General features: G+C 41.0%; 5 protein-coding genes across 15 annotated transcripts; 2 read left to right on the top strand and 3 right to left on the bottom strand.

Annotated features, from left to right (window-relative positions):
• Positions 1-32,074: 32,074 nt before the first annotated feature.
• RIMKLB (ribosomal modification protein rimK like family member B) lies at positions 32,075-102,983 on the bottom strand. 9 transcript variants are annotated; one of them, XM_081796101.1, is made up of 10 exons: positions 102,404-102,520; positions 102,052-102,133; positions 85,878-86,109; positions 51,782-52,012; positions 49,813-49,899; positions 48,539-48,742; positions 39,915-44,509; positions 37,661-37,738; positions 37,054-37,217; positions 32,075-33,015 (listed from the first exon to the last, which is right to left on the bottom strand). In XM_081796101.1, exons 3-7 carry the CDS (start codon positions 86,050-86,052, stop codon positions 44,046-44,048), a joined length of 1,161 nt encoding a protein of 386 aa, XP_081652227.1. In that variant the 5' UTR covers positions 86,053-86,109; positions 102,052-102,133; positions 102,404-102,520; the 3' UTR covers positions 32,075-33,015; positions 37,054-37,217; positions 37,661-37,738; positions 39,915-44,045. The 9 variants fall into 9 exon arrangements, with proteins under 9 accessions (XP_081652227.1, XP_081652228.1, XP_078306238.1 ...); XM_081796102.1 differs by having other exon boundaries at positions 85,878-86,105; XM_078450112.2 differs by lacking the exon at positions 102,404-102,520 and having other exon boundaries at positions 39,915-40,127; positions 40,620-44,509; positions 102,052-102,395.
• Positions 102,659-150,371, top strand: MFAP5 (microfibril associated protein 5). 3 transcript variants are annotated; one of them, XM_060658469.3, is made up of 11 exons: positions 102,659-102,770; positions 136,849-136,986; positions 137,516-137,575; positions 138,862-138,897; positions 142,624-142,668; positions 143,008-143,040; positions 143,461-143,496; positions 145,487-145,516; positions 146,236-146,323; positions 146,897-146,970; positions 148,589-150,371. In XM_060658469.3, exons 3-11 carry the CDS (start codon positions 137,518-137,520, stop codon positions 148,699-148,701), a joined length of 513 nt encoding a protein of 170 aa, XP_060514452.2. In that variant the 5' UTR covers positions 102,659-102,770; positions 136,849-136,986; positions 137,516-137,517; the 3' UTR covers positions 148,702-150,371. The 3 variants fall into 3 exon arrangements, with proteins under 3 accessions (XP_060514452.2, XP_060514451.2, XP_060514454.2); XM_060658468.3 differs by lacking the exon at positions 102,659-102,770 and adding an exon at positions 136,467-136,566; XM_060658471.3 differs by lacking the exons at positions 102,659-102,770; positions 143,461-143,496 and having other exon boundaries at positions 136,755-136,986.
• An 18,975-nt stretch (positions 150,372-169,346) lies between these two features.
• Positions 169,347-179,756, top strand: AICDA (activation induced cytidine deaminase). Its single transcript, XM_060658473.3, has 5 exons — positions 169,347-169,489; positions 175,725-175,872; positions 177,947-178,217; positions 178,496-178,611; positions 179,034-179,756. The coding sequence occupies exons 1-5, from the start codon at positions 169,380-169,382 to the stop codon at positions 179,085-179,087; spliced, it is 699 nt and encodes a 232-aa protein (XP_060514456.1). The 5' UTR covers positions 169,347-169,379; the 3' UTR covers positions 179,088-179,756.
• Positions 179,757-202,610: 22,854 nt separating this feature from the next.
• On the bottom strand, positions 202,611-212,548 carry APOBEC1 (apolipoprotein B mRNA editing enzyme catalytic subunit 1). Its single transcript, XM_060627196.3, has 5 exons — positions 212,447-212,548; positions 207,038-207,065; positions 204,767-205,164; positions 203,819-203,937; positions 202,611-202,936 (listed from the first exon to the last, which is right to left on the bottom strand). The coding sequence occupies exons 1-5, from the start codon at positions 212,460-212,462 to the stop codon at positions 202,787-202,789; spliced, it is 711 nt and encodes a 236-aa protein (XP_060483179.3). The 5' UTR covers positions 212,463-212,548; the 3' UTR covers positions 202,611-202,786.
• A 16,986-nt stretch (positions 212,549-229,534) lies between these two features.
• Positions 229,535-236,897, bottom strand: GDF3 (growth differentiation factor 3). Its single transcript, XM_060604369.3, has 2 exons — positions 236,630-236,897; positions 229,535-230,364 (listed from the first exon to the last, which is right to left on the bottom strand). The coding sequence occupies exons 1-2, from the start codon at positions 236,895-236,897 to the stop codon at positions 229,535-229,537; spliced, it is 1,098 nt and encodes a 365-aa protein (XP_060460352.3).
• Between the last annotated feature and the right edge of the window lie 7,730 nt (positions 236,898-244,627).

Genomic DNA, 244,627 nt, shown 5'->3' with positions numbered 1-244,627 from the left:
TGACCAAAGGAAGTTCTCTTCCACCACTATGTGGGGGTAAAGATGCTGGGAAAATCAAATGTTAGGTCTATTACAGTGCCCAATCATTTTAATTTGGTTCCACTTATGTTCTGTCTCCCTCTCTCTCTCCTTCAAAAATAAATAAAAACATTAAAAAAAAAAAAACTTAAAAAAAAAAAAGAAGTCTTGAAGAGGGCCAAAGGAATAAAAAACTCATCATATATAGAAAAGCAAAGGTGAGAGTTACAGCAAACTTCTCATGAGAAGCAATGTTAGCCAGAAGACAATGACTTGGCATCTTCAAAATACTGAAAGGAAAAAAAAAAACCAAACCCACAAAATCCAGTATTCTGTTAGCCAACAAAAACATCTTGTCAATGAAGGGGAAAAAAAGACTTTTTCAGAGAAACCAAAGGTTAGTGCCAGACCTGTGCTACTGGCAATATTAAAGGGAGTCTCACAGCAGCAGATATGACGGGGGTGACAAACTATAGCCTGCAGGTTAAATCCAGCCCCCACAGGTTTTGTAAATAAAGTTTTGTTGGAGCACGGTAACACTCATTTGCTCTTGTGCTACCATGGTAGACTTGAGGAATTCCAAGAGACCATTTGTCTTGCAAACCCTCATGATTTACTATCTGATCATTTCTAGAAAGTTTGCTAACTCGTCTCGTAAGATACCAGACAGAAACTGCCCAAATAAATGAAGATCTCTGGAAACGGAATCAAATAAAAATAAATATAAAAGACATCAAAATTTTTTTTTAATATTTATTTATTTTGAGGGAGAGAGAGAAACAGAATGTGAACGGGGGAGGAGCAGAGAGAGAGGGAGACGCAGAATCTGAAGCAGGCTCCAGGCTCCGAGCTGTGAGCACAGAGTGCAAGGTGGGGCTCGAACTCACAAACCGAAACCACAACCTGGGCCGAAGTCGACGCTTAACTGACTAAACCACTCGGGCACCCCCATTTTGTGCATCTCTTAAGTACCTCCAAATTAATTCCCTCTGCTTCTGCTCTCCAAACTCTTTCAATGTTCCTTCCCTGTTTGCTTGGTATAATTTTATGATTAATGGCACCATTCACTCTTTCCTATAGCTAACCCCAGGAAGAAGGAAGTTAGGATCCAGGAAGAAGGATCCACCTTTTATTTTTTTTTTAAATAGGCTCCACACCCAACCTGGGGCTGGAATTCACAACACTGAGGTCAAGAGTCACACGCTCTACCGATTGAGCCATCCAGGAATCCCTGAAGAATCTATCTTCTGTCTCAATTGATTTATTAATAAGAGAGACATGGCAAAATGTTTGTTGGGACCCTGTCCCAGAGTTTCTGACTCCTTGGTCTCTGGTGGGGCCTGACAATTTGCATTTTTTAACATTTTTTTGTTAATATTTTATTTATTTTTGAGAGAGAGAGAGAGAGAGAGAGACAGCACAACCAGGGGAGGGACAGAGAGAGAGGGAGACAGAGTCTGAAGACAGTCTCCAGGCTCTGAGCTGTCAACATAGAGCGTGACGCAGGGCTCAAACTCAAGAACCGTGAGATCATGACCTGAGCTGAAGTCGGATGTTTAACCAACTGAGCCACCTAGGTGCCCCGAGAATTTGCATTTTTTAAAAAATGTTTATTTATTTTTGAGACAGAGGGAGACAGAGCGCGAGTGGGGTAGGGGCAGAGAGAGAGGGAGACACAGAATCTGAAGCAGGCTCCAGGCTCTGAGCTGTCAGCACAGAGCCTGACACGGGGCTCGAACCCACCAACCGTGAGATCATGACCTGAGCCGAAGTCGGACGCTTAACCGACTGAGCCACCCAGGCACCCCCGAGAATTTGCATTTTGAACAAGTTCTAAGGTGAGGCTGATTTCCCGGTCCAGAGACCATACTTCGAGAACAGCTGCTGTAATGCTAGATCTAAGAGTAGTCAGAAAGGCTTCCTGGAGTTTAGAGCAAAGTTCTGACAATAAAGGTTCAGAATGTCAACTCTCTTCTGCATTTCCTTCACCAATGTCCAATAGAAAGAGGTCATGAAACTGCCTACCTTTCCCTCTTTGTTCTTGTTCTCTTGCAGTTAGTTCTTCCCAGGACTTCTCTGAACTTAGCATTAGCAATTTTAGTTTGGTACTCTGCTACCTGGAATAAAATGAAGATAGTAACCACATCTGGTAGAAGAAATAAGATGCCAACACTAATGAGCTCTCCGTGGAACGAATCCAGATGAACTCTCCCTTGATAGGAAAGGAGAGTTGTTCAGAAAAAATGAGAGGCTGCCTCTGTGTTTTATTGTCTATAATTTTCTTTAAAATAGACCCATATAAACAGTAACGAGTAAGCAAAACAGTGAATGTTAAATTTAGTCTGCACCGTGGAGTAGTTAGTTAGCACTGGAAGGCCCAGGATATAGATTCACATCTACATTCATTTGGAAATCTCTCTGATGTGCACAGACTATATAACCTCTGAGGACAGGAACTCCGTTTTGCTAAATATCATATCTCTACATTTAATATAGTACCTGGCACCTAGGAAGCTTTCAATCAGTCAACACTGGTGAGTACTGATGAGGTCAGGATTAGATCTTCCACAAATATTGCATCAGAGCCTTGTTAGGAATACGCTAGGAAACTTGTTTCTACAGGTTAAAATATTCCCTGCATGTTTCTCTCATTCCCACAGCAAACACGCACAGTAAGCACACATATGTATGCACAGAGCAGGGTTCTTATTTAGGTTTGGAACACTTTGTGGTTGCCTCTGAAGGTTTTGATTGCTACGGACACAAGGGAAAACCAGCATGTCCAATTTCAGTTTTAGTCTACATCAAACAAATTCTTATGTCAATAATCAATTTTATTACACTATATAGTCATAGTCTATAGAAAGTGTATGTAAAGATGAATACCAATTTTTTTTTAATTTTTTTTAAACGTTTTATTTATTTTTGAGACAGGGAGAGACAGAGCATGAACAGGGGAGGGGCAGAGAGAGGGAGACACAGAATCTGAAACAGGCTCCAGGCTCCGAGCTGTCAGCACAGAGCCCGACGCGGGGCTCGAACTCACGGACCGCGAGATCGTGACCTGAGCCGAAGTCGGATGCTTAACCGACTGAGCCACCCAGGCGTCCCAAGATGAATACCAATTTAGAGACACATGAAAGCCAGGGTTTTGAAATATTCCAAATTAGATTCCATTTTCTTTCTATTATTAATGACTTCTTGTCTTTAAATACATGGTTCTAGTCTCTATTTTCCCTCTCGTTTCTGTCTGTCTCTCCCTGAAGTGACCATGAAGGGTCAGTGTCAGTCCTGCCTTATAGACACTTCAAACAGCAAACTATCTGAAAAAGAAACTTTTAAAATTCCCATTTACACTACATTGCATTAAAACCAATAAAACACTGGGGTGGCTGTGTGGCTCAGTCAGGCATCCGACTTCAGCTCAGGCCATGATCTTGCAGTTCGTGAGTTCGAGCCCCTTCTTGGGCTCTGTGCTGAGGGCTCAGAGCCTGGAGCCTGCTTTGGATTCTGTGTCTCCTTCTCCTCTCTGCCCCTCCCCAACTCCTGCTGTCTCTCTCTCTCAAAAATAAATAAATATTTAAAAACTAAAACAATAAAATACTTAAGAATAAATTAAAATTTTTTTTCAGTGTTTCTTTATTTTTCAGAGGCAGAGATAGAGCATGAGCAGGGGAGGGACAGAGAGAGAGGGAGACACAGAATCCTTAGCAGGCTCCAGGGTCTGAGTTGTCAGCACAGAGCCTGACATGGGGCTCCAACTCACAAACCACGAGACCACAGCCTGAGCCGAAGTCGGATGCTTAACTGACTGAGCCACCCAGGCAGCCCAAGAATAAATTTAACTGAGGAGGTGAAAGTTCTGTACATGTAGAAAATATAAGACATTAATAAAAAAATTGAAGAAGGCACAAATAAGAAGAAAGATATCTCAAATTTATGGATCAGAAGAATTAATACTGTCAAAATGTTCATATTATCCAAAGTAATCTATAGACTCAACGCAATCTCTACCAAAAATCCAGTGGCACTTTTTTCATAGAAATAGAAAAATAAACCCTAAAATTCATATGGAACCACAAAAGTCCTTAAATAGCCAAAGCTTTTTTTTTTTTTTTTTTTTTTTTTGAGAGGGAGAGAAAGAGAGAGAGAGCATGCACAGACAGAACTGGGGAGAGGGAGAGAGAGAGAGAAACTCAGGCTCCAGGCTCAGTGTCAAGCCTGACAATGCAAGCCTTGATCCCACTATCCTGGAACCCTGGGACCTTGGGACCCGGGGACCATGACCTGAGACAAGATCAAGAATTGGACACTCAACCGACTAAGCTACCCAGGCTCCCCAAAAGCAATCTTGAGAATAACAAAGCTGGAGTCATTACACTTCCTGATTTAAAACTATATTAGAAATCTATAGTAATCGAAACAGTATGGTGCTAGGATTGGAAGGGAAGATGACGGCAGAGTAGAAGGACCCTAAGCTCACCTTGTCCCACGAATAGAATAGATGACTACCAAATCATCCTAAATATCCCAGAAATTGATCTGAAGACTGGCAGAGCAAACACCACAAGTAAAGGCAGAGAAGAGGCCACATGGAAGAGGAAGTGTGGAGACACAGCTTGGGCTGCAGTGGGGAAGGGAACTGCCACGGATGCGGAGAAGGGAAGAGACAAATCAGCACACGGGGGGGCACATTGGGGTAAATGACTGCCCGTAGCAATTCGCTTGGAAAGCAAGAGGGCCCAAATTTTGTGTTCTCGCAACCAGCCAGGCTTACAGACTGGAGTCAGCATGTCTGGCTCTGGGAGAAATCAGAGGACGCTGGGGCCGCTCTTGGAGGAAAGGTAGACAAACAGCCTATGGACATACAGTGCGGAAACGTCGTTTGCTCATCTCAGAGCACATCCCAGAAAGGCAGCATTCACGGAGAGACCCCGCCAAGAACAAAGGAACTGGCCGGGGCCATTTCCCTCCCCCACCCTTCCAGAAACACAGAGCCACCTCAGGGAACCAGCGCAGCACTGACATCACTATGAACCTAACTTGCCTACAGCAAGCCCGGCACACTCCCCGCTCTGCACTCCGGAAGAACCACGCTTCCCAGTAACTCTTGCCTCAGTCCCAGTGCATCGGGCCCTCTCCCCAGAAGACTGGCCCAAACCCCTGCCAACGCCATATCTCCTGACCCAGGAGTTTTGCGAGGCCTCGGTTCGGGTGGCGGCAGCAGGTCTCACTTCACAAGCAGACCGGAGCGCACCTCGCTACGCCGTGCCACGTTCTGCCAGGAAACACTGCCCACAACAGGCGGAGAGCCTCTGCAGACAACCGGCCTGAAGGATAAAGCAGCCAGGATCCGCTAGCACGCGGAGCACACGTCGGAGACGTTCCCAGAAGTCCCACACTCTGGGGAACAAGGGGACACTACACAGCAGGGCACCACAGGACCTCCTGTTCATAAAGCCATTACCCTCAAGAGGAGGAGACACAGCTGACTCTCCTAACACAGAGACACAGGCACCGAGACTTAGACAAAATGAGAGGACAGAGGAATCTGTCCCAGATGGAAGCACAGGACAAAGCCAGTTTACTTAAGATGAATTAAGGACTTAAATGTAAGACCAGAGGGGCACCTGGGTGACTCAGTCAGCTGAATGTCCGACTCTTTAACTTCCGCCCAGGTTATGGTCTCGTGGTTCGTGAGTTCAACACCTGTGTCGGTGAGGAGCCTGCTTGGGATTCTCTCTCTCCCCCTCTCTGCCCCTGCCCCACTTGTATGTGGTTTCTCTCTGTGTGTGTCTCTGTCTCTATCAAAATAAATAAATAAACTTGTATTAATTAATTAATTAATTAAAATGTAAGACCTGAAATGATAAAACTCTTGGAAGAAAACGGAGCAAAAAAGCCCCTTGACACTGGTCTTGGGAATGATTTTTTTGGATATGTCACCCAAAGCACAAACAACAAAAGCAAAAATAGACAGCACATCACATTAGAAGCTTCTGCATAGCAAAAGAAATAATCAACGAAATGAAAAATCAACCTATGGAATGAGAGAAAATATTTGCAAACCATCTATCTGATAAAGGATTACCATCCAAAATATATAAGGAACTTGTACAACTCAATAGCAAAAAAAGCAAGTAATCCAGTCTTAAAATGGGCCGAGGATCTGAATAGATGTTTCTCCAAAGAAGACATACAAACGACCAACAGGTACCTGAAAAGTTCCTCAACGTCACTAATCATTAGGGAAATGCAACTCAAAACCACAGTGTGGTATCACCTTACACCTGTCAGTATGGCTAGAATAAAAAAGACAAGAAACAGTAAGTGTTGGCAAGGATGTGAAGAAAAAGAAACCCTTGGGTGGCTTAGTCAGTGGAGGGTTCAACTACTGATTTTGGCTCAGGTCATGATCCCAGGGTAATGGGATTAAACCCCTCATCAGGCTCCACACTGAGCCATGGAGCCTGCTAAAGATTCTCTCTTGAAAGAGAAAGAAAGAAAGAAAGAAAGAAAGAAAGAAAGAAAGAAAGAAAGAAAGAAAGAAAAGAAGGAAGGAAGGAGGAAAGGAAAGGAAAGGAAAGGAAAGGAAAGGAAAGGAATAGAGACAAAGAAAGAAAGAAAGAAAGAAAGAAAGAAAGAAAGAAAGAGAAAGAAAAGAAGGAAGGAGGAAAGGAAAGGAAAGGAAAGGAAGAAAGAGCGAGAAAGAAAGAAAGAAAGAAAGAAAGAAAGAAAGAAAGAAAAGAAAGAAAGAAAGAAGTAAAAGAAATCTGTACACACTGTTAATCAGAATGTCAATTGGTAGAGCCACAGTGGAAAACGATATGGAAGTTCCTCAAAAAGTTAAAAATAGAAGTACCATATGATCCAATAATTCCACTACTGGGTATTTTACCCAAAGAAGACAAAACCACTAATTCAAGAAAATATATGCACCCCTATGTTTATTGCAGCACTACTTACAATAGTTAACATACAGAAGCAATCTAAGAATCCATTGATAGATGAATGAATGGATAAGGAAGATGTGATGTATGTACACACACACACACACACACACACACACACACACACACAAATACATACACTTGAATATTATACAGCCATAAAAAAGGATGAGATCTTGCCATTTGCAACAACATGGATGGACCTAGAGGGTATTATGTTAAGTAAGATAAGTCAGACTGAGAAAGAAAAATACCATATGATTTCACTCATATATGAGTCTAAAAAACAAAACAAATGAATAGACAACACAAAGCAGAATCAGACCTGCAAATACAGAGAACAAACTGATGGTTGCCAGAGGAAAGGAGAGTAGGGGGATGGACAAAATGGGTAAAGGAGAGTGGGAGATACAGTCTTCCAGTTACGGAATGAATAAGTCATGGGAATAAAAGACACACCATGGGGGTGCTCCTGAGTGGCTCAGTGGGTTAAGCATCCGACTTCGGCTCAGGTCATGATCTCGCGGTTCGTGAGTTCGAACCCCGAGTGGCGTTCTGTGCTGACAGCTCAGAGCCTGGAGCCTGCTTCGGATTCCGTGTCTCCCTCTCTCTGCCCCTCCCCTGCTCACGCTCTGTCTCTATCTCTCAAAAATGAATAAACGTTAAAATAAATAAATAAATAAATTAATTAATTAATAAATAAATAAAAGACACACCATCGGGAATATATTCAATGATACTGTAACATCACCTGAAACTAACATGACTCTGTATGTCAACTGTACTAAAAAACAAAAAACGAACCACAATGAGATATCACCTCACATCTGTTAGAATGGCTAGTATTTTTTCCTTTGCCCCCCCCATCTTAGAACGGCTATCATTAAAAAGAAAAAAGATGACAAAGATTAAAAACAAAAAAGATAACAAAAAATAAACCAATTATATATTTTGAGGTGGATGTGGAGAAAAATGAGCTCTCGTGCACTACTGGTGGGAGGTCAATTGGCACAGCTGTCATAAAAAACAGTATAGAGTTCCTCAAAAATTAAAAATAGAACTACCATACATGATCCAGCAATTCCACTTCTGTATATATCCAAAGGAAATGAATTGAAGATATATTGAGGATATATAATTGAAGATATAACTGCCAAGACATGGAAGCAATCTAAGTGTTTGTCAATGAATAAAGAAAGAAAATGTGATATGTATACACACACACACACACACACACACACACACACACACACCGGAATACTATTCATCCATAAAAAAGAAGAAAATCCTGCCATTTGCCACATTATGGATGAAAACTTGAGGGCATTATGTTAAGTGAAATCAGACAGACAGAGAGAGACAAATACTGTATGATCTCACTTATATGCAGAATTTAAACAACTTGAACTCATAGAAACAGCGTTGAATGATGGTTGCCAGGGGCTGAGGGAGGGAGAAATGGGGAGATGTTGGCCAAAGCGTACAAACTTTCAGGTGTAATAAGTTCAAGGAGTCAAATGTATAGCATGGGGACTATAGTTCACAATATTGTATTGTATACTTGAAACTTGCAAAGACAGTAGAGCTTAAATGTTCTCACCACACACACACAAATTATAACTCTGTAGATGTGGTCACTAACCTTAATGTGGGAATGATTTCTCCACATATACATATATCAAATCATCATGTTGTATGCCTTAATATAATGCAATGTTATTTGTGGATTATATCTCAATAAAGCTGGAGGTAGAAAATGTTTCACTGGTTAAATATTACATTTATGCTAATTTAGTCTAAATACTTTCCTATCAATTATATTTACTGATCTAACTAATAGCTATATGAGTTAGAATCAGGAAACCTCTCCAGGTCTGCTCTCAATGTGAATCAAACTGCTTTTGAAATAAATTCTAGAGCATGAACATCCTGAGGTCCCCAGGATGTGGTTTGCCCATCACACTGGCATGTGATCAGAACATGATATAAGCATGGTTTGGGTCAGTCTTGTCTCTCCTTTTGTTCCATTATCTGTTTCTGCTTCCTATATTAGAAGAATCACCCAATTGCCATAATACACACCCCTCTACAGGAGGCTAGCTGACCTTCGGGTGGGAGTTGTTTACTGCTCTTTACTATGCTTTCAGTCAAATGTTTTTATCTCTTCTAATCCATTTCAAAATCTATTGAACGCAGTTGTCAGCCTGATAATCTGCCTAGAATTTCTTAGGGGAAAATATCCTGGGTTTAATAATTTCCAAAATTTAGACTGCATAAAATCCTATTGCTGGCACATCACATAGCCTATACAGAGGGAACAGCCACGTTCATAGTTATTCTGTAAAGAGTTACCCTACTTAGTTTTGTTCTAGGTATCAGAATCCTGACATGAGGGTTTGAGCCTAAATAGATATCATAATATATTACCTGAAAGGGTTCTTGCATATGGCCCTTTACTGTAAATAATAAAAGTATTTCTGGAATAAGAATTATAGAAATTATATAGAAATTATATAAATTATAAACTATATAAATTATATATAATATTATATTATTGTTATTATTTTATCCTAATAGGTTATTATCTTATACTATTTATTATCTTAGGCATAACTAAGTTAACTATATTTACAGTTATATAATATATGTAATAGTTATTCGGGGGTACTCATAAATTTCCAATTCATCCACACCAAAAAATTAGTGGTGATAAGCACTCATCAGTACATCTAAGAAAAAAAAAATTGCTCTGGTGTGCTTGGAATTCTTCTTTATTTATATTATTCCAACTTTCTTGATCCTTTCATTTTTTTTTCTTAATTTTTTTTTAAAGCCTATTCATTTATTTTGAGAGACAGAGACAGCACAAGCAGGGGAGAGGGAGAGAGAGAGGGAGAAAAAAAGAATCCCAGTCTGTCAGCATGGAGCCTGATGTGGGTCTCAAATTCACAAAACCGTGAGATCATGACCTGAGCCCCAGCCAAGAGTTAGACGCTTAACGGCTGAGCCACCCAGGCGCCCCTTAAAAATACTTCTTATATTTATATTTTATATAACTCAATGATGTTATTTTTTCAAGTCCAATCTGCTTTTTCACAAATAGTCTTAGGTCTTCCACCTGCTAATATTTTCTTCGAATATTTTGTTCTCCGAAAAGCTACTAGCTCACCATATTTGGTTATCTCTAAAAAAAAAAAAAAAAAAATACCTTAATACTATCCTTGGTATTCTCAGCAGGCCAGAATATTCTGTTCTCCTCATACCAGAGGAGAGGGGCCTGTTTCCAACCCACTCAACGACTGCTGACTTGAGACTCTACTGCTAGAGAGCAAAAGTCAAACAAATCAAGCTATAGTTTGGGGATGGAAGGGATTAGATCAGCTGAAGTTAGGGCCACTCCTTGCTTGCCTCCGTGTCTCCTCCACTCTTCTCTACTAAATTATAGGCTTCACTATTTCTTCCTCAAATCCATTTGAGTAAACCATACAATGTGTCAAAGGTCAAATATGAATGCATCAGAGCGAAAGGTTGCCACTCAACCAGACCGAAACTCAGACAGCAACTGAACCATCATGTTGGATCCCTAGCCCACTTGGAACAGTGTCTGTCTGTGGTAGGCATTTAATAAATATGAATGAATTTTTAAAATGAGAGCAAAAAAGGTCTAATTGGGGTGATTTCAGCAAAAATCATGTAGTAAGTATCTCTAAAACTTTGTCCCTCCTTAAAAGCAACAACAACAACAAAATCCTGGCAAAATAGAACCGGCGTTAAACCCTGGAAATCAACCAAAGGTTTGCAGCCATCCAGAGAACACTTCTTTAAGAAAAACAGCTGAATCCCGGTAAAAGCAGCAAGCTTTGTGGCTTTTCCTTACCTTAGTCCCGTCTCCCACGCCCCAGTTCCGTAGTAACCCTAAAAAATAATAGCCTGCATTTCTAATAATGGAAGAGGGAAGGGTGGAAAGAATCTCATTCCCAAAGAAATGTTATTATTTGACCTGTCTGCTAATGGTTCCCTCGAAGACTACTGGAAAGTCTTTTCTTTATGCAACCACATACAAACTTGCCCACTGCTACATACCTCAGGGATATGGAGGAAGTGCTTTCGTTGAATGTTTTATAGCTGCCTAAGATGATGGCATAAATAATAGACTAACCAAAATGCTTAAAAAGAAAAGGTGAGGAATGAGATATCCACAGGGACTTTGAAAAACTCCACTGTTGAAAACTTGTATGGAATTAGTTCAGAAGTTACTGGACAAACAAAAACAACTATAAAAACAGCAGCAATAATAAATCCTGAGGAGGCAGAAGAATCTGATTTCTAGAGATGTCACATTATATTATTTGAAATGTTCAGTTTTCAACAGAAAATTATTAGGCAAGAAAGTCTGACCTATACACAGTGGGTGGAAATCAATAGAGATAGCCCCCAAAGTTCCTGGATTTACTAGACAAAAGACTTCAAACCAATTATTTTAATTAGGTTCAAGTAACTAGAAGAAAAAAAATGTCTAAAGAAGTAAGAAAGTATGAGAACAATATTTCACTAAATAGAGACTATCAATAAAGAGATAGCAGTTTTCAAATGAATCTGGGGTTGAAAAATAAAACAACTGAAATGAAAAATTCACTAGAGGGACTCAACACCAAATTTGAGTAGGCAGTACAAAGAAATCAGTGAATTGAAAGCTAGGTCGATTGAGATTATCCAGTCTGAGGAACAGAAAAAATAGAGAATGAATGAAAATAAACAGAGGCTCAGAGACCCGTGAGACCATCAAGCATGCCTACCTACTCATAATAGAAGTTGCAAAACTGGTGGTGAGAGGAAAAAGAAGAGAAAACAATATTTGAAGAAACATTTGCCAAAAATTCACCCATTCTGATAAAAATCATTAATCTACACTCCCAAGCTCAATGATTCCAATGTAACAAATTCAAAGAGATCTGCCTGTTTTGGATTCTGTGTCTCCCTCTCTCTCTGCCCCTCCCCCACTTGTGCTCTGTCTCTCTTGCTCTCAAAAATAATATATATATATATATATATATATATATATATATATATATATATTCAAAGAGATCCAACACTCAGATGCATTAGAATCAAACTATGAAAGGACAAAGAGAGAAACTTGAAAGTAGCAAGAGAGAACAATTCCTTATGAACAAGAGAGCTTCAGTAAGATTAACAGCTGATTTCTCAGAAACCATGGAGATCAGAGGCACCTGGCTGGTCAGTCCTTAGAGTTACTTTGATCTCTGGGTTGTTGATTCAAGCTCCACATTAGGTATAGAAATTACTTAAGAAAATAAAATCTTAAAAAGAAAGAAAGAGAAAGAAAGAAAGAAAGAAAGAAAGAAATAAAGAAAGAAAGAAAAATGGAGATCGAAAGGGATAATATATTTAAAGTACTGAAAGAAAAAAAACTGTCACCCAAGACTTCTATACCCAGCAAAAATATCTTCCAAATAGAGAAATTAAGACACCCCCAGATAAACAAAAACTTCGAGGTTTCCTTAGTAACAAATCTGCCTTACAAGAAATACTATAGGGAATCCTTCAGGCTGAAATAAAAGGACTTTCAACAATAACCTGAATCCTCATGTATTTTTTTTAAGTAAGTTCTATACCCAACAACAGGCTTGAACACTCAACCCGAAGATCAAGAGCCTCATGCTCTATCTACTGAGCCTGTCAGGCACCGTTTGAATCCTCATAAATAAAATAAAGAGCACCAATAAAGGTAACTACATAGATAATAAAAAAATAGAGTATAAATGTACTACTTGTTTCTCATGCTTTTTTTTTTTCCTATCTGATTTAAAAGACAACTGCAGGGGGCACCTGGGTGGCCCAGTCTGTTAAACTTCTGGCTCTTGATTTCAGCTCAGGTCATGATCTCACAGTTTTGTAAATTCAAGCCTTATGTTGGGAACTGCTCTGATCTCGAGGAGCCTGCTTGGGACTGTCCCTTTATCTCTGCCCCTTCACTGCTTGTACTCTGTCTCTCTCAAAGTAAATAAATAAACTTAATTTTTTTTTTTTTTTTTTTTTTTTTTTTAAATTTGGGCACCTGGGTGGCTCAGCCGATTGAATGGTCGCCTCTTGGTTTCAGCTCGGTCATGACTTCACGGCTTGTAAATTCAAGCCCCACGTCCGGCTCTGCGCTCACTTTTCAGAACCTGCTTCAGATCCTCTGTCTCCCTCTTTCTGCTCCTCCCCAGCTCGCTCCCAAAAATAAATAAACGTTAAATTTTTTTTTTAATTAAAAAAAAATAAAAGACAACTGCATGATGCAATAATTACAAATGCAAGTTGTTGGGCATATATGTATAAACCTGCAATTTCTGACAACAGCAGCATGGTAAGGGACAAAGCTACATAAGAACAGAAGTTTTATATACTCTTGAAATTAAGGTGCATTAATGTAAACTAGATTATTATAAATTAAGTTATTATTGGTAATCCTTAGGGCAATCGCTAAGGAAAAAAAGATCTAATTATAAATTTATCATTAAGCTATTGTCACGTATCAATTAGACATTTGCATGGAACTTATGTGGAATTTATTCTATTTCTCCAATAACTGAAAAGTTAACAGTAGAGACTGATCTTCAGAAATTTGTCTAACAACTAGCCATCATAGGATTGTATAAAAATTCCAAGAGCATTCTTCTAAAAGTGCCTTGCTATCCTGTCTGGCTTTATTAAGGTCTTTGGACATATTGTATGGGAATTTGAAGGAGTAAGATTAAAGATTAAGATTAAGATGTTTAAAATCCAAACAGTGTCACCAAGTTCCTAAAGGAGATGCCGATTTCCATCAATAACAAATTCCATATTCACAGCCGTAAAAGAGGACTGATGGAAAAATCCATTGTTATTCCAGGCACCAACTAGTAGGTGGAATCAGAGTACAAGGGTCCCATCCAAGGGACGAAGGGCGTTAGACTAGATCAAAGCAATTATTTTAAAAAGGCATGAGCAGAAATGGACAGTCACATGAGCACAGACATTAGGAAGCATCCTTTCAGATAGATTATCTTCGGGCTAGAAGGCTAAAGGGAGGTAACAGAATCTTTGTGAAACAAGTTTTAAGAAACTAAGCTAAAATGTCATTTGCCCAGGTTGTTCAAACATGAACTTAACTGATAGAAGAAGAATGACCCTTGAGTGACTTATTCAGATTCTTTTCATTTCATTGACTTTTTAAAATTTTTATTTTATTTTTTACTTTTTTTAATGTTTATTTTTGAAAGAGAGAGAGAGAGAGAGAAAGAGGTGCAAGCAGGGGAGGAGCAGGGAGAGGGAGATAGAATCTGAAGCAAGCTCCAGGCTCTGAGTGTTAGCACAGAGCCCAACGCGGGGCTCGAACTCACAAACCGCGAGATCATGATCTGAGCTGAAGTCATGAAAAAGAGTGGCTCCCTTGACTGAACCAGCCAGGCACCCCTCTCTTCACTGATTTTATTCAGTCTTTTCATATATCTCCTGCCTCTCTCATATCCTCAATGATGGGCCAGTCTTTCAAATGCATGGAGTCTCCTAAGGAGTAATTGAAGGAAACTTAAGAATTTTTAAATGTCTTTAGAGAAAACTTTCTAGGTAGAGACTTTGGTTAAGTATGCTAGCTTCCCTGCCAGCTGGGGAGATTTAAGATTAGGCCAAGTTAACAAATAAGGCAAGTACAAAACACTAAGAACATCCTAGTGACATCAAAAAGATAATGAGGAGATATTATAAACAACTTTATGACAACACATTTGACAACTCAGCTAAATGGAGAAATGTTTTGACTACAAAAAACTACAAAGCTCTCTCAAGAAAAAAATGATTTCACTAGTCCTATATCCATTAAAGAAATCACATTTACATTTAAAAATCCTCCCACAGGGGTGCCTGGGTGGCTCAGTCCGTGAAGCGTCCGACTTCAGCCTAGGTCATGATTTTGCTGTTCCCAAGTTCCAGCCCTGTGCTGACAGCTCGGAGCCTGGAGTCTGTTTCAGATTCTGTGTCTCCCTCTCTCTCTCTGCCCCTCCCCTGCTTGTCTGCTTCTGTCGATATCATATTTTGATATGATGGATGTGATGGATTACGCTAATTGGTTTTTCTTTTAAGTTTATTCATTTATTTTGAGAGAAAGTGAGAGAGTGAGAGAGAGAGCGTGAGAGGAGGACGGGCAGATAGAGAGAGAGAATCCCAAGCAGGCTCTGTGATGACAGTTCCATATGGGACCCGAACCCATGAACTGTGAGATCATGACCTGAGTCAAAATCAAGAGTCAGACCCTTAACGGACTGAACCACCCAGGCGCCCCAATTGATTTTTTTTAAAGTAGGCTGTATACCCAACGTGGGGCTTGAACTCACAACTCTGGGAACAAGAGTCACATGCTCTACTGACTGAGCCAGCCAGGCATAACTATACTAATTGATTTTTTTAAATGTTTACTTATTTATTTTGAGAGAGAGAGAGAGAGAGAGAGAGAGAGGAGAGAGAGAAAGAACACACAAATGGGAGCGTGGGAGGGGCAGAGAGAGGGGGAGAGAATCCTGAACAGTCTCCTCCCACACAGCGCTCAATCTCACGACTGTGAGATTATGACCTGAGCAGAAATCAAGAGTCTGCACTTAACTGAGTCACCCAGGTGCCCCTACTAATTGATTTCTCAATGTTGAGTCAGCCTTTAGAGATGTCCTTTATCCAATCAAAGGTGTTTCCTTCTATTCCTAATTTATTTATCACGTAAGGGTATAGAATTTTGTCAAATACTTTTTCTGCAACCACTGAGATATTTGTGTGGTTTTGCCCTTTATTCTACTCATGTGGTGTATTACATTACTGCATTTGTTTCTGGATGTTAAACTAACTTTGCATTCCTCAGAAAAATCTCACTTGGCCGTGGCATATGATCCTTTTTTATATACAACTGTTCAGTTTGCTAGTATTTTTTGAGGACTTTTTTCCTCTATATTCAGAAGAGATATTGATTTGTATTTTTCCTTGTGATGTTTCTGTCAAGTTTTGGTATCATCGTAATATGGGCTTCACAGACTGAGTGGAGTAGTGTTCCCTACTGTTCTTTTTTTTGGGGGGGGGGGGAAGAGTTCATGAAGAATTGGTATTCATTCTTTAAACATTTGGTAGGGTTTATCGGCAAAGCCACCTCGACAGGGATTTTCTTTGTCAGAAATTTTTATTAGTAACTTGACGTCTTTATTTTTCACGTATCTATTTCAGTATATTATCTTGAGTCAGTTTTTGTAGCTTGTGGTTTTTCAGAAATTTGTCTGTTTCTTGCAGATTATCTAGTTTGTTGACATACAATTGTTCATGGTTTTCTCTTATAATCTTTTTTTTAGCTCAGTAGAGTCCACAGTAAGGTCCCTTATTTCATTCATAGTTTCAGTAATTTGAGTCTTCCCACCACCACCACCCCAACCAGCCTTGGTCAGTTTAGCTAATGGTCTCTCCATTCTGTTGATCATTTCAAAGTACCAACATTGTTTCGTTTTGTTTTGAATTTTCTGGATTGTTTTTGTATTCCCAATTTCATTCATTTCTACTCTTAATATTTATTCTTTCCTTCCTTCTGCTCGCTTTGGGTTTACGTGGTTCTTCTTTTCTTCCTTCCTAAGGTAGAAGTTCAGGTAAATGATTTGAGTTCTTTCTTCTTTTTTTATTGTAGGTGGTTTACAGTATAACCCTTGCTTTAATTGTATCCCATAAGTTTCTGTATATTGTGTCTTTATTTTCATCCATCCCAAATTATTTTCTTATTTCCTTGTGATTTCTTCTTTGGCCCATTGATTACTTAGATATTGTTTTATTTCCAAATACCTGTGAATTTCCCTAATGTCTTTCTGTTACTGGTTTCTAAGTTCTTCCATTGTGGCTAAAGAACTTAAGTTTTATAATTTCAATTCTTTTTAAACTTATTGAGGCTTGTTTTATGGCATAGCATATGTTCTATTCTGGAAAATGTTTTGTACATGCTAGACAAAAATATGTCTTTTGCTGTTGTTGGGTATTGAAGTATTCCATAGATGTCTATTAGGTGTAATTGGTTTACACTGTTCTTCAAGTCTCCTATTTACTCGCTGGTCTTCTGCTTGGTTCTATCCATTAGGAAAATGGTGTATTTTTTCTCCCTTTAGTTTTGTTCTTTTTTTTTTTTTTTCTTCATGACTTTTGGGCCTTTGTTATTAGGTACATGTTTAATTGTTATTTCTTCTTGATAGACTAACCTTTGTCATTATGTCCTTTTTTGTCTCCCATAACAATTTTTGTCTTAAAACCATACTGTCTGATATTAGTATAGTACTCTAGTTTTCGTTTGGTTAGTATTCCATGCCATATCTTTTACCATCCTTTTATGGTGAACCTATTTTTCCTTTGAATCTAAAATGACAACATATAATTGGATCATATTTCCCCCCTTTTACATAGCCATATGCCAATTTCTGCCATTTGAGAATTTAATCTACTTACATTTAATGTAATAAGGGTAAAGGAGGATTTATATCTGCCATTTTGCCACTTACTATGTCTTTTCATTCTTCAATTCTTCCATTATTGCATTCTCTTCTGTTAAATAGATTTTCCAAGGGTATCATTTTAATTTCTTTCTATTTATATATTTTAATTATTTTTTTAGTGGTTGCTCTGTGGTTTATTATTGACATCTTTTTTTAATTGGTAACATCTTAATTGATAGCAATCTAACTTGGATTAATACAAATTTAATTTTAATTGTTTACAAAAACTGTTCTCTCTCTCTCTCTCTCTCTCTCTCTCTCTCTCTCTCTATATATATATATATATATGGCTCCATACCTCCCCCCATTTTATGTTGTATAATTTCAATTGAACTATCTTCAAGTTTGCTGCTTCTTTATTATTCCTGCTCAAAATTCCTTTAGTGCTTATTTCATTTCGGATATTGTATATTTCAACTTCAGAAATTTTATCTGGATCTTGTTAATATTTTTTATCTTTATTGATATTCCCTATTTGATGAGACATTTTTCTCAAACATTATTTTAGTTCCTTATAGTGTTCTCTTAGTTATTTTATTTTATTTTTTTAATTTTTTAATGTTTATTTTTGAGAGAGAGAGAGAGACAGAGAGACAGAGCGCGAACAAGGGAGGGGCAGAGAGAGAGGGAGACACAGAATTCAAAGCACCTTCAAGCTCTGAGCTGTCAGCATGGAGCCAGATGCGGGGCTCGAACCCACAGACTGGGAGATCATGACCTGAGCCAAAGTTGGATGCCCAACTGACTGAGCCACCCAGGTGCCCCTCTTTGAACATATTTTAAATAACTGATTTAAAGTCTTTTTCTAGTAAATCATTTGCTCTTCCTCAGGTACACTTTCTATTGAATGCTTTCTTTCCCCACTATGTATGGACCACACTTTCTTATTTCTTTGCATACGTCCTAATTTTTTGTTGGGAATGGGGCATTTCAAATAATATAATTAAGCAACTCTGGAAATCAGAGTCTCTCCCCTTCCCAGGGTTTGTTGTTGTTGCTATTTGTTGTAGTTGTTGTTTGTTCAGTGACGCTTCCAGACCGATTCTGCAAATTCTGTATTGTTTTTTGTGTAGAGACACTGAAGCCCCTCCATTAGCTCAGGGGTCAGCTAATAATTGGAGAGAAATTTCCTTTAAGGCCTAAAACTGGGAAATCTCTCAGTCTTTGCTGAGGGATTCTTTGTGCATATTGGAGCACATCTTCTCTATTTCCCCAGGCAGTTTACAACTTTATCTCAGCCTTCATTTCCTGCTTGTGTATAGTTTCAACGCCAGTCAGAAGTCACAGCCTAGGACCTTCTCAGGTCTCTTCTGAGCATGTGCACAGCCCTACTCCTGCATGTGGCCTCCTAGATCCCAGGAATAGGTTGGAGTTTTCAAAACCCATCTGGTCCTCACATTCCTCACCTTTTTTCCCTTTTAAGACCTTGGCTAATCTATTGTTTGCCCCAGCTGCGATCGAGGCTTTCTTTTAAGCTTGTTAGGTGTGATGGAGCAGCCTTCAGTCTAGGGCAATTTTTCCCCCCCAAGTCCTGAAGCAACACCCTTCTGAGTTCTCTACTTTTTGTCCCATGATCTACTTAGTTTTTCCACTCTGGCTGGGGGGAATACAAACAATTCCAAACCTCTTGGGAGCCCCAGGAACGGTTCCCACTCGTGATTTCAGGTGGTTCTTTTCGCGTCCTTGGGGAGTTTCTTCATATGCACGTGCTGCTCAGAATTCATCCAGACCCTCAGGGTGACCCTCTGCAGCCTCTGTACTCTGTGTGCAGCTCTTTCCTCTCTGGCACTCTGCCCAAATTCTAGCTGCGTTGGTTCTCTAATTCCCAGCTCCATTTCTTAAACTCGGTAGGACCGCTCGGCCACTGTTAGATTGCCTTCCCCTGCACTGTGACGTAGAAACCCCCCCGGATAGTATGCTGGGGGCAATCACAGGGCTCACCTTAGGTGTTTTCCCTCTCTAAGGAATCATTCTCTTCTCCCTGATGTCCAGTACGCGTTTTATATATTATTTCCTGGTTTTTTAGTTATTTCAGATAGCTAGGTAAATTTAGTCACTCTTACTCCATCTTGACCAAAAACAGAAGTCCTCTTGCCTGTATTATGGCTGTAGTTTCCCTGTTTCTACTTGTGACTCTCCTGAATCTATTATCAACAGTGTAGCTAAAATAAGTCTTTTTTTTTTTTTTTTTGAGTCTTTTAAAATATAAGTGAGAGGGGCACCTGGGTGGCTCAGTCGGTTAAGCGGCCGACTTCGGCTCAGGTCACGATCTCATGGTCTGTGAGTTCAAACCCCGCGTCGGGCTCTGTGCTGACAGCTCAGAGCCTGGAGCCTGTTTCAGATTCTGTGTCTCCCTCTCTCTCTGACCCTCCCCCATTCATGCTCTGTCTCTCTCTGTCTCAAAAACAAATAAACATTAAAAAAAAAATTTTTTTTAAATATAAGTGAGATCATATTACTTTTCTTTTTTTTTTTAATTTTTTTAATGTTTATTTATTTTTGAGAGAGAGACAGAGCACGAGCAGGAGAGGGGCAGAGAGAGAGAGAGAGAGATGGAGACACAGAATCCCAAGCAGGCTCCAGGATCCGAGCTGTCAGCACAGAGCCCAAGTCGGGGCTGGAACTCACCAACTGTTGAGATCATGACCTGACCTGAAGTCAGACGCTTAACCAACGGAGCCATCCAAGTGCCCCTTTTTTCTTTTGTTTAATTTTTTAAATGTTTATTTATTTTTGAAAGAGAGAGAGAGAGACAGAGCGTGAGCAGGGGAGGGGCAGAGAGAGAGGGAAGATCATATTACTTTTCTAAAAAAGTGCAATGCCTTTAATTTCTCTCAAATTAAAACCATGCCTCTATAGTTCTCCTAAGGCCCTGTTTAACCTGGCCCTTCATTACCTCTCTGACCCACTACTGCCCTCTCTGTCCATCCATACTCATTGCTGTCCTTCAAACATTCCAGGAACATTTCCAGCTAGCTTAATTACATTTATGATTTACTGTTTCCCATACTGTACTAAAAAGACTTTTTTTGTTTTTCCCGATTTTAACCTAAGCAGCTAAAGTAGTGCACCGCACACAGTAGACCCTTTAAATATTTGCTAAATGAAAGTCTGAGCCCAATCATAGAGCATTTAGGATATTAGGAAGTTTATAAAAATAGGCATTCAGCCATAGGAGACAAGACAGAAATCCAATTACCAAAAATGTCACATAATATCAGAGTGAGTCTTGCCTGTAACAAAGGTTATCTGATGCCAAGTGTTATTGTTGAACAAAAGATATTTAATGTGTTTTACCGATCACCAGAATTTAACCTAGAGATTTGGCTGAGATGAGAATAAAGCGACTCAAACTGTGGGAAAGGATCTGATATTAAGCTCAGCTTGAAAGGCCCCAACAACATAACTAAAAGGGGCAAAAATGTCTAATATTCCCACTAGAATTCATTGAAGACTTGCTATATAATATCCTCATTCTTTTTAAAACACAATTTGCCATGATTTTTAATGCTGATACATATGTGGTAAAATGAACACCTTACAAACTAATGGCAGAATTGTGTTGCAAACATTTGTTTAATTTTTAAAAAATGTGGCAAAATATAGATAACATAAAATTTACCCTAAAAGGTACATTAAAAACATTCTTTTTAATGTTTTTATTTATTTTTGAGACAGAGAGAAACAGAGCACGAGCAGGGGAGGGGGAGAGAGAGAGGGAGACACAGAATCTGAAGCAGGCTCCAGGCTCTGAGCTGTCAGCACAGAGCCCGACACAGGGCTTGAACCCACGAAATAAGAGATCATAACCTGAGCCAAAGTCAGACACTTAACCGATCGAGCCACCCAGGTGCCTCTCAATACCATCATTCTTAAGTTAAAAAGTGAAGCCATCATTTTTTCTAAAACTATTTGTGTCTACCTAATATAGTTGGTGAAGTAGAAAGAATTTTTTCCTTTGATATCCAGGAGAGATTAGTTACGCAGTATAGGAAAAAGTAGGAGAAAGCACAGATGAATTCCGGAGGCCCTTTTAATTCCTCGTGTGTACATTTAACTACATATTGTGCTGTTCCCTCGAATTGAAGAGACTTATAGCTGTCTTTAAGAAAAACATTATGTCTTTGACTCAACCCTCTTTCATGTTTGATCTCCTCTTTCAAATATACATCTTGCTGGAAAGACTACCTGGCCGTTCTTCCTCCATTCTTTTATTCTGTGATAGGTGTGCCAATACCGAGTCTCCTGGCATTGAAGGGTGGAATTCTATGCATCCAGCCATCTCATTTTGAACCTGGCAGCGGTTTGTGGACTGAGGTCTCCATCTGCACAAGACAGAGCAGCATATACAGCACCCATAGAGGCTCTAAAACATATTCTTACTTACCATGTGCTTCGTTAGTAGTTACCCTGATGTTCTCATTTAGGCCACAAAATTATAAAGATACAGGATATTTCTTGCCTGTGATCCTCTGAGTGGCCATGAATTGGCAAGTTCAATTTCTCACAATTCACATCCCAGGTGCATTTACAAACCCTCTTCTTCTGGACTTTCAGACTCTGCTCCTATAGCTTCTTTCTCATATAGATATATTTAAGTTTATTTTGAGAAAGAGTGCATGCACACGTGGGGGAGGGGCAGAGAGAGAGAGGGAGGAGAGAGAATCCCAAGCAGGTTCTGAACTGCCAGTGTGAGCCCGATGCAGGGATAGAACTCATGAACCATGAGATTATGACCTGAACTGAAATCAAGAGTCCCATGAGATCATGACCCAAACCAAAATCAAGAGTCTGACACTTAACCAACTGAGCCACCCAGGCACCCCTAGTTCCTGAATATTCATTATGTCACCACTTTGAAAAACTTATCCTTCCTTTCGTATATACCTATATATCCGAAATATATGTATATACCCTAGGTATGACTGACATATTTAATGCAGAAGGTTAGAGCTAGAAGGGAATCAGAATTAACTCAGTCGAATTCCTTCCTGTTCCAGATGAGGGAACTGAAGCTCCTCCAAATTAAGTATTTATGTGACTTATGCAGTTAGGGGCTGAGCCAGCACAGAATACTACTTCCTGTCTCTCAATACCGTGCACTTTCCATTTTATAATGTTATTGTCCTAAGTCATGGAATATACTAGACTCCTATGCCTGTGAACCTATAAACTAGGTTACTCCACCATCAGACAAGGCAGCACAAATCTGCCAGTCTATATACTATATGTTTATAGTGTAAAATATATTATACAATATATAATACATATAAAATATTAAATATATTCGACATTTTATATAAATATTTTTACTATAAAGATACTCGCATTAGGTTTCCATTGCTGTATAAAAAATCACCACAAGTTTTTGTGGTTTGAAAGAGCATATTTTATTACCTTACAGTTTTCATTGGTCAGGAATCTGGACACATGTCTACTCAGTTCTCAATCTTATCTGAGGCGCGGGTTCCTTTTTCCTAGTTCACTAGTTGTTTGCAGAATTCAATTCCTTGTGATTTAGGACTGAAAGCTTTGACTCTTAGAGGTCACTGACTGTTCCTTGCCATATGGACCTCTCCAAATGGCAGTTTGTTTCTTCAAGGCCAACAAAGAGTCTCTGCTGCTACAAATCTGGTTTCTCCTGTCCCACTGGCCTCGAACCCACAAACTAGGAGATCATGACCTGAGCCGAAGTCAGGAGTCAGATGCTCAACCCACTGAGCCACCCAGGCACCCCAAGTCTAGTGTTTTTATATCTTGAGTTTGCTACTAGGTGATCAATAGAAGTTTACTTAATTTCTCTAAATCTGTGCCTTAATTTCTCAAATATTACTTGTCTCCATTAAGACAATATTGTCTTTATGATACAGGGTCATGGATCGAGCCCTGCATGGCTCCACGCTCAGCCTGAAGCCTGCTGAAGATTCTCTCTCTGTCCCTTTCCCGCTCGCACTCTCTCTACAAAAAGGACAATATTGTCTTTATATTTATTCCTCGGTCATTTTCATTTCCTTCATCATCTCTTCTGTATCTTTTGAGGAAGAAAACTGCCCTTTCCTTTTATTGTTGTGGGAAATTCATTCTGTGTGTATCAGGAGGGGCTGACCCATCTTGCCAACACTGGTTATTACTTATCCTAACAAATGCTATCTTACAGTTTTGATCTGCGCTGCATTAATGATTAGTGATGTTGAGCATCTTTTCATGTGCTTATTGGCTGTTTGTAGATCTTCTTTGGAGAAACATCTATTTAAATCCTTTGCCTGTTTTTAAATTTGGCTATTTGCTTTTGCTATTGTTGCATGTTAGGAGTTCTCTATATATTCCAGATACTGACCTCTTACCAGATACAGGATTTACAAATATTCTTTTTTTTTTAATTTTTTTAACATTTATTTTAGAGAGACCGAGAGAGACAGACCATGAGTAGGGAAGGGACAGAGACAGCAAGACACAGAATTCGAAGCAGGCTCCAGGCTCTGAGCTGTCAGCACAGAGCCCGACACGGGGCTCGAACCCACGAACAGTGAGATCATGACCGAGCCAAAAAGTCAGACACTTAACTGACCGAGCCATCCAGGCACCTCAGGATTTACAAATATTCTTGCATTTTGTGGGTTGCTGTTTCACTGTTCATATTATGCAAATTTGTTCACAAGTACAAAGTACTTGAAAAATGTTCACAAGTACAAGAAAAATCTCCATATCCCAGCAGACTTTGGCTAGTGGAAGACACAGATTACCACTTACATTTCCGTTATGATTATTCGGTGCAAAGGGAAGAAACTCTAGGGAAGCCATTTATTTAATATCAATTATGTACCAAATGCTACTAGGATTACTCCCACATATTTTTTTAAATGTTTATTTTTGACAGAGAGAGAGAGCATGGCGAGGGGGGCGAGGGGGGGGGGAGGGGCAGAGAAAGAGGCAGACAGAGGATCCCAAGTAAGCTCTGCACTGACAGTAGAAAACCCTATGTGGGGCTCAAACTCATGAACCAGGAGATCATGACCTGAGCCGAAATCAGGTGCTTAACTGACTGAGCCACCCAGGCGCCCCAGATTACTCCTAAAAAAAAAAAACAAAAAACAAAAAAAAAACTTATCACTGATGACCTTTGCAGATAAAAAAATTGGTGCATAGAAAGTTTAACTTGCAGGGGCACCTGGGTGGCTCAGTTGGTTAAGCATCCAACTTCAGCTCAGGTCATGATCTCATGGTTCACAAATTCCAGCCTGGCTTCAGATTCTGTCTCCGTCTATCTCTGCCCCTCCCTGGCTCATGCTCTTTCTCTCTCAAAAATAAATTTAAAAAACATTAAAATATTTTTAAAAAGAAAGTTTAACTTGCCTACAATTGCAGAACTAGTATATGGCACAGCTGAAATTTAGAATCTAACTTCTTTACTCAATATGCTTAATGATACTTGTCAAATGATGGGGCTATGGTTATTAGACACTATTGGACAAATAATAGACTTGATTGGCCTTATTAATTGACTTCACTGCAAACTCCCTGAACTGGGAAATCGGTATAGATCTGCCTTAGAGATAATGTATGTTATCAAAAGTCTAGTCTGTTCAACCCAGACTAAGCCCAGTATATAATACTTCAGGCTCTTTGGCACAAGTGGCTTGCATAAAGTGGTCTAGAATTATGTGAATTCCTCTGCTTATAAACTGAACTTATAAAATGTTTATTACCTGCACCAACAAGCATATATTAAATGGATTTTCCTGTAGATTTAGAGATGGAGTGTCTACAGAAATAAAATTGAAGACTATAAAAACTGTTTTTGGAAATATTGAATTGGTTGGCAGTCTTTCTTTTCTTTTTGTTTTCATTATGTTTTCATATACCCCAATGAGGCCAAATATGGATTTTGAAAATATTCCGTTTGTTTAAATACTCAATTGATTTTATTGAACTGGTAGAAATGACGTTACTATTCCTGCTGGTACTTTATAGTCCCTTGATGTTAATTAGACTTGGCAATTCTTTAATCCTGCCACATCCCTATTATGGTCCAGCTATCCTCCATTAGATCTAGTGCACTCAGGTCAATATAAACCTTCTGGATTATGGAAGTAAGCTTTTTTTTTTTTTTAATCAACTCATCTCTTTCTCATCCTTTGATAATTAATCAAGGACAGAATCTTGGGATTCACTCTGGATATAATTGTGTAAAGTTTCTTCATGGTTTCCCAAAGTAGTATGAATTTTTTTAGTACGGGTATGCAGATTTTTCTCCCCAAGAGTTACCTCTCCAGCTCAATTTCTGTTCAAGTAATTTTCAGTTGGTTATCCTAAAAAAATCTGTCAAATAAAGTTTATTTCCTTGTCCTCATTCTCTTTTCTTGTGTTAGAAATCTTTGGTTACGTATAACAGAAATAAATTTAAATACAAAGGAAAAACTTAAAGACTAGAATATTTCATGTAACTAAGCCACAGAAATAAATTATGACAGAAGTAAGTAGAATTTTATGTAGCTGTTTAATAAACTGAGGTAGCAGTATACCTATTTGTACGGCAAGATATTCAAGACACATTGGGAAGTTATGGGACACTCTTTATAGCATGAGCCCATGGGGTTTGAGAAGAAAAAAGACATGTATAAATGGATTCCGAAATTCTGGAAGGAGGGGCACCTGGGTGGCTCAGTCAGTTAAGCGTCCAACTCTTGATTTCAGCTCAGGTCAAGATCTCATAGTTCACTAAATCAAGCCCCACATTGGGCTCCGCGCAGCCAGTGAGGAGCCTGCTTGGGATTCTCTCTCTCCCTCTATCTATGCCCATCCCCGCTCTCTCTCTCTCTCAAAATAAATAAACTTAAAAGAAATTCTGGAAGGATATGAAAGAAAATGTTAACAGTGATTCTCTCTAGGGAGTAAGGTCAGGAGGTGGGGGAGGAGTACTGATGGGTCTTTCTTTCCAGTTGTTCTCTCCTTGAGACCCATTTGTCTACCATGAGCACTGTGACAGCCACAGAGGTTTGCCAATCAGGCCTCTCCCAAAACTTGTGGCGAAATGTAGTTGGCTGGCTAGTCTCCAGCTGCTCCTCTGTTGGGTCCACCTCAGTATTTACACCAAGGCCACTGTCTTCCTGGCTTACTCTTAGCCGGTGACTACATACAGCAGAGGTATTAGATCTCAGGTACATCATATACAGCCACTGATCTGGCAATTCAAAAATCTTTTTCCTGGAGCGCCTGGGTGGCTCAGTCAGCTAAACGTCTGACTACAGCTCAGGTCACGATCTTGTGGTTGGCAAGTTTGAGCCCCACATCAGGCTGTGGGCCATGGAGCCTGCTTCAGATTCTCTGTCTCCCTCTCTCTCTGCCCCTCCCCTGCTCTCTCTCTCTCTCTCTCTCTCAGAAAATGAATAACACGTTAAAAAATAAAAATGTTTTTTTTTCTATCTCTATCAGATGAGGACCAGAAATCGTTTGCATCCACACGGAATGGAAAATATTCACTTAGTTCTGCTCCAGGGGTAGGTTAACCACTGTACCTTTGATGACATAATCTAAATTATAGGTCATATGGACATTCCATAGAATAGCACATCAATGACAACATGCTGATTGGACAAGATAAGCAAAAGTTAGCTTACCATACAGAAGGCCTTGTGTAGATACGTTTCAGAGAGTGAGAGATAAACTCTATAAAGATTTGAGGGTCTGCCATTCTTATAGTTTTTAGGAGACCAGGGGTAAAGGGCATGATGAACATCCCCTACAAAATGAAAGCCTGCTACATTTGCATCATTTGCTACAAGGAAGCAAGCACAATACCCAGTGGATCTCTCCAGATTCTGGAGGCAATACATTCCACCTAGAAACACTATTCCAGTCCATCTACTGGATGATATAAAAGGCTAACAGGTTTGAATAGGGCCTGTATCAGGAAGGGGATCTGTAGAAGATTCAGGCTGTGATACAAGTAACCCTGCAACTTGGACCATATGATATGCCAGATCTATGGTATTATAGGTGTATTGGTCGAAAAAGACACAATAGAGCTTTTATGTAACAAACTCATAAAACTGTACAGGAGCTGCTCCCGAAATGTATATAGAGAAGATTTGTACTGGCATAACAGGTAGAATGAATGTGGTTGCCACAGCAGTGTGCCACTCAGATCTCTTCAAGAAAACCTGATGCAAAGCTGGATGGGGCACCTGGGTGACTAAGTTGGTTCGGCATCCGACTTCAGCTCAGGTCATGACCTCTTGGTCTGTGAGTTCCAGCCCTGCGTCAGGCTCTGTGCTGACAGCTCAGAGCCAGGAGCCTGCTTCAGATTCTATCTCCCTCTCTCTGTCCCTCCCCCACTCAGGCTCTTTCTCTCTCTCTCAAAAATAAACATTAAAAAGAAATTAAAAAAAAAAAAAAAAAGAACAAAGCTGGAGACATCACACTTCCTGATTTCAAACTACAGTATATTGCTAAGCTATAGTAATCACAACAGTATGATATTGGCATAAAATCAGACACATATATCAATGGAACAGAATACAGAGCCCAGAAAAACGCACACATATATGGTCAATATGGTAAATTAATTTAAAATGGAGCCAACAATATATAATGGGAAAAGGATATTCTAAGAAATGGTGGCAAACTGGACAACCATGTGCAAAAAGAATGAAACTGAACCCTTACCTTAAACCATATACAAGAATTAACTCAAAATCAATGAAAGAAAAAAAAAATGAGACACTTGAACATAGAGTTGAAACCATAAAACACCTAGGAGAAAACAGAGGGTAAGGCCCTTGACAATGGTCTTGGCAATAATTTTTTTTGATTTCACACCAAAAGTAAAGGCAACAAAACCAAAGAGACTACATCAAACTAAAAAGCATCTATACAGTAAAGGAAACCAACAACAAAATGAAGAGGCAGCCTATGGAACGATAGAAAATATTTGCAAGTTATATATCTGACAAGGAGTTAATATAAAAAATACATGAAGAACTCATATAACTCAATAGCAAAGATAAAAACAACACAACCCAATTCAAAAATGGACAGAGGAACTGAATATAAATTTTTCCAAACACAAGACAACAAATGGCCAACAGGCACATGAAAAAGTGCAACATCACTATTCATCAGAGAAATGCAAATTAAAACCACAAGGAGCTATCACTTCACGCCTATTAGAATGGCCAATATCAAAAAGACAGAAACGATGGCAAGGATGTGGAGAAAAGGAAAACCTTGTGCCCTGCTGGTGGGAATGTAAACTGGTACAGCCACTATGAAAAACATTATGGAGGGCCCTCAAAAAATTAAAAATAGAACTGCCATGTGATCCAGCATGTGCAACCCCATGTTCACTGCAGCTTTACAATAGTCATGGTATGGAAACAAAGTGTCCATCAATGAATGAATGGGTAAAAATAATGTGGTATATAGATGCAATGGAATGTTATTCATCCATAAAAAAAGAAACCTTGCCATCTGTCTCAACATGGATGGATGTTGGGAGCATTATGCTAAGCGAAATAAAGTCTGAGAGGAAAAGATATATACTGTAATGATCTCACTTATATGTGTAATCTAAAAAACAAAAAAATTCAGGGAAAAAGATGAGATTTGATGTTGGTCAGAGGGAGGTTTGCAGTGGGGGAGGGGGAGGATGGGTGAAGATAGTCAAAAGGTACAAACCTCCAGTTATAAGATAAAGGAGTTTGGGGGATGTAATGCACAGCATGTTGACAGTTAACATTGCTGTAAATTTCCGAGAGTAGATGTTTAAAAACCTCATCATAGGGGTGCCTGGATGGCTCAGTCCAACTTCAGCTCAGGTCATGAACTCATGGTTTGTGGGTTTAAGCCCCTGTTGGGCTGTGCGGACAGCTCAGAGCCTGGAGCCTGCTTCAGTTTGTGTTTCCTTCTCTCTCTGCCCCTCCCCCACTCATGCTTTGTCTCTCAAAAACGAGTAAACATTAAAAAATTAAAAAAGAAAACCTCATCATAAAAAAAATAACTGTGGTGACAGATGTTAATCAAACTTACTGTAATAATTCTACAGTATGTGTACGTAACAAATCATTGTTATACACCTTAAACTAATACAATGTTACTGGCCAATTATATCTCAGTAAAGCTGGAAAAAAACTTGTTACAAGCAGCCTCCAGCGGCAACTCCTTCTGATCCGCCCCAGCATTCATATGGAGGCCATGGTTTCTCCTCAGGCTGCTCCGGCTCAATGCAGAACTACCCTAATGGCTAATCTGCTCTAACATTCCTCCATCAGGCTGGCAGAGATTTTCTCAGAGAAAATCTGTTGCTTTTATTGTCTTTTTTTAGAAGAATGTGTGGGTTTTTTTTTTTTTTAAGTTTATTCATTTTGAGAGAGAGAGAATCCCAAGCAGTCTCCACGCTGTCAGCGCAGAGCCCGACGTGGGGCTCAAACCCACAAACCGTGAGATCACAACCTAAGCCAAAATCAAGAGTTGGACACTTAGCCCACTGAGCCATGTAGGCACCCCCTGATGCGCTTTCTACTCCACTTTCTTCTGTCACAGGCGTCGGGCTCACATCACAGTCTAAAGGCTTTTCCTGTCTACTGTTCCCTCTCTCTTGCACGCTTCACTAGCATCTTCTTCAAAACACCCTAGCACATCTAACTCCATCTTGGTGTCTGCCTGCTGGAGGATGCAAAGTGACACTAGCATGGATGCTTTAACTTTTAAAATTACGATAATCAGGAAGTTAAAAAAAAAAGTGGGGAAGATCATCCAAAACCATCTGCATCTCTTGACTCTACACAACTTTCAGGGACACAGATCTTAACGGCCTAATCCGTGTTGTCTCTCAAATTTATACTACACAAATTTTAGATGTCATGAAATATCAATAGCTGAATACTCTTGTGGCCCCTTGTAAAACCTGCTTCATGAAGCCCTGACTTTTAAAGGTTGTTTTTTTTTTTTTTTTCCCTGAGTAATTAGCAGCTGAGTACAGGGGAACTAAAAACAAATTAAACTAAACAACCCATCAAGGTCATCCATTTGAACTTTATTTACTGAACCTTCAAGTATTAAGATACTTGAAGAACTCCGTGCTAAAGCACATTTTGGTCACATAAATCCCATCTTTCTGTTCAGATATTTCTACTTAAGCTAACTTTCATGGTGATATCAACTCTTCCTTGACTACCAAAGCATCATTTTTGGTTCACTACACAGAATTTCAATACACCAGGTTTCCTACCACAGCAAATAACTCTACCTTTAACAAAGCCTCCAGTTTAGAGAATTGTATTTCATTGATTACTTACTGCCTAAGGTACATTCAATCCACCCATTTCTCTAGAGTAGGTGTCAGCCTGTTTTGTATCACCTATGAGCTAACATGTTTTTAAAGAGTTAAGAAAATATTTTTTAAAAAGCAACAGAGACCATATGCAGGTGGTAAAGCCTAATATTTACTCTTCGTCCTTTCACAGAACACAGAGTTTAGATATGTTTCTGATCTGTTTTTTGTTTTTTTAATGTTTTATTTTTGAGAGAGGAAGAGAGAGAGAAAGAGAGAGAGAGACAATCTGAAGCAGGCTCCAGGCTCCAAGCTGTCGGCACAGAGCCCGATGCAGGGCTCGAACCAACGAACTGGGAGACCATGACCTGAGCTGAAGTCAGAGGCTTAACCAACTGAACCACCCAGGTGCCCCCTGAGCTGTTTTCTTAAAGGCACCAGTGCTGACAAGATTTAGGGCAGTGGTTCTCAAACATTGGTGCGAGTAAGTCACTTGAGTTTGCCAAAAAGCAGATTTTTGGTCTAGGGCCCTAGAATCTATATTCTAAATAAGTAATTCAAGTGATTATGATCTAGGTGGTTGTAGGTCATTTTGAGGAAATTTAAATTTTTATCATTGAATCAGCTCCGACCATCAAGAGGACTTCTTACTGTGCTGGCTTTAATGGATTGCATTTTAATGTCACGATACTGATCTGCATTGTGAGCTATCTCAAAGATCAGAACATAATCCCTCTCCAGTGCAATAAATTTGCTTCTATCTTAAGGTTACTATGAATCTTCTAATTACCGTATTCTGCTCTTCTGCCAATTGTTCCACTTCCAAGCAAATGTATAGGACCTCATAGTATGCATTTGCATGATTTTAATCCCTGTTTCACCCAATTTTTGCCCTTTATTTTGGCTTTATCTCAATCTTCTCATTTTGTTTTAATATGTCTGTTAAGTCACTTCAAACCATTTCTGGGAGGATCATATGCCTATTCCTCACTTGTTTCATTCTCCTGAGTTAGAAGAAAAAGTATTTTTGTTATGAGCTGATAGGGAAAAACTGAAGCAAATATGAGATAAAAGGTATCTTATATAAATCAGTCACTGAAGTGTGGAGACAAGGAATAAGCAGTGCAGATTAGGAAAAATACTACATGTGTGCACAATGTTCCAACCACAAAATCTTGTGAAAGGAGCTTCAACAGGAAAACTGGAAAATGATCAACAAAGAAAACTTTATGGACTCTAATTCTGAGATGAAAAGATTCAGCAGTTCTTGAATAAGATATCCAAAACCAAAATTTATATAATTAAAGGACAATTAGTATTTATTATTCAACTATGTGCTAAGCACTACACATGTATTGTAGCAAAGCTATACTTACACATTAATCTAGTAAAATACAATTGTTTCCGTTTTTTTACAAATACCCCCCTATGGCTTGAAGGGGCTGACTTGTCCAAAGTCCAGGTAAACAGTAAATAATGGGATTAGAATTTGTATCGACACCTGACAACAAAGAATATCCATATGTTTGGTCTGAGGTACTAGGGCTGCCTCCATATGCACATATATGTATCAGATCTTATATAGTTCAAATATATTAGGTCAGACATGATCTCTAGTCACAAGAAGATTAAAATGTAGTGAGTGATGCTGTGATGAGTGTGTGCCAGAGCCTTGTCAGAGTGAAACAGAAAAAAGGCTGCATTTCTTCAGAGATTAAAAAACAAACAAACACAGAAACAATTATTTAGCATAGACAGATAAAGAGGGATGAAAGGGGCAGAGGTAAATCCACATAATACATATTTATAAGTAAAATGATACATATTTTAATGCCTATGTACCGAGGGGAGTAATCATTTCAAAACATATCATAGAAAGATCAGTATGTCAAAAACAAAGGAGTTTCATCTTGCATACTGAAGAAAAGAATAAAAAGAATGACACATGTGGAGCTAGACTTCAAATCTAGCCATATGGACTGAAGTGAATTCATACAAGATGGAGTGGGCAGAAATGACTGCCAAAAGAACAAATCACACCCCATACTATTTCATTCCCAGTTCTGGTGTTTTTATTTTAGAAAACACATTGAATCAAACAGGTTAGAGCTACTGCTTCCTTGTTCTGTGTATTTCTATCCTCCATTTCAAAAACCATACAGTCAAATCTATCTTCGTCCATTCTGTGAATGAAGTGATAAGCAAAAAGGATCACTGGTTACTTCAAAAGAACCTAGAGGGGGAAAAACACATATAGCTCACTTAAACCACAGATTTAAACAGTCTTTATAATTAATATGAGAAAAAGAAAATATTAAAAATTAACTAATGTGACAAAATATTAAAAATTGTCTAGATTACAAAAAACAAAAACAAAAACAAAAAACAAAAAACAAACGCACAACTAGCTTTTTTGTGATTACCACACTTTACCTTTGTGATCTCAGTTGAAAAAGATATATACTAAGGTATAGTCTGTTATTCTGACATATAAAGATGTATCAGCAATATTATCCCTTAACAATCCTATAATATAGACAACTGGGGTTTACTGTAGCCAGGAAAATTTTACCAAGAAGAAAACCTTGAGACAAGAATAATCTTTGCACAAGATCACACAAAATAAAACAAAATTATTATACCAAAATGCCTGAACAAAATTAAATTTAAATGTTATATTCTTACTCTATTACCCTAGGTTACTTTTTTTTTTTAAATAAAAAAATTTTTTTAAATAAAAATTTTTATTTTAAGTAGGCTCCACACCCAGCATAATGCTTGAACTCAGGACCCTGAGATCAAGAGTCATAGGCTCTACTGACTGAGCCAGCCAAGAGCCCCTAGGTTACATTTTCAACAAATTAGACAATGAACAATAGATTTTGATTCTAATTAAAATTCAAGTTGGCCATCTCTATAGGAACCAGAATTCAAGATGAAGACAAAAACTGTTTGAAAAGACATACAAATTCTAGCCCTATTAATTGAGGTGGTGTATTCTTGTGTTCCATATAAGTATACATAATGTCATTCAGCATTAGAATAAATGATCTTTTTTAATAGAAGGTGACTTCTTTTTACACTGTTTCTTTAAAAAAAGGAACAAAAGGATGCCACATATTTGGGGCGCCTGGGTGGCTCAGACGGTTAAGCGTCTGACTGTGGCTCAGGTCATGATCTAGCAGTTCATGAGTTCAAGCATTACATCAGGCTCTATGCTGACAGCTCAGAGCCTGGAGCCTGCTTCGGATTCTGTGTCTCCATCTCTCTCTGCCCCTCCCCCACTCACGTTCTGTCTCTTTCTCTCTCTCCCCAAAATAAATAAAACATTAAAAAAAAATTTTTTTTAAGTTGCCATATATTTATTTAGTCAATGGTATCGGTTATTCTAGCTTCATGTTACCATTCATCCATGGATACACAATCATCCCGTTTAACCATCCACTTGCCCCATTGCTAGTCTAATAATCTGCTAGAAAATAAGGAATTTCAGAACAATATAAAGTTTTCGTTGTAGACGGATTCATTTTCCAGAATAGGAATCCAAGGCAGGCAAGAAGACAGGTAGAAGATTAATGTTATACTAGGTCTAAGGAATCCATTCTGTTCTCCCTTAACCAGAAATTGCAAAGAATCTGAAGACCTCTTTGTGTCTTATCTTAATAAGGGACATCATCACCAAACCCTGTAAATGATGTAATCGTTAATTTTACATGTAAGCCATTTAAAATAGCCACCCACAGCTAGCCTTCATATCCTTCACTTGAAGGGACTCCCCACAAGATAACCACAAGCACAAACACTGATAACTTTCCATTGGTGTATCACAGCTCTCACTGCAGAACATTTCATTTCTTCAGCGACTACAACAGATTTTCAAAGATCATGATAAAATGAGCACTTTATTAGCAGGTAGGAGATTTGGGTCCTTGTTCCGGTTCTATAATCTTGGGAAATTTAATAACTTCTCTGAACCTTAGTTTCCTTACTAGCATATTCAAGATTACAATATATAGCCTCCAAGCTTGCCAGCTTAGAAATTCTAAACTTCTATGGCAGGCCCTTGTATGCTGAGAGTTCAATCTGTTATTACATATATTAATAGGAAGCAGGACTCCATCTATCCATCTATTCATTCATTCTTTCATTTATTTAGGACTCCTTTTCTTTAAATAATAATCTCTCCTCTGGATATCCTGTTTTCACCGTCTATAAAATTTGAAAACAGGTATTTGTGCACTACTTTAAGAAAGTTAATTAACACTTCTAAAATCTTCACATGTATATCTTAGAAAAGATTTAGCTCAATTGCTATTAACTTTTATCTTAAAGGCTAAAATTTTATTTTCTCTCCAGTTATAAAGTACTAAAATTGCATATTTAAAAGTTGCTGAGAGTAGATCTTAAGAGTCCTCATCCCAAGAAAAAAAATTCTGTAATTATACAGTGATGCATGTTACCTAGACTTACTGTGATGATCATTTACCAATGTATATAAATATCGAGTCACTGTATTGTACCTGTAACACTAGTATAATGTTACATGCCAATTACATCAATAAATTTTTTATTTTCTCTGGTAAATGTCTACAAAATAATGACTGCTTTGCTCATTTTCTAATTTCATTAGAAACTTTAAAAAATCAGGGTCAATTTGAAGTTAAAAGTCTAGACGAAATTAAGAACCATAGGACTTTTCTTCTGTCCAAGTGCTCATAAAACAGCTTGGTTTCCAGCAACAATAAAGACATTATAGTTAAACATGTAGCTGAGTAAAGAGACCTGCATCTCATTATAAATTTCAATTCTTAACTCTTGGGACTTAAAACCTCAATTTCTTCTATTCAGCCTCACCAACTTCTAAAATAATCACACTGTTGATACTCTGATTAACATGTCTTAAGGCAGTTATTGATGCAAAGAAAATAAAGCTGTTTACCCAAGCAGATAGAGCAGATACAGACGCAATACAGAGAATGCAAATGAAAAGGGGGAGACACACATACAGAAAAGCAGGCAGGCAGAGATGAAAAATGGCAACAATGGAAAAGTGAAATTCTGAGGGAATGAATGAAAGAAAGGGAGAGGCATACAGGGAGACAAAGGCGAGGAAGAGTTACAAAGACAGGGAGGCAGAAGCACGACTAAAGAAATGGAAGAAAGTAAGAGCAGAGACAGTAAGGCCAGAAAGAAAAGTGAACAGAATTGAACTGATGGGCAGACACAGTAACAAGGAAATGGGACTAGATAGGGGATAGCTAGTTGAAGAAAAGATCATTTTTACCCCCTAAGTTTTTCAAATTACATTTTTTTTAATTTTTTTTATTTTTTAGAGACAGAGTGTGAACAGGAGAGGGGAAGGGGGGAGAGGGAGGGAGGGAGAGTGGGGGGGAATCTGAAGCAGGCTCTAGGCTCTGAGCTGTCAGCACAGATCCTGACATGGGGCTCGAACTCACGGACCTTGAGATCATGACCTGAGCTAAAGTTGGACGCCTAACCGACTGAGCCACCCAGGTGCCCCACCAAATTACATATTTTTATTGCTATCCCCCCAATGTGCCACTAAAAAGAGGACAGACTTTTTTTTCTATAAAATGGCTAACAATGTGTATTTCACTTATCTTACAGATTTTCTAAAAATCTGACTCACTGTGAGACGCGTAATTTTTGCCATCTTTAAGGTTCACATAGTGGATGTGTTGATAATTTGATGAGAGAGAATTTTACAATGTATATACCTATCAAATTATCACATTGTATGCTTTAAAAACACAATTTTGTCAATTATACCTCAATAAAGCTGGGGAAAAGGTCATATATATCAATATACTGGGGAGAGACCCCTAATTTTACACATTGCTATTTTTTTAATGTTTATTTATTTTTGAGAGAGAGAGCGAGAGAGAGAGAGAGACAGAGAGAGAGTGCATGAGCGAGCATGTGAGCAGGGGAGGTCAGAGAGAGAGGAGAGAGGACCAATCTCAAGCAGGCTCTGGGCTGTCAGTGAGGAGGCCAGCGTGGTGATCAATCTCACAAATGGTGAGATCGTGACCTGAGCTGAAGTCAAGAGTCAGACACTCAACCGACTGAACCACCCAGGTGCCCTAATTTTTTTTCCCCCCGAAGTAAAAAGTGATAGGACCCTAGTTAGGCCAAATTTATCCTAAGGCAAAGGCCTACAGGGCCATTTATGATTACATACTACAATGGCATATAACACCACTATCCCACTATCAGACTAAAAACACATTCTTAGTTGAAAATAACTTACCATTCAGAATGAAAATCCAAAAATTTTTGTCCTGTTTCCATTATTTGCCCCCTTTGCTTCAATTGATATGTTATGCTCTATCTCTTGTCCTATGGAGATTCTTTCAGTAGCCATCAATCTGAAGAATTCCTTCTTCTGCTGCCACCTACCAGTTTATTTCTCTGCTGCAGCAGAAGGGTATATAGAAAAAGTTCTTGCTTACTATTCAGATTAAACTGAAAACTTCCTTTAACATTTCATATTTTCACATGTGCACAAGCTTCCTCACTGTTCCCCCAATTCCTCCCCACCAAAGTCAAAACAACAAAAGTCCCAATCACAGAAAATCAAACAAGTATGATCAATATTCATGCTAAGCTGGGAATTTTTTTTAAGTGGAAAGATTTAGATGCTCGGCAGCTGCCATCTCAAGAGCCATTTCTTTTGTTACACTTCTTCACCTATCTCTACAATCTTATGAGTAAGTGTGCAACTTAAAATTTTAACTAGGTAGTTTACAACTCCTACAAATTTCAAGTTCAGAAACTTTCAGAAGAACTGTGGAAGATGCAGCAATAAAGGCGTTTTTTAAAGTAATTCTAGAAACTAAAGGTGTTAGGTGCTTTACCTGCATGAGTTTTCAATGTTCTGGACTGCTTATTGCCCAATGGCTCTGAATACATTAAAACACGAACACATACGCCACCTACATTTAAAATAGGGTAGCATTTGTATGCCCATATAAGCACTGGGTATATCTTTTGCAAAAGAGTAATAAATTCATTAAGTCCTTTTAAAAGGACTAATCACAAATGCACATTTCCTCAAACTGTATACATACACAAAAAAATTATGCCAAAAAAGGGAGACAGAGTGACAAATGTAATAGCAGTTGTAGAACTGGAAACTAACACAACATAAATGTTTTCTGTTTGTTAAATTCCTGAATATCATTTCTATTCCCATTCTTTTTGTCACTGAGGGTCTAGGTTAAAATTTTATTCTGCATTAGCTACTAAAGAACAGTATCCAATAATGAACAGTAATAACAGTAATTAATGGCTTGTTTTTGTTCCACCCTCCCACTACCTTTACCCCAAAATACAGTTTTGCCAACATAAAAAATAAAACAAACAGACATAAGCACCAAAGGCTAGTCAACAGTGGCACTGCAGCAACATTGTTTCTACTTTCTCATTCCTTCCCCCGATCTCAAACCCCACCCTTTGACCTCTGTATATGGGATGAGCCTGAGCAGGAGAGTTGGTGATGTCAGGACTGCGCCGTTCCCACGGATGCTCCTAGAGGCCTGCTGTGCTTCTGGGAACTGGGGCACAGTGATGTCTGTCTGACTGAAACCTAAAACAACAACAATTCACCCCACCCCTCATGTTCCCAAACCCCACAACAGCAGCCAGGTATATACTCTATATAAGGCCCAGCTAGTAAGTTTGTATATAGTGAAATCTGAAAGCAAGATCATTCTTAACAAGTCAGTGATCTTCATGGGGATAACAGAATGGAGACTGTTAAATTCTCCACGTCCCATGCAATCACACAGTCCACACATTCTAATGCTGGCCATTCTTACAGCAAGAGAACAAAGTTCTCTGGTACAAGCCTTTTTAAGTATATATCACAAATTCCTGCAGGAGGCAGCTGGGATTCCATTGTTAGTAAATTTCAGTTCAACAGATAAATACTTTTCTCTTAAGATGTTTAGGGGAGAGACTGGTCCTATCTGATTATGGGTGAACTGAAGCACAAAACAGGTTAATGATTTATTTTATGCCTTCAGCTGTAGAATGCATTACAAGCCAGGATTTTCCTATTAGCTAACTAGTGAACTTAAAGCCTCGTCGGATATACGTCTAAAGCCACAGAATAAAATTACGCAGAAGTATATCTTGAAAAGTTCCTGACCACTGTCTAGGAGAAAGAGGATTTTTCTCCCCAATGATAATAACTCATATTAGAACTAAAAATTTAGGAAAGACAGGAGAAAGGAGGAAAGGGTAGGTGGACTGGGGTAGACAGAGAAGAGGCTACTACATAAGCTAATGGGAAGGCTATTAAAATGGATAACTCCTATTCCTGCCACTAAGTTTGTTTTATAGCCTTGGTTAATGTGCTTAATGATTTGTGCTTCAGAAATGCCCTCCGATCTTTGCAAATCTGTAATTTTTTACTGTTTAAACCATTATGATAACCTCAAGCTGCTCACATCTATCTTCTTTGTTAGAACTAGCATCTTAGAAATGCTAAAATGATTAGTTCTGAGATCACACTGTTCCTTAAATAACTGAAATGCTTTCTATTATCTTTGTCTCGTCATTCCTTTTCACTTTTATAATGATGTCACAGAAAGAGAAGCACTAAGACCAACTCAAAACTATGATGAGTTTTTACCATATATATAACCTAGAACCTAATTTTACCTTTTCAAAACTCTAGTTTTCCATACCTGGCAACTCCTAATTGATGTCTTTATACTGTGAGCTCACTGTATTCGGAACACCAACCCCTGAAAAAGCTTAAGCCAGAGTAGCACAATGGAAGAAACAAACAAACCCAAAACAAAAACAAAGCCAAAAAAGTCACACTCTGAAATACTTAATTATAGACATATATGCAAGGAATGGAGTTATCTAAATGGCTAAAGTAAATCCCCAAAGTCCTGAGTTCATCCCAACCAACTCAAACTTTACCCCCAAAAGTTCTTCTTTAATCAAATTATCTGTTAGATATGCGTTTTGTTTCTTTTTTTTTTAACAAGAGTTTTTACAAACCCACAGTTGCCGTTAAAGTACATAAAGAAAGAAAATTTTTTAAAAAGAAAGTAAGGTTAGCCTTGCGATGGAAAGAAAGGAGAGTCAAATTACCTGCAAGCAGGCTGGGGCTGTGCCTGAATCCAAACCGCTGCATTTACCATTCATTATACAGCTGCATTATTGGGGGAAGGGGAGTTTAGAAGGGCACTGACCCCGAAAGTTCTCAATACTTCTCACTCATCATCAGGAAGGGGGAAGAAGGAAAGTTTTTTCTCTGGGTATTTTTTTGTTTGTTTGTTTTTGTTTTTTTGGCTCCTGAAAAGGCTGGCAAAGAACAGTAACAGTGCAAGCAGTTAGAATATTTCTTTAAAAACAATTTTTAAAAATGCAAAACATTAAGGAATTTAAAACACCAAACTTTCGTTAATATAGAAAGAATTTTCACTAGAGTTAGGCAGCCACCCCAAAACAGCATGGCAAAAGGGCACTGATAAAGGAAATAAAATACCACACAAAAATCCAAAACAAAACTAAAAACATTTCAAATTAAACCTGGAAGACTAGAAGATTCCAACAGCAGATTTCTGTCCACTACTGAAACATTCCAAAATCCAAGCTTCAAAGGCGCCTAAATGTATCTTAAATGAAACTTTGTTTTGTTTTTTTTTTTAAGAAAAAAAAAGAAAGAAAGCAGTGAACCTGGTTATAAATCCTGCAATATATTACATTTTAAGATATCCTAATACAACAAAAACAAATTTTAAATGAAATTAAACAAACAAACAAACAAATAAAAACAGTAGCAGCAGAGGTTACCTGTCTGAGCACCTACATTTTCTTAGGAGGGGATCGTGTCTCACCAGCCATATAGCCCATAAACCTTCTCAAAAAGAGTGAGCCAGGAGAAAAATGTAACACAAGATTTGATTTCACAACGTCTCTAAGCTCCCCAGACCCCAAACTGGGGATTCACTGAATGAAGAGATTTTGTTTTTCCATCGTTTTCTTCTTGAGAAAAAGAAGAGATGATTTTGAAAGTCAATTACTTCTTTCAATGCCTTCGATACCTTCTCAAAAGTCTGATAAAGTGCTTGATGAAAGCAAGTCTCTTGATGGATTTTTCTAATGTTCCAGCATATTTTCTTATTGATAGCATATACAGAAAGATTTCAAAGTTCAGTGGAGTAAAAGCCAGCAGAAATGACCAATCAATTATTAGGCACCAAAAAAAGAAAAAAAACTATTAAAAATTTTAAATGGAATCGTTCATATTTGTGTATGTGTGTGTATGTGTGTGCATAGTCCAGTTTTCATCACAGGTAACATAAAAACAATATCAGAATTACTTTTAAAATACAATTAAGAATTACAATTTTAACAATACACAATTTTACAATAATTCAGATTTGGGCATGATAAGACTTATACATATTTGATAAATATACATTTTTACCTCTCATAATAGCAATGATAATACAAAAGTTGTTAAACAATAAGAAAATATATTTAACTTTCACTTCAATATCTGGGATGTTTCATTTGGGTTCTTCCAGAATGATCTGTTCATATTCTTTACCTTAATTTTTGAGTGAGTTCAAGAAGATACCCATGTTTTAAAGTCTAAGATGACCATTCCTACCCTTTTCCTTTTAATATGTGAGTGTATGATCCAGAAATAGGTTGGTAAAGCTATGTTTTAATATACTGTGAATGCACAAAAGATCAATCAGTAGTGAATAAAACTAAAGGTGAAATAATCTCAGATAATTCTTATGATATAGTTGGTTAGTTTGGTAAAAAAAAATTTAAAGTCTATCTACGTTTTTCCTAGTGCCTTATCCAACCCAACATAAACCCTGAGTTTTTCATCAAATAGAGAGGGTGTTCTATTTATGTTATAAAATTCATAAATCTATATACATGTTATATGTAACTATTTAATGTGTCATAATTTATGTGACAACCAGATGGTCTCTACACAAACATATGAATAATGACTTAATTAAGCAGTTCTTTCTCCCTCATTTATCTCTCTATCCCAAATATTATGCATCCTCCTATGGTCATTCAGTGAAAGAAGTACCATGTATTTCTTTTTGTTAATGAGACAGAGGTACTTATATATGTATGTAAGGCCCACAATAACTCTATGCAAGTCAAATTCTTTTATAGGAGATTAGAATATCCTAAAATAAATTAGAAAATCCTCTTATTATCTTTTTCTGAGGTGAAATGAGACACTGCACAGATTAGAGGTACTATTCTATTTGTCAACAATCAACCTTTCACTCAATTTTAATATTATTTAATTCTATGGAAAAAAACAACTTTTATTACATTCCTTTTTAAAACGGGGAAAAACTGTACAAGCATGATCAAACCTCTGTTAGAGCTGGTTAATACTGATCTTTTATTATTGCCTCGAAGTCTCTCTAGTAGTGTCCAAGATATTATGTTTAAGGTCCATCTGAAGGAAAAAAAGCACTGGAGAGGCAAGAAAGGACTCGGGTAAAAGCTTCAGAGGATTGTAGTGAGATGGAACTTGCTGTTTAAAAAAATTACGTTGAGCTCTGGAGCATCTCCATTTCTTAACACACCTTCCAAACCCATTATTCAAATAGATTTACCCCTGTTTCAAAGGCTCGTATTATATGCCATTTTGGGGATCTTATAAATTCAGAAATTAAAGGAATATAAAGAATGGACAGTATTGAAGGCTTCAGAGTTGGGCTATAAGAGACTTAATACTGCTAAGTAAGTCCCCAAACAAAAATGTCCAGTCCACCCCACCCTCAAACCTACATGTAATAGGAGAAAATGCACAGCCAGAAGCATAGAAAAGCATGTAGCCTTGAATAAATCATACACTGAACAGTCTAGAACCAAAGAAAAAACCAAACAACATACATATACATAAAAAGGCCTAAGAAGCATCTATTCTCTTTATGTCTTTAGTGAGTACCTCTACCCCAGTGGAGTATAGTTATTAAAACAACTTATCTGTTTTTTAAAGTAAAAACTGTTTCCCCATCATGCTCCATTTTCTAGAATCTATCTTTTTTGATTGTTTGGTGAAACAAAAAGCAAAACACATACACATGCATGCGTGCACACACACACATATATACTCCCTCCTAAAATGTGAAAAATGCAAATATATAATGCTGGTATTATAAATCACTTCAGCTTTATACTAAAGAACTTATAGACCCTTGATTTGCCCCCCAAAAATATTTTTCCTTGTCCTTATACTTTAAATGCCCAACCACCAAAAGAAAAAAAGGAAAAAATAAAAGGCTTTAAATGCACATGTTTCAAGTCAGTGTCTTGTTAACAAAAAAGGTAGCACTTTCTTCACTTTGGCCATTGTTAAAGATGCAGGCATAGATCAGGGAATGTTAGACTAGCATGTATTAAAAAAAACTGCAACATTAACAGAGCATATATCTTTCAAAAAAGATTAAAACACTAACAAATACAAGTCAATGCACATATTTTAAACTAGTGTAATTTTATCTACATTGGAGTAAATGTCACCTTGTGTACCAGACATTGCAATACTGTTCATTTCCCTTTTATCATGCAAAAATGCCAATTTTGTCATTAGAAAAAACCTTTATTGGGTTATATTAATACTGCCCTCCCACCCAAATGAAGGGAAAAACCGAAGCACAAAAATTATAAATCCCAGCAAAATAGCTCTTCAAGATTTCATAAACTACGGACATAAAGTTGCTAGTTAATATGGTAAAGGCAGAATTTTCAGACTTGTATAAAAAAATTCCTATAATTTAGGTTGATTATTTTCCTCGCTCATCACAAATCTTTGCAACACAATGTGAAGTTATCCTATTCTCAATTTTGTAGCAACTATACAAAAGCAAAAGCAAGGGACCATGAAAAAAAACTGTGTGTTCTTGATGGTCTGAGAGCATACACATTTTTGAGTGATTTAAAAGGTTAACTATAAGAGCCTGATGTGTTTCTGTAGCTCACCTCTTCTGCCTATCTGCACTATCCGTAAACAAGTCAGTAACATCTTAATAGCAGAGGTCTATCTCTCTCCCCTGTCTTCTCTCCTAACTAATCCTACTCAATTTTCTCATCTTCCTGAGTACCTTCCATGAACAGCATTGCAAGTTGGTTTAAAAAAAAAAAAAGGAAAGAAAGAAAGGGGAAAAAAAGAAGAAAAAGAAAGTGAGTTTTACAAGGGTTTTGTTGGTTAATTATTTACCGGTGGAGTCACTCCACCAGGAGTTTGATTTCATTGGCTAGCAGCTGGTTCATGTTGAATAGGCCCCCTGGGAGCTTGGTGAGTAGCTCTCGCTCCGTGCTTTCAGGGTCGCTGTCAACAGAGCTGGAACTTGCGCTCATGTTGTCGACAGCAGTGCTGGCTGGGGGACCCAGCTCCGGCTCACTAGTCTCACTGGCCGTGGACACCACGGAGAGCAGGGACATACGCCGGGTGAGCCGGCCAGAGGGCAGGAGGGAGGCGGCATAGTCCGCTATGATACCAGCTACATCTAGATTACAAGCCTTATCAAAGGCGATGAAACCTACATTTGCATTGGCCTCGCAGACACAGAAGGAGCCGTCATCTTTCATCAATAGGTCAATGCCACACACATCCATCCCCAGGATATTAGACACCTGGATAGCTAGCTGCTTCCCTTGTTCACTCAAGGAGCACATCATCCCCACACCACCTGGCAAAAAAAGAAACAAAATAAGTTGCCAAAATGATACATTTTTGGAGTAAAAACACCGTTTTTAGTTTTTTTTTCTAATTTATTTTTGAGAGAGAGACAGAGCATGTGTGGAGGAGAGGCAGAGAAGGAAACACAGAATCAGAAGCAAGCTCCAGGCTCTGAGCTCTCAACACAGAGCCCAACATGGGGCTTGAGCTCATGAAACTTGAGATCACGACCTGAACTGAAGGTGGATGCTTAACCGACTGAGCCCTCCAGGCACCCCAGAGACAGAGAATCTTAAACAGGCTCCACACTCAGCGCTCAGGGCTCAATCTCACAACACGCTCTTTTAAATCAGTAGTGAAAGCAAAGGTGCCATATGCAATTTTTTTCTGAAGACAGCATTCAGCTTCCACAGAAAACTATCTTACTTGCAATAATACGGATAGAGGTGAAGGTACACCACAGACTTTATATTTTTATGAAGGCAGAGAAGAATAGAAAACAAAGTAGACAAAACTGTTATCTTCCAAATAGCAGAAAATGTATGTCTGATTTGAACACAGGGACAGAGAAGTTAACCGTTAATGGAATGTAAAACCATGGATGAGCATCCACATTGAGTTTGGGAACAAGGGTGGAAATGGAATTAATGGTACCTTACAAACCACAAAAGTTGGAAAAGAAAAAAGAGGAAGAAGCAATTTAAATAATAAACACAAAATCAAACTGAAGGAATTAAATAAACTGTATGAGCAATAACATTAAAAACGAACTGAAATTTCCCATGGAAAAAGTGGAAACTAGTCAGACTGGAATGAAAGACAAAATTTAATTATAGGATGTATTAAATGAAAACATTTTTTGAAAACTAAAGGAATGGACAAAGAGATAAGGGACAAAGGCAAAAACAAACTTGACTTCATAGCCTTATATCTCTTGAATATAGTATATACTGATATACACATTTTTTCCTTTATCAAATACTGACAAATAATCATGTGCTTGTCCCAGGAAACAAACAAAAAAACCTTAACAAATTTAAAAACACTTTTTACAGGCAACATTGTCTGACAATAACCCAAGAAAAACAGAAATTATAAATTAATGATTTAAGTAACCAAAAGATTTATTAAGGACTTAGAAATTGCAACACCGATCCCCTAAATTACAGGGAAATGAAAACATGTATAAAATCACTTCATACCAAAACTTTTATTTTGAATTAGCAAGAAGAAATTACTTATAAAGTAAGAAACTAAGAAGAGAGATTCAGTAAAGACAGAAAGTTGAATGAATAGAATAGAAAAATAGAAAGGACAGAAAAATCCAAATGTTACTTTGACAAGATTATGAATGATACCAAACACAAAATTGCAGACAAAGGAGAGATTCAAATAAGCACAAGCAATCATCTAAAGAACCTGGCAAAAAAATCTGAAACCTAAAACACGTGGAAAATTTCTAAGCAAATGATAAATTACCAACACTGCTTCAAGCAGCAGCAAACTTAAACAGGCCAATTATTATTATGGAAGAGATCGGAAAGGTGATAAAAGCGCTACTACTACAAAAAGAACTAGGACCAGATAGGTTCAAAGTGGAGTTTTGTTTAGCTATCCTTTATTCTGATGTTACTTTACCTATGTAAAGTGCCAGAAGATAAGACTGAAAATTCCCCAATACATCAAATAAAACCAAAATGTTATATAACCTTGATCAAAAATGATCAAGAAGTTTTGTTTTGTTTTAAGTTTCTTCATTTATTTTGGGACAGAGAGTGACAGCAAGTGCATGCAAGCAGGAGAGGAGCATAGAGAAGGGGAGAGAGGGAATCCCAAGCAGGCTCCACACTGTTAGTGCAGTGTGCGACTAGGGGCTCCATCCCACGAACCATGAGATCATAACCTGAGCTGAAATCAAGAGTTAGACGCTTGGGGCCCCAGGGTAGATCAGTCAGTTAAGAGTCCGACTTAGGCTCAGGTCATGATCTTATGCCTCTTGAGTCTGAGCCCTGTGTGGGGCTCTGTGCTGACACCATGGAGCCTGTACCCTGCCTCAGGTTCCGTCTCTCTCTCTTTGCCCCTCCCCCATTCACACTCTTATCTCTCTCAAAAATAAATAAATTTTTAAAAAAGAGAGAGAGAGACATTTAACGAACTGAGCCACTAAGGTAACCAAAAAAATGATCAAGAAACTTTAAAAAACGGGGGGTGCTTGGCTGGCTCAGTTGGCAGACCATGTGACTCTTGTCCTCGGGGTTGTGAATTCAAGCCTGACATTGGGTGCAGAGATTACTTAAAAATAAATAAATAAATAAATAAAATCTAAATGTTTATTTACTTTTTGAGAGATAGAGTATGAGCAGGTAAGGGGCAGAGAAAGGGGAGACACAGAATCCCAAGCAGGCTCCAGGCTTCATGCTGTCAGCACAGAGTCTAACTTAGGGCTCGAACTCTCAAACTGTGAGATTACGACCTGAGCCAAAGTTGCACGCTTAACCGACTGAGCCACCCAGGCGCCTTCCAAAAAATAAAATCTTTACAAAAATCAATCAATCAATAAAATGTTTTACAGTCAACAAAAACTATTCATTACAGAAAAACCAAAACAGTCTTTGAAAAAAATAGCTTGAAAGCCTATTTCCAGGAATAACCATAATTATCTAAGATATATGTATGTAACTTCACTTAACTGAGATATTGTGTAATGGTTTCTTAATTACTTTTTTGAGACAGAGTGTGTGAGTGAACACGAGTGGGGGGCGGGCAGAGAGAGAATCCCAAGTAGGCTCTGCTCTGTCAGCAGAAAAGTCCAACGTGGGGCTCAAACTCATGAACCCTGAGATCATGACCTGGGCCGAAATCAAGTCAGACACTTAAACCAACTGAACCACTTAGGCACCCCTGAGATCATATTACAGTTAAAAAAACATTAAGAATATGAAGGGACAGAGCTTAACAGTTTTAAAAAATGATTAAATTCATGTCATGTACTTGAAAATCTAGATATCTTCATAGCTTCCATGTAATTTTCCACTTTTGGAAATCAACATATTCAAGAGTGGTTAAGAGGACAGCTCTGGAGCCAAACAGTATATTTGCATCTTGGCGGCACCATGATTAGATCTGTTATCTTGAGCAAGTTACTTACTGTTCTGGGCCCTCCTCATCTGTAAAATGGGAATACTAACAATACCTAGCAATATCTAAAGAAGTTAACAGTCATAAAGCACTGACTACTGTACCAGCACTGAAGAGATGGTAGTTGGCATTAATGTTAAAACTGAATATAAGAGAATGTTCATATAAAAAAGGCCTCTAAACAATCTGGTTACCAGAGGGGAGAGGATGAAGGGGGATAAAACAGGTGAAGGGGATGAAGAGGTACAACTTCCAGTTACAAAATAAACAAGTCATGAAGATGAAAAGTATAGCAAAAGGAATATAGTCAATAACATTATAATAACATATGGGGACAAAGCACTGGGCTGTACACCTAAATCCCTCGGTTGTACACCTAAAATTAGTGTGTCAATCATACTTTAATAATAAATATTTGACCAGTTTGGGTCAAGATTAAAATGTCTGTTGGACAACTACATGGAGATACTACTGAGTAGGCAGTTATTTATATGTACCTGGAGTTCAGGAAGAAAGCCTAAATTACAGATATAAATGTGAAAATCACAACATATACATGGTATTTAAAACCATGAGCCAGATCGGATGACTAAGAAAGTCAAGTATAAGAAAGTGAAATAAACATTAAAGAAGAAAAAGCTCAGACTAAACTCTGAGGCACTTCAGCAGTAAGATCTCAAAATTTATGACTCAGACAAATCCAATTTTACTACTAGAAAAACAACTCAAAAGTATACTTACTATATTCAAGGTACGGCTACTGATCATAGTTATGTGTGAAAGGTGAAAGATAATAGTTTTCAACTTACTAAGTAAAAAGATCTGTCATTATATATGAACACTCGCTGGACAAGCTGTAATAATATTATATACACTAGAAAGACACATGCATTGTTTTTACCTAGTGAGCAGTTACTTTGCATCCTTCCATCCGTTGAACAACGTAACATGGTGCCAACCACACGGCCTCCCACAACAATGACACGCACATCCCGTCCATGAGACTCTTTAACGTACTTCTGGAACAGGTATGGAGCTTCATGGCGAATAAGATGGCTTAGATCAGCCAAATGGTGCTTATCTCGAGCCAAGAAAACAGCTTTGCCTATGATTGAAAAAGAATAAAAAACACATGTAAGTCATTAAACTGCGAGCAGTTGATATGTATTACCTGCATCTTCTTGGGTCCCAACCTGCTCTTTCAGAATCTATTAATTTTTAACCAAAGTAACAGTTATGGTAGTTATTGAAACAATGCAAAAATGTATTTAAGATAAAGTTAATAATCTCCTACCACTCCCTTAATTCCTACAGTAACCTAGAATTTATTTCAGTAGATGTTGTGAAGTAGAGGTCCAAGGTTTATATTCCTCCATGTGAGCCAATAATGCCAGCCTCGTTTATTAGCAAAACATTTCCTTCTGAGAAAAACCATGTTTTATAGGGATATCTGGGTGGCTCAGTTGGTTAAGTGTCAACTCTTGGTTTCAGCTCAGGTCATGATCTCACAGTTCATGGGTTTGAGCCCCACATCGGGCTCTGTGCTGACAGTGCAGAGCCCTGCTTGGGATTCTCTCTCTCCCTGCCCCTCCCCTGCTCTGTCTCTCTCTCTGAAAATAAATAAACAAAAAAAAATTTAAAAGACCATGTCTTATATATTATTACACAATATATACAAAATTTGCATAGGGTAAAAGAGCAGTATGTTACTATATGCCTAGTTTTATTTCCAAGTTCACTAGTCCATTCCACTGCTCTATTTGTCGATTTTTATGTCAAAGGAAGTGGCTATTTAATTTTTTCAATGTTTATTTTTGAGACAGAGACAGAGTGAGAACAGGGAAGGGGCAGTGAGAGAGAGGGAGAGAGACAGAATCCAAAGCAGGCTCCAGGCTCCGAGATGTCAGCACACAGCCCGATACGGGGCTCAAACTCACAAACTGTGAGATCATGACCTGAGTCAAAGGTGATCACATAACTGAGCCAGCAAGGCGCCCCAAAGAGCTATACGTTTCAACTGATAAAGCTATTGTCTAGTCAATAACCGTGAGGAAATACAAAGAAAATAATAAGAGCATTGATCAGATTAAGAAAAAATCTATTTTGTATAATCACCCTTATTAATTCTCAAGAGTAATTTCAAAATGATGTGCCATAGTGACAACTCATACACACCTCTATGACCCCGCGTATTCTTCACTACCATTGGAAACTCCAGTACTTCTGCTTCATCGATCATTTTAGCAAAATTCTCATGACCACCTGGTTTGAGTAAAAAAGAAATTTAAAAAGAATAGTAACAGAGGTGTTTTGTGGTGTTATCTATGCTAAAGTCAGCAACACAGGAGACAGAAGGTAAGAACCTGATGGCTACATTTTGTTTTTCTTAGAGAAAGTAATAAATAAAAGTTGAAAATACAGTTAAACATCAGTTTGAAACAACACCTTTTAAAATGGATGAAAGTTATCTTAAATTATAAATATTCTAATATCTAACTTAAGGAAATTATCTTTCAGTTAAAACAAAATTTCCTAGTTCTATACAATTTTTCATATTTTTATCCTTTATTCTTCCACTACACAAATAACAGAACCACCAAGACCTACTTTAGTGTATTTAAATTCCAGTTTTAATCTAAAGATTAAAGAATCTCCATCTAAAGATTAAGAAACAGAAGAATGAGTCTGTTTAGAAGACTCACTCAAGGATGAAAAGATGCTACATGTGTTCTATCCCTCTCAAACACACAAATTAATGTTTCATATCTCCATTATGAATCAGAGTTCTTTGTATACTACAGCAGACAGTACCCATGAGTTAAGTTTTCTTCTGTTTTTACTGCCCAGGAACAAATGATACAGTAGCAAAATCAGAGCAAAAATGAATTGTGGTATCAGCCCGGTGATGTAAAAAAAATTAAACCAGGAAAAAGTTCATTAAGCAACTGCAGTAGCATACATTTGCAGCCTAGAGAAATTAAGATGATTCAGTCCCCAATTTTAAACTGTCAACATTAGAACATAGGTAGTATTTGGGAATTGGGCTAACACTTTTCTCCTTTCCATTCTCTTAAAATCAGAAGTGTAGACCCATGATATAAGCTATAATATAATATTCCAAAAGCATCTGACAGAATTCTCAAACTATTCATATTGTCTCTTCTTGTGCAATTGCTAAAAACAGCAACTGTATCAACACATGTCATACAGACTTGGGGAGTTCCCTTCTTTAAAATACTAACGGTAGGAATAGGATAGGGATTTCTTTTTAAAGCTTCATTAACTCTCTAAGCACACTACTGGACATTTATTTGAAAAAATGTCTTTATGGAAAACTGCAATGATTTATAGCAAATTTGATCCTTTCTAATCTAAAAGAACTGGACAGGCAGGAAATACATTAACATAACATTGTTTGCGGCAGTGCTACTCAAAAGTGTTGTCCAAAAACCTGTGCCTGTTTATGACTTCTCTGCTACTGATATGTAACCAGGTAAATACAAAAAGAGTAAACACTGGAAGCTTTTATAACAATCTGGCATTTCTCAGACTTTTTTTTATCATATTTTGTAAGAGTATTGATACACAGCATACTGGTCTTTAAAGAAAAAAAAGATCCTTTACTTTTACCATGGTTTTGGAAGCACTGGTTTTAAAGCATACCTATTACAGTGTCATTTTCTTAAAAAATAAGAGAAAAAACTTCTAAAAAAATTATCATGAAAATGCTAATAAGGATAAACAGATATTAAACAGAGATGTATCGAATATTACAGCCTATGAGATCTGGCCCACTGCCTTTTTTAAATAATAAAGTTTTATTGGAGGACAACAACAGTAATTTGTTTAAGCATTATTAATAAAGCTCTCTGACTACAACAGCATTACTGAGAGCACAAGAGTGAACTTACAGCCTAGAAAGCCCAAAATACCTAAATCCACTCTACCAATATCACGGAACTAAATCTTGACACATGATTCACAATGCTCCTGCCCAGTTTGTTAACACTGAAAATTACTTCTGTAAGAAGTTCCTCCATGTTCACAAATTTCCTTGTATCACATAACCCTCTTAATTTAGTATGCCTTTCAAAACCATCAGTGTTGTAAAACTTAGACTATAAATTCTTATTAGTGAACTTACCATAAGAGAAAGTATCTGGCAGAGGAACACCATGGCCCGCCAACTCTTGAAATGTCCAGAACTTATTAACACAGTTCAGGATGGCTTGAGGTCGGTTCATCAACCGGCATCCCATCTTCTCTAGATGGCGCAAAACAGTGATGTCACTATCACTCTGCACCCAAGGGGTTGGTACTCTCACTACCACCACCTGGGGGTAGGCAGTAATTAGTTCTCCATTGATCCGTAGACCTGAAATACACCCCAATGAAGCCAAAACCATTAAAGGGAATATACCAAAATATACTAGACCTGGGCTCACAAAACTAAATATACCATTTTCACCAGAACAGAGAGACATTCTTCCTTAAATTATATTCCTTTATAAGAAAAAAGAAAATTTAATGAGAAGAATTTCTGCAGTGGTTAAATAAATTATGGTATGTGCCAATACAATGAAATACTACATAGCCTTTAAAAAAGAAATTCACAGAAGCACCTGGCTGGCTCAGTCAGTAGAACATACAACTCTTAATCTCAGGGTGGTAACTTCAAGCCCCATATTGGGTGTAGAACTTACTTATTAATAAAAGTTAAGAAGAATGTCATAATCTCTATGTTCAAATGTAGAAAAAAATGTCCAGATACATAATGCTGAGTTTAAAAAAATCAAATCTGATGTATGGATTTGTTGAATCAATACACTGCATACCTGAAATTAATATCAAACTGTAACTAGAATTACTGGAATTAGAATAAAATAAAAATAATTCTGTACCAACTATGTTCATTATGTGTTCATTTCAGATAAAGCAGGAAATAAGAAAGTTGCCTTCTTTTATGATTTTGCTTATATGTTTTTATGCCCAGGTGACGCATTTTATTAAACACCTATTTACATTTATTTTTAAGAAAAACAAAAAACAAATCTGAAAAGTTTTGTATTTACATATGCATAGAAAATGTATGATCTGATAAATGATATAGGTAGCTTTCTCTAAGTGTGAGTGGGTGGCAGCGCAGGAAGACAAAGGTAGAATGGGAAACTTCACATTTTGCTCCATGCAATTCTCCATCTTCTTTAATTTTTTTTTTTAAGCGAGGACATTTATAATTAAAGATTTTAAAGAAAGTTTTGGGGCACCTGGCTAGCTCAGTTGGTACAGTATGCGACTCTCGATCTTGGGGTTGTGAGTTTAAGCTCCACATTGGGTATGGAATTTGCTTACATATAAGATCTGTAAAAAATAAATAAAATAAATAAAAGTTTTTTGGATGTTACCCAATACCATTCTATTTAAAGAGGTCCCAAATAACAAAGGAACAAATTATCTATATGAGTTGTTCCTTAAAACCTATTTTCTTTGGGGTGCCTGGCTGGTTCAATCAGAAAAGCGTGTGACTCTTTATCTAGTGGTTGTGAGTTTGAGCCCCACATTGGGTGTAGAGATTACTTAAATATAAAAAAAAATATCTTCAGGAAAAAAAAAAAACCTGTTTTCATTTAAAACTAGCATATGCTCTTCAGGGGTGCCTGGGTGGTTCAGTTGGTTAAGTGTCCAACTTTAGCTCAGGTCATGATCTCGCAGTTTGTGAGTTCAAGCCCTGGACTGGGCTCTGTGCTGACAGCTCAGAGGCTGAACCCTGCTTTGAATTCTAGGTCTCTGTCTCTCTCTGCCATGCCCCAGCACATACATACTTTCTTTTTCTTTCTCTTCTTTCTGTCTTTCTTTCTTTCTTTCTTCTCTCTCTCTCTCTCTCTCTCTCTCGCTCTCAAAAATAAACATTGAGGTGCCTGGATGACTCAGTCGGTTAGTGTCCGACTTTGGCTCAGGTTATGATCTCATAGTTTGTGAGTTTGAGCCCCGCGTCAGACTCTGTGCTGACAGCTCAGAGCCTGGAGCCTGCTTCGGATGCTGTGTCTCCCCCTCCCTCTGCCCCTCCCATACAAATGTCTGTCTCTCAATAATAAACATTAAAAATTTTTTTAAATAAAAAAATGAAATAAAAAACATTAAAAAATTAAAAATAAAAATAGTATATGCTTCTTTATGACAAAGACAAAAATATGTGATATATTCTGCTCCCATCCAACGTCCTAAGTACTCAGTGTTAATAGTATATATTTCCCCCCTGCTAAGTACGGAAAAATATTTATATAATTTTTAGAAAAATTCGATTTTTAAAAAAAACTTAACAATTATATCTTATAGATACACCATATGAGCAATACCTTACTCAGACATTCATTCACTTAATAAATATTAAGCAATTAGTATGTGTCAGATTATTTTATAAAGAGCAGACTTGGATTGGCAAATAAGGCAAATAAGGTCCTTACTCTTGAGAAGATTCCATTCTAGTAGGAGAGACACTTTCAAACATGGCGGAAGTTCTAATATAGGAGAGATCAGTGGGTAAGAGCTGAGTTAGGGCCTAAGACTTAGGAACGTGTGTGTTTCAAGAAAAGAATAATGACACTTCACATATAAGGGAGTGGGAGAAGTCACAGAGCAAAAGAGCAGTACAAACAATATGTGCTTCAACTGCAATTTGTATTGACAGAATGTAAAAGATAAGGTTGGTCATTTAAGGTGTCAAGCATGCAAAGCCACAAGTTTTTATTGATATATAACTGGCATATAACACTATTAGTTTTAGGTGTACAACATAATGATTTAATATATGAAAAATACTGAGAGATGATCACTGCAATAAAGTTAGTTAACATCACCTCACACTTATAAATTCTTTCTTGTGATGAGAAGAACAGTTAAGATCTACTCTCTTAGCAAATTTCAAATATACAATACAGTATTGTTAGCCATAGTCACGATGATGTACATTACATCCCCAGGATTTATTTTTATAACTTGGAAGTCGGTACTTTTTGACCACCATCTCCCATTTCCCCAACAACCATCCCCCCAGATCTCTGGCACCCACCAAACTGTTCTGATTTGTAGCTAGGAGTTCAGACTTTTTTGATTCTACATATAAGTAAGATCATACAGTATCTGTCTTTCTGACTTATTTCTGTTAGCATAACAGCCATAATATCCACCCATAATGTCACAAACAGCAGGATTTTCTTTTTTAATGGCTGAATAATATTCAAATGTATGTAAATATATATCACATTTTCTTTATTCATTCATCCATCAATGGACAATTAGGTTATTTCTGTGTCCTATCATAAATAACGCTGCAACGAAGCACTGAGATATATCTTTGAGCTGGTGATTTTGTTTTCTTCAGGCAAATAGTCAAAACCGGAACTGCTGGATCCATAAATTCTGAGCTAAAGAGTTTACATCTGCTCTGATTAAGGAAACTGAGGGTATGTGCTGCCTGTTGACACTTCACACCATCCCTATCTTTTAATCCCTCCTGTATGGCAGGATCTAGAAGCATTTCCTATACTCCCTTACCAGCAGGATTCCATTTTGAGAATCTACCACCAAGAGACAGTTATATACAATTTTAAAGGTGAAAGAGATATAGAAGTCATTATCCTCCAGGGGCAGCTGCACATAGGTATGTGGTCACCAGCACATGTGAGGATTTGCCAGTTGCTTCAGGCACTCTCACCATCATTCACCGTGCTGCTACATCTTGAGATCAGCACTCAATTTTCTGCAATCCCGCACTTTCTCATTTCTTAGGGTTTTGCAATGACTTTCCTCTACAGGCAAATCTAAACACCATTTTTTTTTCTTTTTAGTTGGAAGAAACCTACTGACCAGATTGGGGGTTAAAAGTTTTTAGACTAGGATATGGAGAATGAGGAAGCTGAAAAGCAAAGCCATTTTAGGGCAGAAGATGCTGAATCTGGATCTAGACAGAAAAGAATCTGGTGATAATATGAGGACATCAAAGCAGAACTATTCTGTAATAGCTGAACTATGGATTGAAACTATACATATACGTTATATATACACATAAATCATATTTGGAATATGGAGTGTGGGTACACATGTGCGTACTACTTATTTGTCTGTTTATTGGAATCTGCCCAAGACATAATAGCTAAAGAAACAGGGATATACAGACTAAAAAAATAAAAGGAAGAAACGGAGAAACCTAAGACCAAGATTTGATGGGTCCCAATAAGAGACAGAAAAGGAACTAAAAACCTGAGGAAAAAATCAGCCAAAAACTAGAAGAATCTAGTTTTAAGTAGTATTGCAAAAGAGAAGAACGGACAGTATTATCAGGAATGATCAAATTCATTAAATAAAACAGAAGTAACAAGAAGACTGAGTTTTGAGAAGTTTATTCAAGAAAGAGATACTGTCAATTGTCAAGAGAAAATTCAACCATTATTACCTTTTCTTTTCACTTCCCTAAACTGGAGACAGTTTTTGTACCTTTTAAGAAAGGTGATAAAGAAAGTAATGGAAATGTACCAATCTTAGTCCACATTACCAGTAGAAACTACCTATCCGTTGCCACTGGAAATGGGGAGTATGGGAGTACTTTCACCCAAAATGCAGTCAGATCTGCATACCATACTATATGGGTATTACTGAGGATGGGAAGAAATTCAATACCTCCTGAATGGAAACAAACACTTTGTTATTTTATACAAGCAGAGATGAACCAAGGCTAGAAAGAGGAGTAGGTACAGATGAATTTAAGCCCAAAAAACCAAAGCAACATCTCTCACAACTGTGCCTTAGTGTTACTGATCTTTTGGGCACTCTTAGCAAATGCTATTATCTTTGAGGTAGAGTTTTTAAAACTGAAATAAGAAATGACTGCGCCTTAGATCCCTGTTATTCAGTACACACATGCAAATGAACATGTACAGAATTTTCCCAATTCCACTACACTTGTAAAAACAGGTAGTCCAGTTGGATGTGCTACTACCACTCAGCTTTCTTTTCAACTCTACTTTCTCATATATACATTGTCTTTTTTACTTACCTTAAATCTAAACTTGTGAAACTGTTGATCTAATTATACTTTGTATTGGGATGAAGATTTCAAAACAATATTATAGATATCACATTTCAGATTAAGTATATATATGATCAAGCATTAACAACCAAAAGTAAATTAACCTCAGTATAGCAATGGGGTGTGGGAACAATTTTTGTTCCTATATTTTCAAGATAAACGGTTTGTGAGACAGAGTCCCACGTCAGGCTCTGTGCGGCCAGCATGAGGCCTGCTTGGGATTCTCTCTCTCCTCCTCTCTCTCTCTGCCCCTCCCCCACTCGTGTTCTCTCAAATGAGTACATAAGCATTAAAAAAAAAAGGAGGGGTGCAGGGGTGGCTCAGTCAATTGAGCATCCAACTTCAGTTCAGGTCATGAATTCGCTCATGAGTTCAAGCCCCACATCAGGCTCTGTGCTGACAGCTCAGAGCCTGGAGCCTGCTTCAAATTTTTTGTCTCCCTTTCTCTCTGCCCCTACCCTGCTCACGCTCTCTCTCTCTCTCTCTCTCTCTCTCTCAAAATAAACATTAAAATAAAAAAAAATTTTTAATAAAAAAATAAGTACTAGTATTTTGGGGGCAAGAAAAAAGAGTAAGTACTAGTGTTTTTGTACTCAGGAAACAAGAAACAGGCAACTGATAGGTTCCTTGCTAACTAGCATTAATTTTTTTCCATCTTTTAGTGTTCTAGAAGGATTCTTCAGGATTTCTGGGATTTTGAGCTTTAACTGAAAGTTTCAAGTAAAGGTACTTTTTGTGCACTACTAAAAACGCACACAATCTCCGTGCCAGAAATCAAGGAAGCACTCAAAGACTAAGGGAGGTATGTCACTAAAAACACAGGAGAGAGTCTAGGAGGGGTCCTGTTAGCCAAATTTCAGATGACTTGACCATTAAAAATAATAATTAATTGATAACACAGTGAATACAAAACAAGTTCATGAATTCGTAACAATTATAGAGAATGGGCAAAAAAAAAGTCTCATTCGCTATCACTGAAGGGACTACTACCCAATTCCTTATTCTAAAAACTAATAAATAATGAGAAAAATTACATTTATCCCAACTTTTCAATAGGAAGTATAGTTTATCACTAGTAGGAAAAGCTTTTCTTTGAAGATGAATGTCAATTAACATAGAAGGAGTACAAAATTTGAAAAATAAACACTTTGTAAATCCCAATGAAATAAGTGAATGAGGCAAGAATCATTAAGATGCTAAAAGTGTTAAGAAAAGGTTGAAGGGATATTTGGGGGGGGGGGGTTGCTGGGGGTTTTTTGGGGGGGGGGGAGAGGTTTGTACAGTACCAAAATATAGATTTTAGAAAATTTAGATTTTCTAAACTGAAAGTAAAAATAGGTTTTTGTAACAGAGCATATAGACACTACTTACCTAATGATCAAATTTAGCATCACTAATAGTGGCAAAGACTGTCATTTTGTGCCTCCTGGTTGAATGCACTATGAAGTATCTACCTTCGCCTAGGCAGTATTTTTTATTCAAAATGCATAACCTGTAACTAATCATGCCAAGTCACAGGAAGCTTCAGAAGGCAGATAACACAAGGAAACTCTTAGACAAACCCAGAATATGAGACATTAAAGATAACTCTTCTGATTACTTCAAAAAGTTGATGTCACTGAATAAGTAAATATGGACACTGTTAGAGTTAGAAAGACTAGGTAGACATTACATCCAATACCCTTCCATAAACCCTTACAGAACCTGATTTGAAAAGAGTAACTGAAAGATCTCTCTCCCTCGCTCTCTGCCCACCCCCCCAACTCTCTCATTCTCTTAAAATACATGAACTTAAAAGAGAATAACTAAAGGATATTTTAGAATCCACTGTGAAAATCTGATTCTAGAGTGTTTACTAGATGAATATTACAGGCTTATTCATTTCTAAGGTGTGCTAGTGGTATTAAATTATATAGGACAGTGTCGTTATTTTTTGGCTACAGATACTGAAGTATTTAGGGGTTAACAAGTGACATGAAGACAGCTACTTGTTGTGAAAGTCTAATAACTCCCTCAAAAAGCTATATGTAATGTATATGATATTTATACATATTAGGAGAAAGACAAGTGAAAGAAAAGGTTACTAGTGAACACTCCATCTAGGCAGCAAGAATATAGCTGTTCATGATTCTATTGTGTACTTTCAACTTACTATATACACTGAAAATTTTAAATACAAAGCTTGGAGACACAGGCAGAAACCAAGAAATCTTATCAAATTCATCTGAAGAAAATTGGTGCTAGTCATTCCTATTTCAAAATCTCTGTGACTTGCTGCTTAGCTTTTCACTCTTACTTTTTTAACGGTCTCTCATCCATTCATTTCATCAATACCGAAAGCCCATTTACTGTTCAACTACCGTCCCACTTCCCTTGCCATTTATGTTCCAAATGTTATTACTGCAGTAAAATAATTTGTTAGTTCATCTTCAAAGGGGAGAAAAGGAAAGACTAAATAAAAGCTAGAATAACTTGGGGCGCCTGGGTGGCGCAGTCGGTTAAGCGTCCGACTTCAGCCAGGTTACGATCTCGCGGTCCGTGAGTTCGAGCCCCGCGTCAGGCTCTGGGCTGATGGCTCGGAGCCTGGAGCCTGTTTCCGATTCTGTGTCTCCCTCTCTCTCTGCCCCTCCCCCGTTCATGCTCTGTCTCTCTCTGTCCCAAAAATAAATAAAAAACGTTGAAAAAAAAAAAAAAAATTAAAAAAAAAAAAAAAAAAGCTAGAATAACTTACTAAAGGTATTCAGAGCCATATCTACGACCAGAAATCGAGCACATTTTTTCTCTATGAGTTCTAGCTAAAAAAAAAAAAAAAAAAAAAGAAGCAAGGTGGCAGTGTAAGAGATGAACTGAGCTCCACACTCCCAGATGAATTCAAGTAACAAAATTTAGTTGTTTTAGGTCAATAGTCCACAAAACCGATTCATTACTTAACCGATAAAACTATTCTTCACCAAAAAATTGTATTTCCCACAGTGCAAAATCTCCAGAGTCGTATCACCAAAAAAGACCACATAATTCTGAACATTTTAAGATACTCATGTTATTACACACCTATTTCCCAATTAATCTATTCTAGAGCAATAACTAATAAAAGTTTCAGTAAGAGGGATCAGGTTACACAGAATTAATGTCTACCATAATAGGCATAAAATTTGCATAAATGCAAATTGCAAATCTGTCTTCACATATATCTAAAACAGCAGAAATGTCCTTTTTTTTTTTTTTTAATTACTGGTTTCTATCCCCCTCACATCCCTACCAGGTTCCAAACTAATCAAAATGAAGTAGGAAAAGTAATTACCTAAATTCTGAAGAGAACCACTGGGCAATGGATATGAATAGTGCCAAATGTCAGATAATTCCCAAAAAAAGTAATACAAAACACTAAAAAGTCTTTATTAAGGGTGGGTAAGAATTCAAACAGCTATTAACCAAACACCAAAAACAAGTATACTATTAAGAATCCATTCTTGAGCTGCCTGGGTGGCTCAGTCAGTTAAGTGGTTCTTGATTTCAGCTCAGGTCATGATCTCACAGCTGTGAGATGGAGCTCTGCACTGGGCATGGAGGCTCCTTAAGATTCTCTCTCCCCCTTTCCCTCTGCCCCTCACCAGGAGCTCGCTCTCTCCTTTTCTCCCTCTTTCAAAAAAAGGAAGAATCCATTCTTATGCCATCTATAAGATGCCTTTCCTATCTGGTTAGTTGCTTCTTAAAGAGATCTGTTGTTTCCTATCAAAACATCCTTTGTTAACCCCTTCAGCAGTCCTTTTTCCCTCCAATTTGTTTCCAAGTCTTATCTACCTAGTAATCCCAGGTAGAGACAAAATGTTTTTCTTCAAAGAAGGTAAGCCCTTTTGTGAATGAGGCACCAATAAAACTCCTTTCCAGATCCCTCATCAGTGGCACAAAAAGAAGCAAAAGGAAAACTACTTAACAATGCACTTCATTATCACTGAGTACTGCCGCACTGCAGCATTACAGTCATGCATTTAAAAAAAAAAAGAAAGAAAAAAAGAAAAAAATTAGGTCAACTGTTTGTTTGGTGGGGGTTTTTTTGGTTTAAATAAACTAAGGAGGGGCGCCTGGGTGGCTCGGTCGGTTGAGCGTCCGACTTCAGCTCAGGTCATGATCTCACGGTCTGTGAGTTCGAGCCCCGCATCAGGCTCTGTGCTGACAGCTCAGAGCCTGGAGCCTGCTTTCAGATTCTGTGTCTCCCTCTCTCTCTGCCCCTCCCCTGCTCATGCTCTGTCTCTCTCTGTCTCAAAAATAAATAAAAACATTAAAAAAACTTAATAAATAAATAAATAAATAAACAAACAAACAAACTAAGGAAAAGTTTTAAAAAGGGGAAAAGAAAAAGGGAAACTGAAAGGCAAACAAGCAATCAGACGATCACTGTCCATTTTATTTATTTTTAAAGTTTATTTATTTTGAGAGAGAGAGTGAGTGCAGGGGAGGGGCAGAGAGAGAGGGAGAGAGAATCCCAAGCAGGCTATGTGCTGTCAGCATGGAGCCCAACTTGGGGCTCAATCCTAAGAACCACAAGATCATTACCTAAGCCAATCAAGAGTCAGACCCTTAACCAACTGAGCCACCCAGGAGCCCCTTTCCATTTTAAAAGCATCTTTATTGAAGGTAGTGACTCGCTAGGATCTTTTTCAAGTACCTTTAACAAATAAGGAATCTGAGGTCAAGATGACCAATTGCATCCCAAAAACTGGCAGAAAGAGGCAAGACACATCAACATCAAGAGGCAAGAAATGTGATGTCACTATCTAAAACAATTCATCACTTGAGGTGCCTGGGTGGCTCAGTCAGTTAAGTGTCTGATTTTGGTTCAGGTGATGATCTCATCACTGTTTGTAAGACTGACCCTGCATCCAGCTCTGGGCTGACAGCTCAGAGCTCAGAGCCTGCTTCAGATTCTGTGCCTCCCTCTCTCTTTGCCCCTCCCCTACTCACGGTCTGCCTCTCGCTCTCAAAAGTAAACATTAAAAATTTTTTTTTTAAATTACTCATCTCCTTAAATTTTATAAATGCAAACATTCAAGAATGTTTCAGTACATTCTTTATAGAGCTTCCACAGATGGTTTTTAAAAAATTATCTTAGGAGAAATATTTCCTGAAATTGATAAACAAAAAGACAAAAAATACCTTTAAGGGACTCTTCCATTTATCCATTCCTTCTTTTATTCATTCAAAAACATTTGCTGAGTACCCACTTTAAGATATTCTGAGCCTTGGGATAAAATCCTAGCCCCACTTGAGAGGTTTTAAGAAGAATGACAGGGAAGAAAATGCACATAAAGTACTTAATAAATTATTGGCATATACTAAGTGCTTAATTATTGTTAGTGACTATCAATTACTCTGAGTTTACAATGGTGAGGAGGGTAGGTTGATAGCACAAATGGTAACTTTTAATAGCAATAAAACTTAGGAACCTGTTTCTTTATCCCCTTTTGTCCTCAACTGCAATCAAACTGATCTGATTTATTTAATATTTGATGCATAAGAACTATTAAAAACAAGAAGATATACTTGAATTTTGCTAATTTAGCACGAAACCTTCCTTTTATGAAGTTTTTTCCTTACTGTTATCCTAATATGACTGAAAAATTAAAAACTAAAATACTATATCTAACCTAATTATTATATTTTGCTCTTCCACAAAATAGCAATCTTTCCTGAAATGGTAAAGAAAACCTATACAAAAGATAAGTGGGGAAATATATAATTGAAGTCGCTATTAATGAAGCCAGCCACAAAAAATTTACTGGGGTCTTCCAGCAACAGACTGCTGTAGAAGAGAGGGGGAGAGGCAACAAAGCTTGTGATATACACAAAGCTTCTTTAAGTATCAAGCCCCCTCTGTCTACTCTAAAAGGGGCAAATTTTTTTTAACAGTGGCTCCAGGTTAAAGACATATATTTGTATCAATCTGTGCTACCAAGTTTTGGTAACCAACAGTAGCTTACACAACTAATGATAACTAGAACTTTCTGAATACAGCTAAAGTAAAAATGAAACATAAAAATATACTCACATATTTATATCATTTTAAATAAATATAAATTAAAGGCTATGGAATAATTAGTAACAAACGGAAGAGATGTTCCAGTTGGACTGTTTTCGTTGGGATGTGTTATGTTGTATGTATACCTATACGGCCCAGAGTCTCTGATGAGCTTACACAGTTTCGAAAAAATGTTTGATAAACTGTGATTTTTGTTGATTTATCTCAATAAAAGCCTACTGGAACTCCAAAAACAAACAAACAAACAAACAAACAAACAAGCAAAACAAAAAACACAAAGGGAGGGGAACTCTATCAAACTCTTCGAATACTGAATGTTCCAATAAACTATAGGGAATGTGAGAGATTAAGGTTTTTCCCTCAAATGTTTCATTTGGACCCCAAACAGCAAAGGATAATGGTGAGAGAATAGCAAAGGCAAAAAGAGAAAGTGAGATCTACTGCAAGGTCTTCTCTAGCATGCATGTAACAAAACCCCACATCTGATTCAAACCTAGTTCTGCCACTTACCCACTGTGTAACCTCAGGCAAATTACTTCTCTGTGCCTCAGGTTCTTTATCTGTAAAACGGGGATAGTAAGAATAGTTCCTTTACAGAGCTGTGGTGAGGACTAACTTGGTTAACATTACTGAAAAAGTATCCGGCACATAATAAGCACTTAAAAACTCGTAATCACCACTGTCATTCATCATCCCCTCTTGCAGCTGGGAAACTGAGAGCTAGAGAAAGTAGAAAATAAATTTCATGAGAGTGGGATTCTGAGCATCTTCTTTACAGCTATATCCCGTAGCACTCTCTAGCATATAGTAAATGCTCAATTACTATTTACTGAAATTCAAACATCTCACAGTTTTTAAGGAGAAGTGGGGTTTAAGCCCAGGTCTGAGTCTGACTATACTGCCTAAAACAAAATTCTCCCAATAAATTGCTTTACAAAAACCAGCAAACTCAAACCAAAAACACCAAAGATAAATTAAATCATATTAATATCCACAAACCCAAAGTACAGGAAAAATGGGGCATGTGGGTGGCTTAGTCGGTTAAGGGCCTGACTTCGGTTAAGGTCATGATCTCACAGTCTGTAAATTCGAGCCCCGCACTGGGCTCCTTGCTGACAGCTGAGCGCCTGGAACCTGCTTCAGATTCTGTGTCTCCCTCTCTCTCTGCCTCTCTCCTGCTCATGCTCGCTCTCTCGGTCTCTCTTGCTGTCTCTCTCTCAAAAATAAACATTAAAAAAAATTCAAAGAAGGAAAAACTTTTAAGAGAGAAATGCAAGACAAGCCAAGGTAAAAGTTTGTCCCTAAAAAACTAATAAATTTGTTAAAACCCTGATGAGAATGATCTAGAGGAAAAAAAGAAATACAAATAAACAAAGGTGAGAATGAAAAGGGAGTTCACCATATGTTACAGACACTGAAAAGATAATGAAAAAATTTTGTGAACAACACATCTGAAAAGGCAGATAAAATGTACAAAAATTTCTGGAAAAATACAATTTACCAAAACTGCCATAAGAAGAAATATAGAATCACTAAAAACAATAAACCTTTAACTAAAACATTTCCACAAAGAAATCTTTAGGCATAAATAGCTTTCAAAGGTGAATTCCATCATTTCAGGAAAAAATAAAATATTACTATGCTTTTGTCTTCCAGAAAACAATGAGGAACAGTAACAACCAAAAAACACTCCTCAGCCCTTTTTATGAGGCCTAACACAAGTTAGCAGAAACTGACAATGACAAATTCACAACAGGAAAAGTTACAAGCCAATCTCATTCAAGAAGATAAATGTAAAAATCTGCAACAAAATATTAACAAATTAACCCACCAATTATAATAATAATAATCATAAGCAAGTTGGGTTTATTCTAAAATTTAAGTTGGTTAACTTGTAAAAAACTAATCATGTAATCTGCTATTGGGTAAAAATAAGTATAACCACTAAATAGATGTATAAACACTAATAAAATTCAACAAGCATTCAGGATTTTAAAATATCTTTAGCATACTCGAAGAAGAAAATGCCCTTAATCTGATAAAGGCTATCTTAAAAATCCTACAGCCAATATCATTCTTAATGGCTTAATGAAAGTTTGAGATCAGGAATGAGACTAGAATGTTCACTATAACTATTTAATCCAACAATTGTCCAAAGGTCTTGTCCTGTGTTGTCAAGAAAAGTGAGATATTAAGGATTGGAAATGATATATGAAATTGTTATTATTTGTAGATGATACAATTTTAGAAATAGGCAATCCAAAATAATCTATCTTAAATTGCTGAAAAAGTAAGTTATTTGACTGTCAGTATATTAAACTCAACCAGCAATGAGTCAGAAATTTAAAAAATTTAATTGTTATCATTTACAACAGCAGCATAAACATAAAATTCATAAGAATAAAATACTAATAAAAGATGTGCGAGGCCTTGGGGGATAAAATTGCACAATATCATTAGAGAAATTAAAGACAGTGAGAGAGAGAATGAGCACATGCCAATATTCACATATCAAAAGGTTTAATGGTATGAATGTGCCATTTCTTCCCAAATTGATCTATAAATTCAATATAAATTCTAATCAAAATGCCAAGTGGTATTTCTGTGGAACTTGCCAAGCTGATTATAAAATTTATGAATAAATGCAAAAGAACATGAATAACTAGACATTCTTGAAGAAGAAGAGAAGACTTGCTCTACTGGATATCATGACACTGTAGTGATTAAGCCACTGTCATGCTGGTGAAAAGAATCACAATTAAGCAAAGGAGCAGAATAAACCCACTTATGTACAAATACTTGATTTATTATAAAGGCAACACTGGAAGGCAGTAAGGAAAGATCAATCTTAATAAAAGGTGCTGGGACAACCAAATACTCAAATGGAAAGAAAATGAACCTTTACTATTACCTATCACCATACACAAATCTCAATTCTAGGTGGATTATAAACCTAGATGTGAATGGGGGTATCTGAGGGGCTCAGTCAGTTAAGCCTCCAACTTCAGCTCAGGTCATGATTGCACGGTTTGAGAGTTCAAGCCTCACATCAGGTTGTCAGCACAGAGCCTGCCTCAGACCTTCTGTCCCCTTCTCTCTCTGCCCCTCCCCTGCTCACTCTCGTGCTCTCTCTCTCTCTCTCAAAAATAATAAATACAGGGGCGCCTGGGTGGCGCAGTCGGTTAAGCGTCCGACTTCAGCCAGGTCACGATCTCGCGGTCCGTGAGTTCGAGCCCCGCGTCAGGCTCTGGGCTGATGGCTCGGAGCCTGGAGCCTGTTTCCGATTCTGTGTCTCCCTCTCTCTCTGCCCCTCCCCCGTTCATGCTATGTCTCTCTCTGTCCCAAAAATAAATTAAAAAAAAAAAAAAAATTTAAAAATAATAAATACATACATACATACATACATACATACATACATCTAGATGTGAATGACAAAACTCTTTGACGTTAACTCTCTAAAAGCTAATGTAAGAGGTTATCTTGAGGACGTCAAAGTAGGAAAAGATTTTTTCATGCAGGGCACAGAAAGAATCAGCCATAAACAATAAGACAAGTTACAGTACATTAAAAGTAAATTCCTCTTTTTATTAAGATACCATTAAGAAGTTAAAAGGCAAGCCACAAATGAGGCATTTACCAAAGTAAAATAATCAAACAACCAACCCCAAAGCAAATGGACAAGAGACTTAAGCACTTTACAAGTAAGGATACCCAAAAGAATATATAAAAAGATGTTCAACCTTATTAGTAACCTGGGATATAAAACCACAACTGGACACCATTTCAAACCCACTAGAATAGTTAAAACCAAACTGACCATAAATAAGTCTTGATGAGTATGTGGTTTAAAAAGAAACACCCCTTGTGGCACCTGGATGGCTCAGTTGGTTAAGCGTCCGACTTCGACTCAGGTCATGATCTCGTGGCTAGTGGGTATGAGTCCCACATCAGGCTCTGTGCTGACAGCTCAGAGCCTGGAGCTGGCTTCAGATTCTGTGTCTCCCTATCTCGCTGCCCCTCCCCCACTCATGCTGTTTCTCTCGGTCTCAAAAATAAATAAACATAAAAAATATATATATGTATACATATAAAGAAAAACACCTCTTTCATCACTAGAAAAGGGAAGAGAAGGGAATTTCCTTAACCTGGCAAATAGTATTTGCCCAAAAAAAAAAAAAAAAAAATCTAGTAAGTATCAGGTTTATTTATTGGAACAAAATCACAGCACTCCCTTTAAGATAAAGCCTAAGACAAGTGTGCTCACTATCATCATTTTTATTCAACATTATGTTGAAGGTCCTACTTAATCCAGTACACTAGGAAGTAAAAGGCACAGAAACTAGGAAACTATCATCATTTGCAGACACTATTTGCATAAGGCATCCTGGAGAATCTAATGGAGGAAAGAAGCAGCAGACAGAAGAGTATTTATAGTATACCACTTTGTATGTAAGAAAAAGAAATACGAATATATTCTGAGCTCTGAAGACAGACTGCCTGATTCTAAATCTTGGCTCAATCACTTAATAGCTTTACGATGTGGAGTAAAACATTTAACCAATCAAGGATTCCATTTTCACATTTGTAAAATACAGAGAGTAACAGTACCAATCACATGGGATTATTGCCAGAATCAAATGAGCTAATATTTGTAATAAACTTTGAGTATTGTTATATGAGTGTCTGTAAAAAAATATATATAATTTTAAAATTTGAATTCTAAGACCTCAGACTAAAGTATCATTCTTTGCCTAAGTTAGTTTAGTAACTACACTCACTACTCTTCTAAGTTCTTTGGTGACTTGTCACTTGGCACCTCTCAGAAAATAGTCTTAGGATCATCCAATCTCACAACTATCAAAAGTACCGTGCATAAAGGGCACCTGCGTGGCTCAGTCCACACAGCATACAAATCTTCATCTCAGTGTCATGAGTTCAGGTCCCAGATTTAGTGTAGAGTGTACTAACAAACTAAAATAAATAAGCAATTAACTTTTTGAAAAGCATTTTGCATAAACAGCAATAACAGAATAACAGAAAAGCACTTTGCATAAACAGAATAATGCATAAACAGAATAACAGAATAAACAGAATATTGTTTTCCTGTCAACAATAACAACATCATTTATTAAATATTTACTGTGTGTCAGATATCGTAACAGGGAATTTTATACACATCTCAAGTAATTCTGAGCACAACATTATAGAATAGGCTTTTTTTTCCCTTGAATAGACGTTTTCATTTTTATTCCTACTTGTTAGAAAACTACAAACATTTAATTTCATAGCAAGTAAATAAAACCAGACAACCAGTCTGACCAACTGCAAAAGGTTTTGTTTAATAACTAGATCAGCCAGGACAATTAGGTCTAGCTAGTTCTAAAGCCCGATCTCTTTTTTTGTGTTACATGAATTCCCTCCAAATCTCTAGCTGTGCTAATTTCCTAAGCAGCATGATAGCTGGAAGACTCCTTTCAGCAGGAATATACTCTAATGGTTAGGTTAAACCTATATACCCAAATAATAGAAAGCCCCTGAATTCTATTATTTGCCTTGAAAAAAGAACTTAGAACGAACTCCTCATTCATTCCTTTTGAGTTCCTCCATTGCCTTCAAAAGGCCATTCTACCCTCCTACTTCCAAATTCCTCACACTTCCTTTTTTTTTTTTTAACGTTTATTTATTTTTGAGAGAGAAAGAGAGAGAGAGAGAGAGAGAGAGAGAGAGAGAGAGAGAATGGGAGACAGAATCCCAAGCAGGCCCCATGCTGCCAGCACCGAGCACAATGTGGGGCTTGAACCCACGGACAGTGAGATCATAACCTAAATCAAAGAGTTGGAGGTTTAACCTACTGAGCAACCCAGCCGCCCCCTCCCCTCACACTTTCTAAAACAGGTTTTATCTGGCAACACCTACCATTCCTCTGAGTTTTACACTAAAGAAGACCATGGTTCCAAGTAAATAAAAGTAATTACTTAATCACCATTTTTAACATTGTGTACCATAGGTTATTACATTACCTCTCTGGAACAGTTCTAATCTAATTGGACTTCTGTCTTACCTATGCCAAGTAATCAATCCACAATCTGCTCTCCAGAATTAATTTCTGTATTGGTTAAGGTTATTGGATTTGTAAGCAACTAAAATATCTCTAGGCAACTTTATTAAGAAAAAAATTAACGGATGGATGGGTATAGGATTTTGCTTAGAACTTCAGAACTAAAAAGAATGACGACAAAAACAGGCTTGGGAAAAAAGACCATGGCCATTCTTCGAATCTGGGAACAAAGAAACAACCTAAAATTTTAAGATGCCATACGAAAATTATTAAATTCCAAACTTTCTCCTTATATCCTTGAGTCAAACTACTCAAAGGGACGAGAGAAATAAAGATAGACTTCCAACCTACGGCCCAGCTTGACTATCCAGTGGTAGGGAACCATAAGTAACAGCCCCAACAAGACTGCGCAATGTGGAAGAAGGAATTTCTCAAAAGGAAATCAATGTGCTGTTTAGTTAAGAAATGGGGTGCAGGAATAGATATTGAAGGCAAAGAAATAAGAATGTACCACAGGCCAAGAAGTGAACTAGAAAATTTATCTACATTATATTTACTCCTTGCAATTTATTAGTATTTGGTAGGGCAGTTTTCATTATCTTTAATAACTATATTTTGGGGACAGAGACCAGGGATACTCAAGGTCTTTTAACACTTCATCACTATCTCATCCTATAACATAACCAAGGGAATTACTTTGAAATGGTATTTATAATTAAGAACCTGCTTATTTAGGGGTACCTGGGTGACTCCTGATTTCCACTCAGGTCATGATCTCACTGTTTTAGAGTTCAAGCCTGGCTTCTGCACTGACAGTGCAGAGCCTGCTTAGGATTCTCTCTCTCCCTCTCTCTCTCTGCCCCTCTACTCCTCATGTGCTTGCTCACTCTCTCTCCCCCACTCCCCCAAGAATAATTAAAAATAAATGAATAAATAAAAAATAAATAAATAGGGTTGCTTGGTGGCTCAGTCAGTTAAGCATCCAACTTAAGCTCAGGTCATGATCTCGTGGTCCAAGAGCTCAAGCCCCATGTCAGGCTCTGTGTTGACAGCTCAGAGCCTGGAGCTTGCTTCAGATTCTGTGTCTCCCTCTCTCTCTGCCCCTTCCCTGCTCACACTCTGTGTCTCTCTCTCTCTCAAAAATAAACATTAAAAAAAATTAAAAATAAATAAATGAAAAGAACCTACTTATTTATTTGCAAGAATATCACATTTCTTAATTTATCTCACTTGTCTATAAATTATCACTATAACTTTTATTCATATGAATATTCACATACATATTTATATTCATATCTTAATTTATAACACTCAACATCATATATAAAAACTGCAGCCATTTCCATGAGCAATTTGATCCCTAAATCCAAGAGTTTAAATAAAGCATTAGAGGGGCAACTAATCCAATTGCTTCACTTTTCTGAACTATTTCTGGAAAGGGATAGGCAGCTGCTAAGACTGGTACTTGGTGCTGTAGAAAAGATAAAAATTCCTTCAGTTGTATCACTGAAAAGGTGCCTGGCTGGCTCAGTAGGAAGAGCCTATGACTCTTGATCTCAGGGTACTGAGTTCCAGCCCAACACTGGGTTTAGCACACAGACTAAATATAACCAAAGCTCCCTACTATTTTGATAAGGTTGGGGGCAGGGGACAGAAGGCCTGAGTTCATAAAAAAAATTTCTTCCTGATGACTGAAGACATTAAAGCTTTTTCCGTTGAATACTCAACAACTGATTTTTTTTTTTAAGTTTATTTATTTGACAGAGAGAGAGCACATGGATGAGGGGCAGAAAGAGAGGGAGAGAGAGAAATCCCAAGGAGGCTCTGTCAGCACAGAGCCCGATGCAGGGCTTGATCTAATGACCTAAGCTGAAATCAAGAGTGAAGACGCTCAAACAACTAAGCCACCCAGGCGCCCCTCTTTTTTTTTTTTTTTTTTTTTTTTCAATCTTAGAAAGAGACAGAGAGTATCTTAAGCAGGCCCCACACTCAGCACAGTGCCCAACACAGGGCTCAATCCCATGACCCTGGGATCATGACCTGAACCGAAATCAAGAGTCAGATGCTCCAACTGACTGAGTTACACCCCAGGCTCCCCCAACTTATTTTTTGACTGTAAATCTCACTGTCCAGCTGGGTTTGGAATCATAGATCAAGTTCCTAAAAGATTAAGCAGAAAAGTGACTTAAACTGCACCATTCCTTGTCTAATTAATATTAAAATGAAAACAATCGCACTGAGAGAATACTGGAAAAGGAAAACCTTTCTAGAGGACACTCTGGCAATGAACAGTGATTCCTCTTCAAGAATTTATGGCAAAGGAATATTACCTAACAGCAATGCATATATACTCTTCCTCTCACTGTATTCCTGGATAACACCTATCTATCCTTCAGATTTTAGTGTCACTTTCTTAAAGAGGCCTTATCTAACTCAATCTAAATTGGATTCCAGTTAGGGGCACCAGGATGGCTCAGTAGGTACAGTGTGTGACTCTTGATCTCAGAGTTGTGGGTTCAGCCCCACACTGGGTGTAGAGATTACTTTAAAAAAAAATCTTAAAATAAATTAGATTCCATTAGTGTATTCTCTCATATCACACTACATATACTTTTCCTTTATACCGCTTAGTGTGTAACTATTTCTTTGACTTTTATATAATGTTCATGTCTCCCAATTAGTTTAAAGAAGCCATGGACCAGTTGGAATATGTCTATTTTGCTATAAACTCTGTATCTCCAGTACCTAGTATCTTGACAAGTAGATGACACTCACTGATAAGTGAAAAAAAAGTTAAAGGACAATATGTAGTAATTCATTTATGTTTGTGTGTTTAGCAGTGATAAACCTATGGATGGTAAAATTTCAACTGACATTTGCTTTAATCTTTATATTCTGGTACTGTTTGTGTCACTTTATAATTAGGAAACATATAAAGCTATTATGATTTTATAAAATAAAAAAAAAAGATACATGTGCCTAGCACTATGCTTTATATACAGTAGTGCTCTCAAAATGTTTCTTTCTCTTTCCTTTGAAATTAACTGAGAGGAAACTTCCAGGGGAACATTTAAGGAAAATGTTCAGAATAAATTAAAATGTTTTAATTATATGAAATAACTAAGTGTTATTTGGGGATAGGTTTATCTACTAATGCAACATGGGGTGGGGGGCAGAGTGCCAAATAGTGAGGATTAGCTCAGTGAATTAGGACCAGCTGAGCTGTCATTAACACTAACTGTTTCAAATGACTGAATCAACCTCATGATAGCACTATTAACATTAATGGGGTGAGTGGGGGGACAAAGTATATGCGTATATTAAAAGTAGGTAATTGGTAAATCTAGAAATTAAAACCAAAATACCAAAGTAACTCAGTGTATGTAAAAGCAAACTGATTTCTTCTTACAAAACCATTTTTAAGAAGAAAAAAAAGGGGTGCCTGGGTGGCTCAGTTAAGTGTCTGACTCTTGATCTCAGCTCAGGTCATCATCCCAGGGTTGTGGGATCCAGCCCTGCATTGGGCTCTGTGCTGGCAGCATGGACCCTGCCTGGGATTCTCTCTCTTCCCCCCCGCCCCTTCTCTGCCCCCCCGCCACTCACACTCTCTCTCTTCCTCCCTCCCAAAACTAAATAAAAATTAAAAAGAAAATAAAATGAAAAAAAGAAAATATTTCCAGACACAACAGCTTTTCAGAGACATAAAAACATGTGAAAAGAAGATTACAAATTGTTTCAGGTATGAAATAAGTTTTGGAGAATATGAATCTGAGTTGTTGCCATCTCTCCCTAAAGAAAACAAAAGTCTTCATTGGTAAGGTATAAAAAAAAAAAATCACAGGGCCCTTCTAAAATGCTAACAAGTACATGCCATAAAACTTCTGTTTCATGAAAGACACAAATTACATAAATATGTATTACACACACATAGAACCTAAACAGTAAGACAGGCCTATTATAAATCAAGTGTAGTGTTATGACCTTTTGTGACCTTTTCAAAGCAATGTGTATTTTCTGGTGAATTTGCTAGAGTAAAACAAAAAGCTTTAGTTTAACTCAAGAAGTGATTTTGGGAATAACAAATTTTCATCAGGTCAAACTTTCTCTACATTTATTCTACATTTTTTTAAAAAATTTTTTAATGTTTATTTATTTTTCAGAGAGAGAGAGCAAGCTGGGGAGGGGCACAGAGAGGAGGTGACACAGAATCTGAAGCAGGTTTCAGGCTCTCAGTTGTCAGCACAGAGCCCGACTGGGGGCTCGAACACAAACAGTGAGATCACGACCTGAGCTAAAGTCAGACTGAGTCACCCAGGCACCCCTAGTTTACATTTTTTATTATAGAAACTTCTAAAAAGAAAAGTAGTGAGAACATTACAATGAATTCATCTACTATTCATCTACTTTCAATAATTATCAACACATGGCTGACCTTGTTATTCTCAACATCCCCATTTTCCCCAACCACAGATTATTTTGAGTCAGAGAAGTCTAGCTCATGCTTGCTCTTCAACCTTTTCTCTCTTCCCTAAAGGTAAACATATTTTTAAAAATTATGGTTTATCCTTCCATTAGCTCCCTATTCTTATTTTTAAAAGTTTTATTTTCTTAAGTTATCTCTACACCAAACATGGGGCTCAAACTCACAACCCGAAGATCAACAGTCACACGTTCCTCTGACATAGCCAGCCAGGTGCCGCTCCATTATCCATTTTTTAAACCAGCAAAGGTTATAATCACATATCACTCTCCCTTTAGAAAAGATACCATATCATATGTCCCTTTCCCCAACTTCATAATTTCACTTAACAATTTCTTATTTTATCAAGTAGGTATTTCGGTATGTGTCTCAAAGGAATTCTTTTATTTATTTTTTATTTGAGAGAGAGGCAGAGGAAGAGAGAGAGATTTTTAAATGGGCTCCAAGCTCAACCGACTGAGCGACCCAGGCACCCCTCAAAGGAATTCTTGGCTCCATAAATATTTTTTAACAAGGACACAAAAGCACTAGCCAAAAAAAATAAATATAAATTATACCTAATTAAAACTGGCAACTTCCATCCACCAAAATATTCCATTAACAGAGCAAAAAGGCAAGCCACAGAGTGAAAGAACATATTCACAATGCATATATCCATTAAGATACAAAACACAAAACATCAGAACAAAAAGAAAAAGAGAACATCAATGAAACATGACAGAAGAGAGGATTCTGGAAAGGTAGTGGAGTAGGGTACACCAGGAATCTGTCACCCTGCCATTATACAATAATTGCACTGGCACAATCAGATATAACTGCTTTAGAACTCTCTAGTTTGTTGAAGGACTGAAACTTTCGGGAAATGACAAGAATGGTAAAATACAGTGAATTCTGCTCAATTTCAGCTCTTAACACAGGAGCACTAGCCATCCCCCACCCCTCAGGCATACTATGCATCTGTTCCTGGGGCAGCTGACACACCTTGCAGGAGCCAAGGCTGGCTAAAAGGATCCTGTCCTCTGAATATTGAGTATCTCTCTTCTGATGGCTGGTTGCAGCTTCTGATCATACAATTTCAGGCAAAGGGGTCAGTAGCCATTATTGTTATACTACCCCCATCCACTGTTATAAGCCCCTACCAATCCAGGTTAAGTGTTTTCCAGGGTATTTATTTATTTCCTCAAATATCCTCTCTGCCCCCCTCCTCTGTCTGTCTTGCCCTTTTTCCCCTTTCAGGAGCCAGACATTAAAGACCAGGACATTAAAAAACAACTGCATATATGGGAAAACTACAAAGTGCCTGTGCATGACTCGGAAATGGTTTAGAAAAGTCCTGAGAAGACATTAAATTTACATCCCCAGCTAATCCTCAGCAAAGAGACAGCCTACAACAATCAAAGAAACAAAAATGAAAACAGCAAACAAAAAACACAAATCCTAGGGAAGGAAGAGAATCTGATTTCCAGAGTTACCACACTACTAGGGGTTCAAATATGCAGTACTCAGCAAAAACTCACAAAGAATACAAAGAAACAGGAACGTATAGATGTTCAAAGGAATAAATCAACAGAAACTGTTCTTGAAAAAGATCTAACAGCAGAGACATTAGACTAAGATGTTAAAACAACTGTCTCTAAGATGCTAAAAGAACTAAAGAAACATGAGAAGAAAATCCAGAAAACCATGGTGAGCAAAACAGAAATATCAATAGATAAAAACAATACAGAAAGAAGCCAAAGAGTAATTCTGAAGCTGAAAATAAAAAGTACAAAAATGGAAATAAAAAATTCATTGGAGGGATTCAAAAGTAAATGTGAACAGGCAGAAAAAAGAATCACTAAACTTGAGGAGACATACATATTACAGAAGTCCCAGAAATGAGGGAGAGAAACAGAGTACATGGGATGAGGAAAGGGAGGGGAAGAAAGGGACAGAGAGAATATTTAAAGAAATAATGACTGAATACTTCACGAATCTGATGACAGACATGAATATCAACATCCAAGTAGCTCAACAATCTCCAAGTAAGATGAACTCAGACTCATGCCGAGACATACTATAATCAAACTTTCAAAATCCAAGACAAAGAGAATCTTAAAAGAAGCAAGAGAAGCAAATCATCATATAATAAGGATCCTCAATTGGCAGATTTCTCAGTAGAAACTTTGGAGGCAAGAAGATGGGAGGCCGACATATTCAAGGTGCTAAGAAAAGAAAAGAAAAGAAAAGAAAAGAAAAGAAGAAAAAAGAAACTATCAACCAGCAAAGGCATCCTTTAAAAATGAGGGAGAAATCAAGAAAGACATTCCCAGAAAAACAGAAGTTGAAGGAGTGCATGACCACTAGACCTGTCCTGCAAGAAACATTCAAAGGAGTCCTGCAAGAAGAAATGAAAGGACACTACACAGTGACTAAAAACCATACAGAAAAATAAAAATGTCAATAAAGGCAAATACAGGAGGAATTAGAAAAGCTAGTATTATTGGAACAAAAGTTTCTAACTGTACTTATTGTTTTCTATATGACAATGGAGACTAATACGTTTAAAGGAAAAAGTCATTAATATAAAAGCAAGTATTACTGTAAGACACTAGTATAGGAAATAAGGGACAATAAAAGCTATAGGGTATAAACAAAACAGAGCAATGACAGAAGTAAGTCACTCCTTAACAGTGATTGCTTTCAATGTAAATGAATTAAACTCTCCAATTAAAAGATTGATGAGGCTCCTGCTCAGGGGGTTAAGAGTCCAACTCTTGATCTCCGTTCAGGTCATAATCTCACAATTTGTGAGATAGAGTCCCATGTCGGGCTCTGCACTGACAGTGCGGAGCATAGGATTCTCTCTCTCTCTCTCTCTCTCTCTCCCCCTCTCTGTCTCTGCCCCTCTCCCGCTGATATGCTCGCTGTCTCTCAAAATAAATAAAATTTTTAAAAAATTTTTTGAAAGTAAAAGAGAGATTGGTAGAAGTCTTCCATATAAAAGTAGTCCATAAAAACTGAGAGTGGTGGCTGTTTTTTCAAATGCTCAAATACCAACAAAAAATAACAAAGGCTAGAGAGAAACAAGGCAACATGGTTCAAAGGATACAAATAAATCTCCAGACATGACCTTAAATAAACAAAGATCTAATGTTGCTAATGTAACATTGTGTGGTAATGAGAATATCAATGAAAAACTATTAAAAAAGAATCAAACAAATTTTAGAGCTAAAGAGCACAAAAACTCAACTGAAAATACACACAGTAGTTTACTAGCAGAACTGTTCAAACAGAAGAATCAGCAAACTCAAAAAAGACATCTGAATTACTGAGACAGGAAACTTTAAAAAAAGAATGAGAGGGGCACCAGGGTGGCTCAGTCGGTTAAGCATCCGACTTCGGCTCAGGTCATGATCTAATGGTCCGTGAGTTCGAGCCCCACATTGGGCTCTGTGCTGACAGCTCAGAGCCTGGAGCCTGCTTCAGATTCTGTGTCTCCCTCTCTCTCCCTGCCCCTTCCCCACTCATGCTCTGTCTCTCTCTGTCTCAAAAATAAATAAACGTCAGAAAAAAAAAATTAAAAATAAAAGTGCTGAAATAAAAAAACTGACAATGAAGAATAATAACATATCCAGCAGGACTATCCCTCAAAAATGAAGGAGACATAAAGATTTTTCCCAGATAAAGAAAAGCTGAGATGTTCATCACCAATAGTCTGGCCTTATAAGAACAGCTAAAGAGAGTCCAAGTTGAAAGAACACTAGAAGGCAGTGGAGGCAGGGGTACTCCTGACTGGCCCCATCAATGGAGTGTCTGACTCTTGATCCTGGGGTTGTGAGTTCGAGCCCCACACTGGGTGCAGAGATTACTTAAACATGAAATCTTTAAAAAAAATTTTTTAAAATACGAAAAACAATACTAGAAAGCAACACAAAAGCATAAAAAAAAATAAAGCTCTTGGATAAAGGTAAACATATAAATACAGAATCCTAAAATATTCCAATGGTAGTACATAAATCAGTGCTATTGCTGGTATAGCATTTAAAATTAAAGGCATACAGGGTCACCTGGCTGGCTTACTTGGTACAGCATGCGACTCTGGATTTCAGGGTCGTTAAGTTCAAGACTCATGTTGGGCCTAGAGTTTATGTATTAAAAAAAAAAAAAGTTGGGGTGCCTGGGTATCTCAGTCAACTAAGCATCCAACTGTGGATTTCAGCTCAGGTCATGATCTCACAGTGTGTGGGTTCTGGCCCCACGTAGGGCTCTGCACTGGCAGTACAGAGCCTGCATGGGATTCTCTCTCTGCCCCCACCTTTCTGAAAATAAATGGATAAAAAAAACTTAAAAAAAAAAAGTCAAAAGCAGGGGCCCCTGGGTGGCTCAGTCAGTTGAACATCCCAACTTCGGCTCAGGTCATGACCTCACGGTTTTTGCGGGTTGGAGGCCCACTTCTGGCTTTGCAATGACAACTCAGAGCCTGGAGCTTACTTTGGATTCTGTGTCTTCCTCTGTCTCTCTCTCTGCTCCTTCCCATGCTTGTGCACCTGCTCTCTCTGTCTCTCTTGCTCTCTCTCTCTCAAAAATAAACATTAAAAAAAAAAAAAATTTTAATGCATAAAAATAACGATGCCCATAAAACTATTTCAATGGATACAAAATATAAGATGTAATTGTGACATTGTTAACATAAGATAAGGGAAGATTTGTAAGGGCAGAGTTTGCATATGAATAAATTTATCATCTAAAATAAATTCAACTATATAGCATATTACGTAATCTCCACAGTAACGATGAATAAAATACACACCTATAGAAAATACATAAAACTAAATAAGGAACTAAAGCATACCACCATAACAAATTAACAAAATACAAAGGAAGTCTATAAGAGAGGAAAAGAGAAACAAAATAGGTACAAGACATACAGAAAACAGTAAGTCTTACTCTTTCAGTAATCACATTAAAAGTAAACAGAAGAGGGGTGCCTCGGTGGCTCATTCAGTTAAGCGTCCGACTTTTGGCTCAGGTCATGATCGTGCAGTTCATGGGTTCAAGCCCCCCATTGGGCTCTGTGCTGAAAGTTCAGAGCCTGGAGCCTCCTTTGGATTCTGTGTTGCCCTCTCTCCCTCTGCCCCTTCCCCACTTGTGCTCTCTCAAAAATAAATAACAAACATTAAAAAATTTAAAAAAATAAAGGTTAATGAAAGAAACCCCCACAATGAAAAGATACAGAGGGATAGAATGGATAGAAAAATAAGAGCCAACTATATGCTACTAACAAGAGATTCATTTTATTTATTTATTTTTTTTTTTTTTTTTAACGTTTATTTATTTTTGAGACAGAGAGAGACAGAGCATGAACAGGGGAGGGGCAGAGAGAGAGGGAGACACAGAATCGGAAGCAGGCTCCAGGCTCTGAGCCATCAGCCCAGAGCCCGACGCGGGGCTCGAACTCACGGACCGTGAGATCGTGACCTGAGCCGAAGTCGGACGCTTAACCAACTGAGCCACCCAGGCGCCCCACAAGAGATTCATTTTAGATGTAAAGACACCCAAAAGCTGAAAGTAAAAGACTGACAAAAGATACTCCATGCAAATGTTACCAAAAGAGAATATAGGTGGCCATACTTATGAGATAAATGCCCTTTAAGAGAAAACCTGTCACAAGAGATAATCATCATTATAATGATGAAAGTCAATTCACCAGGAAGCTATTAACAATTGTAAATATGCAGACACCTAATAGAGTACCCACTTGCATGAAGCAAATAGTAAAAGACCAAGGAGAGAAATGGATACTAACACAATAATGAAAAATACAAATACCGTATGTTATAGTATGAAGCAAACAGACAAAAACCTCATAAGGACAAACTTCAAGGTGTATTACAGAGCTGTAATCATCAAGACAGTATGGTACTGGCACAAGAACAGACACTCAGATCAATGGAACAGAATATAGAGAACCCACAAATGGACCCACAAACATATGGCCAACTACTCTTTGACAAAGCAGGATAGAATAGCCAATGGAATAAAGACAGTCTCTTCAGCAAGTGGTGCTGGGAAAACTGAACAGCAACATGCAGAAAAATGAACCTGGACGACTTTATTACACCATACACAAAAATAAACTCACATTGGATGAAAGACCTCAGTGTAAGACAGGAAGCCATCAAAATCCTCAAGGAGAAAGCAGGCAAAAACCTCTTTGACCTTGGCCATGGCAACTTCCTACTCAACATGCCTCCAGAGGCAAGGGAAACAAAAGCAAAAATGAACTACTGGGACCTCATCAAGATAAAAAGCTTCTGCACAGAGAAGGGAACAATCAGCAAAAGTCAAAGGCAACCAACAGAATGGGAGAAGATATCGGCAAATGACATATCAGATAAAGGGTTAGTATCCAAAATATATAAAGAACTTATCAAACGCAACACCCAAAAAACAAATAATCCAGTGAAGAAATGGGCAAAAGACATGAATAGACACTTCTCCAAAGAAGACTTCCAAATGGTGAACAGACACATGAAAAAATGCTCAACATCACTCATCATCAGGGAAATACAAATCAAAACCACAATGAGATACCACCTGACACCTGTCCAAATGGCTAACATTAACAAGTCAGGCAACAAGAGATGTTGGCGAGGATGTGGAGAAAGAGGATCTCTTTTGCATTGTTGGTTGGAATGCAAGCTGGTGCAGCACTCTGGAAAACAGTATGGGGTTTCCTCAAAAAATTAAAAATAGAACTACCCTACAACCCCGCAATTACACTATCTATTTATCTAAGGTGTGCCGTTTCAAAGGGGCACATGCACCCCCATGTTTATAGCAGCACTATCAACAACAGCCAAAGTATGGAAAGAACCCAAGTGTCCATCGATGGATGAATGGATAAAGAACATGTGATAAATATATACAATGGATTATTACTCGGCAATCAAAAAGAATGAAATCTTGCCATTTGCAAATACGTGGATGGAACTAGAGAGTATTATGCTAAGTGAAATTAGTCAGAGAAAGACAAATATCATATGACTTCACTCGTATGAGGACTTTAAGAGACAAAACAGATGAACATAAGGGAAGGGAAGCAAAAATAATATAAAAACAGGGAGGGGGACAAAACATAACAGACTCTTACATATGGAGAACAAACAGAGGGTTACTGGAGAGGTTGTGGGAGGGGGGATGGGCTAAATGGGCAAAGGGCATTGAGGAATCTACTCCTGAAATCACTGTTGCACTGTATGCTAACTTGGATGTAAATTAAAAAAATAAATAAAAACAATGACCATTCCCCCCCCCCAAAGAAAAAAAGAAAATCTCATAAGGAAACAAAACTGAAACACACCACAGATCAACTAGACCTAACAAATATATCAAAACACATATCCCCACCCCAAACAACAACACAATCCAAGTTCTGCAAGGGCAAATGAAATTTTCTCCAGAATAGATCACATGTTAAGCCACAAAAGAAATCTTACATTTAAGAATACCGATATCATACCAAGTATCTTTTCCGGTTTCTATGGACTGAAACTAGAAATGAATACCAAAGGGAAAATGAAAAACTCATAAATACCTGGGAATTAAATAACACACTCAAACAATAAATAAAACAAAAGGGGTAACACACTCAAACAATAAATAAAACAAAGGGAGTAACAAGGGAAATCAGAAAATATCATAAGAACAGGCGCCTGGGTGGCTCATTCATTTGGTTAAGAAGCGTCTGACTCTAGATTTTGGCTCAGGTCATAATCTCACTGTTTTGTGAGTTCAATCCCCATGTCAAGCTCTGCACTGACCCTGCGGAGCCTGCTTGGGATTCTCTCTCTCTCTCTCTCTCTCTCTCTCTCTTCCCTTCCCTTCCCTGGCTCACTGTCTCTCTTAAAATAAATAAATAAATAAATAAAGTTAAAAAAAATTATTAAAGTTTAGAAAAAAAGAGAAAAAAAATATTAAGACAAAAGCAAAACACAGAATACCAGAACTTAGGGGATGTGGTGAAAGCAGTGTTAAGAGCGAAGTGTACAAGTATAAACATGCACATTAAGAAAGAAGGAAAATCTCTGGGGTGCCTGGGGGGCTCAATCAGCTAAGCATCTGACACTTGATTTCAGCTCAGATCATAATCTCACAGTTGTGAGATCGAACCTCACATCAGGCTTTGCGCTGTGAGCGCTTGGGATTCCCTCTCCCTCTCTCTCTCTCTCTCTCTCTCTCTCTCTCTCTCTCTCTCCTGTTTGCATTCTCTTTCAAGAAAAAATTAACTAAAAAAAGAAATTAGAACACAAATAACCAAAATAAAAAAGAGAAAAATAAAATAAAAATCAACAAAACTAACTTGGATTTTTGGAAAGATTAATAAATTAACAAACCCTCTGCTAGACTAAAAAGGGAAAGAAAGAGACTTAAATAAGAAATCAGAAATGAAAGAAAATGTTACAATGGGCACCAAAGAAATAAAAGTAATCATAAGAGACAACTATGAACGATTACACACCAACAAATTGGATAACCTAGAAAAAATGAATAAATTCCTAGAAACCTACAACCTACTAAAATTGAATCATTGAGAAATAAAAAATCTGAACAGACCTATTAAATCAGTAATCCAAAGTCTCCAAACAAGGAAAAGCTCAGAACCAGATGTTTTCACTGGTGAATTCTTCCAAACATACGTTGTCATTCCATGCAGGAGTGGGATGGATCCTATGGTAGCTGTATGTTTAACCTTTAGAGGAACTGCCAAACTGTTTTCCAAAGGGACTGCACCATTTTACATTCCCATTAGCAATGCAGGAGAATTCCAATTTCTCTATATTCTTGCCAACACATGTTGTCTCTTTTTCATTAGAGCATCCTACCGGCTGTGAAGCTGGGTCTTATTGTTGCACATGTGGTAACATTTATGCTATAAACAGTGTACATGGAAGAGTAAGCTTAGTAAACTGGCTCAAGTCATGATCTCACATTCATGAGTTTGAGCCCCACATTGGGCTCTCTGCTGTCAGTGAGGAGCCCTCTCCGGATCCTCTGTCTCCCTCACTCTGCCCCTCCTGCTCCCTCTCACGTGCTCTCTCTCCCTCCCCCCACCCCCAAAATAAATACATTAATTTTAAAAATAAATAAATAATACAAATAAAAAATAAAAAGCCCTGGAGCGCCTGGACAGTTCAGTTGCTTAAGCGTCTGACTTCAGCTCAGGTCATGATCTCATGGTTCGTGGGTTCGAGCTCCACGTCAGGCTCTGTACTGACAGCTCAGAGCCTGGAGCCTGCTTGGGATTCTGTGTGTGTCTCTCTCTGTGCCCCTCCCTCCCCAATTATTTTTTTAAATAAGCCTTAAAAATAAAATAGATTGAACAATGCTTGGAAATAGGGTTTCTGAAGGTTTTTAGAAAGATGATAAAACTGGTGTTTAATGAATGAGAAAGCTAGAGAGGAAACACTGTAGTGAAAGATAACGAGCTATAGGCTATAGGAATGTTGCAGTCGTTTAAACTTGGGGCCATTAACAGCCTGACTTAGGATACTGAAAAGCAGAACAATTGTCATTTAGAAGGAAAAAGCAAGAAAATTTTGTGGCAGAAATGGCTCTTAAGAATAAAACAGAAAAGCACACATGTGGCTGAGTCAGTTAAGTGTCCTACTCTTGGTTTGTGGGATAGAGCCCTGCATTAAACTCTGCACTGACAGGGCAGAGTCTGCTTGGGATTCTCTCCCCTATCTCTGCTCCTCTCTTGCTCTCACTTACGCCCTTCTCACAGACCTCTTACTACAAGATGTGGCAAATGCAATGGACATCTCTATTCAAATACCTACTCTAAATATAAGTAAATAAACTTAAAAACTATATGTTTAAAACAAAAGATATGTTAACGGTAATACCAGGGCAAAGGACAAAATACAAACCGAAAAGCTGAAATAAGATAGCTTCGTGGGGAAGAAGTGAGTTCAATCTTGTCCTACTGGCCTGAAGTGACAGTTGAGAACAAAGAGTGTCCAGTAGGAAACAAGAAAAAACCAAGAACAATGGTTTTCAATCTTAGATTTTTTTTTTTAATTTTAATGTTTATTTATTTTTGAGATAGAGAGAGAGAAAGAGAGACAGAGTGTGAGCAGGGGAGGGGCAGACAGCGAGGGAGACACAGAATCTGATGCAGGCTCCAGGCTCTGAGCTGTCAAACCAGAGCCTGACGAAGGGCTTGAACTCATGAACCGTGAGATCATGACCTGAGCCAAAGTCCGACGCTCAACGGACCAAGCCACCCAGGTACCCCAATCTTAGATATTTTTCAACCTATGAAAGGTATTAGAACAGAGATGTCCATTTGCATTTCCCACATCTTGTAGTAATAGGTCTATGTGACAGAAGCTTGGTCTAATAAGAAACCCTGACTTCAGAGGACTGTTGGAAAGGCAGCCTTTGGTTTTCCAACCTTTAAAACAGAGACATACACCATAAGCCTGCGGTTTATGTGTTTAGTGACCTATGTACACTGGCCTTCTCACACATACTTCAAGAGCATGGCTCCTAACACAATACTCTGTCCGGATTTCTGACTCCAATTTCAACAATTGTATATGCAATTTTGTTGAAAAACCTGCAAGTTATAAAAGCATGTGATAGATTCTGACTTTTAAAGAAAAGATTTGCTCTGATTTGTTCAGGATGTATCTGTCATAGCTAGCTAGAGGGCAGGGGGGTGCAAAGTGATATCCATTCCTTTTATAATTTACCAAAGTTATAATGATTTTACACTAATATGTGTGATCACTTGATTGATGTTAATATTAATCTTGGCCTTTAGAATATAGGGACTATGTCTCATTTTGCATACCATACCAATTAATTAGCACATAGTAAGTGCTCAAATTATATTTATGAAAGAATGAAACAGGCTCTATCCCAAATCCAGAATCTGAATAAGTGTTGGACCTATGTATATACATTTAAAAAAAAGAAAAATTGACCAAAAATAAAATAATGTGCATCTTTCTTATAAAGGTAGTAACTAAAACACTCCAGTGAAACAATCTGGAAACAGTTCAGTTCTAAAGAAGTTATTTCCAAAGCAACAATAACTGTAAAAAGGTAAAGTGAATGGAATAAATGTTAAAGGACAGAGAGTAAAGAGCAACTGTTTGCTAAGAGATTTTACCTACTTAAATCTACAGTATCATGTTATTCATCAGGCAAGACTCTGGGATCTATTAACTAGCCTACAAATGAAATTACCCTAATAGCAGATTTATATTCTGTATATTATTAGTTCTCACAATAACCATCTCCCTCAATTTTTTTGATGAAAACACATGTTCTCATTATGATTATAGTCTCGAAGCAAGTTAAGTAACATAGAATCTGTTTTAAGTGTTTGTCTCATATCTTTACTGAATACTATCACTAAATTATGTCTAGTCTTCTAAAAGTTAATCCAAAATGGCACGTATATGCCACCATATAATGCTCCCTAACAGAAATGACCTACAAGTCATAACTTTCCAGGGTAAAGACGTAAAGATTCCTAAGTCAGTCCTAAAGAATTCTGTTTCTAAGATAATCCTCTTGTAACCCTAAAACAAATATGAAATACAGAATTATAAATACTAGACTTATCACCAATTGAGTCAAATTATTCAGACACTTTTATCCAGTGAAGAGAAACAAACGGTGTATTATATACTATATGTATAAAATATTTTATAAAGAAAGAAAAGGAATGCCTGGGTGGCTCAATCGGTTGGGCATCCAAGTCTTGATTTCAGCTCAGGTCATAATTTCACGGTTTGTGAGACACTGAGCCTAGCGTTGGTCTCTGCGGTGGCAACATGGAGCCTGCTTGGGATTCTCTCCTCTCTGCCCCTCCCCTACTCACATTCTCCTTCTCTCTCTCTTTCAAAATAAATAAATAAACATTTTTTAAAAAGTAGTCAATATTCTGAAGTTTTTAGAAAAAAAGAAAATAAGAATCACATGTGGAATTTGATGAATTTACTAATAAATTCATTACTGAATTATCCCATGAAGTACAAGTTCTCTCAGGAGCACCTTATAAACAACATATTTTAAAATTAGAGGACAGTAATAATGGGGAAAAACAAGGAGATTTTCTTTAATTTCTCTCCCAACTATTTCCTAAATAATATCTTAAGAGGTTCAGGTCACCTGAGTGGCTCAGTCGGTTTTGTGTCTGTCTTCAGCTCAGGTCATGGACTTTGGCTCCAGTCATGATCTCACGGTTCATGAGTTCGAGCCCTGCGTCGGGCTCTGTGCTGACAGCTCAGAGCCTAGAGCCTGCTTCGGATTCTGTGTTTCCCTCGCTCTCTGCCCCTCCCTCACTCACGCTCTATGCATGTGTGTCTCTCTCTCAAAAATAAACATTAAAATAAAAATAACATAAGAGGTTCAATTAATTCCGGGGTTTCCATTTCTTCCATAAAATATGCTACATTTTAAGATCAGATGATTGTAATGTAAAGCTATTAACAATTCCTTCATCCAAATTATTCCTAGAAAATGTGGATTCAACATATTCTAAGAAAAAAATCCATAAAATTATTTAGTATAGACTTACCCAAGTTTCCTTGCTCGATTGTCAGTACTACTTCATCCATCACCACAGCCCTGAAGTCCAGTTCCTCCTCACAACATTTGGCCTTTAATGCTCGTAAAATCTCTTTTTGGGGATAGTCTTCCCTGATTCGACGATCGGTCAAAAACCACAACTTGGCCGCCACAGAGCTACACATCTTGATCTGCTTGTTCTTCCTTTTCCTGGATTATTTCCTCCTGAATGACGATTCTTTCTAGACAAAGACCAAATACACACACAGGGTAAATAAAGAATTCTACCTAAGGAATTTCATGTCTTTATGCATCTCCCATACATATGAAATTAAATTTTATTTCTTCCTGTTTTAAAAAAAATAGAAAGAGGGGCGCCTGGGTGGCTCAGTCGGTTAAGCATCCGACTTCAGCTCAAGTCACGATCTCACGGTCCGTGAGTTCGAGCCCCACGTCGGGCTCTGGGCTGATGGCTCAGAGCCTGGAGCCTGCTTCCCATTCTGTGTCTCCCTCTCTCTCTGCCCCTCCCCCATTCATGCTCTGTCTCTCTCTGTCTCAAAAATAAATAAACGTTAAAAAAAAAATCTAAAAAGAAAAATAGAAAGAAAGAATGAAAGAATGAAAGAAAAGAAAGAAAGAAGGAAAGAAAGAAAGAAAGAAAGAAAGAAAGAAAGAAAGAAAGAAAAGAAAGAAAAGAAAGAAAATATACTTGGGGCACCTGGCTGGCTCAGTCACTAGTGTGTGACTCTTGATCTTGAAGTTATGAGTTTGAGCCCCATATCAGGCATGGAGATTACTTTAAAAAATATAGTAAAAGGAGTGCCTGGATGGCCCAGTCAGGCATCCAACTCCTGATTTTGGCTCAGGTCATGATCCCAGGGTCATGGGATCAAGCCCCATGTCAGACTCCAAGCTGGGCAAGAATTTTCTCTGTCTCTGTCTCTGTCTTTTTCTCTTTCTCTTTCTCTCTCTCTCCCTCTCTCTCTCTCTCCCCTTCTCTGTCCCCTTCCCACTCATGCACTCTATCTAAAATTAAAAAAAAAAAAAAATCAAAAACTTTTACAACACTAGAAATGTAGAAACTCACCACCTCCCAAAACAAAATTTCTCCCCCTTCCACTGGGGAAGCACTGCAGTTTAATAATTACAGCAGGTCACTTAATAAAATTGCCATTTTTTAGGGGCGCCTGGGTGGCTCCATTGGTTAAGCGTTCGACTTCAGCTCAGGTCATGATCTAATGGTCCATGAGTTCGAGCCCTGCAATGGGCTCTGCGCTGACAGTTCAGAGCCTGTAGCCTACTTTGGATTCTGTGTCTCCCTCTCTGTCCCTCCCTCATTCATGCTCTATCTCTCTCCCTCTCTCATAAACATTAAAAAAAAAAAATTAAAAAAAAAATAAAAGTGCCATTTTCAATATTATATACTCAATGCCATTCCCTGTATTATATATAATCTAGAAATGTACTTTTATCTGATCATCTACTTTTGACTGATTTACCCCACCCAAAATGCAAATACCTTGATATAAAATAGACAAGGTTGTAATCATTAGTATATCATATCCTTGTATCTCCCATCACGATAAACTCCATTTATATATGTTCATGTAACTGTAGTTTTTTAATTCAATTTTCTTCCCTTGTTTTCTCATATGTATGTATATTTTATCACTAACATATTTATCACTAACATATTTATAGGAATGTTTTTTAAATGAGATAGTAACACCTATGTTATTAGATGAGTATCAACACTGAAGTCATTCATGTAACAACTTTAATCAGAGTAATTTGAGACTGTGGAAAAAAAACTTTAAATAGCCGAAATAAATGCTGGGGTCCATTCGCTCAAATTTATTTCAGTCAGAGGACAGCATGCTCTTACTCAATGTTTTTATGCTTACTTTAAATAGAATTTTTTTTAAACAAATACAGATTGTTTACTGTAATACAAAAAAGGACTTTCTTCCACAAATACAGTGCTGCTTCTCAGAGTTTGCATCATGGGCAAGAGCTTGCATCATGAGCAAGACAAAAGCTGAAAATTATTTTCCTGAGAAGAAGCAAAAAGTTACAAGCTTTACTGACAAACATTAACAGGTTATTTCAACAAAAAGCCTTTCTTTTTAAGCGTTATTTTAATTTTTTTTTATTTTAGAGACAGAATGTATGCAAGGGAGAGAGGCAGAGGAGGAGAAAAACAATCTGAAGCAGGCTCCACGCCCAGGAGAGAGTGTGACATGGGGCTCAGCTCAATCCCATGACCCTGGGATGGTGACCTGAGCTGAAATCAAGAGTTGGACGCTCAACCAACTGAGCCTCCCAGGCACCCCAACAAAAAAAAACTTTTTTCAAAAATAAAATTACTGGGGCATCTGGCTAGCTCAGTCAGTAAAGCATGCAACTCTTGATCTCAGGGTCATTTAGTTCAAGCCTCATGTTGAGCATGGAGCTTACTAAAAATTTTAAAAATCCTAATACCACCCCAGATGACACAGCAAATCTAACAGAAAAAAAGACAAGGATAAGAACTAGAGGAAGCAAAAGCCATACATATAGACAGCTTCCAGCGTCACAGCAACTGAAAGTAGCCCCTCATGCACCATTCACACACTCTCCAGGGTCTCCACCTGAATGCACACAATAAGACTAGAATATCACGAGCCAGAAGCACCACCACACACACACGCCAGCACGCCAAACCTTGGCCTGCCATACCTGCGCCGCACTCACCCATGTGCCCCACAACATGGGGTCTCAAAGGCATCGATCACAGGAAAGCAGGGAAAGAATAAAATAAAATGAGAAGCACAATAGTTGTGACTTGTAGCTGAGGAAAAGCAAGGTTAAGAGCTCTCAGTTATGGTGATGCATCAGGCCAAGACCCAACTAACCAGCAAAGGGGATGCCCGATGCCCACAACCTCCTAGCCCCCTGTACACCTGTTCCACAGCTGTGGTCAAGAACATACCCTTTCAAGCCTTAGGCTAGATGTAGTAATAATTCAACTTACACAATAGGAAGATGTGGTCACTAGGAAGTCTCAGTCAGAGGAAAAGCTCCACCAAAAAAAATTTGCACCAGGGTACCTAATGTAGAGATCCCCAGTTTTCCTTGAGATAGGCACTATAAAAATGATCCTAAGAATGGATAGTTTTTGAAACACCCTGTCAATGACCTCCATTATTCTAAAGCCATCTTGGTTCCATCCCTTACACTTAGTTCTTGAACATCATCTGTTCGCCAATTTGACTAAATTTCACCACATGAAATTGTACTGAATGAGTACAGCAGTTGTGGCCCCAACAGAAATCAGGATAAGATGGTATAGCCACTGGCAACTGGGAAGCAGGACTGTTCTGCCAATATTGATATGTCAACTTGTGGAAACTTCCCAGGCCAATAGTAAGACAATATGGTGTTTTCAAGGATTGTATCATCAGATAATAAAAGCACTCCAGGCCTGCAATCTCACATAGTTATGCAGCAACTCCTGACAGATGATGCACGTGAGCATCTCCATGTCTGGCTTCATGGCTGCAGCGCTGATATCCTTGCGTAATCTTTGAGTGTTTCTACACTGGTATGCAACCAACACATGAAAGTTCAGATTAGCCTCCCCATCTCCTTTCATTTTTTTCCTTTTTTTTAATGAACCCTAAATCCTCTTGATCCTGGGTTTCTAACAAAGAAAATGGTGTTCCCTCTCTGCCTTCATGATTTGGAAGCAAGCCTAGAGATCTCATCATTTGCCACAACTGGGACTATATCCTTTCACAGAGAATACTTGCACCCCCATATCTGGAACTAGAAGAATGTTCTCACCCTGCAGAAGACTCTGTGAAAGAGGTAGACACTATCTTGAAAAGGTCCAACATCAATGTCAATGGTTGTGGTTCCTCAAAGCCCACCTAGAGGCAGTTAATATGGCAAGATCTGGGGATCATCACCTTGCCCTGCACCAAAGTATCTTTGTTCATGTGGAATATATTTTCTTTATCAGCTTCAAAAGATTCTCATGTCATGTCTTGCTTTTCATGTAAAGAATCACAGAGGTATGACACACTGTGTTCCAAAATATTCTTTCTGTATACCAAGTACATGACATTCCCAGTTTGAAAAGGGCAAGTAAGCTTAAACTCTAGCTTGTCACTTACTGTTCCACTGGTACTGGTATTTTCAAGTGACACCTGTCCAATTTTTTATCCAGTATAATTTCATAGTAATCTCCAAAGTCTAGTTCACTGACAGAGAAAGAGCACAACCTCTCCTCCACCGAATGGTCCACTTTTATTTCGACAGGTTAAGGGGCCACTGGTGGTCCCCAGGTACCCAGGGTCGCTTGCCTTTATCAGGATGCTCCACTGAGATTCACATCTAACAATAACCAGGAAACAATCAGGAAAAGATTCCCCAACCACCAAGGCAAAAGCTTTGCATTCATTCTCTCCCCTTCCCAACCCTCACACTGGCCCTCCTGCTCTGGGAGACCTCCAAAACATTCCTGTGGGCCAGGCGGAGACCAGTAGGCCAGGGTCTCTTCCAACATATCTATTTCTCCCATCCATAAACATGAGGGGAAAAAGAAAAACAAAACTGCTGATAAATCAAAAGCGTTATGATAAATCTATAGAGGTCAGAAGACCAAAAGTACACAAATAAAATGATAGTCCTGAGTCCTTAAAAAACAATTTTTTTTCTGATTACATTCACTATTTTAAACGTCAGAAAAGAGTCCCTTGTAAAATAAAATGGTTCCTTTATTTCCCCTGACATTTAAAGGAGTAAGTTTGGTTACTTACTATTAGAAAAGAGTTTAAGGGCACTTGGGTGGCTCAGTCAGTTAAGTGTCCCAACTCTTGGTTTCAGCTCAGGTCATGATCTCACAGTTCATGAATTAGAGTCCAGCACTGGGCTCTGCACTGACAGTGTGAAGCCTGCTTGGGACTCTCTGTCTCCCTCCCTCCCCTCCCCAGCTCACTCTCTATCTCTCTTTAAAAAAATACTTTAAAAAAGAGTTTATTCTCCAACAGTGTTAAGATTAACACAGCATTTGTAAATGTCCACATATACAAAAGAATATAGTATTTCTGCTCTTAGAATGTAAATTCAGATCAACTAATTCCTGTCCTCAATTTATTTCTCCCACAGTATCAAGGAAAATGATACACAAATATCAGATATAGAATAAATGCTACTGAGTAACTACAAAAACAGTTGCTGGTTTTTTTTTCAATAAAGAGATATTCAACAGTGAAATTTTAGTTTTATATTAGAGATAGTTTTCCCATGCAAACTTCTGGATATACAAACCAATAAAAAAATTTACTGTCATCTGTCAATAGTACAGGCAAGGCTAATTAAATGGGAATCATAAATAAAGTGCATCATTCATTTTTCTCATGAAGCCACTTCCTAATGTTAATTATTTTGCTAGGGAAAAAGCAAAAATATCAATCTACCATTTGAAGACCTTAAGGCACCTCTTACTACAAGGAAAATCATTTATTCCAGATAAGACACAGCATATGAACTTAGAATCTAAAGACTGAAAAAGAATAAACGTTAGAAGAAGGGAAGCAAAAATAATATAAAAACAAGGAGGGGGACAAAACATAAAGAGACTCTTAAACATAGAGAACAAACAGAGGGTTGCTGGAGGGGTTGTGGGAGGGGGGATGCTTTCTCTGTACATAATCCCCAGGGCTTCCTTCTTAAACCCTTCACTCCTTTCTCTAGAAATTTCATCCTCAGCCAGGCTTCAACTATTATCATTAAAATCTGAATATATCATTGACCCACTAAATATCTTTCCAACCTGGAGTTCTCAACTGTATTTGAGATCCTATTTCAATCTGCTTAGTAGGCATCCCTAACTAAATGCCACAAACATTGCCTCAGTTGAGCAAGTAAAATTCTGAAGTTTTTTTATTCACATACCTAAACACCTTGAATTCCCATTTTAATAGTTCAATATTATGCGTCAGCCTGGCTAGACAATGGTGCCCCAACTGTTTGGTCTAACTCTAGTCTACATGTAGCTATGTAGGTACTTTGGAAATATGATTAAAGTTCATAATCAGTCGACTCTGAGTGAAGGAGATTACCCTCTATGACATGCGTGGACCCCATCCAATCAGTGGAAGGTGTGAACAACAAAAAAGGGTTTCCAAGAGAAGGAACTCTGCATCAACACGTTAACACAGAGGTTCCTGACTGAGTTTCTAACCCATTGGTCTGCCCTACAAATTTCAGACGTGCCACAATCACACTAACCAATCCCTTAAAATTAATTTCTATTTCCTTCTTTCTCTCGTTCCCCCCTTCCTCCTTCCCTCCCTCCGTACATCCCTCTCCCTCCACATATATACAATTTCTTACCGGTTCTGTTTCTCAGAAGAATACTGCCAGATATACTCATCCTAATTTAAGCATTTAATTCAGAAACTCTGGCATCATTTTCTATTTTTCTTCACTACGTAAACATACAATTACAACAGTAATTCTATTTTCTAAATACCACTTGAATTTCCTATTCATCCCCAGTACATGCAACATTTTGCACCTAAAAACACCTCCAAACTAATCTTCTACCCTCTCTTCTCTCTCATTTACCAATTTCCTGAACACATTGTATTCTCTCATGCTTCCTTTTGCTTAGAATATACATCCTAAGCCTACCTTAGTAAATACTGGCTCACTAGTTAATACATCTGTTAAATTTTTCTGACTTATAAAAATCATCCTAACTCCATGAATCTACATTATCTTATACACATATTCTGGCAATTATCACAGTATGTTGTAATTAATTTTTTTTTATACTGTCAGTGCTATAAGATGAATTTTTAAAAGGGTATGCATGGGTGGCTCAGTGTGTTGAGCATCCGGACTTCAGCTCAGGTCATGATCTCCCAGTTTGAGTTCGAGTCCTGCATCGGGCTCAGAACCTGGAGCCTGCTTTGGATTCTGTGTCTCCCTCTCTCTCTGTCCCTCCCCCACCTCACACTCTGTCTCTCTCTCTCTCTCAAAAATAAACATTAAAAAGAAACCTTGTTAATAAAAAAATTATAAATAAAACCTTTTTAAAAAAAAAGGAAGGGTGAAAAGGAAGACCCATACTATTTGGGGATAGGAGGTGATTTTTGTAGCTCTTATTAAGGTACAGAAAACGACTGAATGGTAACTTGAAAACCTCAGAAGAGTCTCAGAAATAACCAAATAATAGTCTTAGTCCAATTACCCCATTACTCACTAACAATGTTCATCAATAAATAATCTCTAAAAAAATGTCCCTCTGAAATCTGGATAGTTCCTATAAAATCTCATCCTTTACCTAAGATGCCACATAAAATAAGATCACTGTTTAGGTGTTCTGAGTTTATACAAAATGCCATGTTCTTTGCCACATTAACTTTAAGGCAGACCGGAATGTTTTGAAAGTAGGAGCAAAAGGCTAGATATTAATCAAAGTTGTCTTTAGCTATGACAGAAAAGAAATGTATGATAGCCCTCACAACCCCCTCCTTATATTGAAAAGGATATACCTCAAAAATAGAGCAAACCAATAAGTTCCTAAAGGTTACATGACACACTCATTCACACTCTCTCCTTTTTATAGCACTTTTACCTATGATACTTTTTTTTTTTAAGCTACATATGTGATTATGGGGGGAAAGAGAGGGCAATGATTTTCCTACCCAATCTCAAGAAGATCCCTTTATCAAAAGACTGAAAAAAAATGAGTGATGAAACAGAAAAACCAATGAAGGTAAGAAAAGGCAACACTTTGAAATATATAGACAAGTGCCTATAAATTCCCTTTCCTCATACAAAGAAACATATATGCAGGACAAAGGCAAAATAATGCACACAGATAAGGTTAAAACTATTCTCCATTTACAGCTCATGAAACACATTCCACATATATTTTCTAATCTAATCTGCATGTAATTACGTGAGGAATACACACATATATCTTCCCATTTTAAAGAAACAGCCTGACCGTTTAAGTTATCATGAGCTTATCACAATAACGGAGCCAGGACTAAGATTCAGGTTTTCTGATTTCTTTCTACTTTTTTCTACCATACCTAAAGACAATGAAAGGAATTTGGATAAATATTTTTAAAAACCCACATTATACCATGGTAGGCGATTTATCTGTATCTTCTCATTCAATCCTCACAACCATCCCTTTGGTGCATTACTGTCTTCATTTGTTAGCTGAATACGTTCTAGCCAAGAAGTTAAGTGGTAAAGCCAAGTGAATTCAAATTCCACACACTCCATGGCACAGACTGCCACTTCCTTCCCAATATCCATTTTCTAATGACTCCTTAATAATAAGATATCCAATATCTAGCTAAGCACAATGCCATGTAACGAACAGACTGTATTCTCTAGGCTTTCTTGCAACTAGATGTGATCATATAAGTAAATTTTACTCAATAAGAGCTGAGTGAAAGTACTGCACTGAAATTTTCAGAACACATACTTAAGAGGTATACTATACTATTCCTTGGCCCTTCCTCCACCCTTCCTGGAATGTAAGTGTTATGGCTACAGCTCTAACAACCACCTAGACTATGAAGACAGGAGTGAAAAGTGAACCCTAGGAAAAACACAGAGACATGTTAAAACTTGAATGCCTGACAACTGTGTAGTGCTGTGACCCTGGACTACCTACTACCTTTTTTGCTTATGTAAATGATATCTGGGAATTCTTTATTATAGGCCATAAAACCTTACCTTAACAAGTATAGTCCATCATACCTTGGTCAAATCTTATAGGAAAATTTTCCCTTGACATTAAAATTTTTGTATGAAAATATTCCCTTGACATTGAAATATTCCCTTGACATTAAAATACCAGTAAGTATTGGTATCGATGATAAGAGGGAGTTTCTTTTTACACTGACAAGATCATCATCTTACATTTCATCATTTCACTTTTACATTTATTTTTACAACATCCCTGGAGAAGTATTTCTATATCCCTCTCTCAAAAAAAAGAAAACTGTTCAAAGTCAAACACTGGTCATAATCTCAGATCAATTAAGAATCTAAATACTAAAAACACTAAGTATTCGATTAAATACATTTAATTTAAAAATTAGTATTTCAGTGCCTACTATGCACTCTAAAATATCATGGTAAACAAAACATACTCCCAGCCCTCACAGAGCTTTTTTAAAAGGATGTGATAATAAAACATCACAAAAAAAAGATGCTCAACATCACTAATCATTAGGAAAACACAAATCAAAACCATATAATTAACTCGCACACACTGGAGGTCTACTGTCAAAAAACAAAAAATCACAAATGTTGGGGAGAATGTGGAGAAACCTGAAGCCTTGAAAATTGTTGGTTGGAATGTAAAATGGTGCAGCTGCTATTAAAAATAGTATGGCAGGCGCACCTGAGTGGCTCAGTCGGTTAAGCGTCCAACTTCGGCTCAGGTCATGATCTCACCTTTCATCAGTTCAAGCCCGCATCGGGCTCTGGGCTGACAGCTCAGAGCCTGGAGCCCGCTTCAGATTCTGTGTCTCCCTCTCTCTCTGCCCCTCCTCTGCTCATGCTCTGTCCCTCACATTTTCTCAAAAATAAATAAACATTAAAAAAATTTTTTTTAATAGTATAGCAGTTCCTCAAAAAAAAAAAAAAATAGAAATATTGTATGATCCAGTAATTCTAGTTGTAGGTATATAACCAAAAGAACTGAAAACAGAGTCTTCAAAGAAGAATCTTCATACACATGTTCATAGCAGCGTTACAACAGCTAAAAGGTGGAAGCAACCCAAGCCTTCGGTTGACAGATGAATAAATAAGATACAGTATGTACATACAATGCCTTAAAAAGGAGTTAAATTCCAATACATGCTGCTACATGGATAAACCTGGAGGACATTATGCACCAGTATATAAAATATATAATGTGTCAATCCACAGAAAGTAGAATGGTGGTTGCCACAGGCTGGGGTGTTGGGAGAATGAGGAGTTAGTTATATGGGTATACAGTTTCAGTTCTGCAATATATAGAGTTCTGGAAATGAATATGGTAGATAGTTGCATAAGAATATGAATATAATTAATATCACTAACCTGTGTACCTAAAAAATGATTAAGGAGGTAAATTTTATGCTGTATATTTTACCACAATAAAAAGAAAACTGGAGAAGAAAAACAAACATCATGAGCAAATTAACAAGCAAATTTACATATATTCAACTAAAAGATCAGAAAATTATGTTACCTTTACTTAAATTACCTGTAACTTTGCTATTCAAAGCTTTGTTATTCAAAGCTACAGGTAATTTAACAGTCTGGTATATAAAAATAGTCTGGTGTACAAAACTAAACTTTTAAAAAAAAGTTTTCTCTGAATGGTACCCCTGGCTGGCTCAGTTGGTAGGGCATATGACTCTTGATCTCTGGGTTCCTAGGTTCGAGCTCCACATTTGGGTATAGGGAATACTCAAAAAATCTTTTTTTAAAAAGGTATCAAGGGGTGCTTGGATGGCTCCGTCAGTTATGCGTCTGTATCTTGATTTCAGCTTAGGTCATGATCTCAGGGTTTGCGAGATGGATCATCGGGCTATGTGCTGACAGCACAGAGTCTACATGGGATTCTCTCTCCCTCTCTTTCTGCCCTTCCCACACTCCCACTCTCTCTCTTTCAAAATGAGTAAACTTTAAATAAAGTTTTCTCACAAATAAAGTTCTCAGTAACCCAAATAAAACTTCTAATGATTTCACTTAATACAGGAATGTTAAATCAATGTATCTCCTTCTGGAACATGGCACAAAATTTGCAAAGTCTTCCTGAGACTCAAAGGGTAGTATGGCTTACTCAGAGCTCATGTTTAGAGGCACCTGGCTGGTTCAGTCAGTAGAGCATTTGACTCTTGATTTTGGGGTTCTGAGTTCAAGACCCACACTGGGTACAAAAATTACTTTGAAAATATAAATAAAATCTAGGGGCACCTGGATGGCTCAGTCAGTTAAGCATCTGGCTTTGGCTCAGGTCATGATTTCACATGGTTTGTGAATTTGAGCCCAGCATTGAGCACTGTGCTAACAGCTCAGAGCCTGGAGCCTGCTTCAGATTCTCTGTCTCTGTCTCTCTCTCCCTCTCCTGGTTGTGCTCTCTCTCAAAAATAAACATTGGGACACCTGGGTGGGTCAGCGGGTTGAGTGTCCGACTTCGGCTCAGGTCATGATCTCACGGTTCATGAGTTTGAGCCCTGCATCAAGGCTCAACGGTGTCAGCGTGAAGCCTGCTTTGGATCCTCTGTCTCCCCCTCTCTCTCTGCTCATGTACTATCTCTCTCTCTCGCTCTCTCTCTCAAAATAAATAAATAAGATCTTTATTTTTTAAAAAAGTTCATCATGTTTAACATGTTAAATGTTGGGCCTTCCTTCTAAATTTTCTTTCTGGACATTACCTTGAAAAATGAGTTGGGAAGATATTACTATATTTAAGTTGAAGGTTTTACAAACATGGCTAACTAATTCACATGTCAAAGGAATAAGCTAACAATTAAAAACCACAATGAATCAGGAAAAATTTCAAAGTTCCTGTTTGGACAAACCTGCAAGATATTTCCAAAATGTAGTTTTCTGATAAACTATCAAAGTCTAAAATGCTGCCAAATACGGGAAAGTGGAGCAGTAAGAGAGAACTAGTGTGACCTAATATCGCAAATCCATATTCTATTTGGAGACCTTATTTCTATATTCCTAAGAACAAGAAGTCAAGAGCTAGTAACAGGAAAGGTTGGGGGGATGGAGGAGGTGGGAGGGGAGGGAGGGAGGGAGAGGGGAGAGAGAAAGAAATGAAAAGGAGCTGAACAGAGCAAAACATTTAAGTAAGGGGTAGGTTTGAAATTTTGTTTTTATTTTAATTCCAGTTAACATATGGTGTTGTATTAGTTTCAGGTGTACAGTATAGGGATACCACAATTGTAAATTTTTTTTTTCTTGGTCACAACTTGGTGATATGCTGCCACTTTTGAAAGAAAGGAAGTAAAAATTAATTTGGCATATCGATGTTTACACAAATTTGTTACTTTATCAATTCATAAATCGATACACATTTTACAATAATCTAGCAGACTCCTCCGGACACTGATGGGAGAACAGACTGCCACATGAAAAAAACAAGGATCAATGAAATTAGACTGTGAACTCCATGAAGACAGAATCCTTATTTTATTCTCTATTATCTCCAGCAAGCAACATAAAACCTCATATATGACAGCTAAATGTTAAGCGTTAGGGGTTAGGAGTTATTTTATTTTATTTTTTTAATTTTTTTAACGTTTATTTATTTTTGAGACCGAGAGAGACAGAGCATGAACGAGGGAGGGTCAGAAAGAGGGAGACACAGAATCTGAAACAGGCTCCAGGCTCTGAGCTGTCAGCACAGAGCCCGACGCGGGGCTCGAACTCACAGTCTGTGAGATCATGACCTGAGCCGAAGTCGGCCACTTAACCGACCGAGCCACCCAGGCGCCCCAAGGAGTTATTTTAAAGGGGTCTGTTAGGGGCGCCTGGGTGGCTCGGTCGGTTAAGCGTCCGACTTCGGCTCAGGTCATGATCTCACGGTCCGTGAGTTTGAGCCCCGTGACAGGCTCTGTGCTGACAGCTCAGAGCCTGGAGCCTGTTTCAGATTCTGTGTCTCCCTCTCTCTCTGCTCCTCCCCTGTTCATGCTCTGTCTCTCTCTGTCTCAAAAATAAATAAACGTTAAAAAAAATTAAAAAAAAAAATAAAATAAAATAAAGGGGTCTGTTATATTGAATCATAAGGCAGGATCAAAAAACATTTTCAATATTTAATAGCAGGCAAATGCATACCCCATAAGATCTAAACATAGCTGTCAAAAATTCATAATTTATCTTTTCAATTTCACATATAAATAAACAACCCAATGGGGCGCTTGGGTTACTCAGTTGGTTGAACATCTGACTTTGGCTCAGGACATGATCTCACAGTTCATGAGTTCAAGCCCCACATCCGGCTGTTAGCTCAGAGCCTGCTTCAAATCCTCTGTCCCCTTCTTATCCTGCCCCCACCCCATGCACCATCTCCCTCTCAAAAATAAACAAACATTTGGGGGGAAAGAAAACACTAAAAACCCAAGCCTAATGCTACTTTCCATCACCATTATACATCTCATCCTGAAATAATTACCTTTGCTAACAATAAAAGTCAGAAGGAAAAAAAACCTGTAATTTCAGTAAAAGCAGTTAAAAAATATAAATAAATAAGCAGATGGGTTCCATGCAGACCAGGCTCTAAGGGAGTAGAGCTAGCTAGCTCTGTAGCTTTTGTCCTCCAAGCCAATTTTGAAAGGAAAAACACACTGGAAAAGAAAACATTGAAAAAACAGCATGGCATGACATCATGAAGTCAGAAAGTCAGTCCTTTTCTGCAAATCTAATATGTACACATTCACATATTGCACACAAATCTAAAACACATCATGTACAGATATTTTGGGGGGTAGTATGTTATTATTTCTTAACAGCCCCTAATACGACGAAAAGGAAGATTCCCAAATAATGAAAGACAGTTTCCCCAATATCTGTACCTAATCTCTCCTACTCAACCTCTCTTGAAACAACTGTGTATGCCAGTACAGTTAACATTAACATATTTTTATTCTTCCTATCACAATCTATGCCCAGACATTAAAATAACATTAGATTATAATTTCAAAGCTCTTTCCCCATATGCCTATGACTTAATCCCACTTGCAGAGATTACTCTTTGTAACCTAAACTGCCATAAACTCTCTACAAATCCACATCACTAAGTAACCCCCAAAACGGTGTAAGCAACATACAAACTCCCCCTTCCTAACTTATGCTTGGTTTTCTGTCACTCTTGTCGTGTTGTTCCTACGTTCCTCCACCCACTTTCATGCAGTTTAAGTCTCTATGCCCGCCCCCCAGAGAAAGATGATAAAAGCTACTTCTCAAACTGTGGATCAACTGGCCCTGTTCTTTCCCCTTCCCCCAAATCCTTCCAGTGTTATGTTCCTTCAGGTCATAGACAGGGGAGAAGTTTTGAGAAATCAATCTAGTAACCTACCCCAGTAATCCCAGGGGGATACAAACTGAGAAAAACAAGAATTGGGAGGTGTTTTTTTTTAGCCATGGTTCATCCTGTACCCCAACACACTAATGCCTGAAGTCTGGCTGGCATTCATTGGTCCTATGTAAAAACATGTTCTCTTTAAAAAAAAAAAAAAAAAAAAAAAACATGTTCTCTTTAGTGTATGCCTTCATAATACAGCTAAGAAGGGGTAGAGGATTTATAAAACGTTGCTAGTGATTTCCTTGTGGAGAGAGAAAAGGAACTGAATGAGAAGGAAAAGAAAAAAAAGGGAAATTTCTGGTTGCCACTCAACCTAAGAAAACCACTCAATCTAAGAAAATGAAAAAAAAATTAAAAGCTATCCACCAGCAACTAAGTGGAATTTTAGCTGGTAGCCCAAAGTCTAAAGGTTAGTCATTCAACTCCTTCCCCCCTGCAGGGGGAAAGGAGGGAACAGAAAAATGGACCTTCAATGAGTGGAAAGATTCTACATGAATGTATTTGATGCTCTTGGCTCCCTGTGGTCAGAATCAGAGTGCCCCCCCTCCCCAACAAGCAGACTCTGGCACCTGGTGGGGGTAAGAGAAAACAAGAGGAAAAAAAAAGGAGACAGAGAAAGATGAAAACATCAACAGCCATCTTGCCAAACTAACAACCAAATCTTTGACATGAAAGAAGGAAAGTCATTGCACTAACCAAGATAGAAAGGAATAAACAAAAGATCACCTCCAAAGAAAAATAGGCCTCCTCCCCTTTGACATACTGACCAAATGACACACAGCAACCATTAGAAGAGAAATTTAACTATGACTGTCATTTTTGAAAATTAGAGGTTGTCATTCTAAAAGTTAGAAAATAAATGTTCAATCTCCATGACTGGAATTTCAGAGTGTTTTATTCCAAATGAATATCTTATAGTATTCTGACAGTGAATTCTTTGTAAGAAACAGAAAAAAAAAATGACCTTTCAACGGCCCAATGGTGTTAAAGACCTAACGAAATTTACATAGCATTTAAATTTTAAAAGGTTACATTTAATAATTAAGAACTTCGGTACATACAACAAACACCAAGCCCACAAAAAAAGAGTATCTTCCATATTAGGCTGCCTCACGTACTTTCCGTTCAGATTTAGAATTTAATCCAACTCCCCAAAGATGTGAGAACAATTTATGTAATTAATGGGAAAATAACAGCATGCTAAAAGAATTCACATCGGAAGTTACAGTCAACACGGGTAGCATAACCTCACTCATAGAATGCAATTACCGCCCCCTCTCTATTCACACCTACAAGTGGGGTAAAATACTGGGATTACAAATCCGCCATCTGAGATAAGGACACATTAGTAAGGCAAATGTGAAGTTATTATCTAACTAGTTTGGGGTTTTTTTTAAAGGGAGGGGGGCAAGATTTGCATCATGGTCAAATGCCTTAAAAAAAAAGAAAAATCGAACGAGCCAAGCAATTATTTGTCACCCCATTCTTACTCAGAGCACTGCCAAAGGCAAAGGAGGTAGGACTGTCACACTCTCTAAAATTTCACACGTAAGGAGGAAACCATGGGATTTAAACCATACTAAGTGCAGGACGAACACCACATCCTCCTCCCTCGGTCACACCACAGGAATGTGTCTGACGGAAGCAGGGGCAGGAGCGATCACCACACGCTGGAAGACAGGTTGGCACAACGCGTGTTCTACTCCAACGAGCACTCCCAGGGTTACCACACCCCCCTCACAAACAGGGGGAAGCACACTTCACGCCCGAGGACGCCGCCTGTCCCCGCCAGTTCTCACCCGTCACACGCACCCGGCGACCTCGGCCCCCTCCCAGCACGCCGACCGGGCCGGGGCTCCCCACCGCTCCCCCCCCCGCGGCGGAGCGACCCCCCCCCCCGGGCTTCACAAGCCCCCCGGCCCCCGGCGCGCCCCGCCCGGCCGAGCCCCAGCTCGTCGCCGAGTCCCTAAGGCCGCAGTCGCCCATTTGGGGGAGGGGCGCGGGGGGGGGGGCGGCGGCGGGCGCGCCTCCGCCTCACGCCACTACACCGGGGGAGGGAAGCGATCGCACCGCTCACCTGGCTCCGGCGGCTCCTCCCTCGCTCTCGGCCAGCGGAGCCGGGCTGGGGCCTCCGAGGGAACCGCGGGCTGCCGGGCAGGCTGGCTGGAAGTCCGAGAAGGAGAGGAGGGGGAGGGGGTCGGGATGCCGGGAGCCGCCTCCTTTCTCCTCCGCCACCGCGGCTCCCGCAGCCAGGCCGGGCACCCTCGCACACTCGCCCACTTTCTCACAGCCTCGCGGTCGGTCTGGCTGTCCCTCACCCCCACTCCCACGCACTCCCACACACACTCCCACACACACTCCCACACACACACACACTCGCCCCCACCCCCAAACACACTCTCACACCCGGCCGCTCCTCGCTCCCTCACTCGCCTGTAGTGCGCGCGCGCGCGCGCAACCCCGCTCACACACAGCGCGCGCGACGCCGGCGGAGACCGCCCCGCGCTCCCCCAGACCGAGGCGCCGCGCGCCGCCCGCCCGCGTGCAGAGGACCCTCGCGCGCCCCGGCCCCGCCCCCCAGGCGCGGCGGCGCGGCGGCGCGGCGGCGCGGCGGGCGGGGGGCGGTGGCCGCGGGGCGAGGGGCCGGGCCAGCCAGCCAGCCAGCCAGCCGAGCCCGGCCTAGCGGATCCATCCAACACCTGCGTCGAGACCCGCCCTCCAGGCTCCGCGTCCCCACTCGCAGCCATCGTCAGCCTCTCGGGTGGTAGAGGGGCGATGGAGCGCGAGTGCCGAGAGGTAAATGGGAGCGCGAGAGCGCTTCGAGGACGCGCTTTCCCCACCCGCCCCCAAACCGTCCTTACTAAGGAAGGGAAACGCCGGGGGTGGGGGGTGGGGGGGGGGGGGGAGACGAGGTTTGTTCCCACCTCGAAACCGCGAGATTGATTCCTTCCGTTGTACACCCTCCCTGCCCTCACATTCCCTCCTCTGGCCCCATTCATGCACACTTTGAACCCTGACGCCAGCCCACCAAGCCTCTTGGGGCACTGTGTGGTTGTGCGTGTCCACGCCTCTGTCTCCTGCCCTGCCCAGCCCAGCCCACCTCCCGCGCAGCCTTTCCGGCGCCCTCCGCCTGGTGTCCCCGCAAGCCGTGGTCTCTCCCCTCCCACAGGCAAAGATTGGGAACAAAGATCAATACCTATAAGGTCCTTATGCGTGTACGGAATGAAGACGTTGCCTCTGTACGTTGTAAGACAAATTTGTAAACTACAGTACATCATACATGCTCAGGGCTTTATGCAGGCTTAAACATATAGGCAGGGTAGTGTGGTACAGCCCGCTCTGCTACTTGGAAACCAGTATAAACCTTGGGGCAAATTAGTTTCATAACTTCCCCCCAAGCCTTTGTTCTGAAAAGCTAAGAATATATTCCAAGGTTGCTGTAAGAATGAATCTGAATATATTCAGCTACGTTAGTCCTGTGTTAATTTTTCTAGATCATAAAGAATGAAACGAAAGGTAACAGATCACCGTGCGACTGTACCTGGCGGATTCATTTCCAAAATAACCATAGTCATTTATTACCCCTAGAGATCCCACATGAGGGATACAATGATGTCCTAACTAACCAGTTTGCCTTCTTACGGATCACATTCCATTCTGAGTCGCCTAAGTCAACAAATTCTTTTGAGCAATCCTTTCCCAACCATTTTAGTCTGCCTTTTTTGCTGATTTCATTCACTTAGTCCTTTAAGAGATATAGCAAAACATAGGGTGGTTAACTTCTGGACTTGCTCAGAGTTCTAGTTCCCCTTACTTAAATCTTCTGAAGTACCCTAACTTCTCTATCTTAATCTGCCCGACTACAAAAGTTAACTATAAAAGTATTTTGTAGAATATACAAAAATAGTTACTTCATTGAGTTGGTATAAGGAGTGAATTAGCTGATAAGACTTAACGCCTGGCACAAAGCAAGTGCTATTGTGTTTGCTGCTGTTTTGCCACTGAGAGTAACCTAGGAGGGAACAGTTCTCACAAAGGACACGTTTACAGGAATAAATGTGCTATTACTACCTTCAAAAAAAGGGGAGGGGGGAGTCTACAGAACTAAGATGTTGCTCTTTATTTCCACCCTGATATTCAGTCTCCTGAAGCAAAGTATATTCAACCTAAAGACAAAGAAGAGAAGCATTTTGTGATCAAGAGAACCTTGATCACAGAGATGCTAACACAATGAGAATCTGGCAAAAGATACACAGGGTGATTGACAGAGGGAAAAGGTTGTATGACTGGCCCCACCGATTATCAGTACTACCTATCCTATTCTTCCGTCCTGTTAAGAAACCTAATTCAAGGTAACCATGCAGCACGCAGGAAAAGGATGTATTGCTGAAACTGTGGGTAGGGAATATTAGACTAGTAATTCACTGGCCACTTAAAAAAAAAAAAAAAAAAAACAATGCTATGTATTTCATGCACTGTCATTATACGCCAGACACATCCAAAGAAATTCATAATGTATGCAACGTTTTGGTTTCCACTTAAGGTAGTCAGAAACAAACAAAAGACAGAAGTATATTCTTAAATGCAAAGCCAAGGATATGGCTTAAATTGTCAGTATATAATATTTACATAAATGATCAGATTCACTTTATTTAAATTATTTTTAGCATTTCCATAATGGAAAGCAAGGTCCAGAAAGGTTCAGATTCTTGGACTCAGTCATAATCTTTGTGCTTTTATGGTTGTTATTTAGACAGGTATGGACTCACATCTCCTTTGGGTAACAATATATTCTTGAAAGTATTTGGGGGCACCTGGCTGGCTCAGTCAATAGAGCATGTGATCTTGGGGACCTAAGCTTGACCCTTACGTTGTGGGTAGAGTTTACGTTACAAAACAAAGTATTTTGGAGCACCTGGGTGGCTCGGTCAGTTAAATATCTCAGTCTTGGTTTCGGCTCAGGTCATGATCTCACAGTTTGTGAGTTCGAGCCCCACGTCAGGTTCAATGCTGTCTGTGTAGAGTCTGCTTGGGATTGTCTCTCTCTCTCTCCATCTCTCTCTGCCCCTCCCACTCTCACTCTCAAAATAAACTTTAAAAAAAAGTACTTTAAGTACTACTTAAAGCTTATCTTGGTTTAATCATGCACCACTCATTTTTAACCATTAAATTAATATTCTTCAGAATGCTCTGGGGTCAGTTGAATCCCTTGAGAAGACATAATAAGCAACCTAGCATCTCTGGAGTCAGGTAAATCTGATTTAAAATCTTAGGTTTATTTCCTAGTGGCATGTGATTGGTGCTTAACCTCTGTAAGCCTCAGTTATCTCATCCACAAAATAGAGATTGAGGTAACTCAAATATGATCTACTACATAGTAAGTCCTCAGAAAATACTGGTTATTGGGGCAGCTGGCTGGTTGGCTCAGTGAGTAGACCAAGTGACTCTGAATCTCAGGGTTGTTAGTTTGAGCCCCATGTTGAGTGTAGAGTGTATTTAAAAATAAAATGTTTTTATACTTGTGTGTGTGTGTGTGTGTGTGTGTGTGTGTGTGTGTGTGTGTAGGCTATACCAAAATAGTCAAATATCAAAGAGAAGTTATGCAATGTTTAGCTGTGTCATAGTACAAACTGTTACTGGGATCCAGGCACCAATATTTTTTAAGGCTCTCCGGGGAATTCTAACACGCAGCTAAGCTGAACCAAGGTTTAGACAACAGAGATATTAGAATTAACTATATATGACAGTACACATTATCTAGACCCATTTCAATGAATCAATGGATTAGCTGGTTAGAATGTGATAGCGAGATTTGCAGCAAGAAGCACTTTTTTAAAATATTTTTATTTTTGAGAAAGAGAGCATGAGCGGGGAGAGGGGCAGAAAGAGAGGGGGACAGAGGATCAGAAGTGGGTTCTGAGCTGACAACAGACAGCCCCGTGCTGGGCTCGAACTCAATCTCAAACTTGCAGACCAAAGTTGTGACCTGAGCCAAAGTGGGATGCTCAACTGACTGAGCCACCCAGGTACCCAGCAAGAAACACTTATAAAAGTTCTTGGTAGACAATATGAAGATACTAGGGGGAAGGCACATAAAATGTGAGGAGGTGATGAAAACAAAATCTCCCCTAACAAAGTTGTCCAGGTGCCACTAATTTCCTGTCTCTGATTCAACTTGTGTTGCTTTGGTGTCTATCTCCACCATCCAGAAAAACATTACTTACATATTTTCTAGAATGCACATCAAGCAAAAATCTTTAAGTACCGCATAGACGCCATCTGGCGCAAATCTTTCCTTCCTGGGTTGAGACAAGAAAACAAGCTGGGATTGGATTGAAATTAAAGTCCTCCGAGTAGCAAAGAGGAGAACTGTAAACAGGAATGAATCCAGGACTGTTATCAGTACTTAAAATAGTAGTCCTCACGGCATATCTGATGTGATTCCTGTAAAATTCATGTGGGTGGAGAAAAGGTAGTCTGTGTCACATCAGAACCTACACTAGCAAATACAGAACTGCAGGGGCAGCTGCCCAGGCTCTAGCTGTCCCCACGGCTTCCTCTCCCTGAACCAGCCGGCTAGAACCAGCCCGACAACAACAGTCTCCACAGTTAGAATAGCTAAATACTGATCTAGCCTTTCCCCACCCACATCCCTCCTCCCTTTCCGCCACTCCATTTCTACACATTAAACTGAGCGCCTCTTCAACTACGCGAAGAAAATGTCAATGCCAGACACAAAGGAGGATGGGAGGTGGGGGAAAAGGAGTGAAGACCGTACCTTGCCTCAATCAGGAGGAAAGGGCGTAAAGAAAAATAAGACTTCAAGAAGTAATAGAGGGTTCCCCCTCCTTAATTGTATCTGGCTGTTTGGAATATTTCATTTTCTCTACCACTCAGGAATAACTTGGAATGCGTGTTCACATTGCAGACTCCTTGGCCCTCACGTCTGACCTTCTGAATCAGCCTGGATATCTGTATTTTTGAGCCAAACTCAAAGCATAGACAATCACCCCTGAGTCTGCATTTTGAATTCACATCCCAAATAATTCTTAGACCCATGAGACTTTGAGAATAATGTCTTAGAGAAAAATCATTTGTAAAATATCCTTTATTTAAAAGGGCGCCTGGGTGGCTCAGTTGGTTGGGTGTCCACTTCGGCTCAAGTCATGATCTCGCTGTCTGCGAGTTTGAGCCCCGCGAGGGGCTCTGTGCTGACAGCTCAGAGCCTGGAGTCTGCTTCGGATTCTGTGTCTCCCTCTCTCTCTGCCCTCCCCCGCTGGCACTCTGTCTCTGTCTCTCTCTCAGAAAAAAATAAACATTAAACGTTTTTTTTTAAATAAAACCTTCCACATTTTTAACCTCCACATCCAATGTTGGGTTCAACCTCACAAGCCTGAGATCAAGGGTCACACGCTACACCCACCGAGTCAGCCAGACGCCCTAAAGCCTTAACATTTACAAACTCATTTTAACTACCAGCAACTTTGTAAGGTTAAGAAACTATTTCTAGACCCCTCTGACAGAAGGGAAAATTGAGGCAACAAGATGAAATCATTGGTGGCAGTTTCCGAGTCTCCTGATTCTCTGTTCACTGGAATATCTTTTTTTTTTTTTTAATTTTTTTTTTTTTTTAATGTTTATTTATTTTTGAGACAGAGAGAGACAGAGCATGAGCAGGGGGGCGGTCAGAGAGAGAGGGAGACACAGATCTGAAACAGGCTCTGGGCTCCGAGCTGTCAGCACAGAGCCCGACGTGGGGCTCGAACTCACAGACCATGAGATCATGACCTGAGCTGAAGTCAGACGCTCAACCGACTGAGCCACCCAGGCGCCCCTGGAATATCTTAAAAAAAAAAAATTTTTTTTAATGTTTATTTATTTTTGAGACAGAGACAGAGCATAAGCGGAGGAGGGTAGAGAGAGAGAGGGAAGGAGGGAGACAAAGAATCCAAAGCAGGCTCCAGGCTCTGAGCTGTCAGCACAGAGCCCGGGGCAATGCTCGAACTCACTAGCTGTGAGTTCATGACCTGAGCTGAAGTCAGACACCCAACCGACTCCACCCAGGTACCCCATGTTCACTGGAATATTTTAAAAGTATATCAATCTGAGGGCACCAGGATGGCTCAGTCGGTTAAGAATCCAAATTCAGCTCAGGTCATGATCTCACATTTCATGAGTTCAAGCCAGGCATCGAGCCCGGCATGGTGCAGAGCCTGCTTGAAATTCTCGCTCTCCCTGGCTCTCTGTCCCTCCCCCACTCACACTTTCTGTCAAAATAAATACCTAACTTAAAAAAAAAAGTATCTTAATGTGGGTGGTGCCTGGCTGGCTCTCAGGGCTGTGAGTTCGAGCCCCGCATTAGACATAGAGATTACTTAAAACTAAAAAAAAAAGGAAATTTTGAAGGCACCTGCGTGGCTCAGTCCGGTAACGGTCCAACTTCAGCTCAGGTCATTATCTCATGGTTTATGGGTTCGAGCCCCACGTCGGGCTCTGTGCTGACAGCTCAGAGCCTGGAGCCTGCTTCGGATTCTGTGTCTCCTTACTCTTTGCCCCTCCCCTGCTCTCACTCTCTCTCCTAAAAATCATAAAACTAACAAAAACAAGAATTTTTTTTTTTTTAAAGCATATCAATCTGGTAAGAATAAAGGGAGAAGTAAATGTGAAAGACAGTGTGTTCCTTTCTACAAAATAGAGGAAACATCAGGTAATAAGGGAAAAAATAAAACAAGAACCACCCTTACTTGGTTCAGGGAAACATGAATGAATTAGTAAACATTTCAACCAGACCAATGCCACACAAGAGCTCTGTGGATCTGTCACAATTTATGTCACCAGCAGCACCTTGAATTAGTATTAAACATTTACATATTGAATAAAAATTCTAAAAGCATCCTAACAACCTAGTATTGAAAAAGTTATACTGGGGCACCTGGGTGGCTCAGTTAATTGAGCGTCTGGCTCTTGATTTCAGCTCAGGTCATGATGTCAGGGTCGTGGGGTCAAGCGCCATGTCAGGCTCTGCACTCAACATGGAACCTGCTTAAGACTCTCTCACCATCTGCCACTCTCCCCCTCTTGCACTCTCTCTCAAATAAATAACATTTTTAAAAACTTTAAAAAAGAGACAAAGTTAGACTCTGGAGTCCTGTTCATGAGTTCTTGCAGTTATCCTCAATGCAAAGAAGCAGTGCTATTTATATCTATTCTGTCCCAATTGTTACCTGCCATATTCATTTCTTTTTCTTTCTTCTTTTTCTTTTTTTTTTTTTTAATTTTTTTTAACGCTTATTTATTTTTGAGACAGAGAGAGACAAAGCATGAACGGGGGAGGGTCAGAGAGAGGGAGACGCAGAATCTGAAACAGGCTCCGAGCTATCAGCACACAGCCCGACATGGGGCTCGAACTCACGGACCGTGAGATCATGACCTGAGCCGAAGTCAGCCGCTTAACCGACTGAGCCACCCAGGCGCCCCTCTTTCTTCTTTTTCTTTCATATTTTTAGAGTTTACTTTTGAGAGAGACCAAGCCCTTGCAGAAGCGTGCATGGGCGGGGCAGAGAGACAGGGAGAGGGAGAATCCCAAGCAGGCTCCATGCTGTTAGCACAGAGCCCAACGCAGGGCTTGAACCCACAAACCGTGAGATCAAGACCTGACTCAAAATCAAGAATTGGACACTTAACCGACTGAGCCACCCAGGTGCTCCTCATTTCCTTTTTAAATCACTTTTGCTCTCCTGGCTTTTCAAACCTGCATTGATCACTGAGTTATTTTATTTTTTTTTAACTCATCTTTGCTTTTACTTAACCTTGCTTCCATCAACTCCACCTGAATTCCCAAACTCCTTGCTTTTTTCTCTAAGTGCTTTTCAATTTAAGTTTTCTCATAACAGCATAATAAAGTCAGAAAAGAAAGTAAGCGGAAGAAAAAAGGAAAAGGAGAAATCTATACTGAGTGACACAATGGAATCACCAGACAAATCTCTAATACACACGTTTCGATCCCTCTTGCTCGGGTCCCAGAACTTCTGTGGACAGCCAGAGTAGACGACTTAGACTAAGATAGAAGATCTATAACACTGACTTGCTGAGTACAGAAATGGTGAATGAAAATGTACGCAAGAGAAAATTACCACAAGAATACTTGAAACATATATAGTTATATATCTGTCCCTAGTCTCATAATAAACCTAAAATAGCTTAGAACATGCAATGTTCTCAGAACCTTTGTATGTACATGAAACAGTGTAATCTTCATAATAACCCTAAAGGACCTCAGGATCTTTTTTTTTTTACAAATGAGCAAACTGAGGCACAGAGAGGCTGAGTAACTTGTCCAAACTCACACAGCTAGCAAGGGGCAGAACCAGAATTTCAATCCAAGCATCATCAAAGTACATGTTTCTGATCATTTACTCTAGCCCCTCCAAAAGCTATAAAAATGTGTTTTCTCTGCAGTTTCTCCCTACTTCTTAATACAGTATGAGTGGGGGAGGGGCACAGAGAGAGGGAGATACAGAATCCAAAGCAGACCCCAGGCTCTGAGCGGTCAGCACAGAGCCCTGTGCGGGGCTTGAACCCACAAACTGCAGGATCATGACCCGAGCCAAAATCGGACGCTCGACCAACTGAGCCAGAGAGACCATATTCACATAATTTTTATTACAGTATATTGTTGTAATTGGCATATTTTATTATTAGTTTTCTCTCTCTTACTGTGCATAGTTTGCAAATTAAATGCTCTCATGGGTGTGTATGTATAGGAAAAAACATAATTTATATATAGGCCTCAATATTATCTGTGGTTTCAGGCATCCACTGGGAGTCTTGGAATGTATCCCCTGTGGATATGCAGGGACGACCGTATGTAAAGTTTTATTTATACATCAATGCCTGCTACTTTCGCTTATGTCTCCAATGTCATATGCAAAACATTTGTAAATACATATATTAGAATTTGTCACAGGGCACCTGTGTGGCTCAGTAGCATCAGACTTTGGCTCATATCATGATCTCACAGTTTGTGAGTTCAAGTCCCACTTCGGGTGAGCCCCACTAGAAAAGAGAAACTCTCTCTCTCTCTCTCTTTCTCTCTCTTTCTCTCCTCCAACCCCTCATAGGATTCTCTCTCTTTCTGCCCTTCACTCACTTGCCCCCTCATCTCCCTCTTAAAAAAAACAACAAAGAATTTGGCACAAAAGAATCCATTAGCCAAGCATACCTATAAAGATTCTTCAAAAATGACTAATACATGTTATTCTTCAGCCATGGAGAGATTATGTTTCGATTAACAAAGCACTCATCCATATAAATCATAAGTGAATTTCCTGAAGTCATAGAAGCTTTTTCATAATTATGCTTTTTCTCAAAGTTTAAATACTAAAAACTACAGCCTCATAGGAGACCATGAAATGTTTTGAGGTTTAAAAAAAGGATCAAGTGACACACAGGGGCAAAAAGTGGTTAGCAGAAATCCAGAGTTTAGCAGAGAAACCAGGGTTTAGTGCCTAACAGAGAGGGCAAAAGTAGGTCAGTGTCCCTTGCAGTCACAGCTGGCAGAAAGTGATGTCACCCGAGAAATGTGGTGGGGAGAAAGGGAGGTGGAATTTAAGGTGGGAAAGTAGAGAGACTCTTTGAAGGGGAAGGCTGTGGGATGGGAGGCTAGGAATTTACAGAGGCGAGCTTAAATCGGCCTTTCATAGGCTGATGGCAGAAACAGCTGAAACACCACTTCCTCCTCCCCCTCCCAGCCTGCCTTCTCCCAGGCCTCATCCCTACCTCCCATCACCATCAGACCCCCTCTGCTGGAGACAAAGACACCAGAGAAAGGAATGAGGAGAAAGACGAGCCTGAAAAATAATTATTTTGACAAAGGAGAGACAGGTGAGGAAAGAAGTGAAGGAGAATTTTAATCAAATCCAGGGAAACATGATGGAGAGGAGGAAATAACGAAGGAGAGAGGCAGATTGAAAAAAACAACTAGTAGGAAGAAAAGGAGGATAAGATGGCTGAAGGAAACAAAAGACATTAATGAACAGAGCAAAAGTAGCATTGGAAATGTAATTATAATAATTTCCAACTACTTAGGTTTAAAGAATGACGAGAGTAAAGAGCTGAGAAAGACATTACAGTGGCTGCAGTTTGAAATCATCAAAAATATGTAGTGTTTTGGCAACAAAGCAAAACTGGGATGCTCCCAACTGAAACTTCCCTCCCAGTCCACATCCAAGTTCAAAGTTAGGATGCATCTGTGTTTATCTGCCTAGATCTAGAAGTTCTTAAGCCTAACTTAAATATTTCATTCCAGGTGTACGTCCCTATTAAATTTTGTTAACAACTGTATTAATAACAGTAACCGTCTTTGGAATGAGGCAATAGAATGTTTCAACACCCCTGCTTTTGGAATGTGTCATGCACTTCACACTATTATTCTAATCACCACAACGGTAATTCTCTAATCCTGTTCAATTAATCTCTGATCAAGACTGAATGTCCTTCCATTATGTCCAATAGCTTTCCTATCTAACAACAAGAACAAAACAAACCCTCTTTTTTCTCTTTTAAGAACTGTTAATGCTCCCATTTGCTTAACTGTTAAGTTTTAAAATAGCCCCTGGTATAGCCAAAATATACCTGTAACATACATGTCATGATACACCGTGTCTAGAAAGAAACAAGAGAAAAACTAGGAACTATCTCACCAAGGTACAGGAAGAATTAGGGATACATAATGCCTATACCTGGAAGAATGTTACTTTTCTTTCCTCCCTCCTATCAAAGTTGTCTTTTCTAAGGAGGGAATTTCTATTGTTCAATCTTCTGCTTTGTCATTCTGCCTTTTGTTCAAATCTCCTTTTTTCTTTTCTCTTGCTGCTCTGTTCATGTCCATCTCACATTGCCCCCAAATTTCCTTCTAACTTTGTTGTGTCTTGGCTTAGTAAGCCAGACTTCCACTAAACTTTCAGAGCTGGAATCAGAACGGTGCATTTGGCAAAAAGTCAGTCACACATACCACAGAACCACAAACAAGCACTCTGACTGCAAAATCCTTTCAACAACACATCCCCATTTCTTGCAGTCAGCAGTTCACACAGACCCATGATCTGAAATCAGCAACACATACATTCACATACATTCGGCATGCACATGGCCTCTGCAGTCAGCTCACAAAGACACAATATCTGCAGAAAGGTCTCTTGCACGCGGCATACGCAGCCAGTACATTCTCCTCCCCTTTCATAAGCTCTTCCTGACTGGCTCTTTCTCCCAGCCACCCCCTCCCCTCACGCTGCCGGGCAGTGGTTCCCCTCCTTTTCCTGCAGTTCTCCAAGTCGTAACTGCAGTGCTATCCATCACCCTCCCATCAGATCCTCAGGCAAAGCAATTGTTTCTTGAAGCCCTCCTTTCTCCTGACTGAGAACTTGCTCCAGCAAAGGGACTGGCAGAACAGAATCTCCTTCTGGAACAACACTGCAGACTGGTTCCTAGTGCCCTGACTTGTTTCTACGAAGCTTATTTTTTTTTTTTTTTTTTTTTTTTTTACCCTACTGAGCTTAACTTTGACATGGAAGCCTTGGGGAGAGGGCAGGAAGGAAAGAAAAAGAGGACGAGTAAAACAGAAAAGAGGGAACAAAGTGGAAAAGGGAAAGCCCTGGTAGAAATTTCAAGAAAGACAACTGGGACAAAAGCAGAGAAACAGACTTAAGAAGGAAACGGGAGAGCAGAGGAGGAGAGAGAAAATGGAGCAGGTGGGAAAGTAAAAGGAGAAAGAAAGAAACAAGATAAAAAGTACGGCAGTTTAGTTCTAAGTTTCTCAAGCTTCTTGTTACCCAGTAAGTTACAGAGGTAACCCTAAAGGTAGGAGAGATTAGGAAAGGTTAAAAAGGGAATCAGTGATAAAGAGAATCTCCTCATGAGATTATATATTTTGAAATTTCCTAAAAAGACAAAAGAGACAGCCATCACATGTATCTGACTCAAGGAAGATTCAAACAACCAATGTGAAAGTATTCAGTGATGGAAATGCGTGGGTGGCTCAGTCCATGGAGCACCTGACTCTTGATTTTGGCTCAGGTCACGATCCCAAGGTCGTGGGATGGAGACCTGTGTTGGGCTCCATGCTGAGCACGGAATCTGCTTGAGATTCTCCCCACCCTCCTATCACTCTCCCCTCTACCTCACTCGTACGCTCTCTCTCAAATTAAAAAGAAATAAAAAAATAAAAAGGAAGAAAATATTCGGTGATGGTTGGAGAAAAAGGACATTTGCATTTCAGTTAAAACAACTGATGAGATTTGTCACAAATAGGGGTTCCTGGGTGGCTCAGTCGGTTGGACTTCTGACTTTGGTTTAGGTCATGATCTCACAGCTCGTGAGTTGGAGCCCTGCTTAGGGTGGGCACTGTGCTGACAGCTCAGAGCCCAGATCCTTCTTGGGATTCTGTGTCTCCATTTCTCCCTGTCCCTCCCCTCGCTCATACTCTCTCTCTCTCTCTCTCTCTCAATTAAACACTAAAAAATTTTTTTTAAGATGTCACAAATACTGCCTTATTTGAGATGCACTAAAAATTTATCTGCTACCTATCTGAAATTCAAATTAATTTGACCATCCTATGTCTTATCTAGCAGTCATATCCTCAGAGGATTCTGGAAAACACCGGAGTCTGAGAAATATTTGGATAAAGTAAGAAGGACTGCATTTATTTATTTATTTATTTATTTATTTATTTATTTGCTTGCTTGCTTGCTTGCTTACTTACTTACTTATTTAAGTACGCTTCACACCCAGTGTGGAGCCCAACGTGGGACTTGAGCTCACAGTAAGACCTCCATGAGTTGCTAAGTGAAGATTCTTACCCCCACCACGTATATACCAAATTGAAATCCCCAAAGAAGGAACACAAGCATCTTTCACGAGCACTGAATACTTTTGATGCGCTAAAGTTTGATAACCACCCATTTTCTCACAATTCTTCCCTGGAGCCCTTCCTAAATCTGTATAAAATGTGTCAAATTCACTAAACAAGGGAGTCATTGGACTGAGGCTCTCCATAAGCAAACCAAAATCAGCCTGCAAATGTCTTAAGATTACAAAATTGAAAGCTAAGGACAGCCAATCCGAAACAAATAAACTTTAAGTGATTAAGCAATTAATTTCCTTGCTTTTTGCCTTTTCTCTAGAAAATTCTCTCCCAGAGTTTCTTTCTTTCTTTTTTTTTTTTTTTAGTATTTATTTATTTTTGAGAGAGAGAGTGTGAGTGTGAGAGGGTCAGACAGAGAGAAAAGAGACGCAGAAGCTGACGTGGGCTCCAGGTTCTGACCTACCAGCAGCACAGAGTCCGATGCGGGTCTCGAACTCACAAACGGCGAGATCAGACCTGAGCGGAAGTTGGAGGCTTAAACCGACTGAGCCACCCAGGTGCGCCCCTCCTAAGGGTTCTGTGGGTAGAGTACTCCTAACCACTTCCGGTTTGGTGCTGTCCCAATTCAAAAAACTTTTGTTCAAATAAACTCTTGGGGCACCTGGCTGGCTCTGTCAGTTAAGCATCAGGCTTTGGCTCAGGTTCTCACGGTTCTCATGGTTCATGAGTTTGAGCCTCGCTTTGGGTGAGCTTGAGCTCCCCTTCTCTGTCTCTCTCTCTCCCCCCACCCTCTCTGCCCCTTGCTCACTCGTGCCCTCTCCCTCACAAAAATAAAACAAAATAAACTCTTAAAAATTTTAATATGCTTCACCTTATCTGTTAATAGTTATAGTGTTAGAAGAGGAAACCAAAGGAGGCCCCTGATAACCCCTAGGAGCAATGAGCTACCAGGTGTAGGTACCCAATGAGCTCACTTCTGGCAACCTGGACCTGGACAATTGGAGGGCCCTCTTCCTCACCTTGTCTTTGTAATGTGCATTCTGCTTGCCTTCTCTTATTCCCAGAAGCTGCCCCAAGAACACAGCCTTGAGATCCAAATGTGTTAAGACCATCTGGACAGTAGATGTGACTAAACCCAGTTAAGACCTCTATACAAACATCTAAGATTTGGCAAATGGGTGCACAGATCTACTCATCCTGAGGCCACTCCAGACAAGCCTTAGAAGTACGTTCTCTTGCTTATAAAACCTGCCACTTACTGATCTGGAAAGGACTACCTCTTCGGCTTCTCCCTGCCTACTACCTACAGGACCAATTTTTAAACCAACAATTGGTGCACCAGCCAGGAGACCAAAAAAAAAAAAAAAAAAAAAAAAAAATGCGCCTTGGGAAAGACGCATCTGGGTAGGAAATCCCACACCGGCCATTGACTTCCGTGTCATTGGGAGAGGTGGCTTCTATGTTAGATGTTTGTAGATCGCCATGTGAGTGTGATGACACCCTGAAAACAATGGCTGGTTTGATGTGCTTATTTAAGGAACTGCCTCGTAGGCTGCAACAAAGAGGGGGAATATAGTCTCCTGCGATGGACTGGCCCCCTCCTGGAGGCCGTTTAGCTGCCCCCCCAGTACCCAACTAGAGACTGCAGCTTGAGTTAGAGTTGGAAGACGGGTTCTGGTGAGAGAAAGGCACGAAGCTGTCCACTGCTCTGCTAACTTCGGGCATGGCTGACAAGGTGGGAGGGCAGAGTAATAATTTGGTAACCTTAGTGCCATTTACAAAGGCCAGGAAGGCACAGAATAAGGTCTGAGCGCCCTTTGACAAAGCCTGGTTGGGATGCTAAGAGGTGGAATCCCTGGGAAAGTGATGACAGCTGCAGAAGATGCTGTGGCGGTGAGGGGGTGGGGGTGGGGAAGGGATGAAATGCCCCAGGCTGTCAACCCTTAAAACAAAAAGAATTTAAGTAGCAATTATTCGAAAATGCCTAGGGCACAAACTTACATTCTTTCTCTGTCTCTTGAAATTGTAAATCTTATCATGTCTTTGAAATGTAAACACCCAGGAGATAACCAAAACACAGAGACTGAAGACAAAACAGGAGGGGGGAAGAAGCTTTGTAAAATACAGTGCTATAAAAATAAATTATTAAATAAAATGAGATACAGTGCTGTATAAGTTCCCTGGCCCCAAATCTAGCCTGTGGCCTCCGGAAGATCGCAGCAAATAGCATTAAGAAGCTTTAGCCATGTGAGTGAAGTAAAAGCCATCTGCGTTGGGGCGCCTGAGTGGCTCAGTCAGACTTCGGCTCAGGTCATGATCTCACAGTGTGGGTTTGAGCCCCACCGTCCTTCTTACTATGTCCTCACATGGTCTTTCCTCAGAGTACTAAATTCGTGGTGTGTCTAGGGGCGCGTGGGTGGCTCATTCGGTTGAGCGTGTGACTTTGGCTCAGGTCACGATCTCACCATTTATGAGTTCAAGCCCCCGCTCGGTGCTGACAGCTCAGAGCCTGGAGCCTGCTTCTTATTCTGTGTCTCCCTCTGTCTCTCTACCCCTCCCCCTCTAGCGCCCTGTCTCTGTCTCAAAAATAAATAAACATTTTAAAAAATTAACAATTTATCTGTGTTGATGTATGTTGTGTCTATGTGATTTTTTTTTTTTTTTTTTTTTTGAACTCTGGAGGGTATTTGCCAAAATGGATTTATGAAAGACGCAAGGCTTGGGACATCTGGATGGCTCGGTCAGCTAAGCTTATGACTTCAGCTCAGGTCATGATCTCATGGCTGGAGAGTTGGAGCCCGGCGTCCTGGAGTCTGCTACAGATTCTGTCTCCCTCTCTGACCCTCCCTTGCTCCCCGCTCTGTGTGTGTGTGTGTGTGTGTGTGTGTGTGTGTGTGTGTGTCTCTCTCTCTCACTCAAAAATAAATACATATTTTAAAAAAAAACACTTTTTTTTTAAATTTGAAAAGGGATATTAAAAGTACACTGGTACAAAATTAGAATTTGATTTCCTCTCTGTTAAAAGGACTTTTCACGATTTTTTTAAAGTAATGTCTACACCCAACATCAGGCTTGAACTCCTGCCCCTGAGATCAAGAGTGTCATGGTCCACGAACTGAGCCAGCCAAGCGTTCTAAAAGGACATTTTCTTAGATTTTTGATCTAATAAACTCTAAACAAAGCTTCTTCTTTATATAATACATAAAACTTTAATGTAATCTGCCAAGAAAACAAAGATTCTGTGTTTGTATTTAGCAGCTCTTTGATTTCCTAAGAAAATGGAGTCTTCTCTATTAAAAGAACTAGGATTTTTACAACTGTGCAATTTTTATTTTAAGCAATCTCTACACCAAATGTGGGGCTTTGAATTCACAACCCTGAGATAAAGAGTCATAGGCTCTACCAACTGAACCAACTTGGCACCCCAACTATGTAAGTTTTTTGGGTATGTTATACTACATGGGAAGCATGGAAAAAAATTATGCTAAACTTTAAGGTATTTTTATATAAAATTCCTAAAAATCTGATGTGTTGGCATGTTATGAGTCACAATTAAAAAAAATTTTTTTTGTTTTATTTTAGAGAGAGAGAGAGAGAGAAAGTGGGGGAGGAGCAGAGAGAGTGAAAGACTCCCCAAGCAGGCCCCAACCTATCAACAGAGAGCCTGATGTGGGACTCAAACTCACAAACTGTGAGATCATGACCTGAGCTGACACCAAGAGCTGGACACTTAACCGACTGAGCCACACAGGCGATCCAATCAGTTGATAGGGAAAAATCTCCCAAAAGAAGGCCGACAGGACTGGTAGGGGAACTCCAGTCCTTGCCCAATGACTCCCCCCGCTCTTCTGGGTTTTTCTTCCCACCCCCTTGTCCCGCCTGCCAAATTACTGTTAATGTGGAATGCAGAAGTAACATACTATAAATTGTCCCCTCTGCTTATGCTTGGGACTCAGACCTCCGGAGAATGACATCCTCTGAGCCCACCAGTGTGAAATAAACCTCCTGCCTTCCAAGATCTCCGACTGGCACTTGGTTCTTCTGCCGGATGATCCAGACCAGGTCCCGTAACAAGTCATAATTTTTAAATGCATGTCACAGAAATAACCAAATTCTCTTGTTAATTGCATTATAATTAACTCTTATCAAATCTTTAACCATGGCTATTTTATTTATTATTTTTGAAAACATTTCTTTTTCTTTTTCTTTTCAATTTTTCTTAACATTTATTCATTTTTTGAGAGACAGAGAAAGAGCACAAGCAGGGGAGGGGCAGAGAGAGGGAGAACCCAGAATCCGAGGCAGGCTCCAGGCTCTGAGCTGTCAGCACAGAGCCCGATGCGGGGCTTGAACTCGTGAAACGTGAGATCATGACCTGAGCCGAAGTCAGACGCTTAACCGACTGAGCCACCCAGGTGCCCCGAAAACATTTCTTTTTCTACCATGCCATTTTAAAATCTTTTGTGATTTGTAGATAGCTATGGTTTTACTCCAATGCTTTGGCAAACGTGTTCTTGCAAATGTGCTTCATCTTCAAGGAGATTCATGGAAGAGACTTTGACAAGTACAGGTTTCTGATAACTAATATCAATTTGCCTTCATTTGGGAAGGACATAATGAACCTTTTTTTTTTTTTACTTGTTTTTTTATTTTAACTCCAGTATAGTTAATAGTGTTATATCAATTTCAGGCATACAATATAGTGATTCAACAACTGCATACATTATTCAGTGCCATAATGCACCTTAAAAAAAAAAAAAGTTTATTTATTTATTTAGACAGAGACAGAGACATCAGGAGTGAGGGAAGGGCACAGACACAGGGAGAGAGACAGAGAATCCCATGCTGCCAGCACAGAGCCCGACGCAGGGCTCAAACCCACAAAGCCTGAAGATCACGACCTAAGCCAAAACCAAAAGTTGGACACCTAACCGACTGAGACACCCAGTGGCCCCCATGATGTACCTTTTTTTTTTTTTTTTAACGTTTATTTATTTTTGAGACAGAGCATGAATGGGGGAGGGTCAGAGAGAGGGAGACACAGAATCTGAAACAGGCTCCGGGCTCTGAGCTGTCAGCACAGGGGCCTGATGCGGGGCTCGAACTCACAGACCGCGAGATCGTGACCTGAGCCGAAGTCGGCGCTCAACCGACTGAGCCACCCAGGCGCCCCCCATAATGTACCTTTTAAATGCTTCCCAAGGCTACCTGCAGAGTCCCACTATATGTTGTAGGATGATAGCCCAAAAATTGTTCCTGTACTCCTTCCTGACATTAGCAAAATGGACCATGACGTTGAGGATACACTGTTAACACGGGAAGACTTTGCCTCTGCTCGAGGACATCCCTCAAGCTTTGCTGTACCGTCTGCTAGGGCAAAGATGAGCAGTGAATCCACAGAAAATTCAAGGCCCAGGCTCTACCATAAAGTTTTGGGTGTCATTTAGTTAGGTGAATGCATGTTGTCCTAGAAACTGTGTTTTATAAGATGCATGCCTCGGAAAGTAAAGGAGGTGCAAGCCTTTGTAGGAATGGGCGGTCGGTCAGAGGATTTTACTCCCCACCTGGTATGTCCATCCCTTATGCCACCTGGTAAAGAAAGGGCATATGTGGGATTGGGACCCAGAGCAGCAAGCTGCATTGACAAGGCGAAAATAGTGGGGAAGCAGATTACATCTCGAGACATCTCCCGAGCAGGGCTACCCTTTGAATATGATGTATCTGCGACTTTTGGAAGGTCTGGGTCAGATACTGTGGCAGAGTCAGCAGAAGGGGAGAGTGCCCCTAGGATGTCGATCCAAGCTCTGGAAGGGGGCAAACATTTGATATGTCCCTAAAGGGAAAGAGGTCCTAGCAGTGTTCACATCACTCTTCCAGGTGGAGCCTCTCAGGAAGGAATGAACCCCAGCAGCCACGGAGTAAAATGATTCATGAGTGAGGCTTTGTGGGGTCAAGTGCGGAGGGATATCCTTATTTGCCTGCACAAGCCTGAGGCAGTCTTTGCTGCCTTCCATGTCCTGGCTCATAAGGCATGGATACCTCTGGCCATCAGGAAGGAAACAGATGTCCTGGCTTGGGTATGAGCCCTAGCACCTGACCCTTTAGTAGATACGGTATATTGATTGATTGGTTAATGCAGTAACAGCATGTCACCTGTGTTGTATATACGGCTCAAGGCAACCACCCAAAGGTCTGAGGCCACCCACTGGTGTTCCCAAATGGTGAGGGATTGACAAATTGATTATATGGGCCCCCTCACTCTGATTGAGGGTTTTAAATATGCCCTAGTTTGTGTGGACACTGCATCAGAACTAACCCATGCTTCTCCTTGTCGATACACACACCAGGCTGCCCCCAATAGGGGAATTACAGAAGCGGAGGGCCGTGTATGGACACTCTTCTCAGACAGTGATCGAGAGTCACATTGTAAAGGGCATGACATGTTAAGACAGGGCAAAAGATCATGACATTTGAATGGAGGTTCCATCGATACTGTAACCTACAAGCAGCAAGGTTCATACAGCAGGGTTCATACAAATGAAAGATGGAGTATGAAAATATCAGATTAAATTGCAAACAGGTGGGGCACGGGGGTGGCTCCGTCGGCTGAGCATCCGACTTCAGGTCAGGTCATGATCTCGCGGTTCGTGAGTTTGAGCCCCGCATCGGGCTCTCTGCTGACTGCTCGGAGCCTGGAGCCTGCTTCGGATTCTGTGTCTCCCCCTCGCTCTGCCCCCGCACCCCCCCCCCTCCCCGCTCACGCTCTCTCTCTCTCTAACTGTCTCTCTCAGAAATAAACATTAAAAAAATGAACATGGTATGACAGCTACAGTTAAATAAAAAATTAAAAGATATTTAAGAAAATAAATAAATTGGAACAGGTTGTAACCTTGACTGGGAGGACTAAAGTACTGTCCTATTCTTTTTTTTTTTTTTTTTTTTTTCCAAGTGATCTCGACACTCAACCTGGGGTTTGAACTCACAATACCAAGATCAAGAATGGCATGCTCTACTAACTGAACCAGTCAGGCATCCCTGTCCTAAGCTTTAATACATTTGGATTATCAATCAGTAAGTCTTGTGGACCCATATGCCAGACTGGGGACCTCTGCCAAGGCACCCAATGCTGTGAAGGTATGGAAGGTGCCCAAAAAAAGGCCATCGTTGTGACTCTTACCATGGATCAAGTGCTACACTACTGAGAACACCAAGCCTCATCGTGCCTGAGAAAGGAATTATCTACTGCAATTTGCAATGGGACATCCCACTGGATGAGTGACTTCCTTGGCATCCCTGGGTGAGGGGACACTACTCCATCCCCACTGGGATCCCACTGACCCGCTGCAAGCCAGACCTGTTGAAATCTATCACTAACATCATACTTAATAGCGATATACTGGACAGTTTCTCACTATGATCATGAACAAGGCAAGGATATTTCATCTCGTCCCTGCTTTTCTACATCATACTGGAAGTCTAGCTAATGCAATTAAAAAAAAAAAAAAAGGAAAGATGAGGTGAACAGATTGAGAAGGAAGAAATAAAGCTGTCTTCATTTGTAGATGATGTGGTCATCAACGTAGAAAATCATAAAGAAATGACCAGGAAAAAAAAAAAAAACAACCCTCCTCAAACTAACGGGGGACTACAGCAAGTTTGCAGAATACAAAAATTATACAAAATTCAATCGTTTTTAATTTATTCATTAAAAATTTTTTTGTGGTTTATTTATTTTGAGAGAGAGAGAGAGAGAGCACAAGCAGGGGAGGAGCAGAGAGAGGGAGAGAGACAGAGAGAATCCCAGGCAGGCTCTGCACTGTCAGCATGGATCCCGACGCAGGGCTCAAACTCATGAACCGTGAGATCATGATCGAGAATCGCCTGCTTAACAGACTGTGCCACCCAGGCACCCTGAACAAGTGGGATTTGAAATTGAAACCAGAATACCATTTACATTAGCACCTGAACAGAAAAGCTTCTGTGTCTTCTCTCCTCCCAATACTTCTGATACCAACTGGGTGGGGTGATTTCCCTCCTTCATGAATTCTCATACACCAGCTGGGCCCCCTACAGTTCAATTCAATTCTGACCCGATCTCCCTGGAGGTCGAGTCAGATCCTACAAGTCAGGGGCTCAGTTCCATAAGACCACTCCCATCTCAGACATCAATCGCAACTCCTGCCTCCCGTACTCCTGTCTAACAGCTGTAAATCACAGGTCCCTCGTTGCCTTCAATAACTTGGCTAGAATGGCTCACAGAACTCAAGCAAGGGTTTTACTCACTATTAGCCACTTATTATAAAGGCCACAGCTCCGGAGCAGCCAAATGGTAGGATGCACAGGGCAAGGTATGAGGTGGGTGCACATGGCTTCCATGTCGCCTCAGGCCACACTGCCCGCTCAGCACTTGAATGTGCTTGCTAACACAGAAGCTCTTCAAATCGCTTTGCTTAGGTTTTGTACGGAGGTTTCATTACATGGGGGTAGCTGCTTAGTTCCAGCACTCGGATCGCGTGGTTACTTGCCCTGGCAACCAGTACCCGATCCGAGGCTATCCTGGCAGCCCCCCACCACCAGGCATCTCGTGAGCATACAAAAAGACGCTGATCGGGGAGCCTGGGTGGCTCAGTCGGTTAAGCAGCCAACTTCAGCTCAGGTCATGATCTCGCGGTCCGTGAGTTCGAGCCCCACGTCGGGCTCTGTGCTGACAGCTCAGAGCCCGGAGCCTGTTTCAGATTCTGTGTCTCCCTCTCTCTGACCCTCCCCCGTTCATGCTCTGTCTCTCCCTGTCTCAAAAATAAATAAACGTTAAAAAAAATTTTTTTTAATAAAAAACAAAAAGACGCTGATCGATTCCAAGTGTTTTAGGAACCATAGGTGAGGAGGGGAGACTAAATACATATATTACATTGTATGGAAACTAATTTGACAATAAATTTCATATAATAAAAAAATAAAAATAAATAAAATAAATAAATACATATAGTACTTAGACTGTCACAGCACCCCGAAAGGTGAAATACGTATATAAAAAAAAACTTTTTTAATGTTTATTTTTGAGACAGAGACAGACAGAGCGTGAGCAGGGGAGGGGTAGAGGGATGAAATACTTCTATATAAATCTGAGAAAACATAAGGGGAAGAATTACAAAACTCTGAAAAAAAAAAATCAAAGAACTAAATGGATGCGATATTCTATGTTTGTGGGCAGGAAGACTCAATATTATCAAGATGTCAGTTCTTTCCAACTTGGTATATAGACTCAATGCAATCTCTCCCGGCAAGTTGTTATGTGGGTATCGACAAACTGAGTCTAAAGTTTATAGGCAGAGACAAGAGACCCAAAACAGCCCATACACTATCCAAAGAGAAACACAAAGTTGGAAGACCGACACCACTTGACTTTAAAACGAACTATAAAGCTACAGTAATCAAGACAGTGCAGCACTGGCAAAAGAATAGACAAATACATCAAAGGAACAGAAGGGAGAGCTCAGAAATAGACCCACATAGATATGGTCAGCTGATCTTTGGCAAAGGAGCAAAGGGAATACAATGGATCAAAGACACTCTTTTCAACAAATCATGTGGAACAGTAGGACCTCCACATTAAATAAAAAAAAAAATAAATATATATATATATGAGCTCACAGCCTTCTCAAAAATAAACTCAAATGTATCATAGACCTAAAACCCAAAACTGTGAAACCCCTAGAAGATAACAGATGACTATGGGCACGTAGATGACTTTTTTAGATATAACATCAAAGTCATGATCCATGAAAGAAATTATAAGCTGGACCTCATTAAAATCCCGATCTTTTGCGCAGCAGAAGACAATATCAAGAGACAAAGAAGACAAGCCACAGATGGGAGAAAGTATTTGTTGAAGGCATGTCTGATAAAGGACTGTGATCCAAAGTATATAAACTCTTAAAATTCAACAATAAGAAAATGAAGAACCTGATTTAAAAATAGGCAAAAACCCCGACCATGCACCCTATCAGTGGAGGCACCAGGTGCTAAATAGAAATATGAAAAACTCTCCACGCCATGTGTCATTACAGAAATGTGAATTAAACACAATGAGATGTCACTACAAGGATTTAGAGCAACAAGAACTCGTGTTCATTGCTGGAGGGAATGCAAAATGGTACAGTCACTCTGGAAGACAGTTTACTGGTTCTTTATAAAAGTAAATACACGTGGGGCGCCTGGGTGGCTCAGTCAGTTGCGCCACCGACTTTGGCTCATGTCATGATCTCGCGGTCCGTGAGTTCGAGCCCCGCGTCAGGTCCTGTGCTGACAGCTCAGAGCCTGGAGCCTGCTTCGGATTCTGTGTCTCCCTTTCTCTCTGCCCCTCCCCCGATCATGCTCTGTCTCTGTCTCAGAAATAAACAAACATTAAAACAAAAAAGTAAATACACTCATGCCATCTGATCAATTAATTAAGCTCCTTGGTATTTACCCAAAGGAAAAGCTTACGTCCACACAAAACACTGCACACGGATGCTCAGAGCAGCTTCGTTCATAATTGCCCAAACTTGGAAGAGACCTCAGTAGGTGAACAGGTCATGAAATTGCTTACATCTGGAACACGGATTATTGCACAGCACTAGAAAGAAAAGCGCTATCACAAAAAAAGCATGAAAGAACCTTAAAGGTATATTACTAAGTGAGAGAAGCCAATCTGAAATGGCTACATCCTTTATGATTCCAACCATATATATTCTGAAAATGACATAACTATAAGGCAGTAAAGGTCAGTTGACAGAGCTTAAAGGGGAGGGTGGGATAAATAGGCAGAGCATTTTAGGGACACCTGGGGGGGGCTCAGTTGGTAAAGCGTGACCTCAGGGTCATAAGTTCAAGCCACGTTGGATGTACAGCTTACTTTAGGAGAAAAATAGACCATTTATAGGGTAGTGAAATAGAATGATATTCTAATGGTGGATACATACCCTGATACATTTGTCAAAACCCACAGAATTTAAAACAGTAAGAGTGAACCCTAAGGTTAACTCTGGACTTTGGGTGATGATGTGTCCATGTAGATTCATCAGTTGTAACAAATGCACCACTTTGGTAGTGGTGGAGGACGTAGGTGTATGGGTCGGGGGGGGGGGGGGCGGTAATATAGGAATTCTCTGTACCTTTCACTCAATTTTGTTGTGAACATAAAACTGCTCATCTGGGAGAGAGAGAGAGAAAGAAAGAGAAGGAAGGAAGGAAGGAAAGCAAGGGAAGGAGGGAAGACAGGGAAGGAAGGGAGGAAAAGGAAGGGAAGGAAGGAAGAGAAGGAAGAGAAAAGCAGTGAGCTCAAGTTGGAGCATGTTTCTCTGGCCATCCTAGAATTACTGGGGCTGGAATTAGCTGGGTTCATGGGGATCATGCTCTTCAAAAACATGCCTGTCATTTAAGAGACTCTATCTTATTTGCACCCAGTAACTAACCATTCCACTTTTTTTTTTTTTTTTTTTTTTTTAAGTAATCTCTAGGCCCTGGGGCATCTGGCTGGCTCAGTCTGTGGAACATGGGACTGTTGATCTTTGGGCTATAAGTTCAAGCCCCACATGGGGTGTAGACTTTACTTAAAAATAATATCTTTAAAAAAATAATAAAGTAAGCACTAAGTCCAATGGGACTTGAACTCACGACCCTGGAGATCAAGAGTTGTGTGCTCTATGGGGCGCCTGGGTGGCTCAGTCGGTTGAGTGTCCGACTTCGGCTCAGGTCATGATCTCACAGTCCATGAGTTTGAGCCCCGCGTCGGGCTCTGTGCTGACAGCTCAGAGCCTGGAGCCTGCTTCAGATTCTGTGTCTCCCTCTCTCTGCCCCTCCCCTGTTCATGCTCTGTCTCTCTCTGTCTCAAAAATAAATAAATGTTAAAAAAAAAAAAGAGCTGTGTGCTCTACCGACTGGGCCAGTCAAGTGCTTTAATCGGTCTGGCATCTGAAGCAGACATTGCTACTGATGAAAATCAGTATCGCTTGGATCAAATCACTTGTTTCTTCATATGTCAGGGTATAAAGAAAGTTCAGGATCACTTCTCTTTCCCACGAAATTATTGATTCCTTGAATGTAGGAACTGTGATTTATCTTTTGTTGTTGTTGTTGTTAGTATGTAATTTCTACACCCAACATGGGACTTGAACTCATGACCCTAAGGTCAAGAGTCACATGCTCTACTGACTGAGCTGGCCAGGTGTCCCTGATTCATCTTTTTAAAAATTTTATTTTTATTTTTAGAGAGAGATTGCAAGCAGGAGAGGACAGAGGGAGGGACAGAGAGATAATCTCAAGCAGGCTCCACACTCAGCACAGAACCCAAGGCGGGGCTTGATCACACAACCCTGGGACCACAACCTGAGCCAAAATCAAGAGCCAGAAGCTCCACTAACTGAGCCACTCAGGCACTGCCCTGCCCCGCCTCCCCCCAACGAATCATCTTTTTTAATTACTAGTACTTAGTGAAGTGCCTGGCGTTGAGAAACCAACCAGAATATACATGAAGTACAGTTCTGATTCATTAGCAATCTTCCTTCCCATCAGGCCTAGCTCGAGTTGTGCTAGAAGAACACCAACAGTCAGTTGTAATAGTAAATGCGATGCCAGAAAAACCAACAGAAGTGCCTAGTCTAAAGAAGCTATTTGCTGCCCCCTTGTGACCAGTTTTAGGAAATACAGCCTCTCCCCTTCACACTCCACACTTCTTTCCGATGCGCAGAAACGGAGTCTCTGTGCTTGGTTTGGGGCATACAACAGTAACACTCCTCTGTCCACATGGAGCCACTCATTGTAGCGGAGACACTCGGGAAAACAATCCAAAGGAGATAATACCCAACCTGAGTTATAAAGGATGAGGAGAAACCAGCCAGCTGAACATAAAGATCTTGGGAAAGTAAGGATTACGGTGGAGGTTGGCAAATCGAATGTCGTTTTTCAGAAGTGCAAGTAATTCAGTACAGGTGGAAAGCAAGGCAGGAAGTCACTAGCATGGGTGGATTGGAGCAGTGGTGATGAGAGATTTTAAAAAATGAATAGTCAGGGGCACCTGGGTGGCTCAGTCGGTTAAGCGTCCGACTTCCGCCCAGGTCATGATCTCACGGTCCGTGAGTTCGAGCCCTGAGTCGGGCTCTGTGCTGACAGCTCACAGCCTGGAGCCTGCTTCGGATTCTGTGTCTCCCTCTCTCTCTGCCCCTTCCCTGCTCACGCTCTGTCTCTCTCTCTCTCAAAAATAAATAAACATGAAAAAACTATTAAAAGACGAAAAATAAAAAATATATATTTATTTAAAAAAAAAAAAATGAATAGTCATGTATGCATACTAAGAATTTCTATCCGTATACTGAAGATGAGGAATCTTGAAAGTCTTTACGCCAAAAAGTGACTTAATCTGACCAGCGCTAGAAATTCAACTCTTGGCGCTTTGGGTTATGACTAAGGGCGGTGGTGCGGAGGGACACTCCAACTGAGGGTAAGGGCTGGGCTGAACTGAAGTGGTGATGGAAATAATGGACAGAAAGGATAGTTCTGAAAGATTAAGAAAGTAAGATCAATAGGATTTTGAAAACAAAGAGTGGGTGGGGAGGAGTCAGAGTGAAGGAGGTCACCTGGGAGGGGGCCTTCGAATGGCAGAAGGAGCAGTGGAGTCTCTTGGTAGTCACTCCTAAAAGCTCAGCCTACAGTCTATTCCTCAGCTCTGTCTCTTGCTGTTTAAATGATTCCATTAAAGCCTGACGGACTCAGGGTGCCTGTGGGACCTCCAAACAGAGATGTGCTGTTGCACATTCAGATGCAGAGCTCAGGAGACAAGTAGATTAGACTCGGGTGTGGATCCGGGAACATCAGCCGAATGATGGAAAATAAAGACATAGGACTGAATGGGACTCATGAGGGATTCAGTGTAGTAAGAGGGATGGCCGGGGCAAGAACCCTGAAAACTACCAGAGAACAGAAGAAAAAGAAATGTAAAAGAACACTGAAGGGAGCAGAGAAAAACAAAGAGACGTGGTGTCATAGATGCCAAGGGAAGAGAATATCTCAACAGAGAGGACAGGTCAGCAGGGCCTAGTGGTACAGAAATCAAGAAAATGAGAATGCAGTTCATCTACAATACTGAGCATCAAAGAGGACCTTGGGGGGGGTGGGTGGCCTTCCTTAGCATTGTGAAGACAAGTGAATTAGCTTTCCAGGAAAGAGCAAAATATAAATGTTTCCCGTTGGGCACCTACCTGGGCTGTTGAAAAGATTCTCTGTAACCTCAGAGGCACTGTGATAGATCAGAGATGGCTACACATTGTTTGCCAATCCTCCCATGAAAAGGTGGAATCTGTTGCCCCTTCCTTAAAATTGGAACTGACCCTGTAGATTTGTTTTCACCAATAGAACGTAGGAGAGGGAGAGCAAGTAATTTCCCAGGCTGACCCTTAAGAGAGCTCCACTTTTTTCTTCGTTTCTCAGAATTCTCCTTCTCAACACATGGCTACGCTTTTGCAACCCAGATGAGTCAGGCGTCAACACTACAAGGAAGAGAACTGTTGCCCACAACCCTGTCACAGACTCCTGTGGGCAGCTAGCATCCGCTGGCCGTTGGATCAAGGCCATTCTGGATCTTTCTGGCCAACACCATGGAAAGCAGACTTACCACCTGATGACCATATAAAATCAGGGAAAACAATGAATTGTTGCTTTCAATCACTAAGTTTGGCATGGTTTATTAAACCATACTTTGAAGGGAACTGGGGAGAAGGATCTTCAAGTGGAAAGGTATGAACGGTTCATGCTCACTGATCAGTATGCAGTGTTTGAAAGAGCAGCAATGAACCACCCTCAGGATGGTTCACAGAGCCTCTTTCACTCTTAGTCTAGGAAAGCTGCAGGACACCTGGCTGGCTCAGGCTGTAAGGCCTGTGACTCTTTTTTTTTTTTTTTTAATTTTTTTTTTTAACATTTATTTATTTTTGAGACAGAGAGAGAGCGTGAACAGGGGAGGGTCAGAGAAAGAGGGAGACACAGAATCTGAAACAGGCTCCAGGCTCTGAGCTGTCAGCACAGAGCCCGACGCGGGGCTCGAACCCACAGATGGCGAGATCATGACCTGAGCCGAAGTCGGATGCCTAACGGACTGAGCCACCCAGGCGCCCCAAGCCTGTGACTCTTGATCTCAGGGTTGTGGGTTCAAGCCCCACACTGGGTGTGGAGCCTACTTAAAAGTTACAGTTTAAGAAAAAGGGTGGGTGGGGTGCCTAGGTGGCTCAGTCCGTTGAGCATCAGACTTTGGCTCAGGTGGTGATCTCGAGGTTCGTGGGTTCGAGCCCCGCATCGGGCTCTGTGCTGACAGTTCAGAGCCTGGAGCCTGCTTCAGATTCTGTGTCTCCCTTTCTCTCTGACTCTCCCCAGCTCATGCTCTATCTCTCTGCCTCAAAAGTAAACAAACATTAAAAAAAAATTTTTTTTAAGGTGTGGGTGACCCCGCTGAACAATAAGCGAATTCCAATTTTCCTGTGAGTAGATTCAGTTCCAACATTAACAGCCATCCAATCCATCATTCTGTTTCTAGAAATACATGAACCTAAATCACTAAAAAAATTCTATCTGCGAAGAAGGAACTTCCATAGCTTTCCTTCAAAATTGTAAGCAGTGTAATAGCAAAATATTATCCATTTTATTTCTAGTATATTTCAAATATCTATAACAGAATGGCTGGAGTATAGAAAGTTCTCCCTGTTTGTTAAAAGAATAAATACATTTTATTTTTCTTAATTATTTTTTAAGATTTTTTTTAAAGTTTACTTATTTTGAGAGAGAGAGGGGGGGGGGGAGGGGAGAAGAGAAGGAATCCCAAACAGGCTTTGTGCTGTCAGCATGGAGCACGACATGGGGCTGGATGTCATGAACCGTGACATCATGACCTGAGCCAAAATCGAGAGTCAGACACAGCCGACTGAGCCACCCGGGCACCCCTTAAGATTTTATTCATAAGTAATCTGTATACCCAGCAAGGGGCTCAAATCTACAACCCTGAGATCAAGAGTCACATGCTCTACTGACTAAGCCAGGTGCCTCAAATTGTTTCTTTCTTTTTTCATGGCCTACATTTCAAGTAAATTATAGTACTAAATTATATGAATCATTAGTAGTGAATATTAAAGGATAATTCTGTGGTTTCCACATGAGTTCTGTCTCTTGGACCCTGTTTCTCCCCTGTTTTCCTTCTTACTACGTCTCTTCCTTTTCTTCTGTCCCCTCTGTTATCTGTTGTTTCTTTTCGTCTCTCTCCTTTCTCTATGCTTTCTTATGAATGTGTTAATTTCAAAAGAAGTATAATCATACTTTTTAGCACAGCACCTAGCATATGGTAAATGTTCCATAAACATTAGCCATTACTACTAACTAGTGTATAATAATGGCTAATGCAGGGGCGCCTGCGTGGTTCAATTGGTTAAGTGTCTGACTTCAGGTCATGATGATCTTGCGGGTTTGTGAGTTTGAGTCCTGCGTCGGGCTCTGTGCTGACAGCTCAGAGCCCAGACCCTGCTTCAGATTCAGTCTCTGTCTCTCTGTGCCCCTCCCTGCTCAGGCTCTATCTCTCTCTTTCTCAAAAATGAACAGTTAAGGGGCGCCTGGGTGGCTCAGTCGGTTGGGCATCCGACTTCGGCTCAGGTCACGATCTCGCGGTCCGTGAGTTCGAGCCCCGCGTCAGGCTCTGTGCTGACAGCTCAGAGCCCGGAGCCTGTTTCAGATTCTGTGTCTCCCTCTCTCTCTGACCCTCCCCCATTCATGCTGTCTCTCCCTGTCTCAAAAATAAATAAACATTAAAAAAAATTTTTTTTTAAATAATAAACAGTTAAAAAAATATTTAAAAAATGGCGAATGCGTAATAATGGCTAATTTAGTCTTTCACACAATTGTATCAACATTATAATACATTATTATATACTATATACAGGGAGAAATATCTAAATATTATATTCATATGTTAGATAAGATGATTATGTATTATAGTATAGGACATATCAATGATCTATGTAGCAGCTTAAAACAGCAAACATTTATTTTCCCAAAGCTTGTGTTGGTTAGGAATACAAGAACAGCTTAGTTGCGTACCTCTGGCTCAGAATCTCCCAAGGCTGTAGTCAAGGCGTTGGCTGGAGCTGCAATCTTCAAGGTCCAATTGAGGGAAGATCTACTTCCAAGTTCATTTATATGGCTCTTAGAGTTCTGGGGCTGCTGACTATTGGCTAGAGATATCCCTTCTTTCACAAGAGCATTTCTATAGAGTAGCTCACAGCATGGCAGCTGGCTTTGTTCAGAGCAAATAAGCAAGTCAGAGATCAAAAGGGAACACTAATGTTAGAAGCCAGAGTCTTTGTAATCTCATCTGGAAGGTACTACTGAGCCTTTGCTGCGTTCTATTCGCTACTGGTCCTTCCATCCAACCCACACTCAAGGGGGAAAAGAATAGAAGGGAGGAATCATCACTGGAGGCCATCCTGCAGGCCAGGCTGCCTAGCACATATTATCTAGAATATATATACATATAAATCATAAATCTACCAAACTTAATAATTATATTAGCAATTATTAATAATTACATACGTTGAACTTTCCTGTTTTCTTCCGATATTTGCATAGTCCAGACTTTTTTAATTTTTTAACGTTTACTTATTTTTTGAGGAGGGGAGAGGGAAGGGGCAGAGAGAGAGAGGGAGAGAGAATTCCAAGCAGGCTTCATAGAGCAGATCCCGACATGGGGCTCACACAAACTGTGTGATCATGACTTGAGCCAAAAACGAGGCTCGGATGCTTAACTGACTGAGCCACCCAGGCACCCCTGTTTTATTTGTTTTCCGATGGGTAGAATGGGAAGATGGAACCTTAACAGAATCCTGACCCTGGATCAAGCATTCTACATCATTTCACATTTGCATGGTCAAGACAGCGTGGCCTACAATGCAAGACCACCAGTATCATCAGAAAATTTACATCAACCAGAACGATGGGACAGACGCGCTATTGCAGATATAAGTTAAACGTTTTATTATGAGTTAACGGCACTGAAGGAAAACGACATGTTTTCCATACACTGATTTTACAGCCTCCCTGCCAAAATTCCTTTGTTTCTAGAGTAGCTGTTGCCCAATTTATAGGCCTATTTCTGTTTGCTCTATTTGCCTCTGATCACTTCAATACATTGGCTATTTGTTCCACTTGCTATAATCCTTGTGAATTCTCTAACTAGTTACTCTCTAGAATTCTATCCTCTCTACATATTGGCATTTGACTCATTTTTTGAAATGTTTTACATAGAAATAGCAATTTTACTATTTTAAGTCTTCATCTCAATCCAATTCAAATGACCAAATTTTGATTTTATTTAAATTTATTTAAAAAAATTTTTAACATTTATTTATGAGACAGAGAGAGACAGAGCATGAATGGGGGAGGGTCAGAGAGAGAGGAAGACACAGAATCTGAAACACGCTCCAGGCTCTGAGCTGTCAGCACAGAGCCCGACGCGGGGCTTGAACTCACGAGCTGTGAGATCATGACCTGAGCCGAAGTCGGACACTCAACCGACTGAGCCACCCAGTCGCCCCAAATTTTGACTTTTTAAAATAACGTTATTTATGTATGTATGTATGTATGTATGTATTTATTTATTTTGAAAGAGAGAGCTCAGTGATTGAGGGGGAGGGGCAGAGAGAAAGGGGGAGAGAGAGAGAGAACCCCAAGCAGGCTGTGAGCTGTCAGCACAGAGCCCAACATGGAGCTGGCTCCCACGACACGGGAAATCATGACCTGAGCCAAAATCAAGAGTCTGGTTAACGGACTGAGCCACCCAGGTGTCCCCAAAGTTTGCTTCTTACATGCTAATCATTCTACCTGCCAGGGATGAGTAAGACTTCACCTCTGCAATCAAGGAACTGGAAATAAATACAAACGTAGCTCAGTAGAGAGAATGATAAGCTCTTGAGAGGCAGGGGGTGCCTGGCTGGCTCAGTCTGTAGAGCGTGCAACTCTTAATCTCTTGGTCATGAGTTCAAGCCCCACGTTTGGATGCATAGCTTACTGTAAAAAAAAAAAAAAAAAAAAAAAAAAAATCTTCAGAAGAAGAGAAGACCAGAAAAGGTTTCTGGGAAGAGGCAGAGTCTAACCTGGGCTTTGATGTACACATGAGCATTTACTGACTGGGATTGGGAAAGGATATTTCATAAAGGAAGGAACAGAAAGTGCAAAGCGCAGAGGCATGAGGTGTTACAGCAAGTATGGGTTATTAATGAGTGGGAAGTTGTCTGAGGATGCACGTTTCCTAGCTTCTAACTCCTGCACTGAGTCCATCGTTTAAGTTGGGCTGTTACTAGTTTATTGCTTCATTCCTCCGCACACATTGCTCTCTGCCTTTCTTCCCTCCCCACCTCGTATAACCCTCCTCCCTTCTTGCTTTCCTTTTATGGGATTTCGTTTTGGCTTTTTTTTTTTTCTTTCTTCTTTTTTTGCATTTAGGCCCTGGATTTAATTTAGTTGGATTGGACTGTAGTAATAACTTTTCTGTACATTTGCCCAGAGGCCTTCAGCTAATGGGTGTATTCTTTACAGGCCAATAAACAGATGAATAGAACCGGTGCGCCGTTTCGCTTGTCTGCCTCCCTTCTCTTCCTTTGTACTTCCCCCATCTGCCATTGACTGGAGACCCTTTTCGAAAACGAAAATTTTCCTATGTGACTCAAACATGAGCTTGCCTGTATTAAGTGGCCTCTGCACCTGCCAGGCTATTCCATAGAGGACTTTCCTGTTCGCTCCATCCACAGGCGATCAGCTTGCATTGGATGGGATCGTGGACTGCTGCCCAGGGAGTTCTTCCCCTGGGGTCAGTGGGAACCTCAGAAAACCAGAGGCTCACGGCTCTGGTTGGCAGTTGTTCATTTCTGACCCGTTGGTGTTACTACTTGCGGAAGCATGCAATTCGACGATAAACCGATAGTGTAATACAACGGAAGCTGACCAAATCACCTCGGGAAAAGCAAATCTGAGGTTCTCTCCCTACCTGGGCTCTGAAAACAAATGGGGAACAATGCTGGAAGGAAAGGGCCACCATAACTGCAAGGAAGAGAAAATTAATCAGACCACTTCAAGACAAACTGCGTTCCTGGAAGCCTAGGAAGCCCAGCACGAAGAAATGGTGGCTCCTGCTCTTAACATCAGTGCGCCCAAGCTTCCTCTCTTTTCCTTGTAAGCTGCTGCTCCCTGCCTGCCTTCTCCCTCTGCCTTACTCCGGACATTCTGTTCCACTGTCGCTGCCCTAACTTCAGACTCCCTCCTACGACCCCAGGAGAGCACCCCCTCCCGCTGCCTGGGGAGGCTCTTCTCTGCTATGGTCTCGAGCTGGGCCAGCACATTGAGGTCATTGCTCTCCCTGCCAAATGACTGGGCTGAGTTCAGTTTGTCCATCTGTCTGAGCTTCATGGAAAACATGATTGTTGCTCTAAGCTCTCTATTGTATGTCCTGCCTCAGCTCTGCTTTGCCTCTGCTTTTTTGTGTTTCGATCCCCACCCCCACCTCCCTGCCTTTTCTTTGCCGACTCTCACCAGACTGGAATCACATCTGTTTTCCAGCCTCTGCACTCTCACTGCAGAGCACATGGGCGAAGGGCAAGTTCTCAGTAAGGCAGGTCAGGAAGAGCAGGGTTTTATGCTCACATTTGTTCTAAACTGTGACCGGAACCCATGTGTCTCAGAGATGGAACACGTATGGCCCCTTTGGAGGAGCTGAAGGTGCTATTTCCTTAGTTCTGCTTAAATCCAATGCTCTCCCTTCCTCCCAAATAACTAGTTTACTTCCTCCCCTCTTCCCTCCTCCGCTCCTTTCCCCCTCCCTTCTCTTATTTTTTCTTTTTCTAGTCTGTATTCTATTAACACGATCTGCTCTCTGTCTACCTGTACTCTCCTCTAATTTAGCTCCTTTGGTCTACATTGTTTATCTCCTGACAAGCCAACAGATTAACTTGAAACTTAGACACTTAAATGTGTACAAGGTCAATGATCCCTCAGATTTGAGTTTCTGTAATTCAAGTTTGTTCCCTCCAAAGTGGAGATATATCTTTTTTTTTTTTTAACCAGTCAAAACCTCTAGGTTTCTATGAATAAGAGCAAATACAAAGTCTTAAAAGCTCCTGGATCTGAGAAAGTTATCTGTATGTTACACGATGTGGGGAAAAGTATGGTTGGAGAATAAGGCCAGCAGAATGAAATTGGCTCCCAATTTCCTTTGGGCTTTGGATAGCATGTTGTCCATAAGATTCCAGAAACCAAGATGCTTAGCATAAGCTTAAACAAAGACAAAAGACAGAAGAAGGTTGGCATGTCCTCTCACAGAACTCCCTTACATTTCAAAAGGATTCAGAGAGTAGTGTATTTTTCAACTTTTCCTAAGCCTAAAGCAGCCAACCCTCCTCCTGGGCAAAGCTTATGTAGTGTCTGTGTTTGTTTGAAAATGGAATAAATAGGATGGGAAGGGAGGGGCGGGAGGGGCAGAACCACATTCTGGAATGCATGTGTCAAGAAAGAGGCAAAGAAAAAAGAGAAACACAGGGATATAAAGGAATTTGGTGGCGTTGAAGAGGTAAATGTCAATAAAGAAAGTGAGAGGGGAGGATGGCAGAATGATTCAAACATAGAAGATGGCCAGAGAAGGGGCAGACTGTGCAATGATGAGACGGAGCTACTTAGGTAAGGAGCCCAAGGAAAAGGAGGTGGGTGGAGGCTGGGGCCTGGGGCCAGGTTGCAAGAGGGAAAAGAAACTCATGGAAGAAAGGCACATGAGTGGGAGCCAGGCCTCCTAGGGAACGGCATATCACTCACTGGTGTGGTCATAACATTTGGAATGAGGGTGTGAGTGACTGCGAATCCCAGCCCCTTCTCAGTCCAGCCCCATCACACTCCTCTAGCCTGGCTTTCTCCCTCTCTGTGTCTCTCTCTCTCTCCTCACTTTCCCTCATCTCATTGTTTCAGAGTAGGCCAAATTTGAAGTCCTTCCCAGGGAGTGGCCCTGTTCATCTTATTCTCCAGCCAAAGTAGAAACAGCGAGAGAAGGAGAGACACGTTCAGCAGCCAAAGGACTCGGTGGAAAGAGCAGAGAAAAAGTACACAGTGAGTTGTTTGATTGTATATAACCCTAAACAGACAGAGGGAGTGTGTGCGTGCGTGTGTGTGTTTGTGCGTGGGTGAAGTTGAAATTGAAAGGCCGGAGGGGGGGCAATAGGAAATGCCACTGCCTTAGAATTGAGTGGATATCCCAATTATCCATGGAATTCAACAGGAGACACCAAGTTAAGCAGATGATATTAAAATAGCCACAGATATCAAAAGGGAAAATTAGACACTGGGGGATGAAGGAGGCCAAGAGTTGGGGCAAGCACAGACCATTTAGAACACAAAGTTTTCTCTGACTGGGCAGAAAAAAGTAATGCGAGTTAGAATAATGGTAAGTGATCACAGAATAGAATTGGGAAAAGAATGCTGGGTGAACGAAAAGAGAGAAAGGGCTTGAGTCACATGGGGGACCAGGAAAAACCCTGGGAAGACAAGGAGAGGGGCCCTGCGGGTACCCCTGCCTGAAGTCAAAATGCTGATGTGTCCCTGAGCATTACAACCTCTACTCTCCCAACACCCCTGTCAGATATGCTGCTCTTGGGACCCAAGGTGCTTCTGTGTCTCACTGCGTTCATCATCCCCTCTGGTGAGTCCCTACCTTTGTTCTTTCCTCCCTACAATGCCAGCTCCTCAGCTATACGTGAGTGTGGAGGTGTAGGCTGGAGGGCAGGATGGAGGGGAAGTTGAAGAGGAACCACAGCAGGAGCGCCGGCTACTGAGTTCTAGAATAGCCATTAGAGAAATGAACAGGGGTTCCCGAGTGGCTCAGTCGGTTGAGCGTCTGACTTTGGCTCGGGGTCATGATCTTGTGGTTCGTGGGTTCGGGCTCCATGTCGGGCTCTGCGCTGACAGTGTGGGACCTGCTTGGGATTCTCTCTCTCTCCCTGTCTCTCTGCCTCTCCCCCACTCATGCTTTCTCTCTCTCTCTCTCTTAAAAATAAAAAAAATAAGCTTAAAAAATTTTAAAAAGAAAGAGAGGAACAGATTCATGTCTGAGAAGAAAGGGCTAGGAGGAGATGAGAGATGACCTCGGACCCATACTAACCATAAGAGGGTCGCACACATAAACGTACAGGCAAACAAACACCAAAGAAAAAAGAAATGGGCACACAATTGCGTGCACAAACATACAGAGATGGCTAGTAAGAAACTGGACCAAATTAAATTCATAAAGGGAACCCGTGGGAATATATACACTCCCACTTAATCAACACTGGCTCCTGCAACACACAAATATATCCACACGCACACAAAGAAACACGTGCCTAACCACACACTCAAGTAAAGTCACTGAGCTGGAAGAGGGGCCACGGAAAGCGAACCCTCTGACGTTGACGAAAGCCTACTCTATTTTATTTTCTCATTCTGCCAGATACAGACTGTGAGAAAATCACTTTTGAGGTTGTTCAGTAATGTAGCTTGTACAATGGAGGTTGTGATAGAACAGGGCACATTAGAAAGGCTGCTGGCCCCGTCTGCCCAATAGGACCCCACTCCTGCAGGGGATTGAGGGCAAGAAGGCACCCCAAGTCAGGGCTTGGCAAAGCAAGGCTTTGTTCCCAGGAACTTGTTTTTCTTTGAGTGTTTCCCTATCAGCACTAACGGTCTGAGTAATTTTGAAATTTTTCATTTTTGTATTAAATAGGCTCCACGCCTAACGTGGGGCTTAAACTCACGACCTTGAGATCAAGGGTCGCATGCTCTACTGACTGAGCCGGCCAGGCACCCTTGATTTTGTATGGCACTATACAGAAATCCAATGCAGAAAAATCAAGTAAACGATTTTCCCATCATTTTCTGGTTCATCTTATAAAAGCTTTATGGGGTGTAGAGCTAGAGTCATTTATCCCTTTTCTCTTTCCTTTGCCACAGACTGGACACCACTAGGAGCCAATGGTCAACGAGGAGGTACGTAAACCCATGGATCCGGGCTCTGTGTGTATTTTTTATGTTTTGGTTATTGTGTTTTGTTTTTTTTTTTTTTAGTATCTATTTAAGTAATCCCTACCCCCAATGTGGGGCTCGAACTCATGACCCCGAGATCAAGAGTCACATGCTCTTCTGACTGAACCAGCCAGGTGCCCGCACCATCTGCTGGGGTTCTTATCGGTATAATATGGATTAATGGTCCCAGTTAAAGAATCTGTAATATAAGAGAGAGACATATTGCCAATTTATAGGAAATAGGGTCTAATTCACCAGTTTCCAAAATCCTAATATCCTCTCAAAAAACTTCTTTTGTTTGTCAACTGAAATACCTTTCCCAAAACCTCCTCCATGACCATCCCTCATTTTTACTCTCCTATATATATATCTCTTAGCTTCCTCAGAAAATACCACTAACAACAGAAAGCATTTTCCCAACCATGTAACAACGGAGAAGCTAACTGACAGACAGGATAAGAAGCCATCTCAGTACGACAGTGAAATTCTGGCACTGATGGATAGAACCCAAGTCTTGGCTTCCAAAGGGCCACTTCCTTCAGCTTGACGAAGGAAACTCCAATTAACATCTCCACTCTGCCTCCAGACAAACATAACTACAATTTATCTCTTACTTTCCCCGACCCTTGAGAGCCCATTAATGGATCATAAAATCAAATTAGCAGATCACAATTGGCCTTTTGTTTTTGATAAATTAGCATAAACTAAAACAAAAAAGGAGTACTTTGCAAGTACATTGCAAGAGTAAAGCGGCATCATATAAATCTGGTTTCAATTTTCTATGCATACACTGGGGCACAATACAATTTCTTCCTGGGCATCCTGGTACAGTAGATAAAAATGTGGAAACATGGCATTTTTTTTTTCACTGCTGTGGGTAAAGAGGTCTGAATCCCTCAGTTTCTGAACCCACATCAGAGTTCTGAATTCATTTTTCTGGGCCCGTTACGGTCCAGTCCTTTTCCAGATGTTTGCGATGCTTCTTTAACAGAAATAGAAGATGTGCTAAAAACGCCTGCTTAAGATTTCTTTTCAGAGAACATTCATGAACCCTAAAGAAACATTTATACACTGGCTGCTCACGGATAAGGTGGGTGATCTGAGGAATACACGGGCAAACAGTACTCTATCCAGAAATTCAGAGGCGACAGCAAGGAAACACTTCCAACCCCTCCGCTCTCCCACTGGTTTGCTTCCATCTCTGTGAGTGGCTGGACTGGAATGTAGGACAGGAAGGGAACTGGTGGGATGGCACCGTGTCCTGGAGAGGCTCCACGTCCCTCACGGTTTTTGGAATGACTCGGGTTAGTGGTTTCTCAAATGTCCTGGAGGATTGCAACAGCCTTGGATTTTTTTTTTTTTTCACATTTATTTATTTTTGAGAGACGGAGAGACAGAGCGTGAGCAGGGGAGGGGCAGAGAAAGAGGGAGACACAGAATCTGAAGCAGGCTCCAAGCCCCGAGCCGTCGGCACAGAGCCCGACCCGGGGCTCGAACTCACAAACCGTGAGATCATGACCCGAGCCGAAGTCAGACGCTTAACGAACTGAGCCACGCACGCGTCCCAGCCTTGGATTTCTTTTACCAAAATTTGTCCTGAAGTAAGGAAAGCTAATGTTCAGTGTTAAGAGATAAAAAGCCCCTTCTGTAGGATCTAATGACTTTATTTTTATTTTTTTAAGAGGATGATGTGGGGTTCTGGGTGGCTCAGTCGGTTGAGTGCCGGACTCTTGATTTTGGCTCAGGTCATGATCTCACGGTTCATAGAATTGAGTTTCCATCTGGCTCTGTGCTGAGTTGAGCTTGGAACCTGCTTGAGATTGTCTCTTTCTTTCTCTCTCACCTCTTGCTCCCCTCCCCCCCCCCCCCCCCCCACTAGGGCTCTCTCTCTCAAAATAAATTGCTTCAAAATGTTTTATTTTTCTTTGCCCTCTACCACAATGATCAATCGCTCTGGCACGCTTTATGAAAATGCTATTCTTTCCAGATTTAACCTGCCATTTAGACACTGACGGTTAAGGAAAAAAAGTCAAAGGAAACTACGTGAATTTGGTGACCCCTGGTGGGCAAAATGGATTGTGATGACAAGCCGTCTACAAGGAAGGATACTTCTAGATGGGATACTTACTGAATATTTAGACGCTGGGGTGCCTGAGTGGCTCTGTCAATTAAGCGTCTGACTCTTGATTTCGTCTCAGGTCTAGATCTCACGTTTCATGAGTTCGAGCCCCCTTTTGAGCTCTGTGCTCGGCAGCGCAGAGCCTGCTTGGGATTATCTTTCTCCCCCTCTCTCCGCCCCTCCCCTGCTCACACACCCTTCCTTTTAAACTAAGTAAACATTTAAAAAAGAAAAAGCAAAGTAACAAAGCTGTGATGACATCTAAATATTGTTTAAGTTTGTTTATTTTGAGAGAGAGAGAGAAAATGCGAGTAGGGGAGGTACAGAGAGATCGAGGGAGAGAGAGAATCCCAAGTAGCAATCTCCATGCTCCGTTAACACAGAGCCAGGTATGGGGATCCATCTCACGAGCCAGGAGACCATGACCTGAGCTGAAATCCAGAATCTGACACTTAACCGACTGAGCCAGCCAGGTGCCCCTGTGTTTTAAAGCAGAGAGAGACAGCTGGTTTTGGATAGTGCTGTTATTTGTAGTTTTGATACAGTTTGCTTGTTTATCCTAATAGATTCCACCTTAAAGCTGGGACCGCTTATTATTATGTCTCCTCCTGCCCTTACCTTTCAATGTTCAACTGCAAGGTCATTCTCTACTATCATTGGCATTTCCCCTCCCCACCCCCCCGCTTCACCTCACTTCTCACTGAGCATCAGAAAATCATCCACATCACCCTTTGGGAACACACTTATATGTAAGCGTTTCAGCAAACTGATAGCCAATTATGTCAAAATTATAATTATCATACTCAATGTCTTTGGTAAAGACAATTTTCATTTAATGAAAGTATTGCCAAGAGGCCATCAATCCATGGTACTTATAACAAGCTGTAGGACCTTGGGTAAATTTTTTGTCTGGCGCTCGATTTTATCATCTGTAAAAACAGATTTCAATGGTGCTTGGCGCATAGGAAACCCAAGCTAGCTGTATGCTTATTATCCGGTAGGACAACGAAATGATGTGATTCTTCTCTTCCTATGCTTAACCCGCGTATCATGAAGAAAGGGGGTACCAGTGGAGGATTGTCTGACAGGCACGGAGGGGAAGGCACACAAAGGGAAAAGGATATTCTAGGCTAGGACTGTGTGGGTATATTCAGGGCAGTGGCAAAGCGTGACATCTGTTTGGGTTGCAGGGAAAGGACTTGGTTTGGGAAGCAAACAAAGAAAATCAACTGTGGGATACCTGCTATGTGTGGGCAGCTGTGCTGGACAGTTTCACTTCCTGGGAGTGCAAGAAGGGGAGGGGGACGGAGAGCGCCCAAAAAATATTTTCTGGGGGGGCACCCTGGTGGCTTGGTCAATCAAGCATCCGACTCTTGATTTCGGCTCGGGCCATAATCTGGCAGATCGTGAGTTCGAGCCCTCCCTCGGGCTCTGCCCTGGCAGCACAGATCTTGCTTGGGATTCTCTCTCTCCCTCTCTGTCCCTGCCCCGCTCGTGCTCTCAGTCTGTCTCTCTCTCTCAAAATAAATAAATTGGAAAAAAATGTTTTCTGATTTTTTTTTTTTTCTCAGATGATGTGACTCAAGTGACTCCAGAAGCATTCACAGAAGATCCTAGTAAGCTACCCTTTTTATTTCTGTGCTTTCACACTGGGGCTAGAGGGACTGAGGGTGATGTCTGTAGGAAGATAAATGAAAGTTACAAGAGGTGAGTGGGTGCTCTGAGTTCAGGCAGACCCTAGTGTCCATCTTACCTACCACTGATGCTGTGAACCTGTCCGATCTTTTCTCTCCCATTTTCTTCTCTGAGAGTCCCTCACATTGGCCCAAGAGGTCACACTCTTTCACTGTGATTTTTCTTGCCTCCTTTAAGATCGTCCCTATACCCTCCTTCCCCTTCCCTCTTTGCCACTTTTGCCTCCTGCATTTTTTATTCTTTGTGTTATATGTTTGCAGACCTGGTGAATGAGCCCTCTACAGATGAAACAGGTAAGTTGTACTACAGATCTTTTAAAATGGCATGATTCTTGTTAATATTCACAACATTTATTCCAGCGTTTGAATTAATCCTGTATTTTTATCCCTGAGAAAGGGATGGAGGGATTGTGGGTGTTTTGTTCAGTGACAAGTGGGATAAAAGGAAAGAGTCCCACTCGTTTTCTGAAAAAGATGAAACAAAGTGGATTAATAGCTAACATAAGGCACGTGCAATAAAGGATACTGCCAGTAGGGCACATACTCTCCAAAAAAATATTCACCATTACCTCAGTTAACTCTATTCCCTTGGATATAATACACAAACCCCAGCCGTAGCCTTGACTTTGCCGTGATAACGTCCATTTTTCCACTCTGACTTCCCCCTTGCCAATTCAAAGCCCTCCTCACACCTGCTGTTTTGTGCCTTTTCAGTTCTGGCCGATATCGAGCCTTCCACAGATGACCTGGGTGAGTTCAGATCTGGGATCCCAGGGCCACTGGGGCCTTTCTGGGCTTTCCCCAGAGCCCATTACGGAAGGCGGTACAGCTGGTTAAGGTTCCTAAATAGCTACCACCACAGTTTGTGAAAATTCTTCCAACAGTTCAATTTGAATTAGTGATATTTTTGATCCCCTAGTAGGTCCAGGGAGGGACTGTACCAGGTGTCTGACGTACAAAATACCGAAGTGCGATATTCCCGTCAAAGTTTCCAAGACTGGATGGGTGAAGGCGAGATAAATATATACACAACTTGCTGCTTGGGAAGATAAAAGGAAACTTTCTAGAAGTAATGGTTGAACTGATTCTTGAAAGAATTGGAGCCAGCCAGGCAGTCGAAGAAGGGACAGTATGCACAAAGATGTGAACGCAAAATAAGTCTTGGCACATTGGAGAAACTGAGCTTAAATACTCAGGGCAAAATCTATAAGGAATAAGTGGTAGGATGTAAGAAAAGGAGACAGAAACTAGATTACCTTAAAGAAATGGTTACTGAGAACCTGCTACTAGGTTTATAGGAATATAAATCAGGAACACAAAGGTGAACGAAACCGATATCCTCCTACAAGATATTTTTTGTCTAATACACAAGATAAACAAATGGCTGACTTTGACTTCATTCGGTTTCACAAAATGCCACAATCAGGATAAGCAAAAGAAGCTGTCCAAGATGCAAGAAAAGAGTCCCCCGGGTTAGGAAAGGCTTCCATGGAGGGCACAATGACTAAGTTGGTTCTTGAAAGACAAGTAAAAGTGAATCAAGTAAATAGGGAGAAGAGCCTTGGGGTAAAGAAAACAGTATGCGCAAAGGCTTAGGATAGAAATAAAAACCAATCAGAGAATAGTTTATACAAAGAAAGGTTCTCATCAGAGTTATGAATTAGAAACCCAGTCAAGATGCTATGGCAATAGTCCCAGTAAAAAGATGATCGCCTGAACTGAGGAAGAGGTAGTGAGAATTAAGTGTGAACTGTAAGTGAGAGGGGACTGTGGAGATGATGTCCAGTCTTCTATTGGGTAGCTGGTGGTACCATTCGCTGAAGAACAATTTGAATTGGTTCAAAGATAAGACAGTTTGAGATGCACTAGATTTGGGGGATCTTTGAAATATCCACAAACTCTTCCCTAAAGTGGCAGATGGATTTACAGGTCTGGAGCTTAGAAGAGATCTGGGCTAGAAGTAGAAGCTGGAGAATTCTCAGCCGAGAAGCCCGCAATTGCAACTAGGTAGATAAGACCACCCAACATATTCCTATAGTATCCTGTCTATAAACAACTCTTCCAATGGCATTTGTACACATCACTCCCATGGTTAGTGAATTCCTTCAACACTATTCCCTCCTTGATTTATTATTCATTCTACAAGTTAAGCCCGTGTTTAACTTGACCCTAGGTTGGGTTTGGCTCTGGCTATGACTTTTGCTATTCTTTGCTGAATAACACTTTCATCTAAGAACCCATGATGGTGTATCTGATTTACAGAGAAGAAATTTTCCTTGATGAGCAAGAGCTTCTACAGGATAACAATCTCTTCTCTCCTTTGCTCTAGGATGAAGCCCTTCTGGGCATATGGCTTTTGTCCATACTAAATTTGCTTCTTAGCAACAACACAAAGCTACTCAAAATGCCATCAATTTTTCGATTCTAGAAGAGAGAGGAGAGAGGCAAAATCACATTTCCCATCCTAACTTCTAAATCTGTTCAGTTTTGTGGATCAAAGCAGTCCATTATGGGCTTTCTTTTAGAAGTTGCTAAAAGCATTATCAACCCATTTTTTCTCAATGGGTGCCCCATATGGGCCCCAAGTGAGGCAACATGGGTGCCTCACTTTTTTATTAATGGGTGCCCCATATGGGCCCCAAGTGAGGCCCCAAGGTTACAAAGGTAAAAGGATATTCTAGGTTACAGAGGTAGTAAGTTCTAGAACTCATGATAACTGAATGAAATTTCTGCCTTCCAGCTCTGGCCAATGATAAAAATACCACAGCAGGTATGATTGCCTTTTGCATGTCTTTTTCTTCAGCTTTCTTCTTGGGGATTCCTTATCTCCTTGTTCTTTGGTGGGTACTTGATGTACCTTCTAGTTTGCTTTCCATTCTTTCTCAAAGAGTATTTTTAATGCCCTTCATTCCTGCTCTCCTTTATGATCTCCTGTCCTCGAGGTCATGAAGAAAAGATGGGACCACTGTTGCATGATCCCAAAGCAGTCCTCTTCCTGAGCTACCTTTGGACTTTCTGTGGTGGTTAGTGTATTGGGAACTGACTGCAAGGACAAGAGGACGATAGGTGTCATGGGCAAAGTTGCTTTCTGTAATGTACTGACGATTCTGATGTGCAGCTAGGACTGAAAACTACTGCAACGGAAACTGTGACCCACCTAAGAGTTCTTATTCTCCAGAATGGAGTCAGCAGCATTTCATTTCAGTTTGGTATTTCACACTGCCGCCTGGATAACCCTAGAAAGACTTTCCTAGAAGAACTCTCAGAGATTATTTTAGCTACTTCTGGGTCCAGGTAGGAAAGCACCTAAATTTTATTTCAGCCAGTTTCCTACTGTTCTGCTTTGTTGAACAGGAAGGGCATTCCCCACATTACAATGATCCTATGTAGAGACTACTTTGTATTTTCCCCCCGCTCTCTGTACCTTCCTCCATGTCTTTAATCCTTTGTTCATGCCTCTCCCTGTTCTTTTGTATTGGACTTCTTCAGATTGCCGGGATGAAAAATTTGCTTGCACGAGACTCTACTCGGTGCATCGGCCAGTCAAGCAATGCATTCACCAGTTATGTTTCACTAGGTAAGGGATCCCAGGATGTGGAGAAATCGCCTTCCCTGGTAGTGGTTTCATGTCAGTAACTATGCAATGAGCACCCACTGTGGAACTTCAGTCTTTAGTGGCAGAGAAATTTTGGACATGACCCTCTTAGGGCGGTGCCAGATAGAACCTGGAGTCGGACTTGAGTTATGCGGAAAACAGACCGACTATTAAGACTAGATGTTAGAAGGCAAGGGAAGTGAGGGCTGGAGAAAGGACAGTCATGAGAGAAATACTGGTACAGTGAATCTATGACCCCATAGAAAAAGGCTGAAGCAAAGGATCCAGCTCTCAATGTCAGAAATAGTGAAGAGCAGTATTAGATAAGGCTTGACTCCAGGAGGAATGTGCAAAGCGTCCCCTTCCCTCCTCTGGGAGGGAAAAATCAGCCCAAAATACTTAAGGAAAGAAATCAAGAGAGGAGGAAAACAGACAGGGGAGAGTGGGGAGTACAGGAGCTGAAGAGGCACCCCTGGCCTATATACAGACTAGAGTTCTCCCTCCCGATGGTTTTTGCTGTCTCTTTCCTTAACCATGTTACTGGGACTCTGGCAGTTTACGACGTATGTACATCATCAACAATGAGATCTGCTCTCGTCTTGTCTGTAAAGAACATGAAGTAATGAAAGGTAAGATGATATCTGGTTTTTTAGTGGGGAGGGGCAATGATGAGAGAGGTAAATAGAGACGTGATCCTGATGGATCCAAGGTCTGGCTTCGGAGGAGGGCTTTAGGTCACCCCCTGAACTTCCATCAGTGCCTGCCCCACCAACTTGTGCTAGATAAGCAATCAAGGTAAAGCAGTGTGCTTCGTATATAAAGATAACCCTAAGGAAAATATCTTGGATCTCTTTTCAGCAAGATTGTAACTCCCAACCTTTCCCATAGATAGAGCTTTCTGAAGTTGGAACTGTTTTGGAGATCATTCACTGGAGTTCTAGGTGAAAAGGCCAAATCAGGATACCTGGCTGACTCAGTCTGGGAATTCAAGCCCCACGTTGGGTGTAGAGATGACTAAAACTCAATAAATAAAAACTTTTAAAAAAAGGCCAAGTCAGCCATCACAAATAATAGACTCTACTACCGGCAGCCATGTTCACAAATGAAAAAAAACCTCTCTAAAGGAAAAAAAAAAAAACAAACTCCACTATTTGGAGACAATTGATGTTTGGACAGGGCCTATCAGTAAATACAAAACAGGACATTTAGAAGCTGGCTACATTTGAAACACTTTATCAATTCCAGGAACTATTTACATTACTTAATGCAAAAATTCAGGGGTAGAGGAGGGTAGAAAAACCTGATAAAAACAATTAAAAGGGTCCAACGTGTGTGGTTATACACCGTGCATTGTGGGAACAAAGATACCTCTCACCTTCTCCCTGGCCAGCCCCAAACGATAAGTGTGGTTGGTGAAGGCACCACAGACACAGCCCTTTCTGACTCAACAGCCCGTCTTGCACGGAGCTGCTGAGTAAGAGCTGTAGTTGACTTCGCAGAAGGAAACTTGCTATTTGCCCCCATTGGCCTTGTGCAAGCCACCTGCAAGGGAAGCACCTTGAGACTGAGGATGAGTATTTGGGACTTAGGCACTTTCAAGTGTCTCAGGGGACTTACTAAAGTTAGCCATTTGCACACAGTAAACACTTAGATATATAGTGAATAATTGAATGTCACTTTTTTGCTATTTAATAAGCCCATGGTTAGAAGAATCGGGAGCTAGGCGTGTAGAGCAGCCTAAAATTCACCGGCCAGCCACCTGTGCTAGGTACTTAGCATACATTATTTTGTTTTAATACAACTATACTGTTGAGGCAGGTATTTCATGCTTCTTTTGCTGCAAGGGATAGTGAGGTTCAGAAAAGTTAAGTAACTTTCTAGTAAGCAATAAATAACCAGTGAGCTGCAGATCGGGGGTTCTAATCCAGATCTGTTTCTCTTCAACCTTTCACGAAAGCACACTGCTGTCTTCTCTTTCTCTCTTTTTTCAAAAGTTTATTTACTTAGAAAGAGAGAGAGAATGTATAGGGAAGGGGCAGAGAGAGAGAGAGAGAGAGAATCCCAAGTAGGCTCTGCGCTGTGAGCGCAGAGGGCAAGGCAGGGCTCGAACTCATGAACCGTGAGATCACGGCCTGAGCTGAAATCGAGAGTCGGACACCCAACCAACTGAGCCACTCAGAAGCCCCGGGTCTTCTCTTTCTCCCAAAATGCCAGCCCTTTAGGCATTATTCTCTGCTTCTCTTCTAGATGAACTTTGCCGTCAGATGGCTGGTTTACCCCCAAGGCGACTCCGCCGCTCCAACTACTTCCGACTTCCTCCCTGTGAAAATGTGAACGTGCAGAGACCCAGTGGTCTGTGATGATCAAGGAAGAGGAAGGAAGAACATGTGGGTGGGAGGAAGAGAATGGTCTAACAAGAGCAACCATTGTCAGCTAACCCATAGACATTAGTAGTTCTTAAACCAATCCCTTTGTAGTGTCTAGCTTTGGCCCCCACTCCCTGATTTATTACCCAGACCGATAACAAAGTCTATATTATAGCATGGTTTTGCTGCTTCTCACTACCATAGACATAGTAGATCAATGATAACCAAGTGGCTTATGTACAAACAGTCTACATACGGTTTCAAAGGAAAATAAACGTGAGGTTAATATTTACAATTTGAATCTGTCTGAAATAGATCTTAGGGAGGAAGAAGCTGTCACTAGTTTGGCCACAGGACTTCATTTCTTTGATTTTCAAGCATGTCCTAGATTAACTCCCCATTTGCAAGTTCCTCTTTACTCTTATGCTAACTATTTTGCTGGATTTGCCTGGCGGGTCTTCCGGAAGAGTCATGGTAATTTGCGTAGTCCCAGAGATTTCTGAGGCCAAGAGTTAGACAATCCTACCGGCAATATCTAAAGACCCAAGATGAAATCTGCTAAGGCTGAGGCTAAAGAGGAGTAGGCCAAGCATGGAACTTGGACTCATGGTTCCCTATTCAATTTTTCATGCGGTTGTCCCAAACAAGCAAGTAGGGCTAAAAAGTCCTATTTACTTACTCATTTATGGTCGTGTGGGGTAGGGGTTAGCCCACCTTCCCAAATTAATTAGACAACTTAATGATGGTGTGAATTTCCTTGGCTACTCCTTTTACCCCATTACTAAACGAAATCTGTAGAGATTATTGTGCAAATGGATTCTGGAATAGCCTGATTGGGGCCTTAAGAAGGACATTCAGACCTCATCTTTAATGGGCAGACAAAGTTTACCTAGTGGTTTATAAGAAAGAATAAAAGAAATAATATTCAGACAACCTACATTCTTAAGACATGCTGCCACACTAGGCCCTGGTAAAAGTCCCCATCTTTACCACGACAAGGTTAAGTTTATGTGAGTTCTAAGGTTTTTTAATTCTGTGATTTAAGATTTAAATGCATTATTCATATTTCTGGAAGCCTAGATGCAATCTGATTCACAACCACCATGTCTGCTTTATGAGGGGAGAGATATCCTATATTAGGAAGCAGTCCACAACGTAATAGAAAAAAATCCCATTGTAAGTGACGAATTACAGATTGTAGATCCTTCTACCTGAAGAACTTAGCAACTTTCCACAGAGGCCAATGAAATTCAAGTAGGAAATAGAGGAATCTGAGGCAAGTTATACACCACAGAATTCCACTTGGTAGTGTTGTATCCTTTTCATATTGTAAGAAAACGGTAAATGAGGATCAAACTCTGGAGGCTGAGAAACAATTTAGCGTAATGGGATTTGCTCAGCTGATTGAAGAGAAATGCTAGGAAAGACCAAAGCATGTAATCTCTCCTCCACAGCCTCTAAAAGTAAATTTGCTCATATATAGACAGACACGTTGAATGCATATTGTAACCACTGTAGAGAAAACTCACAGGCAGAGTTTCCAAGAATCATTTAAGAATCTCTCCACGAACGTGACCCTCCAATGAAGCACCTCAATCCCAGGATTGTGTATATTGCAAATTAAACACTCTAAAATAAATGTTTCTAATTTCCTCCTCAGAAAAGAGCGGTCTTTGATCTGTTTCTTTTTCTCTTCTATGTTTAGAAAGACCCCAACTGATGTTTTCATCCCCCTTGGGAAAAGGGAGTACCAGTATCGCTCTCCACTATTCTCTATTGCACCCTTCCTACAATTTTGCCATTGGTTCTCCCAACACTCCAATTTACTCTCCTCCAGAAAACTCCTCAATTCACCGGAAAGTTCCTTTTCTTTCCTGCTCCGTGTGACAATCTTTACCTACCAACAGTCTTGCTAGGTAAAGCTTCATGCTTCACTCCCTTCTCTTTTGCTTGATCATGTGCCAGTGTTTTCCATTTCTCATTGTTCTTATGTGATTGACCTTTTTTTTTTTCACTCTTGACATATAAACCAACACTTCTTTTTTCTGTAATGTTTATTTTTGAGAGACAGAGACAGAGTGTGAACGGGGCGGGGGGGGGGGGGGCGCAGAGAGAGAGAGACACAGAATCTGAAGCAGGCTCCAGGCTCTGAGCTGTCAGCGCAGAGTCCGATGCAGGGCTCAAACCCATGAACCTCGAGATCACTACCTGAGCCGATGTCAGACGTCTAACTGACTGAGCCACCCAGGTGCCACCAACATTTCTAACTTGCTTCCCATTCTGTCTTTCCTCCACAACTTTCCCCTAAGGACAGTCCCAGGTCAGTTTCAGGATGTTGTTTTGGTCCTGTTCTTTCCCCGTTTACCCTTGCCCCCTGGCAGAATTTCATTCACCTCCTTTTTGCTGTTTTTTACCCTTGCCCCCATTTCAGGTTCCTGATGCTCTAGTTTTCGTCTCTGGTCACTTCCATGAAAGGATTTGCAAGCCTTGTTCTCTTTTAGGCATTAATATTATCCCTTTCCTGGTGAGCACAAATGACCATATTTTATAGCAAGGAACTTACAGTTTGATGAAAAATGATTCTTTGAAACAAAACAGTGCAACTTTAATGTCGGAACTAAAGGATTTTGTGAAAGTATCTCCAGGCAATTTTTGAGATTGTATGCCTTCCTGGCACCTTGAAAGATGGCAGCGTCATCGGCCTATCCATGAAGTCTACTCTTGTTTTCTCTGCCCAGATTGAGTTGATCTGGCTCTGAGCCTAACTTTTTCTATAAAACATGCTTATGAAAATTCTCCTTTCTCCTTGAATGGGAAAAATTCAAGTGTGCACTGTACTCTAAATATAGTTCCATGCACACTTTCTCTGAGTATTCTTTTGACTCACAGGCAGATGGTGCGAACCCCAGCTGGTCTCCCCACTTCTGAGCCTTACTTTTGATGACATCAAGTAGTATATGTTGCTAGCCACAAGCTCCTCCCTCCTCTGCTTCGGGGTGTTTGTGTGTAACCAGATATGTTACACCCGGTCAGAGGCGCAAACAGCTTGCAACCTCTAAGGCTCTCCTTCCTTCTGTACCGAAGCAACCGTAAGAAAGAATTCTGAGAAGAAACAGAAAAGAAGATAGAAAAGCATCAGACAAGGGGAGTCAGCGGATGGGAGAGTAAGGACAGGTTGACATGAAGACAGGGGACGAGGATGCTTGAAGACGGGAATTCACAGATCTGATGGGAAAAGGGAGTGCAGTGAAAAGGTTCTGAGAGACCTGGAACTTTCACAGGGTAGAATGGAAAGACATCAGGGGCACAGTGGAAGGGAGGCAGGACTGTCCTTATGGATTTGTCCCCTCCTGGAGGCAAAGATTTGGTTAAAAATACAGAACTCCAATCAAAATCAAAATCCTGTATCATTTAGCATTTTCACTAACCAAACATCAGGGAAAGTGACTTGTTGAGGTTCTCTGCGGTAGAGAAAGGAACGTGTGGCTACAGTTTTTTTCTTTCTTTTTCTTTTCTTTTTTTTTTTTTTTCTCTCTAAAAACCAGTCAAGCAGAGCCAGAAGCAGCAGTCAGACGACAACTTCTGGGCAGAACCTAAGATGGAAAAAGCAAATGCTGTTTATATAAATAGAGGTGCAGAACCGTAACTTCCTGTTGACAAAATAAGCTTCACTTCACCTCAAACCCTCAATTTCTTTTTTAAATAGTTGATGAAGGCTTTTTTTTTTTTTCGTCCTTTCAATTTGTCCGATCACTTTCAGCAAGGTTCTGGTTTTTTCCTAAGCCAGGGGTCCTGCATTTTTGGTCTCTATCTCTGGTATTTTTTTTTCCTCTCCCTTTTCCTTTCTTCTGTGGGATTACCTTGTCATATATTTGTACTATTAGCTTTATGGGGTACATTATTAAATTTACATAATAAGCCATGAGGATTGAGTTCAGGATGATCTCCTAAATTTGTATGAGATTCACCTCCTCTCCTAACCACCCCCCCAAAATAAGGAACAGATGAGCTTTGAGCAAATATAAGGAACTGTTTAATGGAAAATAACAAGAATGATACTTAAGGGATTGATGGGCATTGAGATATCAACTGTGTCATTAAATACTGCTTCCTAATATGGTGTTCTGTTCCTAAAGGTCAAGCACAAGGAGTTACAATGAAGAATAATGAGGACTGCACAGAAAAACACTTCTTCCATTTGTATAAAATTACATCTATCTATCTATCCATTCATTCCTGAAAATTGCTGCAAGTTTGGGAGGAAGAGAAAGTTTTGGGTTTTGTTTTGTTTTGTTTGTTTTTTAGATTTTGTTGATTTAAGAAATCTCTACGCCCAACACGGGGCTCAGACTCACAACCCCGAGATCAAGAGTTGTAAACTCCAGGGACTGAGCCAACCAAGTGCCCCCCAAAAAGTACTAGTAATACAAAGAAGCTTATGAAAATGGGTAATGTTGACCTCAAAATCAACACGTGTTGAAAACAAAAATTGCTTCAAAAATGTTCACATAAAATCAGGAATAGCAGCTCCTGAACTGGTTTTTCAGAGAAACTAGTTTGCTGGAAGGTAATCTATAACTTGATAATGTTAAACTATGTTCTTATGTTGCCAGTATCTCACAGAAATGGGGATGGAAAGATCTGGCACAGTGTAATAAGTGGTAAAGTACAATATTTCATAAAATAAATTATAACTTGAATTTGTAAGTACAATTCCTTAGAATCATAATAGGTTCTGATGACGGGGGGCAGGAATAATTTCTCTCCTGCCACACAGCAACTAAAAAATAGATCATGGAGCACCTAGGTGGCTCAGTCGTTTGAGCGTCTGGCTTCAGTTTAGGTCATGATCTCATTCATGGTTTGTGGGTTCAAGCCCCGCATCGGGCTCTGTGCAGACAGCTCAGAGCCTAGAGCCTGCTTTAGATTCTCTGTCTCCCTCTCTCACTGCCCCTCCCCCGCTCACACGGTCTCTCTCTCTCTCTCTCCCTCTCAAAAAATAAACATTAAAAAAATATATATATCATCTATGCATGGGGCATCTACACTCAAATCAACATGGTTCTAGGTATAATAATATATACTTATATATTCTTGTTCATTTTCTTTTCTTAAGGTTTACTTATTTCTTTGGAGAGAGAGAGCATGTGCACACAGGGGAAGAGCAGAGAGAGAGGGAGAGAGAATCCCAAGCAGGCTTCATGATGTTAGTGCCACCAGGGGCAGATCTCACCAACCATTGAGATCATGACCTGAGTGGAAACCAAGATTCAGGAGCTCAACCAACTGAGCCGCCCAGGAGCCCCCATCTTGTTCGTTTTAACATAAAAGAATCTGTGTTTGTTTCAGGGCCAGTTCTGATGTAGCACTCACTGTGTGTGTGTTTCTGAGTGAATGGCTTCTCTACTGTAAATTTATGGGAGTACATCTACCTTACGAGTGGTTCTGAGAATTAACAAGGTCATGTATTCAAAATGTTTAGCACCTGTAATATTACATATTTAAGAAAACAATACGATTTTTTCCGCTTAAATGCACTGCTGTCTTCCTAACTGTTCTTGACCAGGGTGACTCTTCTGTTCTTTTCCTTGTAACATAATGAGATAACCCATGTTGACTCACCACTGAGCAGGAGGGTGGGGAAGCCTGCAAAGGGTGTTTAATATCACCAATGCCAGTTTCTCTACAGTTTACGGTTTCTAACTTTAAATTTTTTCGGCATCCAAAATCTTCTTTTATTTTTTTTTAACGTTTATTTATTTTTGAGACAGAGAGAGACAGAGCATGAACGGGGGAGGGGCAGAGAGAGAGGGAGACACAGAATTTGAAGCAGGCTCCAGGCTCTGAGCCATCAGCCCAGAGCCCGACGCGGGGCTCGAACTCACGAACCGCGAGATCATGACCTGAGCTGAAGTCGGACGCTTAACCGACTGAGCCACCCAGGCACCCCACCAAAATCTTCTTTAATAAGTCCGTGCGATCTGGGGTTAGTTTTTGTATCCCCTGGCAGGCCCCTCCATCTCTGGCACATTCCACCCTTGGAATGCACTTTGGGTTTGGTATGGCTGTGTTGGGTTGGCAAGACCTTGCCCAAATGCCTGTACACCTCTTGGCCCTTTCCAGGACGGCGCCACAGCCCTTGGGCCGGGGCCAACTGGTCGAAGGTGAGGATCTTGCCCCGGCCTGGAGGACAGGGCCTCAGGGGCAGCTGTGTGCGCGCACTACCTTGGGGACATGCACGTCATCTGTTATTGTCCCTACAACCACAGCTGTTTTGTCATCTCGGCCAGGAAGGTTCAATTTCCAATGGTCTGGGAAGGACTGAGGCGACTGGTTGGTGCGACACAAACCTGTTCATTACAACTCTGTTGAAGGTGTAATTGCCTCATCTGACCAGAAACCTATTCAGCTCGCACAGCCTTCAGCAGAGGCTTGTGTTCCTTGCGCTCAGGTTTCCCGACCTTGTGGCAGATGGCAATTCGCAGGATGCGACCTTTGACCGCAACAATCCCAGACTAAATTTAACTTTATTTATTTAAAAAAAATTTTTTGGGGGCGCCTGGGTGGCTCAGTCGGTTAAGCGTCCGACTTCGGCTCAGGTCACGATCTCGTGGTCCATGAGTTCGAGCCCCGCGTCGGGCTCTGTGCGGACAGCTCAGAGCCTGGAGCCTGTTTCGGATTCTGTGTCTCCCTCTCTCTGACCCTCCCCCGTTCATGCTCTGTCTCTCTCTGTCTCAAAAATAAATAAACGTTAAAAATAAAATTAAAAAAAAAAATTTTTTTTACTGGTTATTTTTGAGACAGAGAGAGAGAAAGAGCACAAGTAGGGGAAGGGCAGAGAGAGAGGGAGACAGAATCCAAAGCAGGCTCCAGGCTCTGAGCTGTCAGCACGGAGCCAGATGTGGGGCTGGAACTCACGAACCCTGAGATCATGACCTGAGCCAAAGTCAGATGCTTAACCAACTGAGCCACCCAGGTGCCCCCTACGATTAACTTTAAATTTTTATCAGGTTTTCTTTCTTCCTTCCTTTTCGAAGATCATATTTCATTCTGAAAGCAGCCCCCAAGAGGTGGATATTTAAAGGGATCATTGCTCCTATGATTCCATTGCTGACTGGAAACAAGATTTTGAGAAGCCAAGAGGTTCTGCAAACTCCCTAATATTTAGTGTCATGGAACCACAGCTGAACTTACACATTCTAAAACTTAGGTTAATGTTTGTTCCACCGCAAAAAGAAGATTCAGAGACAAAGGTGTTTAGAAATCAGAAATATTTGGCCTGCCAAAGGTTTGTGTAAGAGTCTAGACTTAAAAAAAAAAAACTGGCAGGGGCACCTGGGTGGCTCTGTCGGTTGGGCATCTGACTTCAGCTCAGGTCATGATCTTATGGTTCGTGAGTTCGAGCCCCACATTGGGCTCTGTGCTGACAGCTCAGAGCCTGGAGCCTGCCTCGGATTCTGCGGCTCCCTCTCTCTCTGCCCGTCCCCTGCTCACACTCTCTCTCTGTCTCTCTCAAAAACAAAGAAAACGTTAAAAAAAATTTTTTTTAAAAAGCATGCATAAAAAATACAGTATATTTCAAAAAAGAAAACAGACTCCTGAGGTAACTAAAATTTACTAACAGTCTGTTCCTGGTGGAAAATCCACAATTTTAAAAAACATGATTACCATATTCTCAAAGGCTACCTTCAGACGTCACCTTTGCCAAAGATAGGGATACAACTGCTGTTGCTAGAGGCCAGTCATTTACAGGAGACTGAAGGCTGTATTTATTTTAGACAATAGAACTAGATGGTACAACGCTGCAAATTTCTTTTGTGTATCTCAGGGTCCAGAACGTTATTTTGCCTGCTGAGGGATATGATGTGTGCTCCCTTATTCAACGTAGAGGCTGAAAGAAGGTGTCGCTTGCTTTCACACACTGCCATTCACTACTCAGGAACTAGGTTACTTGGGAATTGTTTGCATACAGCCAGTTCTTGAGAGCTATGAGTCTGGCCAGAAGAGAGAAGGGGGGAAATGCCAAAGAGGTTCATAGTTTTTCCTCTTCTAAGAGGGATACAAGAGAATCCATATGTTTGCTGACCAGTCTTTTAATCATTGTTTTTATTATTATATTTTTAATGCCATCAGGAAATATAACAAGTGTTTCAAAACACCAACTCTGGAGCTAGACCATGGGGGTGCAAATCCTAACTCTGCCATGATGACTGTCACCTTTCTGTGCCTCAGTTTCCTCATCTGGAAAAGGAGAACCCCGGGGGCACCTGGGTAGCTCAGTCACTGAGACTCTTGATTTTGGCTCATGTCATGATCGTGTCTTGGGATCAAGCCCCCACATTGTTCACGAGCTCTCTCTCTCTCTCTCTCTCTCTCTAAAATATAAATAAATGGTTGCTAACTTTATTTAAAAAGGGGGTGGGGGGCGAGGGAGAACTCAATGACACCAAACCCTGGATCATTGTAAGATTAAGTGCATCAGATGGTTAAAAGACCTGAAACATTAAGAACTTTTGACTATCAGTGCCTGGCACAGTGCTGGGGATCCAAAGTTGAGTAAGCCATGCCCTCTGCCCTCAATAAGATCAGAGTTGCTTCTTGGTTACTCAACTCGTTTCTTTCTGCTTTGAATAACCACTTTTGCCGCATACAATGGCATACATTTTGTTTTCTTTTTTCAGATTTCATTTCTGATTAGAGATAAAACAATGCTTTAATTTATACTGCAAATGTATTGTGTTTCCTCCTGTTCAGAAACTACGGGCACTTAATTCTGTGCAGTCATGCCCACGGCCTTCACTTTCCCATTAGCACCGGCTCCCTAAGTGTTGGTCAAATGAACTTGGCATTTACACCTGAGTTCTTCCCTCCTATACCCACTACTATTCATCTCCTCTGTCCCTTTACTTCCCTTACTTATGGACTCTCTCCTCTGCTTATACATACTAATGGCTAACGGCATGCAGGAAGAGAGAATAGCCGTGTCATCATTCTCATCCATTTCCTGGCTGTTTAGTCCCTTCAGTCTCTGAATTAATCCACAATTTTTTTTTTCAAATGAGGTGAAATTCGCATAACATAAAACTATTTTAAAGAGGACGATTCAGGGGTGCCTGGCTGGCTCAGTCAGAGGAGCGTGTGACTCTTGACCTCCGGGTCTTTAGTTCAAGCCCCACATTGGGTGTAGAGATTACTTCAACAAACTTTTTTTTTTTTTTTTTTTTTTTTTTTTTTAAGAGTACAGGGATGCCTGGGGGCTTAGTTGGTTAAGTCGACTCTTGGTTTTCGGCTCAGGTCATGATCTCACAGTCTGTGCCCCACATGGGGCTCTGTGATGAATATGCAGAGCTTGCTTTGGATTCTCTTTCTCTCTCTCTGCCCCTCGCATGTCTCTCTGTCTCTAAATAAATAAATAAACTTATTAAAAAGATACTAAAAAGTACAATTCAGTGACATTCAGTACATACATTATATATATCCAGTAATAAAACGTTATCGCTGCAGAAGAGAACTCCATATCCATTATGCAGTTACTTCCTATTCCTCTTCCTTCTAGCCACTGAGCAAGCACCAATCTGCTCAGTTGGTTAAGCATTTGACTTAGGCTTAGGTCATGATCTCACAGTTCATGAGTTCGAGCCCCGCTTCGGGTGAGCTTGAGCCCCGCTTCTATCCCTCTCCCTCTCATGGGATTCTCTCTTTCCCTCCCTCTCTGCCCCTCGCTCACTTGCGTCCTCTCTCTCTCAAAGACAGGAAGAAAGAAAAAGAGAAAAAAGAAAGAAAGAAAAAAGAAAAGAAATTACAAAGAAAGATTATCTATACGGGGCATAAACAGCTAATTACAGAGCTTATTCAAGATAACCGTCTCAACAGGGAGCCCTTGGACTTTACTTTTTTTAATGTTCATTTATTTTTAAGAGAGAGAAAGAGATACGGCGCAAGCTGGCGAGGGGCAGGACGAGAGGGAGACACAGAATCAAGAGCAGGCTCCAGGCTCTGGGCCGACAGCACAGAGCTCACGTGGGGCTCAAACCCATGAACTGTGAGATCATGACCTGAGCCAAAGTCGGACACTTAACCGCCCGAGCCATCCAGTCACCCCAGGACTTTTCTTCTTTTTATGCTATAGCCATACCTCCTCTATGGAGCCTGTGGATGGAGGTCTAAAGTAACCAGGATGTGTGGGAGGCAGGACCCTGTTGAATAAATTAACCAAGTATTGAGTGTATTGAATGGGTTGGTGGTGTTTTTTTTTTTCTAATACTGCTGATGTAGTATCTCCCAGTTCCCCTGGTAAAGGGAAGAGATCTTTGTTGGTACTTTCAGCCAACTTATGGGTGAGTGGAGGAAGAGAAAAGATGTGGAGGTAATGGGGGAGGAGGAAACCAGGCCACAGAATTTGGAGTTGCTGATATCAAGTAGTTTCTCAAATCTCATCAACCCTACCGAGTTTAATTAAATCAAGGGGGTTGTGATTTAATTACTGGAGACAGAACAATTATTGAGAAGAAAAGGCAATGATCAGCAAAGACCCTACAAAAGAAGAGGAAGAATTTGCCAGTATGGTGCCAGGACTCCCATAGCATAGACGGTAATTTGATTTCAACTGTCAGGGACTATTTAGAGAGAAACAGAATGGCAATTCTACAGATAACATATTGTCCCTATAATGCTACACTTTCTTTACAAACTGTCTCTTATCCCTTTCAGAGCTATTTTGTCAAGATTGGAATCATCATTCCTTAGATTACATCACTGAGCAAACAAATAACATGGGATTTGGTCTTTGGTATGCACCTACCCACAAAAAGAAAACAGATCTCTGTTATTTAGAGCATCTCTAATTTTCCCTGGCATTTCAATGGACTAAAAAGCAATGAAGCAAACACACACCAATTTTTCAAAACTATATGAGGTCATACACACCCAGAATTTTAGACAGAAGTCGTACAAACACAGAATTTCGGAGCTGGGAGAGATGTGAGCTCTTCTAGGGCAATATTTTTCAAAGCCAGGTTCCCAACAGACCACCTGCTTTGGAATGAATGGCCGCTTGTCAGAAAGGCAGAGAACCTGGGCTGGATTCCAGACTCACTGAATAAACTCTTGAGGGATTAAACACTGGAATGTGCAGTTTTCTACACTCACTCACACTGAAGTGTGAGAACCTCCAAACTCCTCACTCACATTTAATTACCAATCACAAAACCATGAGCTCCCATGACGTGCTGAGGATCACAATTGATAGTTTTGAAGTGGCTGGCCTTCTAAACGTATTAGTTTTGTAAGATAATCTTTAATAAAGCCAGTTCCGTACAGACTATGTTCCATGCACTAGGCCACATGCACAGCCCCTTGCTTGTATCATCTTTAAAATTCCAGCCAGCTGTGAGCCTCAGTGTGCCTGTCTGAAAACTGGGATAACAGTCCTTACTTCTTGGCTATAAATAAGATAATTCACACAACACGCTCAGCACAGAACCTGGTATGAGCTGCACGCACAGTGAAGGACAGCGATGACTACTATTTTTTTGTTCACACTTCACACGTGGGGAAACTGAAACACAGTCAGACACCTTGCTAGGAAATAGTGACGATTCGGGTCTTAACGTACTTGCTTTCAAAACCTAACTTTTCCCACTGCTCTATGCTATTTTTCATTATGTGCATGATCAATGAAGCTTCTTTAGCCATTTTTCCCAGCAAAAATAGCTCTTTTTCTTCAACCCTCTGCCCAGCCCTCAGGCTTTTGACGAATACTTGTTTTTTTGTTCTCTCAACCTCAGTGAGTCCTGGGCAGCTGCGCGGCAGAAGCTGAGTGAGTAATTCCTGTATGTGTTTAAAGGTCCTTCCCTCTGCTTCATACCCCAGAGAAATTCAGTGATGTGTCTGGCCACCAACTGAGAAAAACAAAAATCAGGAAATGCAGAAGTTGAAGCACTCCAAAAACCGCACTTTCACCCACACGGATCCCTTTTTTGGGCTTTTTCAAAAACAAGAAAGTATCATATTGAACAATCTACCTGGTGTCCAAAAATAGTGGCCTGGGGAGTCATTATCTGAGCATCTTGGCCCTCAGACCCGGGAATGTATGCCCTGGAAGATCCCCAGGGGGCCTGCTGGCCTCACACGCTGGCCAGAATGAAACCTCACCTTGGGCTAACCATGCTGAAAATCAGCAGTGGTGAAGTCCAGATGTCCAAAACTTCACACAGCCACGAGAGGTACAATTTCCAAGTCATATTGTGTTCGTTAAAAATAAACTGACCAGGTTGTCCTGTGGTTTTTCAAGAGAAGCTGGTGAAGGGAGCAGGTAGCTAATAAGGAAAACAAGTTTTAAAAACAGCATGATGAAACCCCACAAAATTGGCTTTTTAATCACACTAACTCCAAATGCCTGGGAATGAAAAATGCTATTGTAATTATAAGAGAGTAATTTTCCTTCCTTTAAAAGAAAAATAAACAGGGAAAACGGCTTTCTGGGGGAAAAAAAAATGTTACTCTCGGTATGCTGGACAAATCACACTTCTTCAATAGCTTTTTAAAAATTAAGAAAAAAAAATTTTTTAATGTTAATTTTTTTTGAGAGGGAGAGAGAGAGACAGAGAGCAAGTGGGGAAGGAGCAGAGACGGAGACCCAGAATGTGAAGCAGGCTCCACGCTCCGAGCTGTCAGCACAGACCCCGACACAGGGCTCGAACTCACCGACTGTGAGATCACGACCTGAGCTGGAGTCAGACGCTTAGCTGACTGAGACACCCTGGTGCCCCTACACTTTTTTTTTAATTTTAGAGAAACAAGGGAGAGGGGCAGAGAGAGGGAATCTTTTTTTTTTTTTTTTCATCTTTTTTACATTTACTTATTTTTGAGAGACAGAGTGAGACAGGGCACAAGCCGGGGAGGGGCAGACAGAAGGAGACACAGAATCTGAAGCTGGCCCCAGGCTCCCAGCAAGCGTTCAGCACAGAGCCCGATGCGGGGCTCGAACCCACGAACCGTGAGATGACCTGAGCCGGTCACTTAACAGACTGAGACACCCAGGCGCTCCGAGAGAGGGAGTCTTAATTAAGCAGGCTTCACGCTCATTGTGGAGCCCAACATGGGGCTCGATCCCTCAACCCCGGGCCAAATGACCTGAGCGTTGGACGCTCAACCGACTGGGCTACCCAGGCATCCCCTTCAATAGCTTTTTATTTACAGCCGTTGTGCAAGACTCTCGACTTTGTTCAAAAAGTTTCCTTAATAAAAAGCTTAAATGAAATATGAATTCCATCTCAGGTTTCTCTGTCATCATTGTTTTCTTATGAGCCATCACGCAAACCAAACTAACCTAAGCTACTCATTGTTGCTAAAACCTATCAAGCACATCACACAGTCCTTTGCTCATGTGGTTTCTGTTACCTGGAGAGAGGATGAAAAGTTTTCATCAGGATTATTCCATATATTCCAAGTACCATGCTTTCATATTCACACATTGTACCTATCTGAGCCCATGGCATTAAGTAGGTGATGCACATCCTGTTACTGGAATTATATAAGCATTTGGGGTACTTTAGGATCCGCGCTTTCTATAGAGAATTACAGAACCGTCGTGTCTCAAATTTGTCCCCCATTCAAACATCCTGTAAGACAGTAAAATAAATGCTGAGCATCTGAGGATATAATCCCAAACAACCTGTGTTCGGCTGAAATATCCCTAGAATCTATGTTTTATTCTTAACACTTCCATGGTCCTATATTAGCAACCACACTTGCATGCCTGCCACGTGTGGGCTTACTCTACATACAAGGGAGCATAATAATCTTTGAAATCGTCCATGTTTTGAGCACTTTTACTTTTTACATGGGGGTGGGAGAGGACAATAGGGAAAAGCCACAAATGTGAGGGAAATGAACGTGCATGTTATATTCTACTCTAAATAATTTTTAAGATAAAAATGCTAGGGCGCCTGCATGGCTCAGTCAGTTGACTGTCCAACTCCTGATCCTGGCTCAGGTCATGATCTCACGGTTCAGGAGATCAAGCCCCGAGGCAGGCTTTGTGCTGACAGTGTGGAGCTGCTTGGGATAGGCCTATCTCCAAATATGCATGTCATTTGGAGAAACGTAGGGCTAAGGTTCCTACAACTCTTTTATATTGTCATTTAAGTATTATCTACTTTTTTTTTTTAATTTTTTTTTTTAACGTTTATTTATTTTTGAGACAGAGAGAGACAGAGCATGAACAGGGGAGAGGCAGAGAGAGAGGGAGACACAGAATCGGAAGCAGGCTCCAGGCTCTGAGCCATCGGCCCAGAGCCCGACACGGGGCTCGAACTCACGGACCGTGAGATCGTGACCTGAGCTGAAGTCGGACGCTTAACCGACTGAGCCACCCAGGCGCCCCAAGTATTATCTACTTTTGAAGCTTTGAACAAAAGTATGAATTCCTTGAAGAACTGTCATGTGAAATCATTGTTCCCCTTCAAAGCTCAGTCTTATGCTTTCTCATAATAGGCCTTCAATAAATATTAACTAATTGAGTGAATTTCAGTTTTCAAAGACTGTGTCCATAAATTACTTACAAAGGCACGTTTTACATTGCTCTCAAAGGAGTAGAACATCAAAACAACCACAACAGAATTTTTTTTTCCCCAGCACCTTCATTGTCAAGTCATAAAGATTTAAAACATTTACACTTGTTGGAGAAAATCTTGTGTATAGTCTATACACTGAAAAGTAGGATTTTAAAATAGAAAATGCAAGAATGCACAATGAGTATTCCATGTTGTGTTTATAGATTTTGCCAGCACCGTATCAAATCTACATCATTTGTAAAGCAAATATCCAGAGATAATTCTGCTTCAGAAACCAATCTGGAAGAATTGACTCTCCCCTGCCCTCTAGTCTTGTATGGTTCCCGATATGCAGCATTTAATTTCCCACTGGTGCCAGGCTGGGACTCATGCCCCATATTTGAACTGAGAGATGAGAAAAACATTCTGGCTACAAACATGTCCCATGGATAGTCTCTTGACGAAATAAAGGGCTCCAAAGTGCATGTTTCAATTATATTTAGATTTAATTACTTGCTGGACATTTACGTTGTTGTATCTGGGAGAGAAATTGTATCTCACATAAGTAGTTCATTGAACTTGCCTGACATATGTAGCCAGACTCAATTCTAAATGATAGAGTAATACAGGGGAAAAATCCTCTGCAGCTCTGATGTGAAGATTCCCAACCTGATATGGTCAACCCGATTAAGGTCTGTGGGACTGGTTTTCCAACACGACGGTATTGCACAGACAGGACGGCTGACTCGGGTTCAGATCTCAGGTCTAGCTTTTCTACTTCCCAGCTAATGGCTGAGCTTGTTAAATAACACGTTGTGAAGACAAGAATAAAATCCCTCCCCAGCCAGAGGCTGAGCAGAAAGGATGGCCCTTAGGGTGGCTAGCTCAGGCAGTGGAGTATGCCCCTCTTGATCTGGGGGTTGTGAGTTTGAGCCCCACACTGAGTTACTGGATGCTCAGATTACTGAAACAAATAAATGTTAAAAAAAAAAAAAAAAGAAGAAGACTAAGACCCTCATATGAGGAGCTATTGAGTCTTTTAAAAGTATAATTTCATAATTTCAGCCATAATTTTTAAGAGTGTGTGTGTGTGTGTGTGTGTGTGTGTGTGTGTGTGATTCAGAGGTAATGCCATTCAGGTGACTCCACTCCTAGTCATGAAAACAAAGACTCATGCTTGTACACAAAGCTTCACTGCCACACTGCACAATAACCAAAGTGTGCAAGCAACTCGAGTGTCTATCAACACATGAATGGATAAGTAAGATGTGCTGGATACATACAATGAAACACTACAAATGTATAAACCATAAAAAGGAATGAAGTTTGGACACACACTATAACATGGATGAATCTTGAAAACGTTATACAAAGTGAAATGAACCAAGCACGAAAGGAAAAACATTGTATGGTTTTCACTTCTATGGAGTATCTGGAATCAACAAATTCAAAGAGAAAGCAGATTCTAAGTTACCAGGATCTAGAAGGAGGAGGGAATGGTGAGTTCGTGCTTCATGGTTATGACGTTTCTTTTTGGGGTGACGGAGACGTTTTGGAAAGATAGGGGTGATGGTTGCACAACACTGGGAACGTAATTAATGCCACTGAGTCGTACAATTAGAAATGATCAGAATTGCACAAAATAAAAACAGACCAAACCAAAATCAAACATAGGGGCATGTGGATCAGCAACAGGCCAGTTTTCTTCTTTCCAGCTAGAACAAAGGGGCATCATTTTTTAAATTTTTTAAATGGTTTTATTATTTTTGACAGTCAGAGAGAGACAGAAACAGTGAGGTCATGACCTGAGCCGAAGTTGGAAGCTGAACAGACTGAGCCACCCAGGCGCTCCCAAAGTGGCATAATTTGAAGAGAGAATATATGAAGGCAACTAAGAGTCCAAACTGTAATATCATTTGGGCGACCAGAACATTTTTTTATTTTTTTGAATTTAGAGATACTACCATCGCTAAGAATTAATATTGATCTTTTTGGAGCGTGTGTGTGTGTGTGTGTGTGTGTGTGTGTGTGTGTGTGTTTCTCTGGACACCTGGATGAAAACATGGTAAAGGCCCAACTCATATATGAGGAGACAATTTAAAGGGGTCAGATCACCCATGGCCATGCCCCATCGTGGTCTCTGCAGAGGAGTTTAAAGTCTCCTCTACCCTTTCCCTGGCCATCTGTCCCTTCAATTCAGTGCTAAAGGTGACTGGCTATCATCTACTACCTTTCCTGTGCCCTGAGAATCTTTTTCAAAATAAAGACTTGGAGAAATACATGTCTACAGAGAAACATGGACCCATGGGTGAGAATAATCCTGGAGAATACAAGGCAGAGTTTCCCTGTGGAATTGAGAAAAAGAGGCTTTTGGACAGGAGTGGACTGGAGGGCAGGAGAACAACACTAGGAATGGGATGTGGTCATGAGCAGATCCCTGTGAAGAGACTCATTCTTTTGAAATTCTTTCTTAAGCTATAAAAAGCCATAATTAACCTATCAACTAATATGACTTCTCTCACATGTATCATTCCCTTAGACTTCTCCAACACTTCAGTGAGATCTGTGGTACCTTGATATTTTGGTTGGTTTATTGGAAGCAAGTGAGAGAGCACTGTAAGGCTTGCTCACATTAGATCCACTCACTCTAACTTAGAGAGTCCTTGAGAGTGAACTAGCATCGGGCCATCCTTGGCTGGGTACCCACGGTGAGGCAAAGTTGAATTTGCAATCCATAGAATCAGGGACCATGAGCACAAGTCAGGAGCCTATAAGAAACTTTATCCCCATCACAGTTTTCCTAAATATGTGTACTTTGTCTTTAAAGGGCTTAGTGTAATGTCTAACCACAGTAAGCACTCAAAACTATTAGCTGTGATTTGAAATAACCCACTTCAGAAATTTCCCTTAATGTTCCAGGTTTAATAGAGTGGAGAGAGGAAGGGTAGGGCAAATAGGAAACTCTAAACTTCTGTGTTTGACAAAGGGTGTGATTAGAAAGTTTCTGGGGGCGCTTGGGTGGCCCAGTTGGTTAAGCATCCGACTTCGGTTCAGGTCATGATCTCATGGCTCGTGAGTTTGAGCCCCACATCCGGATCTGTGCTGACGGTTCGGAGCCCGGAGACTGCTTTGGATTCTAACGTTTCTCTCTGCCCCCTCCTCAACTTGTGCATGCTCTCACTCTCTCGCTATTGCTCTCGCTCCCTCTCAAAAATAAATAAATAAACTTAAAAAGAAAAAGAAAAAGTTTCTGAGTCAGGGCGTGGAATGTTAAGATGCAGTGGTAAATACTTCCTTTCTTCCATAACCCAACCATCAAAGAATCTCAGACAGAGAAGGGAGCTAAGACATTGGCTATTACCATTTCCCAGCCAGGAATCCTCCCACTGACCACAGACCAGTCAGTCTCCTGTTACTATGTGTACTTGTCTTTCATAGCAAATATCAGTTTCAATGACATATTTACAGGTTCAATTACTTGATTAATGCGTCTTTCCCACTCGAATGTAAGTTCCATGAGATCCTTATGGATTCATTCATTCAACATTCATTCAGCATCTACTATATGCCAACATTGTACTAGGTACTAGGAATATCTTGGCAGGGCGAAAAGAAAGACAAAAATCCCTCTGTTCATAGACCTAAGAGTCAATGAGGAGCACAGATCACAATATATTTTAAGTGATAAGTGCTAAAGAGAAATATACATTAGAAAGGGGAACGGAAATGCTAGGATAGTGGGATAGAGTTGAAATTTTAGATATGGTCACTAGGAAAGGCCTCAAGTATAAGGAGGTAGTTGAGTAAAGACATAAATAAGGAAATCAAACTGTGATGCTCTAACACCTGAAGCTAATATGATATTGTATGTGAACTTATCCTGGAATTAAAAACTTAATTTTAAAAACCCATAATGAAAATGAATTAATTAATTAATACATAAGTTAGTCAATAAAAACCCCATAATGATGTACAGGGAAGGACCACTCCGGGCAGGAGAGCCAGTAAGTGCAAATGAGGGGGCGGGCATGTGTGTTCTGTGAATAAGCAAGGGAGAGAGTTGAAAGTATTTATTTTAAGATTTCATCTTTTTTACAGTAATCTCTACACACAAAGGGGCTCAAACTTACGACCCCTGGACCAAGAGTTGCGTGCTCTACCAACTGAGCCAGCCAGGTGCCCCTAAAAGTGATAATTTAGAGGCAAAGCAGAGGCAGATGATACAGGGTCTTGTGTGTCATGGAAGGATGTTGACTATTACTGAGAGAATAGAAAACCATGGAAAGTTTTGACAGACGAGTTATGTGATCTAAAGTGTCTCAAAGGGAGGCACCCGGGTGGCTCAGCTGGTTGAGCTTCCGACTTCGGCTCAGGTCATGATCTCACATTCCGTGAGTTCGAGCCCCGCGTCAGGCTTTGTGTTGACAGCTCTGAGCCTGGAGCCTGCTTCCGATTCCGTGTCTTCTTCTCTCTCTGACCCTCCCCAACTCATGCTCTCGCGCTCTCTCTCTCTCTCTCTGTCTCTCAAAAATAAACATTGGGGTGCCTGGGTGGCTCAGCTGGTTAAACGTCCTCCAACTTCAGCTCAGGTCATGATCTCACATTCCATGAGTTCGAGCCCCATGTCGGGCTCTGTGCAGACAGCTCAGAGCCTGGACCCTGACTCCGATTCTGTCTGTCTGTCTGTCTGTCTTTCAAAAATGAATAAATGTTAAAAAAATTTTTTTAAATAAATAAGCATTAATAAAATAAAAATAAAGTGTTTCAAAAGGATTATTCTGATTGCTGTGTTGAGAACAGACTGTAATCGAAGGACAGGGAAGCAGGAAGACCAGTGGGGGGCAGTAATCCAGGTTGCTTGCACCAGAGGTGGTGAAAAGTGGTCAGTCCTGGATTTATTCTGCAAGTAGAGGTCACAGGACTTGCTAATGCAATGGACTTTAGAAGGAAGAGAACCACCAAGGAAGACTGCCAGGTTGACCTGAGCCGTGGGAGGGATGACACCGTCATGGAGATGGGCAAGATGGCCAAAGGAGCAGGTGTGTTGAGAGAGAGAAAAGGGGATCAGTTTGAGGCGTGTTGGCAATGCCCCTCGGATATTTAAATGGGGATGCTGAGGTGGCAGTTGTTTGCATCTGTGTTGAGTTCAAGGAAGTGGTCCAAGCTGGAGCGACAGATTTGGGAATCAATGCCTATGGGGTATTCAAAGCCTTGAGGCAGGAAGGGAGCAGAGACCTTAGCTGCTTTACTCACGACTGTACCCCCAGCACCCAACAGTTTCTCTCACGTAGTTAGGCACTGAGTTTCTATTGAATAAAGAAATAGAAAGGATTTAGACTGAGTTAGGAGGGAGAAGCAAAATCTTTAATAGACCAAATTATATGAGGGCAGGAATTTAAAGCCTTTTACTTGAAAAGCCCAGACGGTTTTCCAAGTTCACTGGAGTCATTTGGATGCTGATTCTGTCTGATGAAATAAACATTTTTTAATGCTTTGGGATGCCGCTGCTTCTGACTTCAAAATATATGGCTTGTGGAAAAGACAGCTTTTGCAAAAATTACTCTTGTGCAATCATCTAGTCTTCTAGCAATTCTTGTAGTGCAATCAGAAAGGAGGGGGGGGAAATAGGTGGTTTAGGGTGCAAAATTTCTATTCCTAAGTCCTACATAACTGGCCACATTTACTTGCTTGGCCACAAAGCAGGAGGTTAGTGCTGGTCTCTACTGAGATTCAGAAAGCGTGCACTTACACAAGGGAACAGATGCCTTCAGCTCACAGAGAACAAGATGCTATTTCAATGAACATTACTAATATTATTGTTACGCTTTTAAAATTAAAGATGTTATTGGCCACCAGGCTTACAATTTCCTAAGTGTCTCTGGCTATTGTTTCCTGATCTTTGTTACCTGTGGAGCATAGACTGGATTTTTACAGCTGTAGCCCTAAAGGAGCCTATACCTTAAGCAGACCGGCCCTCAGTCATTTACCCACGTGACTTTGCCAATGACAGCCCCGCCTATCTTTTTTGGACCTAAACAGGAGGAAGGCTGTTGGGGTACCTGATGATGATGATGCCTCGGGGGGGGGTGGAGCCTAAGAGGGTAAGCTCAAATTTGAATGTGTGGGGCCAATGCACTGCCAGACAGAGTCAGTGAGGCAGCAGGACTTGAGGCAAGCCTTCCTTGGCCTAAGACTAAGAAAGACACCCTGGAATCCACAATGGACAGGTAAAGCCATCTCCTCATGGGGCGGGGGTGCACTGGCTTTCCTCTCCGAGCAAATCTGAGCTTTCAGATTGGTAGCTATCTGCTTCTCTCCTCTCACTATCTGACTCACTGCCTGGGCAATCTGCATGTTTATTTCTCTGGATCTGTCACATCTGTTCAGATCTTACACGCTCTCTGCCTGATTCTCTGTTCTCTCTCTCTCTTCCATATTCAAAAGAACTCCTATGTGCCACGTATGGACTCATCCTGAGATGTGTAGTGCAGTTCACACTAGTTTAGAGATTCAATTCATGAAAAGGTATAGCAAGACTAGAACTATATTATAGACGGTAGTGGAAATCGTACTAATAATTTTGTCAGCATTCACCTATAAAAGGACTTGTAAACCTTCCTGGGGACTCTTTACTGAAAAACTTAGTTACAGAGTAAAGAGATTATTTTTTAATGCCCATATGCAAAATTAACTGCTTGAAAGTCACTAGGATGTTATGTATCTGTTACAGGGAGAAAAATCAGTCAAGCATCAGTAAATAACTTTATTTAGTGTTAATTGTTAGGCAGTTAGTGGCATTTTTACTCCTTATCTAGTCTTCCTTTTAATTTTTTTTTAAATTTTTTTTTTTATTTTGAGAGAGAGAGAAAGAGAGAGAGAGCAAGGGAGGGGCAGAGAGAGAGGGAGAAAGAGAATTCCAAGCAGGCTTCATGCTGTCGGCACAGAGCCCAATGTGGGGCTTGATCTCATGAACTCTGAGATCATGACCTGAGACAAAATCAAGAGTGGGACGCCTAACCAACTGAGGCACCCAGGCGCCCCTACGTATATAGTCTTTCAGTTTCACTTAACTTACTTCTTAAATGTATTTTTAAGATTATCAGAATGTTTTCACAAGCAGTTTATGATGTTATTATCACATAACTTATTTCATTCCTACTTACTACAGAAGTAGGAGAATCATACTTAATCCTTATACTTTATCTCAACGCTTTTACAAAGCGTTTACACTACAGAATTGATTTTTTAAATTAAAAAAAAATTTTTTTTCAAAAGATTTCAGGTAATCTTTATACCCAATGTGGGGCTTGAACTCACAACCCCAGGATCAAGAGTCTCATGTTTCATCGGCTAAGCCAGCCAGGTGCACCCAGAATTAAGATTTTTAATGGGAGTCTAAATGTTCTTCAGCAAATTTTCTTGAGGGCAAAAATGTCAAATGTCTGCTCAGTTTGCAATCAGATTTTGAAAATTAAGCTGAGGTATAAAGAGGTAAAGGGTCCAGTGAAAATATTTGTACATAATGAAATGCAAAGCAATGATTAAATTCGTAGTTGAAGCTCAAAGACACAAAAAGGAGAAAAGATGAAATTCAAGAGGAGAAAAGGGGAAATATACAATTATCATTAAGGAAAAGAAAATCTGCAGAGGGCATTCGTCAGGATTATTTTTAACCCATTTGTCTCTGTTTGCATTGCTGGGGATACAGCAATGTTCTGCCTCACGGGGCACAGCTGTCCAGAGCAGCTGGCAGCCCGCGACCTTGAAGGACTACCTCTACAAAGTCCTTTGTACCCAAAAGAGAAACCAAGAGAACAGGATACTGGAAATGGGCTCCTAGCTACAGTTGAAGGAAAGTGATGGACCTAGAAGGTTAACTAACAGGTCACAATCAAGTGATTCGCTTCACTGTGGTCGCTTCTGACAAACAGTAATGGACTGCTGTATTTTCCCGTGAGGCAGAAGGCAAAAGTCCATCTGAATTCCCTCACCTATCTCACATCCCTTCCAGAACACCTTTTCTTCCTCCCAGCAGCAGATCCGCTGTGTGTGACACGGTACCTCTCTCCACCCTTTGCTTAGCCATAGAGCCCAGCAGGGTACGTTAGGTGTTTAAAGAAATGTCTCAGTAAGAGATGATGCTTAGTCTGTTTAAAACTGAGTCCCCTGGGGCACCTGGGTGGCTCAGTCAGTTGAGCGACCAACTCTTGATTTCAGCCCAAGTCATGATCTCACTCACGGTTGTGGGATCAAGCCCTACGTCCAGCTCAGCTTTGTGTGGAGCCTGCTTAAAAATCTCTATGCCTCTGCCCCTCCCCCCGCTTGCTCTCACATGCCAATTTTTCCTTCTAAAATGATATGATTAAGCCATTTTTAAATTGCTTGATATACATAATGTGTATACTGGTGATAAACCCAGTTCTCTGCCTCAGGATTTAAAGTGTATTTCAAGAAGCTTCACGTGTGTGAGGCGAGACATTTTAAATTGAGATGGCTATAAAAAGCTCGTCCTTGCTCACCTAATTAATAAGGGTGACACTTGGATACTTAACTCTTGAATTCAGGGTCTATCACATGTATTGCATTAAAATTAATTCTCAACCTATGTCATCACAAAGACTGGGACATGTTTGTAAAACCTTTATTCACAATAGCCTCAAAGTGGAAACAGTCCAAATGTCCATCGACAGGTGAATGAATACACGTGCTCTAAGCCATGCAATGGGATATTACTTCGCAAAACAGAGGATCAAACTATTAATACATGCAACACAACAAATGAATTTCAAAGTGAAACAAGTCGGACACAAAGGAAGAGATAATGTAGGACTTATACGGAATTCTAGGACGTGGATAGTGACATACGGTGACAGAAAGCAGATTAATGGTTGCCTAGGAAAGGGGGGGAAGAACTGACTGACATAGTGAATGAGGAAACTCTGGGGAGGCGTCCCCTGGAAATGTTCTGTATCCTGACGGTGGTCTCAGCTTTGGGTGTTTACATCTGCCAGTACTCACAAAATTGTACATTTTAAAAGGGTGACGTATGTAAATTATGCCTCAATGGTTTAAAAAAAAAAAAAAAAGGTGAAATAAGTTTCAATTCTCTTGCCAGCCAACCGTATTCAAATCCTTGCCTCGCTCTTTGTTTTTACAAGTTCACTGCACTTTTTCTGTTTGTTTTAATTTGAGAGAGAGAGAGAGAGAATGAACGGGAGAGAAGGGCAGAGGGATAGAGAGACAATCCCAAGCAGGCTTCACACTCTGCACTGAGCCTGACTCTGGGCTCCATCCCACGACTCTAGGATCATGACCTCTGGGACCGTGACCACAGCCAAGCCGAAATCAAGAGTCAGACGCTCAGCTCAACCTGAATGAGCCACCCAGGTGTCCCTACAAGTTTACTGCACTTCTGCCCTGGGCCACTAAGTGGCAGCATTGTCTCCACAACTCGATAAATCCATTTCTGGAAGAGACTAAAGACAACACTCGGAGAAACCATCAGTGCTTTGGTATCAACCATACTATAGAGCTTGTGTTAAATCCACAAACGCAAGGAAACTTGAGTCAGCACAGAGTATTTCCACCAATGCAATGCAATTTAGTGCTCGTGACAAGTAAAACACTGCACTAGGAATAAGGAAAACAAGGGCATGCGAGCAACGTAACGTAATGTTTAGATTATATTGCCAAGTTTAAAAAGCAGCAGAGTGCAAAATTCCGTATGAAATCAGTATAATCCAAACCATGTAAATATGACTGTAAAATACTAGAAAAACATAAAAATTTTAACTCTTAGATAGTATCCTAAATATTGAATTAGAAAAATTTGTTTTAATTTTTAAAATTTTAATTCTTTAATATTTATTTATTTATTTATTTATTTTTAACTTTATTTTTTTCCATTTACACCCAAATTAGCATATAGTGCAACAATGATTTCAGGAGTAGATTCCTTAATGCCCCTTACCTATTTAGCCCATCCCCCCTCCCACACTCCCTCCAGTAACCCTCTGTTTGTTCTCCATATTTGAGTCTCTTCTGTTTTGTCCCCCTCCCTGTTTTTATATTACTTTTGCTTCCCTTCCCTTATGTTCACCTGGTTTTTATCTTAATGTCCTCATATGAGTGAAGTCATGATATGTCTTCCTCTGACTTATTTCGCTTAGCATCAATACCCTCTAGTTCCATCCACGCAGTTGCAAATGGCAAGATTTAGTTCTTTTTGATGGCTGAGTAATACTCCATTGTATATATGTATCATCCATCGATGGACATTTGGGCTCTTCCCATACTTTGGCTGTTGTTGATAGTGTAATTCTTTAGTACTTTGAAACGTAACACTTAACTTTTTGTATTATTTTTGTATTATTCAAGTTAACAACAGCCAAGTACTACTCTTACGTTAAAAAGAGATTTTTTTCCTCATGAAGTGACACTTTTCTGCCTCAAAACACGAAGTCTAAATGGGGAGACAGGTCAGCAATCAATTGGTAACCGGGGATGAGGGATTCGGTAGGGATGAACTGGAGAACCAAGGGAAACTACAGGAGGGTTTTTCTTTTGAATGTTTATTTATTTATTTATTTTGAGAGAGAGTGCACATAGGCCCAGGAGGGTGGAGGGGTAGGGGTAGAAAGAATTCCAAGCAGGCTCTGCAGAGTCCTATGCTGGGCTTGAATCCACGAACTGTGAGATCAGGACCTGAGCCAAAATCAAGAGTCAGGTGCTTAACACACTCAGCCACCCAGGTGCCCCAGGAGGGTCTTTGTTGTTGTTAAGTGTTCGATTTTTGCCTAGAAATTTGCGGACGGTGGTAGCAAGAAAAAAAAAATAAAAAAGAGTTGAATTGTAGTTAGGCTGTGAAGGATATGTAGGTTTTGTCCAGTGAAAAAGACAGGAAAGCATTCACTGGGAGGAAGTGCATCAGCGAGGTGATAGGAAAGAAAAAGCCTCAGAACACACGAGTACCACAGGCACCTGAAGGTAGCGAAGGGCAAGGGAAAAGTAGTAGGAAAGGAGGCTAGAGATGTAGACTGATAACCAAATGTAAAAACTGGCCTAAATACCACATTAAAGAGTTATGGGCAGGGGCTCCTGGGTGGCTCAGTCAGTTGAGCTTCCGACTTTGGCTCAGAGCATGATCTCGAGGTTCGTGAGTGCGAGCCCCGCGTTGGACTCACTGCTGTCGGTGCAGAGCCTGCTTTGGATCCTCTTTCCTTCCCCCTCTCTGCCCCTTCCCTGCTCACGCTCTCTCTCTCAAAAATAAAACACAAAAATAAAGAGTTATGAACAGAAGAGATTCACTGGGAGCTTTTCAGCATGGAAATGACATAGTCACGCCTGGGTTTTTGCGAGATCACTCTGGCACAGCACGGAGAATGTTCTTTTGGAGGGTCTGAGGGCAGTGAGACCAGCTTAGAGGCCAGAACAACATGACAACGGAAGGCAGGGGCTTGGACCGAAGCAGAGAACAGGGGGAACAGTGCAGATACAAACTCAAGAAATGTTCGGAGGTTTAAAAAATAAAAATATTAAAAAGCAAAAGAGAAATATTTGGAGAACTGAATCAATATATTTATTTATTTTTTTTTTTTTAATTTTTTTTTCAACGTTTTTTTATTTATTTGTGGGACAGAGAGAGACAGAGCATGAACGGGGGAGGGACAGAGAGAGAGGGAGACACAGAATCGGAAACAGGCTCCAGGCTCTGAGCCATCAGCCCAGAGCCTGACGCGGGGCTCGAACTCACGGACCGTGAGATCGTGACCTGGCTGAAGTCGGACGCTTAACCGACTGCGCCACCCAGGCGCCCCTGAATCAATATATTTAGATCATTACTTAAATGTGAGGAGTTAAGGAGAAGAATCAATGACCCCCAAGCTTTTAGCCTGGTTACTTGAGATGGAAAAAGTAAGGAGAGACAGGATAATCAGGATGGTGGGCAGTTTGGGAATTCTGTTTTGACCGTGTTGAGTTTGAAGTACACAATGGACATTCAGGTAGCATTTGGAGGGGAACTCTGCAAGAAAAAAATTATGGAACCCCAGGAACAAGTTTGTAATTCCAAGTTGTCAGCATCTAAAAGACAGCTGTGGGAGGAGACTGTCCTGTGAGTGCACATGGTTTGGGGGTTCTGGCTACCTGTCAATTGGTCTTAAATATAAGCACGAAGAAGGGTTAATAATGGAGTCCAAGTTCAGCTCGGGTCCTGATCTCACGGTTCATGGGTTCGAGCCCCGCGTCGGGCTCTGTGCTGACAGCTCAGAGCCTGGAGCCTGCTTCGGATCCTGTGTCTCCCTCTCTCTCTCTCTCTACCCCTCCCCTGCTCGCACTCTTTATGTCTCTCAAAAATAAATAAACATTAAAAAAAATTCTTTAAAAAAAAAAGCCTGAAGGAAAGCCAGGAGTAACCAGAGAAGGAGCTATACTCCTGTATGTTCCTCCCTCTCTCACCCACAGCCTCCTGATGAAGCAGAGGAAGTTTCTCTACCATTTCAAGAATGTCCGCTGGGCGAAGGGTCGCCATGAGACCTACTTGTGCTACGTGGTGAAGCGGCGGGACAGTGCCACCTCCTTTTCATTGGACTTCGGTCACCTTCGAAACAAGGTATCAATTATTTGCTTCCAAGGCAATTAAAAGCTAGACTATGGGCACTTTTAAAACCATCTGCTGACGGTATTACATTTCAACCTGTCTCACATTTAGGTCTTCAGATTTCTTCCTTTTTTTTTTTTTTTTAATTTAAGAAAATTTTAGGTTTGTCTATTTTGAGAGAGAGACAGAGAGAGACAGAGAGCACAGGATAGGGGCAGAGAGAGGGAGAGAGAATCCCAAGCAGGCTCCGCACTGTTAGCACGGAGCCCACATGGGGCTTGAACTCATGAACTGTGAGATCATGACCTGAGCCCAGATCAAGAGTCAGAGCTTCAACCAACTGTGCCACCCAGGCACCCCAATCTTTTTCTTTTTTAAATGTCCACGAAACTCAGGGTGCCTGGGTGGTTTAGCCAGTTAAGTGTCCAACTCTTGATCTCGGCTCAGGTCATGATCTCACAGTTCGTGAGTTCGAGCCCCGCATAGGGCTCTACCCTGATGGTGCAGAGCCTGCTTGAAATTCTGTCTCTCCTTCTCTCCGCCCCTCCCCCACTTGTGCTCATGCACGCTGTCTCTTAAAATAGATAAACTTAAAAAAAAAAAAAAAGTCCATGAAATTGTAATTGTTATGCCCCAAAGCGTGTCATCCAATGTCCTCCCCAATCATGCTGGGTACATTACTGCCACACCTTGCTTCAATGCCAAGAGTTAACTGCCCCCAAAATCTCTCCCCTCTCCCCAGCAAATGAATTGCCTTTGAGGTTAAGGAAGAAATCAAATGTAGGAGCCTTTTGATTTAGGAGAATATTATCAGCTCATTCAAGCTAAATCTTAAATGTGAAAATCAAATTTTCTTTAGAATTTTTAAAAGTAAGGAAGAAAAATTGAGGAAACATTAATAATGACTCAGTTCTGTTTGCCAAATGATTCCTATTCCCTTCTGCTCACACAGATCATAAGCCAATGAGTACATTGAGTATGAGACCCAGAATACTCAGGGAAGCTTCAATTGGCTGATTAATTAAACCGATCTCTCAGCATCTAGAAGATCAGAGAATTACACTTCCAAGAGACTTCTTCACCATAACCAGATGGGTTTACATAAGCTTCTGCCAACGATTATTTCCTGTCTCATAACAGGCAGTGACATCTGGTATCGGTGGGAGTCCCAGGGAAGAATCCATGGGTGGAAGGACACTGACTCATTGTTTAGTGTTTATCTGACTGTTCAGTTCCCTTTGCCTCCATTTGTATTGCGTAAATTATCTCACTACAATTGTTTAACATCCTAATCTCTTTCTTGTTTGTTGATGTGGCACATTCTACGTATGGAAGGCTTTGCAGTTACCAACCCTTTATTTCTTTCTCATTTAAGCCTCACACCAGCCTATTTCACTGGTATGGAATTAGAAGATCCAAGAGTTGGGTAAATTGTCTCAGTCACCTGAGTGGTGACGCCAGGAACCGGAACCTAGATCATCAGATTCCGGGGCTAATGACCTTCCCGCAACACTAAGCCGACTTGCTATATCTCACTATTGTGAGATTATTATTACAATCGCAGGGATCACACAATGCGCAAACACATTCGATTGTTCTTAATCCTTAGCAGTGCCTATTACCTCTCTTACAACACCCCTCTGTCGGCCTTACTCTAATGTGTTTTGCCCCTTCATAAGTTTCCTACCTCCCCCTAGCGGTCTGGTGTATTTCCACGATGTCAAGCAACAGGACTTCGTTCCAAGCCATTTTCTTTCTCCTTAAAGGTGCAAAAAGTTAACCTCACAAGCGCAGCTTAAAAAACTCCACGACAGTGTGATGCTACTTCAACCAGGCTCATTTCATCCTCCCGGTCCACAGAAAAATCCATAACCTGTCTCCACGCCACAGGGCCACGGCGGCAAAAGGGTTCGGGCCTCGCCGCTCCTTCGGGGAGTTAGCAAAACGTTTTGCAACGTTAAGGCCCAAAACTGCGGACACCCCATAAAAGATTACTGTGGGGAGCAGGTGAATCAATGACCGTAAAGCTACCGGCGCCGCAGTCAAGGTCAGTGAACGTCACCTAAGTCGTCTGCTCTCTCCGCAGAACGGCTGCCACGTGGAACTGCTCTTCCTCCGCTACATCTCCGACTGGGACCTGGACCCTGGCCGCTGCTACCGCGTCACCTGGTTCACCTCCTGGAGCCCCTGCTACGACTGCGCCCGGCACGTGGCCGACTTTCTGAGGGGGTACCCCAACCTCAGTCTGAGGATCTTCACCGCGCGCCTCTACTTCTGCGAGGACCGCAAGGCCGAGCCCGAGGGGCTGCGGCGCCTGCACCGCGCGGGCGTCCAAATCGCCATCATGACCTTCAAAGGTGCGGAGGGGACGTCTGCTGCGCAGGCGCCGTGCGGCAGCTCTGGTTCAGGATTGCAATTCAGAATGAGAAACGTCGGGGGCGGGATCCAGCCGAAAATTATCAACTAGAATTGGAGGAAAAGAATTAACGGCTTGGACACCAGGCTTTGGGGGAGATGAGAATTAAGGGGGAGGGGCTGTGGGAGCATGAGGGGGGAAGGGTTTTCTTTCTTTTCTCTTGATTTGGGATCTGAGCTGTCTTAAACCCCATCTCCCTCTTTTTTTTTTTTTTTAAAGATTATTTTTATTGCTGGAATACTTTTGTGGAAAATCGTGAAAAAACTTTCAAAGCCTGGGAGGGGTTGCACGAAAATTCAGTTCGTCTATCCAGACAGCTTCGACGCATTCTTTTGGTAAGGGGCTTCTTGGCTTCTCCTTTCCTTTCTCTCTCCAAAGTCATCTTTTCCTGCAGCGACTTGTGTTTTCCTTTCTTATATTTTTCACACTGTCGTTATGTGCGCGTGTGTGTAAATATCACTCCTTATTTTTCCCCTGGTGAAAGCCTATTTTCTGGCTTTTTTTGTTGTTGTCGTTTCTCCCGCATTCGAGTTTGCTCTTCTGTTTCACAATGCAGAGCCCTCTGCCAGGATGCCTTTGCCTTCCCCTCTTTGATCCCTCACATGTCTCTTTCTTGGTTAGAGTCTCAAGAGCTGTTTTTTCCTCCTGGTAGCATTCCTTCCTCTTCTCTTCCTGTCTCTTCCTAGTCCCCCCCCCACTTACTTTCCTGCAAAATGTTACAAAGTCATCCCCTGAGTCTCCTTCTCTTTCTCCACAGCCCCTGTATGAGGTTGATGACTTGAGAGATGCATTTCGTACTTTGGGACTTTGACAGCAGCCTCCAAGAATGTCACATATTATAAGCTATCTCTGAAGACAATGGGTAAAAGGACGATCTTTCAAGAAGTCTGTTTTTCTTCAACTCTCACTTCCTTAGAGTTTAGAGAAAAAAATATTCGTATACAGGGCTTGTTTAAAAAACATCTGGAAAGTAGACCAGGAGCACAGGCCCACCGAGGTAGCGGTGCAACCGGTGCAGGTTTTAATGCAACAGCGCCCTCTACTGTGAAATGGCAGAATTGCAGGGCCTGGGAGCGCCTAAAGTGTCCTGTTCTATGACTTTTAGGCTGGGAGGAAACAGAAGGTAACTCCCTAAAAGCATGGTGAGAAGATCAAATATTTTATAATCAGTTTCCTCTATTATTCGTTCTGAGTTTTTCAAGGATATTACTGATACATTTTTGTACTCTTTGCCTTTGGGGTTCACTTTCAAGTGAACAGACCTCCACCAGTCCATGATCTATGTAGAACCACCTAATGAAAGACTCTGGGTGATTGTAACCCCCAAACATCTTCTCAGAGCATTAATATCTAAGCATGTGCTGTCTGTTTTAATTGTCTGAGGCATGTTTTCCTGTTTGTACACACAACGGTTTTTTTCTTGGTATGGAATATGTGCGATCACCTTCAGGGTATTTTATAATAAAGGATCTTAAAATGAGTATGAGGACTGACAAAGACGCCTGAAAGTTAGTTGGTGCTTCAAGTCACACATCTGGAAACACAGATCCTTTTTAAAGAAGTCCATAGTTCAGAAAACACAACCACACATTTCGCGGGTAATCAGGTAACACTTGGAGAGGGGTTGCTTCAGTGTTAAAACCAGGCACCTGTTCTCCCCGATGGGTCTGTTAACTTGAACAGTGTCAACCAGGCCAACAGGTTCCTACTTTATGTGATGCTTCTCTCAAAGAAATGTTCACTATTTAAGAGAGTGTGATAAAAAGAGAATAATATTTGGGAAGGATGACAGAGCATAGCAAAGAAAGAGTGTTTTATCCAGCAAAATGTAAGGGAGCCAGCCTATGGCACAGAGACTGCCTACGTGTAACAACTATCCTTGACTGTGAGAAAAATAGTCAAAGCAACCACGTCACTGTGCAGTTATCTCCTGGAAACCCTTGCAATGCAGATAAATAGATCCACAGGACAAGCTGAATGCACAATCGTATTGTCCTACAAATGCAAACGGGTGCCAGGGCCAGTCAATAAAAGAATATAAGTTCTTTCAACAAACTGCTAGGACAATGGATATCTATAGGCAAAAGAATCAATTTGGATCTCTACCACATGCCATATATAAAAGTTAACTCAAAATTTATCAACTGCCTGCATGTAAGAACTACAGACTATAAAACCCTTAGAAGGAAACAGGTGAAAATCTTCGTGACCTTGGATTTGACAACAGTCTCTAAAATATGACACCAACAGCACAAGCAACAAAAGGGAAAAAAAATAGAGAGATTGGATTTCATTAAAATGAGAAGCTTTGGGGCGCCTGGGTGGCTCAGTCAGTTGGGCAGCCGACTTCGGCTCAGGTCATGATCTCGCGGTCTGTGAATTTGAGCCCCGCGTCGGGCTCTGTGCTGACAGCTCAGAGCCTGGAGCCTGTTTCAGATTCTGTGTCTCCCTCTCTCTGACCCTCCCCCGTTCATGCTCTGTCTCTCTCTGTCTCAAAAATAAATAAACGTTAAAAAAAAATTAAAAAATAAAATAAAATGAGAAGCTTTTGCACATCAAAGGATAGTAGGAAGGAACTGAAGAGACAGCTTGCAAAATGGGAGGAAATATTTGCAAATAGTGAGTCTAGTGTGCAGAATACATAAAGAACGCTTATAACCCATAACAAAAGTCAACCTAATTAAAAATGACCAACAGACTCAAATAGACATTTCTCCAAAGATGATACACACAAATGTCTAATAAGCACATGAAAGATACCCCTTAGTCATTAGGGAACATTCTTAGTCATTAGGGAAATGCAAATCAAAGCCACAATGAGATACCACTCATACAATTAGGATGGTTATCAACAACAAGAAAAGCAATAATAACAATTGTTGCTAAGGCTGTGGAGAAACTGGAACTTCTATGTATTAACTGGCAGAAATGCACAACTGTGAGGCCACTCTGAAAGACAGTTTGGTGGTTCCTCAAAAGAGAATAAAAGACAGAATTATTGCATGACCCAGCAATTGCACTCCTAGGTATTTATCCAAGAGATTAACCTTTTGTTTTTTGCCTTTAATTTAAGTAATCTCTAAACCCCACGTGGGGCTCAAACCCGTGACCCTAAGATCAAGAGTCTCACACTCTACCGACTGAGCCAGTCAAGCACCCCTACATCCAAGAGATTAAAAGCAGTGCTCACTTCAGCAGCACATACGCCAAGAGGTTAAGAGTGTTGCGTGGAAACAAAAACTTGTAAGTGAGGACTTACAGCGGGAGTATTCGTGGTAGAAAAGTAGGAACACCAAATGTCCATCAGGTGATGGGTGAATAAATAAACGTGGTATCTCCATCCAATGGTATCGTATTCGGTCATAAAAAGGAGTGAGGTACGGATACATGCCACAACATGGACGAATCTTGGAAACATGATGCCAAATGAAAGAAAGCCAGACAGAAAATGCCACACGGCGTACGATTCTGCCTATTTGGGATGTCTAGAGCAAGCAAGCCCACAGAGGCAAAGCTTAGTGGTTGACAAGAGGGAGAAGGGCATGAGAATCACTGAACACATACGGCGTTTCTTTATGGGGTGACGAAAATGGTCTAGGATTCGATAGTCGCCATTCTGAATGTACCCCCAAACCACTAACTTGTATATTTTAAAGTGGCTAAGATTTGCGTGTGTGTGTGAATCGATAGATGAATTTACAAGTGTGGATTTTATGTTATGTGAATTCTATCTCCACTTTTATTTATTTATTTATTTATTTATTTATTTATTCATTTATTTATTTTTAATGTTTTATTTATTTTTGAGACAGAGAGAGACAGACCGTGAGCAGGGGAGGGTCAGAGAGAGAGGGAGACACAGAATCCGAAGCACGCTCCAGGCTCCGAGCCGTGGGCACAGAGCCCGATGCGGGGCTCGAACCCACGAACTGCGAGATCATGACCTGAGCCGAAGTCGGACGCTTAACCGACTGAGCCACCCAGGCGCCCCTCTGTCTCCACTTTTAAAACAAGTCAGTGACTTTGGAGGTGAACCTGAATTTGAATTCTGTTTCTATGCGACAGCGGGCAAGATATGTTTAACCCATCTACAACTTTAATTTCCTATCTCTACATGGGTGACAACGTGAACTTTTCACATGTTTTTGTTAGGTATTAAATTAGAAGATAAGACAAAGCTGGTGCTCTCTCAATAATGAGCATTGCCACCCTTTCTGTTGGCAGGACAGAAACGTAAGACATCACCCTCGACATCACCCTCTACTCCCATATCCCGTCCTCCAGACTTTTATGCTAAACACTTCTTGAATTTATTTACTTTTCTCTCCCTCCTCTACTAGTACCTAAGAAAGGGCAAAATAAACACCAAAACAAATGTAAAAATAGCCCTTGATAATTGAAAGCTGGTCCCACACTGAGAGCCAGGCAGTATTATTTTCGTATTGGACATAAACAATCTCATAGAATACCAGCCTCAGACAAGTTCACTCGGACTGATAAAATGAGAGAAAGCAAAACCATTTCATAATTTGTCTGAGCCACCCCTAAAAATACCAAACACCGCCTCTCTGGGCTGGAAGGAATGGCTGCTACTTCTTTGCCGATTACAGCTTTATCCTTGTTCCACTCAGCCCTCCCTAAAGATTTGACACACCCAGTTGTAGAATTGATCCCATTTCCTCACCATATCTAATCTAACACAAATCCCCAGGTTCTTAGACCCTCCCTCAAATCACCAAACCAAAGCCCAGATTCTGTAATTAAATTCCAAGCCGTGAAGTCGCTCAGTAAGAGAAAACACCCTCTGACTGAGACTTAATGGCTTCCCATGATGTGTCTTCTCCCTCACTACAAGAGTAATAAATCCCACTGGTTCAACTTCAGGAGCTGTGTCGCTCATGGTCTTTGGACGGAGGCCATTGACACATCTCAGCTGGAACTATCGACTTCTCTAGTCTATTGTAATAGTTATGATATTCACTAATTATTACATGGTAACTGAGAAGTTTCGAGGCCACTTTTAAGCCACTGGCTTTCGCAACGAAAATTTGAGTGAAGCAATGGCCCCCAGTTGACGCAAACAGGGTCATTAAGCGACCCACCTCAAAATAGCCAGAAGCCCCAGCGAACCAATCGGCTACTTACAACCAGGCAGTTTTCAAACAAGGGAAAATACCCTATGTTCCCATACCTCTTTACTCTGCCCTCATCACTGTGGTCTCTCACCACTGCTTCCTGGCAGGGTATTCAATAAACTCTTTAGTTTGCCTTGGGTGAATTCTTTTAACGTCAGTGCGGTCAGCCCCCACCCAGTTGGAATGCCTCACGAGAAGCATTCTGTGGTGGTGAAGATATGGTTGGTTTTGTTTTGTTTGAGAGAGAGAAAGAGAGAGACAGAATATCCTAAGCAGGCTCCACACCCGACACAGAGCTCCATCCCATAACTCTGGGATCATGACCTGAGCTGAAATCAAGAGTTGGGTGCTCAACAGACTGAGCCACCCAGGCGCCCCATATGGTTGTCTTTAAGAAAATTTCATGAGAGGGGCACCTGGCTGGCTCAGTCAGTAGAGTCTGCCACTCTTGATCTCAGGATTGTGAGTTCAAACCCCGTGTTGGGTGTGGAGCTCCCTTAATTTTTTTTTCATGAGAAATAAATGCTGGATCTGTTATTCATTCTTCCTAATATTTACTGATCAACTACTAGATGCATAGCATTGTGACCAACATAATGGAGATTATATATATATATATATATATATATATATATATATATATATCCCTGTGTTCTAAAAACATTCCAGGGGTGCCTGGGGGGCTCAGTCGGTTAAGCGTCCAACTTCAGCTCAGGTCATGGTCTCGGAGTTTGTGGGTTCATGTCGCGGTTCATTGGTTCAAGCCCCGTGTCCGGCTCTGTGGTGGCAGCTCAGAGACTGGAGCCTGCTTTCAGAGTCTGTGTCTCCCTCGCTCTCTGCCCCTCCCCTGCTCACACATACTCTCTCTCTCTCAAAAATAAACATTAAAAACATTTTTTTTCTAAAAAATAAAAGCTTATGTTCCAGTCAGAAAGACTAGCCACGTACATGAAGAAAATACTGTATGTGGTTTTAAATGGGAGTTGGGGTACTTTCTGTCGGAGAAACGGCTGCTTATAATATTTTAGAATTTAAATACATGTTCAATTTATTAAAGATACAAATCGAAGCACCTAACTCTTAAGCCTCTATTTCAAACTTCAAGATTATCTTATATGGGAAACCAATTTGACAATAAATTTCATATACTGAAAAAAAAAAGATTATCTTATATGATTTACAAAGCTAATTTTGTATTAAATGAGAGCAACCACTTTGACTTGCTCTTTAGTATTAGAGTAGCCCAAAATAGAGATTAAACTTAAATACATCATTTTTACCATCTTAAGTTACGTTGTGTATTTTAATTTCTTTTTTTAATTTGAGAGAGAGAGAGAGAGAGAGAGAGAGAGAGCGGTGGAGTGGGACAGAAGGAGAGAGAAAAAGAGAGTCTTTAAGTTTTTTTTTTTTTTAGTTTATTTATTTATTTTGAGAGAGATAGAGACAGCGTGAGCAGGGGAGAGGCAGAGAGAGGTAGACAGAGAATCCCAAGCACTATCCGCACAGAGCCTGATGCGGGCTCAAATTCACGAACCATGAGATCATGACCTGAGCCGAAACCAAGAGTCAGACTCTTAACAGACTGAACCAGGCGCCCCAGCATTATGTATTTTAATATGATGGCTTTTTAACCACTTTAAATGCTTGACAAGGCAGGCGAACTTACAAGCAAATCTAACAGACAAAACCTATAAAATGTCAAAACAAATTTTGTCAACTGTCCCAAACGTCTCAATACTCTTTACAGGCTTAACTAAATTCCCTTAAACCGTTCAGCTTAAAATGCCAAGATCTAATATGAGATTCTTTAAATCACCTTTGTATGCACATTATCCTGAACTACAAACAAAGTTATTAATATAATTGGTTTGACCTATTTTATCACCTACAGATTCAAGCCTGGACTTTTATAGGGTTGCAAAGTAGTTAATCTATTTAAGATGACAGAACTTAACATCTAAGATGGGCTGGACAATGACAATGATATAGTTACTTTTCCATTACAACGTTTGAGATTCCAGACCAGCCATGGAATCTGAGAACGACATAGTTCCGGGTTTATTCTGTTACAGTAGGAATGGACCCGTGGGCCCTTTTAAGGGTTGATTTGTTAACAGGAGATCTTCGACTACTCTCAGCAACTAAACAATAGTTACCCAGTTTGGGTAAATGGAATTTGACACCCCCTACCATGTTGCAACTAACTTCCATCCTACTTAGATTTAACTAATCTTCTCACTGATCGATTTGACTGTGAATTTTTTCCATAGTCTTGGCCACCATTCCATAATCTAATGTTTGGAAGTTAAATTAATAATGCAACTACAATTCAGCTTGAGAAATTGCCAGTCACAATATGACTTAATGACAAGTGTTAACAGTGATGCTTTGGATTTCTAGAAGGAAGAGATTATTGTGGGCTGAATAAGCCAAGAAAAGATAGAGGTTGAAATTTACCTGGACCTTGGGAGAAATGTTAAATACTTTAGCATGTTTCCAAAAGTCTCTGTAAATAAAGTGATGAATGGTTAAATAGTGACCTTTATAAATTCCGTTAAAAGTATCTTTTTTTTAAGTTTGTTTACTTTGAGAGAGAGCACATGGGGGCACGCAAATAGAGGAGGGCAGAGAGAGAGAGAAAGAACTCCAAGCAAGGTCCCTGTTGTCAGTGCAGTGCCCCATGAGGCTCAAACTCAGACACCATGACCTTAGTAGAAATCTAGAGTCAGATGCACGATGGACTGAGCCACCCAGGTGGCTCATAAAAGTATTAAAAAAAAAAATTTTTTTTTTTTTTTTGAGAGAGAAAGACACAGAGTGTGAGTGTGCGGGAGGTGCAGAGAGAGAGGGAGACAAAATCTGAAGCAGTCTCCAGGCTCTGAGCTGTCAGCACAGAGCCTGATGCGGGGCTCGAACTCACGGACCGTGAGATCAGGACCTGAGCTGAAGTCAGACGCTTAACTGACGGAGCCCCCCAGGCATCCCTATAGTATTTTAAATATATGTAACCTTTAACCTTACAATTTCGTTTCTAGGAAACTAATCTGAAGAAAGAAATCCTTCTCACTATCTGTACCCAAGGTTACATAGACAAGGGCATGTATGTATATAGCCCTGTAGTTAGGGAGAAACTGTAAGTAATCAAGCCATTAGTGAGACGGTTAATTATAGAACAGTAGTAGGAGTCGGCAGCAATTGTAAAAGAATGCTGGAAAGCTACACAAATGTATATAGGCAGACAGAGGACCCCTCAGCGACAGTGGCCATCCCCTCCAGCCGCCCTCCCGCTAGACGAGGCCGGCAAGCAGCAAACAGAAACCCTCAGGTTCTTTCATATCAAAACAGCAAAACACCGAAAAAGGGAGTTGAGGGAACCCCGTTCTTCACTGTCGAAGCCACAGACAAGCCTTCCTGACACCCTGTAACCGCACCTTGCACCAAGTGGCAAATAAACTCCAAGCAGCCATTAACATAGGAAAATATCCAAAACATATTGCTAAGTGAAAAAAAAAAAAAAAAACTTTTAAAATGCTTCATAGAGCTTGATCTCATTTATGCTTTAATGGGTATGTATGTGTATATGTATACATACTTTTTTTTTTACATATGCAGATACATATTCATAAATATACACTTAAGCAAAAGGGCTGAAGAGATAAAATCCAAACTATCAGCTGCGGTTATATCCAGAGAGAAAATCTGTACGGGAGGAAGAAGGCACGGGAGAGGGAACTTTTTACTCCACACATTTCAACAAAAGAAGTGTCACTGTAAATTTTTAATCGTTAAAATTTAAGCAAAGAAAATACCATTTAAAACGTAGGACTGATTGGGATTCATTACTTCATATTCTCCAGTGTTTATTTACTAACATATAGAACATTCCACCACTTTAAGGAATTGAGAACATTCCAGTAAAATAAGTCTAGCAAAGGCATGGGTCTTTCTTTGACTGTCTAAAAGCTTTCCTCCTACTACCAATGATTTATGAAATGCTTTTTAGAGGGTTGAGCCATCTGTAGGAAAGAGTCCAGTAGAGTTGGGCCAGCAAAAGAGAAACAGAGATATATATTAACGGGTTGGCTTACATGACTGTAGGCTCAGCAAAGCAAGGCTGGGATCTGAGTGCTGGCTGTCGGAAAGGGCAGGTTGGGACGTTAGGGCAGGAGCCGAGATGCTTCAGTCCCCAAGTGGAAACATCTCTCTAGAAGCTCCCTTGTTCTTATATCCTTTAAACTAATTGGATCAGGCCCACCCAGATTATCTAGAAATCTAACCGTCAACTGATTATGGACCTGTAGGCATATCAACAAAATATCCCAGAGTGACACCTAGGTTAGTCTTGGAGTAACTGGAGCCTAGCCAAGTTGACTCATAAAACACACATCACATGGGGCTCCTGCGTGGCCCAGTCAATGAAGCATCCGACTTCGGCTCAGGTCACGGTTTGTGGGTTCGAGCCCCGAGTCAGGCTCTGTGCTGACAGCTCGGAGCCTGGAGCCGGCTTCAACTCTGTGTCTCCCCTCTCTGCACCTCCCCCGCTCACACTCTGTCTCTCAAAAATAGAAACATTAAAAAATATAATTAATAAAACCCCACATGTCACAGTATGTATATGTAAAAAGCAAAAACAAACAAAACTCCTTTCCCCCCCCCAAAAAAGCTCCCCCCTGTTCACTTCCCTTATTTTTCTTTAAGATTTTATTTTATTTTTAATATTTAAAAATGTTTATTTCTTTATTTTGAAAGAGAAAAGAGACAGTGGGTAGGGGAAGGGCAGAGAGAGAAGGAGACGGAATCCCAAGCAGGCTCTGGGCTATTGGCACAGAACCTGACGAGGGGCTCGATCCCACAAATTGTGAGATCATGACCTGAGCTGAAGTCAAGAATTGGATGCTCAACGGACTAAGCCACCCAGGCGCCCCTTTAAGATGTTATTTTTAAGTATTCTCTACAGCCAACATTAGGCTCGAACTCACAACCCTGAGATCAAGAGTCTCATGCTTCACCAAATGAGCCGGCCAGGCAGGCATTCCTTTTCAGCTCCCTTATTAGCTACTTGGCGATGTTTTCAAATTCCCCAAAGAGACACAGTTTAATGGCTTTACCTATCTTTTGGGCTGTTCAAAATATGTTTCGACTAAGTTGGTATCAGTGCCAATTAGAAATGAGAGGCATAAACGAGTTTACAGACTTAGAAGGGAAGAGTGATTAGATATGAACGTTGCAAAGGGGACAGTGAATTAAAAGCAAATCACAGATTTCTACACTGACTGGAGTATCACTCCTTGATGATAGTTGTCTTTGAAAGAAATACGTTGTATCTGAACCCCTACGTCTCACCCAGTGGCCCCAGTTCTTGCCCAACCGGCTGTCTCTCTATCCCTTGACCCCATAAGCCTGACTTGTGCAGGTACCTCACAACACTTAAACTCTAAACTCAGAGCCCAAATCACAGCTCGCGTTTCTCGCCATCACTAGGACCCAACTGGGCTTATTTCTGTCCTGTCTATGCTCTAAACTTGGTCTCCTTGAATTACCTCAATTCTTAACTTTTCTTTTTTTATGCTTTATTTATTTCTGAGAAAAAGAGAGACAGAGCATGAGCAGGGGACGGGCAGAGAGAGAGGGAGACACAGAACCCGAAGCAGGCTCCAGGTTCCGAGCTGTCAGCACGGAGCTCGACACGGGGCTCGAACCCACGAACTGTGAGATCATGACCTGAGCCAAAGTCGGACACCTAACTGACTGAATTCCCTCAATTCTAATCTCTGTTGTCCTAGGCTTTGAATCTGATATTTGCACGTGGCTTCTCCTCTGCTCAACCCTAGCTTAACTCTTCAGTTTCTAGTAAAAGTTGTTGATTTTGGTGGGAGCAGAATTCTATCTCAAAACTCTAGAATCAAATTCCATTTTCTGGTGACTACAATCGATCAGGCTGGCCACATTTCTTCCAAGCAGAAGGAGAGGAGTCATTTGTCTCTGTATCATCTGTCTTCTGAGCACTTATTAGTTTGCCAAACACTGTGGTAGGTCCTCCTGTTACAAGGATAATGAGAAATAGTCTTTCCCTTTAAAAAGCCCCTAGAGGAGGGGCGCCTGGGTGGCACAGTCGGTTAAGTGAGTGACTTTGGCTCAGGTCATGATCTCACAGTTTGTGATTTTGAGCCCCACGTTGGGCTCTCTGCTCTCAATGCAGTGCCCGCTTTAGATCCTCTGTCTCCCTCTCTACCCCTCCCCAGCTCGTGCTCCCTCTCTCCCTCTCAAAAAAATAAACATAAAAAAAAAAGAAAGAAAGAAAGAAAGAAAAGCCCCTAGAGGAGAGAGAGAGACCAATAACCCACAATTGCACACAATTTGACACAAGTACACAGACATATGTATGGAGGAGGTTATTTTATTTTTTATTTTTGGTCATTGCCTTTTTTATTTGTATTTTTTAATATAATTTATTGTCAAGTTGCCTAATATACAGTGTATACAGCGTCTTCTTGGTTTCAAGGGTCGATTCCCGTGATTTATCACTTACGAACAACACCCAGTGCTCATCCCAACAAGTGCCTTCCTCGGTGCCCATCACCCATTTTCCCCCCTCCCCCCGCACCCCCACCAATGGAGGAGGTTATTTTAATTAGCTTGAGATGCCAAAGAAGGCTTCCTAGAGCAGAATACCCAGGAGCTTAATATTTTTAAGTTTTAAATACCTTTTTAATTAAAATATTATGCACATAGAGAAAAGCGCATGAATCACAAGTGACAGGTTGAGGATTTTCAAGAATGTATGACAAACACCAAGATGAAGAAATAGAATGTTACTGGCATTCCAGAAACTCCCCTCACACCCCCTCCCAGTCCTCTTGCTTACATTAAAAGAAGTTAGGGGGACGCCTGGGTGACTCAATCGGATAAGTGTCTGACTCTTGATCTTGGCTCAGGTCATGATCTGGCGCAGTTCGTGGCTTCAAGCCCCATGTCAGGCTGTGCACTGACAGCATAGAACCTGCTGGGATCGCTCTCTCCTTCTCTCTCTGCCCCTCCCCTGTTCTCACTCACTCTATCTCAAAATAAGTAAATAAAATAAACTTTAAAAAAGTAAGTTAGGAGTGAAAAGTGGTGAGGATACACTTGGCAAGAAGAATAATATGTTTAAAGATTGAAAGGTTTAGGGGCGCCTGGGTGGCTCGGTCGATTGAGCATCCTGACTTCAGCTCAGGTCATGATCTCACGGTTTGTGGGTTCGAGCCCCGCGTCGGGTTCTGTGCTGACAGCTCGGAGCCTGGAGCCTGCTTCGGATTCTGTGTCTCCCTCTCTGTCTGCCCCTCCCCTGCTCATGCTCTGTCTCTCTCTCTCTGTCAAAAATAAATAAACATTTATAAAAAAAATTTTAAAAATTGAAAGGTTTAAAGTAGTGCAGAAGGGGGGGCCTAGGGGGCTCAGTGGGTTGAATGTCTAACTCTCGATTTCGGCTCAGGTCGTGATCTCATGGTTCGTGAAAGCAACCCCGCCCCGCATCCGGCTCTGTGCTAACAGTGAGGAGCCTGCTTGGGATTCTCTCCCTTTCTCCGTCCTTCCCCTTTGTGAGCATGCGCGTGTGCATGCTCTCTCTCTCTCTCTCTCTCTCTCTCTCTCTCTCTCAAAATAAATAAATAAACGTTTAAAAAATAAATCAGTAAAGTAGTACAGAAGGTAGAAGAAGGTGTGACTCGTGGTGGAAGAAGAAAGTGGTTGGAGAGAAAGCTCATCTCCTCCATCAGCAGGAGCCTGATTATGAAAATCCTTTCCATAAGTTGAGGAGTTTAATTTTAAACCTAAAGGCTATGGAGAGTCTCTGGAAAGTTTTCCTCAGGGGAGAAATAACTTGATCCAATTTGCCATTCAGAAACATTCTGGGGGCGCCTGGGTGGCTCCGTTGGTTGAGTCTCCGAGTTCGGCTCAGGTCATGATCTCGCGGTTCATGAGTTCGAGCCCCGCGTCGGGCTCTGTGGTGACAGTGCAGAGCCTGGAACCTGCTTCGGATTCTGTGTCTGCCTCTCTCTCTGACCCTCCCCCGTTCATGCTCTGTCTCTGTCTCAAAAATAAATAAACATTTTTAAAAAATTTAAAAATAAAATAAAATAAAAACACAATTGTAGTTAGGCCTGGATAAAAGGGTTGCAGGCTTTCAGGCAAGACTGGGGTCATGGATAAGGGAGGGAGCTGGTGAATGTTAGGGAGTAGCTTCTGCCTTAGCCAATTAGTCTTGGAAAAGGTTGTAGTTGAGGATAACTGCTAGGTTTCCACTTTGAAGAATGACTTGATGGTGATCCCGTAGCGGAGAGAAAAAATAAAAACAACGGGTTTATGTTGAGACACATGTAAATAAGAGGTGTGGGTTGGAAAAAAATAGATTTGGTAGTCATCAGCCTTATCCTTTCTTTTTTTCTTTAAGCTTTTATTTTTCATTTTTGAGAGAAGAGAGAGCAGGGGAGGGGCGGGGGGGGGGGGGCAGGGCGGACAGAGGATCTAAAGCTGGCTCTGTCCTGACCGAAGTGAGCCTGACGTGGGGCTCGAACTCACAAACTGTGAGATCATGACCCGAGCTGAAGTCAGCTGCTTAACCAACCGAGCCACCTAGGTAACCCTAGCCTTATACTTTTTTAAATGAATTCATGCCTGTGTGTGAGGTCCCCAAGGGGAAAGTATACAAAATGCAAATGAGGACTAGGGAGCACAGACATGTAAGGTGCAGAAAGGAAAAGAAGAATCTAAGAATGGGTCTCAGAAGAGACATCCAGAGGAAAAAAGGGGAACCCAAGGGAGGGGTATCCATGGAGGCAAAGGAGTGGGGAGTTTTCAGAAAGGCGTGTTTAGAGGCAGATAAGATCGTAAATACTGAACGCATTTAGCAAGGTGGAAGTGAACAAGGACTTCAGTGGAATGGTGGACCTTTGGGTGGAAGAACTAAAAGTAAAGAATTAGGGATCAAGAGCAACAATCAGAAACTGTTCTCTCATGGGGCATCTGGGTGGCTCAGTTCAAGTCCCGCCTGGAGTCTGCTTTGGATTCTGTGTCTCCCTCTCTTTGCCCTTCTGCTCTCTCTGTCTCTCTCTCTCAAGAATAAATAAATATTAAAAAAATTTTTTAAAAAGAAATTGTTCTTTCGTAAAGCTTGTGTGTGAGGGAGAATTATAGGATTTGCAATTTTTTTTAATTTTTAAATGTTTATTTATTTTTGAGAAAGAGAGAGGCAGAGAGAGAGAGGGAGACAGAGAATCCCAAGCTGGTTCCACACTGTCGGCACAGAGCCTGACGTGGGGCTCAAATCCACGAACAGTGAGATCATGACCTGAGATCATGAACCGAGATCATAACCTGAGCTGAAATCAAGAGTTAGACGCTTAACTGACTGAGCCACCAGGGGCCCCAGGATTTGTATTATTTTGTCCACTATTGTCTTAGAAGAGTGACTGAAACGCGATACTCCCTTGATGCAAGTTGTTCCGATTGACTGATTGAATGATTGTATCTTACACTGGGCTGTATATAGGTCAAGCTCATCAGCAGATTCTTAACTCTACTCAGATTGCCTGCAACCAGGCTACAACTTCTCTTGCCTGGGAGGCCACAAATAATAAGTATCTGCTGTACTGTGAGAGGGCGGGGTGGTAGCCTTACCTTTTCTAGAGCAGATCAGATCAAGTGATGCCTAGTATCACAGCAGGCCACGGGATTGCACAGTGCATTAATCAAGGGTGAATTTGTCTAGTCTTACTGAGTGGAGGGGTGATAAAATACCCATCAAAAGTTGAGACTGTTGAAGTGCCTGGGTGGCTCAGTCAGTTAAACGTCTGTCTGACTTCGGCTCAGGTCATGATCTCGCAGTTCGTGAGTTCGAGCCCCTCATCGGGCTCTGTGCTGACGGCTCAGAGCCTGGAGCCTGCTTCGGATCCTGTGTCACCCTCTCTCTCCCCTTCCCCCACTTGTGTTCTGTCTCTCTCTCTCTCTCTCTCAAAAATAAAATAAATATGAAAAAAAAAGTTGAGATTACCGCAACCAATTACTCCTAAAAAACGTGAAGGTAGATTAAGTGCATCAGGTGATTTGGCAAACTAGGCTATGGTCTGGATTCTGAGCTACCTTAGGCCTTATAAACTTTTCAAAGGTCTAAAAACTATCTGAGACCTAAAAGCAAACACCTCTAAAATACCCAGCCATCCATTGCCAAATTCCTGAAAAGCAAAGTAAATAAATGTTTAATTAAATACCAACAAAACGGGGTGCCTGGGGCTCAGTCAGTTAAGCGGCTGACTCTTGATTTTGTCTCAGGTGGTGATCTCATGGTTTGTGAGTTCGAGCCCCCGCACTGGGCTCTGTGCTCACAGCACAGAGTCTGTTTTGGATCCTTTGTCTCCGTTTCTCTGCCCCTCCCCCACTGGTGCTGGCTTTTTCTCACTCTCAAAAATAAATGCTAAAAAAAAACCCCAAATACTGGGGTGCCTGGGTGGCTCAGTCGGTTAAGTGTCTGGCCTCTGGCCTGGAACCTGCTTCAGATTGTGTGTCTCCCTCTCTCTCTGTCCCTCCCCTGCTCACACTCTGTCTCTCTCTCTCTCTCAAAAATACATGAACATTAGGGGCGCCTGGGTGGCTCAGTCGGCTAAGCGTCCGACTTCGGCTCAGGTCACGATCTCGCGGTCCATGAGTTCGAGCCCCGCGTCGGGCTCTGTGCTGACAGCCTGGAGCCCGTTTCGGATTCTGTGTCTCCCTCTCTCTGACCCTCCCCCGCTCATGCTCTGTCTCTCTCTGTCTCAAAAATGAATAAACATTAAAAAAAATTTTTTAATAAAAAAAAAATAAATGAACATTAAAAAAAATTTTTTTTAAGAAAAAAATGCCTTAAAATGATATATAAAGCTTTCCTGAAGGCTGAAAAGTTTATTACCTTGTGGTATAAGGATATTTGTACGAAGCATGTGACTGTCTATGGGAATGTGATTTGGGATAAAGCTAGGAAAACAGTTCAAACATTTCTCTCTTCAGGGATTTGGATGTTCAGGAAGGGAAATTTTCCTTATTATTTGAAGACTCGAGACTATTCTACCTCTATTGGTCACCTGGCTATATAATCTCTCATAAGCTCTCATTTTATATCATTATTCTACAAAACACTGTGCAAGTCCTCTGCTTAATGACTAGTCAGAACCTGGGACAATATCCCTGCCATTTATCTCTCAGGGAATATGATTGACTCACCAACCTTACCTTCACAGAAATCCCATGGAATAATTTACTCCTCCACCAAGAGGATACTATACTGCACCCATTATAGCTTTGTCCTAGGAACTTGCTCAAATTACTGCGCACTATCACAAGCCCAGGAAGAGCTACAGACCATCCACCAGCTTTTCTAAGATATTTGATAAGTTGTATCATACAGTGAAAGTATCAAGTACCAACAGAAAATCCAAGCTACAGAAACTGACTGGCTTGCTTCTTCGTATGTCTCCCCTCCTTCCAGTCCAAGCTGCAAGACTGCCCACCCCTCTTTTAAAGCTAGTATGGTGATTGAGTTGATAAGCCTCTTAGATTCTCTTCTCCAACAACCCCTTCTCTATTCAGATACACCCTTGCTGAATGTTGTAGCTCACAAACTAGCACCCAGTCTCAATAAAAACGAAGAAGAGTAGATGCTTGAGAAAATACTGGCCTTGGCCGTCTCTAACACTTGATACAGTGGGAAAGGCACATGACCCAAAGAGAGGAGGGATCTGGTTGATTGCACTCCATCGTTGGGTATACAAGAGGCATACCTGGATCCCATTCCATCCGGGCATCCAAGTTGAGGGCTGGTGTCTCCTTTATTTTTTTATTAGCAAACTAATACATGCATCCACCTGCTGGTTCACAAAGACAATTCACCCAATATTGCCAATGCCTACAAACCTGGGAAAAGCAAGAAGGTATTTCCCACTGATTTTATAAAAATGTTCAGAACCCTGGCAGCAACAGATATACACTTTTACTATTTACAAGGAGAGAACAAGGCTTAAGGGAGCCAAAAAGAGACAGTGAAGTGTCCTGGGGTTAGTGTTGAGAGGCAAGGGGAAGGTGTGATTATCAGGATCTGGACAGGTCAGCTGTGCAGAGGCCAGCTCAGGACAGAACTGGTCCGAAGTCACACACCGTGGAGACAGAGGCACAAGGCCTGGCTAGGCTTATGCATAGCAAGCTGTTCTAATCTTTGGACCATGAAGTCTGTACAGCACAAATAACCACCTCTGAGTGTTAATCAAATAAAATCTGCCCCTAGGGTTTTAAAGCTGTCACGGTCCACGAAATTTGGTTTCTTTTTCCTTCTAATTTAGATCCCACAGGGACTTCACGTACCCTTTATCATAGATGAGATCCAAATCCAAAATGAAGCCCAGAGGTATAGAGAATATTGAAACCAGTGAGCTTACAGAAGTTTGGAAAGGCCTCCATAAAGATTGGTAACGTTGACTTAGAGTCTTAAAAACACAAAACCAATGATGGAATGATAAAATAAGAAAGAACCTGTAGTGATCATCTACTTGGAGTACAAACTCTCACACTTTTTTTTTTCCTCCTAAGAAAGTTATAATATGAGGGGCGCCTGGATACCTCAGTGGATAGAGTTTGCAACACTTGAACTCAGGGTGGTGGGTTCAAGCCCCATGTTGGGCACGGAGCATACTTAAACTTTTTAAAAATTAAAAAGAAGAAGAAGAAGAGGAAGAAGAAGGAGAAGAAGAAGAAGAAGAAGAAGAAGAAGAAGAAAGTTACAGTACTATTCCTAACAAAATGTTTTCACACTGGCTCACACAAAGATTTCATAAGTACATACTACAAAATAAATAGGCAATAACTTATATGGCAATGGAAGCTTAAGCTTCCATTCTATCCTGTGTCCCAGGATGGCTCAGCTGTCCCATAATTTTAATTTATTCAAGTCACTGTTAACTCTTTCTTTGCCGCAGTGCCTGGTACTCTCAGTGCTCTCATTTAGGCTTCTCTTGACAACGAGTGTGTATTCTTTTTTTTTTTTTTTTTTTTTTTTTTAGAGACAGAGAGCCCACCGGCAAGCAGAGGAGGGGCAGAGGGAAAGGGAGAGAGAGAATCTTAAGCAGGCTTCATGCCCAGACAGAGCCTGACAAGGGGCTGGATCTTACAACCCATCACGAGACCATGACTTGAGGCGGAAATCAAGAGATAGACACTTAACCAACTGAGCCACCCAGGTGCCCATATCTAGTGCATTCTTATATGAACATTTGTACTTAGTCTCTGATGATTTAAGTTTGGGAAACACTGCATTGCCAGTTTCAGAAGATGCCGGTTCTCAGCAAGTATAGGGTGAAGCCAAGTGACTATCGTTAATACAAGAAACATGAATAGCATCCTTCTTATTATATTGTGTAAAAATGATGTACGTTTTTATGGGCAGGTCAAAAATTATTATCTGAACGTGTACACAGGTACACACATCTGCGTGTTCTGGGATGAGAAGGTAGTTTTTCAGGAAGTGACTCCCCCAGTTTGTTGGTTCCCTTGTCTCCAGCTTTGACTTTGGCTCCTATGGCGTTCGTTTTCTCTTTAATAATTAGGCGATGAAGCAGGGCTTTCTAAGCACACAGAAATGATTCTGTCTCGGAAAACTAACTTTACACATTAAAGAATATATCTTTCATGATAAATGATCCGATGTTTAGAAATGTTAGATCAAGGGGTGCCTGGGTGGCTCAGTCGGTTAAGCGTCCAACTTTGGCCCAGGTCTTGATCTCACGGTTTGTGAGTTCGTTCGAGCTCGGTGCTGGGCTCCGTGCTGACGGTGTAGAGTCTGCTTGGGATTCTGCCTCCCTCTTTCTATGCCCCTCCCCTGCTCACTCTCTATCCCTCTCTAAATAAATCCATAAACATAAATATACATATATATATATATATATATATATATATATATATATATATAAATATATTAGGTCAAACAATGAGTCACTGTTAGGGTACTGATCTCAGATATAATGAAAGGATATACGGTTATATTAACTAGCAGGGGGATATTTTTGAATTGTAAACTCTGGAGGGAAATAGATCTGATATGTAAAGAAAGCTGTAGGAAATGCTCTTTTTGTCACAAACAACTGCTTCCTGTTTAAGTGAGGCAGTATACTGGCATGATGACAAGGAACTTAAATTCTGGAGGCAGAGTCATTTAAAACGTAGCAGCTATGTGACCATGGTCAAATCATTTGAACTTTTTGTGCTTGTTTTCTCATTTATAAGATGGGAATAATAATAGTACTTACTTGATGGGGCAGTTGCTACATATATTATGTATATGTAAATGAGTTCACATATAGAAACAACTTATAACAGTACCTGGTACATGGTGAGTCCTGTATATATTTGCTGTTTTAATTATTTTCCCCCATTCAACCCAGTACATATAACCAAATATTTATAAAATTTGTTTGCCCCTACTTATTTACAAAGCTACCTCTACTAATTATACTGAAACTTGTAGGTTTCCCAAACATCCATGGTATAATTGGGGGGCTGGGGGGAGGGAGAAACACTTAATCTGGAACTCTGAAGCTCAAGGAGAAAAAAGTCAGGATTGGAGGCATAGTTGTAGAATAATGAATAATAATACCTTTCATCTATTGAGTGCTTATTATAGTCCAGGGTGTTCTAAATGCTTTCCACGTAAATCTCATTCGATTCTCCTAGTGACCCTATGATATAAGTACTTTATTATCCCCATTTGGAGGAGGGAATGGAAGCAAACAGGTGAAGTAACTTGCCCCACGTCACACGGCAGGAAGTAAGACCCAGAATTTGAGCAGCCTGGAGGCTCCAGTTTGTTCTCTTAACTACCAGACATCATGTTATCATATAAAATTCATATATTATCATTTGGGCTAATATCCAGTGAACATAACTGTGCAACCAGACTAGCTATCTGAATGGCTGGTGCTCTGTTCTGATTAGCTTGGTGCTTGGATGATATCATTTGTTAATATATTATGACGATCACTTCTGATTATGGGTGGTAGTTAAAGCCATGGAAATGGATGAGATCTTCGGAGAAGTGTGTTTTTATAGTATGAGAAAACTAATATTTTGAGCACCATGAAAGCAAAGGTAGGCTCTGTTTTAGTCACTACTATGCTCCCAAATTGCTTTTACTCAATCTCTGCAAATATGTAAAGGAAGAAAAAGCCCGAAGACCGTCTATCGATGTCCTTAGCGTAGGTTTTCCAAAGGAGTTGAGGAGCAAAAGATAAATAAAGTAAATAAAGTAATAAAGTAATAAAGTCAATAAAATAATGAGTATACACTATTATTCCGAGAAACTTGGCTGGGAAGAAATGGACCAGGTGACAGCACCACATGACTGGAAAATAAAAGACGACGTGCCTTTTTTATCTGGCATTTACAGCCTCATTAATGACATTTTGAAAAATTCGAACAGACCTTTAAGAATTCCACAAAGTTATTCTAAAGCTCATCTACCACTCAAAGAAACCTGTGAGAACACCAAGAAAAGTTCTGAAACCCGTAAGAACACCAACAAAACAGCAAGACAACAATGGGGGCTTACCCCTCAGTTACTTGACCTCCTCCACCTTTCTACTTTTCTGTTCTGACTCAACCACAGGCTTGCTTGGTCACACCCTCAGCGACATTATCAATTGCAGCTACTCTGCTTTCAAAATAGTTAATCCGTTTGGTGTCTGACCATCACATACTATTCTTCAAGCTTGATTGTTCAAATACTCCCACGATCCCTATTTAATGATCCTATCGAGATTTCCAGATGGTTGACCATTCTGAATTTTCCCAACCCACCAGCCTTCTCCTTAGTTTTCTTTCTCATCCAGCTAACTCAAACTCATCTGAAGCTTTGTGGCCTCTGGCTTTTTTTTTTTTTTTTTTAATTTTTTTTTTTTTTTTTTTTTTTACATTTATTTATTTTTGAGAAACAGTGAGACAAAGCGTGAGGGGGGGAGGGGAGACACAGAATCTGAAGCAGGGTCCAGGCTCTGAGCAAGTGGTCAGCACAGAGCCCTATGCGGGGCTCAAACCCACGCACTGTGAGATCGCGACCTCAGCCGAAGTCAGTCGCTTAACCAACTGAGCCACCCAGGCGCCCCAACTTTCACAGTAGTTTTTAAAAAAAATGCTTTGGGGCGCCTGGGTGGCGCAGTCGGTTAAGCGTCCGACTTCAGCCAGGTCACGATCTCACGGTCCGTGAGTTCGAGCCCCGCGTCGGGCTCTGGGCTGATGGCTCGGAGCCTGGAGCCTGTTTCCGATTCTGTATCTCCCTCTCTCTCTGTCCCTCCCCCGTTCATGCTCTGTCTCTCTCTGTCCCAAAAATAAAATAAACGTTGAAAAAAAAAAAAAAATTATAAAAAAATAAAAAAAATGCTTAGACAGGCTTCACTGAGATACCTAATAAGTTCCCAGCCCCTCTTTTGGCCTCCCAAAAGACTGCCTTGTATCTCCATTCCAACCCAGGAAGACAAGTAAGCAAGTGACTGAGCCAGTCTGACTCCATTATGAAAACTGGGGAGATCCTAGTTACTGGTGTATCCTGAGTGCTCAAACAAAATGTTTTACAACTTAAGTAATTTTTTAAAAAAGCACACTGACTTTTAGCCCCATGGTGTTCCTTGTCTGACCCCGGCTAAATTGTATAATATTTCAGCTTCCTAGTCTCCTCATGCGGCAAGCACTTTATATGTTCACCAAACTCCATTTTCTTCTCCTCCTGGACTGTGTTTCTGTCTTTCTTAGAGTTGGGTGGGGCCACACGATTGATTTTTGATTAGTGGAATTGGGTCAAAAGTGACGTTTGCCATATCCAGTCCTTGATTCTAAAAACACTCTTTCGTGCAACTTAACGCTTTTTTGTCTCTTCTCTGTCCCCTCCTGTGTATGCTGTCTCCTATGAGATGGCCGAATGTGGAGAATTCAGTAGAGAGTTCCAAGGCCATAGGAGATGGTGGAGTCACCAGATGGAAGGAACCTGGGTCCCTGAGTAACTGCAGGCAGCAAGAACATCCTCACCCGATTTACATTTGGCTTCAGTGTGAGCAAGAAATAACCTTTTTTTGTGTATAGCTGCTCAAAGTTTAAAAGGCTGCTAATTACAACAGTACATCATCCTATAAATTTGGGCTAATATATCATCTATTAAATCTTAGGATGTTCTGAGTCCGAATCAAATAAAAACTTGTTCTTTGTTTCCCTTGAGCATCTTAGAGATTGGCTTCATGAAATTGTCCTAAAAACACACAGCAAAAGTCCCTACCGTTAAAACCCAAGATGGCTTCCAATTATTCTTATCTCCTGGCATCCAAGCCCTTGTGTAGTCCCCTCCCACATTGAATCATGGCTGGCTGGTGTTTCCAATAGAAGACTGCAGAAGAAATAGCGTATGATTCCAAGACTCAGGCATTAAAGATACGGCAATTTCCACCTTGGTCTCTCTTAGATGCTTGCTCTGTAGAAAGCCTGGTGTCAGGTCGTGAGGACAGCTGAGCAGCCCTGTGGAGAGGGCTACCTACATGGCAAGGAACAGACCTCCCATCAACCACTACTTTCCAGCCATGTGAATGTGCCACTCGGGAAGCATATTCTCCGGCCTCAGTCAAGCCTGAAGATGACGGCTGTCCTGGCTGACAGCTTGACAGAAACCTCACGAGAGACCCTGAGCCACAAACATACTGATAAGTTGCTCCCGAATTCCTGATGAAGCTGACATAATAAATATTTACTGTTGTTTTAAGCCACAAAGTACTAGAATAATTTGTGATACAGCAGTGGATGACACGATCTGTGATATTACTGTTTGTTAAAATTCCTAGACTCTTTTTTTTTTTTTTTAACGTTTTATTTATTTTTGAGACGGGGAGAGACAGAGCATGAACAGGGGAGGGTCAGAGAGAGGGAGATGCAGAATCGGAAACAGGCTCCAGGTTCTGAGCGGTCAGCACAGAGCCTGACGCAGGGCTTGAATTCACGGACCTGATCATGACCTGAGCTGAAGTCGGACGCTTAACCGACTGAGCCACCCAGGCGCCCCCCTAGATTATTTTTTTAATCTCTTTTTATCCCCTTCAGCATTATTGAGACGTAGTAACATACAATGTTGTGTAAGTTTAAGGTGTACAACATAATAATTTGATATAATATATATTGCAAACTGATTACTACAATAAGGTGAGTAGACACATTCATCACCTCATAGTTACAGGTGTGTGTGTGAGTGTGTGTGTGTGTGTGTGTGTGTGTGTGTGTGTGTGTATGATACACATCACATCTTCTTTATCCATTCCTGGTGATGGACACTTAGGTTGTTTGCATGTCTTGACTATTGCAGACAATGTTGCAATGAACATGGGGTGCAGATACCTCTTTGAGATAGTGATTTTATTTCCTTCAGATATATACCCAGAAATAACATTGTTGAATCATATGATAGTTTTTTTTAAGCTTTTATTTTATTTTATTTTATTTTATTTTATTTTATTTTATTTTATTTTATGGGCCCCTGGGTGGTTCCGTCAGTTGGGTGCCCGACTTCAGCTCGGGTCATGATCTCACGGTTCATGAGTTGGAGCCCCGCGTCGGGCTGTGTGCTGACAGCTCAGAGCCTGGAGCCTGCTTCGGATTCTGTCTCCCTCTCTCTGCCCCTCCCCTGCTCATGCTCTGTCTCTGTCTCTGTCTCTCTCTCTCTCAAAGATAAACATTTAAAAAAATAATAAAGTTTTTATTTTATTTTATTTTGAGAGTGAGAGAGAGAGAGAGCACACAAGCAGGGGAGGGGCAGGGAGAGAGGGAGAGAGAGAGAGAACCCCAAGTAGTCTCCTCACTGTCAGCACAGAGCCCTATGAGGGGCTTGAACTCAGGAGCCGTGAGATCATGACCTGAGCCGAAGTCAGACTCTCACCCTATTTAGCGACCCAAGGACCCCTTAATTATTTGTGATGCTCTTGTGAATGGGATTTAAATTTTTTTCATTTTTAGATAATTTGTTGTTGGTGTATAGAAACACAAGCTGAAAATTTCTACATTCCAATGGCATTCTCTTTTTCGTGGGGCATCAGTGCCTGTTACTGAAACAGAGTATGCAGGAATCATTCTTTTTTTTTTTTAATTTTTTAATTTTTGAGAGAGAGAGACAGACAGACAGAGCATGAGGCAAGGAGGGGCAGAGAGAGGGACACAGAATCGGAAGCAGGTACCAGGCTCTGAGCGGTCAGCACAGAGCTCCGCGCGGGGCTTGAACTCACGGACCGCGAGATCATGACCTGAGCCGAAGTTGGACGCCCAAAAGCTGAACCACCCAGGCACCCACAAGGAATCATTCCATTCATCTCCAAGTCACAGGAAGTTGTATCAATCCTGTAGCTAAAAGGATATGGGGGGGAATCATTTGGTAATGGCAATTTTGAAGAGTAAGTCTGAACAATGTAAGCTGATTCTGACATCTTCTTAAAATCTTTAAGCAGGGAGGGAGACTCTGGAAGGAAAAAAAAGAATAATATTTTTCTTGATACTGTTGTAACCACAAACATTTCAAAACATTAGTTGGAAGTTTATTGAGCAACTTTCAAGAGAATACAAATGGGACACCTACATTTCTTCAATAGGATGACACACATCAATATGGGAAAAGAGAATATCTGGAATTCTGTAGAGCCAGTAAGTGTTGTAATAATAATAATAATAATAATAATAACAATATCAAGTTAATGTGGAGTCCATGTATATCTTAAACCGGTTTATCTGTTCCCTTCTCTCATTTATTTCCTACAGAGATTGTCTTGTTCTTCTCGCGTTTTCTTTTTTGTTTGTTTTAAGTTTACTTATTTATTTTGAGACAGAGAGAGAGAGAGAGAGAGAGCGGGGAAGGGGCAGAGAGAGAGGAAGAGAGAGAATCCCAAGAAGGCCACACGCTGTCAGCCCAGAGCCGGATGAGGGGCTCGGTCTCACCAACCGTGAGGTCATGACCTGAGCCAAAAGCCAAAATCAGGAGTCTGACGGAACCCCCCAGATGCCCCATTCTCACACTTTCTTAAGGTATGTCAAGAAGTTAAATAACTAAATTTCAATACAAATGACAAAGAGACGGTGAAGAAAAGACATATCAACTTATCAGAAAAGAAGTTTGAAGAAGGATGTTTCTTTTGGCATCATAATCTTTGTCCCTTAATGTGACTGACTAGAGGGGCTCCTGAATGGCTCAGTTGGAGGATCACGCAAGTGTTGATCTCAGGGTCATAGGTTCGAGCCCTGCGTTGGGTGTAGAGATTACTTAAATAAACAAAACCTAATAAAATAAAATAAAATAAAATAAAATAAAATAAAATAAAATAAAATAAGATAAAATAAAATAACTTACTAGAATTATGCAGTGCAGTTCCAGTGCATACAGCTTCATCCATACAACAGGGTACCTGGGCCAGTGATCTTCTTCCCCAGGTGGGTAGTTGACAAAATTCCTCCAGCAGTGATCATACTCTAAGGAGACACAAATTTTGTTTCATTCAGCTAATAGAGCAGAAAGCTACTTTAAAGAGAGCCCAGCTTATAGATACACGTTATATAAAACCCGTCAGCCTATTTGCTGTTGGAGATGGACTAACCTCCCCCTGAATCCCTAAAAACAACAACATAGTTTATTCCAAGATGGCTGATGGGTCACCATGGCAGGTGCAGGCATGGAGAAGAGAGCCCTCTTTTTCATATTTTCCTTGCTGTGAATATCAGACCTGGTCCTTTCTCATGTTATTTTGGACTTTTGCTTCTTCTTCTTCTTTTTTTTTTAAACATTTATTCATTTTTGAGAGATAGAAAGAGACCGAGCGGCAGTGGGGGAAGGGCAGAGATAAGAGAGAAACACAGAATCCAAGCTGTCAGGACAGAGTCTGATGCAGGGCTTGAACCCACGAACTGCCAGATCATGACCTGAGCCAAAGTTGGACACTTAACTGAGCTAGCCAGTTTATTTATTTATTTAGGAGAGAGACAGAAAGAGAGAGAGAGGGAGGGAGAAAGCACAGTGGGGGAGGGACAGAGAGAGAGAGAGAGAGAGAGAGAGAGAGAGAGACAGAGGATCTGAAGCAGATTCTGTGCTGACAGCAGAGAGCCCGATGCCGGGCTCGAACTCACGAACTGCTAGATCCTGCCCTGAGCCCAAGTCAGACACTTAACTGACTGAGCCACCCAGGCGCCCCCTGACTTTGACTTCTGAGACTTCCGAAGTGGGATAGTCACTCTTCTGGCCTAGAAACATGCTACCAGCACAGTCTCGCATCAACACTTAAGGTCCTCTGTTTGTTGTTTTTACCTGGGACTCTCATAATCTGGACGGTCACACCACTGTTGATGAGGTCCCTGAGTCCTTGCCGGTTTTGTTGATCCAGGTGCCAGAAGAGCCGAGATACATAAATAACCAGAGTCACGCTAGGGTGTTGACTCAAAAATCCTCTGATAGCCTTGGAGCATTCCCAACAGGGACTCCAGGACAGGAACCAGGTGATGGAACAGCTGACGGAGGGGCAAAAATGTCTTTCTGAAGTAAATTTTTCTATAAAATTGAGCTCAACGTGGTTGGCGGTATTTCTGCCCGAGTTTCGCCAGATCCTATGGCTTGTGCCCCACTTAATTTCATAGAGCAGACAGGCCTCTTTGCGGAGTTCTCTGGGGTCAAAGAAGACTTCAAACTCCCGGGGTTCAATTCTTCTCCTGAAACACAAAAAGCACCCCCATGCTTTCAGGCAATCTTTAGAGGGACCCGAGGAATGATTTCATGTTCCCCTCTCCTATCACACAGATCTCAAACATGACATCTCAGGACATTTTCTTTTCTAATCTGTCTCCCAAAGTTATCTAGGTGGGCCCGTCTGAATCATCAGAGTTTCTCTCACAAGCATAGTGAAGAGAGTTTTCCCACCTCACGTCATGGAGTTACCACTCTCTCTATACCGTTGCTTGGTAGTTTTGAACTCAGGCATAAATATGTAGAGACGCCATGCTCCAATCCCTACACCTCAACGTTCCTCAGTGGACTCTAACTAAATTTTAGGTAGGAGCCTCAAACTGCCAACAAGATTCTATTGCCAAGTCTGAAGAGAGAAGAAGCCTCAGGATTCTTCGGCATGAAATTCTGCATACTAATTCCTCATAAGAAAAAAATTCAAGTTGCTCCCAGTGGCATCTTTATTTATTTATTTTTTAAAGATTTTTGTCAAAAAAAAAAAAAAGATTTTTGTCTTTAACAGTCTCTACACCCACTGTGGGGCTCAGACTTACCACACCAAGACCAAGAGTCACATGCTCCACTGACTGAGCCAGCCAGGTGCCCCTCCCAATGACATCTGTAGACTTAATCCTTTCCATGTCTCAGAGCTGTAACTCAGGGGAAACTCAAGATCGTGATGAGTACTCTTCTTTGCCATATGGTTGAGTCATCAGCTTATTACATCCCAATATTTCCACTCATCCCTCAAGTATTACATTTATTGACCACATAGATCAGTCCTCCCACCCATCGTGAGATAATTTATTCCCTGACAAAAGTCCCCCTGTTATAATGCTATGTCTGAAAAATGGGAATATGGTATAAAATAAAAAGATGAACTCAAAGTGACAAATGAGTTCTCTGGACCTTTCGCTAATGGCTATCAAGTCATGTGATTTAAACAGAGAAGTATGAAGATAAAACAGTAACAGAACAAAGCTGGAAGGTAATTTATTTAAACACAAACCAAAAGACATACAAACAAAGATATAGGAAGCAATAATCATAGGGCGCCTGGGTGGCTCAGTCAGCTGAGCATCCAACTCTTGGGCCCACAGCAGGCTCCACATGGAGCCTGCTTGGGATTCTGTCTGCCCCCAGCCCCTAGCTCGTGTGTGTGCTCTCTCTCTCTCTCAAAATAAAAAAGTAAGCTTTTAAAAAAGCGATAGTTATAGAGAATGAAGTTAGAAAAGGCAAAAGGTGGGGCGCCTGGGTGGTTCAGTCAGTTGAGCGTCCGACTTTGGCTCAGGTCATGATCTTGTGGTTTGTGGGTTCGAGCCCCGCATCGGGCTCTGTGCTGACAGTTCAGAGCCTGGAGCCTGCTTCGGATTCTGTGTCTCCCTCTCTCTCTCTGCCCCTCCCCCGCTTGTGCTCTGTCTCTCTCTGTCTCTCTCTCTGTCTCTCTCTCTCTCTCAAAAATAAATAAATAAATGTAAAAAATAAAATTAAAAAAAAAGAAAGAAAAAGCAAAAGGAAAGAGTGGGAACATGATACAACAAGAAAGGAAAAATATGGAAAGCTATAGTCCTACAGCTCTTAAATCCACCTTTTCTTGCTGAATTAAATGCTCACTATGGTAGTATTCTTTTCTTTTCTTTTTTTTTAATGTTTATTTATTTTGGAGAGAGGCAGAGAGAGAGCAGAGGAAAGGCAGAGAGAGGAGACACAGAATCCAAAGCAGGCTCCAGGCTCTGAGCTGTCAGCCCAGAGCCTGATGCAGGGCTTGAACTCACCAACTGTGAGATCATTACCTGAACTGCACTAGGATGCTTAACCAACTGAGCCACGCAGATGCTCCTATGATAATATCAGTCTTACCTCAAGGTGGCATCTCCAGCGGAAGGCCCTGTTGACCAAGAGACGATTATGTCAAATAACACCACACACATATATTTAGCTAAGAAAAATACTCGGTTTTTCTAAACCTGCAAACCATATCAGAAAATGGGGTTAAAAGAGTCTCTCCTATATTCATTGGATCGGACCCTCAAGAAAAGCCAAATTTGTAAGGGCTCTGCCAAAAATCTATTTGCCCAATCCCAAACCAGAAAATCCTCCTTAAGGCTCCAGCAAGAATGATCAAATGCAATGAGACAGTCATCCCTCAGAGGCTCCTATGTGTAATTTCTACCTGCTTCCATAGCACCCTGTACGTCCTTCATCACAGCAATTATCATGCTATACATTTATGTTTTTTTATGGAGCTATTGTTCTTATATTTTATTTATTTTTTAATTTACATCCAAGTTAGTTAACATAGAGTGCCACAATGAGTTCAGGAGTAGATTCCAGTAATTCATCCCCTAGCTATGACACCCAGTTACACCTAGGTATCACTAGGTATAAGGTAGGTATAAGTTATATCTAGGTGTAAGCACCCAGTGCTTATCCCAAGTGACTTCCTTAACACCCGTTACCCATTTAGCCCATCCCCCTCCCACAACCCCTCTAGCAACCCTCAGTTTGTTCTCTATATTTAAGAGTCTCTTATGTTTTGTCCCCCTCCCTGTTTTTCTATTATTTTTGCTTCCCTTCCCTTATGTTCATCTGGTGTGTCTCTTAAAGTCCTCATATGAGTGAAGGCATATGATTTTTGTCTTTCTCTGACTGACTAATGTCACTTAGCGTAATACACTCCAGTTCCATCTACGTAGTTGCGAATGGCAAGATTTCATTCTTTTTGATTGCCAGGTAATACTCCATTGTATATATATACCACACCTTCTTTATCCATTCATCCATCGATGGACATTTGGGCTCGTTCCATACTTTGGCTATTGTCAATCGTGCTGCTATAAACATGAGGGTGCATGTGCCCCTTGGAAACAGCACCCCTGTATCCCTTGGATAAATCCCTAGTAGTGCAGTTGCTGGGTCGTAGGGTAGTTCTATTTTGAATGTTTTGAGGAACCTCCATACTGTTTTCCAGAGTGTCTGCACCAGTTTGCATTCCCATATCATGCTATATTTTGATTGGTATTTACATGACCATAATAACAATGAATTATAAATTATGTGAGATACGGATTATGAATATCTTGTTCTAGACTCTATCATCACACTGCCTGAAACATGTTGGCAGTAGATATTTATTGAACAAATGACTGAACGAGTCTCACTACTATCAATTATGGGATACCTAAATATATACACAGAGGAACGAAGAGACAGAGAGAGAACAATATTATGCAGAGAGAGTGGCTCTCTCATACATTGTTGGTGGGAACGTAAACTGGTACAGCCACTCCAGGAAACAGGCAGTTTCTTAATCGTTATTATTATTTTATTTTTATTTTTATTTTTAAAGCTTACTTATTTATTTTGAGAGAGGATAGGGGCAGAGAGAGATCCCAAGCAGGGTCCGTGCTCAGTGAGGAGCCTAATGCAGGGCTCGACCTCACAAATGAGAGATCATGACCTGTGCTGAAATCAAGAGTTGGTTGCTCAACTGACACCCAGGTGTCCCAGAAGTTTCTTAATTGAAAACAACAACGGGGCGCCTGGGTGGCTCAGTCGGTTAAGCGGCCGACTTCGGCTCAGGTCATGATCTCGCGGTCCGTGAGTTCGAGCCCCGCATCGGGCTCTGGGCTGACAGCTCAGAGCCTGGAGCCTGTTTCAGATTCTGTGTCTCCCTCTCTCTGACCCTCCCCCATTCATGCTCTGTCTCTCCCTGTCTCAAAAATAAATAAAACATTAAAAAAATTTTTTAAATAAAAAAAAGAAAACAACAACCTTAATTCTTTTTCTGTATTAAAAACCTGGGTAGCTCTGTTGGTCCATCCTCTGACTCCTGATTTCAGCTCAGGTAATGATCTCAGGGTTGTGGGAGTCTGCTTCAGACTCCACGCTGAGTGGGGAGCTGGCTTGGGATTCTCTCTTTTCCCCTCTCTCTCAGCCACCCCCCCCCCACGCTCTCTCTCTAAAATAAAAAAAAAAAGGGGTGCCTGGGTGGCTCAGTCGGTTAAGCGGCCGACTTCGGCTCAGGTCACGATCTCGCGGTCCGTGAGTTCGAGCCCCGCGTCGGGCTCTGTGCTGACAGCTCAGAGCCTGGAGCCTGTTTCAGATTCTGTCTCCCTCTCTCTGACCCTCCCCCGTTCATGCTCTGTCTCTCTCTGTCTCAAAAATAAATAAACGTTAAAAAATAAAATAAAATAAAGATTAATTAAAAATTAAAAAAAAAATAAAAGCAACAACAATAATTGAAAATGCAACTGCCATATAACCCAGCAACTGCACCCTGGGCATTTATCTCAGAGACACGAAAATGTAGGCTCCCACGAAGGCTGTATGCAAATGTTTCTATCGCTTTGATTTGTAGTATCTAAAAACTGGCATCAACCTAGATGTCCAGATGTTAAACAATCCGTGGTAAATGGAATGGAATTCAGCAATAAAAAGGAACAAACTATTGATACATGTAATAACTTGGATGAATCTCCAAGGAATTATGCTGGGGGAGGGGGGAGCAATCTCAAAAAGTTGCATTCTGCATGATTCCATTTGTCTAACATTTTGAGTGGCAAAATTTTAGAAGTGAGGACGGATCAGTGGTTCTCAAGAAATAAGAACAGGGGTGGGGCAGGAAGAAGGAGGGTTTGGTTATAAAAGGGCAATAAAATATCTCTGTACTGTTGGAATGATCATGGTGGTGAAAACACAGACCTCTGCAGGTGACAAAATTGCCTACAACTAAATACACACAGAGGCACCTGGGTGGCTCAGTCGGTTAAGCGGCCGACTTGATTGCAGCTCAGGTCATGATCTCACGGTTTGTGAGTTCGAGCCCCACGTCAGGCTTTGTGCGAACAGCTCAGAGTCTGGAACCTGCTTTGGATTCTGTGTCTCCCTCTCTCTGCGCAACCCCCTTCCCCCAATTCCTGCTCATGCTCTGTCTCTGTCTCTGTCTCTCTCTCTAAAATAAACATTTTTTAAAAATTCAAAACAAATAAACATTAAAAAAAGAAAGAAAAAACTAAATACACACATAAATGACTACAAGTGCAACTGGAGAAATCTGAATAAAATAGGTGGATTGTGTCAATGTTAGTATTCTGGTTGTGATATTATTCTACACTTGATCTTAGCCACAGGCTGAGAAGCCATAGGTTGTGAGATTATTCTATAGTTTTGCAAAACGTAACCATTGGGGGGAACTGAGCAAAGTGTATAAGGAACCTCTCTATTATTCTTTTTTTTTTTTTAACATTTTTATTTATTTTTGAGACAGAGAGAGACAGAGCATGAACGGGGGAGGGTCAGAGAGAGAGGGAGACACAGAATCCGAAGCAGGCTCCAGGCTCTGAGCTGTCGGCACAGAGCCCGACGCGGGGCTCGAACTCACGGACCACGAGATCATGACCTGAGCCGAAGTCGGACGCTTAACCGACTGAGTCACCCAGGGGCCCCAACCTCTCTATTATTCTTAAAGCTGCATGTTTTTAAACTTTGATTATCTCAAAATAACTACTTAAGGAGTATTTAGTAGTATGGAGAGAAGCCAGGGCACCACTGGCTTAATATAGATGTACTTTTGGGGTGCCTGGCTGGCTGAGTAGGTAAAGCATGCGCCTTTTTTTTTTTTTTAATTCTTGTTTATTTTTGAGAGAGAGAGAGAGACAGAGACAGAAACAGAGCAGGGGAGGGCAGAGAGAGAGGGAGACAAGAATCCGAAGCAGGCTCCAGGCTCTGAGCTGTCAGCACAGAGTCTGACGCGGGGCCCGAACTCACAAACTGCAAGATCATGACCTGAGCCGAATTTGGACGCTCAACCCACTGAGCCACCCAGGCGCCCCTATACGCACATGTACTTTTTAAACCACAAATCAAGAGGAATGAAGAAAGATCTGCGTCAGTGAGAGGAGTGAAAAAACATTTGCAAAATTCATATGGAAAGATATTCCTTTTTTTTTTTAAGTTTATTCATTTAGTTTGACAGAGAGTGGGGAGAGGCAGAGAGAGAGGGAGAGAGAATCCCAAGCGGGTTCCATGCTGCCAGCGCTGAGCCTGATTCGGGGCTCAGACTCAAGTACTGTGAGATCATGACCTGAGCCGACACCAAGAGTGGGACGTTTCACCAGCTGAGGCACTCAGGTGCCGAGATATGAAAAGATCTTGTTGAACCAGCAGAGGAGAAGCTGACTTCACCTGGAGCCCAGTGGGTACTGAGGGCATTGACGGCAAAATGCTGCCGTACAAGGGATCTCAAAGGTGGCAAAAGTCTCCCTCTAAATCAAGTTAATGCGGAAGGAGGGAGAGACAGAATCAACAATCACTGCCTTTAGGAAAAGAAAAGAACAATAGAGTTAGCAGCAGAATTTGGAGCTCGGATGTAAACTGAGTCAACATGGGGCACGACTCAGTCATCTGAGTTCCCAATGTACAAAGTTTCAGGGAATGGAGATAATCCTTCAGTCAAAAGAAACAGCTAAGAGGGGCATCTGGGCGGCTCAGTCAGTTAAGCGTCCGACTTCGGCTCAGGTCCTGATCTCACGATTCGTGGGTTCGAGCCCCGCGAGGGGCTCTGTGCTGACAGCTCAGACACTGGAGCCCACTTCGGCTTCTGTGTCTCCCTCTCTCTCTCTCTCTCTCTGCCCCACCCCCCTGCTCATGCTCTGTCTTTTTCTGTCTCAAAAATAAACATTAAAAAAAAAGACTTTCTTTTTTTTAACTTCATGTACTTATTTTTTAAATTAATTTTTGACAGAGAGAGAGAGAGAGAGAGAGAGAGAGAATGAATGGGGGAGGGGCGGAGAGAGAAGGAGAGAGAGAATCCTAAACAGGCTCCTTACTGTCAGTGCAGAGCCCCGACGTGGAGCTCAATCGCATGAACTGTGAAATCTGAACCTGAGCCCAAATCAAGAGTCAGACACCGACTAAGCCACCCGGGCGCCCCCCCCCCCCCCCCGCTGCTATTTTTTAAACTGTTATTTAACAGTTGTATTTTTCACTGAACTTTTTATTACGGTGAAACAAGCATCGATTTGGTGTCATTTGATCAAAATCATTTGTGGATGTGAATAGTTAGTAGTAAGAATAATAATAAATCCCATTTAAGAGTCGTATGAATAATACATTAATACACAGGAAAGTTGAAAAACGCTCAAGGACACAAGCACAGGCAGGACACGCACACACATGCACACACACACACACACACACACACACACACACAGAATATCTGCCCTTTTCATGAATATAGAGCTTGCCAGGCCCCCCGGTCCAGTTTACCTTTGTCAGAAGCCATGGTGCTCTGTCACTGGACTTTTCCCCCCGGAACCGTATATTGTGCTGATCGCTCTTACCAACAACACACCTGGACATCATAGGTGTGGCCGCTGATACCTGGCTGGGGCAGAGGATGACTCAGTCCTGAGTCTCAGGCAGTTGCCGGGTATCTCGACTGTACAAACAGTAAGCAGATTAAGAGGGAAGGAGGTGTGGGTAATTCACATCAATGTGTTGATAAGAAAGCTTAGGATTCTGTAGAGTAAATCACCGAGGATATCCGCATTTCCAAGTTCTTCCCCGGAAACCTCTGAATTTCGGAACGTTTCCCTCTTTTAAAAATGAAGGGTCAGGCAAGACTGATCAATCATTCTTCATTAGAGAGCGCGAAGGAAGAACAAAGGGAAGAGAGAACCGACGGGTTTGTAGAATCTGAAGGCTTTCAACGTTACCTGGTGCAGACACTGAGGATTATTTACTTATTTCTTTACTTGAGTGACCATTTGCTTATATCTTTAGCGATTATTTACTTATTTCTAACTTCCTCTTATTTTGTTCTTTGCCCCCAATCTTGTTGGAATGGGGAGGGGCACCGATAGATGCAAAATCAGGACTTTGGCCTCTGAGTTGGGTAATTAGTGCATCTAATTACGTCTTTGGTGATCCCTCTTCCTTTTTGAAGCTAAGGTTAAGTGTATGGCCAGGTCCACTCCTGCTTTCTCATCCTTCTTGAGGAAGTGAATACTGTGCTCCAGACTGCCGTTGCCTCCTGTTGCCTGAACCCTGGCTCATGCATCTCTGAGGCTCAGCACACACTCCCAGAAGTGAGGGCATTTTCAAGACCCAAGGCTCCCTCCCTCTAGGGTCTCACAACTAGAGCTTCTGAACTCTGAATCTCAAGGACCATCCACCCCTATTATACCTAAGCCCCTACATGTAAGATCTTCCTTAATTATGAAAGTCAAAGTAGAGCCTCCACAAGATAAAACAGTTGTTTGGGTGGCAGTTAAAGAGTTATGAAGAAGAGGGGCACCCGGGTTCAGTCGGTTGAGCGTCTGACTCCAGCTCAGGGCACGATCTTGTGGATTGTGAGTTCAAGCCCCCCTGTCAGGCTCTGTGCTGACAGCTCAGAGCCCAGAGCCTGCTTCGGATTCTGTGTCTCCTTTCCTCGGTCACATTCTCTCTCTCTCTCAAAATGAATAAACATTTTAAAAAATAAAAAAAAAAAAGTTACGAAGAAAGGGCAGAAGTGCCACCTCATAAATGAAGGTCCTTCAGAATCCAAGTGTTTCTTTTTTTTTTTTTTTTTTTTTGCTTTTAAGTTTTCTTTCTTGATTTTTTTTTTTTTTTTTTTTTTTTTTTTTTGAGAGAGAGAGAGAGACAGAGCATGAGCAGGGGCAGGGATAGAGAACGAGGGAGAGAGAGAGAGAATCCCAAGCAGACTCCGTGCTGTCAGTGAACAGCCCAATGCAGGGCTCAAACTCACGAACCATGAAATCGACCTGAGATGAAATCAAGAGTCGGATGCTTAACCAACTGAGCTGCCCAGGCGCCCCAGGAGCCAAGTGTTTAAAAGTTATGTGGGTGCTAAGTAGAATACCAACCCCTCCAGAGATGGCCACATCGTAACACCTGGAACCTTATAATATGGTACCTTACAATGGCATAAGGGACTTTGCAGGTGTGGTTAAGTTAAGGATCTTGAGGTAAAAAGATTATCCCATCCTGTGTGGTCTCAATCTAATCAAAAGTACCCTTATGAGAGTGATGCAAAAGAATCAGTCAGAGAAGGATGCCTGGTGGCTTAGTCAACTAAGCGTCTATCCAACTCTTGGTTTGGGCTCAGCTCATGATCTCATTGTTAGGGATGGAGCCCCACACTTGGGATCTGCACCGATAGCACGGAGCCTACTTGGGATTCTTTCTCCCTCTCTCTCTGCCTCTCCCCTGCTCACACTTTATCTCTCTCTCAAAATAAATAAATATTAAAAAAAAAAAAAAAAAAAGACGCCTGAGGAGCCTAGGTGGCTCCGTCAGTTAAACGTCCAACTTCGGCTCAGGTCACGATCTCATGGTTTGTGGGTTTGAGCCCCGCGTCGGGCTCTGTGCTGACAGCTCGGAGCCTGGAGCCTGCTTCAGATTCTGTGTCTCCCTCTCTCTCTGCCCCATCCCCACTCACACTCTGTGTGTCTCTCTCTCTCTCTCGCTCTCAAGAATAACTAAACACTTAAAAAAAAAAAAGAATCTGGCAGTTGAATTGCTGGATCAAGTAGGTAAGCATATATTTCACTCAAGAAAATGCCAAATGTTTTACCAGTTCACTTTCCCGTCAAGAGGGTGCGAGAGTTTCAGCCTTTGGGAGTGTCAGCTCTTAAAGTAGTGATCATTTTTGTGGGTATGGTAGTATCTAATTGTGATTTTTTACTAGCATTGTCCTGATGTTGACCATCCTTTCACGTGCTTATTAGTTATTTACATATCTTCTTTTCTAAAGTCTGAGCATTTTATCCATTTCTTACGGGTTGTTTGTCTTCTGAGTTATAAGAGTTCTTTATACATTGTGGATACAATTCCTTTGTTATATATGTAAACACACTTGCCTTTTCATTTCCTTAATGGTGTCTCTTCTGAAGAAAAGAAGTTCTCCACTTTAACGAAACTCAATTTGTCAATTTTTTTTTTTATGGTTAGTGTTTTGTGGATCGTGTCTGTAAAATTAGTGCCTACTCGAAGGACGGGAAAATAGTTTCAGTTTTTAGCTTTCTGCGTTTTTGAAGATTTTTCTTTTTAAGTATTTTAAAATAACTTAAGAGTAATTTTTAAGTAACTTGAAAGTAAGTTTTAAGTAATCCCCACTCTCAACGTGGGGCTTGAACTCACAACCCCGGGATTGAGAGTTGCACCCTCTACCGCCTGAGCTAGCCAGGTGCCCCACTTTTATATTCGTTCTATAATCTGTTTCTTTCAGTTAATTTTTGCGTATGGTATAATATGAGGGCCAGGGTTCCTTTTTGTCCATATGGATATTATTAGTCAGCTAGAGCTGTCGTAACAAAATACCACAGACTGGGTTGCTTAAACAACAGAAGTTTCTTTTCTCACAGTTCTGGAGGCTAGGAGTCCAAGATCAAGGTTCCAACCAATTTGGTTTCTGGTGAGAACTCTCTTCCTGTCTTGTAGACACTGCTTTCTTGCTATGTTTTCACGTGACCTTTCCTTGCGTTCGCAAGTTCAGAGGGCTCAGACCATTAGTAGGTAGCTCACGTAGGTCTCTTCTTATAAGGACATTGATCCTGTTAGATCAGGACCCCATTTGACTTTAATTACTTCCTTAGAGGCTCCTCTCCACATGGGGAGGATTAAGACTTTAACAGGGGTTAAATGTGTGGGGGACACAAACATTCAGTTCAAAGTAGATTTTCTATATCATCTCCCCCCACGTGGATGCTTGGTTTTTAGCACTATTTGTTGAAAGGTCTGTACCTTTCCTACGGAATTACCTTGGCACCTTTACTGAAAACCCAGTCAATCATACAGTGTGGAATCAAATCTCTCTTTCTTTCCATTGATCTATATGCCTATCATTCTGCTTATATCACACTGTTATAATTATCGTAGATTTATAATAAGACTTAATATTAGTAGTATAAATTTTTATTTTCCCAATGTTTCCAAATTGCTTTGGCTATATAGGGGTGCCTGGATGGCTCAGTCAGTTATGCTTCTGACTTTGGCTCAGGTCATGATCTTGCTGTGCATGAGTTCGATCCCGCATCGGGCTCTGTGCTGATGGCTCAGAGCCTGGAGCCTGCTTCAGATTCTGTGTCTCCCTCTCTCTCTCTGCCCCTCCCCTGCTCACCCTCTGTCTCCCTCTCTCTCAAAAATAAGTGAACATTTAAAAAAATGTAATAAATTAAAATAAATAAATTGCTTTGGCTATATAAATTTAAGTCTGTCAATTTTTACAAACATTCCTCTTGGGATTTGGATTGGTATTGTGTAGAGTTTCTAGATGTACTTGAATAGAACTGGAACATTAAAATATTGGGTATCCAGAGACACCTGGTGGTTCAGTCCGGTAGGTGTCTGACTCTGGATTTTGGCTCAGGCCATGATTTCACGGTTCATGGCTTCAGAGCCCAGCATCGGGCTGAGCATAGAGCCTACTTGAGGTTTTCTCTCTCTCTCTCTCTCTCTCTCTCTCTTTCTCTTTCCCTCTCTGTCTGCCCCTGTCCCCAGCTCATACTCTATCTGTAAAATAAAAAAAAAAAAATTTAATTTACAAAAATATTGGGTATTCCAAATCACAAACATGGCTTATTGTTTTGGTTATTTAGGTCTTTAACTCCGCTCAGCAATGTTTTGTAATTGTTAGTAACATTTTGTACAGTTTATGAAATGTATCCCTTAAAAATGTAATGTTTTTCATTGGATGGTAAATGGTATTCGTTTTTCAATTTTATCTTCTAACTCTTCATTGACAGTGTTGTTTAAGGAAATTTCTGGATCACGATGGAGCTGCGGCTGCCCTCTCTGTCATGTCAGCAGACCAAATTCTAGGTACCTTCTGTGTCCCAGTAAATGCTCCCCCTGCCAGAAACACAGCATATCCAGAGCAGCTGATCTCCAAACCCCAAGCCCACTCTGGGCCTTCTCACCCCAAAGTGGACTATGTGACCCCAGGCAATCAGATGTTTTCTTCTTTTTTCCTTGTTCTTTATCCTCTAAAAGCTTCCTGCATTCTGCCCCATTTTGCAATTCCCCAAAAGGAGACCATTTGCTTCATCAAGGTGTTAAAGTTTGTTTGCATCACTCTAAACAGTCTTCTTTAATTATTTTTTAAGAGGTTATAGAGGGGCATCTTGGTGGCTTACTCGGTTAAGCGTCCGACTCTTGATTTCGGCTCAGGTCGTGATCTCGAGGTTCGTGGGTTGGAGCCCCACGTTGGTCTCTGTGCTGACAGTGAGGAGGCTGCTTGGGATTCTCTCTCCCTCTCTCTCTGCCCCTCCCACATGCTCTCTGTCTCTCTCAAAATAAATAAACAAACTTAAGAAAAACGCAGGGGGCACCTGGGTGCCTCAGTCGGTTAAGCATCTGACTTCCTCTCAGGTCACGATCTCATGGTTCATGGGTTCGAGCTGGCGTCAGGCTCTGTGCTGACAGCTCAGAGCCCGGAGCCTGCTTCGGATTCTGTCTCCCTCTGTCTCTGCCCCTCCCCTGTTTGTGCTCAGTCTCTCAAAATTAAATAAATGTTTAAACAAATTATTAATAAAAATAAATAAATAAATAACAGTATACGGAAGTAGAATTGATTCATTTGTAGCTTCTAACCTTGTCAGCTTGCTAAATTCACTTACTTCTAATGGTTTTATGGGGCGTGTTTGTAGATTCCTTAGGATTTCCCAGGCACATAATCATGTTATCTACAAATAAACAGCTTTACTCCTTCCTTTCCAACATTTGTACCTTTTCATTTCTTCTTACTGCCTTATTGGGATGGCTAAAGATTCTAATAAATGTTCAATAGAGAAGATAAGAATGAGTATTCCAAACTTGTTCAAGATCTTTGGAGAAACACATTCAGTTATTCATTAGTTGTAGGTTTTTTACAGCTGCCCTTTATGGGGCTAAAGAAGTTCCTTTCTAGTTTGTTGAGAATTTTTCCCATAAATGACCATGAATTTTGCCACATTATTCTTTTGCATCTTTGGGGATGATTATGATTTTTCTCTTTATTCTGTTAATGTCAAACTTCCACTTAATATTGTCTTATATTTTTATAATTGTCTTATATAATTGTTTTATAATTTTAATATTGTCTTATATTGTCTTATATTTTTATAATTTTATTCACATCTGTGGTTTTTATTGCCTTTCCTTTAAACTTGATTTTTTTTTTGTTTTTTTCTCTTTTTATCCCTTGAACAGTGGGAGGCAAAAAATTTCCCTCTACCCTTTCACATTCTTGGCTGAGACCCCTGTAACAAAAAAACAGATTAACAGGAGGATATGTACGTACATACAGGAACCCCACAAAGATATGAGACTCAAAGAAGTGACCAAGGCGGGGAACTTTCATACCCATTACGCAAAGAAACAATAAATTTGTGAAGAATTGACAAATTGACGAGACAAAGGAATTTTTTCTGAAATGCCACTGACTCATTACTTTATATATTTTTTAATTTTTAATTTTATTTTAGAGAGAGAGAAAGGGTGAGCAGAGGAGAGGGGCAGAGCAGGGAGAGGGGGTAGGGAGAGAGAGAAAGAGAGAGAGGTAATCGTAAGCAGGCTCCACGCCCTCCTGGGGACCAATCCCTCGATCCTGGGACCATGACCTGAGCCATAATCAAGAGTCAGATGCTCAACTGACTGAGCAATCCAAGTGCCCTTAGACAAAGGGGTTTGAGCTTTAGATAGTGAAATGCTGAAGAGGTAACAAGACTTGTTTATACAGCCTTCTCAATCTGAAACTGCCTGTCTCTGCTTTCTACCCTCCTGGTACAGCAGGGTACTGTTCACATGGGAGATTTGCCTCCTATTTTCAGGGGCACAAAGGAGGGTCATAGTGTCCTTGTGCCCACCATTTCTCAAGTACCTTCGACTCACGATAATCAATATGCCCAAGTGGCATATTTGGGGAAGACATTTTCTGAACCCCTATGGAAACATATGCAAGATCTACCACAGAAATAAATCCATACATCTAAAGTATGGGTAAAATTGATTTTATTCTTTTTTAAATTTTTAATTGGGTTAAAACCCACATAACATAAAATGTTGTATTTGAAGAGGAGGGATAGTAGGTGAGAGCAACACTATCAAACTCTTAGGAAAAAAATGTAGGAGGGGCCCCCCACTGGCTCAGTTAGAAGAGCATGTGACTCTTGATCCCAGGGTCTAGAGTTCAAGTTGTACATTGGGCATAGGGATTAAGTAAATCAACAAACTTCTAAAAATTTTTAATTTTGGGGACGCCTGGGTGGCTCAGTCGGTTAAGCAGCCAACTTTGGCTCAGGTCATGATCTCACGGTCAGTGAGTTCAAGCCCCGCGTCGGGCTCTGTGCTGACAGCTCAGAGCCTGGAGCCTGTTTCAGATTCTGTGTCTCCCTCTCTCTCACCCTCTCCTGTTCATGCTCTGTCTCTCTCTGTCTCAAAAATAAATAAACGTTAAAAAAAATTTTTTTTTAATTCTAAAAATTTTTAATTTTTTTAATGTTTATTTTTGAGAGAGATTTAATTTTTTTTAATGTTTATTTTTGAGAAAGAGAGAGACAGAGAGACAGAGTGTGAGCAGGGGAGGGGCAGAGAGAGAGGGAGACAGAATCTGAAGCAGGCTCCAGGCTCTGAGCTGTCAGCACAGAGCTCGACGCAGGGCTCGAACCCACAAACCGTGAGATCATGACCTGAGCCGAAGTCGGAGACTTAACCAACTGAGCCACCCAGGCGCCCCTAAACAAATTTTTTTAGAAGTAGGTACACAAGTTCATGACTTTGGATTAGGCAACAGCTTATTTTAAACACGATACCAAACACACAAAGAACAACAGCAGAATAGATCAATTGGACTTCATCACATTAAAAGAGGACACTATCAAGAAAGTGAAGAGACAGCTCAGAATGAGAGAAAATGTTTGCAGGTTATATATCTAATAAGGATCTAGTATCACAATTATTGCAACTCAACCATAAAAAAAATCAAATAACCCAATTAAAATGGGTGAAGGAGTTGAATAGACATTTCTCCAAAGGTAGAGAAATAGCAAATAAGCACACGAGAAGATGTTCAGCATCATTAATCATTAGGAAAACCCAAGTCAAAATCACAACAAGATGCCACTTCATAACCACTAGGATGTCTTTAATCAAAAAATTTGAGGGGTGCCTGAGTCGCTCAGTCCGTTCAGTGCCCGACTCTTGGTTCAGGCTCAGGTTATGAGATCGAGCCCCATGTCAGGTTCTGTGCTAAGCATGGAGCTTGCTCAAGAGTCTCTCTCTGTCTCTCTCTCTCTTTCTCCCTCTGCCCCTCTCCCAGCTCACATGTGCTCTCTCTCTCTCACTCGCTAAAATTAAATCATTAAAATTACAAAATAGTTGACAATAGCAAGGGGTAGTGAGGATATGGAAAAACTTGAACTCTCATGCGTTGCTGTTAGCAATGTAAAATGGTGGGTACGACCACTGTGGAAAACAGCGTGGCAGTCCCTCAAAACATTAAACGTAAAGTAACCAGAGGATTTGACACTTCTAAAAGAATTAAAAGCATATGCTCACACAAAAACTTGTATGTGAACGTTCATAGCGGTGTTACCCATAATAGCCAAAAGGTACACACAATTCAAATGTCCATCAACTGATGAATGGATAAATAAGTTATGGTATATCCATACAGTGAAATATTATTCAGCTATAAAAAGGAAGGACTGACACATGTTACAACACAGATGAAGCTTGAGAACATTATCCTCAGTAAGAGAACCCAGTCACAAAAGGCCATATATTACATTAGCGGGGCGCCTGGTTGGCTCACTTTGTTAGGTGTCTGACTTCGGCTCAGATCATGATCTCGCGGTCCGTGAGTTCGAGCCCTGCGTTGGGCGCTGTGCTGACAGCTCAGAGCCTGGAGCCTGCTTCAGATTCTGTGTCTCCCCCTTTCTCTGTCCTTCCCCCACTCACGCTCTGTCTCTCTCTCTCTGTCTCTCAAAAATAAATAAACATTAAAAACATTTCTTTAAGTTAATTGGAGAAAGGCAAACAAAAGGGAGAGGAGTTTTCCAAATAGTGTCAGGGCTTTGTCTTGTCTAAGGCAAGACAGAACTCAGTACCACAAGGAAGTGACATGAAGAGAATTGGGTTTTAGAGGTCCCACTGTAGCTGAAGTGTGGAGAATGGTTGAAGGGGCAGTTATAATCATAAACGTACCATAAAGATATGAATGCAAAAAGAAAGAAATGATGTAAGAAATATGTCCCTTAAAAGAAATGGAGTATTACAAAAGAGTTCATGTGTACTTCTCTCTCACACACACAGGGTCATGAAGAGACAGAAAAAGAGAGAGAGAGCGGAAGGTTGTGAGGAAGGAAGGAAGGAAAGAAGGAAGGAAAGAAAGAAGGAAAGAAGGAAGGAAGGAAGGAAAGAAGGAAAAAAGGAAAGAAGGAAGGAAGGAAAGAAGGAAAGAAGGAAGGAAGGAAAGAGGGAAAGAAGAAAGGAAGGAAAGAAGGAAAGAAGGAAGGAAGGAAAGAAGGAAAGAAGGAAGGAAGGAAAGAGGGAAAGAAGAAAGGAAGGAAAGAAGGAAAGAAGGAAGGAAGGAAAGAAGGAAAAAAGGAAAAAAGGAAAGAAGGAAGGAAGGAAAGAAGGAAAAAAGGAAAGAAGGAAGGAAGGAAAGAAAGAAGGGAGGAAGGAGGGAAAGAAGGAAGGAAAGAAGGAGGGAGGGAGGGAGGAAGATACCTGACTTAAGAAGAATGTTTTCTCACAACCCTATAGTCTACGGCAGAGATTCCATGAAGCAACTGAAATTGTTTGCAAAATATTGTGTGTTTATATGTATTATATTCTGGGGAAAGTCTACATGTTTTATCAGGTTCTTGGCCTCACCCTTGATCCTCCAGATGGAAGGATTTTAATAGATTTGCTCTTCCTTCTTTTAATCGCCAGAGGGCAGAAAAGCCATACCCTATGAATAAGTCCTCAGTTTCTGCCATCTATTTCCTGCCTTTGCTATAGCTTTCTTTCTTTTTCGTTCTTTCTTTTTCTTTCTCTCTTTCTTTCTTTCTTTCCTTCTTTTTCTTTCTTTCTTTCTTTCTTTCTTTCTTTCTTTCTTTCTTTCTTTCTTTCTTCTTTCTAAATAAGCTCTACGCCCAACGTGTGGTTTGAACTCACAACTCTTATATCAACATGCTCTACCAAATGAGCCAACCAGGCACTCCTTTGCTCTAGCTTTTCGCTAGGCTAAAATTCCCTACCTGCCAGCCCCCTTCTTCATCTATCAAAACGCTACTGTCTCCAACTGCCCATATCAAAAGCAGCCCTTCTTGTTTGATTTAGATGGATTCGCTCCTTCCTTTCAGTTTCTACTTGCATTCTCCATGTCTATGGTAGTTATCATATGCTTCCTTTCAAAACAGCTATTTATTTAATTACTGGTCAGGAGACCTTGGGCAATTACCTGCATTAATCACTGCATAATTATTCTTTTTTTGAAAAATGGAAATATGGATTGTAGGTAAACCCATCACTCTCAAGTCACTTTCCAAAACATCTGTACGCATCTTTCTCAGAAAGGTAAATTTTACATTTGCTGCAACACAGCAAAGGTAACGGTTGTCAAATACGTGATAAATATTGGCCCCAGAATAATTGTACCAACTTCCTGTTTAATATTGCTAAGCAAACAATTGAACAAAAAGAGTAAGAGAAGGGGTGCCTGGCTGCCTGGCTGGCTGGGTCAGTGGGACATGCAACTCTTGATCTCTGGGTTGTGAGTTCGAGCCCCATGTTGGGTATAGACATACTTAAACAATTAGAAAAAAAAAAAAAAGTAAGAGAGGGCAGTGCCCCCGGTGGTCCCATGGATCTGTCTCTTGCTCCAACAATGTTTGGATGGAACAGACCCAGGGATGCCCCTTCCACCAGTCTCTGACCAACATCCAAACTTTTTTCCAGTTGAAACCTTCAAAGCTATCTTCTTCACAGCCACCCTCTGCCTCTGGGACCAGCCAACACCCTACTTTTTAGCTACTCTAAGTATTCTACTCACAAGCACAGCACAGAAAACTCTGTGACAATAATTGAGTGTTTAATGTTGTTTTGAAGGGAGAAACAATTGGTGAGAAAATAACCCTCGAATAACCCTGGGGGTCCTGCTACTCATGCCTCATTTCTTATTTCATTTATTTATTTATTTTTAATGTTTATTTCTTTTTGAGAGAGAGAGGGAGAGCGTGAGCAGGGGAGGGGCAGAGAGAGAGGGAGACAGAGGATCTGAAGCAGGCTCCGCGCTGTCTGGCTGAACCACCCAGGCTCGCCTCACTTCTTATTTTAAAATAAACAGGGGCAGGGTGCCTGGGTGGCTCAGTCGGTTAAGCGGCCGACTTCCGCTCAGGTCACGATCTCGAGGTCCGTGAGTTCGAGCCCCGCGTCGGGCTCTGTGCTGACTGCTCAGAACCTGGAGCCTGTTTCGGATTCTGTGTCTCCCCCTCTCTGACCCTCCCCCGTTCATGCTCTGTCTCTCTCTGTCTCAAAAATAAATAAATAAATATTTAAAAAAATTTTTTTTAAATAAAATAAACAGGGGCACCTGGTGGCTCAGTTGGTTAAGCATTCGACTCTCGATTTCAGCTCAGTCCTGATCTCACGATTCGCGCGTTCAAGCCCTACATCAGGCTTTGTGCTGTCAGATTCTCTAGGATTCTCTGTCTTCCTCTCTCTCTCTGCCCCTTCCCTGCTTGCTCTCCTCTCTCTCTCTCTCTCTCTCAAAATAAATAAACTAAAAAAATTTATGAAAAATAAAAAGAAAATAAACAAAAGTTAGGCCTGACCTGATTTTGGACTGCCTTGTTTTATGGCAGACTATCCAAAGACAGAAACTATGCCTTTCAAGGCATTCATTAAACCTCAAACAGAATTGAAATGGATTAAGCTGACAGTGAAATTTCAAACCCAAGTGGCCTGTGAGTGAGTGGACAGGCCTGCCAATAAATAAGATCATTAAGTCTTGAAATGCTCTGAGATAGCGGTGTCTGTAGCACAAGCCTATTTGTAAACTAACTGAACATTTATTGTTCCAGTAGAGACAGAAGGCAGTGTGTCCCAAAGCCACGAAGCCAGTGCTCTTGTTCATTTCTAGCCGTAGGCATAATGGCCTCAGGAGAAAACTCGATTAACTCAGGAGTGAACAAAGCTGCCGACGTCCGAACTGCAGGCAGAAGGACATAGCTGCTCTCCTTTTAATAATTGCAAATACCTTTTCCAAATAATATAATTGGGGGCACCTGGGTGGCTCAGTCAGTGGCGAGGCCGGCTTCGGCTCAGGTCATGATCTCCCGGTCTGTGGGTTCGAGCCCTGCGTCGGGTTCTGTGCTGACAGCTCGGAGCCTAGAGCCTGTTTCTGATTCTGTGTCTCCCTCTCTCTCTGCCCCGCGCCCCCCCCCCCCCACTTGCTCTCTGTCTCTCTCTCAGAAATAAACATTAGAAATTGTGAAAATAAATAAATAAATAAATAAATAAAATACAAATACGTAAAAATAATATAGACACAGAACCCAAATCAAAACCCTGAGTGGACTAAGGAAATCCAGCAGTCACGCTTCCGATCAATGCAGAAGCGACTTCGGCAACGCAGCCTCAGGAATTGTGGTCAGTTGGGTTTTTGACACCTTCTTGCAATGAGCCCAAAGAAAAGGTTTAAAGTAAGAAAGGCCATGAAAGGAAGATAGATCTTCCACAGGCTGGTGTCAGGAGAGCAGGAGCATTTTAATCAATGTCAAACTCAGCAAACAGGAGCCAAGACAGGTCCCTGAAAAGCAGCAGCCTCCAAAGTCGGGTGCGTGCAGTTAGGGGATGTGCACCCTGAAACATCCCCGGAGGGTGGGGCGGGGAGGAGTAGAAGATATTAGAACTCCTATCCCTGAAACATTGAGGTAAGAGAAGAAAGCATTACAACTTCTGTTTGTATTTGTTTTATCTAGGGGCACCTGGGTGGCTCAGTCAGTTAAGAGCCTGACTTCGGCTCAGGTCATGATCGTATGGTTTGTGAGTTCGACCCCCGAGTCAGGATCTGCACTGACAGTGTGGAACCTGGAGTCTGCTTTGGATTCAGCGTCTCCCTCTCTCTCTCTGCACCCCCCCCCTTCAAAAATAAATAAACATTAAAAAAAGAAAAACAGAACCTGTATTTATTTTATCTGAAAGTAACACTTTAGGGGCACCTGGGTGGCTCAGTTGGCCAAGTGTCTGATTTTGGTCTGACTCTTGATTTGGGCTCAGGTCATGATCTCATAGTTCCTGAGTTCAAGCCCCACATAGGGGTCTTACGCTGTCAATGTAGAGCGTCCTTGGGATTCTCTCTCTCTCCCTCTTTCTCTCCCCTGCTCTCTCTCTCTCTCTCAAAATAAACTTAAATAAGAGTGAAACCTTAATATGAGTGTTTTCACATATGCGCAATAGAATAATACAATAGTTAACATGTAAGTTGTGAATAGTTAAATATTCACATCCTGGGGTATATGCTGATATTTTTCGCTTGTACGTATTCAAATACATTTTATTGTTAAAAAAAAATTTTTTTAACGTTTATTTATTTTTGAGACAGAGAGAGACAGAGCATGAACGGGGGAGGGTCAGAGAGAGGGAGACACAGAATCGGAAACAGGCTCCAGGCTCTGAGCGGTCAGCACAGAGTCCGACGTGGGGCTCGAACTCACGGACCGTGAGATCATGACCTGAGCCGAAGTCGGCCGCTTAACCGACTGAGCCACCCAGGCGCCCCTGAAATACATTTTAGCCAAATATGCTAGATTCGAAGCTCCGTGAAAAAAGTGACCATCTATCTTTATTTCCCAGGACCTAGTGCAGTAATTGGTGTGTAATAGACAGTCACTGACGGTCAGTTCTGGAGGGCAGGGGGCGGAGGCAGGCGTGGCCCAAAGAGCCGGTGCAGAGTCACCAGCAGGGCGCAGTGTGGCCTTCCACACCAACCTCGACTATACGACTACGCTTGGCTGCCCCTGCTGGAACATGCATTGCCGTGGCCGCTGTGGCCAAGGTGCTATGTGACCAAGTGCTCGGTACCCATGGCCATCTGGGCGTCCTCTACCAGAGAAAGGATGATGGATTCGGGGACCTGAAACAGAAATTCTGGAATACATGTAAGAGTGGACTCAGGTCCAGGCTTTTTGTGCAGTTGTCAGCCTTGTTCCTGTTCACTGGGAAACAGCTCTCACTAGACTCTGGTTTTCTGTGGGCCACTCTCCTTCCTCTGCTTTTCCAGCGCAGTGGTGAGGGCACACGGACGTCAGCGTTCACCTCCCTATGTATAAAGCAGACCAAGAGAGGCACCTGGATGGCTCAGTCAGGAAAGTGTCTGCCTCGTGATTTCAGTTCAGGTCATGATCTCATGGTTCATGAGTTCAAGCCCCACATGGAGCATTCTGCTGTCAGCACAGAGCCTTCTTGGTATTCTCTGTCCCCTCTCTCTCTGCTCCTCCCCCCACTTGCGCTTGCCCTCTCTCTCTCAAAAATAGAATAAACATGAAAAAAAAAAAAAAAAAAAGCAGGCCAAGAGAGTTGAAAGGCCCCAGGGAGATGAGAAGTCAAATTCTGAAAGTGATTGAATTTTGTCCCCTAAATACAGAGGCTTGTCTGCAGATAAAGACTGCTTAGTTATGTGCTCCATATTGAAGAATTACTAGAACATAGAGCCAATTGTTTCATTTTTATTTTTATTTTTTATTTTTTTTATTACCGTTCATTTATTTTTGAGATAGAGAGAGACAGAGCATGAACGGGGGAGGGGCAGAGAGAGAGGGAGACACAGAATCAGAGGCAGGCTCCAGGCTCTGAGCCATCAGCCCAGAGCTCGACGCGGGGCTTGAACTCACAGACTCACGGACCGCGAGATCTTGACCTGAGCTGAAGTTGGATGCTTAACCGACTGAGCCACCCAGGTGCCCCTCATTTTTATTTTTTTAAAGATTTTATTCTGGGGGCTCCTGGCTGACTCAGTCGATTGAGTATCCAACTCTTGATTTCGGCTCAGGTCATGATCCCAACATCAGGGATCGAGCCTCCCCTCGGGCTCTGCACTGAGCATGGGGCCTCCTTAAGATTCTCTCTCTCCCTCTGTCCCTCTCCCCTGCTTGCTTGCTGTCTCTCTGAAATTAAAAAAAAATTTTTTTTTAATTTTATTTATTTATTTATTTTTTAATGTTTTCTTTATTTTGTCTTGTTTTGCTTTTTACGTTTATTATTGACAGAGAGAGACAGAGCATGGGCATGGGAGGGGCAGAGAAAGAGGGAGACACAGAATCCGAAGCAGGCTCCAGGCTCTGAGCGGTCAGCACAGAGCCAGATGTGGGTCTCGAACTCACAAACCGCGAGATCATGACCTGAGCTGAAGTCAGATGCTTAACCAACTGAGCCACCCAGGCGCCTCAAGATTTTATTTTTAAATAATCTGTACACCTGGGGCGCCTGGGTGGCTCAGTCGGTTGAGCGACCGACTTCAGCTCAGGTCATGATCTCACAGTCCGTGAGTTCAAGCCCCGCATCGGGCTCTGTGCTGACAGCTCGGAGCCTGGAGCCTGCTTCAGATTCTGTGTCTCCCTCTCTCTCTGCCCCTCCCCTGCTCATGCTCTGTCTCTCTCTGTCTCAAAAATAAATTAAAAAAACATTTAAAAAAATAAAAAAAAAAAAAAAGAGTCGAAGCCTGCTTTAAAAAAAAATGAATGAAAATAAAAACTAAAGAATCTGTACACCCCAAATGGGGCTCAAATTCACAACTCCAGGGTCAAGAGTCACATGCTTTTCTGACTGAGTCAGCCAGGCACCCCACACCTGGTTTTTCTTAATTATCAATGAGCACTTGAAGTTTTATTCAAACCTCCATTTTTTTTCATTCTAGTCTGAAAGTATTACTTTTCTAATGTTTTCACTTCTTGAATACTTTGGTTATTAACTAACCACGGTGGGGCACCGGGGTGGCTCAGTCGGGTGAGTCAGATGACTCTTTTGGCTCAGGTCATGATCCCAGGGTCTGTGGGTTGGAGCCCCCAGTCCGACTCTGCACTGACCGCATGGAGTCTACTTGGGATTCTCTGTCTTCCTCTCTCTCTGCCCTGCCCCCGCGTGTGCACTCGTGCTCTCTTTCTCTCTCAAAATAAATAAGTAAATATTTTGAAAACACTACCAAGAGCAGCATAACAACATTTTACTATTATTACTATTTCTATTCTGATATTTTATTTTATTTTAGAGAGAGAGAAGTGCGAGGGGGGAGAGGGGCAGAGGGAGAGAGAGAGAGAATCTCAAGCAGGCTCCAGGCTCAGCATCGAGCCTAACCTGGGGCTCGATCCATGACCTTGGGATCGTGGCCTGAGCTGAAATCAAGATTCAGTTGCTCGACTGATTGAGCCACACAGGCCCTCCTCTATTTTAATATTTCAATGCCAGCTGGTTTAAGGAACCTATTTTGATTGTACACACTTCCCTTCTAAAATCTCACATTATCTCCTAAACACCTTTGGTCAGATTACTTTTTTTTTTTTTTTTTAATATTTTTAATGTTTATTTTCAAGAAAGAGAGAGAGCCGAGTGCGAGTGGAAGAGGGGCAGAGAGAGAGGGAGACACAGAATCCAAAGCAGATTCCAGGCTCTGAGCTGTCAGCACAGAGCCCCACACGGGGCTCGAAGCCACAAACCGTGAGATCATGACCTGAGCCGAAGTCAGATACTCAACTGACTGAGCCACTCAGGTGCCCCACCTGTTTTCTTCTTTTTTTAAGTTTACTAATTTGGGGGGGGGGGGAGGGGGAGGGTGGGAGAGAGAAAGTTGGGGAGGGGCAGAGAGAGAGGAAAAGAATCCCAAGCAGGCTCTGCTCTGTCCGAGCAACTGAGCCACCCAGGAGCCCCCTCAAAATGATTTTTTTAAGTAACATTGTTAGCATATGAGATCTGCCAGGGAAAGTTGATGACTTTAAGGAAACGTATTGTTCAGCTGCTCTGTCTATGAAGTATAAACCGTAAGAACAGTAAGGCCCACTTCAAGAAACAGTGAAATAATGTTTATAGGTAACATGTAGAATAATGCTTGCCATTAGACCACCAATAAATGCCAGTTTTCTTATGTCTAGTGTCTAATATACTGTCAACCGCATCATGACTATGTTAGATCATTAGGGCTAAGTGTGTGTGTGTGTGTGTGTGTGTGTGTGTGTGTGTGTGTAATTAAGGATATCATTAGTTATGACGGATTTTCCAAGAAGACAAACTGTAAACATAAATACATTGATATTTCAGATCCAAGAAGTCATAGACCAAGTCGCGAGTTTTATTAGATTTACCCTAAGAACACTCCTATTTTCTATTTCTGACAGCCTACCCACAGCCACATTCATCAACCACCATTTCTTCATAGTGTCGTAAAATGACATTGTCATCATTGTCCTGATACAGCATGGAAATGGGGGACAGCTTGGTGGGGATACAGACCGCCTGGGGGATCTCTGGGTCAACTGCATGCATCAGGGCTTGCATGAAAGCATAATTGGAGCCGTTGAGGGAGGTGGTCAGAGAGAAAGGACAGTCTCCGTGGCAATAGTTTGCCATGAACCCTTTGGGAGCGATAATCCACTTGTGCCAACCTAAGTCCCGGAAGTTGATGAATAGCTGATGACGATGGCAGAGGTTCTTGCAAGGAGCCTTCGGCGCGGGGATGGCTTCCCTCCTTTTTCGGGACGAAGGGTGACACTGCTCAGGGTGGAGAGTCACCACCAGCAGGGAGGCACGAAGGGACTGTCTCAGTCCGGCACAGGCGTCCTGAAGCTGAAAAGTCACCCCAATGTCTCTGTTTCCTTTGACCAGTATCTCTAGCAACAAACCCAAGTTCTTCTGGGGGTCGTTATTCCAATCCTTAGCCACATCCAGCAGGTTGAAGTGAACGACGCCTTGAGGCCGTGGTACTGACTGTAACGCAAGCATTCTACCCGGTTTAGGGATGGGCTGGTCCCCCACCTGAGGCTCCTGAACCAGGAACAGAGCCAACTCCAGTTCTGGTCCCAGCTTATAGTAAGTGTTGGGCCCCAAATCCAGGCCCAGTTGGGCCATTGTTAACTGTTCCTTCTCTTTAATGGCAGACAGGTTAAAATAGAGGAACTTCTGGAGGCAAGAGGAGGCCTGGGAAAGTTTCCTGGAGTAAAGAAAGAGACCTAGATGGGAACAGAGATGTAAGAGTCACCATAACATAGTTGACTTCATATCCGCCATTATGATATAAATATCAAATTGTTATATGATAGCCACATATACCAAACAAGGGCAGGAAATGATCAGTTAGACTCGAACCCTACCATGGGGAGGATTTGTTTCTCCCACTCCTCATTCACGGCCAGAGGTTCTTATCTTCGCATCCACAGGTCCCCAAGGGGTCCTGGATAGAATTTAGAAGGCCCATGAACTTGGATGGGAAAAAGAATTATATCTTTATTTCAGTGGAACTCTAAATGAAATTTGGCATTTCTTTCAATTATGAACATAGGCAACAAACAAATCCTAATAGGACCTATGACACTGTTACCAGTAAAAATCATAGGTATGTTCATAGATTAAATTGTTGCAAACATCTTAAAATAAATTTATGCTCATACTACTTTCCTTTTTTTTTTTTTGATTATATATCCATTTTGAGAGAGAGAGAGAGAGAGAGAGAGAGAGTGCCAGCGGGGGAGGGACAGAGAGAGAAGGAAAGAGAGAGAATCTTAGGCAGTTTCTGTGCTGTCAATGCAGAGCCTAATGTAGGGCTCGATCTCGTGAACCCTGAGATCACGACCTGAGCTGGAGTCAAGAGTCGGACACTTAACTGACTGAGCTCCCCAGGAGCCCCCCATTACTTTCAATTTAAGGTAAATATAGTCCCTTCCCTAGATCGTTTTATTGATTGCATTAATAAAGGACCCATGCTAGATTACTATACACACATTTGGTTTAAAATATTTTTATAAATGTATCTCAATATTTAATTGATTTCTTTGGAAATCCTAAATAGTTTTAGGCATATAAATCATTACTCTGAGAGGGGGTCCATTAGCTTCAACAGAACGGCCCAAGGGACCCATGGCACAAAATCGTTTAAGAACATCATAGGCTGTCAGGCGTCGCTGGTCCAAATCTAACTACTCAGATTGACTTCAAAACAACCTCCTACCATCTAGCCAAGACTGACCCTCCCGAAATCCCTTATGTTTCATCTTTAGATGATTCTTTATCTAAAGCCCACAGTTGTCAGTGTCAACAATTCCTAGTCTGGGGTCTCTGAAGACATCATGTCCCACTGCACTGAAAGTTGGGGTGCAGCGTGATGTCTCCAGTTTCTCCACAAGGGACCCTCCCGTCTCTGTATCTTTGGCAATTGTAGATGTATTCTCCCTGTTTTCAAAGCTGACTTCTCTGCCTGGATTTTCAAACCTTACCTATTCCTTTAGAGAAAGGTCAATACTTTTATCCCCCCCCCCCCTTTTTTATCCCTTCATCTTCAGTTTTCCCCTCTCTGCAAATAAACTCTTTGGCCTAATGCCACCCTATTGTTAGGTAGGGTGGCTTCACCCTAAGTAGGTATTTTCTAAGGTCATTGGCTTATGGAGAAATTACAACAGAAACCCAAACATGCTAACCATTCCTCCTTCATTCTCAAGTCTCATTCAAAAAACAACAAAATCACAAAATCAGGGTGCCTGGGTGGCTCAGTTGGTTGAGCATCCGACTCTTGATTTTAGGCTTAGGTCATGATCCAGGGATCCAGCGGCTTAAGATTCTCTCTCTCTGCCCCTCTCCCCCCCGACCCCTGCCCCGCACTCTCTCTCTCTCTAAAACAACAACCAAAAATTACTAAGCATTTGAAATTATCCAGTCTCCTCTTCAAGCCTACCATATCATCTTTCCCTTTCTTCTCATTGGCCATCTTTTTACAAAGGTGGGTCTATATACGCTGTCTCTGCCTCTTACTTGGTAGTTTTCTGTTAGTTTCCACTTCTACCCTTACTACTCCACTGGAACACCTTTCTTAAACGTTGGCTGTCCAATACAGAGATGTCTTCACAGAACTTACCCCTCTCCACTTGTCTGAAAAGTTGACCTCTCCTGTTCCAGGCTAGAACTCTAACCTGCCAGTCTCCCTTCCTCTTCCTGTCACTAAATCAGATTCCTTAAGCATAAAAGAAAAGCCAAAGCCAGAATGGAAAGGATGGACAGATTGGAGAGCATGAAAATAAAAAGGGACACTTGGGTGGCTCGGTGGGTTAAATGTCCGACTTCAGCTCGGGTCATGATCTCATGGTCTGTGAGTTCGAGCCCCGCGTCGGGCTCTGTGCTGACAGCTCAGAGCCCGGAGCCTGCTTCGGATTCTGTGTCTCCCTCTTTCTGCCTCTCCACTCCCCCCCCCCCCCCCCGCTCATGCTTCTGTCTCTGTCTCTCTCTCAAAAAAAGTAAATAAACATTAAAAATTTTTAAAAAAAGAAAGAAAAGGGGCGCCTGGGTGGCTCGGTCGGTTGGGCGGCTGACTTCGGCTCAGGTCATGATCTCGCGGTCCGTGAGTTCGAGCCCCACGTCGGGCTCTGGGCTGACAGCTCAGAGCCTGGAGCCTGTTTCGGATTCTGTGTCTCCCTCTCCCTCTGCCCCTCCCCTGTTCATGCTCTGTCTCTCTCTGTCTCAAAGATGGATAAACGTTAAAAAAAAAAAAAAAAAAAAAAACTTTTTTTAAAAAGAAAGAAAAGAAAAAAAACTTCTATGTTCAAAAGACATCATTAACAGGGGCGCCTGGGTGGCGCAGTCCGTTAAGCGTCCGACTTCAGCTCAGGTCACGATCTTGCGGTCTGTGAGTTCGAGCCCCACGTCGAGCCCCACGTCGGGCTCTGGGCTGATGGCTCAGAGCCTGGAGGCTGCTTCCGATTCTGTGTCTCCCTCTCTCTGCCCCTCCCCCGTTCATGCTCTGTCTCTCTCTGTCTCAAAAATAAATAAATGTTAAAAAAAAAAAAAATTTCAAAAGACATCATTAACAAAATTAAAACCACAAAGAACAACCAAGAATACTCGTAATACGCATGGGTGAAAATTCACAATTAGAAAGAACTTTTACAAATGATTAAGAGGACTTATAAATCATTAAGAAAAAGAAGACTCCTCAATAGAAAATGGCCAGAATGTATAAATACGCAATGATTTGAAAAAAGTAAAAATGAATGATTCATTATCCATTTGAAAATGCATTCCTCCTGGGGCACCTGGGTGGCTCAGTCGGTTAAGTGTCCGACTTCAGGTCAGGTTATGCTCTCAGTTTGTGGGTTCCAACCAGGCGTAGGACTCTGGGCTGACAGCTCGGAGCCTGCTTTGGATTCTGTGTCTGTATTTCTCTCTCTCTGCCCCTCCCCCACTTGTTCTCGTGCTCCCTCTCTCTGTCTCTCAAAGATAAATAAACGTTAAAAATAATTTTTTTTAAAGAAAATGCATGCCACCTTTTTAAAGAAATAAAAATCAAAACAGCGAGATCATGTTTTCCTGCCAGTTAAACAAAAATTAAAAGCTAGAAGAGTATTGTTACTCAATGGCCTTCCAGGGTAGCACACATAAGTACATTGTAATATATTCAGAGAATGAAATACTGTAAGCAATGAGAATGAACTAAAAATACACACACCAGGGATAAATCTCACAAACAGAATGTTGAGAGAAAGAAGCCAGACAGAAAAAAGGACACATTTTACATTTCCGTTTACGTGAAGTTGAAGGTGGGAAACAGGCAAAACTAATACAGAATGTTAGACGGCAGGAGAAAAATTACTCTTGCTGAAGAGTCGGATTAACCAGAAGGGGGCGTGAGGGTCCTCTGGTGTAACCGTCTGTTCTGTTTCTTTCTTTCTTTTTTTTTTTTTTTTTACTTTTTTTTTTTAACGTTTATTTACTTTTGAGACAGGGAGAGACAGAGCATGAACAGGGGAGGAGCAGAGAGAGAGGGAGACACAGAATCTGAAACAGGCTCCAGGCTCTGAGCTGTCAGCACAGAGCCCGACGCAGGGCTCGAACTCACGGACCGTGAGATCATGACCTGAGCCGAAGTCAGACTCTTAACCGGCTGAGCCGCCCAGGCGCCCCCGTCCGTTCTGTTTCTTAATTGGGGCGCTGGTTATTCTGTGAAAATTCACTGTGCTGTTCTCAATGATTTGGACACCTTCTGTATTATGTGACACTTCAATAAGTTTCTATTAGGGGCACCTGGGTGGCTCAGTCGGTTAAGCGTCCGACTTCGGCTCAGGTCAAGATCTCACACTCTGTGAGTTCGAGCCCCGCGTCAGGCTCTGGGCCCATCGGCCCATCAGAGCCTGGAGCCTGCTTCCGATTCTGTGTCTCCCTCTCTCTCTGCCCCTCCCCCGTTCATGATCTGTCTTTCTCTGTCTCAAAAATAAATAAACGTTAAAAAAAAAAAAAATTTTTTTTAAAAAATAAGTTTCTATTACATTTCTATAAGGATTCCTGTCAAACTGTGGGAAAGTGAGAAATTCTTAGACACTCATGGTACCAGAAAAATGATTGTAAAGCTGTTCTTTTTTAGATTACGTCCACATTTGTCAACAGAGTACCAGTTACACAGATGATAGTATGTCTATACAATGGAATATCACTTAATCCTTACAAGGAGATCATCGTGACTTTTAGTTCTGATTTGTACGAGATATTCATACTTGAATGATGTATAGTATGATCTCATTTATTTAAAAAATACGAGTTTCGGGGCTGGGAGGGCGGGGAGGGTGGGTGATGGGTATTGAGGAGGGCACCTTTTGGGATGAGCACTGGGTGTTGTATGGAAACCAATTTGACAGTAAATTTCATATATTGGGAAAATAAATAAATAAAAATAAATAAAAATTAGAATCAAATAAAAAAATAAAAAAGAAAGAAAAAATAAAGAAGAAAAGTCTGGAAGAATATATATGGCAACTGTTAATGGTGGTTTTCCCTAGGTGGAGGTTAGGGAGCGATGATGGGGAGATCATGTCCTTTTCCTGTGTCATTTGAGAGGATTATGGTCACCATAAAAACCAAAGTTTTTTCCCTGGGGGAGGAAAGGAAGTATCTTCAGCTCTTTTCTACTTTCCATGGAAAGCTCTTCAAACTAGCTTCCCACACCCCTTAACCTTCCTCCAGGAATTTTCCCTGAACCCCCACCCCCAAGGTCCTGAGTCATTTACATAATAATGCTTAGCATAAAGTATGGAAGTTATATGTTTTCTATTTCCCTACTATGACCTTTTTTTTTTCCCTTTGACCTTCTATAAACTCTTAAAGGGCAGACTTTATCTTTAATTTCTATATTCTCATAGCCATGGACAGTTCCCAGCACCTAGTAGGTCTCCAACAAATTCTTCTTGGACAAATAAGTATTCAAAGTTTATCTCCAGTTACTATAAAACTAACCAATCAGGGCTCTCAATTCCTCTTCTGATCTGCGCCCGCCCCCACCACCATGGAGGCTATACAGAAATGCAGATTACAACACCCATCTCTGACTTTGAATAAGACTTGAATAAGAATTGGGAGAGTGAGGGCAGGAACCGGGCTGGAGAGTCAACTTCTAACAACTGACCTAGGTAATTTGGGTGGGTGGTCAGTTTGACAAATTACTGAATGGCATTCACTTAGATCCTCATATAAACGGTGTGACAATGGCATATATTATTGCTCTGTACTCACAAATCATTTGTCAGTGTTTATTTTTCAGTGAGAGAGAGGGAGAGTGGAGAAGGGACAGAGAGAGAGAGAGACAGAGGATCTGAAGCGGGCTCTATACTGACAGCAGAGAGCCCGATGCGGGCTTGAACTGATGAAAGGTGAGATCATGACCTGAGCCGAAGTCAGACGCTTAACCGACTGAGCCACCCAGCCGACTGAGAGCCCCTGTGCTCACAAATCAATAGCCTTTTCCATGCAACAAAAGTAGTGGGGGAGGGGGGGTGCGGAGGAGGGAAGCAAGAGTCCTGGGCAAACTGAACGCCCCATGTTCGCCTCCTTGCTTGCCATATCATAGGCACCAGAATGCATCAATAGTGGCCAGAAGAGTGAAGCCTGGGCCCTAATTCCACCCCACTCCTCCCACCTTAACCGTCGCACAAAAGCGTTGATTCTGAACAAACCGAATCTGAATCCTGAGTTGGTTCACGCACTGCTAGCTGTATGATCTTGGGTAGCTTCCAGATTGTCTACTGTCTGAGACTTAGTTTCCTTATTGTTAAAAAGCAGATAAGAATACCTGCCTTCTGAACGTGAGGGTGTAGTGGGGGAGTAAAGGAAATAGAATATGTAAAACACCAGCACAAGGCCTCCTACACACCCTTCAGTAATTGGTACTGCCCCCCTTCTTTCCTTTCTTCATTATCACCCGCTGCCCGGCTCTTCTGGAGAAAGCACCCTCCCTCATTTCCTTACCTTGATCCGGGAGAAGTCGGAGTACGTTCCCACGGATACCAAAATCCTTTATGTAGCAGAAATCTCGGGAGTCCACACTTGCTGCTGCTGCCTCTCGATCCTGGAAAATTTTCTTCAGGGTGTAAGGCACAGGTTGGAACTTCTGGGGCGAAGGCACTTTGTCTAAGCCCAGAAACTGGAGAAAAACATATTCCTGAAATTGGACCATCTGGGCCAAAGCCACGGTTAACAGGAGGCCAACAGCCAAGAGGGGCAGGGAAGGAATCATGGTCTCTGAGCTGAGACAAAGCTGGCTGATCAGGCTGGAGAGAGCTCTAGCACCTGACTGCCTAGCAATTCAGAGGCTGCAAACTTGCCTGATGTAAGATAATCAGGTGTGAATTGCTCTCTTCCCAGCTCCTCAAAGGCAATTGGATGTGAAAGGACACAGAATTTTTTTCTCTTCCCTTGCCCTACTCTTCTTCCCCAAAAGTTCACAAAACAAAGACTACCAATGCCTGGACCGGACTCCAAAACTCTGAGGTTTGTCAGCGGCGGATAGAATGGAAAGGAGACAGGCATGTATTCATTTGACCAACATTTATTACTCATCTATTATGGGCAAGGCTCTGAGGTAGGTGCTAGAATGGTAATGAAAAATGGTCACGACAAAAGTCTTGTCACTCGCGATCGATTTAGACAAATACACAGGGAGATTTCTGTTAGACTCTATCTACAGCGATGGGGGAAGCCAAACCAGGAAGAGAGAACTCTCCCCAAGAAAGGTGATCTACACTCTGTTTTCAGCTCTAAGAGGGACTGAATTTTATTCATCTAACCTCGCTCTTCCTTTTTTTTTATATATATAACTTTTACTTATTTAAGTAATCTCTACACCCAACGTGGGGCTTAAACTCATGACCCCTACCTAGATCAAGAGTCGCATGGTCCTCAGACTAAGCCAGCCAACTTTGCCCTTCCTGTTAAAAATCAGACTGACTGGGTTAATTCTGATTCAACTACTTTTTAGTTACATGACATTGGGTATGCCGCTTAACCTTTTGTAGTTTTTGTTTTCTCAACTGAAAAGAAAAACTGACCTTCTAGTATGCTATATGAATCTGTTAAGATGATGTATTTTTTATTTTTTATTTATTTATTTTTAGATGATGTATTTTTTAAATCTTTTTTTAAATTTTATTTTTCAGAGACAGAATGTGCAATGGGGGAGAGGGGCAAAGGGAGAGAGAGAGAGGGAGGGAGAATCTTAAACAGGCTCTACGCTCAGTGTGGAGCCTGACGAGAGGCTTGATCCCACGACCCTGGGATCACGACCTAAGCCGAAACCAAGAGTCAGATGTTTGAGTGAATAAGCCACCCAGGCGCCCCAAGATGATGTACTTAAAGTGCTCTGCACAATGCCTGCCAAATGGTAAGGACAAAAAAAGTGGTCACACAGGGGAACGATTTAAAGTTGAAGTAGACATTTTCTAGTAAGACGATCATGCATTCAAGACTGAAGGAATTACATGTGGAAAGGCATGGAGGTTATCGAGACACTGAGGTTTGGCAGTATATATCAATTCCTGGTTTTGTGTTTTGTTGTTTTATCAAACTACCGGTAGATTGTCAAACGCCGTAGAAGAATTAGCTGGTTTATTGCCAAACTAATTTTCGTGCTTTTTGAGAGCAGGGACTTTTTCATTTTACACGATTTTATTCCACCCATTCTAAGAACTTGTTTCCCCTAAAGGAAGAACAAAATGCTGTCTTTACTATATAATCGTTTCCTATCACCTACAGGATAAAATCAAAACTCTTTAGTTTGGCATTTAAAACCTTTATTGATCTCGCACCGTATCACTAGCCTCATTTCCTACCACCCACCATCACCAGTGTTAACGCCCTTGTAAGGATATTGACCTATTTGTAGATCTCCTATGACCTCATTGCATCTGAGAGTCTTTGCACGGACCAAGTTCAAAGGTTACTTCCACTTGTGCTCGCTTCGGCAGCACATATACAAAGGTTACTTCCACTCAAAGACGTCTTGACTCACTAAAATATATTTAGATGTTTCTTCTTTCTCCCACTGAGCTTTGAGTGAGCCCTCATGAGAGCACTCACCGCAGCGCATTTCACTGTGTCTTTTGTCCAGGTCCCTCCCAGGCAATGTACTTCTTGGGAATCAGACTCATGTGTTTTCATCTAAGTATCTCCACTGTGTATTTTCCTCTAAGTATCTCCACGAGCCAGGAAAGTGTCTGGCAGGTAGTAGACATTCAGTAGATATCCGTGCAAGAAATAAATGGACAAATGAATTGGTGCTGTTTTCAGAGGTCTCTCTCTTCTAGATAACCAAATTTTCTCCATTCCCATGTCTCCTATCTCCTCTTGCCTGCATCCTAAAAAGTTAAAAGTTAACACTCTGAAATTAATCTGTAATCTCCACCTGTTTTCAACAGTAAGTGTGGATTGCATTTTGTTTTTCACTATTTAACGTTTATGACTTAAAGTCAGAATCAGACAAACGGGCTTAAATTCAGGTTCCACCACTTACTCGTTGTGTGATCAATGAATGACCAAGTCACTCAAATGTAAAGTAAGAACAAACATTCTTTGCTAAGGTACTGAAGAAATCTTATGCGATGATGCATATGCCATGCTCAGGGCAATATCTACCAGTGAAGCACTTGATAAAGTTAATTAGTTTATTGAACCCACAAGATGGAGACCACCCCATTGGCCTGGTGCCCATGTCACAAACCTAAACCTAAGTTAGCCTGCATTTATGGAAACACCGATCAGGGAAATTTAACATACACCAATCACAATCCTCCAACTCAGCTTTAGCTAGCTCACCTTTCCCTGGAAAACAGGACTTGCTAACCTTCTAAGGAACTCTCCAACCTCCTCGCAGATCATGCCCTGTGTTCATGTTGCCCCTTCTAATGTTCTATAAAACTCCCATGTGCACTAAATCCCTTGGGAACAGTGTCCCTTTGCTGTGAAGCACCGTATTTAACCAATCCATGGTTGTTTTCTCTTAAATGATTTTTTTTTTCCACATTAAAAAAAATTTTTATGTTCTTTCATTTTTTAAGTAGGCTCAATACCTATTGTGGGGCTTGAACTCACGATCCCAAGATCAAGAGTCACATGCTCTACCAACTGAGCCAGCCAGGCACCTCCATAGTTGTTTTCTCTTAAGTAAAGAACATCAGACTTGTTACTAAATTGTTTTAGTTTCGTCATTTGACATGCTCAACAAAAGTTAGTGGATATTAATTATTGTTATCATTTTTATTTATTAAAGGAGAGTTTAATCAAGGGAAGGAAAATAATTGAGAGTGTGCAGTATAGCAATATATATATCGCAAGAAAAAGCACCAAATCCAGCAGGAGTCAGAAGGTCTAAGTTAATCGCAGATCCTCCAAAGACCGTGTAATCTTGGTCATTTCACTCAGTGTCTCAGTGTCGGTGTTTTATGAAACATACCCAGACATGGAAATTTTTTTAAATAGAAAGATTTAAATGGTCTAAGATGTCATAAAGGGTCAACCTACCTGGGCCTCACTTTCTTTACCTATACAGTCACCAGGTTAAATTTGATGGTCTTCGAGGATTCTACAAACAAAAACATCCCGATTCTGGATTTTCAGCTTAAATCAGAAATTCAAAAGTGAGGCAGTATGGCTAAATAGCACAGAACTGCTTCTGAAGTCAGGGACTTAGATTAAAACCCCAGTTCTATCAATTTGTCCTGGACAAATTGTTTCTCTGGCTTTTGGTTTTCTTATCAATAAAGTGAAAAAGATATCAGGCCAACAGAATTATTGCGATTGTAAGCATAAAAGATATTCAACCTCACTAGTAAAAAAATAGAAAAGCAGAATAAAGCAATGAGATGTCTATCAATTAGCAAGATGAGAAAAGAATAGCAGAGCGCGTGGCTGGCTCAGTTGGTAGAGCATGTGACTCTTGATCTTTGTGTCATGAGTTCAAGCCCCGTGTTGCGTATAGAGCTTACTTAAAACACACACACACACACACACACACACAAAGAACACTAGCTTGTGTAGGTAAAGAGGCAAGGAAACACAGCATTATATTCAACTCTGGGGTATAAATTTTTTTATTGAAAATTTTTTTTAATTTGAGAGAGGAGAGAGAGAGCAGGAGAGAGGGACAGAGGGAGAAAAAGGGAGAGAATTTTCAGCTCTATACTCATTGCAGAGCCTGACTTGGGACTTGATCCCTTGACCTGGGATCACGATCCAAGCTGAAATCAAGAGTCAGACACTCAACCGACTGAGCCACCCAGGCGCCCTGGGCTATAAATTAATAACATTTCTCTGGAGGAAACATCTGCAATGTATATTAAAAGCTTTGAAACTACTCAAGGCCTTCCCTATATGAGGTACTTTAGTCAAATCTTAGAGACAGGAAGCAGAATGGTGGTTGCCAAGGCTCGTGGGAGGAGAGAACGGGGAATGGGGCATTATTGTTTAATAGATAGAGTTTATGGTTTGTTTTTCTTGTTCTGTTTGTTTGTTTGTTTTTAGTAATCCCTACACCCAATATGGGGCCAGAACTCACAACCCTGGAGATCAAGAGTTGCATTCTCTTCTGACCGAGCCAGCCAGGCCCCGCCCCCAACCCCCAACCATCCAGAATTTCTGTTTTGTAAGAGGAAAGAAGTTCTGGAAAGGTGGTGATGGTAGCCCAGTGTGAATTTGTTTGATATCATTGAACTGTACATTTAAGAATTATTAACACGAGGGACACCTGGGTGGCTCAGCTAGTTAAGCATCCAACTCTTGGTTTTGGTCAAGGTCATGCTCTCACGGTTCATGAGTCCGAGCCCCCAGTCCGGCTCTTCGCTGACAGTGCAGAGCCTGCTTGGGATTCTCACTCTCCCTCTCTCTCTCTGCCCCTCCTTGCTTGCTCTCTCTCTTTCTCTCTCAAAATAAATACATACACATTGAAAAAACAGAATTTAAAAAAAAAGAATGGTTAAGACGATAAACTGTGTTATGTGCATTTTACCACAGTCAAAAAAAATACTTATGTCCTTTGATCAGCTATTCCAACTGTAGAATATCATTCTAAGCCACTAGAATATAAGCTAGGGGCATCTGGGTGGCCCTGTCAGTTAAGCGTCTGACTTTGGCTCAGGTCATGATCTCGCGGTTCGTGAGTTTGAGCCCCGTGTCGGGTTATGTGCTGACAGCTCAGAGCCTGGAGCCCCCTTCGGATTCTGTGTCTCCCTCTCTCTCTCTGCTCCTCCCTCACTCGCACTCCCTCTTTCTCTCAAAAATAAATAAACATTAAAATAATAATAATAATAATAATAATAATAAAATTGTAAAAAACAACCAGTTCAAAGGACTAAGGGTATGGAAGCACCAAAACAAAGTCCTATAGGAAAAGAATTGGATATAGTGACATTAGGAACTAAGGAGAACTTCAAATATAGAATGGAGCTTCTCCAACCCTAACACACTAATCCCACTCATACCCTCCTACTAATATATATATAAGCCCCTTTTCCTGTAATAAAAAGACACTGAAACTTTTTTTTTTTTTTTTTACATTTATTTACTTTTGAGAGACAGAGAGAGACAGGGCACAAGTGGGGGAGGGGCAGAGACAGAAGACAGAGACTCCAAAGCCGGCTCCAGGCTCTGAGCTGTGAGCACAAACCCTGACACGGGGCTCGAACTCACAAACCATGAGATCATGACCTGAGCTGAAGTCGGATGCCTAACCGACTGAGCCACCCAGGCACCCCAACACTGAAACATTTTTTAAATGTTTATTTATTTTTTATTTTTGAGAAGGTCAGGAGGGGCAGAGAGAACGAGAGAGAGGGAGAGAGAATCCCAAGTAGGCTTTGCACTGTCAGTGCAGAGCCCTACTCGGCTCTTGATCTCAACACCCTGGGATTATGACCTGAGCTGAAATCAAGAGTCAGATGCTTAACCAACTGAGCCACCCAGATGCCCCTCAACTTCTTTTTGATAAAGCTACCAAGAGTTATCCCCTCCCTTAGTATTGTTCTCTGCATTCGTTATGATTCTTTTTATATTTTTAATATTTTTTAGTAAGGTTATTTATTTATTTTGAGATAGAGTGAGTGCACACAAGGAAGCTGGGGAGAGGCAGGCTCCAAGCTGTCAGCATGGAGCCTAACTCAGAGCTCGAACTCACCAACTGTGAGATCATGACCTAAGGTGAAATTAAGGCTTGGACGCTTAACCAACTGAGCCACCCAGGTGCCCCATGTTTCTTTTTAGTTTAAAGTTTTTATTTTTTTAGGGGGCGCCTGGGTGGCTTAGTTAGTTAAGCGTCTGACTTCAGCTCAGGTCCTGATCTCACAGTTTGTGAGTTCGAGCCCCGCATCAGGCTCTGTGCTGACAGCTCAGAGCCTGGAGCCTGCTTCGGATTCTGTGCGTCCCTCTCTCTCTCTGTCCCTCCCCTGCTCATGCTCTGTCTCTCTCTGACTCTCAAAAAGTAAAGAAATGTTAAAAAAATTTTTTTCAAAGAGAAGAAATTAGGCCTATTTAACCTTCAATGAAATTGCTACCTTAAATCCATAAATTTACATACTCAGAAGATTTTTGAAATTAGAATGGCCTACCTCAAAGTATTAGGCATGGGTAAAAATTAGAATTTTGGAATTGGAATGAAAAATTGGAATTAAAATAAACATAAACATATAGCAATAGTCAATTATACATTTTAGACAGGATAAATATAATTATAAAATAAAATAAACATTTAACTCAGAGTTGAATAACTTTATAAATTAAAACTAGGTGAAAGTTTATATAATATTTCATTATAAAACTTTATATTTGGGGCACCTGGGTGGCTCAGTTGGTTAAGCATCTGACTTCGGCTCAGGTCATGATCTTGCGGTTCATGCGTTCCAGCCCTGCGACGGGCTCTGTGCTGACAGCTGAGAGCCTGGAGTTTGCTTCGGATTCTGTATCTCATTCTGTCTCTGTCCCTCCCTGCCTGCATTCTGTCTCTCATTCTCAAAAATGAATGAACATTAAAAAAAAAAAAATTAAAAATGAAATATTTTAAAAACCTTTTTATTTAATATTAAGAAATTGCTTGAATGGCAATTTAAAATTTAGATAAATGTTTGTGAACAACTTCTCTTCTGGGTAACAGCTAGTGAATCTCTTTGGTTTCTACAAAGCCAAGGAAAATAAAATATTAATGCTACGTCTAAATGGTCTATCTTATCTAAAGCAGAACCCTGAATGTCTGGGCACAGAGCAAGGAAAACAAAAAATAGACCTCCTTCCCTCCAAGGGTATATATATACATTTGTAGTTGATAAGGATTGATGGGGTCATTTTTATTGCCTTGGATAACAATGTTTTGTAAGCCTTGCATTCTTAGATAACAAATTCTTAAAAGTGTTCTTGCTTAAGAGAGTCAGAAGACAATAGAAAAGATATTGCTTTTGACCTTTACCTTTAGGATTAACCTCTTTAACCTCTACTGAGATTCAGGAGCTCTAAGTTTATTCCTGCCTTTTCAATAATAGTGGCAGAATTTTCAAATTTTAAGGGAGAGGAAAAAAGAACAAAAATCAAAACAACCTTGAAAACAAATGTACTCATTCTGTGAATACTTGTGACTTACTATGTATGAGTGTGAAATATACATGTCCATTGATTTAACAATGAATGAACAAATGATTAAACAGATATTATGATGTCTTAATTTTGTTCCAGGCCCTGCCCTAGATGAGTGTTCTTCAAGCTTTGTTTTGAGTCATTGATGAATAGTGAAATGAAAAAAAAAAAAAAAAAGTAAAAAACAAAAACATAGACAATATCAGAGTGCATTATACACTGGCTAAAAATTCTGTTAATGCTGTTAATATTTATCTGGATCTGTTACTGGGTATATTTCTTTTCTCTTATTTGGGGTGGGGGGGGGCTTTCAATTTATTTTATTTTTAAAAGTTTATATTGGGTATATTTCTCCTTTCT

Source organism: Panthera onca, chromosome B4 (genome assembly GCF_046562875.1).
Source record: "Panthera onca isolate mPanOnc1 chromosome B4, mPanOnc1 haplotype 2, whole genome shotgun sequence".
Lineage (NCBI taxonomy): Eukaryota > Metazoa > Chordata > Mammalia > Carnivora > Felidae > Panthera > Panthera onca.
Note: the sequence above shows the minus strand (reverse complement) of the source record. Positions and strands in the feature narration are given on the sequence as shown.

Excerpts from the sequence above, each read along its gene's own strand:
- AICDA (XM_060658473.3), top strand. The coding sequence starts at position 169,380 with ATGTGTGGGGCCAATGCACTGCCAGACAGAGTCAGTGAGGCAGCAGGA. Across the intron at positions 169,490-175,724 it reads CTGGAATCCACAATGGACAG|CCTCCTGATGAAGCAGAGGA; the intron begins GTAAAGCCATCT and ends TCTCACCCACAG. Across the intron at positions 178,612-179,033 it reads AGCTTCGACGCATTCTTTTG|CCCCTGTATGAGGTTGATGA; the intron begins GTAAGGGGCTTC and ends CTTTCTCCACAG.
- RIMKLB (XM_078450115.2), bottom strand. The coding sequence starts at position 86,052 with ATGTGTAGCTCTGTGGCGGCCAAGTTGTGGTTTTTGACCGATCGTCGA. Across the intron at positions 52,013-85,877 it reads AATCGAGCAAGGAAACTTGG|GTCTACGGATCAATGGAGAA; the intron begins GTAAGTCTATAC and ends GGTGTATTTCAG. Across the intron at positions 44,510-48,538 it reads GCAAAGTAACTGCTCACTAG|GTGGTGTGGGGATGATGTGC; the intron begins GTAAAAACAATG and ends TTTTTTTGCCAG.
- GDF3 (XM_060604369.3), bottom strand. The coding sequence starts at position 236,897 with ATGATTCCTTCCCTGCCCCTCTTGGCTGTTGGCCTCCTGTTAACCGTG. Across the intron at positions 230,365-236,629 it reads CCGACTTCTCCCGGATCAAG|GTCTCTTTCTTTACTCCAGG; the intron begins GTAAGGAAATGA and ends GTTCCCATCTAG.
- APOBEC1 (XM_060627196.3), bottom strand. Across the intron at positions 203,938-204,766 it reads CCAGATTATGAGAGTCCCAG|AGTATGATCACTGCTGGAGG; the intron begins GTAAAAACAACA and ends GTGTCTCCTTAG. Across the intron at positions 202,937-203,818 it reads AACTGCACTGCATAATTCTA|AGTCTCCCTCCCTGCTTAAA; the intron begins GTAAGTTATTTT and ends TTTTCCTTCCAG.
- MFAP5 (XM_060658469.3), top strand. The coding sequence starts at position 137,518 with ATGCTGCTCTTGGGACCCAAGGTGCTTCTGTGTCTCACTGCGTTCATC. Across the intron at positions 138,898-142,623 it reads AGCCAATGGTCAACGAGGAG|ATGATGTGACTCAAGTGACT; the intron begins GTACGTAAACCC and ends TTTTTTTCTCAG. Across the intron at positions 146,971-148,588 it reads AGAACATGAAGTAATGAAAG|ATGAACTTTGCCGTCAGATG; the intron begins GTAAGATGATAT and ends CTTCTCTTCTAG.